At 43.8% G+C, this 288358-nt stretch overlaps 3 protein-coding genes, 1 non-coding gene and 1 pseudogene across 9 annotated transcripts; 2 read left to right on the top strand and 3 right to left on the bottom strand.

Annotated features, from left to right (window-relative positions):
* Positions 1-25890: 25890 nt before the first annotated feature.
* Positions 25891-39211, top strand: C14H11orf58 (chromosome 14 C11orf58 homolog). The gene is made up of 5 exons (XM_053562408.1): positions 25891-26125; positions 30601-30684; positions 34475-34535; positions 37428-37537; positions 38164-39211. Exons 1-5 carry the CDS (start codon positions 26063-26065, stop codon positions 38395-38397), a joined length of 552 nt encoding a protein of 183 aa, XP_053418383.1. The 5' UTR covers positions 25891-26062; the 3' UTR covers positions 38398-39211.
* Positions 39212-54615: 15404 nt separating this feature from the next.
* PLEKHA7 (pleckstrin homology domain containing A7) lies at positions 54616-281319 on the bottom strand. 6 transcript variants are annotated; one of them, XM_053562386.1, is made up of 28 exons: positions 280829-281319; positions 280636-280712; positions 280499-280556; positions 151692-151775; positions 138106-138217; positions 137272-137376; positions 134900-134972; positions 133049-133149; positions 128897-129072; positions 110171-110641; positions 96834-97356; positions 96211-96297; positions 93468-93521; positions 83208-83276; positions 82957-83037; positions 81964-82113; positions 81259-81360; positions 76171-76279; positions 75774-76000; positions 72189-72377; positions 71993-72110; positions 70082-70185; positions 69155-69355; positions 65995-66153; positions 61175-61308; positions 60230-60372; positions 58514-58624; positions 54616-55983 (listed from the first exon to the last, which is right to left on the bottom strand). In XM_053562386.1, exons 1-27 carry the CDS (start codon positions 281278-281280, stop codon positions 58524-58526), a joined length of 4260 nt encoding a protein of 1419 aa, XP_053418361.1. In that variant the 5' UTR covers positions 281281-281319; the 3' UTR covers positions 54616-55983; positions 58514-58523. The 6 variants fall into 6 exon arrangements, with proteins under 6 accessions (XP_053418361.1, XP_053418362.1, XP_053418363.1 ...); XM_053562387.1 differs by lacking the exon at positions 58514-58624 and having other exon boundaries at positions 280829-281318; XM_053562388.1 differs by lacking the exons at positions 280499-280556; positions 280636-280712; positions 280829-281319 and adding an exon at positions 198258-198656.
* On the bottom strand, positions 78691-80834 carry LOC128565719 (dual specificity mitogen-activated protein kinase kinase 1-like). The gene has a single exon (XM_053562407.1). It carries the CDS (start codon positions 80773-80775, stop codon positions 79594-79596), a length of 1182 nt encoding a protein of 393 aa, XP_053418382.1. The 5' UTR covers positions 80776-80834; the 3' UTR covers positions 78691-79593.
* Positions 118328-118468, bottom strand: LOC128566285 (U4 spliceosomal RNA). Its single transcript, XR_008374546.1, has one exon. It is a non-coding gene; the product is annotated as a U4 spliceosomal RNA (small nuclear RNA).
* On the top strand, positions 121098-128144 carry LOC128565244 (KRR1 small subunit processome component homolog; annotated as a pseudogene).
* Positions 281320-288358: the final 7039 nt, after the last annotated feature.

Here is a 288358-nt window from a genome sequence, read left to right as displayed (position 1 = left end):
AATCTATTTGTTATGAAGTAAACTTAAAGAAACTAGAGATTTGTTAGTCTTTCATCCCTTCTGTTCGTGCACAAAGAAGTAGGCATTTGTCTACATGGTATGATGAAAATATTCCCTTCAATTTCACAGGAAAAAAAGTCAGTTAATATCATTGTGTTAAATACTGTCTTGTCCTTATAGTTGTCCTTAAAAATCAAAGAGCTTAAAGGGAGGAACAGACTTTACTTCCTAAAGTAAATGAGTTTATCAGATCTGAGAATGACTAGTAACAAAGGAAAGCAGTGGGTATCTGGTGAGGTGGGGTTGCTGAAGGAAGAAAAGGGATCAGAAAAGGAAAAGGAACCATGAGCACCTAAACAAATAAAGGCAAAAGAATAGGTAATTAACACAGCTTTCTCCCATATACCCTTCAGGTCCTATTCCTCTCATCTAGTTAACTCTCTTACACTTTCTTTCCCTTTTTCCCCTAACCATCTGTACTTTGACATATCCAAATGTTTTTTTCAACTTACTCCAGTTTTCAACCCTCATTCCCACTTTCTTTCACTCACCTAAACAGAAGACTATCTCTAAAGTGCAATTTATCTATAGATTTTTCACTCTTTTCTTAACGTGGTGTCCTCTTGTTACTAGTCCCAACAACCTATCCCCTCATTCTCATAAATTTCCTATTTTTAAAAGAAAAATCCTTCTTAAACACTCCCAAATTGTTCCACTGTCTGCCACTAACAACCCAGTTTCTTCATTCCATCTTCCCTATCCTCAAAATTTCCCCTAATTCCCCTTCCTCACACCTTCTACCCACATTTTTTCCAAAACTCTCACAGAGTATTTTTATGTAACAGTTTAATTGAGATATAAGTTACTTATGGTACAATTTGCCCATTTTAAGTGTTAAATTCAATGGAGTTGAGTATATTTACAGACCTGTGCAGCCTCATCACAGTTTTAGAACAGTTTTAGCATCTCAAAACAAACCACATGCCCACTAGCAGTCATGCCTCATTTCTCACTATGCCCTTGGCAACCATTAATCTACATTTTGTCTCTATAGATTTGCCCATTGTGGACATTTCATATAAATGAATTATATAAAATATAGTGTTTTTATATGACTAGTTGAACTATCATATTTTACTTGTACTTTTCTTATGATTCTCATTTTTTCTTCCTTGCTACTAACGTATACATCTTATGTTTCTGATAGACTTATGCTCCTTAAAAGCAGAAGCATATTGGGAACATCCTCAATGCTTCAGATAATTACTTATACACAGTTGATGATTGATAAAAACATACTGAAAATGAATGAACAGATGAATTTTTTTTTACTCTAGTTCTTCTTTTTTATTTTCTTTTCCCTTTTTAGTTCACTGGTCTTCCTTTTCCTGTATTACTTTTTATTGTGAATCATCACCTTTTTACATGAAAAATTGACAAATTTTTGGGCAGCGCCTGTGGCTCAAGGAGTAGGGCGCCGGTCCCATATGCCGGAGGTGGCGGGTTCAAACCCAGCCCCGGCCAAAAACCACAAAAAAAAAAAAGAAAAATTGACAAATTTTTAACATTTCTTCTATTCTTCAATAACTAGGTTTTACTAGGCATGGTGGCTCATGCATGTAACCCTAGCACTCTGGGAGGCCGAGGTGGGTAGGTTGCTGAGCTCACAGGTTCTAGACCAGCCTGAGCCAGAGCAAGACCTTTTCTCTAAAAATAGCTGGACATTGTGGTGGGCGCCTATAGTCCTAGCTACTTGGGAGGCTGAGGCAAGAGAATTCCTTGAGCCCAAGAGTTTGAGGTTGCTGTGAGCTATCGCACCACAGCACTCTACTAAGGGCAACAAATTGAGACTCTGTCTCCGAAAAAAAAAAATAGGTTTTCTTTTCTTTTCTCTATCTGTATTTTCTCTTTTCTTATGTTGATTCTTTCCTGGGCTTACTCATTCCCCTTAAGATCTTTTTGCTTTTGAAATTCTTTTAGAAATAGGGTCTCAACTCTGTTGCCCAGGCTGGAGTATGGTAGCTCAATCATATCTCATTGTACCCTGGAACTCCTGGTCTCAAGCAATCCTCCATTCTCGGCCTCTTAAATAGCTAGCACTGCAGGTGTACACCACCACACCTAGCTAATTTTTAAATTTTTTATAGAGAAGAAGTCTTCCTATGTTGCCCACACTGCTCCTGGTCTCAAGCAATCCTCATGCCTCAGCCTCCCAACATACTGGATTACAGCCATGAGCCACTGTGCCTGGCAGCCTTAAGATCTAACTCCACTTACCTTAACCCCTCTATCCTCATAGTGAATAAATACTGAGACAAAAGGGGACTGGCTCCCTTCATTCCTTCATTCTATAAATATTTATGAAGCACATTCTGGGTATCGAGCACAACTACCTATGCAGTTGGAATACATGATAATATTAAACAAGATAAACCAGATTTTTACCTCTTAGAGCTCTTATTGGTAAGACATACAATAAATAAAGTATACAATAAATAAAAGGATTATAGATTATGATTAGTGATTAGAAGGAAATAAATAGGTTGTAATATTACAGAAGTAGGGAAAAGGAAGATCCCAGGATCCTGGAGAACCTATAACCTATATGTCTCCTTATATTCCTTCCATTAGAAAAGGTGAAATAAGAGAAATCTTATAAGTAGTACTAATACTTAGGTAATAAAGGCTTCATTAGAAGTCTGACTCTAATCCGGATAACATGCACAATTTCACATAGATTGATAAAGGGGGTAAGTAAAATTTACAAAATATTATATTGTTTACAAGTACGATTCTTTGATCGAAACCGATCATGTAACTTCAGTCTACTTAAATTCTGCTCCTGATTATTATAGAGAAGGCTTAAGGATGATGTTTTTCTAAAGATTTAACAAATTATATTGTTTTAAATTAAATCAATGAAGGAAAACATTCTTATTGATAAATTATTTAGCTGTTTTAAAATATTTTATATGTTCTTTCAATAGTATATCATTATAAAATCTTTTTTTTTCCTACAATGCCTGGCCAGCCATAATATATTATTCGAGGCAAAATTTCTCCTATCTGCAATACTCTTGTCAAGTTCTTTGCAATTCCTTTCTCTATGTTACTGATTTATTTTGGGTTTTGGTTTCGGTTTCAGTTTTACTTTCAGAAGGGAAATATAAACACATTGGTGAACAAATGCACCTTTCCATAATATTATTATCACTTTAAGTAAGTTCAAAAAAGGGTGGTTCTTACAGGTAGTGATCTAATTCCTATTTATAACCCAGCTCTTTAGTCTTTCTCAGTAGTACTCTAAAATAAATGCCAAATAAAATCCTTAATATGGAATTTCAGTTCAAATCCTCACAAATTAAGCAAAGAAGTCAGTGTTTTATTTAAAGTAGTCACTTTTTCCATTTTTTGTTTCAGCCGTAAGAAATGAGATATAGTTAACTTTAAATGTAAAACTTAGTACACTATGCAAATCATGTCTGTGTGTCAAAGAAAAATAACAAACTTAATGAGGAATGTTAAAAAAAAACATTAGTTTAAAGATACATAGGAGCAGCCAAAGATGACAAACACGCATAAAATTCAAAACATGGTGGGGAAGGGAATAGGCACTGAAACACATAAATCAGTGTTTTGAATTCTTTTTCTCCGTGGGTATAATTGTACCTTAGTTTCTTGTAATGATTTATTGAGGTAAATATTCTGTATGGTTTAACAGCTACAGCTTCAAAGTGCCAGACACAAGCTCTCCCTTATTCATGAGGCAGCTGAGTGTTGGGATGTGAATTCACTCCTGTATTCTGGGACTTGGCAAAGTTTGTTTTTAAGGTCCTTATAAAGAATTCATGTTGATGCAGTCTATTCAAATGTGAAAAATACTGTGCTATAATGAGCAAAATAGAAAACCTTTATAGTAATTCTGGAGAAAAAAGTAAATAAATTGAAGAAAGCCACACAGAATTACTTCCAGTAAAAAATGCCCCCAAGTTCATCTCAAACTGCTTTTTCAGGTTTAGGGATAAGGGACACACCCCCTATCATATGGGCTACTAAACTAGGAAATGAATCGAATAATAATACAAAAAAAAAAATCAGAGATAAATGGAATTAAGTCTCTTGTAATATTCACATAAGAAATCTTTCAGTTTGATTTTCAATTTTCACATGCTATTGCTTTGGGACTAAAGTACATCCAACAGCAACCAGTAATAACAGTTGCACAGTAGTTTATTAAAACTACCATAGAGTAACTTTATAGTTTGAAAAGGGGAAAAAAGTTAATTTACCAAATGTATTTCCTTTGAAAGCATCATGCCAATAGAAGTTATACATGAATGCTTAAGGCACAGAGACCTGAGAAAACCTTGGAATTCATTGATCTTATATCTGTTTATGCCAAGTCTTTCAGTAGAAAATTCAGATTTTTGCCAAGAAATACATGTGCCTTAGATGTATAAGCTCAGCATGAAACAGAAATTCAACCTGCCTACACAGTGGTTCTCCAGTATGTCCATATTCCTACTCATCTGGCCAAAGTGGCTTTATGATTCTCCCAAGATAGTTTGTCCATTTGGGGGTAGAGGTGCCAAGTAAAAGTAAACTTTTAAAAAAATTAAAACACACAGTTTAAAAATATACTTTCATTTTTTAATAGGATTCTATCATTTCTAGTTAATATATATTATGCTTTAAACTTCTGTTCAATTGAGGGAATAGGTATTTCACATTATAAAGATGCCACTAACAAATGGCTTTTGCTTTTCTGCTGTTGCCCTTTAAGATTAAAGATAATCTTAAAATTGACTACTAAAAAGTGGCATTAAAATACAAACTGTTTAGTTATCTTCATAGAGCCTAACATAGTCATGCATGGGGTAAATGATCACTAAATGAGGACTTACATCTAGTAGCAACTTATTAGTTTTAAATGGTTCTGAAATGAGCAGGTACGTGCCACGCTTCTTGGGTAAAGGACACAACTACAACTTGAACTTTACCTTATAAATGCAAACAATGTAACCTAACTGTATGTACCCTCATATCAATCTGAAATTTTTAAACTTTTAAATTTCAGATTAGTATGAGGGTATAAACAATTAGGTTATGTTGTTTGCACTGGTTAGGTGAAGTCCCTCCCTGTTGTAGTAGTGTCCCACACTCAGGAGGTGTGCCATACACCCTTACACTATTCCCATTAGATGGGAGCACACCATAATCTGAAATTTTTTTTAATGGCTCTAGAAAAGTTTTATTATCACTTTTCAGATATCCTTTTTCCCCCAAATAACAACTTTTCACAAAAACACACACTAAGTAAATATAAGATGTGATGCTGTTGACATTACTTTGAGACAAAACTCTCACTAATTTACTCACACAATTTCTAATTAGAGAATATCATCTGGAAAAATGTGCATCGTGTATCATGTTTAAATGACCCAAACTGTTTTGCATTGCCAATACAGAATGAAGATATAGCCTGTACAACTCTAAAAGTAGTTTGTTGTGCTGTAACTTAATGTTAAGCCATGTAAAGCCAAGATAATCATGGGCCCCTAAAAGGCTAAAGAATTGGTTGTGAAAATGGTATACAAAGAACACAGCTTCCAAAGAAATGAATGGTTCACAGTCCTCCTCTACCACCCAGCCATTATCAATGCTTCCTTTCTTCCTTTGGCAAAGGCAATAAACTTTTATGTAATCTACATTTATTTACCTTCAGATGATATTTATTACCTATTTAAGCTTGTTTTCATTGTTCATCAAATAATATATTTGGGTATCTTGGTTTGGTATGAAATGCATCATAATTTTTCCCATTAAAATGAATGAAAATAGCATGATGCCCCATGATTTCATTAATGTACACAGCAATGATTTAATAAAAAAATTAATGAAAATATGTTTAATTCTATAGCTTTTCACTAAACAGAATTTTCAGAAAAAAATTAACATCGTTATGCAAGGGAAAGGTGTACTCTGTATTCAAAGTTTCAAAAGTATCACAAAACTAGAGAAGAAAGGAAGTAATAACAACTATGTCCTGTATTTGTCAGGCACTGTTCAGGTAAACACATGGATAAAGGACACTCATGCTGAATTAATAAAAGCCAGGTGTAGGCTCAGCACCTGTAGCTCAAGCAGCTAAGGCGCCAGCCACATACACCAGAGTGGGCAGGTTCAAATCCAGCCTGGGCCTGCCAAACAACAATGACAACTACAACCAAAAAATAGCTGGGTGTTGTGGCGGGTGCCTGTGGTCTCAGCTACTTGGGAGGCTGAGGCAAGAGAATCACTTAAGCCCAGGAGTTGAAGGTTCCTGTGAGCTGTGATGCCATAGCATTCTACCCAAAGCAACAGCTTGAGACTCTGTCTCAAAAAAAAAAAAAAAAAAAAAAAGCCAGGTGTAATGTTCTGTTGTATCATGCTGCCACTTTATTTTTTATATTTTTATTTATTTATTTTTGAGACAGAGTCTCACTTTGTTACCCTCAGTAGAGTGCTGTAGTGTCATAGCTAACAGCAACCTCAAACTCTTGGGCTCAAGTGATTCTCTTGCCTCAGCCTCCCAAGTAGCTGGGACTACAGGCTCCCACCACAAAGCCCAACTACTTTTAGAGAAGAGATCTTGCTCTGGCTCAGGCCAGCCTCCAACCTGTAAGCTCAGGGAATCCACCATCCACCACCACCTCAGCCTCCCAAGAGTGGTAGGATGACAGGCATGAGCCACCGCACCAGGCCACTATGCTGCCACTTAAAACAATCTTAGAAATTATAGTCCAAACCTCTTATTTTACAAATGGAAAACTGAGATCCAGAAAGACAAGTGATTTTTCCAAGGCCACACAGTAATAAGCGACAGAGCCACAATGCCTCAGGCTTTCTAACTTCTGATAAAGGTTTTTTCTCAGACAACACATCGCCTTATGCTGATAGTCCCACTCAAAAATATGCCTAAGAAGTTTTCTGCAAATACAAAGTAGCCAAAAATTTCAGTAAAAATTTTAGTAACCATTTATAAACTCAGAAAACACTAGTAAAGAAAAAGATATAATTTTAACAGTAATATACAACACATTTGGTTCCCAAAATCTTTCATGTAATTGTTTTAAAAGAGAAAGTTAAAAATATGGACAAATTTGTTCTCTATTGTACATTACATAAATCATTTACTTCACAATAGAAGCAACATTCTATTTCATAAGGATAATACATTCAAAATACACTTTCTTTTATTTTAGAGAAATCATACTTTGTTCCTAAAAATTTACTTTGTTCTTTTATTTTAGAGAAATCATACTTTGTTCCTAAAAACTTACTGTAAGTTTTCCTGATAGCCAGTAACTCTCCAAAATTCATACCAAATATAAAATTTGTATAATTTGAAACTAAACAAGAGATTAACCAAAGTATCCATAGTTAATAAAAACCACAAATAACAGATAAAAGAAGGAACAACCAAACCTTAGAATCCTACCTATTTCCAGAATCTAATCACTAATCTACAAAGCACTTACCTATATCTCAATTTACTTCATTGATAAAACAACTGCAGTCTACATTGTCACAACTGCATACTGCCTCCAGCTCCTTCCATTTCTCCTGACTTCAAAGCAGGTAGCTACTAAACAAACCATTTCAAGCTGCTACTGTCACCTGGTGACCAATGAAGGAAACTTTGATCCAACAACTTTTTGCCAAGAACTTTTTACTTCCCTATTAAGCACATGATTTCCACCTCACTATTATGCTTAGGTGTGAATATATCTTTTAATTTCCATAATAAAAAGTTAGAAAAAACAATCTCTATTGGTTAATCATTTAGTTCTTAAAAAGAGCTATGCTTCCATCTATTTCCTCATCTTCTAAGGAATTCTACATAATTTTTCAAAAGTATTAGAATAAAATATAAATTCTCTTTTAGTATTGTAACAGTATTTATTACTACAAATGATAAATAATTCAGCTATATTATAGTTCAAATAGGTTTATGTAGACTAACCCAGTGAAGAAAAACTCATGTACAATAATCGTTCTATGAAAAAACTTTTGCGGCTTGGCACCTGTGGCTCAAGTGGCTAAGACGCCAGCCATGTACACCTGAGCTGGCGGGTTCAAATCCAGCCCAGGCCCGCCAAACAACAATGATGGCTGCCACCAAAAAATAGCCGGGCGTTGTGGCAGGCGCCTGTAGTCCCCAGCTACTTGGGAAGCGGAAGCAGGAGAATCGCTTGAGCCCAAGAGTTGGAGGTTGCTGTGAGCTGTGAAGCCATCACACTCTACCCAGGGCAACATCTTGAGGCTCTGTCTCAAAAGAAAAAACTTCTGCTTCTGGTAGGCACTCTGGGAAGCCAAGGTGAGTGGATGGCTTGAGCTCAGGAGTTGGAGACCAACTGAGCAAGAGTAAGACACATCTCTACTAAAAATAGAAAAATCAGCAAGGTGTGTGGTGAGACTGTTATCCCAGCTACTTGGGCTGAGGCAGGAGGACGGCTTGAGCCCAGGAGTTTGAGGTTGCTGTGAGCTAGGCTGAGGCCATGGCATTCTTGTCCAGGTGACAGAGTGAGACTCTATCTCAGAACAAAAAAAAAAACAGAAAAGAAAAGAAAATTCTACTTCTGCAGAACATTTCTCTGACTGATTTCCAACTTCCCTAAAATTACTATGTTAAACCTTCAAAGTTCTTTTAATATTAATACAATCTATCAACTTTATTATTTTTCTTTCATCAATATTTCACAGTTATTATAAATACCTTTGTGATTTACCTACCAGTAGTTCCAAATGTTGTATCTTTTCATTGTTATTTGGTCTTTTATGTCTACCAGCTGTGTCCCTTGCCACTTGCTGCTCATTAGAATATGCAAATTACCTCAGAATATACTAGACTTCTATGGATTTCAAGGCTCTGATTCAAAAGTTGTCATTTACAATCTGGCAAAATAGTCCTGTTGGAAAAGTTTCAAAAAATGAATTTCAGTAGTTCAGAGCCCTATCCTATATGCTTTTAAAAACTAAAAATCCTATGTCAAACATAGACTAACAACACATTACTATAGTGCATTACAGTAGAATACTGCTAAAAACATGAATAAATCATGTCTACCCCGTATAGCACAGAGCACTCTCTCATTCCATCATGGAAAGACTAAATCTGTGCTACCCAAGACTAAATCTGTGCTACAAATAGCCAATAGCCACTTGTAACTATCAAGCATTGGAATGTGACTAGCCCTAACTGAGATATGCTGTAGTATAAAATACACACTATATTCTTAAAGACTTACAACAAATAAAAGGATGTAAAATATCTCAGTAATTTTTGTAATGATTATACATTGAAATTGCACTATTTTAGATATATTAGGATACATAAAATATATATATATGTGTATATATATATATATATTTTTTTTTTTTTTTGAGAAAGAGTCTCACTATGTCTACCTTCAGTAGAGTACCGTTGCATCACAGCTCACAGCAACCTGAAACTCTTGGGCTTAAGTGATTCTCTTGCCTCAGCCTCCCAAGTAGCTGGGAGTATAGGCGCCCACCACCATACCCACTATTTTTTGTTGCAGTTGTCATTGTTGTTTACCTGGCCCAGCCCGGGTTTGAACCTCCAGCCTCAGTGTACGTGGCTGGTGCCATAACCACTGTACCATGGGGACCGAACCCATAAAGTATATTATTAATGTTACTTTGACTGGTTTCTTTTTACTTTTTTTGGTGTGGCTACCAGAAAATTTTAAATTACATAAGTGACTCACATCAGCTTTCTACAGGCCAACACTATCCCACTGCAATCAATAGAAATTTTATAGTAGTTTTTGCTATTTTATTTTTCTCAAAGAAATAGTTTATGATTAATGTGTTGCTGTGGATAGCCCATAGGAAATAGGTACTTAATGAAAATTTAACTTTCAATGAAAATTAGGGGGAAAGGAGGGTGATTAAAAGAGAAGAGCAACACTGTAGAAATAAATAATAATTTTTCTCTCTGCTCAAAGCAAAAAAATATTCTATATTCAAGTACATCGTAGCAGCTAAAGGAGTTTTTTGTTGTTGTTTTTTTTTTTTTTTTTTGAGACAGAGCCTCACTATGTCACCCTTAGTAGAGTGCCATGGCGTCACAGCTCACAGCAACCTCAAACTCTTGGGCTTAAGCGAGTCTCTTGCCTCAGCCTCCCAAGCAGCTGGGACTACAGGAGCCCACCACCATACCCAGCTATTTTTTGTTGCTGTTGTCATCATTTTTGTTTAGCTGGCTTGGGCTGGGTTTGAACCCACCTGCCTCGGTATATGTGGCCAGCACTATAACCACGTAATATGGGTGTCGAGCCAGCTAAAGGAGTTTTAATAGACTATGGCTCATGCCCATAAACCTAGCACTTTCAGAAGCTAAGGTATGAGGACTGCTTGAGGCCAGAAATTTGAGGTTGCAGTGAGACCTTGTTTAAACAAAACAAACAAACAAAAACACTGCTTAGCTAAAGAAGTAAAAAGGAAACTGAAAATGAAACAATTAATGATTTTGAAGTTTTACTTTTTCTAACCACTCTCAGTTCTCTGACAGAATAAAAATTAGCAAAAAAAATCAATCACTTTCCCCTGTACGGAATGGTAGGCAATGAGAATTTCAAAGTTCTAGTCACCAAAGAATAGCACTATAACATTTTAAAAAATAAGTATTAGTAGTCTGATGCTGTCATGTGCACCTAAAATCCCAGCTACTCAGGAGGCTGAAGCAAGAGGATCACTGGAGCTCAAGAGCTCATGGCCAGCCTGGGCAACACAGCAAGATCCCACCCATTACAAAAAAAGCATTAGTAAGCTTGATCCATAGCCATATACCATTTTCTTCTGAAAAAGTTCAATGCTTCATATTTGATATCATTTTATTCTAACAGTCATAAAGGAATTGTACAAATTCTATGGTCTGAATATATAGGAGTATAAACTAGTACAAGGAGTTTGGAAAACATTTTGGCATTATTTTATACTTCTAAGCATATACCCAAGAGTAATGTATGCACATTGATAGAAAAGTATTCATAGTAACATTATTCATAATAACAAAAAAACTAGAAACAATTCCTACTCCTATCAACAAGTGAATTCATACAATGGAATGTTATATAAAAATAAAATGAACCCTTACTACATAATAACAGTAATGATTCTCACAAATATTACATTGTGAGAAGGCAGATATAAAGCAATATATACTGTATGAGCTTATTTAAATAGAGTTCGCAAACCAAAAATATTAATGTGTAGTCTTAGAAGTCAAGAAAGTTACTTTGGGAAGAAGCAGTAGTAATTGGGAAGGAAAGAAAAGCTTCAGGGGCACTGAAAATATCTTATTTTTTCACTCAGGCAATAGTTATAAATATGTTCACCTTTGGGAGTTCTTTTAGTGTGTGTGTGTGTGTGTGTGACAAAAATCTCACTACATTGCCCTCGGGAGAGTGCTGTGGCATCACAGCTAACAGCAACCTCAAACTCTTGGGCTTAAGTGATTGGGCCTAAGTCTTGGGCTCTTGCCTCAGCCTCCCAAGTAGCTGGGACTACAGGCACCTGCCACAACACCTAGCTTTTTTTTGTTGTTGTTGCAATTGTCATTGTTCTTTAGCTAGCCTGGGCCGGGTTTTGAACCCGCCAGCCTGGGTATATGTGGCCAGTGCCCTACCCACTGAGCTATGGGCACTGCCTAATATGTTCATCTTATGATGAATAAGCTGTACATTTGCAATTTGTTCACTAAAATATTTATTCAAAAATAAAAATCTATGGTCATACTAAAATTTTGTTTTATATTACTAATTAAGGTATCATTTGTAATTAGCAATATTTCTGCTAAATTGAGTTTGTTTTTTAGAAACAGTATCTTGCTCTACTGCCTAAGCTGGAGTGCAGTGGTACAAGCATAGCTCACTGCAACCTTGAACTCCTGGGCTCAACCTCCCACGTTAGCCTCCTGAGTCGGTGGAACCATAGGTGCATCACCATACCTAATTAAAAAAATTTTTTTTTAGAGATGGAGTTCTCCCCATGTTGTCAAGGCTGGTCTTAAACTCCTGGCCTCAAGTGATCCTCACTATGGCTTCTTTAAGTGCTGGGATGAGGCCTGAACCATCATGCCCAGTCTTTTTTTTTTTAAAGGCAATTTTATCCTTAACATTATTTTCACATTTATTAAACTGAATTGCAGAGCTATAAGATGGGAGAGACTTAGAATAAAGTAGTGTGCCTCTGTGAGAAGTTAGGTGACTTCGTTAAGATCAAACTCGTATCAGTAATAAGACAAATATTTAGAACTTTCATATTACATTGCAAGACTTTTAAAGTTTTTAATTTAAATAGAGTTAGATTCCATTAGAGAGACTAGGATTTCTTCTGAAATCTCAATGATTTATAATGCTAAAAGAAAAAAAAAAAACAACTACAAGTCACCAAATGTCAGTTATCCATTCTTCTATTTCAGTCATAATAAAATAATGAATAAATCATAAAACAAGGGGGAAAAGTCATGTCTTTTGAACACTTTTTCTTTTTTCTTTTTTTTTTTTTTTGAGACAGTCTCACTATGTTGCCCTCAGTAGAGTGCCCTGGCGTCACAGCTCACAGTGACCTCAAACTCTTGGACTTAAGCAATTCTCTTGCCTCAGCCTCCCAAGTAGCTGGGAGGGACTACAGGCACCGGCCACAACGACTGGCTATTTTTTGTTGCAGTTGTCAATGTTGTTTAGCTGGCCCAGGCCGAGTTTGAACCCACCAGCCTCAGTGCATATGGCTAGTGCTGTAACTACTGTGCTAATCCATGTCCTTTGAATCCTTTTTCAAAACTCACTCTTCATGAAGACTTATAGAATATTTGTGTTCAATCAAATACTGCATTTAAAAACAGAATAGTTATCAATACACTTACCTCCTGTCTTACTTTTTGCAGCCTGTTTATAAACAGATTTAAGAGCAGCAGAATTAAGAGGTATTAATTCCTGCTGAAAATGCACCTACATTTGAGTTACTAATAATTCACAATATTCAAGCATATAACTACGTATTCTCTGTTTACTTCAAACTTTAAAACATGGCGTCTCTTCCTCTTTGTTCATTTTTTTTTTTTTTAAAGCTTTTCTTCTGGCTCAGAAAATTAAAATAAGCTATGGCAACATCCTTTACATCTGCTCTTTTCATGTTTAATTTTCTTTCCACCACCACCCCCCAAATATTTTGTTTTGGGGCCGGGGGAAGAAGGAGAGTTCCAAGAAAAGCTTTTATAACAGGTTCAAAAGTATAAAAGCCATTTCAAGCTCCAGACATTTGTAGCCTTTATTTCTTCAGTCCTTTAAAGGGCTTTTTAAATGTTAACAGCTAGGACAGAACTGCTTTCCTATACTGATGTTCCAGGCTTCATTGCCTTTGTAGTCTCTAGTTCTTTCCCACCCTCAACCCCCTAATAACCTCCATGCCTACTCCTTTTTCAAAGAAAACAAACAACAACAATAAAAAAATTTTTTTCATTCATCATGCTGCATGTACAGGCAGACTTCTAGGAGCCCATACAGAATGGCCACCTCTTATAATTCAGAGAATTAAGATGTTTTGCTTTAATGAGGTGATTTAATTTGCCCATTTAAAGTGTTTTCATTTCTAAACTAATGACATGTCATCTACGAAGTTATTACAGCCAAAATAGCTAACAAGAAAGTTTGTGGGCCCCCTCTCCTCAGAAATGCTAAAGTACAATCTTTAAAATATAACCATCCCCCTGGGCCAGGCACAGTGGCTCATGCCTATAATCCCAGCATTCTGGGAGACCAAGGCAGGTGGATTGCTTGAGCTCAGGAGTTTGACCAGCCCGAGCCAAGAGCAAGACCCCATGTCTAAAAAATAGCTGAGCACTGTCATGGGTGCCTGTAGTCCAGCTACTTGGGAAGCTGAGGCAAGAGGACTGCTTGAGTGCAAGAGTTCGAGGTTGCTATGAGCTATGACACCACAGCCCTCTAGCGAGGGTGATAAAGTGAGACTTTGTCTCTAAATAAATAAATAGTAAATAATAAATAAAATATAACCATTAAAAACATGCTCATTTATGTACTCAAATGTTTTTAAAAATAGGACTAAATCAATATGTACAGTATGTGCATTATCTTAGTTTTTAAAAAATTACATATATGCCAAAAAATAAGTATTGAAACACTGTATTTCAAGGTCTTTTTTTTTTCTTTGAGACAGTCTCACTTTGTCATCCTGAGTAGAGTGCTGTGGCATCAACATAGCTCACAGCAACCTCAAATTCTTGGACTCAAGCAATCTTCTTGCTTCAGCCTCTCAAGTAGCTGGGACTATAGGCACCCCCACTATACCTGCTAGGGGTTTTTTTTTTGTTTTGCTTTCTATTTTTATTAGAGACAGGGTCTCACTCTTGCTCTGGCTCATCTCCCAGGGTGCTAGGATTACAGGTATGAGTCACCACACCTAGCCCCATATAGATACTTTTTAAAAATCTATATATACACCCATTTATATTACACTTGTTATTATATAATTTATAATTTCCAAAATTGCAAAGTCATGATTCTCATATAAACATGAGCAAGATGTTAAGTGCCAAATATATTATTTAACTCAGTAACTTTTTGTAACTTAGTAATTAATGAAGAAACCCATAAGAAGTTAAAGCCAGTTCATTACAGAATTTGACCTACAGAGATTTATATTCTCTACTGGACAAACTCTATTTGCATTGCCAAGAATAGAAATCATTTGCATTGTTATGAGCATAAATTATTTGGATCCTTTTCAGTTTTCTAAAATTTAACTTTTTTCCCTACAGAGTTGTAAAATAGCCTAGTCAATCAAAACATGATCAAAAGTGCATACTCATTTAACATCAAATAATCCCTGGAAAGTCCATATAGACATTCAGCATTCTCCTGAAAGAATATCCAGTAATCACTTTAGCCCATTTCCAAGTCCTTGACAAATTTTCTGATATAATTTACTAATTACTGAATTTAAACTGTTAACAATTAAATTGTAAGTTCCTTGAAGGCAAAAAACATGGTATATCTTTCTTATGTAGTTCCTAGAAATGTGTAGTAAAGTTTCTGCTCCTTGATATAATCAAGGTGTATTAGAGAATATTTGAGGTAGCAAAAACTTTAGAAACTTCAGACCAGTTTAAATCATAGAGTATTAGTAAATTATAAAAACATATAGATATGGCTTGGCACCTGTAGCTTAGCGGCTAGGGTGCTAGCCACATGCACTGGGGCTGGAGGGTTGGAACCTGACCTGGACCTGCCAAACAACAATGACAACTGCAACAACAACAACAAAAATAGCCAGGCGATGTGGCAGGCACCTGTAGTCCCAGCTACTTGGGAGGCTAAGGCAAGAGAATCGCTTAAGTCCAAGAGTTTGAGGTTGCTGTGAACTGTGACGCCATAGCACTCTAACAAGCACGACACAGTGGGACTCTGTCTCAAAAAAATACAGATATATGAAATAGGAAAAACTATTAAAAGAATGAGTAATTTATATGTATGCAATATAAAAACAGATGTACATGAGAAGACAAGCTTTCAAACAAAATATGATCAACTCTTGAGTTTTTCCTAACTTTTCTAAGGTTGAAAAATTTTTAATACAGAAAAATTTTTAAACTGAGAAAACTGGGGTGGGAGGCGGTGGCTCAAGCCTGTAATCCTAGCACTATGGGAGGCCGAGGTCAGTGGATTGGCTGAGCTCACAGGTTTGAGACCTGCCGGAGCCACAGTGAGACCTTATCTCTAAAAATAGCCAGGTGTTGTATGTAGTAGGCACCTGTAGTCCCAGCAACTTGGGAGGCTGAGGCAAGAGAATCACTTGAGCCCAAGAGTTTGAGGTTGCTGTGAGCTATGATGCTACAGCACTCTACCAAGGGCGACAAAGTGAGACTCTGTCTCCCAAAAAAAAAAAAAGAAGAAAGAAAAGAAACTGCATCTACTCAAATTTTCTCCTTTCAACTATGATTATCATCCTTTGAATTTTACAATGAAACAATGACATCCAAATCATAGAAGAATAGCTTGATGAAGAAACTTGACACCCAAAGAATGTTAGTGACTCTTTCAGTTCTGAAGACTACTTAGATACTGAACAATACTAGTTAATGTGAAAACTATAATTCATATGGGACTAAGAAGTTTACAAACTTGCTACAGTGTTCTTCTCTTGGCAGCTCTGTACAAACAGCTGGGTCAAATTTCATAACCTTGGTGTATCAGTATCTCACAGCTCTGTTTGTGTCCAAGTGTGGCAGTGTCTTGCTGAGTGGAGTTCATTATTGTTGTTTCATGTTTTTGTGCACCGTCATGGGAATGTAGGCGCTTGAGTTACAGCAACAACAAACACTAAATTTCTTACTAACCTTGGCAAGAGTAGAAGTGAAATCAGGGACATGTTAGTCCAAGTTTATGGGGATAATGAGCTCACAGGTTTGAGACCAGCCAGAGCCAGAGTGAGACCTCATCTCTAAAAATAGCCAGGTGTTTTCTATGAAGAAAACAGCAGTGTACAAACAGATTACATGTTTTTCTGAGGGGAGAAAAAGCGTCACTGAGGAAGAGAGGCCAGGTCTGCTAGTAATGAACAGAACTGATGAAAACACTGCAAAAATTCGTCGAATTGTGCATCAAAATCATTGGCTGACTGTGAGGAGCACAGCAGACCAAGTAAACGTCGATAGAGAAACAGAAAAATCTTAACTCAAAAACCTTGGCATGTGAAAGATATGTGCAAAAATGGCCCGGAAGGAGCTCACTGATGAACAAAAGCAAAGAGCTCACATAGCACTCTCGGTGAGGGAGTTTTTCACTAGTAAACAAAGAACTGTATTGGCCCCTCCTTGCTACTAACCTGATCTGGCCCCCAACAACTTTTTTATTTACCCAAAGATAAAGGAAATATTGAAAAGAAGACATTTTGATAATATTCAGGTCATTAAAGGTAATAAGATGACAGTTCTGATAGCCATTCCAGAAAAAGAATTCCAAAATTGCTTTGAAAGGTGGACTAGGCACTTGTGTCGGTGCACAGCTTCCTTTTTTTTTTTTTTTTTTTTTTTGGTTTTTGGCCAGGGCTAGGTTTGAACCTGCCACCTCCGGCATATGGGACCAGCACCCTACTCCTTGAGCCACAGGTGCCACCCGGTGCACAGCTTCCTAAGGGGAATACTTTGAAGATGACCATAGTGATATTCAGCAATGAGAGGTAAGTAGCATTTTTTTCTATGAGGAGTTCACAAACTTAATTGTCACACCTCACATTTTTATATAAAACTGCATCCTAAACATCAAAGTTTTAAAGAATTAATTATTGGACGCAGTAATTAACAGACACAAGCATATTGTGGAAATCCATCTGCATTGCCACTAGTTTCTTAGATAATAGTCTTAAAAGAGAATAATTCTCCTTTCATGGAGGTAATGGATCCCAAATTTTCAGGAAATGGATTGTTTGTGATAATAATCACTCAGTAAACATGTATACCATGTGTGAGTTAAGTCTATCTAGCAGCATAACATAGTGATTAATAGCATTCATACTCATAGCCAGACCAGGCCATCAGCTCCACTACTTTTAGGAATGTGATCTTAAGCAAGTTACTTAGCCTCTATATGCTTCCATTCCTCAGATATGAAATGAGATAATAATGGGACCTAACATATGGAAGAAACTGGACACTTAAGAAAGAAACTGGGCACAAAGTAAGTATTACCAATGTGTTTGTCAATTCAGTGGTTCTAAAAATATGGTCCTCAGACCAGCACAGCAGCATCTGAGAACTTGTTAGGAATGTAAAAATTTTTTTTAAATCACAGACCTACTAAATCAGAAACTCTGGGGTTGGGCCCAGCAATCTACAATCTAACAGAAAGTCTTCCAGGTGATTCCAACACACAATAAAGTTTGAGAACTACTGGTGCAAATTAAGATTTTTATCTCTTTCTCCCTGGAGTTCAGAGCGTGTGTGTGTGTGTGTGTGTGTGTGTATTAAATATATTCATTGGTACACTTGATGTTCTGCATACCTCAGATACTGTCACAAAACTACTCAGATAATGACAGGAGTTTACAAGGATATGGAGAAACTGGACTCTTCACATACTTCTAGTGGGTATGTTAAAATGGTACAGCCACTTTGCAAAATAGTTTGACGGTTTCTCAAAAAGTTGAATATACTCAGATAGAGTTACCATATGACCCAGAAATTTCACTCCTACACATCTACCCACATCAACCATCATCAATCACAAACATTTACTTATTTATAACTTGTCTTCAGTTTTCTGTGGTAGACTCCACAGGTACATTTATATGATGTTTTTAAAATCATCCTCTAGATCAGTGGTTCTCAATCTTCCTAATGCTGCAACCCTTTAACACAGTTCCTGTGGTTGAGAACCACTGCTCTAGATGGATTTCTTCTCGCAATCCACCATAGTTGAACAACGCATTCTTTAAATCTTTTCCCTTGGCTTCAAAGACACTAAACTCTCCTTGTTCTAGTTCTATATCTACCTTCTACTCAGGTTCTTCTTCATTGGACCCTTAAAAGTTGCTTTTTTTTTTCTTTTCCAAGTACAGTACTTCCCTGAACTCACTAGGAGAGCTCAATTACTCTCCTCATTTGACCCATCATCTCTAGTGGGTGACTTCCAAATTTATGGTTCTCTCCTAACTTTGAAGCCCCCATAATTCTAACTGTTCCATTTGGTGCCCTACTAATACTTTAAATTTACTATATCTAAAATCAAAACTCAGTATCTTACCACAAAACCTCCTCTCCCCTAACCTCATTCATTAATATATTAATATAAAAAAATGTACTGAGTGATGGCTTATACATAAGTCATAAGGCTAAGCTTAGATCCTACCCATAAAAAGCTGAGAATCTAGAATAGTCAAGATTTGTATCTTTATTCAATAATCCTATTATAGCACATATATTTTTGTTGTAACTAGTGATGGCAGACTAACCAAAAATAAAAGGTAATAGTAGAAAAAAGATTGTAGACCAGGAAAGATGGTTAACACCTATAATCCTAGCACTCTGGAGGCTGAGGCAGGAGGATCCTTTGAGTTCAGGAGTTCAAAATCAGCCTGAGCAAGAGCAAGATCTCATCGCTACGAAAAACAGATAAATTAGCTGGGCATGGAGGTGGGTGCCTGTAGTCTCAGCTACTCAGGAGGCTGAAGCAGGAGGATCACTTGAGCCCAAGAGTTTGAGATTGCTGTGAGCGAGGCTGATGCACTCTACCCAGGGCAATAGAGTGAGACTCTGTCTCAGAAAAAATAAAAAAGATTGGAATGGATGGTGGAGGTCAGAATATAAATCTTTAATTACAGACTCACCAAATCTGGCTATAACTGGTAAAATGGATGTAACTTGGGAGATATTAAAAGATGAGAGGTCATATAAATCTATGAAAGAGATGATTTTAATCTGAACACCTGTAGTGAGATTCAAAGTCAATGTTTTGATCAACTTGGTTTTGATCAACCTACAAGAGTTTTGTCTCAGAATTCAGTATTTTTATGCTTATCAAGTTTCAGTACAGTGAACACTAATTGTTACTGAATAAATGTCCCACCCTGCCCCCACTGTTTTTCAAGGCCAACCTCAAAAGCTTTGGGAATATTTTTACCATTTCCCTCAGACAGAACAATCTGTTTCTATAGGATTTTATTTGTAATTTACTGATGCCACTTAATCATTCCTCTCCTGCCAAACTGTAAACTCCTTGAGGTAAAAAGGGATTATACATTATTTATTCTGGTTTTCCTCAAATTTGGCATACTTCCTAACACATACCAAGTAAGCACCTTATGTAAATGTTGGGTTATATTGGCACAGTGGAAAGTGCATGGGCTTTTGGAGTTAGACTTGAGGACTGAAACCCAGCTTAGTCACTCACTCACTAGCTATATGACTTTAGGCAGGTATTTAACTTTTCTTAAGCTTCATTACTTATAAAATTACCTACACCTCATCCCAGGGATGCAAGGCTGGTTTAACATACGCAAGTCCATAAATGTTATCCACCATATTAACAGAGGCAAAAATAAAAATCACATGATCCTCTCAATAGATGCAGAAAAAGCATTTGATAAAATCCAGCATCCTTTTCTAATCAGAACACTGAAGAGTATAGGCATAGGTGGCACATTTCTAAAACTGATTGAAGCTGTCTATGACAAACCCACAGCTAATATTTTACTGAATGGAGTAAAACTGAAAGCTTTTCCTCTTAGAACTGGAATCAGACAAGGTTGTCCTCTGTCACCTTTACTATTCAACATAGTGCTGGAAGTTCTAGCCAATACAATTAGGCAAGACAAGGAAATAAAGGGAATCCAAATGGGAGCAGAGGAGGTCAAACTCTCCCTCTTTGCTGACGACATGATCTTATACTTAGAGAACCCCAAAGACTCAACCACAAGACTCCTAGAAGTCATCAAAAAATACAGTAATGTTTCAGGATATAAAATCAATGTCCACAAGTCAGTAGCCTTTGTATACACCAATAACAGTCAAATGAGAAGCTAATTAAGGACACAACTCCCTTCACCATAGTTTCAAAGAAAATGAAATACCTAGGAATATACCTAATGAAGGAGGTGAAGGACCTCTATAAAGAAAATTATGAAACCCTCAGAAAGGAAATAGCAGAGGATATTAACAAATGGAAGAACATACCATGATCATGGATGGGAAGAATCAACATTGTTAAAATGTCTATACTTCCCAAAGCAATCTACCTATTCAATGCCATTCCTATTAAAATACCAACATCGTACTTTAAAGATTTGGAGAAAATGATTCTGCATTTTGTATGGAACCGGAAAAAAACCCATATAGCTAAGGCAGTTCTTAGTAATAAAAATAAAGCTGGGGGCATCAGCATACCAGATTTTAGTCTGTACTACAAAGCCACAGTGGTCAAGATAGCATGGTACTGGCACAAAAACAGAGACATAGACACTTGGAATCGAATTGAAAACCAAGAAATGAAACTAACATCTTACAACCACCTAATCTTTGATAAACTAAACAAGAACATACCTTGGTGGAAAGACTCCTTATTCAATAAATGGTGTTGGGAGAACTGAATGTCTACATGTGAAAGACTGAAACTTGACCCACACCTTTCCCCACTCACAAAAATTGATTCAAGATGGATAAAGAACTTAAATTTAAGGCATGGAACAATAAAATCCTCAAAGAAAGCATAGGAAAAACACTGGAAGATATTGGCCTGGGGAAAGACTTCATGAAGAAGACTGCCATGGCAATCGCAACAACAACAAAAATAAACAAATGGGACTTCATTAAACTGAAAAGCTTCTGTACAGCTAAGGAGACAATAACCAAAGCAAAGAGACAACCTACACAATGGGAAAGGATATTTGCATATTTTCAATCAGACAAAAGCTTGATAACTAGGATCTATAGAGAACTCAAATTAATCCACATGAAAAAAGCCAACAATCCCATATATCAATGGGCAAGGACACGAATAGAACCTTCTCTAAAGATGACAGACGAATGGCTAACAAACACATGAAAAAATGTTCATCATCTCTATATATTAGAGAAATGCAAATCAAAACAACCCTGAGATATCATCTAACCCCAGTGAGAATGGCCCACATCACAAAATCTCAAAACTGCAGATGCTGGCGTGGATGTGGAGAGAAGGGAACACTTTTACACTGCTGATGGGACTGCAAACTAGTACAACCTTTCTGGAAGGAAGTATGGAGAAACCTCAAAGCACTCAAGCTAGACCTCCCATTTGATCCTGCAATCCCATTACTGGGCATCTACCCAGAAGGAAAAAAATCCTTTTATCATAAGGACACTTGTACTAGACTGTTTATTGCAGCTCAATTTACAATCACCTAAATGTGGAAACAGCCTAAATGCCCACCAACCCAGGAATGGATTAACAAGCTGTGGTATATGTATACCATGGAATACTATTCAGCTATTAAAAAAAATGGAGACTTTACATCCTTCGTATTAACCTGGATGGAAGTGGAAGACATTATTCTTAGTAAAGCATCACAAAAATGGAGAAGCATGAATCCTATGTACTCAATTTTGATATGAGGACAATTAATGACAATTAAGGTTATGCGGGGGGGAGGAAAAGCAGAAAGAGGGATGGAGGGAGGGGGTTGGGGCCTTGGTGTGTGTCACACTTTATGGGGGCAAGACATGATTGCAAGAGGGACTTTACCTAACAATTGCAATCAGTGTAACCTGGCTTATTGTACCCTCAATGAATCCCCAACAATAAAAAAACAAAAAAATTACCTACACCTTGAAAATTACTGGGAAACTTTAACATTATACTTTATGTCATGTATACTTCAACTGTATATAATGTAAACTTCAAATGTACATTATACTACGTAAAAAGCACCTAGCAAAGTATACAGTACATGATGAGTAGTCAATAAATGACAGCTATAATTATGGCCACTACCCCCAGCTAATTTGTCTCATTATGTTGCCCAACCTAGTCTCAAATTCCTGGCCTCAAGTAATTCTCCCACCATGGCCTTCTAAAGTGCAGGGATCACAGGCATGAGCCACTGCGCTTGGTTAACAGCATATTCTTTAAAGCTTTACTTCCTCTTTAGCTTTGTTAACTATGCTCAGTTATGATTACCTTTGGTTGAGAGAATGTACTCAACATTTATGACTGCCCACTACATGCTAAGTGTTGGATAAAAAATGAGGAAGGTTGGTGTTTGCCTTAGTAAAGTATTTCAAAGTTCCATTAGTCTTCTCTCCTTGTCTTTACTATTCAAGAAAGGACATTGCTGAGTTTCTGCACCTCATATGAGATACCACTCTGATATTAATTTCATACTTCCTATATTGAGAACTACTTATTAACTATTTTCTACCATTGTGCTAGAAACAAAAAATGGGAGATAGAATAGTCCCAGTCCTGAAGAAGGCATTTCCTAGTTCCACTAATAAAGGTTATCTTGTTTTTACCACACAAGAAAGAGCATTACCATATATGCATTTCTATTACTCTATATAATTTCATCCTTACCTACAGCCTTCTGTATATGAAACTGAGTAAAATATGATAAAACGATCCAGTCTTTACAACATTTCCTATGTTAACTTTCGGCCTGTGATGTTGTTTTATGGTAACTTGAAGACTGTCATCCACGTAACAATTCTGGTGAAGAAATAAAAGACATGTTGCTAGTTTATTAAAGTTTTCTGGATTGTCACCAATTAGTAAAATTAGAATTGTTCACTAACTACTAATCTTATTGCTAGTGCTGTTTTATTTAAAAATTGTTTTAGCATTATAGAGTACCTATTCAGCCATTCCACTTGTTTATTGGTAATATAGCTAGGAGTTGGGCGGTGCCTGTGGCTCAGTCGGTAAGGCGCCGGCCCCATATACCGAGGGTGGCAGGTTCAAACCGGCCCCGGCCAACCTGCAACCAAAAAATAGCCGGGCGTTGTGGCGGGCGCCTGTAGTCCCAGTTGCTCGGGAGGCTGAGGCAAGAGAATCGCTTAAGCCCAGGAGTTGGAGGTTGCTGTGAGCTGTGTGAGGCGACGGCACTCTACCGAGGGCCATAAAGTGAGACTCTGTCTCTACAAATATATATATATATATATATAGCTAGGAGTTCTAAATTGTATATATTTCAGTTTGTCAAACCCATTAAGGTGAACTATAGTCCACCTAAACAACTCTGTAATGTAACTGTAATTATATTTATAGAAGCTTAGTAGAATCAAATAGTAGACCAAATATTTTAATTCTGTGGTGGCAGACTAACCAAGATAAATTAAAGATAATAGAAAAAAAGATTGCAAACCAGTAGCAATGGCTCACACCTGTAATCCTAGCACTCTGGGAGGCCAAGGCAGGAGGATCCTTTGAGCTCAGGAGTTCAAGACCAGCTCTACTAAAAATAGAAAAATTAGTTGGGCATGGTGGTGGGCGTTTATAGTCCCAGTTACTTGGGAAGCTGAGGCAGGAGGATCACTTGAAGAAGCAACCACTCCAAAAAGGCTTTTTCTCCTCATTGTTTTACTCTTCTCCATTATTTACAACTTATTCTTACCACAGAGTAAGTTAAGATGCCTTTTACTTGGTTATAAAATATGACCCTATCTGAAATCGTTTTTTTAATTTACCAATTATTATGCTATTTCTCTGCTTCCAAAATAAAGGAGAATTTGGATCTATAGCTGCATACATTAAAAAACTGTCTTTCACTGGTCACAGTTACATAAATGGTTCGGTGATCTGAAATCTGGGAAAGTAACCCAGGTCAAACCAGAGGAATTGCTGAGTTACAAAGGTAATAGTTAAGCATTGTTTCATAGATTGCTCTCAATACTACAACACTCATCTGTACTATTACAACACATACCACTTATTTTTGCTTAAAAAAATTTTTTTTTGTTTGTTTTCGAGACTTGCTGTCTATTGGCAGGACCAGAGCACAGTGGCATCAACATAGCTCAATGCAACCTCAAACTCCTGGGCTCAAATAATCCTCCTACCTCAGGCTCCAGTAGCTGGACAAGAGGCGTGCCCCACCACACCGGCTAAGTTTTCTATTTGGTGTCCCTCTCGCTCTGGCTAGTTTCAAACTCCTGGCCTCCAGTAATCCTCCCTCCTCTACCTCACAAAGTGCTAGGATTACAGGCATGAGCCAAGGCGCTTAGTCAAAGATTATACAATTTTTGACCAAGGTCAGAAAGCTTCAGAATATGTCAAGGACAAGAATGTTAGGTTCAGGGCGGCACCTGTGGCTCAAAGGAGTAGGGCGCCGGCCCCATATGCCAGAGGTGGTGGGTTCAAACCCGGCCCCAGCCAAAAACTGCAAAAAAAAAAAAAAAAAAAAAAAAAGTTAGGTTCAGGTCTGGTTAAAAATTCAGTCTCCAGAATACCTTCTCGTACTGGGCTTTCTCTGTGAACTTGTGACTGCTAGGGGCTGGGAATGGGAGGGACAGAGACTGCACACTTGGGTTCCTTTTGGAGTGATGAATTGTCTTTGAACTAGATAAAGGTGATAGTTACACAAGATTGTGAATGTACTAAATGCCACTGAATTGGACGCTTTAAAAGGACTAATTTTATGTGTTTCACCTCAAAAAAAATTATTTTTTAAAAAGGGTAAGAAAAAAGGATTTTCCTGTGGGGGTGGCCTTCCTTTGGCGAAGGCTCCAACGTCTCTACACGAGCAGCGAGGTCAGAGACCATCACTTCTCCCTCCTCCAAGCCCGTGCGGAGACTTCACTTCCTCCGGTGCACCGTTTCAATAACAGCCACTTAATCGGCGCTCAAACGACATACCTCATTTTGGTATGACAAAACAAACTATTCGTCAGAACCTTCCAGAAAGCAGCACCGCGAGTCCCCTAGAAATCCCTTACGAGCAAGAAGAGAACACTAGGGTGGAAATGGTAGAAGCCATTTTTTAAAAAGGTTTTTGTCCTGGGTTGCGGGTGTTCAGTGACGATTCAGTAAGTCTCAAACATTGCATTTAAACCTAGGTGTTTAACTACGACGGATGGGCAGCATCTCACGGGGAAATACGAAAACCCACTCCGAGCCTCCTTCTGTGGCCACGAAGCTCTCAACCAACGCTCACCACCATCCCCCTCCGCAAGAAAGCGCCCTCCACCGCCCACGGGGGCGGAGCAGCAGCGGGCACTCCCGCCACACAGCGCGAGTTGAGCCGCTCAACTCCCTGGGAATTGTAGTTTTCCTCGCCCACACAGCTCTTATTCGGCTTAGTACGGAGCGACCCACAAAACTACAACTCCCAGAGTGCCCCGGGCGTGGCGTGCGGCCGCCGCGGTGACGACCGTGGCGGAGAAGGCCCGGAGAAGCTCTGTGTTCTGAAGTAGCGCTGCTTGTGCGGGTGGCCGATTGCAGGCTGCTGGTGAGGAGGCTGAGGAGAACGACGAGTGGGTTCGGCATTTCCCGTTGGGATCCCCGCAACGATGAGCGCTGCCAGAGAGTCTCACCCGCATGGGGTGAAGCGTTCAGCCTCCCCAGACGACGATGTAAATAACAATGGCGGAGGATGAGGGTTGAGGCCTACTAAAGGCTGGGGTAGGCCGGGAAGGGTGGATGGAGGAGGAAACGCCTAAGGTCCCGAAAGGGGAGGGCCTAGCGGGAGGAACCAGAAGAATGGGAACTGTCTCCCTTTTTTTTTTTTATTAGGCTTGGGAGGTTTAAGGAGGTCAACACGCTAAGAGCCAGGGGCCTGCGTAGGAAGGGGAATTGGGGAATGAAATCCTGAGAGTGTCGAAAAGCCAAAGAGCCTAGTCAAGGGATCCTCATGTTTGCGTTTTGGGCGGCTAATGAAGCTACATTCTCGGGCCTTTCTACTCTGGATAGAGACAGCAAGAGTGTCAAAATGTTCGTGCACCGTTAGACAGGTTTTCAGTCCTGGATGTCTTTGCAATATACTATTAATAGTTAAGCTTAACTGTACTAGTGAGAGTAAACCAAGAACGGTATTGAATCGAAAAATTATGCCAGGGTTGTGACTTGGTCCTGACGTAAGGTGTTGCAGTCTAAGACGGTGAAATCTAACAGCCCATTTTGATGTCAAGTACCTCGTTCCCTCCCCCCCTCCTCTCCCCCTCCTCTCCCCCCCCCCAATTACCCTCTCCCAGCTTGTCAATTTAAGTAGTAAACCATTCGTCCCTTAAAGTAATGGATTAAATATTTACTGCTGTGCCAGGTGTTGGGGATTCAAAGATGAATAAATATGGTGATTAAGTTAGGCTTTTTTGTATGTTTGTCCTTAGCACCTAGTGTAGTGTCATGGAAACTGCAGGTAACCAGTAAACGTAAAACTAGGTCCTTCATACGTGCGATGGATAAATGCCTTGGGAAAGCCGATGGGGGAAATTATTGGAGGGCGCGTGCAGGCGTCCTGTTTAAGGATGAGGGAGATCTCGTTTTCGGTTATTGTTTAGAACACTGAATTTCTGAATGTGTAGAGTTTATTTCCTATAGGACAGTTCAGAGCCTTTCATAATATTTTGTGAACCATGAAAGGCTCACTTAGAACTATGTAGCGAACGAGGTGTTAACATCCACCCCTTCTTTGGGTGGAGGAAGTGAAAACTGGAAAACTAAGGGTCTTTAAAAGCAATAGATTTTAAGCTCTACAAAAAGATTAGCAATCAATAAGATTTGGGGATGAATGGGTTATCTAATGGTTTATGCCCTCTCTTCTCTCTACTACTGGTTTTTAGATCTTTTCTTGTTGGTATGGTAATTCGGTTTTTTTGTAAGGAATTTATGCAGGCTTAGAATAACCAGGCTGCTATTTAAAAACCTATTACATTGTTCTTCTCTTGGTATTTAACTGTGACTTGATTGCTAGATGTTAGACATCTGTTTCGCTAGATGCAGAAATAAACATCTTTACCTTGACAGAAAACTGCTGATATTATTATGCAGTTTAACAGAAAGTAAGGGATTGAGTAATTAGGTTTCTGCAGCTACTAATCAGATCAATTTAAACTAGAAGACCTTTTCAGATACTATATAAGCATTATCTTTTCAGAAGGCAGCATCTGAGCACAGGGTACTTGCTGGTGTATTTAAGGTGTTTGAAAGGAATAACTGAAAGTACTTAATTGTTTTTTTTAAAACCTTGGGATTGGAAGTTTTAAATGATATGGTTATTTATGTAAACATTGAAAATAACTTGCTTTTTTAATAGAAACAGAATCCAAAAAGTTGGTTTTTATACAATTGTTTTTAACTGAATTCTGTACATTTTTTAAATGTAGTTCATAAACTACTTTCCATATTCTATCTCATTTGGTCATAAACAATATGGTGTGGAAGGAACAAAGGATCACAGCAAGTTGCTTAGCCCCTCTATGCCTGAGTGTTTTACTTGTTAAATGGATTGTTGTGAGAAGCTCTTGAGAGAAAGTGAAAAGCAATTTGTAAGTTATACAACATTATGTAATTCTTAGGTCTTATTATTCTTTAAATAATATTTTAAAGAAGCCTCTGTTTGTAGTTAAGGAATTAAAACTAAATGTCAGGTCCTAGTTGACAGGGCAAGTGATGTTTTAGTGAGAATCAGAACTAAAGCTTTACTAGCACTTTGTTTTAAAAACTATGTTGAGCCAGAAACTGTTAAGAACTAAATGGCCTATAAAAAGATATGATGGGATCACATGGAAAGAAATAGAGATTTGGAACTTAGGTAGCCAAATTAGAACAGCATATAAGCCCTCCACCAAAAAGAATTTAGAAGAATCACAAATGGGTCCAGTATGATACATATGAAGTCTTTTACAAATAATTTTTAGAAGAATAAATAGGATGGGGGCAAGACATGATTGCAAGAGGGACTCTACCTAACAATTGCAATCAGTGTAACCTGGCTTATTGTACCCTCAATGAATCCCCAACAATAAAAAAAAAAAGAAGAATAAATAGGTAGTGAAAAACAACTTTATTTAGAATTTTAATATAAATTTAATGATAGCAAGTCCAAATTTCTGTTCCATGGTTTCCTAATTTTGATGGTTGATAACAGTCCTCATTTGATATACATGGGGCATTGGTTCTAGGACCCACCGATCCCCATATTCATATCTGAGTGTACTCAAGTCCTGTAGAACCCATGTGTAGGGAAAGTTGGTCCTCCACTTAAATGGGTTTTGCCACATTCCATTCATGTTTGGTTAGAAAAAACTCATATAAGTGGATCCTGAAAAGTAGAAATCCATGTTGTTCAGGGGCCAACTGTATATCCAACATGGTTAGCATCCTCTGAACACTGCTGATTGCTAATCAGTTATCCTGTGTGAACCTGGAACATATAATCAGATCTCATATCTATTTCTAATAGGTTTTAGCTTTATTATTACTTCTAGTTCTCGGCATTGGCATCATTAGAGTATAATACTTTTTTGAAATCTTTAATTGATTGCAATTTTGTGTGGAAGAGGGCTTTATCATCTTTGTTCCATAATTGCAAAGCATTTTCATTTTTAGATTATAAACTCAATTAGAATGATTAATCCAAAGCATATTTTATTTCTGTATCATCTTTTGCTTTCCAGTCATCTTTGTATACACATCTGTCCTTACCCTTTGTCCATTTACAAACTGAATCAAGTTATTTTGATGCATACAACATAAAAATTAAATAAAACAGTCATGCATCTTAAAAAAGTGATAAGGTTCTACCCCTTACTGCAAAATGTTGCAAGACGAAGAACTTACAAATGTTGAATGATTTTCCCAATGAGAATACCATATTTCTTGTTTGTCCCTTTTTCCTTTATCTTTCATAAGGTCTTAGGTTGGAAAAAAGTAATCTGGTATTCCATCATCCAAGGACTCATAGCCTGAGATTTGCACAGTTAATTTCATCATTGTTATAGTCTAGTCATTTTTGAGTTTTGCCTTCTTATTCATTCTAGTAATTGTGAAATGCCTTCTATCAGTGTTTTCTCTTTGCCATTATGCATAGAAAATAAAAAATTCTGAATTCTCATCTGTGTTTAATGAAAGGTAAAAGCAGGCAAAGGTACGATGTCTTCTTGAAAGTTGTTGGTATAATACTTTGGACAATATATTTTCTTATTTTAGTCATTTTTAGGATTGTTAGAAATAATTGATGAATTGTAATAATTCTACATTTGTCTCAAGATAAAGAGAAAAATATGATTGCTGGGATTACATAATAATTCTTAGATGTACAGAAGGGTTCGGTGAACCCTTGATAATTGTAAGAGGTTTAATCTATTCTTTTTAAAAAGAGTAAATTTTCTCTTTATTCTTTGGAAGACACTTAAGAAAGAATAAGAGACATGACATGTCAATCCTAGCAGATAACTGGAACTGCTCAAAAAAGACACTGAAAAATTAAAATTGCGTCTAGTGGAATGTGATGATATACTGTCTCTTAGAATATCACTAAAGATAGGATTTTTAGGCTGGTCCAATGGTAATGGGTTATCAGAACTATTAACATTAGTGTCACTAAAGTTGGTGTATAATCCCCCACTGCTAAATTTGATTGGCTTTTAAAATGAGAGAAAGAATTTTTAACTTCAACTAACAACTGTGGCAGCCTTCAAGGTTCAAAGTGCTAGGTGCTCCAGGGTCCTGCAAGGCTCTAGGGCAATGAATCTCAAAGTGTGATTCCCAGTTCAACAGTATCAGCATCACTTGGAAATTTGTTAGAAATTCAAATCCTTGAGTTCTAGCCCCATTGGATAAGAATCTCTGGAGCTATTTTAATAAGCTAAGTGATTCTGAGACTGGCAAACTTTTGAGACCCAGAGCTCTGGCTATAGAAAAACTAACAGATTCTGCTCTGAGCTAATAGAAAAGGAGTAAATTTGAATACAGTGTATATATGCTTAACCTTCTAAGCCAGAAAAATGAGCTCTGTTTAAACTGACAGGAAAAAAATATTGGCATCACAGACTTTTCATTTTTAAGTACTTTTTTATGTAAAAATTAATTTGACTAATGCCTTTTTTAGCTTGGATCTAGCAATTGGGAGGCAGCAGATTTGGGCAATGAAGAGAGAAAACAAAAATTCTTGAGGCTGATGGGTGCAGGAAAGGTAAGCATTGGTATGGTATTCATTTTAATCTTTTCTGTAAAAAAAAAATGTCATTTTTGTTTTAAGTGAGAAGGACTAAATATAATTGGATCCCGTTTTCTTATTTTGCATGATTAGTTTTGGGTTTGGGAAATACACCCAGCCTAACCAAGCACTTAAAATTTATATTATTTCTATCTGGCTTATTGTACCCTCAATGAATCCTCAACAATAAAAAAAAAAAAATTTATATTATTTCTGAGCCACTTCTGGGATTCTCAGTGCCTCTGTCAATAAACTTTGGAGATGATATAAAGGACAAATTTGGTTCAAGGAGTCTCTGTAGAAGAAAAAAGATCAAATCACATGACTTGCCATCTGTTAGCCCAGTGATTTAATAGAAGATATTTCTTCTGGGAAGGTTATCTTGTGGGAACTTCTAATCAAAGCCAAAAATCATTTGTATTTATACCTCCCTCTAGCCCTTGCAGTAATAACCAAGGGAATATCCTTTATCAAAAACATAATTTTAAAACTATACTTCCAGGTGTCATTTCTATAGTTCATTACTAGAGAAGTTTCTCTGCATGTCTAGACCACTAGAGGAAAAAACCCAATTTTAAAAATGGTTCGGTACATTTCTAAATGACTCTCTGATTAATGTAATAGAAAGTACAGTTGACCCTTAACAATGCAGGGATTAGAGGTGCCAACTCCTGTGCATTCAGATATCTGCATAAACTTTAGACTCCCCCAAAATGTAACTACTGATAGGCTACTGTTGACTCGAGCCTTACTGATAAAACTTAAACAGTTAACATATATTTTATGTGTCACGTGTATTATATACTGCATATTCCTACAATAAAATAAGCTAGAAAAAGGAAACGTTAAGAAAATCATGGGCAATGCATGTGGCTCAGTGAGTAGGGCGCTGGCCCCACATACTGAGGGTGGCAGGTTTGTACCCAGCCCCTGCCAAACTGCAACAAAAAAATAGCTGGGCGTTGTGGCAGGCACCTGTAGTCCCAGCTACTCCGGAGGCTGAGGCAAGAGAATCGCCTAAGGCTAAGAACTGGAGGTTGCTGTGAGCTGTGATGCTACAGCACTCTACTAAGGGCGAAAAGTGAGACTCTGTCTCTACAAAAAAAAAAAAAAAAATCATAAAAGAGGCTCCATGCTAAGAAAATCATAAAAGATGCTTGGCGCCCATAGCACAGTGGTTACAGTGCCAGCCACGTACACTGAGGCTGGCAGATTAGAACCTGGCCTGGGCCAGCTAAACAACAATGGCAACTGCAACAAAAAATGGCCAGGTCTTGTGGCGGGCACCGGTAGTCCCAGCTATTTGGGAGGCTGAGGCAAGAGAATCGCTTGGGCCCAGGAGTTTGAGGTTGCTATGAGCTGTGATGCCACAACACTCTACCAAGGGCAACAAAGTAAGACTCTGTCTCAAAAAAAACAAAAAAAAAAAAAAAACAGAAAAAAATCATAAAAGAAAATATGTTTACTATTCATTAAGTAGAAATAGATCATAATAAAGGTTTTCATCCTCCTAATCTTCATGTTGAGTGGGCTGAAAAGGAAGGATTGGTATTGATCTTACTGTCTAAGGGGTAACAGGGACAGAAATAAAAAAAGATATATATGTATAAATATAATGGCATCAAATTATTCAGGGGTGATGACCGTATTACACTGATATATTCATACTTTCTTAGCTGGTTCTCCTTGTGACCAATAAAATATTCATGGCAGCTGGCTAGGATGAGGACTATACTCAGTGGCCGTAAAACAGAATAAATCTAAACAGCCCACGTGAAAGATCAAAGATGCAATCTTGGCCTGGATTGCAAAAGAATTTTATGTATGCTAAACCACCTATTTACTGATAGCCAATTTTCACACATTTTATATTAAGATGTTCTTCCTAAGTACTTGAAGAGTTTTCCTTCTAATGAGTTGAATATACATACCTCCTAAACTGTTAGTTACTTTATATATCCTCACCAAGTCCTCACTTAACTTCATCAATAGGTTCTTCAAAACTTTATGTGAAACGACACATAACAAAAACAATTTTTTCTCCTCATTGTTATAATGAAATAACTTGGAGATACACAGTATGTCAGTTTGCTTAACGTCAGTTTCTAAGAACTTATAGAGAATATTAAGTGAGGACTTAATATATTTACATGAACCAAGAAAAACTGCAGATTACTTTCTAACATGAGAAGTTATAAATTACTGGAAAATCTGGTTTAATGAAGTATTATACAAAAGCTTCCCTTAAATAGGTCTTAATGTTTTATGTGACCTCTTCCTATCCCCAATCCCACTATTTTAGTCTGGCTAGTGCCTTCTCATCCTTTCAGATTCAGATCAATTCTATTTCTGGGATGCTTTCTTGTACCAGAGTTAGCTACCCTTGTCTGTGATTTCACAGGACTACATGTATGTCTTTCTCATAGCAATTATAATTCTGTATTGTTATTATCTGTTTTCCTCTATTATATGAGGGCTCTGAACTTTATTTTTGTTCTATATGATCCCAAGACCCAGCACAGTAGATAGTCGATAATTTTTAGCAAAATATATGAATATATCCCCATGTGCATAACAAACCAAAGGGCAGAATTTTATGTCTTGTAAGGAGGCTATCAGGACAATGTTAACTTGCTTACAAAAAAAAAAAAGTCTAGGGCAGTGCCTGTGGCTCAAAGGAGTAGGGCACTGGCCCCATATACCGGAGGTGGCAGGTTCAAACCCAGCCCCAGCCAAAAACTGCAAAGAAAAATAAATAAATACATAAATGTCTAGAAATTACTGTATTTGTGTGTAAAAATAAATTGCTAGGATAAAGAAAGGTTTTTATAATAGGTGCCTTCCTGGCATCTATATTTTATAATAAACCCTTGAACGGTATGGATCTGCTTATAGGGCCACAGGCCCTGCCCTATGTTTATATTGTTAATATGCTATCTTTTGCATTCTAAAGAAGCGGTGCATTGATTGATTTACTTGTATTAATTGCATGTAAGGCAATAAGCATTAATGCTTGAAGAGTGAGCGGCGCCTGTGGCTTAATGGGTAGGGCGCCAGCCCCATATGCAGAAGGTAGCGGGTTCGAACCAGGCCCCGGCCAAACTGCAACAACAACAAAAATAGCCGGGCATTGTGGCAGGTGCCTGAGTCCCAGCTACTTGGGAGGCTAAGGCAAGAAAATAGCCTAAGCCCAGGAGTTGGAGGTTGCTGTGAGCTGTGACACTACGGCACTCTACTGAGGGCGATAGAGTGAGACTCTTATCTCTTAAAAAAAAAACAAAATGCTTAAAGCTTGTCAGCATAGTATCATTTAAAGATCTATCACTTTGTACGTTACAAGTCTGTTTTCTTTTTTGCCTGGCTAAATAATCTTATTTGCTTTCTCTCTGATGACACTTGAGTCATCAGAAAGAGAAGGTGGGAAAGTTAAAAGTAACTCATTTTACTGGCCTTTGGGGGGGGGAGTTAAATTGACTCAGTTTTCTTCTTATATATCCATCTCATTTAAAATTAAAACCTGACCTTCACACCTTACTCTTGTTTAATTGCACTCACTACCTTCTAACGTACTCTAATTAGTGATGATGTTTGTCTTTTCTCCCCTTCCCTTGCTGGAACATAAGCTTCTTAAAGGCAGGGATTTTAATTGAGTCTTTTGTCCTCAGTGTATCCCAGAAGCCTGGAATTTTAATAGTTTCTGACACATTTAACACCAAATTGTGTTAAATTAGTCTCAAATTCTAATACATTTTCAATCTTTTTATAGAAAGAACATACCGGTCGTCTTGTTATAGGAGATCACAAATCAACATCTCACTTCCGAACAGGTAAGAAACTAAAATATAATTAAAGCAGAGATGCTAAATTTGGAATATTTATACATTTGGGGGGATATTCTAACTTCCATACATAATTTTGTAAAATAAAATGGTTAAAATATTAAGATTAGAAATGTATAATACAGGGCAGCGCCTGTGGCTCAGTCAGTAAGGCGCCGGCCCCATATATCGAGGGTGGCGGGTTCAAACCTGGCCCTGGCCAAACTGCAACAAAAAAAAAGCCGGGCGTTGTGGCGGGCGCCTGTAGTCCCAGCTACTCGGGAGGCTGAGGCAAGAGAATCACTTAGGCCCAGGAGTTGGAGGTTGCTGTGAGCTGTGTGAGGCCATGGCACTCTACCGAGGGCCATAAAGTGAGACTCTGTCCCTACAAAAAAAAAAGAAAATGTATAATACATCACGTGAAGTATCAAATATCATGAACTTTGATGAACGAAGGTAGGAGAAGATAGATCAATGTGATATTCTAACCAAGAAACTTTTTTCAGTCCTTACTTTTACTGATTTAATTCAGAACATATATTTTTAATTGTAATGAGGCTTTATGCCTCATCTTGCCAACTACATACAGTATAGAAGTTTTTTCTTTGTATTGGTATCGTAGAGAGTCTCAGTGTGTTGCCCCAGGCTAGAGTGCCATGGCATCAGCCTAGCTCACAGCAACCTCAAAACCCTGAGCTCAAGTGATCCTCCTGCTTCAGCCTCCAGAGTAGCTGGGACTACAGGCACCTGCCACCACCTGGCTATTTTTCCTATTTTCAAGAGATAGTGTCTTGTTCTTGATCAAGCTGCTCTCAAGCTCCTGACCTTAACCTACCCTTCTGCCTCAATCACAGAAAGCTGATTACAGGCACGAGCTACTACACTGGGCCAGTAAGAAAATTTTCAAAAACTGAAAATGAATTTGAATTTTAATCATGTCAGCTGAAAGGTGAAATTAATCACCTCTTTAAAATTGACTATAGACCAAGCACATTGGCTCACACCTGTAGTCCCAGCTATTTGAGAACCAAGGCAGGAAGATAACTTGAGCCCAAGAGTTTCAGACCACCCTGGGCAACACAGCAAGACCTCATCTCTACAAAATATAGAAAAATTAGCCAGTTGTGGTAGTGCACACCTGTAGTCCCAGCTACTCGGGAGGCTGAGGTAGAAAGAAAGAACAGATCGTTTGAGCTTAAGAGTTTGAGGTTGTAGTGAGCTATGATGATACCCCTGCCCTCTAGCTTGGGCAACAGAGCGAAAAAATAAAACAGACCCTAATCTTCGACATTACTAATAGCGGGCATAATGACCTTGATTAAATTTAACAAAACAGAATAACTTCATACTGACCTAGCATATATAGCACGTTTTAGAAGTTAATAGATCTTTTCTTTTTCTGGTGTTAAATATCTCAATTTGCATTGCTGCATAAGGCAAAAAGCTCATTCCATGAGCTTGGCAGCATGGAAAAATATTTCAACTATTTTCAACTGCCTTTACTCTTTTAAAATTGGGAGCTTTAAAAATAAATCAAAATGCTCCCCTTTGGAATTAATTCTGAAATTCCTTTTGTATTTATGTTTACTAATTAAAATGTTGTCGGAGAGTGGTAGCTTATGCCTATAAACCCAGCACCTTTAGAGGTGAGGCAAGAGAGTTCCTTGAGGCCAGGAGTTTGAGACCAGCCTGGGCAATATAGCCAGACTCCATCTCTATAAAAGATTTTTAATGGGCTGGGCGTGGTGGCTCACGCCTATAGTCCTAGCACTCTGGGAGGCCGAGGCAGGTGGATTGCCTGAGCTCACGGGTTCGAGACCAGCCTGAGTAAGAGCGAGACCTTGTTTCTTTTTTTTTAATTAGCCAGGTATGGTGGCATGTAAGCCTAACTTCTTAAAAGTCTGAGGCATGGCTTGGCCCTGTAGCTCAGTGGTTAGGGCGCCAGCCACATGTACTAAGGCCGGCGGGTTCTAGTCTGGCCTAGGCCTGCTAAACAGTGACAACTACAACAAAAAAAATAGGCAGTGCCTGTAGTCCCAGCTACTTGGGAAGCTGAGGCAAGAGAATCACATAAGCCCAAGAATTCGAGGTTGCCGTGAACTGTGACGCTACGACACTCTGCCCAAGGGCAACATAGGGAGACCGTGTCTTAAAAAAAAGAAAAGTCTGAGGCATGAGGATCACTTTGAACCTTGGGAATTCTAGGCTATAGTGAGGTCTGTTGGTACCACTGCACTCCAAGCTGTGCAACAGAGCTGAGACCCTGTCTCTAAAAATAAATAAGACTTGCACAAAATATGTCTTAAATGCCAAATAATAAAATGACATGAAAACTTTTTTAAAATTCATGTTGTTTCAGTAAATTTGGTATGCAAAGAAAGGCATAAAGGAAACCATTACACGATCCGTTTTAGCCATTTTCTGAACAGAATTCCCTGCCATTTTTCACTATGTCTGTTCAAAGTCAGATGCTTTTGTTTGTCGTAGGGTGTTTTTTAGGTGACTAGGAAAAAATTTTATTACAGTATAAATAAGCTAAAACATTTCATACTCAAAGTGCTTAATACTTAATATTTATCTCCATGCAGTTCTTTCTAAGACTTTTGTTCAAATCATCATATAGAAGTTATTGTCGGGCGGCGCCTGTGGCTCAAGGAGTAGGGCGCCGGTCCCATATGCCGGAGGTGGCGGGTTCAAACCCAGCCCCGGCCAAAAAAAAAAAAAAAAAAAAGAAGTTATTGTCTGTTACATAACCACCTGTAGTATTCAAACTTATTCAAAATTAGTCACAGTAAGAGACGTCAACCCTGAATATAATAGCATCTGTATTATGGGTTTTTTGTGTAATCAAATGTTTTTATTAATTCGACTAAACATAACCAAAGTACACTGGACATGCAGGGGAAGAAGACAAGAAAATTAATGAAGAACTGGAGTCTCAGTATCAGCAAAGTATGGACAGTAAATTATCGGGAAGATACCGGAGACATTGTGGACTTGGCTTCAGTGAGGTAGTAACTAACTTATTTTCATTGCCTGGGAAGATAATTTTCAACTTAATACCATTTGTATTTTTTTAGAATACCCAACAATCAAGAATCCTTTGTATACAGCTATCTTTATGCAGTTAAAATATTTTATGTGCCCTACTGAGTTTCTAGATAATCAGAAGAAAGCAGTTTAATGTAAATTCGTCTTAACCATTAGGACACATTTTTAATAGGCCTAAACAGCATGCTTGAAAGTTAGATAATAAACACTTTATGTACATTTAATGTATTGGTATAGGATATTTGTCTCTCTCTCTTTTTTTTTTTTTTTTGAAACAGAGTGCCATGGTGTCATAGCTCACAGCAATCTCAAACTCTTGGGCTTAAGCAATTCTTTTGCCTCAGCCTCCCAAGTAGCTGGGACTGCAGGCACCCGCCTCAACGCCTGGCAATTTTTTGTTACAGTAGTCATTGTTCAGCTGCTCTGGGCCTGGTTCAAACCCCCCAGCCTTGGTGTTTGTGGCTGGCACCATAACCACTGAACCAACTGGACTGTTTTTAAGATTGACCAAAATTGGGGTGTTTCTCAATTTTTATAGGGGCTAATTATATTTATTTTTTAAAGAGGCTGTTGATTGATATTTTAGGTAGAAGATCATGATGGAGAAGGTGATGTGGCTGGAGATGATGACGACGATGATGATGATTCACCTGATCCTGAAAGTCCAGATGACTCTGAAAGTGATTCAGAGTCAGAGAAGGAAGAATCTGCTGAAGAACTCCAAGCTGCTGAGCATCCTGATGAGGTGGAGGATCCCAAAAACAAAAAAGATGCAAAAAGCAATTATAAAATGATGTTCGTTAAATCCAGTGGTTCATAACTCCCAAACACTTAGTCTTTGTATTAAAAGTAAGCCTTATTATTGTTATAATGCACAGTGGAGGACTGCTTATAGAGCACAGACCTTTGTATTATAATTTTTAAAAAGGCCCTTTTAAATAATTACAAAGAGTGTTTGCTTTCAAATGGGGTTACACTTTTATGGGCATGACTATAACCTTTTTGTAAAGAGTAAGAGTTGTATAAAATAAGAAATAAATACAATACTCAACTTCCTTTCATATTAGAATCATCAACCCTCTAATCTTACCTTTTTACCCCTTCAGATGCAGTTTTGGGGGAGACCCTTTTGTGGTAGCTATTTTATCCTTTTTTTCCTTCATACTTTTCTCTTATAAAAATTTATTTGATACTGTGATATGTTCATGAGAAATATTCTTTAATTGTCCTTTATTATAGTAGAACTATTCATCCTGGGTATTTCTGCTATCAATCACAGTCTAAATTAATGTTGCAGAAGATTAGATACTTAGTTTACTCTTACTCTTCTCTTGGACCAAAGCAACATGAGAGCAATTACCCACACCTGTGAGGGTGGAGTTACAACCGTCAAACATTTGGAATGTTAGGGTCCCAAGCAGTCTTTATATAATTTGAGTTACATTGTATGTTAGATTTTTGATAAAATTTGGCCACTTTTTACAGAAGAAATTAATTCTCTGGTCATTTAGTCCTAACTATTTGGAAATATGTAAAACTAGTTGTTGGGGGTTTTTTGTTTTTTGTTTTTTAGGTAATATGTGACCAAAGTTAATTTTGTCCCGAAGGTCTAAATAAAGAGAAAGCAGTTTCCCGTATTTGGCTGTGATACCTTTATCCTCATCTATAAATGAGGAACAGGCTTATTGAACAAGAAGCTGAAATAAGAAATTCTCTTCATTTTATCCTAGTGCTGTTATATTGATAAATTAGTAAAAAGAAGTATTACTCTCTAATTTTATTGCTACTTCTATTGGAGTAAAGTTAGAATCATCTAACTGCTGTTATGTGATTGATCTGTACAGCTGATTAACACTACATTATGGGTCAGTCCATCTTTGAATAATTGGATTTAAAATCTGAACGTTTCTAAGTAATAAGTTCAAAGTCTTGGGTAAAACCTGTGTGGGAGCTTAACTAGATACTTAAATATTTTATGTGTTGGACTTTTAAAAAATTCTATGTCATTTTGAAATTTGGAGTGTATTAGAGGAGTGTAGCAACTAGAACAGGTGCTCTCTGGTTGATAGACTCTCATCTTGCAGTATTTTTCACATATCAGATCCCTAAGTTATGGTGTTTTTTTAGTTTCTCATATTTTAAAATAGGTGTTACTCTTACAGTAAAGTAATGAGTCAGTGGGAGACAGTACATGTGACATTTAAGAAATACTTGGTTTGAAGAAGCTTGGCTTTATGGTTCAGTGCCTGTAGCACAGTGGTTACAGCACCAGCCACATACACCAAGGATGGTGGGTTTGAACCTGACCCGGGCCAGCTAACCAACTGCAACAAGAAAATAGCCAGGCATTATGGCAGGCGCTTATAGTCTCAGCTAATGAGGAGGCTGAGGCAAGAGAATCACTTAAGCCCACGAGTTGGAGGTTGTTGGGAGCTGCGATGTGACAGCACTCTATCAAGGGTGACTTAATGAGACTCTGTCTCAAAACAAAAACAAAAACTAAAGCTTGGCTTTATTCAACAATTTTAGTTTGCCCACTGATTTTCAAATACCTAGTTTAATGGGGTTGCTCATAACAATTAAGTAGAAAATGAAGACTGATTTATATTTAAGAACAGGAGAGAGAAATGAATATTATGTTATAAAAAGTTGTTTCATCAGTTTGTTATTTAAATATGCTGGGTTGCTATGTATTGGTTCTGATGTGTTAATAGAAGCACCTTCTAAAATAACTATACTAGGAGACTTCTTCATCTTTCAATAGAAATTGAAATTCTAATTTCAATTGATTTATGTATTTTTAGACATGAACAAAATTCAGGGTTGGAATAAATTTAGATCTGCTGATTCATGTGGCCTACTATCCCAGCACCACTTTAAACATGTTGTCTTAGAAGCATAAATGTTTGGGGTTCTTATCAAACTGGAAAAAAAATTTTTAAAGACTTAACACGATGTCATCTTGATATCACTATTAACTATCAGTGAGAAGACAAATTATTTTTGTGCAGTGAAACTATTCAGTGGAAAGTTTAATGGCAACTATTCCTATCATCGATAATTTTTTTTTTTTTTTGAGGCAGAGACTCACTTTGTTGCCCTTGGTAGAGTGCTGTGGCATCATAGCTCACAGCAACTTCAAACTCTTGGGCTTAAACGATCACCTTGCCTCAGTTTTTCATTTTTAGTAGAGACAGGGGGTCTCACTCTTGCTGAAGCCAGTCTCAAACTTGTGAGTACAAGTAATCCACCTGCCTTAGGCTCCCAGAGTGGTAGGATTACAGGCGTGAGCTACCCCACGCAACTATCATTGATAATTTCATACCTGAAATGCATGTTTTTCAAGTATTTGCCTATGTCCAAGTTTTTACCTACGCTAATGATCTCACAATCTTTACTGAAAATGTGTTCAGCAGCTCAGCACCTGTAACTGAGTGAGTAGGGCACCGACCACATAAACCGAGGCCGGCCGTTTAAGCCCAAGAATTTGAGGTTGCTGTGAGCTGTGACGCAACGGCACTCTACCAAAGGTGACATAGTGAGACTCTGTCTCAAATAAATAAATAAAAGCTCAGGCTGGGCATGATGATTAATGCCTGTAATCCTAGCATTCTGGGAGGCTGATTTGAGAGGGATCTCTTGAGCTTATGAGTTTGAGACCAGCCTGAGCAAGAGCAAGACCCTACTTCTACTAAAAAAAAAAAAGAAAAACTTAGCTGGGTATTGTGGTTCCCAGCTACTCAGGAGGCTGAGGATGAAGGATCACTTGCACCCAGTAATTTGATTTTGTTCGGTGGCAGAGGGAGACTGTCCATTTAAAAAAGAAAAAAATTGGTCCCCAAAACTGAGGCATAGTTAACATAGTAAACATGAAACTCAGCTTTGAGCTTCCAAATAAACAAAACCAAAGAACACAGTTCATAATCCATGTCTCTGGTTAAGCTGGTGGTGTGCTTGCTTCATCAAGCACATGCGTTCTTCTTATTAAGTTCCAAATGGAACTTTTTCATCTGGGTCTTTCTTGCAAAAAAGTGATTTTGAAACAGCATCTCCCACCCTCTATCAGGGAACATTTGGCAATGTTTGGAGATAAAGTAACATGACTGTCAACTCAGAATCCTATACCCAGTGTAAATACTCTTCAGGAATAAAGGCAAAGAAATTTGTGTTGGCAGACCCACACAGTGCTTATAGAAACCAGCCTAAACAGGAGTAGCAATCTCAGTGGGTAGAAGAAACAGCATTAGAGGCTGTCAAGGTGAATAGGATTTGGAAGAAAGATTTGGATTTCCAGAGATGGGAGAAAACTAGAGCTCCCAAAATCTGAACAGAGAGTGAGACTATAGGAGTCTTTCAAAAAATAGCTTCTCAGGCTCCCAACCAGGGCTTTTGGAGTAGACTATCCACCTGGTGGGTAGTGAATGCTGAGCACCCTATCTTTTCCCCTTTCTTCTGTATCATAGCTCCATAAATTTCATTGTGTTAGCTCTTCAATGCTTCAAGCATGTTTTTTATGTTTTAGCCTGCTTTTCTACTTACTGAAAAAAGTTGGCTCAAAGCAAACTTGTCCGCCACTGCTAGAGGCAGGATGCTTTTTTCCTATAAGATAGTTTGGAAAGAAAATTTTAAAATCCTAAATAAATGAATAAATTGATCGTGTTTATGGATTAGGAGATTATAACGTAGACAGGCTGTTCTCCCTGAAGTAATCTACGTGCAATGCAGGTCAATTAAAAAAATACATATATGGGCCTGGTGGCTCACATCTGTAATCCTAACACTCTGGGAGGCTGAGGGAGGGTGGATTGCTTGATGTCAGGAGTTACAGACCAGCCTGAGCAACAGTGAGACCCCCATCTCTACAAAAAAATAGAAAAACTAGCTGAGTGTGGTGCGGCAGGCCTATAGTTCCAGCTACTTGAGAGGCTGAGGAAGGATCACTTGAGCCCAGGAGTTTGAGGTTGCTGTGAGCTATTAAGATGCCACTGCTCTCTAGCCAGGTGATAGACCAAGACTCCAAAAAAATTTTTTTTTCGGGCAGTGCCTGTGGCTCAAAGGGGTAGGGCGCCAGCCCTGTATGCCGGAGGCGGTGGGTTCAAACCCAGCCCCTGCCAAAAACTGCAAAAAAAAAAAATTTTTTTTTCAATTGAGGGCGATAGGTGAAAGTTAAAAGTTTGTTCTAAGATTCATGCAAAACTACAAAAAGATCAAAAATAGCTAAGACACAAGTAAAGAATAAGATGGAAGCCTTGCTTTTCTGGGTGGCAAAATTTATTGTAAAGCTCCAATAATTAAAATACTCTGATACTGGCAAGCTACACAAATAGAAATTGGAAGAAAGAGCCCAGAAATAGATTCACACACTTGATTAATGATAAGGGTGGCATTGACAGCAGTTGGGAACAACCAATTCTTCAGTAAGTTGGTTATAACTATATGGAAAAAATGGAACTTGGTGCCCACTTCACAGCTTACCTAAAAATCAATACCCAGGTGAATTGTAGATCTGTGAAAGACAAAACAAAGCTCCTAGACATAAGGAGACCATTTTTATGACTTAAGTATAGGAAGACTTTTTAAACAGGATACAAAAAACCAGTAACTACAAAGGAAACGTTTACAAACTTCACTACATTAAAGTTAGTAATGTCTATCCATCAAGACACCATGAAGAGAGTGAAAAAGCAAGCCACAGAGTCAGAGAAGACATTTGCATGCATATAATCTATAAAGGCTCCTCAGTACATCCTTCTTCTGCTATAGCTCACATCTCAGGCCATGTTTTACTCTCTTAACACTGCAGCTCTCACTCTGCCTCATGTGGAGTTCATGTGGGAATCGCTCATGTATGTGAACTGGAAAATAAAGGGCTTAACACCCCATGGAGTCCCTTGGCCAGTGGGGGCCACTGAGCTAGAGGATAAATGCTGTCCTCTTTCATATCTCAGGTGGATAATTTTGAGGTGCATTTTATGTGACCCCTAAGAATGTCTCAATGAGATCGAGCCCACAGTTCCCACAACAGTGACCAACTTGAAAAGGAACCCTTCCATTTCACCTTCTTTCCTTTCTGCTTCTATTTCCCAAATACACTACAACAGGGCAAGCTTCTCCTTAGGCTGATTTCTGGAGGTACCCCAGGCCACCCTACAAATCCAGAATCCCTACAAATCACTAAAAAAACATACATAACCTAATGGAACAATTGGCAAGAGACCTGACAGGCACTTTATAAAAGGAAATCCAAATGGTCAATGAACATTTTAAAAGGTGCTAAACAAAAAATTTGCCTCAGCCTCCCTCAACAAAAATTTTTACTAAATTGGCCAGGCGTGATGGCTCATGCCTGTAATCCTAGCACTCCAGGGAGGCTGAGGCGGGAGGATCACTTGAACTCTGGAGTCTGAGACCAATCTGAACAAGAGCAAGACCCCAACTCTACCAAAAACAGAAAAACTACACAGGTGTCATGGCAGGCACCTATAGACGCAGCTCCTCAGGAGGCTGAAGCAAGTGGATCACTTGGGCCCAAGAGTTTGGAGGTTACTGTGAGATATGACCCCATGGTACTCAACCCAGGGTAACACAGTGAAACTCAGTCTCAAAAAAAAAGTGCTTAACATCACTAATGATCAGGAAGATGCTAATCGAATTTACTTCATACTCATGACAATGACTAAAATTTTAAAGCACCAACTAAAGGTTTTGTTAAATATATTAATTGTGCATCACTGTGTAACAAACTATTCTAAGACTTAATGACTTAAATAACATTTATCATCTCACAGTTTCTGTTGGTCAGGAATTTGGGCTTAGCTGGTTGTCTCTGGCTCAGGGCTCACAAGGCTATAGTCACCTCATCTTAGTGGGCAAATCCCATTGCCTTCTGTCACACCCTCTGCAGTGGAAGCAAGTTACTAGCTCCAGCCCACACTTAAGGAGAGAGATCACCAAGGGGTTAGACTCAATGAGGACCCACCCCTACCAGGGAGATGGACAGCAACTCTCACATAGGGGATGGAAACATAAAACAGCACTACAATTTTGGAAAACAGTTTGGTGCTTGTCCTGTGACTTATACCACAAGAAAGTGGTAGTGCACATGCACCAAGAGATAATGTAGAAAAATGTTTATAGCAGCATTATTTCTAATAGCTCTGAATGAAAGGCCAAAATGTCCTTCAACAGTAGAAAAGACAAAAAAAAAAAAAAAACAGTAGAAAAGACAAATAATCATTGAGCATTCACACACTGGAATACAATAAATACAATAGTGAAAATAAGTGAAGCATACTTATCTGCAACATGGATGATTATCATGAACATGACGTTTAATGTAAAACAGACACAAAAGATTGCATTCCTTATTATTCTGTTTCATTTCATTAAACAAATCAAACTAAGATATAGTATTTGGTGATGACTGCTTAGATAGTAAAATTCAATAAAAGTCAATAGCAGTTACCATGAAAGTTAGGAGAGTTGTTACCCTTTGCAGGAGTGGAAGGCCCACTGAGCAGGAAGAGGCAGGAACTGGCTGCCTGCATTCTAGCAAACTTCTGTTTCGCGATTGGAGTGTGGTTACACAGGTATTTGCTTTCTGATCACTCACTGTACTATATACACTGTCATTTTGTGTAGCTTCTATATGTATGTTACCTTTTGCCATAAAGGTTTCAGAAAACTACACACAAACCTACATCCTATTATCCAGCGGTGCACAAAAAGGGAGCCCAGCCTGGCAGAATAAGTGTTGCAGTGAATGTCAACCAAGATCTGTTTTCTGGGCTCCTTCAGGTGAGAAAGCCAAGGTATATTCATGTCTGCCTCACCCCTTGGCCATGCCAGACACTGGAGCACAGTGGCAGCACAGAGCCCTGCCATTTCCAACAGGGTTTGGCCTGGGGCAGGCAGCGTGCTCTGCTCCTGTGAGAGGGCCCAATCTTCTTCCTGGATCATGGTGGTAGGCAGGGACAATGAGGGGGAGTGGGGTTGGCTGAGGGGACCTAGGAGTCAGGGATAGGGAGTCCTTTTGGAGCAGTCACTGGAGCTCAGCTCTCAGAGACAACTCACCTGCCTCGCCTGCCTCATGAGGTTTCAGAAAGACACAAAACCCCTCTCCAACCACCCCGCCCCTCCCCCTCAACTTCAATGAAAAGGTCAAGGGAATTTTCCTCTCCTTTAAATGGAACGAATTTTTCTTGGGCCTAGAAAGAATTATTTATCAGGTGTTCACGGCACTCCACGTGCCTTTACAGGGCCCAGCCATGCTCTGAAGCACAACAGACAACTTTTTTCCTGAAAGCTCAGTTTATAGGCCAACTTCAAAGCCCAGGCTCTCAGAGCAGGGCATGAGGCTCCAGTTTGGGGACTGACATCAAAGGGATGTGCAGGGGTTGATGTGATGTCGGGTCGACAGCCGCGGGGCTCCAGGAGACAGCCTCCAAGGACATGCCTGTCCTCAGCACCTGGAGTGCTCAGGGAGGCAGCCTGGCATGGCCTGGCCTCGTGAACCCCAACTTCAAAGGCCCTGGGCCATTGCTGTACCCACTATTGGTGACTGAAACAGCAGACAGAGGGTGGAAGGCAGAAGACCGGCATGGGGGGATAGCAGATGACTCGAGACCTGTTTATCCTGTCCAGTCAGGGAAAGAAGAGAGGCTTTAAATTCGGAAGAAGCATCTCAAGCCCTGCTATTCATAACAAGGATCATATGAAAGGGCGAAACCACCATGGAGAACATTTATTGAACAGTCCCAAGCCAGGCACTGTGTGAAAGGTTTATTTCATTTAGTTCTCACAATGAGCCATGTATGGTAGGTACTGTTATTCTCATTATTTAGCTTGGGGAGGTCGTCTTGCCCAGGGTCAAAAAGTTAATAAGGGTGGATTTGAATTCCATAATCCTGCTCCTACCTACTACTCAAGGAACTTAAAAACAAGGGAACAGGGTGGCGCCTGTGGCTCAAAGGAGTAGGGCGCCAGCCCCATGTGCCAGAGGTGGCGGGTTCAAGCCCAGCCCCGACCAAAAACTGCAAAAAAACAAAACAAAACAACAACAACAACAAGAGAACAAGGGATATTCTCTTGGGGCTACAGTATAAAACACGTAACGGAAGCAGAACAGAGAGAGCCAAAGTCATCTGAAAAAGAGAGAAGGCTCCCAGGCCAATGGACCTGTGCTTCATTCATTCACATGTTTATTCATTCATTGAACAAGTCATTTCTTAGCACCTTTCTTCTGGCAGAGCTCTGGGCACTGAGAACAATATAGTAAACAAGAGAATGTCCTTGCCCTAGGAAAGCTTGTGTTCTAGTGAGGGAAACCAGCAATAAATAAGTATACAGATAGGGCGGCACCCGTGGCTCAGTGGGTAGGGCGCCGGCCCCATATGCCGAGGGTGGCATGTTCAAACCCGGCCACGGCCAAATTGCAACAACAAAAAACAGCCAAATGTTGTGGTGGGGGCCTGTAGTCCCAGCTACTCAGGAGGCTGAGGCAAGAGAATCGTCTAAGCCCAGGAGTTGCAGGTTGTTGTGAGCTGTGTGTCGCCACAACACTCTACCAAGGGCGATAAAGTGAGACTCTGTCTCTACAAAAAAAAAGTATACAGATAATAAATTAAAGAATAAGAGTGTGATACATGTTAAATGACTAACTTAAAAGCAAGTAAACTATAACTAATGTGTATTATTCTTTATATGGGACTGGGAACCATTCCTAGCAGTTTCTACATACAAACTCATTTAACCCTCACAACAACCTACTGAGGTAGGTACAAATATCTCCTTTATTTTACAGATGGGGAAAATAAGGTATGTAGAGGTGAAGTAACTTGCCCAAGGTCACAGGGCTGGCAAACCAGGACTGGATTCCAGGCAGCCTAGCTCCAGAGCCTGTGCTTATAACTTCTGCACCAAAGTGCCTCCTTTCCATGGCGTCAACGTACCAGTGAAGGGATAGCCAGTCACAGTCACACAGAAAGTGTTCACCTAAGGGGCAGTGCCATCTTATTCTGGCCTAAGAGAGGAAGCCCTGGTCTAGAAAGGTGGACACCCTGCTTGTGGGGTGTAGGAATCCTGCAGTGGAAATGGTAGCTCAATGACACTAGAACTCTAGTCCTGAGACTGTTAGGGAACTCTCCAAGGAAGATGTGGCCCCCAGGTGGGGTGTGGTGGTGTCAGTGAACACCAGTAGCCAGTCGGCTCAGCAATTGAGTTCTCTTTTTTTTTTTTTTTTTTGCAGTTTTTGGCCAGGGCTGGGTTTGAACCCGCCACCTCTGGCATATGGGGCCAGCGCCCTACTCCGTTGAGCCACAGGAGCTGCCAGCAATTGAGTTCTCATACGATTTTCTCTATCTCCTGACCTGGTTAATGTGACTATAGCCCTGAGCAACAGCCCCACCCCTACTGCTGACAAATCTGGTTTCTGAGCCTTAAAACTCAGGGACTCATAGTTGGGTCAAGAGTGCCAAAGCAGGGCAGCACCTGTGGCTCAAAGGAGTAGGGCTCTGCCCCCATATACCGGAGGTGGTAGGTTCAAACCCGGCCCTAGTCAAAAACTCAAAAAAAAAAAAAAAAAAAAAAAGAGTGCCAAAGCAACACCTCTCCATGGAATCCCCAGGCAATGCTCAATCAATGAGTCACAGCCATGGAGGCGGCTCCCATTCACTGAGCACCTGCTACATGCTAGGCACTGCATCAGGCACACTGCCATAGATTTCTCTTCAGACTGTCCTCATCAATTTCATCAGAGGTGAGTCTAATTCAAGGGAATCTATTTCCCCATAAAAATCTTGCTGTAAGTCTCCAGGGAGCTCTTTTCTTTTCTTCTTCCAGAACTAACAGCAACCAAAATCGTGGGTAAAACCTCTCTGGAGTCAGACAGATATAAGCTCAAATTTCGATTCAGTCACTTACTTATAAGTCAGAACTGTCATGCCTCAGGTTTTTCATCTATAAGATGGAAATGATAATACTTACAGTCTGGGTAGTCTAGATTATACCACAGTGGAAAATAAACCCCGAAATCTCAAGACTGAGTATATCAAAGTTTGTTTCTCACTCATGTAAAGTTAGCTATGGGCCTTGGGGCCTTTCCCAGGTAGTTCCCTTCCAAAGTGCAGAATTAGAACCAGTCAGTTTGCATCTTGTGGTTCTGAAATCTGGAATATGTGGCCTGTAGGTAGCCACTGCAGGGAAAGAGAAAGCTGGAGAGAGTGCACTGGTTCTTAAATGCTCAGCCTGCAAGCGACACATATCACTTCCACTTGTGACCCACTGGCAAGAGCTGGACACACAGCCTTGTCTGAGGATAAAGGGACCAGAAGATGTGAAGGAGCACACTGTGACCTCACGAGTAGTAACTGTATCGCCCACTAAGTGTGATACAAAGTGTCTGATACAGAATAAGTGCTTCGTAAATGTAATCAACCTTATTATTAACCATAATAATAAACTGGGAAACTATTCTGAGCTGATGTTAGTGGAGCTTCAAGTATGAACTAGATTCATCAGCAATGGGCAAGTCTCAGGAAGGTGGAAAGACGCTGGAGTGTAACCACGACTGTGCACCTCCAGACCCACGCACCAAGCTCAGTGAGTCCACTCTGGGCTGCCGTTTGTTCACTGCACAGCTTGCCATGGGCTCACTCTGCCAGAGGTCCTCAAACTTTTTAAACAGGGGACCAGTTCACTATCCCTCAGACTGTTGGAGGGCCGGACTATAGTTTAAAAAAAAAAAAACTAAGCAACCCACAGGGCCCCATTTCCACAGAGGGACACTTTCTCAGTGACTGTTCCTGTGAAGCTGCCCCTTTAAAATGATAACAACATAGAATCAAATGAAAATTCTCATTTATCTTTGGCTATTTTCAATTATTATAGAGCATTGATTGATGAAAGAAAGTCATAAAATTTCATCTCATTTTAAAGAGTAAATAGTAATTGATTTGTATAGGCTGGCTATGGTAAGATAATGTGTCCCCTAATTCTTTGTAGTTGCCAACTTTTTTTCCTGCTGAAAAATAGAAATGAGTGGCAAGGGCTGACTTGCTTAACTGGTGATTTTTTTAAAAGATGAAGGATAAATTAAATTCAAGGAAAGAGGATGGGGGAAGACGGTGGGTAAGTTCTCACCCAATGGGTACATTGCCCAGACATATGGCCCACTTCCTGGGTGAAGAGCATAACTTCCTAGGTTGAAGGGCTTTAACTTGCAAAAGCAGTTTATGTAACCTAATTGTGTGTACCCTCATATTATCCCGAAATTAAAAAAAAAAAATGAATGAGTCCCTGCTGCCCAAATGTACTTACCAAGTGGCACTAGACTAGAAATAAAATTTCTATATAGAAAACATAAAAAAAAACCAAAAAACTATGAACAAATTCCTATGCACATTGCATATATTTTATTTTGAAGTTAAAAAAACAAAACAGGAACAAATACAATCACACTGCTTCATGTGGCCCGTGGGCCGTAGTTTGAGGACCCCTGCAGCCTTCTCTAGCCTTCCGCATTTGACAGTGAGAAATGGGGAAGCGGGAGGCAGACGCCACAGCATCTCACTGCCCACTCCAATCCCACATCCCCCAAGTAGTCAGCAGGTATGTGAGATGAGCTGGGCACTGAGCAAAAGGCAGCTGTCAAAGAGCTTGCTAAGCTGGCTAGCAAGACAGGTACGTGGGGACAGATGCAGCATTGTGGTTGTCTTGTGGGTAAAGTTCATGGAAACCATCCCATTTTGTGAGGCTTGTGCTCTAAGCAGTTGCCAGTTTGCAAGGAGTCTCTCTTAGGTTAACAAGTTTTTCTCTAAATTAGTTAATGCCATGGGTGCCTACTGATAGTGGCCATGGGTACCTAATGATGCTCAGACCACTCTGGCCTAAGTTGTAAGCCAGCCCAGCTGATGTTAACATATCTGCAGTGCCACAGCCAACCTGTTCTAGTCCAGGAATGACCAGAGGAGATCCCTGAGCTGAGCAGGAGACAGAGGCCATAAAATCTGCATTACATGTATTATTGTCATTGGGACCTCATTTGCGCTGACCAGCTAGTGTGGCCCCAAGAAACACAAGTTATAGCAGGAAGGCCTGAAAGCAATGACCAAGAAAACAAATCTCAGGTTAGAGACAGAACACCTCAGGAGGCTCCCAGAACGAGGAAGGGGGCTAGGGTCTCCACGGTTGTGGGCAGAGATGGACTCGGAGAACGACTGCTTTTTACTGTGATTCTGAATCTACTGTAACTCCCCCATGCCACTGTCTTCTAGGCTGGAGATTTGGCAAAGACATTGAAAGGACTTTGCTGACATGTCCAAGCCTTGGGAGCTCTCCATGCAGAATCTAATTCTCCAGCTCCTCCCAGGGATGATTCTGCCTCTGAACCCAAATTCTAGGTCTAGGAAGGAGTGCTTTCTAGATCCAGGAGGCCACTGGAGACAAAAGTGATTCAGACCAGCAATGAGCCAGCTCAGTCAAAAGGAGCCGTGCACCCTCTCTGGTCGGAGAGTTCCTCCCTCTGTGTGGGGAGAATGAGACTTGGCAGATAGTTCCAGGGCCTTGGGCCACGATGGCAAAAGGGACCACGGCCATGGCACACACGTCCAAAGACACCAAACCAGTTAAGGATTGAGATGCAGTTCAGTGCTCAAGGAGAAGCATCTGTGACTGACTAGGGAGGTCAAGCCAGGGACTGGAGGATGGGGCCAAGGCTGCTGTGACTACAGACAGCTGAAGCAGCTTCCTGTCCGACTCTGTGAGCTCAGCCAAGGGACTGTGCCTCCCTTGTTCTGTCTCAGCTCTAAGGAGTCTGAGAGTGAGCAGCTGAATAGCACAGAAGCCCTTATTCTCCAGGACAACCCTCTTCCATCAGAAGGAGCCCTAAGCACAGGTCTCCTGGCCTTCCACATACAAACCTTCAAGGAGCTCAACTGTGAAGCCTCTTCCCTGTCACTAATTATTTGTCTAATCACATTTCTGAGACATGGCAGACAAATGCTGGGAGCCCTCTGTCAATAAGCTGTCCCCAGTGTGCTCAGAGAGGTCTCTTTTAGGGTCTGCATGTGCTTTTCCAAAGCACCAGGCTCAACCTCTCTTCCCCAAGCCTGGCTCTTCCCAGGCTGGTTGGTGCCCTCCAGCCAAGGCTGCACCCTCCCCTGCTGGGCTGCTCCCCTCCCCGCTGCTTGCGCCTCATCTGCATTTAACATCCCTTGTTGGGTTGTGGCAGAGAATACTCAACAGACTCATATTAAAAATGCCCTTTAAAATTCAAAAGCTTTGAACTAAAGAAATACCTCGAGAAGTTTTCATGGAAAGTTCAGATCCTCTGGTTCAATTCACTACACTTAGATGCACCTTTTCAAATAATAGGGAAAAAATGTAACAGGGTCAGACCCAAATCAATACGCTTGTTCAAACAGAATTGCGGGGACTGTGATGTGCACACATTTTGTACTCTGCCTTTGTACCCTGCCACTCGCTCTGAAGAAAGGTTTCTTTGCTAGGAGAGCAATGAAAGTGGTAGCCTTTTGAGTAGAGGCGGCAAAGCAATGGCATGTTTACTGGGCTGGGAGGGGCTGCCATTTTTCATGCCTTCCCCAGCCGAGTCTCTTTGTTCTTTTCATAATGGTGCGCTACTCAAAAATGGGCAAAGTCCTTTGCACACCCAGCATCTGATGCTGAGTTGGAAGCAGAGGGCTCCCAGCATTTGTCTGCCATGTCTCAGAAATGTGATTAGACAAATAATTAGACAATTAATTTGCTGCTTCTTTCCACCCTTGGTGAGAACACAAAAGGACTCCTCATGGAGTGCCATGCTCCAATTGTGGGAAACTTCCAAAGCCCAAAATGGGCCCTCGTCTGGCTGAGCCAAGGTCTGCATCCATCCACACCCACCCTTCAGGCCTCTGGAGCCACCTGGGCAGAGAGATGATTCCCTGACCTTGGGCTGCAAACAAAAATAGCCAGGAAAATTCTGGAGACCCTGAAGGCAGCCATGGGATTAGACACAGTGGTTCTCAACCTTCCTAATGCCTCAGCCCTTTAATACAGTTCCTGTGGGTCACAACCCACAGGTTGAGAACCGCTGGATTAGGAGTGGAAGGGGTCAGGCTGCGGTTTATACTCCCACTGACAGACACCAAGGCAGGTTGAAAAGTGAATGGCTGGGAGAAAACAAAATGCTCGTTTACAGCATCTACACTAGCCCAGGCGTATCTACTTCATATATACTCACAAGCCATAGGAATGATTGTAATCATTTAAACAATGTCCTGGACACATTGAGAATCCTGGCAGCTCAGGAGGTTCAAGTGGGCATTAGGAAAAGATGTTATTCCCAAACTATTTTACACTAGATCCTAAAATGTTTTTGCTAAAAAATCAGATATCCAGGGCTCACCCTGGGCCTGGGCTAAAGTTAAGAACTGAGGAGTGAGTGATGTCAGCAATGGAAGAGGAGACACTTTTTTTTTTTTTTTTTTTGAGACGGAGTCTCATTATGTCATCCTCGATAGAATGCTATGCCATCGCAGCTCACAGCAACCTCAAACTCTTTGGGCTTAAGCGATTCTCTTGCCTCAGCCTCCCAAGTAGCTGGGACCACAGGTGCCCGCCACAACACCTGGCTATTTTGTTGTTGCACTTGTCATTACTGTTTAGCTGGCCTGGAACCAAGTTCGAACCCTCCACCCTTGGGCATGTGGTCAGTGCCGTAAACACTGTGCTACGGGAGCCGCCAGAGGAGACATATTTATGCCTCCTCCCCACGTCAGGTACAATTCTATTGTTCAAAACTCTACTGAGGCCCTGGGTCTCCTATAAAGAAGAGAAGTTGGAACTGCTGGGCCACACTCTGGACTGTCCTTGGTCAGCCAGTACTTTCACTGATGGCCCCATCTTACCTCAGGTAACGAGGGAGTCTTCTCCAGGGGTTGAGACAAGCAGCGACACGTTGCCTGCCCACACAGGCTGTAGCTTGAGTGTTCCTTTTCTGACCCTGTATGCTCTCTGCCATCGGAGTTGAAGGCCTGTCACACTCTCTGTAGGTTGACATTTCTCTGTAGGTTGAAATTTGGGCAACAATTCCTATTAAAGAGGTTACCCCTCCTATTGGATGGAACACTCTGGAAAGAGCAGTTAAGAGGTTGCCATGACTATGTGAGAGAGACAGAAACTGAGACCAACAGTAAGGACACACTTTTAGTGAGAGAATGTCTACAACCTGCCACCCTGTGGGCTGGGCACAGCCGCCTGGGTTTGGTGGGAGGCTTGGCATTCAGCTATGGAATCATTCCCCACTCTTTCATCTGTTATGGAGACATCTCCAAAAATGCCTAAAACCAGAGAGTATTTTTTTACTTTAAAATTCAAACTGAGACCAGTAGCTATTATATATAAAAAAAAAAAAAAAAAAATCAGCCATATCCCCTGTTCAGAATGCCTTAAAATCTATTTTTCCCCAATTTAAATAGTTGGAAAGTCATTCCAAACCTCGGATGCTCATTTTGGCAGTAAAGAAAAAATGCCATAACAACAAACTTGGAAATATACACATCTTTAAATTGAACTGGCCTCTTGCCTTCTGTTTTAAGCACACATCACAAGTCAAAATAAATTAAATACAAATCCAGTTTGTAATGGTCCATCACTAACCCACTTCATTGGAACAAGCTGGTGGTGTGTGGATTGGAAGGCGGCCCATAGCGTCCTCTGTGCTGTCCTGGATTGGATTACAGTCTGTCTGCCAAACCAGTCCCATACGGGAGTCTAGAGCCCAGCGGCTCCTTGGCTAAAGTAAGGAGGGGAGGGGGGCCAGCCCAAGCAACTGCCAAAGCCTGGCAAGGGCCCAGAAGCACCGGCCTCCTTGCCCCAGGCCTCCAAAGTCAATCAAGTGTCAAGGAACTGTCATCAGAGAAACTTTTCATAGGAGAACACAAGCAGGGTTGAGTGCTAACAAGGGGGGATTTTCCAAAGAAATGGAAAAAAACTAACAAAGGCCACTCAAAGAGCATATAACCAGTAAGAAACAGGAAACATATCAGGTTAATATTTTAATCTGTACATCACATTTGTTTTTGCAAACCATTACGCTTTTATTTAAATTAACATTTCCTTGCAAAATATTCATTTCATTTTTCCAACAAAATCTTATAAAGGCAAAAATAAAATTTTATTTTGGCAAATGTCATGAAGTTGATACTGGCAGCATATGGAGTTAGTTAAAAATAGACGGCAACTTCTAAATATATTCAAGATTCTTTTTTTTTTTTTTCTGAGAATAGTCAAGACAAATTTTTCATTTAAAGTATGGCTCCACCCAATGGAGGTTTTTGTTGTTTCCTTTCAAACATTTTCTATATGAAGAAGATCATAAGAACGTGTCTTAAATAAAGGTCCACAAACTCTGCCCCTGGCTTGGTAGCCCTCTCCTCATTTTGGGCTGGAGTCAAGTCCAAGTCCTGCCATCGTGGCCCTGCTGGTGGCAGACTGTCAGGAATGGGGAGGCTCTCTGGTAGGCAGCAAAGGCTCCCATCACAGCCTATCTGGAGGGAAGGCATTCATCACGGATTTTTAGGTAGATGTTACCCAGTATGGGGTTTATTGCTATGATACAATACAATAAAAGTTGCTTTCACCTTTTCTGTACTTCAAAGTGAATTTTTTTTTTAATTAAAGCAAACCACTTTTTTCTTTCTGAGAAGAGCCCTTTGCTGAGGGAACTTGGTGGGCAGGCCATGGAGCCCAGTGATCCTGAACACAGTTTCCTCTAAACCAAACCCAAGGGCCAAGGCACAGACTTGGGCTCTCCACACTACACTGCTGGAGTTCACACAGAACTGGTCACCAGGTCAGGGACAGCTGCTCACTGCAGCCAACGGCCCCTCTTCTTCCAGACAGTGCTCTTCTCCAACAGGCCTAACGCTAGAATCTACTGGTAGCACATCCTCAAATCCAACCTTCACCTGAGTCTGTCGGAAGTTGGATCGGCCTCTGCTCCCACTGCCCTTCTCCCCAACCAAACTGGTCACTCAAACAGTACCTGAATCTGTATGTGCAACTATAAAATCCTGCATCCTCACCTTTCCAGCCACGCAGCCCTTGAGGTGAACATATAAAATATATTCTGATTCTAAAATACAGTGTCAGTACTTTACAGTGTGTATCAAAAGTGCCTTTGTCACATGTAAAAAGGAGTCTGAACTAAAATTAGTGTTAGGACCTAGCCCTGTGGTGAACACCCCTCAGCTGGTGAGCTGTTCCTTCCTCCAGCTGAGCCCTGCTTAGCTGGAAGGTGCTTCTTTGGGGGCTGAAAGGTCGATCTCCTCAAAGGAAGCTGGTTCCACTGGGTCCCGGGGCTCCAGGCTTCTTTTCTGCACAATGGGTCATGGGTCGGGCACTGCCTGGGCTGGCAAAAAGCACAGGAGACAATGAGAGGCTGGCAGAAGCCCTGCTCGCGCCTGGGGAACGGGCAGCAGGCACATTTGTGCACACACGTGAAGGGAACAGCACACAGGCTAACGGCAGTACAGCAGGGGCCTCAGGCAATGTGGCCGCTGCTGGGGGACCCTCAGCTTCTAGGCTCATGAGCTTTCAACCCTACCTTGCATCTCCCTTGCAGACACCTGCTGGTTCCTAAATTGGGTCCCTGCTCTGACAGGGCAGAGTCAGAGCAAAGATGCTGAGGTCCAGTCTGGCTCTGCCCTACATTCATCAAAAGACTGTGGACAACTCCCTCAACCTCCAAGGGCTTTGTTTCTCTAATCTAATAACAAGGTGATCACAGCTGCCTCCTAATGAGAATGCTATGAGGGTCGGAGGGAACACAGATGTGCTACCTCACAGCCACAGGGGCACGAAAGCCCAGAGGAGCAGAGCCTCTCTCCTCCCTCTCTGAGCCCAGATCTCTAGGAGAAAACCACACACCCTACTGTGGCCTTCTCAAAGACCTGACTGGATCACTTCCCTGTGGTTCCTTAGTTATGGGGCCTCCAGTCCACGCCTCCCAAGAGCTGGGCCCAAGGAGGCAGACCTCCTCTTCCCACCGTCAGGCTGCCTGGGGCCTGCTGACTCTGCTCCAAAGCTAGGAGACACCTCCTGAAGATCATGCCCTGTCCTCTATCACATCCTCTCTGTCCCTCATTTCAGCCTCTTCTCCAAAACTTAGGGCTGCTGGGGTGATGCAGACATGAGTGGTGATGCAGAACAAGGGCTCTAGACGCGCATTGAAAGGGTTCAAACCCTAATGCTTATAAGCTGCGGCTCCATGGGCGAGCCCCTCAGCTCTGTGAGCTTCATTTTCTCATCTGTAAACTGGGGGTAAATGTCTTTTTTCCTTTTTTTTTTTTGTCTTTGTGAATGTGTTTTTATTTTGTTTTTTTCAGTTTTTGGCCGGGGCTGGGTTTGAACCCTCCACCTCTGGCATATGGGGCCGGCACCCTACTCCTTTGAGTCAAGGTGCTGCCCATGAATATGTTTTTTTTTAATTTAATTTAATTAATTTATTTTTTGAGACAAGATCTTGCTCTGTTGCCCAGGCTGGAGTGCAATGGCATCATCATAGCACACCACAGCCTAGAACTCCAGAGTTTTAAGTGATCCTCCTGCCTCAGCCTCCCAAATAGCTGGGACTATAGGAGTGTGCCACCACACCCAGCTAATTAAAAATAATTTTTTTTTTTTTAGCAATAAGGTCAAGTGATCCTCCCACCTTGGCCTGACAAAGCGCTAGGATTATAGGCATGAGTCACCACACCTGGCCTGGGGGTGAATATCTTCTTAGAGTTGTGTTTTTGTTTTTTGTAGAGACAGAGTCTCACTCTATCGCCCTTGGTAGAGTGCTGTGGCGTCACACAGCTCACAGCAACCTCCAACTCCTGGGCTTAGGCGATTCTCTTGCCTAGGCCTCCCAAGTAGCTGGGACAACAGACGCCCACCACAATGCCCGACTATTTTTTTTTGTTGTTGTTGTTGTTGCAGTTTGGCCAGGGCTGGGTTTGAACCCTCGGTATATGGGACTGGCGCCCTACCCACTGAGCCACAGGCACCGCCCCTTAGAGTTGTGTTGATCAAAAGAGATGCCTGTCACATAGCAGGTACTCAAAAATATCAACCATAAGTATATGTAAAGGAAGAAGAGGGGAATGCCCTACAAAATGATGGAGAGATGAAATACATGTATCAAGGAAAAGCCTGCCAAGGCCTACAGTCTGACCCTCCCCTGTCCAGGTGAGAGGATGGGCTCAGAAACCACAGACCCAAGCCAAGAACTCACTGGATCAGAGGCCCAGCCTCCCAACTCCTGCTCTAGGGTCCTTCCTTGATCCCACCTGCATCTCACCACTAGATGCTCACCTGGGGATGACTTAATAGGGGTGGGGCCAGAACATTCCCATTGGCTGAGGACCAATTTCCCATTACCCTGGCTTTTCTCCCTAACCCCACCCCTTAGGTGTCCAGTGACTAAAAAGGCAGTCCCAGTCTTTGCTCTGACACTACTTTGTCACCCCTTCATTGGGCCTTTTTCCAGTTGTGATAGTTTTTCAATGTCTTCAGCCAAAGCCCTGAGAGGCCAAGATCTCATGCTTCTTTTCTAATCCCCTGTGGCTGGTCCTTAGGGCACCGGATGCCCTAGGGAAGGAAAGCAGGGTGGGAGAGGCACCGTCTGGTTCTGGAGATTTCAGGGAGGCCAGAATCATACCGTCTCTATTGCATGGGAGCCACTGAGGCTTGAGTTCCTAGAAAGCATCAGTTCCTCATCCCCCTATCTCCCCTAACTCCAGGGCAGGGCGGCCCCCCCAGCAGCTGCCTTGTGGATGGAAGGAAGCAGCAGCAGGTGGCACTGCAATCATCTCAGCAGCAGCAGCAGCAGCAGCAGCAGGGAGGGCGAGATGAGGGCAGGGAGCATTGCAGGGGGCACGCCAGGCGGGGACTCTTACTTGGAAGGTGTTAGACAAAGGTGTAGTGGAGTCCGTTGGCTAAGGGGGGGTAAGGTGGCACCGTTCTGGAGGACAGGGGGGCGTTAGGCGGGAGGAGGGCCAGTTGCTGAGCTAGACGGGGCACACAGGAAGTAAGTCATGCGTTAGACTCCTCAGAAGCTCCCATAGCACCAGGCGCCCCATGTGGCAGGGCTGGGGTGGTGTGGGCCCCACTGCCCACCACCAGCAGCCTGGCCTTGGGGGGCAGATCCACAGGACCTGGTGGGGAACCAGCTGGTACCAGCTTGTAGTTTCTGGGTATGTCTCTGAGATGAGAAGAGGGAGCAGGAGTGAGGAAAGGCTGCAGCAAAGATCATCACCGGGTGGGAGGTGAAAAAGATCCCGCCAACTGGCCTGGGCGTGTGAGGGCGGGGAGTGCTTGTCTGCTGGCGGGAAGGAAGCCGAGGATGGCAGATCCACAGTTAGGCCAAACACAGGCGAGAGGAGGGCACTCTGCGGTGGGGAGTAGCCCCCACTGGACCCCTCCATGTGAGAAGCTCAAGAGTTGCTAATATGAAGGGTACATGTAAAACTTACTAAATGTAGACTATAAATGTCATAACACAATAACTAAGAAAATGCCAAGAATGCTATGTTGACCAGTTTGATGAAAATATTTCAAATTGTATATATAACCAGTGCCTGGTACCCCATGATTGCATTAATGTACACAGCTATGATTTAATAAAAAAAAAAAAAAGAGTTGCTAAGATGAGTCCCTGGTTGTTAGGGTCTTAATGAGCTATTCCTGTGTCTCTAGCCACAGAATGCCACATGGCTACCTCTCAGCCCACTCAGCATGTCCTCAATGAGGAATGGACAATTGGGGACAGAAAATTGGCTTCCACTGAGACTCTGGACCCTCCCCTGTCATCAGTCACTCTCACTGCCAAAGCTCTGCTCCCCAGACCAGGCTTCCCAGGCAGGGTCCACCCCAGGCCACTTCTAGACCCCATGGCCAGGGCTGGTGAACCCATACGGGCTGTGACACCACTTGAGGCTCTGCGGCCACCCCTCCCCAGAAGGAGCACCAGCCCGACATGCCATGTTATCTGCATCTGGGAGGACAGTGAAGGTGAACTGCAAGGGCAGGAGACACACAAGGAGGAGGAGGAGCCTGGAGTTTCTGTCCTGGCTGAGAGCAGCTTTTTACACACACACATACGCACGTACACGCATGCTCCTATATCACAGTGTAATTTTTTCCAGCTGACCAGCAAAGTCCTGATTTCTGACACAGGATACTCTGACAAGGTGAACAGTGGCTTTGGCTTGGGAACCAAGGCAGAGGTTCCAGGGAGGGCTAAATCCAAACACCAATGGCATTCCTGTCTCCTTCACAAGGTCAAAAACTCTGGCCTGGGCTCCTTGGCCTCAAGGCCTGAAAAACCTGGTCCTAGTCATAAGTCTCTGAGGAAGCTGACAGCAGCACCACTTTGGGACTTATTTCCCCTGTACTCCTAAGCTCTGCCCCTACCCCACAATCTCTCTCACTGCCTGGTTTGCCCCACCTCCCCTCCCAAGCCCTGCTATGCTCATGCGGCAGGACCCCTCTGGACAGAACACACCACTGACCCTCAACTACTGATGCTGACACCTTGTCTTTGCTGACTCTGTGGTTCTGGGACAGGCTGTACTGGGCCAAGCCCCCAAGAGCAGTGGCAACCATGGCCTTACCTGCCACCTGCTTGCTGCGCTGAGAGGCCTCAGAGGCCAGGGCATAGGAGATGTTGATGATGCGCTCCTGCTCCTGAAGCTGTAAGTCCAGGTCAGCTGTACTGCTCCTGTCCTGGCCTGATGCCGGCTGTAGGTTGCACATGCTGCAGGACGGGCAGGAAACAGACTCTGGGTCCTCGCGCCCCTGGGCATCAGCCTCAGGAGGGGAGGGACTCCCTGGCTGGAGGTTCTCAAATACTTTTTTGTAGGGCATCAGACAAACACTATGGACATTTTCCCTAGAAAAAGGTGTGTGTGCCTCTCCCCAAACACCCAAATGATCATAGTAGCTTTGTTCCTCTTTTAGGAGGGCCAAAGACCTCAAAATAACAGCTCTAGCTGGAGGTTCCTATTACATTCAGACATTAAATGGCTAACCTAGCTCTGAAAAGAAGGCTTACAAATAACACATTTCTGAAGCTATAGAGGCTGAGGGGATAGGAAAGCTACTTCCTAGGGCCCCCACATAGTGCCTAAGGAAGTAGGTAAAGCTTCCAGCACCCTCTGGACAAGGCTGAGGGCCCTAGCTCTGATCTACCACACTGAATGAGGGAGCACCGACCCAGATATTGTGAGGACTCTTGTTAGAGTTCATCTCCAATTAGCTCTGCTTCACTGTCATGCTTGCTTCTGTTACCCACACTCACTAGTGTCACTCAGAACCCAGTTGAGGTGTGACAGCCCATGACAAGAAACCTCTGAGTGTTTTAGGCCTTTCTGGGTGACCCAGGAAGTTTCCTCACTGATCTATTGCTGAGTACCAGTTTGCCTTCTCCAAAGAGAAGGGCTTACCTGAGATGGAGGCCTGGCTAAACACATACTCTAGCCAGCCTGGCCTGAGGCCCGCATGATTAAGACACCACCTGGGGCTGGGCCTAGTAAGCTGTCAAGCCTGAGCAAGCTGACCTTGACCGGGTGAGAATATTGCGGATCTTCTCAGCTTTGCGATACCGAGCCTGCAGCTCCTCAAGGCTGGGTGGCTCTTCGGGATCCAGCTCCACGTAACGCTCAGGGATGGAGACCTTGTCTGGTTTGGACAGCTGGGGAGAAGGCCAGGAGGTGGTCGGGGGAGAGGCTCAGATGTCTGGGTTTGGGAATTGATTTCCCCAGTCCCATCCCTTCCCACCACGAGAAAGCAAATAGAGTCTGTAAGGCTTAAGTAACTTACTAAGATAACAAAATTAGTCAGGGATGCAAGGCTGGTTTAACATACGCAAGTCTATAAACGTTATCCACCATATTAACAGAGGCAAAAATAAAGATCACATGATCCTCTCAATAGATGCAGAAAAAGCATTTGATAAAATCCAGCATCCTTTTCTAATTAGAACTCTGAAGAGTATAGGCATAGGTGGCACATTTCTAAAACTGATTGAAGCTATCTATGACAAACCCACAGCCAATATTTTACTGAATGGAGTAAAACTGAAAGCTTTTCCTCTTAGAACTGGAACCAGACAAGGTTGTCCTCTGTCACCTTTACTATTCAACATAGTGCTGGAAGTTCTAGCCAATACAATTAGGCAAGACAAGGAAATAAAGGGAATCCAAATGGGAGCAGAGGAGGTCAAACTCTCCCTCTTTGCTGACGACATGATCTTATACTTAGAGAACCCCAAAGACTCAACCACAAGACTCCTAGAAGTCATCAAAAAATACAGTAATGTTTCAGGATATAAAATCAATGTCCACAAGTCAGTAGCCTTTGTGTACACCAATAACAGTCAAGATGAGAAGCTAATTAAGGACACAACTCCCTTCACCATAGTCTCAAAGAAAATGAAATACCTAGGAATATACCTAACGAAGGAGGTGAAGAACCTGTATAAAGAAAACTATGAAATCCTCAGAAAGGAAATAGCAGAGGATATTAACAAATGGAAGAACATACCATGCTCATGGATGGGAAGAATCAACATTGTTAAAATGTCCATACTTCCCAAAGCAATCTACCTATTCAATGCCATTCCTATCAAAATACCAACATCATACTTTCAAGATTTGGAAAAAATGATTCTGCGTTTTGTATGGAACTGGAAAAAACCCCGTATAGCTAAGGCAGTTCTCTGTAATAAAAATAAAGCTGGGGGCATCAGCATACCAGATTTTAGTCTATACTACAAAGCCATAGTGCTCAAGACAGCATGGTACTGGCACAAAAACAGAGACATAGACACTTGGAATCGAATGGAAAACCAAGAAATGAAACTAACATCTTACAACCACCTAATCTTTGATAAACCTAACAAGAACATACCTTGGGGGAAAGACTCCCTATTCAATAAATGGTGTTGGGAGAACTGGATGTCTACATGTAAAAGACTGAAACTGGACCCACACCTTTCCCCACTCACAAAAATTGATTCAAGATGGATAAAGGACTTAAACTTAAGGCATGAAACAATAAAAATCCTCCAAGAAAGCATAGGAAAAACACTGGAAGATATTGGCCTGGGGAAAGACTTCATGAAGAAGACTGCCATGGCAATTGCAACAACAACAAAAATAAACAAATGGGACTTCATTAAACTGAAAAGCTTCTGTACAGCTAAGGAGACAATAACCAAAGCAAAGAGACAACCTACACAATGGGAAAGGATATTTGCATATTTTCAATCAGACAAAAGCTTGATAACTAGGATCTATAGAGAACTCAAATTAATCCACATGAAAAAAGCCAACAATCCCTTATATCAATGGGCAAGAGACATGAATAGAACTTTCTCTAAAGACGACAGACGAATGGCTAACAAACACATGAAAAAATGTTCATCATCTCTATATATTAGAGAAATGCAAATCAAAACAACCCTGAGATATCATCTAACCCCAGTGAGAATGGCCCACATCACAAAATCTCAAAACTGCAGATGCTGGCGTGGATGTGGAGAGAAGGGAACACTTTTACACTGCTGGTGGGACTGCAAACTAGTACAACCTTTCTGGAAGGAAGTATGGAGAATCCTCAAAGCACTCAAGCTAGACCTCCCATTTGATCCTGCAATCCCATTACTGGGCATCTACCCAGAAGGAAAAAAATCCTTTTATCATAAGGACACTTGTACTAGACTGTTTATTGCAGCTCAATTTACAGTCGCCAAAATGTGGAAACAGCCTAAATGCCCACCAACCCAGGAATGGATTAACAAGCTGTGGTATATGTATACCATGGAATACTATTCAGCCATTAAAAAAAATGGAGACTTTACATCCTTCGTATTAACCTGGATGGACGTGGAAGATATTATTCTTAGTAAAGCATCACAAGAATGGAGAAGCATGAATCCTATGTACTCAATTTTGATATGAGGACAATTAATGACAATTATGGTTATGGGGGGGGAAACAGAAAGAGGGAAGGAGGGAGGTGGGTGGGGCCTTGGTGTGTGTCACACTTTATGGGGGCAAGACATGATTGCAAGAGGGACTTTACCTAACAATTGCAATCAGTGTAACCTGGCTTATTGTACCCTCAATGAATCCCCAACAATAAAAAAAATAAATAAATAAAAAAAAATAAAAAAAAAATAAAAAACAAAATTAGTCAACTGTGGAATTTGGATTTGGACCTGAGTCTGACTTCAAAGCCCAAGATCTTTCCACTACACCAGACAACCTCCTTCAGGCTGAGGGAGGGAAGGGTAGGCAAAACTAGGAGGGTCCGCAGAAACATGACCATCCCTGATGCCTAAGTGATCTGACCCCTGAATACCTCTCCTGCCACACTGACCCACCAGATCCTCCAGTTCCCTTCTCATGGTGGACCCTCTGTCCCGTTTACTCTGTCTGAGAAGTTCTTCCTTTTGCTTCACTGACTCCCATCTTCTTCCTCTGGCCTCCCAATTTCTTGCTTTGTCTTCATCACCATCTCCCACTGTCTCCCACTTCATGCCCTTGAAGGGATGATGAATGGACACATGATGGATAAATGGATGACTGACAGATGGATGTATGAACATAAGGAAGCAGCAGTGCCCTCTGTCCCTATAAAAAAAGTTCTCCTCACCGAGAGAGGAGGCAGCTATGCTGAATCCACTGTTTTCCACAGGAAAATGGACCCAAAATCTCCACCAGCATCTCATGCTGACCCAGGGGCAAACTCAGCTTGATAAAATCTTTCTTGGACTAAGAACACTAAAGGAAACTTTTGCCTGCCCTAGGAACTTTTTCCTACTTGAGTTACAAAAGCACATTTAAATGGGGATGGTTGAAGTTCCTACAAACAAGCTAAATCCAATCCCAGGCCTAATCTGGGCATGGATTTAAACCCACTCTGCTGAAGGTGGCAAGAAATAAGCTCTTCTCTGTTACTACCAGTGACAGATCTAGAGGAAGTAGATTACATTGTAGCACGGATTTAGGTTAGAGATAAGGAAGAACTTTTTCCCTGGGCTGGCAAGCTAATTAGGACACTAGAGAACATATCCTCACTGCCCAGGCAGCATGTGTTAGCTTCCTTTGTGAATCTGAGAAACCACAGATTTCTTTGGCTGTTTAGGTGTCAAAGGGAAAGGGTCTAGAGGCAGGGGACTGGCCTTGTTGAACTCCTGGAGTCCCAGCTGACCCCAGAACTTAGCAACTCCGCAGGCCTGACCCCAGAACTCAGCAACTCCGCAGGCATCTGTTTACCCACACACTGCTCTTTTGTTTCCAAAGACCACATGTCTCCCTAACATATTGAGTCAGAAAGATAAACTGGTAAAATCAGCTGTGAACGAGCCTCTTATAAACAGTCAGCCCTGTGGGGAAGCCTTTCTGAGAGCCTAAATCCATTCTTCATGCAGTGGGACCATTTCCTCTCATGCAGTTTCAGGGCAGGCCAAGGCCTTACACAAATGTCTGTGATTCATTGCCTTTGTTCAGCAAATATTTACAGAGCACATACTGTGGGCCAGGCCTTGTGCTAGGTGCTAGGGATACAAATGTGAACAAAGCAGCTACAAACACTGCCTTGCAGAGCTTACATGTGGTACAGTGGGAGTCCAAGGGAACACCTATATCTTGAGGACCCTAAGTCTGTCATCCCTGGAGTTCCCTAGTTGGTTTGCTGTGCCTGAACTGTCATGATGCATGTAAGCCACCAGAGGGCACCAGAAGAATTCAAACAAGAACTATGCACTGTCTCCTGGCTTCCATCACAGCTGGAAATTTCACCTGTGATTTTCAAACCTGTCCCCCATTTTCCCCGAGTCAGATCGCCCAAGTTGGCATGACCTGCCAGTTTCAAGGCCAACTCCTGGTGTTGTAAGAATAACAACTACTGCACCACATGCCTACTAGGTGCCAGGCTTTAACCATTGTTAACCTTCCCAGGAGCATCTTGATTCACATAATCCTCACCACTACCCACTTACTTTGCTGTTGAGGAAACCAAGGCACTGAGAAGTTAACATTACAATTTGCCCCAGTTAGAGAGCCATAAAGAAAAACTAACAAAATAACAAAAAAAGGAAAAAAACAAACTAATCAAAAGAAAGAAAACAAAAGAAACAAAAAGAAAAAAAAAAAAGAGAAAACCAAATTAGAGACAGATTTGCACCTTTATCAAAATGCCTGGGCTGCTTTTACTGTCCCAAGCTGCCATCCATCCACACATTCTCCTGGGCCATGCTGAAGCTAAGCCTTGTCCCCAGTCTGGACAACATCCCCCAGTGGAAAGGCTGATAAGGCTGAAAGTACAAAGGCCGTGTCTCCTGGGGGGATATGAAGGAAGACCCTGCCCTCACCTCTCTGCTGATGTCCAGGTCATAGTCCTGAGGTTCCAGGTCCAACTCAGTGACAGGCACAGCCTGCACTTTCAACCAGCCATTCTCCTCCTTGTCCTTCCTTTCCCCTTGCATGGCCCGTTCCAGCAACTGCAGGTCAAAATCCTGCTCACGCTTCCACTGGCAACAGAATGAGAGGGTTAAATGAAGTCACTTCCTGACTGCTGAAAGAGCCACACTGGTCCCCCTTTTGGAGGGGCTTTCAGGGATGGGGTCCCTGTGAAGACAGACCTGTGACCCATTAAGGAAGAGCTATGTGCTGTGACTCCACGTGCAACAAGGAACGAGGCCGCCATCCCCCTTTATATAGCCTCAGCCAGACTGCTGATGGCCCTCTCTGATCTGCATGCACCCTCAGAGCACAGATCTAAGCCTTGGAGCTCACAATAGTCCCCAGGAATAGAAGGCTCCCAGATCTGGGAAGGTGAGCCCAAAACATCCTGGGACAAAGTTCCAGAGAAGGCATGTGCCCCTCCAGCTGCCCTACATAGAAGGCTTTCTGGTTCAGGAGCCATACATGCCAGGTGCAGAAATAATTGAAAAACAGCAGCATGGGCAAGGCAGCATGGGCAAGTGGAATAACCAAGAGCCTCTCTATCGGGAATTTCCAACAGGATTCAGTAAGGGATATTGCACCACCCTGCCATCTAAGCAGCAGCAGTATGGGGCCAGTGAGGCAAAGGTCTGTGTGAGATGGTTATCCATTTGGGATAGATATCTTTAGATTAGAAAAAATCCCCTAAATGAAGTAAAATTGAAATGCTAAATCAAACACAATGTTTCCAATGCTCTTCTACAGTATCAATTTTGTAACAAGCTGCAGAGAAGGAAAATCTAACCCAACCATTTTAAGATCCAGCCTTAACCATTTTAAGATCCAGCCACCACTGTCCAGCTCCATGTCGTCTTTCTGTTCACCCACTGCCTGCATGTCCACAGGCTTCTGACCACTAAGCAGGTTGGTGAGACTAGAACAGAGTGACCAGAGGCAAAGCAGATGCTTACCCATCCCAGGCACCCTTTTTCTTCCCCCATCCATCTCACAGAGCCCCAAATGGGCACAAATGTCTTTGACACTCCCTCTAGTCCCTCCAAACCCCCAAACTCAAGAGCCGTATCAGCACATTTCACCCATTCATGCACAAGCTCTCAGTACTGACTCCAAACCAATCTCACCACTCCTAGGTGACGGTTTTCTCATTATACTTTGAAAGGATTAGGGAATGGAAGTTCCAAGAATGAAAAATTAATGACTCACAAAGAAACACACATTTTCTTACGTGCTCACAAGTGCTCCAAATAGAGACAAGTCCTCATTTAAACCCAGCCTGATTGTTTTCACAAACAGGAAAAGTTCAGTACCCTGGGGAAGAACCATGCCAATCCATTGTTATTAAGCAACACGTTTATTGGCGTTGATGCAGAGACTTACACAAGTCTTTTTTTAAGAGAAAAATTACAAGGTATTCAAATTTCCATTTTTAGATCTCTACATTTGAGACATCAAATTGTAAAAGGTCAGTATTATCCCATATGATATTTGCTTATAAAGTTAAAAGTTACCAGCTTTGCAGCTTTAAAAGATGTGAGTGTTCTGGGTTTTACTCCTTTGGTGTCTGATCTAACAGCTACAGAGGGGCTCTCTAAATACATAATCTATTTTACTGCTTGTTCAAGTTATTAAATACCAGAGACACAAAGATAAGAAACTGTAATTGGACCAGAGAAATCATTTAAATTTGGGGGGGGGGGGTCAGGGTCTTACTCTGTTGCCCAGGCTAGAGTGCAGTGGCATCATCACTGCAACCTTCTAACTCCTAGACACAAGTGATCCTCTTGCCTTAGCCTCCAGAATAGCTGAGACTACAGGTGCCACAATGTCTGGCTAATTTTTTTTTTGTATTTTTTTGTAGAGACGGGCTCTCCTTAGGTTGCTCAAGCAGGTACGACCTCCTGACCTCAAACCAATCCTCCTGCATCGGCCTCCCAAAGTGTTAGGATTACTGGTGTGAACCACCATGCCTGGCCTGGACTAGAGGTATTAAAACTGAACCACCTCAACCTTGGTAGATCAAACATGCCATCTCTGAAGTCTGTGCCTACTGTCCAGTTGTAGGCATATATTTTGATAAATTCAGAGTGCCCATACCTCTGCCAATGACTGTGGGTCTCAGACAGCAGGTTGTACAGGCTTGTGAGGAGGCTTTTGGGACGAGTGGATTACAAGTCAGTAGGCCTACGTGAAGGAGAGCAGGGGAAGGTGAGTCACTCTGGGGATGCTGACTAGGCTATGGAGACAGAGCTGCTGTTACAAGCCTGGTAACAAATAGCACAGGCCAGTTAGAGAATGTTCAGTACAAACCAGAAGCTTCTGTAAACACAATCAGGCAGGATTAGAGAGGCAATGAGCAGTAACACTAAAAGCAAAAGAGCTTGTGCAATGAATTAGGGAAAGAACAGTCAGGCCAGAGGTTTAGGGATATATATAATTTCAAACAACAGGAAAAAGCCAAATGGAACATTTTCGAAAGGGACCCAAGGCAACTGTGGACAGCACGCAGCACCAGGAAGTACGACCACGGGTGGCTTGCCAGCTCTCCTGGGCACCCTGGGGCCTCAGCACCATGAGCTATGGGAGACCACCAGCTCTCGGGGTGTGGGCACACACGTGTGCTCCGCTGCCCCACAGAGCATGTGCTTGCAGGATTGGGAGGCTGGTCAGTTTACTTGTGCTTCTCCTCGTCAAACCCTATCACCATCGTCCTCCTCTCGTCCCTGAACCCTGAATTGCCAAATCCTTAAGTCAACTGAGAGACTCAGAATGCCTGCAAAGGCCCCTCTTAAGCTTGCCTCGGAAGACTGACTAGATATTTTCCTGGCTCCCAGGGCTGTGCCATGCGATCCTCACTCTTGCTCTGATTCCGAGTCACCTTCTGACCAGGTCACACATGTGGCCTGGATGGTGGACAAATAGTTCCACGGGGTGTTCTCTGAACCATCGAGGTGCACGAACACCCGGCTTGCTCAGGGTATGGCACGCTTGTGTTTGGGGCCCTTGGGGAGCTCTGATCAGCTCTGAAGGGAAGCTTTGTACCCGCCTGCCTGGCCCCTCCTAACATACTGAGCCGATATCTCCAGGGAGTGGCTGGCTGAAGTAGCGGGACGAGGGCAGGCCTGTCCTCTCTCCTTGGCTCAGTGTCCTCTTGCGCTCCCGGACCAGGGCCTTCTGGTGTCGCTTCATGCGCTCAAGCTGCTCTTCCGCGCTCATTTTGCCCCGCTGGTGGTCCCCTGAGTACAGGCGCTCCAAGGCACTCTGGGGCCTCTGAAGACAAAGGCGAGAGACACACAGAGCAGTGAGGCTGGAACCAGGGAGGGCACCACCCGGCGGCTTCCTCCCTGTTCTTCTTCTCTGGCTCCTTCACACTAACGTGCACACGCTCTGCAGGGAGGCGCCTCTTGGCCACAGAGAACCACTTCCTCTAAGCACCACAATGCCCCTGGCCCTCGTGAGCTTTCTGGGCAGCACCCCATTCCACAGATGTGGACATTGAGGCCCAGACCTGTGTGCTGAGCTCACAGGCAGCATGTGATACGGTCAGAACCCAGGGTGAAAATTTAAGCTCCGTCCTCAAACTGCGGCCCATGGGCCACATGAGGCGGTGTGATTGTATGTGTTCCCATTTTGTTTTGTTTTTTTACTTCAAAATAAGATATGTGCAGTGTGCATAGGAATTTGTTCATAGTTGTTTTTTTTTAACTATAGTCTGGCCCTCCAACGGTCTGAGGGACAGTGAATTGGCCCCCTGTTTAAAAAGTTTGAGGATGCCTGGGCTAGAGGAAGGAGGGAGGTCTTCAGGAAATGGAGGGAGCAGAAGATATCCTCCTTCATGGGCAGTAAGGGTCAGAGACCCCCAGCCTGAGAGGGGTTGACGTCACCTCAGAGGCCATCCCCAGGGCTCATGGGATCACCAGGCACTGTGCACTCAGAGCCCCACCCCCTGAGCATGTGATGAAGCAGCAAGCTCCCCGACAGCTCAAGGCTACTCACAGGAAAGGTCACCTTGCTGCTTTCAGCATTTAGACCCCTCCGGAGTGTGACGTAGGGAGCAATGGTGGATGACTGCTGGAGCCTTGATGTGGACCCCGAAAGACCTTAGGAAAGAGAATTGCAAGCATATCTGTGGTGGGGTGCATAGGCACCCTGCTGCTCCTTAATAACCTCCCATTCTTTTTTTTTTGAAACAGAGCCTCAAGCTATTGCCCTGGGTAGAGTTCTGTAGCATCACAGCTCACAGCAGCCTCCAACTCCTGGGCTTAAGCGATTCTCTTGCCTTAGCCTCCCGAGTAGCTGGGACTACAGGCGCCCGCCACAACGCCCAGCCATTTTTTGGTTGTAGTTGTCATTGTTTGGCAGGCTGGGCCAGATTTGAACCAGCTCTGGTGTATGTGGCTGGTGCCTTAGCCGCTTGAGCTACAGACATCGAGCCATAACCTCCCATTCTTGTGAGAGGTCCCAGCCAACAACCCAATCTTTTTTCTTTCTCTTCTTCTCCAGAGCCTGGAAGAGCAAGAACCTAGGTAGAGGATGGGGGGCCAGCCCAGGGTGCCTTCTGTCTCTGTGAAGGACAGGATGCCTGCAGGTCTCTGCAGTGCCATACGTTTCCCTTCCATCCAGAAGACCCAGGATGTTTAGCAGGTGGAAAGTCTAGAGGGGTGACAGTGTCCTTCATCCCTCTTCCTCCTGACGCACTCTTATACATCCCGCAGTACCCGACTTGGGATAAGAGAGGACAGTGAGAAGGAAGCCCAACCTAGGAGAAAGTGTGTAAAGACAGTATTCACTGAGTCTCAGGGCGACACAAGAGGGAAAAGCCCCCTGAAAGGCCTGAGATGGCCAAGCCGGTGGTAGTCACCAACCACCCCAGCCTACAGGGTGGTGACTATAGGCTGACTCCTAGAGCCAGGGCATGGAGATTATCTTCTGGCTTCATTGTTGATCAACTAATAGCAAGTTATTTAATTTCTCTGAGCTTTAGTTTCCTTATCTCTAATATGGGGGTAAGGCTAGGTGTGGTGGCTCATGCCTGTAATCCTAGCACTCTGGGAGGCTGAGGCAGGTGGACCACATGGGCTCAGGAGTTGAGACCAGACTGAGCAAGACCCCATATCTACTAAAAATAGAAAAACTAGACAGGCATTGTGACAGGTGCCTATAGTCCCAGCTACTTAGAAGGCTGAGGCAAAAGGATTGCCTGAGCCCAAGAGTGTGAGGTTACTGTGAACTAGGATGCCAGGGTACTCTACCCAGGGCATAGACTGAAACTATGTTATGTTTCAAAAAAAAAAAAAAAATGGGAGTAATATAGGACTTTCTTCACAGGACCACTGTGAATATTAGGTGTATATAAAGTGCTTAAACAGTGCAGGGCTTTATAGTACTTGCTGTTATCTTTGTATCTGGAGACAGATATAACAAATGAGGAAGAGATGAGCTGGGTGAGGTGGCTGACACCTGTAATCCTAACACTCTGGGAGGCCAACATGGGAGGATTGCTTGAGCTCACAGGTTTAAGACCAGCCTAAGCCAGAACAAGATCTCGTCTCTAAAAATAGCCAGGCAAGGTGGTGGGTGACTATAGTCCCATCTACTTAGGAGGCTGAGGCAAGAGAATTGTTTGAGCCCAAGAGTTTGAGGTTGCTATGATGCATTTGAGCTATGATGCCACGGCACTCTACCGAGGGTGACAAAAACAAAACAAACAAACAGAAAAAAAAAAAAAACCTCCAGAGGAAGAGAATCAGGATGTGGGCCAGGTCCTCCCTTCCAGCAGTCCAGAGCCCCCTAGCAACCACTCCCACACCTAGGCCCAAGCTGTAGGCAGAAGGGTCCAAGGGACCAGGCTGAGGGTTGGAAGCAGTGTGGGTAGTGGTGGGTTCCCCGTGGAGGGCCCTGCCTTACCTCTGCCTGGCAGCGTCTGGTACCTGTTCTCAGGGCCCACAAGTCCCAGAGAGGAGTGGGCCATGTCTCCACTGAGGGTTGCCAGCTCAGGCTCACTCACATAGGAACGGAGCTCCACCTGTGGTCAGAGTTGCCAGTGATCGTGCAGCCCTGGTGTCACATAACCCTCCCTCTCCCCACGGCCCTCCCTGCTCACCCTCGAGTCCCCGTTCACACACTGCCCCAGCTCCCGGTCTCGCTTCCTCTCATCCGACTGCCGCTTGAGGCCTCGCACAGAAGTGTGCCGGATGATGGTGGCCTCCCTTGGCAGAGGTGGTACGGCCGGGGGCTGGTCCTCTGGGCTGTAGAGTTCGGGGAGTGGGGGCCTGGGAGGTGCCTCATCTTCCTGCTCAGAAAGAGAACCAGAACCAGTGCCTAGTGCGAACTGGAAGACTGCCACAGTGGTGCCCCGAGGGCAGGAGGAAGCCACTTTGGAACCACAGAACATGACCTCATCCAAGGAGCACTAACGCTTTCCCTGGAGATGCTATGACAAGGGGCAACACTCCGCTCCATCTCTATTCTTCCCCATTGATTCAGACTTCGTGTCACCTCTATGTACTATGTCCCCAAATCTAGAACTCAGGTTTCCTGGTGCCATAATCCTGGCACTGTGCACAACTGCTTACTCTCCTGAATCATACAGCACATGGGGGAGGCAGGCTGCTAACTCTGCATTTACTCCTAAGTTTATGACAGCAACCCCACCTGGAGAACAAATATCTGGTCAGTGTTCACTGAGTCTCAGAGTGACACAAGAGGGAAAAGCCCCCTGTGCTTAGCCCAAGCCAGCTCACTGCTTGGCAAGTCTGTGCAAAAAAGTCCTGCAAAAAAGTCTGAATCTTCATTAGGCTGAGGAGCAAGGACAGAGTCTATACTCTCCTGCCCCTTCCTTCAGAAATGTGCATAGTTATAAAATATTTCCTCCTTCCTGACTCAGACAGAATGGGTGGTCAAGATGAATGACTCATTGCCTACCATAGGGCCCACTCCCTGGACTGTGATGAATGTAACTATTTTCCTTGGAACTCCCTGTCCACAATGTCCACAATGTCCACAATGCTCTCTGAGGGCTATGGTTCCTCTACACATCAATAGACTGGCCCCTGATCACCATGAACACCCACTCCTGGGACTAATGACCATCACGTCTTCCTCCTCCTAAACTCCCTCTTAGTCTAATTTGGCTTTGTTTTTCAGAATTTTGCAGAGTTCAGGAGAGGGCACCAAAAGTTTGCTTGGCAAAGGTTTATCAGCATTCTTTTACACTCATTGATGTGTAAAAGTCAGGCCGTCTGCCTATGGCACCCACTGTTCTCTGAGGATCACCAGTTTCCAACCCTAACAAGACATCAGAACCACCAATATCTAAAAAGCTCCCCGATAGACAAACACAAAACACTGATTGCCTTTGAAGAGAATAGAATGTCTGGAGACAGACAGTGGGAGGGAGACATTTTATTTTACACTTTTTAGTATCTTTCATTTTTGTACCCTTTGAGAGTACTATCTAATAAAAAAAAAAAGTAAATTCAACAAAACAAGTCAAATGAAAAGGAAAGAACTACAGGTACATGCAAGGGTGTGGATAAATCTCACAAACATAATGAAGAAAAGATGCAGGATACAAGAAAGTATAGAATTATACACTGGCATAAGTACAGTATTCAGGAAGGCAACCTAAGTAGTACAACTAATAAAAAAAAAAGGGAGGGAAATATTATCTAAAAAGTCAAGATAATGGTCTTTACTGGCAGAATGGAAGCAGCCTAGACTGGGGAGGAAACCCCAGGCTTCTCCTGGTCGCTAGCAAAACTTTATTTCTTGGTCTGTGGTCTCTTTATTATTATTTGTTAAATTGTATACTCCTGTTTAATGCCATCTTCAGGATGGATATTATTGTTTCACAAACATGAATGTTAAGAACAAGTACACAACAACAATAAATGGTAAAACTGTATGTATTTAATATTTTGAGAAGAAGAGAGAGAGAGACCCCCTGGTGTCTGGATGCCCATCCAAGCTGAAAAAGCCTGAGAGCCACAGAGGACTAAGCTAAGCACCCTGGGCCTCTGTGACCACCACAGAGGACTAAGCTATGCACCCTGGGCCTCTGTGACCACCACAGAGGACTAAGCTATGCACCCTGGGCCTCTGTGACCACCACAGAGGACTAAGCTATGCACCCTGGGCCTCTGTGACCACCACAGAGGACTAAGCTATGCACCCTGGGCCTCTGTGACCACCACAGAGGACTAAGCTATGCACCCTGGGCCTCTGTGACCACCACAGAGGACTAAGCTATGCACCCTGGGCCTCTGTGACCACCACAGAGGACTAAGCTAAGCACCCTGGGCCTCTGTGACCACCACAGAGGACTAAGCTATGCACCCAGGGCCTCTGTGATCATCTGCACAAGGCAAAGTGAGGGGTCTCAGACAGGGAGTGGAATTTACCCAAGGACTTGAACCTGGGTGTTCCAGCTCCTAGGCCAGCACCTTCTCCCTCTGCTCCTTGTCCCAGCTGGCAGCACCTGCTCTAAGTCAGCAGCTGTCTGCCCCAGAAATGCCTGCTCTGTTGGTACATTTTACTTCCTCTCTAGTCTGCCTCTTAGATCTGGGATTAGGAAGGAGATCTCAAGCTGGAGAAATTCACAGTAACTCTGTCTGGGACATGGGCCACACCCTAGGTTTATCTCTGGGACCTGAGCCACAGCAGAAGGTGGATGGTGAGGACCAAGGTATGAGAACATGTTTTACTCAACACTGTAAACCAATCTCACCTGAGGTCTAGGACACAAATAGCATCTCAGCAAGGCTCCTTCCAAGCCTTTGCTGGCAAAAATCTGGAGGCCCCCATTCCATGGTCCTCTCTGTATGGCTTCCCTACACTTGAACCAGACTCTTCATGTCCTCTAGCCAAGGCTGGCCTGGCTCTATAGAAGTGAGCTATCATGGCACCTGGCTACCTCTTCTGTTTCTTCAAAGTCCCATGTGTCCCCAGACTCTGCCAAGAGCTTGGCCCTGCTCTATGCCAGACAAACCAAGGCGTTAGCCCAGGTAACTAACTACATGAGCCACAGACCCGACCTGGGATTGAAGCTCCAAATAGATAATAGATGACATAGAATAAAAGAGAATGGCCAGAGATATGATTGGATCCAGTAATTAACACAGACACCTTGAGCAAATTTCCACAACTTGGGGTCTTAATTTTCTTATCTCTGGGATAAGGATACTGCCCTTCTTATTCCATGAGGTCACTGTAAAGATCACAAGTATTCTGACAACCCAGGGCAGGGATCCTTAGCAGGTGAGGGAAGCATACTTTTCTACTGGAATGAGCTCATTGCCCACAGCCTTGTGCCACTGCACACGAGCCCTCAGTACATTTCCAGAGAGGCCTGCACAGGGAAGCTTCCTCATCAGCCACACATTTCTGTGCACAGTACAGGTCATAAATTTCACCCTACTCAGCACAGTCCCTTCTTCTTACTGGAACTCAGTTTTCCCAACTGTAAAATGCAGGGGGTCAGGGCCCTTCCAGTTCTGACAGTCTAAGGCACAAAGGCAGGTTGTAAATACATGGTACTACTTTGTAACTGGCTCATGACTCAGGACTCCTTAGGACTTTGCTTGGTTTCATCTCCAAGTTTTCCCAGGAGTTTCTCTCCCTGGAGCAGCTGATCTGAGGGCACAGAAGGCAATCACCTGGCTCTCAGCTCCCGGTCGTTACTACTTACAACTTTGGGCTTCATCTTAGTTGGTGACTGAAGGGGGGATGTCACTTTCTTCAGCTGGGGTGGGTGAGGTCGGTAGGGCACGTAGGGTTGCAGCTGAGGGAAGAGTCGAACCTCCAGAGGGGTCCGCACAGGGCTGGTGGGAGGGCTGGGCTGCGGGGGTGGCTTGCTCTCAGCAGTCAAGAGTGAAGGCACAGGCGGATGAGGAAACAAAGGCACCGTCTTTCTTTCTAAGGGGTGTGGAGGGAAGGAAAGCATGGGATGGAACAAAGATCCTCTGCCTTGGCGGTTAAGTGGTGTGATTTAGCACCATGAAGATCCATCCCCCAACCCCTCCAGGGCCCTGGCCCCAGGCAGGCCCCTTTCTATGTTCCCCCTACCCAGGAAGATGGCCACTTACCCGGATTTTTGACTGATTCTACTAGGATTCTGAAGTTCTCCTTATTTGTACTCAGGCCTGCAATGACATCTTCAATCCTCCACAGATCCTTCTGTATCTGCGATTTCTCCTGAGGAAGATATGGTGGTGGTTCATTCATTGGCTTTTTAGCTTCTTATAAGAAGTTTCTTATCCTGTCATTTCAGACATAGCCCCTCATCCTGGGAGGCAGAACCCCCTTGGTAAACCCCACCAGGGTTAGAGCCAAGCCTGCTTCACAGCTTCCTAGGGAAATGTAGACATGGAAAATGCCCAAGATATAGGGAGAAATTTCAGAGTACCCTTCACTAGTCCAATTATTTCCACCTAAATTAAAAACAGACTGCCTTAAATACTGTAGGATTCCACTAGAATATTATAGGAAATATCTAGAGAAGTTAATTTCATAGTGACAGGAAGGAGAATAGTGGCTGCGAGAGGTGGGGGGGATGGAGAGTAGTTTAATGAATACAGAGTTTTAGTTTTGTGAGATGAACAGTTTTAGAGACTAGATGCACTACAATGTGAATGTACTTATCATTACTGACTGCACACTCAAAAATGGTCGATAAGATAAACTGATGTGATGCATATTTTACCACAATTTTTAAAAATGCACTGTTTTATGAGACCATGGTGGAAGGAACAGGAAGCCAAAAACTAAGTTTACAGCATCCTTAGGATATAAAAAGCATTTTTTAAAAGTGAGAGCTGGGCCAAGCATGGTGGCTTATGTCTGTTAATCCTAGCATTCTGGGAAGCTAAGGTGGGTGGCTCTCTTGAGCTCAGGAATTTGAGACCAGACTGAGCATAAGTAAAGACACCCTCCCACCCCCGCCACTAAGAATAGAGGAAAAAAATTGCCAGACATGCTGATGCATGCTGCAGTCCCAGCTACTAGGAAGGCTGAGGGAGGAGGATCACTTGAGCCCAGTCGTTTGAGGTTGCTGTGAGCTAGGCTGTCACCACAGCACTCTAGCCTGGGAAACAGAGTAAGACTCTGTCTCAAAAGAAAAGAAATATATATATATACACACACACACACATACATAGAGAGACAGAGAGAGAGAAACATAAAGAATGAAAACCTAAGAAAAATTACTGCTAAAATTAATATGGACCCATTAATGTCCAAGAAGATAGGTATAAATAACTTAATAGGATAGTGTCAGGAACTTGTAACCAGAAATAATTATTTTAAAGACTTGGCTAACAGTGTTCACCTAGTATTTTCAAGCCATTATGCTAAGAGCTGGTAATACAAAAAAGAATAGTAAAATGTTAGCCAGCTTGGATAAAGGGTAAATGTGTGTGTGTGGGGGGAGGGGGGGCTACAAACTCCAACAATAGCAGGACAGGCAAGGTTGGAGGAGCCTGTTAGGCCAGCTCTGAGGCATGGGCAAGAGTCTCCTCCAAATGGTCCTAGACTGGGCTCCCCAGGAACCATCTCTAAGTGAGTGCAGGGACAGCAGGGTTCTGGAAAAATCCACAGGGCCCACAAACCTAACCTATCAAGAATCTTCTTCACTTTTCTGGGGTTAGGCTAACATCTGAATAGTCAACATATTCATGAAATCACTTGAACGGAGAACCTTGGCTAGAACTGGTTCATCAGTTCCAAGCCCAGCACCCAAAGTGGCCCATCATGATGGTTCATATAAAAGCAGCTTCAACTGGTTTGGTGCCTATAGCTTAGCGGCTAGGGTGCCAGCCACATACATTGTAGCTGGCAGGTTTGAATCCAGCCCGGGACTGTCAAACAACAATGACAACTACAACCAAAAAATAGCTGGGTGTTGTGGTGGGCACCTGTAGTCCCAGCTACTTGGGAGGCTGAGGCAAGAGACTTGCTTAAGCCCAAGAGTTTGATATTGATGAGCTGTGATGCCACAACACTCTACTGAGGGCAACATAGTGAGACTCTGTCTCAAAAATAATAAATAAATAAAATCAGCCTCAATTAATGCTTGCTGAATTCAAATACTTTATACAATTTTGAGGGTGGGGTGGAAACCTGGTTGGGCACCACAGTGGGGGAACACTGGGCAGCTGGGGCCCCACCTGGAAGCAGAGAAAGCACACAGTGCCTTTCATTGTCTGACTTTTTGGGGACAGAGGTAGCTATCAATGGGGTGGCCTGATTTTTAGGGGCAAGGAGGCAGAGCCCTAAAGCTGCCTTCCCAAATGGAGCAGGGGCCATGGAGATTGGTATCACTGGGCTTGGCTTCCAGAAATGCAAATGACCACCTGAAGACTAAAGGCGCCTCAATGCACTGAATTTATACTACTTCCTCAGGCAAAAAAGTCAGATAACTTCTATCTTCAGGAATCAGAGGCAGAAGGAGGTGGGGATTTCCTGCTGCTAAGCGAAGAGCTGGGAACCAAGATGGGGCCAAGAACCACAGGAAAACAAATCACTGTCAAGTCTCTGTAAGGTTCTCAAGGCTGATCAGAAGTAAAATATTTCTTTTTTTTTTTTTTTTTCATTTTTTAACTTCAAAATATATTTATTAGAGTAAGAGGTTAGATTTGTTAAACATCTGGATTAAAATCATTAAAAGGATTTTCATACAATTTAGGCACTATACACGTTTACAATAGCATTGGTGTTTGGATATGGGTAAAGATAAATCTGACACATTTTAATGCCTCGATTGATTGGTGACATTCAAAACAACTCCACCAATTTAGAAACACTAACCAAAACTTAAAGAGACATATACCACTAATATCCCACGAAGTGTATTTAAAAATAAATATAGAAATATAACCAGACGTCTACAAATCATCACAGTAGACAGAATGGTAAAGCCCCAGCTATCATGGCAGTGAAGGGCTCTAGTTAGACTTTGATGGAAACTGCTGAATTCTATATCAAAAGCAAAAATAATAATAAAATAACATGATGTACACTTTCTGATGCTCATTTTCATAGCAGCAAAGCATGCTTCACATGCACTGCCTGTGAAGGGACCTCACAAGGCTCCCTCCTACTCACACAGAGAGAAAGTACGCCTGGCAAGAGTGAAGTGCCACCAAGTGTCCAAGAATCCCAAAAATACAGGTGGCCAGCCAGTCACAGAATGAGAACAGCAGTGCAATTGTAAGAATGACTACCCACGGTCACCAAAATTTCACTAATTCAGCCTGGCACATGTTTTGATCATCATTAAACACAAAAATAGCCCCAAGCACAAAGCCAATCCACTTAGGGGGATAACAATAGTAATAAGAATAAAGAGTAATATTAAAAATGACACAAGTTGAATTTTGGCACATGCTGTGTTTTCATCCTTTGTCATAGGTGAAATGCACGTCTTAACAGAGACAGGCATGGGAAAGAGGCCTAAAAGCACGTGGCACGCCATTGGGCAGGGGACTCCCTCTTTGCTGCTTCCCAATCGCTTAGACACCTGCTGCATGGGTTGGTGTGCTGGGCTGGTTAAGGCCGATGGTGGAACAGAGCCAACCTGCAAAATCTACTTCCTCAGCATCAGATCTCTTGATAAAAGCATGAACCATGAGTTGCTTCAAATCTGCTCTCTCTGCTGGGTTTTTTATTAAGCATTTATTCACAAAATCTTGAAATTCCAGACTGAATACTCCACTGGGCAGTTTTGGAGGAGGCTCATTGACTATGTAATCCAACAACTCAAAAATTGCCATGGGAGGTCGGCTATCCATTCCATATGAGCTGAGGGGTCTCCCAGGGGTTCTTGGCCTGGGTGGGGTCTCAGCCGCATCTCCTTCCACTTGACACCCAAACATCAGCTCCAGCTCCTTGGCAACTGGAGGAGGGATGGGATACCTCCCAACTGCCACCTCCACCAGAGAGAGCCCCATGCTCCAGATGTCCGATTGCACAGAGTAATGAGTCCCCTGGAGTCTTTCTGGCGACATGTAAGACCTTGTGCCCATGAAGGAGTTGGCCATGGAGTCGATGAGCTGCCCACTGACCCCAAAGTCACAGAGCTTGATCTCCCCATGGGAGTTGACTAGGATGTTGGAGGGCTTGACATCTCTCTGCATAATCTTGTGCTTCTCCCTCAGATATGTTAGACCTTTTATTACAGCAATGCTAACTTTTCCTAAAATTTGTTCAGGTATTCTTCCAGCTTTCTTCAGGACTTGATCCAAGGAACCTCCATCCATATGCTCCATGCAGATACTGATCTCGCCATCACTGTAGAATGCACCATAGAAGCCCACGATGTATGGAGAGTTGCACTCATGCAAAACCTGCAGCTCCCTTATGATCTGGTTCCGGATTGCGGGTTTGATCTCCAGATGTATTAGCTTTCTGGCCATGACCAGACCAGAAGGCTTGTGGGAGACTTTGAACACCACACCACCATTGCCAGCCCCCAGCTCACTGATCTTCTCGAAGTCATCATCCTTCAGTTCTCCCACCTTCTGCTTCTGGGTAAGAAAGGCCTCAAGGCGCTTCCGCTGCTGTTCATCAAGCTCCAGCTCCTCCAGCTTCTTCTGCAAGGCCTCCAGGTTGGTCTCCGCAGAGCTAGTCCCGTTAACCGCGGAGCCATCGGGGGCCGGGTTCAGCTGGATGAGCATCGGCTTCTTCTTGGGCATTCTGGACCCAGGAAAGGCGCTTCCAACTCCGGGGGAGGGCGGCCCCTCTCGCTTCCTCTGCGCTTAGCAGCCCGGGAATCCCTCCTCTCTCGCTCAGTCAGCCAGTCCCTCGGGCTCGAGCGGCCCCGCCACGCGCACGCTAGAGCCCTGCTCCAGCTCTCGCCCGAGAAAGTGCAGCCGCCGCGGTAGCTGTGCTCCCAGCAGCTCCGCGAAGCGGTCCCCAGGAGGCACCGTAAAATATTTCTTAAAACACCCAAGAGCTTGTCTTTGAGAACGGAGAAGCAGGGGAGCTGGAATGAGCTTCTCATCACAGCCTGGTTGGGGAACAGGCTCCACAAGGGAGAGCTTAGGGTGGCCTCTTTACAGGGATGGCTAGTCCAGGGCCAAGGAGGAGAAGGCCCCTGGGTAGTGCTCACAACCCCCACAGGTGATGGCTCTCAGAAAAAAACAGAGTTCACAAAGGATGAATAGTCCTTAGCTCACCTGGAAAAAAAAGGCTCTCCTGTGTTGCTCCTGTAGAGTCTGCTTCAGCTGCTCCACATCACTCTCCAACTTCAGGTATTCGTTCCAAGCATTTTCCATCTCCTGTTGACCAAGGAAATGCTTCTGGTTCTTAATTTTCCCTGCCCACCCCCACCGGCTTCATGAGCCCCTGTGCTCCCAGCCATGTAGACCCATACAGGGAAAGAGGGTGAAGGACTGACTGGTGCAGGCCAGTGGTGGGGGACAGACAGGAGTGGGAGGAAGTGTGGCATCTTCTCATTCGTGCTCTGACCCTGGCCACCTGCCCTGGACCCTATTCTACCCTTGGAGTGCTTTGATTCTCAGCCCTGGAAGAAAGGCCTGTACCACATCAGATTGGCAAATAAAAAAGTGCAAAGTCTGCTATCTTAGAATTAACTGCACATAGATCAAGGGACTAGCCCTAAGGCTGCTCTGAGAAATCTGGTCTCTTGGGCATCCACAGCCATCAGGAGCTGCTGATGGTAAGCCACCTAAGGCATTGGTGGAGACAAACATGTCACCACTAGATAAGGGTAAACTACTGTCAGGAGGCATTCTGGAGAAGTCCTGCCACTCCAAGACTCTCACCCCTGGCCACCGACTCAATGACAGCTTAGACATGAGAAAAGCAGTCCCCTTGCCCAGCCCATACGGAAGGGGAGGTATCTGCCATCCTGTACATACAGTGGACTCTCTGGAGAGCTCAGCTCGGATGTGGACAAGGTCCTCCTGCAGCAACCTCTGCTGGTAGGCAATCTTCTCCAGGTGCTGAGGTTGGTCTCGGTACTGTTCCATCTGTCTGTGCAACACTTCCAGAACAGATTCTAGCTGATCCTGCACAAGGAAGAGCCAAAGAGGAACAGGTTAAGAGGATAGTCCCCAGACCCCATCAGGAACCAAATGAAGCATTGGATCTATCCAAAATTGCAAGGGCCAGAGCCAAGTTGGGGCTGACAGGGCCTCTGGTGCCAGGTCTGACTCCATCTGTTGGGCAGGCTGGGGCAAGCACCCAACAGATCTACACTTCAGTTTCCTCATCTATAAAGTGGGTATAAAGACACCTAAGTTCTTATGGGATAAACTATGAGGATAAACCAAAATAGATGGAAAACTCTCTAAGCTCTTATGGAAAAGAGTTTGTTAAAAACCTTCAGCATCACATATACAATACCTTATTAAAATGCAAAAAGAAAAAATTGCTTTAAAAGTGGACAGAACAAATAATAGTAATCTTTGGCCCATTCCTGCCTTCCCATCCAGATTTAATTCCTCCGTGGTCCAGATTCTACGAGGAAAGGCGTTTTAGGAAGAGAGGACCTCTGCCCTGTAAAGACTTATCCACTTCCTTCCAGCCAGCCCCCCTTCTCTGGGGTCATCACATAAAAGCTGATAGGGCTCCTCTCCCAGGCTCACCTCACGGGGCCTCCAGGGAGGGGTAGGCCAAGTAGAATGGGGCAGGGGAGCTGTAGTACTTGGAACAAGTAGGCTGAGGTCTCCCTATAAGTTCTCCCCCTAAGAGAGAAACCCCCAAGAAGCACCATTTAAACACAAAGACATTGCTCTGGATAAACTAACACCTGTTGTTCAATACTAACATGAGAGCCCAGCTCACATCTCAGGGAAGATAGGACAAATGCCGCTCCACCCATCCCAAGATTATACAAAACTGATGTGTACTTTGTTCTCCTTGAGGGCTCGTATCTTGTCTTCCAAGTCCTGCAGGATTCTGTCTTGTTCGCAGAAGATGCTCAGTTTGACCTATAAGCAAGAACAGGTTGGAGAGGGCTGAGAAGGTGAGAAACCTATGGCCTTGGGATTGTTATCAGAAAGACTTTACTAGAGAACCATCCAAACCCTGTGTGAAGCCGCCCACCCTGCGCCTGGGTTAGGAGGTGGCCAAGGGGTCAGCACATCATTCTCTCACTTACGTCAATGTCACTCTCAGCTATCTTCACAGGCTTCAGACTTCGATCCTTGAGAATGTCTCGGCCTGTCATCTGGGAGGCAAACAATTTAAAAGAGATTTGACAATGGCGTTGGGATCAGGGGAAAGTCAGTCTTACAATGATATGGAAGTCCTTGGCAGTAGGAGGTAGGGACGTGGCATGGGCAGAAACGCAGGCAATACCTGTTTTATCTCTATGTCTTTATCATTTTAGGAATAAACCAAAACCATTTCATGATCCAAGGAACACTTGTAAATTCCACAAATTAAATAAAACATAGATATTCAAGTTACAGGACCATCAATTTTAGAGGCATATACAGGGTACTGGGCTGGGTATGCTATACGGAACAAGCTTCAGTTTAAGAGAGTCTTCAGCAGCCCACATCCCCATAAGTAAAGCCAGCCTTCCTTACCCTATACCAGGGAAGAAAACCTGGTTAAGGGAAGAAGGAACCTAGAGAGCTCCCAGCTGGGGCTTTTAATTGATCCCTGAATAACGGAGGTGAGGCTGTACTTGCTACATATTACCTCCTTGTTTCAAGAAAGGAAGCCATGGCTCAGTGCCTGTAGCACAGTGGTTATGGCGCCAGCCACATGTACAGAGGCTGGTTGATTCAAACCCGGCCCAGGCCAGGTAAACAACAATGACAACTGCAACAACAAAAAAAATAGCCGGACGTTGTGGTGGGCACCTGTAGTCCCAGCTACTTGGGAGGCTGAGGCAAGAGAATCACTTGAGCCCAAAAGTTTGAGGTGAGTCCAAAAGTTTGAGGTTGCTCTGAGGTATGACATCATGGCATGCTACCCAGGGCAACAGAGTGATGTTCTACCTCAAAAAAGAAAAAAAAAAAAAGAAAAAAAAAAAAGGAAGGCAGGCACCAAGCCACAGGTAAGTCACCCAAACTTACAGGGCACTGGATTCACATTGCCCATCCTTGCTTGACTCAAAGTGGGCAACATGTTGCCCATTTCTCATTGACTCTGAAACAGCTAAATCAAACTCATTTCATGTTTTCATGTCCCTTCATCTACTTCCTGCCAAAAGCTGTGCAGGGGAGGAGGGATGACTCTTTCACAGATGCATCCCCCATGGCCACAAGGTCAGGGACAGCAGCTCTAACATGCTGCATGGGAGGAGGCCATCTCACTGAGCTCTATTTTACAAATCTAACCAGGAAAATGGAGGGTGGAGCTAGACACAGCAGAGGGTCCCAGTATGGACAAATGGCTGCTGGAGAGATGGCCTTCAGTCTCTCCTCACTTTATTGAGGAGGACCAGTAAGTTAATCAGTAGGAATCAGGGGCAGAAATATGCTGACAAACCTTCCCCTCAGTCCTCAAGCCCTTCACGTGCCCCTCTCCCAGGGGATCATTTACAGCAAACCCAAGGGTCAAGAGAGAGTGACCCCTCTGTGCCTTGAGGTGAGGACTGATTCTGGGCTGCAGACCCACCCCTATGGTCACTTTGATTGCACAAAAGAAGGTGGGGACCATTGTCTTATTGGTCAGCTGGCACAAACTCAACAAATGCTTATTGAATCGCACAAAGGTCAGAGGGAACATGTGTGGGTTGGTGTTGTAGAGTTCCTGGAAAAAGTAGAACTCCAGCCAAATTCTGCTCTTCAAACTGGCAGATGACATGTACATACATGTATACACACAGTCGCAGAACCCGGGACTAAGCAACGATCCACAAACAAACAGACTGTGCTATCTCCTGCAATGAGGGATTCGGGGGACAGGACAGGGGAAAGGGGGATGTGGAATTAATCCTGATGACCCTTAGCAGCTGAACATCTCAAGCAGGACTCAGGGAAATCCAGGAGGAAAGGAGGTGAAAGTTGTGAAGTCTTCACATTGTCACATTAAAGTGGAGGACAATGAGCTTGTCTATTTTCCAGTGGGTCTGACCCTTGGCTCATTTCTTGGGTAGAAATCATTTTCAAATTAGGAATTTGAGGATTCTCCCCTCACCCCACTAGCAGCACTCTTCACCTTATTTCATGGAGGCCTTTTACAGAGGATATGTTAGGCAGATAACAAGGCAGAAAATTTAATTGAGCAATGCCTCATTTATCCAGTACCGTCAGGAAAGGAAGGAGATCCTCCACACAAGAAGGGCATTTTGAGCAAGCTAAATCTTCTAAATGATACTTTTTGATGGAGAGCTTCTAAAAGTATACCTTTCGCTACCTTCATAGAATAGAGAATATACATTCAATCTCCCCCACATCCCTGGATATCAGTATTCCCTCTTTTCTAAGTAGACTTTTTTAGTCTCCTTTCATAAAGTGCTACTTATAAGGTGTTGTAAGGAATTCAAAGAACAAAAAGCTCAACAGAGAGGAGGTACTTACGTCCCTTCCATCCCTTTAACTGGGTCTGGTGTCTGCAGGGTGTTCCTCCTGCAAGTGGCGTCTCTGCTGCTGTGCTACTCAGCACCTCAGATTACCACGTTCTGTGTGCCCAGCTGTCTCTCCTCACTAGACAGTAACCTAACTAGGGGCGACTGTGGAGGCTGATGTGTTTTCTCTATATCCTCAAAGCCCAGCCAGGGCCTAACATACTGAGGCTATTTGGGTGACATTTGCTTAGTGTGTTCATAAATGTATCAAAATAAAGTGAGATGGTTCTGCTTCCTATGGCTTTAGAGCACAGGCTTAGTGATAGCTGTTTACACAGTTCAAAGGCCAGCTAAGCTTCTGAATTTAGCCCTATTCCAGAAAGCTGAGACTACTAAGAAACAGTATATCCGCAATCAGTATATTATATCTAATTCTCCTTTTAAAAGTGTGCTTTATGATAGCAACGTTTAAATTCATTTAAAACATCAATTATAGCTGGGCATGGTGACATGTTCCTGTATTCCTAGCTACTTAGGAGGCTGAGCTGGAAGAATTGTTTGTACCAACCTGGGCAACACAGTGAGACCTATCTCAAAAAAATAAAGTAAAGTATCAACTATGGGTCTTCTGTCACAGGAAAAAGTAAAAGTCCGTGGGCATTCATCCATTTAAAAGAATCTCTAGGCTCAGCGCCTGTAGTTCAAGCGGCTAAGACGCCAGCCACATACACGGGAGCTGGCGGGTTCGAATCCAGCCTGGGCCCGCCAAACAACGACAACTACAACCAAAAAAAATGGATGGGCGCCTGTGGTCCCAGCTACTTGGGAGGCTGAGGCAAGAGAATCACTTTAGCCCAAGAGTATGAGGTTGCTGTGAGCTGTGACGCCACAGCACTCTTTCTAGGGCAACAGCTTGAGACCCTGTCTCAAAAAAAAAAAAAAAAAAAAAAAAAAAAGAATCTCTACATCAGAAGGGAATCAAAGGCCACAGAGGCATCTTATCTCCCCATCACCTCCTCCCAGCACACTTCGTCAGGGTTCAGGGTGGTTGGACACAACACCTGCTTCCCAACCTGCAGTCTTCCTCGGAATCTCTGAGGGTGGGCCCTGCTGCAGTCACTACTCCAAAGGGGTTCTGGGGTGACACCAGGTCTACTCTAGCTCTAGACTATTGTCCAAAAATCAATGCTCTGCCCCCTACAATGAGCCACCTTAATCCCAGGTCCATAGAATCTGAGGATACTTTGGCTCCTGCATGGTGCCAGTAACTGTTGCTTCCTCCCAAGAAACTCATGCACAACTCTGTCTCGGTGAGCACTCTCTGGGGAGGCAGACAGGTGAGAATGGAAACACGACACAAGCTGGTGGCAAGCCAGGCAAGCTCCCCCACCCCTTGGCAGCACAAAAGATGAAGTCACAAAACACCACAGATGAGAGGCTCAGCCTGGTGCATCAGCCAAAATGCTGAAGAGAGCATCAGTTTAAAGAAAATAAACCAAAATGACTTGCGGGTAGCCTGGGGCGGTCAGGAGAGCAACTGGTTAAGCAAGTGATGGAGTAGGCCCTGAGCCAGAAGCAATGGAATGGCCCCACTCGGAGACACGGATCAGATCATCTTACGCTTCTCCTGGGCCGACAGCCCCGTGCTGACTTCTTCAGCACTTTGTAAAGCACGTTGATCAAAGGTTCATTATTTTTAATCTGTTCCAAACAAAAAGGCAAATATAACAAAACACAACAGGTGAGACATCAAATGACACTTGAAGCAGCCAGAATCTGGAGAACTGGCAAAGAAAAAACTTTAAGGAAAGTATGTGCTGTGCAATTAAAACAACCAGGTCCGAATCTTGGTGATGCTGCGGCCCAGCTGTGTGGGGCCTTCCTAGACTTCAGTTCTCTGTTCTATAACATGAGGGATAATAAGTTCTGTCATATGGGCTCTTCGTGCAGACTGGTTTAAGTGAGAGTGCCCATTTCCTTCCTGAATCTGCTGTAGAAGGGTGGGGAATCATGACAAAATAGAACTTTGCTTCTTCCTTTGTCCCCCCTTATCACACACCAGTTTGAGGTAGTGCTATGCAATAGTCTCAGCCCCACCCAACATTTTCCACTTAAGTTTCTCGGACCTCTGCTGCAATACCTGTGATGCATCTAAATGATTATGTCTTACCAATGGTCCCAAATGTTTCAGCCCCTGTTAAGGAAAATTTTCTCCACTCTCTAGTACAGTGGTTCTCAACCTTCCTATTGCCACGGCCCCTTAATACAGTTCCAAAGGGGTCGCAACCCACAGGTTGAGAATCGTTGCTCTAGGACAATAGATCTCAATCCTGGCTGAACAGTGGAAACATCTGGGAGCTTAAAGAATGCTGATGTCTAAAAAAGAAAAACAAAAGATGCTGATGCCTGAGTTCTACCCCCAAGAGATTCTGATGTAATTGGTCTGGGATGGGGCCTAGGCCTTGGGATTCTTAAACATGCTTGTGAATGATTCTAATGTACGGCCAGATTTGAGAGCCACTGCTCTAAAGCAGGTCTGAGATAGGACCCACATTTTGCTTTTCTAACAGATTCCCAGATATTGCTCATGCTTCTGGTCTGGGATCACACTTTGAGAACCACTACCTTGAAACAACATTTCTCAATCTTAGCTGCTAATATCCAAGGAGCTTTTGAATTTTTTTTTTTAATTAAGAGTACCTGAGTACATATTAACAATTAAATCACAGTCTCTAAGGGATAAGACCCAATCACCTATATTCATTTTAAAAGATCCCAGCAGTTCTAGTTCATGGACAAGGTTAATAATCTCTGCTCCAGGCTCAGTGCCTGTAGCACAGTGGTTATAGCGCTGGCCACATGCACTGAGGTTGGCGGTTCGAAGCTTGGGCGGGCTAAACAGCAATGACAACTGCAACAAAAAAAATAGCTGGGTGTTGTGGCAGGCACCTGTAATCCCAGCTACTTGGGAGACTGAGGCAAGAGAATCGCTTAAGCCCAAGAGTTTGAGGTTGCTGTGAGTTGTGATGCCACGGCACTCTACCAAGGGTGACATAGACTCTATTTCAATAATAATAATAATTATTATTATTATTATCACAATAATTATTATTATTATTATCTCTGCTCCAAAACAACAGACTTCAAACTTTACGGTGCGTAAGAATTATACCAGGGCTTGATTTAAAAATGCAGAATTCTGAGCACTAGAGATTCTAATTCAATAGAACTCTCCAGATCTGTTTTTTGTTTGTTTGTTTGTTTGTTTGTTTGTTTGTTTGTTTTGAGACAGGGTCTTGCTCTGTCACCCCGGCAAGAGTGCAATAGCAGCAGCATCATAACTTACAGCAAACTCAAACTCCTCGGCTCAAGCGATCCCTCTGTCAGCCTCCCAAGTAGCTGGGACTCTAGGTACACAACCCACCACACCTGGCTAGTTTTTCTATTTTTTTGTAGAGAGGGAGGTCTCATTCTTACTGAGGCTATCAGATTTGCATTTTTTATCAAACTCCCAGTTGATCCTGAAGTAAGTGACATCCCCAATCACAATTTAATAAACTCTGCCCCAGAAACTGACTTTGGAAAATGGAGCCTGAGCAGAGAAACATGGATGTCAAGTTCAAACAGTCAGGATGAGTCCAGAGACCAACAGCCCTGGAGCTACTAATGACATATCACTCACCAGAGACAAAAGCCTCTGTGGGGTTGACTACAACCTTCCTGGGTACCTACCTGAGTGGCAGCAGCTACCCAGCCCCACCTCACCTTCCTGGCTGTTCAAGTTACCAATAGTGAACCCTCACATCCCACACTTCTCACCCAGCCTAGATACAGGGTTCTGAAGAGCAGAATTTCAATGCCAGAAATACAACTCAACAAGTACAACTTTAGGGTAGACAAAGCTTATGATGTATGGAAGAAAGAGAACAGATGTGAAGTCTATCAGTGGGTTCAAATCCCAGCTGTGTAACTTTGCAGAAGTTACTTCACTTCTCTATACTTGGATTCTTGGTTATAAAATAGGGATGATAATTCCGATTGCTCAAGGTTGCTCCTAGGACTCAATGAGATAAATGAACATCAAGTGCCTAAACACCTCCAGGCAGGAACAGATGCTTAATCAGCGTGGAGTTCTTTTCACCCTGGCACCACTGAGTAAGACACCAGGAAAGTAAAGATTTTCCCCAAAACATATTAACATAAGTATCTTTTAAGAGAGTGGAGTATGCCTTTGTTTGATCACTTGGCGCCACTACGAGAATGCTCACTTCAGGAAGAAAAAGCTCCACAACATGTGAGGAAACAAACACCAACTACTTCTGGAAGTTGGAGGAGGAGGTGGGCTCTGGATTCTTAAACCTGTGGCCTCTGAGACAGGGACATGAGGGTCCCTGAGTCAGCATGGTGGGGTCAGGGAGTGGTCAGCAGGTCAGATGCCAGGTAGGGAGACTCCTGCAAAAGCCTTATCTCCTTAACTCACCCTGTTCCCAGGCCCAGAAGGGTTGTGCTTGCCTCTATTTCCATGCACAGGGTGGCCCACAGGGCCCTGTTCAATTGTGTCCACAGAGGCTTTCATCTCAGGGAAATTTTGAGACAAGGGCCGTGGGGTTTTCCTAACCCAACCCCCTATATCAGCTAGCCTCCATTGTACCCCAATGACAAAATATTCACCATCCTCCATGGTGACCCTTTTAGAAGTCTTTCTTCTATTGAACTGAAGTCTGTCTACTTGTATCTGCCATTCCTTGTTTTAAGTTTCCCTCAGCCTATGGAAAACACAGGGTGATACACCAGACTGTCTCTACACTTCCCGTAAATGGTCCTCAACTCCTCCTGTGCCCGCTGTTGTTGTGCTTCTTTTCTCTGCCCACCATGCTTTCCCATCAGGAAATGCCTCCCTCACTCCACAGGATACTGGGCAGGTGAATCTGGGTTTGCAGGTGGCCATCTTCCCTGCCCGTACGCCCCTATTCCCCAAGGAAGGATGGAGGCTGGCACTCAAAGGAAAGTAGAACAGTGACAATGTGGCCTGAACCCCTGGAATGCAGACCCTGGCTATGTGAATTTACAATGATTTAGGTTTCAGACACTTGCAAACAAACACTCAGCCACAGTTCTGTAGGTCCTCAGCATCTCTCCCTGATTCCAAAGAGGACACCCACCTTGGGACCCTACATCCCAGGCAGGGTCTGAGCAGGACAGGGATGAGCCCTTGCCTTCCGATCTGGGGCCCCTGCCCCTCTGAAGGAGGCTGTGCGGGTGCCAGCCTATCTGGTGGTCATTCTGGTGCTCAGACTAATGACACACACTGAGCACAAAACCCAGCATGTTTCTTACACGTGTAGCTGATAAGCCAGCCCTCTCCTGGGCTGCTGGTGCATGCAGTTCATTTGGGGCACTAATGCTCTGAGAAGAACTTAGTAACCGGAGTAGCAGCTACAAGAACAGGAAGATTTTGGTATTAACATAGCTATTTTCCATGACAAATATGACAACTTCCAGAAAGTCCAAATCACTAGATAATATTCTCACCATGTACAGCTCCCAGCTAGTAAAACACCCCAAGGATGCAACTTGCCTCTTTCTATCCCATCAAACATGTATCTTGGCATAAAGACCCAAGCCTGGCTCCATAAAAAGCTTAATGCCTTTGGGTCCACAGTAGCAGAAGTGTTATAAGAGAGGCAGTGTGACAAGGTGCTGAAGAGCACAGGCTTTAGAGTTAGAACCTAACACCAACCCCAGTAACTGCCTGTATGGCCTCAGGAAGGTCATTTAACTCTGAGGCTCAATTAAAAGATGACACCACTACCTCCCTTACCACACTATTGTAGGAGTTAAATAATTCAATTAGGAGTAAAATGCAATGACCAGCACACATTATACACCCTACTGTTACTAAGCTTCTGTTGGAGTCAGGAGACACGGGGACTCCTAGTGCTGCTCTGCTATCCTAAGGCTTGGTTTCTCTCCCTCTAATCCCTCGTAGCTCAAATTCTACAATCCTGAAACAAAACAAACCTGAGCTGGAGCTTTGTCTCCAACACTGAGTTTCCACTATCGCACACAAACAGGAAGAGTAGACAGATGTTTCCTACTGCTCCTGCTGAGGTGCACTATTAAGTTTTCTCAGGCACTGTGCACCACACACTCTGACACACCTGTGTTTCCGGTACACCTGTGCAGCCGGTGAGACAAGTCCTTCCCTCAGGCCCAGGCGCCAATGTGGATGCTCTACGGGCACATCTGGGCTGACTGTATGTATGGTCCTGGGATAGGGGTGAGAAGAACTGCCCAGGCAGCTGGTGACCTGTCAGGGAGGCCAAGGAATGGGGACATGGGGCTGTCCGGAGCAGGTGGAGGCCAGGAGCTGGTGGACTTCACCCCAGAAGCATGGTGGGAAGGACTATATTTGTCCCAACAGGCTGCAGGAGGACTGGCTAAGCTGCCACATTTAGCCCACACAGCTATGCTTGACCACTTGGAATCCTACGGAATTTTGAGTACCTATATTTCCTTGAGTTCGGTGTAACCTGTCATGTAAGTCAGGAAACCTGCTCTTGAGAGAATGCCCCTTGTTCTCTTCATGTCCTAAAGCCAGGTCTAACTTTTTGCTCACTGTACTTTCCCTCCTAAAGCCTAGGACAGAATCACCCTCTGCCACTACCCCATCTTCTGCTGTTCTCGCCACACCACCGTGTCCTGGCTCCCCTTGGCTCCCACTGTTCCCTCCCCTTTAATCTCAACCAACTCAGCCCTCCAGCTCTTCAAGGCCCCGCATGCATGCCACCTCCTCCCAGAAGCCTTCCCAGCATTGTAATCCATAGCAATTCTCATAATCTCAACTCTGAGAACTGGGTCGAACAAATATTTTTATAGTCATTGTACATAAGTCTGTTATTTGGGGCTATTTCTTTTACCAGCCCCAACTATATGGAAACATCTCAAGATCAAAGAGCCTCAATTTTGCTCTTGCATTTCCCCAGGTCTTCTGCAGACTTGGGTACAAAGAAGTGCCCAAAAGATACAGAAGTGTACCGGTTGGTCTCTAGTCAATAGCCCCCGTCTCAAGTCAGTGTGGGGAGACCCTTCCCCATGTGCTGCCTCGTGTCCCTGCTTCTACGAGCTTGCACGGAGATCCCTGTGTTTAAAAGTGCTCAGGCCACACACACTGGGGACTGTGGGAAGCATGTGCCCGTGGCAGTTGCTGGGGGCTCATGGGCCCCTCACCCACCCTCTCAGACCCACAGCTGAATAAAGGTCACATTCCTGTAGTCTATTTCGTGGCTCAGACATAAGAAGTGCTTTTCACAGTGGGAGCTTTCAGAGACCTGTGGGAAGGGAACAATAGCATTCTCTTTCAGGCAGAATGCCTCCTGCTTCTGAGGGAGCTTTGCAGCTCTCTATTTGCTGTGAAGGCTGACTCAGAGCATGAAGCTTTCTCACCTACAGAGAGGGGCCCAGCATTCATCTCCTAGATGGAGATAGGAGACTACTGGTGAGCCTCAAAGCCATGTGACTCCATGTGGAACTTGCTCCCCAAGCAACACAACCTAGAACACACATCCATAGCACCCTATGAACCAAACACACACACACACACACCAGCTCTGCTTCCACTGGAGGCTCTGAAGAGGGGACCATTTATTTTTGAGGGACCCTTTGGCTCTGCCAAGAGAAGGATGAGATCATGGTTGCGTGTCCTCATCTGGAAGCCAGAGACCTCATGGCAGAATTCACAAGAAACTGAGGAGTCAGAGTTGAAAGTTGTCAGACTTTCAGATGTCTTCATTTGGGATCCAGATTTGACAAGACCTGTGTGGCCTTGGCTCCAGTGAGGTGACACTCTCAGAAAGGCGAGTGTTCGAGGAAGGCGGGACTCCTGTAATCACTTACCTTTAGATCCAGGTACTCCAGGTCTTTCTTCAGCTGGAGGTAGGTGTCGTCAGCCTTCAAATGAACAGAGAGAGGAAAAAAAAAATTTATGAATTCCAAAAGTTTCTAAAACTCAGGATTTCACGTGTGAATCGTTTGCATTGTACAGCTCTGGAGACAAAAGACCAAGCAGATCAGCACATCTGGGGGAACAGATGAAGCACAGACGTCTCATTGCAGCTTAGAGCCCCCTTTCAGCATAACAGGTCTTGCAGGTCACTATGGGGAAAGCCAGCTTGTCCCCCATTGGCTGAGGGGAGAAGTTGGTGGGGACGATCCCACTAAGGGCTGGGTAGCAGTGAGGCTGGGTGGTGCTGTGCTGAGATAGAACCAGGAGGTCTATCTGGAAGAACACAGGCAACCCCTAAGTGAGGGCCCATTAGTCACCAATGCTCCAATTCTTGTCATCAAACCTTTGGGCTGGCTCACTTCATATGCACGAATTACAATGACCCTGAATGGTGTGCATGGATGCCTAGAATAGGCAGGGAGAGAACCAGGAGGTTGCAAAGTGACCCTGGCAGTTCAGGCTCTTTTTGCTCAGTGTGGAGGCAACACAGCCATGTTGGGAGCTAGTCAAAGTGCTTCCAGGGTCAGACCTCTCAGCTTGTGGCGTCTCTGACAGTGCGTCGAGTTTTCAGTACAACTACCAGAAAGAGTGAAAATAAGGAAAAAAGACTCTTTGGCTTCCTAGAACTCATGCTTTCCCGTACAGCAGATCACAGACGCTAACTGCCAGGCAGTGGGGCTATAAAAGCTTAAGAAAAATGGCCCCAATGCCAATTTCTCAGCAGACCGTGAGGGTCTCCCACACAAGCAAGCCAGAACTGGGGAAGATGGTCCTTGCTTCAGCCACACAAATAAACCACATGAGACATTCGGGCAGTGCTCCTATGCATGGGAAGGCCTAAAGGACCAATGTCAGGAACACAAGTGGCTTGCAAGGTCTTATTTCTGTCCCTAAACTGTCCTCTCAGCCACCCATACTTTCCACAGGAGTATGGATAGAGCAGAGAAATGTTGTTAAAAATCACCCAAATTCACAACTTACAGTTTTTGCACTTCCATTCATTTTTCTGAATATATTTCCTAAGTCCCTCACAACTCACTAAAATAGGATGGAGAAGGAGAGTGACAGTCCTGTCACCTTCTTCATCTGTCCCCGACTATCTCTGTGTAGCCTAGAAGGACTAGCCTCACATGGCTGAGCCTATTCCTGCCAGAGGACAGCCCTAAGGAGGAATCAGTTTCTTTAAGCTCCTCAAGATGCCCAGGAGAGCAATTCTCTCTGGCCATTCCACAAGGAGCTTGTCTACAAAGCCCCAAGTCCTGGAAACAGTTTAGAACACTGAGCCAGACAGGATCTGGATGTGGCTCTAGTATGTGTCTGCATACTTCTAGCTGAAGGATCCCAAGCCAGTCACTTCCCCTTCTGGACCCACTTGCCTTGGTGCAGTCATAACTCCTACTCTTACTAACCTCTCCCAGTTTCCTGCGAGGTTCAGAAGCATGTGAGATGTGAGGAGGCTTTGCGAGCCATCAGGGCCCTGTCCATATAAGAGCGGGCACACTGCATCCTCCCTCCAGGCTGACCTACACATGCCTTTCAGTATCGTAAGGGGTGCCCATGGTGGCAACAAGGCTAATGGCCCTTTGGACATGACCACACAGCAGCCTGGCAGTAACTACTTACAGCCACAGAAGCACCATTTCAGGTTCCTCCCACCACATGCAGCCCTCCTCCCCAGGGCCACCACTGCCACACTGTCTGGCAGTAGCATCCAGAAGCAACAGGCAAGGAATGAGGGAGACAGCCAGACAGCAAAGACAGACCAGAGCACAGGCATGAGAAAACACAGTCAGCATATCACTCCCCGGCCCCTGGCCCTAAGAGGGCCCACCAGCGCTGACCTGGCAGGTGGGAAAGGCCAGCTGGTGCTGCAGTAACTGGCCAGTGGTGAAATTTCGCACACTGGCCAACTTGGCCTGGTGCTGCCGTAACCGGGTGAGAAGCAAGGAGAGCTCCTCCAGCTGCAGGTGTGTAGACACATCACGAGGAAGTTAGCCACCACAGGAGCACGCCGCTATAATTACACTCTTCACCCCGGTGTTGGGACACCACTGATGTGATACCATTAAGCAATGATTGCATTAATTCTGTCATTAGGACAAATAAAGGTACTGGCAGCAAAGGAGCTGCAGGAAGTTGTTGTTTTAGGAAAGCAACAGCCAACAGTGCAACCTCACCCAGACTCGAGCTTTACAGATACATTTATCAAAGGAAAGACCAGAGAAGAAAACAGCAGAGCTAATGGGAGAAAGGGTAGGCAGACGGAAAATGCTTCCAGCAAAATTCTACTCCTAAGAAGTCCAATATTCTCCCACGCTTCCCCTCAAGTTCTTCACCAGAGAGGACCTTGAGCAAGTCTTTCGACTTCCAGGAACCTCAATTTCTTCATTTCTAAAAAGGGGTTGGGGCACATTTTCTCAGGACCACTTGAGGCCATGTTCATGGGTGGCCATACACATTCAGCTCAAAATAAAACTCTTTAAATATATCTGTACATACATAAAACAGGGGCGGTAGCTATGCTACATGTAGACTGCATTTCACTGGTTCAGAGGAAGGAAAACACCAGATGAGATAGGGCTTTGTAGGCTATATCATGTCATTCACCTGGAGGGGGCATGAGGTGCTGCTTACCGATTTTCCATGTAAACTGGGAGCGCTGACTGTGTGGGTCATGTAACCAATGGAGGGCATGGAGCGGCGGTCTATGTGAGAGGCGTTCTGCAAGTGGGGAGACAAGCAGTCACGCTGAGGGCCGGGCTCAGAGGCCAGGTTGGAACCAGAAGCCCTGCCACCCAGCCCCAGGACAGTCTATCATATGCTACTTCCCCCTCTTGAGCCTCAGATGTCTCATCTGTGAAAAGGGGATACACACCTTCCTCACTGGGTTATAACAATGCTAAACTATGAAAGCTCCCTACAAAGTTAAAACCTGAATTATTATAAATAATTGAACTGAACACAGACATCTTTTCCTGCCTTCTAAGCTGTAAGGAAGCAGACTTCTAGTGGTGTGATCCTGTGCAAGTTACTTTGTCTCTCAATGCCTCAGAGTTCTCATACATGCAATGCGGATAAGCATAGCACCTACCCCACAGGGTTGTTGTAAAAATTAAAGCAAGGCCTTTAGGACTATGCCTGGCATCTGAAAGTATTGCATGTTTGTTAGCTATCACTATTACCTTAAATTGCTGAAATGTGTTTCTAGTACCCCAATGCTAGACCCCAGCGGTCAGGTAGAGTGCCCTGAGACCCACCTTGATAGCATGGCCCCGAGCCTTCTTGGGAGAACCCCCCAGTGAGATGTCCACACTCCTCCTCTGGTCTGGCGGCTTCACAGTGACCCGCTCTGCTGGTACGTGTGGCTGCCGGGGTGGGAAGACCCTAGGGGGTCCCGGGGGAGGGATGTCTGAGGGAGATGGAGGCACAGAGATGGAGCGGGGCACCTCTAGCATGCTCCTGCTCCGGCCCTGGTCAGTGAACTCCGGGGAGCCCATGCAGATGGGTGCCGTGGGGCTGCCGTGCCGGAACTGCTGGCGCTGCTGCCACTCATACAGCTGCCACACGGTGCCATCCCGGTGTGCTCGGCGTTCCTCACTGGACATCTTCAGGTGGCTAGCCCGGTCCTGTGCATACTTGTAGTCACTCGGCAGGTTGCGGGGAGGGGGCGAGGAGCCCCCTGAAGGGTGTCGTGTGCTCCTGGGAAGAGTCTGGTAGTTTTCTGGGAAGGATAGGGACTGGCCAGGACCCTGGCGAGGAAGCGTCTGGTCTGACGGGAGGCTGAGGAGAAAGGGAAGACCAGGTCAGGCAACAAAGCAAGAAGCCTGCCAGAGTTTGGGGACACAGCTAAGTAACTCCATAAAGCTAGGCATGTGGGGGAGCCCTGTAAGAACCCCAAAGAATTGTCAAAGCCAGCATCCAGGACTTTAGTCGCTCTCCTCTTTGCAGGAGACTCCAAAACTGCCACTCCTCTGCCAGGACAACTTGGCTGCCCCATACCTATCACTTCAAGTGCAATATGATTAAACGTGCCAGCTCTTTCTCTCCCACTTGCCAGCAGTAAGCTCTTCCAATGGATGTGTATATTTCTAGGAAAGGCCTCATAATTCTCCCTCTGCCTGGTATCCTGGCACCAACTTCTGGAGTTTCTTAAAGGAAGTAGCTGGCATCAGGTCCTTCCTTTTTTTGGATTCCTCCAGTCCAGATACTAATTACCTCTCCTGAGACAACTTTGAGTTGCTCCTAACTAGTTTCTACCCTGTTCACAGTCAACTCCACTGATCTAATCACTCTCTGGCTCTAAAAACTTCTGTGGCTCCCTGCTCATTGTGAAATAAAATCTAAGCTCCTTAGTCCATTACTCACAGCTTTCTAGCACCTGACCTCAACCCTCACTCTGAAGTCCTATTTTCTCACTGCTTCTCCTACTAGGGCCAGGCCAGACGCCTGGGGCCCCAAATTGAAGGAGATACTCTAGCTAAGGTGTACCCCTTCCCTTGCCAGCGCCTGAAGGGGGGCCCCAACCTATTCCTGGCCCAGACTCCTCCACACCTGAGCAACTTCTCGTAGTAGAAGAGCAAAGGCAGATAGTCTGACCTGGGTTTGAATCCAAGCTTTACTATTTGCTGGCTCTGTGACCCTAGGCAGCTTACCTGACTGCTCTAACTTCCACTTCCCTGCCTGTGAAGACAGTATTACCTGCCTCATAAGGCTGTTCTGATGAGACAAGTTAGGAAATGCAACTTCCAAGTCTGATACACAGAAGGTCCTTCACTTCTTCCTTATTCTCACGACCTTGTTCTCACCTCCCCCTGCCTGTATAGGCTCCACCTGCCCCATTTACCAAATCTTACTCATTCTTTCAGGACTCTGCCCATACCTTTCCCACATGGGCCTTCTGTAATGCTGTAGCCCTGAGGGTTCCTGCTCTGTTTGACCTGGTTATTGGACTGTCTGTAACTTTTCCAGGGTCCTGTATTGACATGACCTTTCATACTTACAAAGCATCTCTCTCCTGATCATGCTGAAAGTTCTGAGGACAGACACTGCATCTCACTCTGTGGTAGTGTCCACAGTCTAATAAAGTCCTGGTGAACAACCAGCCCTTCAATGAACACGCCAGCCCTCCAACATACACAAAAGCAGGGTATGCTTTCACAATTTACCACCAACTAACCATCTTACTGTATGAGAAGGAAGAAAAATTCAGCAAGGACAAAGTATGGAGTTTTACTGAGCCTTAAAACTCTAACTTGAGAGGTAGCATGATGTTGTAAAAAAAGAAGAGGTTTTAGAGGCAGATAGGCCTGACTTGAAATTCTGATTCTGCCTCTATCAATTTTATCTAACAAACTTTTATTTGGTGCTTATGTCATGCCAGACATTGTTCTAAACCAAAGCTACTTGAGGTGTTGCCCATGGGCCAGCAGCATTGGCACCATCTGGGAACTTGTTAGTGTAATAAGCCAGGCCCAGAAAAACTAATACTATGTGATCTCACTTATATGTGGGATCTAAGAAGGCTGAACTCACAGAAGGAGGCTGGTGGACAAAGATAGGGAAAAGGGAGATGTTGGCCAAAGTGTTCAAAGTCTCAGTTAGGAGGAATAAGTTCCGTGATCTATTGCACAGCATGGTGACTATAGTTAATGACAATGCAGTGTATATTTCAAAATCGCTTAAAGAGATTTTAAATGTTCTTGCCACAAAAAATGATAAGCAGGTAAAGTGATATGTTAATTAGCTTGACACAATTATTCTATAATGCATACATATATCAAAACACAGCATTTACCCCATAAATACATATAATTATTGTCAATTACAAATAAAATATATTTTTCATATGCTGATTTGTCAGCCCCAATGCAGACCTACCTGATACGAAACTCTGGGGTGAATGACATAGGTTTATAGGTGGCAGTGGGCTTCCAGCCCCGTTTTAACAAGCCCTCCAGGTGATTCTTATGCTCCCTAAATTTTGAGAAGTGTTGTTTTGTTTTAAAACTCAACTCATTTAATCACTCCTTAGCTAAATGACCTCAGCCAACTGTCTTCTGAGTCTCACTTTCCTTACTATAAAATGGGGGTAAGAATCATTTAATAATTCATTGTGAGGAATATAAATAGTTGTCATTCAAATATGGCAGCTTCTCCCTTTTAATGGTTATCTTTGCAATTGCAGGAAGTATTTTTAAGGTCTCTTCAACCTAGACTTGTGTCTGACAGGAGTGTCTGCTTGCCACTAGGTGTCAGGGTTTGCTATCATTTCCCTTAGTTAGGCCTGAATGTGTCTCTTGAGACAGAGGCAGCGCCTGAATTCTCCAACACAGGTGGTGGCAGTGGCAGAAACAAGGTTGAGGGGCTTCCTCTGGGAGTTCGGGACTTTACCCAACCATTGTTCATTCTGCCTGAAGCAAAATGCAAGCCACACAGAGCTTGTCCAAGCTGTCTCCCAGCCCCATGCCCCTATCTGGGCTGCCTCCCACTCCTGGTTCCTGCCCACAGGGTTTGGAAGACCAGAGTCCTCCCAGTAAACAGTAGCCCAAAGTCCTGGGCTCACCCTGTAAACTGTGCTACTGCAGACTCCTCACTGTCTGCCATTTGCGGTGACACCACGATACCAGTACCATGGTGAGCCCTGGCTCCAGACGCTAAACCACGGTAACTAACTGACAGCAGAGGGAGAGCCATAGGAGGTAATGCCATAGGTGAGGTAGATATACCCTATGGGAACAGGAGGGAGCTGCAGATCCACTTCCTAGCCCCTAACCCCAGCCTTGACCCCAGTGGAGCTCAAAGGTGTTCTCACACCTTGCTCTGTGGCCATAGGCCCTCTTCATCATTAGATGAGCACTAAACAGGATTTTCTGAAACAGCCACTACAAAATGCCATGTTGAAATGTAGTATTTCATTTTTAATAACCAATTACCTATGTATCAGATATTCCTCACCCAGGACTTTCACTTTCTATTCCATTCCTTATTGCAGTATTTGAATCCTTTGACTCTACCCCCAACTCCCACTTTTTATTTTACAGGTATGCATTACTTCACACATGAGGGAGGGGAATGGAAGGCTGGAATTTCAACACAAGCTCTTAAAGTGAGCTTAGATTTGAAGGCTATGTTGGTCTGTCTCCTGCAAACCATATTCTAATGGAGTTTATTGATGCAAAACATAGTATATATCTCCAAGTACTGAAAGAACAATTAGAGATAATTCCCTGTGCAGTCTGAAGCTGAGAAAACAGGATCCTATTGCAGTCCAAATAACCCTCCTTCCAGTGCTCAGTCTAATGAGATTAGCACAGTCTTAACTATAGGCAAAGCAGAGAAATCCATCTTCTACATTTTCAAGTGGAAAACAGAGGAAAACCTTTTCTTAAGCAGCCAGGTCTCTTTGTTACTTATTGTAAGACATTACAAATACATCTTTAAGAAAAAAATTCCCTGGGACTGCAAGATGCAAACCTTACAAGATACAAGGAATGATCAGACACTTTGTTCACTCAGGGACTGGTAGCACTTTCTTTTCTACATTCTGCCTTCAATTCTTCACTTTCATTCATTTTTTTGAGATAAAGAGTCTCACTGTGTTGTGCCCTGGCCTCAGCCTACCTCAAAGCAACCTCAAACTCCTGGGCTCAAGAGATCCTCCTGCCTCAGCCTCCAGAGTAGTTGGAACTACAGTCACCGGCATGACACTAAACTCATTTTTCTATTTTTTAGTAGAGACAGGGTCTCACTCTTGCTCAATCTTGTCTTAAACTCTTAAGTTTAAGAGATTCTTCCACCTCAGCTTCCTAGGATTACAGGTGTGAGCCACTGCACCCAGATATTTATTTGCTTTTTAGCCCACTGAGACCTGCTTCCACCAGTGGGCTGAATTTCTTTTACGGTGTATGCAGTGACCTCTGAAGCCAATGAACTGTTCTTTACAGACCTAATGTCTCCCTGTCGCTTAGATGGGAATAGTTCATAGCCTTGGGAAATCCAGCTCTTCTCCAGCCACCTCTCATCTCAATGCTGACTTATCATCTTTCGGATCCATGATGCATCCCTTCCCCACTCCCCAAATTCAAGTCATTATGTGGATCAGAACAATATAGGATACAGGTTGCCAGAAACAGTTATAAAGAGACATTTCAGGCTCGGCACCTGTAGCTCAGCGGCTAGGGTGCCAGCCACATACACGGGAGCTGGCAAGGTCGAACCCAGCCCAGGCCTGCCAAACAATGACAATTACAACAAAAAAATAGCTGGGCATTGTGGCAGGTGCCTGTAGTCCCAGCTACTTGGGAGGCTAAGGCAAGACAATTGCTTAAGCCCAAGAGTTGGAGGTTGCTGAGAGCTGTGACACCATGGTACTCTACCCAGGGTGACATAGTGAGATTCTGTTTTCAAAAAAAAAAAAAGAGAGAGAGAGAGACATTTCATAACCAACAACTTAAAACTGCAGATTAGCCACCCAGATTTGAAACTCTTCTGTGTGGCTCTGTCACAAAGGTCTCTCACTGGCCACACCATCTTTCTGGTTTCTTCCCCTCCTAACTTTGAAATTCTAGCTCTAGTAAGGAGGGAAATTCAGGTTTGCTCGTCTAAGCCCATCAAGCAGTTCCGTGCAACAAAGCCTTCTACTACTGAGCAAAACACCAGCAGAAACCCTGGGCTCTAGACCAGTGTTTCTCAACCTTCCTAATGCTGTGGCCCTTTAATACAATTCCTGTGGATCACGACCCCCAGGTTTAGAACTGCTGGTCTAGGCTTTCCATCAGCAATTCCCAGCCTCTCTGACAGTAACACACCCAGGCAGAAGTCCGTATGCCCCATAAATGCTCATTTTCCTCCTCCATCTCCCACCTCATTATTCTTTTATGAAGAACTGACTTTGGCCTAATCCTTGGGTTGAGGATCCTTAGTGTTATGACTTTGGCCCTCTGCTACTGTTTACTCTGAGCTAGGGATTCTCAAACCTGGCTGCACATTAGAATCATCAGGGGAGCAGGGGAAGGGGAGATGTGCTGCTTTTTAATGTCCAGGCTCCCAACAAGACCAACATAATTGGATTCCTGGGCATGGGACTAAGGCCTCAGTAAATGCTAAACCACTCCAGGTGATTCCAATGTGTAGCCAAACAACAGTTTCTTGACTACGACCAGAATCACCCAGGGAGATTTGAAAACATACTGATGCTTTGACATTACCCCAGACCAATTCAATCCAAATTTCTGAGGTTGGCCTTCAAATGATCAAATTGTGCGGCTAGAATGAAAAACCATGGCTCTAGGCTCTAAGCTTCCACCAAGCAGTGATCTCAACTACTGCCAGGACATAAGCTACCACCTCTAGGGCAATGACTCCCAAATCTCTGTATAGCCTGTACCCACACTCCCCATAATCTCCTGGCCATCTCCACATGGACACTCCACAAATGCCATATTTCCTGTCAAGCTCACTTCTCTCTCTTGTGACACTTCTACCTACTAACTGAGACAAAGCTCAATGCTAACTCCCACTCCACTGTAGCCCTTTCCACTTAAATGTCAAAAATGAAAATCTTGGTCACTCCTGCCAAATTTTCCTTCCTCAGCCTTCCCCATTCAGCAACCATCTAGTGCAGCGGTTCCCGACCTGCGGGTCATGACATTAGGAAGGCTGAGAACCACTGGTCTAGTTGCTCAGCTCAACATTCTGGAGATCATCCTTGTTCCTCTCTTCTCTGCATCCTGCATATTCAATTTATTAACAGGCTCTGTGGTGTCAGCCTCCAAAATGTACCTCAAATCTGCTTATTTCTTTTTATTTCCATTTTCATTCCTGAACTATTGCCATAGCCTCCTACCTAGATTTTCATCTTCTTTGTGCAATATTAGTTAGATCACACCACCTATCTGTTTAAAACCTTCCAATTTATTTTATTTTTTATTTTTTCAAATTCCATTTCCTCATCTTGGAGTATGAGGACCTATAAGAGGCTACCCCTGCCAACTTTCTCTTTTTTTTTATTTTTATTTTTTTTATTGTTGGGGATTCATTGAGGGTACAACAAACCAGGTTACACTGATTGCAATTGTTAGGTAAAGGCCCTCTTGCAATCATGTCTTGCCCCCATAAAGTGTGACACACACCAAGGCCCCACCCCCCTCCCACCATCCCTCTTTCTGCTTCCCCCCGCCATAACCTTGTCATTAATTGTCCTCATATCAAAATTGAGTACATAGGATTCATGCTTCTCCATTCTTGTGATGCTTTACTAAGAATAATGTCTTCCACTTCCATCCAGGTTAATACGAAGGATGTAAAGTCTCCATTTTTTTAATGGCTGAGTAGTATTCCATGGTATACATATACCACAGCTTGTTTATCCATTCCTGGGTTGGTGGGCATTTAGGCTGTTTCCACATTTTGGCGATTGTAAATTGAGCTGCAATAAACAGTCTAGTACAAGTGTCCTTATGATAAAAAGAATTTTTTTCCTTCTGGGTAGATGCCCAGTAATGGGATTGCAGGATCGAATGGGAGGTCTAGGTTGAGTGCCTTGAGGTTTCTCCATACTTCCCTCCAGACAGGTTGTACTAGTTTGCAGTCCCACCAGCAGTGTAAAAGTGTTCCCTTCTCTCCACGTCCACGCCAGCATCTGCAGTTTTCAGATTTTGAGATGTGGGCCATTCTCACTGGGGTTAGATGATATCTCAGGGTTGTTTTGATTTGCATTTCTCTAATATATAGAGATGATGAACATTTTCTCATGTGTTTGTTAGCCATTCCCCTGTCATCTTTAGAGAAAGTTCTATTCATGTCTCTTGCCCATTGATATATGGGATTGTTGGCTTTTTTCATGTGGATTAATTTGAGTTCTGTATAGATCCTAGTTATCAAGCTTTTGTCTGATTGAAAATATGCAAATATCCTTTCCCATTGTGTAGGTTGTCTCTTTGCTTTGGTTATTGTCTCCTTAGCTGTACAGAAGCTTTTCAGTTTAATGAAGTCCCATTTGTTTATTTTTGTTATTGTTGCAATTGCCATGGCAGTCTTCTTCATGAAGTCTTTCCCCAGGCCAATATCTTCCAGTGTTTTTCCTATGCTTTCTTGGAGGATTTTTATTGTTTTATGCCTTAAATTTAAGTTCTTTATCCATCTTGAATCAATTTTTGTGAGTGGGGAAAGGTGTGGGTCCAGTTTCAGTCTTTTACATGTAGACATCCAGTTCTCCCAACACCATTTATTGAATAGGGAGTCTTTCCCCCAAGGTATGTTCTTGTTTGGTTTATCGAAGATTAGGTGGTTGTAAGATGTTAGTTTCATTTCTTGGTTTTCAGTTCGATTCCAAGTGTCTATGTCTCTGTTTTTGTGCCAGTACCATGCTGTCTTGACCACTATGGCTTTGTAGTACAGACTAAAATCTGGTATGCTGATGCCCCCAGCTTTATTTTTATTACTAAGAACTGTCTTAGCGATACGGGGTTTTTTCCGGTTCCATACAAAACACAGAATCATTTTTTCCAAATCTTGAAAGTACGATGTTGGTATTTTGATAGGAATGGCATTGAATAGGTAGATTGCTTTGGGAAGTATAGACATTTTAACAATGTTGATTCTTCCCATCCATGAGCATGGTATGTTCTTCCATTTCTTAATATCTTTTGCTATTTCCTTTCTGAGGATTTCATAGTTTTCTTTATAGAGGTCCTTCACCTCCTTCGTTAGGTATATTCCTAGGTATTTCATTTTCTTTGAAACTATGGTGAAGGGAGTTGTGTCCTTAATTAGCTTCTCATCTTGACTGTTATTGGTGTATACAAAGGCTACTGACTTGTGGACATTGATTTTATATCCTGAAACATTACTGTATTTTTTGATGACTTCTAGGAGTCTTGTGGTTGAGTCTTTGGGGTTCTCTAAGTATAAGATCATGTCGTCAGCAAAGAGGTAGAGTTTGACCTCCTCTGCTCCCATTTGGATTCCCTTTATTTCCTTGTCTTGCCTAATTGTATTGGCTAGAACTTCCAGCACTACGTTGAATAGTAAAGGTGACAGAGGACAACTTTGTCTGGTTCCAGTTCTAAGAGGAAAAGCTTTCAGTTTTACTCCATTCAGTAAAATACTAGCTGTGGGTTTGTCATAGATAGCTTCAATCAGTTTTAGAAATGTGCCACCTATGCCTATACTCTTCAGTGTTCTAATTAGAAAAGGATGCTGGATTTTATCAAATGCTTTTTCTGCATCTATTGAGAGGATCATGTGATCTTTATTTTTGCCTCTGTTAATATGGTGGATAACGTTTATGGACTTGTGTATGTTAAACCAACCTGGCATCCCTGGAATGAAGCCTACTTGATCATGATGAATGACTTTTTTGATGATAAGCTGTAATCTATTGGCTAGGATTTTGTTGAGAATTTTTGCATCTATATTCATGAGTGAGATTGGTCTGAAATCCTCCTTTTTGTTTGGGTCTTTTCCTGGTTTTGGTATCAGGTTGATGTTTGCTTCATAGAATGTGTTGGGGAAGATTCCTTCTTCCTCAATTTTTTGGAATAATTTCTGCAGTACAGGAATAAGCTCTTCCTTGAAGGTTTGATAGAATTCTGGAGTGAAGCCATCTGGACCAGGGCATTTTTTGGTTGGAAGATTTTTTATTGTTTCTTTGATCTCGGTGCTTGAAATTGGTCTGTTCAGGAGCTCTATTTCTTCCTGGCTGAGTCTAGGGAGAGGGTGTGATTCCAAATATTGATCCATTTCCTTCACATTGTCAAATTTCTGGGCATAGAGTTTCTGGTAGTATTCAGAGATGATCTCTTGTATCTCTGTGGGATCAGCTGTTATTTCTCCTTTATCATTTCTGATTGAGGTTACTAGAGATTTTACTTATCTATTCCTCGCTAGGCTGGCCAATGGTTTATCTATTTTATTTATTTTTTCAAAAAACCAACTCCTTGTTTCATTAATTTTCTGAATGATTCTTTTGTTTTCAATTTCATTGACCTCTGATTTGATTTTGGATATTTCTTTTCTTCTACTGAGTTTAGGCTTAGATTGTTCTTCCTTTTCCAATTCCATAAGATCTCTTGTGAGATTGTTGATGTGCTCTCTGTTTTTCTAATGTAGGCATCTATACCAATGAATTTTCCTCTCAAAACTGCTTTTGCAGTATCCCACAGGTTTTGGTAGCTTGTGTCTTCATTATTGTTATGCTCAAGGAAGTTAATGATTTCCTGTTTTATTTCTTCCTGCACCCATCTGTTATTCAACAGAAGATTGTTTAATTTCCATGCCTTTGGGTGGGGTCGAGTGTTTTTGTTAGAGTTGAGTTCCACCTTTAGTGCCTTATGGTCTGAGAAGACACAAGGTAAAATTTCAATTCTTTTGGTTCTGTTGATATTTGTTTTGTGTCCCAGTATATGATCAATTTTGGAGAATGTTCCATGGGGTGATGAGAAGAATGTATATTCTTTATCTTTGGGATGGAGTGTTCTATATGCGTCTATCAAGCACAGTTGTTCTAGGGTCTCATTTAAATCTCTTATATCTTTGTTTAATTTCTGTTTAGAGGATCTGTCCAGCTCTGTAAGAGGAGTGTTAAAGTCCCCTGTTATTATGGTATTATCAGATATCATATTGCTCAGACTGAGTAAGGTCTGTTTCAAGAATCTGGGAGCATTTAAATTGGGTGCATAAATATTTAGAATTGAAATGTCTTCTTGTTGTATTTTTCCCTTGACCAATATAAAGTGACCATCTTTGTCTTTTTTGACTTTAGTTGCTTTAAATCCACATGTATCTGAAAATAAGATCACAACTCCTCTTTTCTTCTGAATTTCATTTGCCTGAAAAATTGTCTTCCAACCCTTGACTCAGAGCTTTAATTTGTCTTTTGAAGCCAGGTGTGTTTCTTGCAGACAGCAAATGGATGGTTTGTGTTTTTTAATCCAGTCAGCCAATTTATGTCTCTTCAGGGGGGAATTCAAGCCATTAACATTTATTGAGATAATTGATAAGTGTGGTAGTGTTCTATTCGTCTTATTTTGTGAGAGTCCATTGCTTAGTTTTATCTTTTGCATCAGTGTGGAGGTTAGGTTCTGTCCTTTAATTTCTGAGTTCTTACTTTGCTGCTGATCCATTGTGGTGGTCAGTGTGCAGAATAGGTTGAAGTATTTCCTGTAGAGCTGGTCTTGTTGTGGCAAATTTCCTCAATGTTTGTATATCCGTAAATGATTTGATTTCTCCGTCAATCTTTTGTCTTGACTTTGGACAGGTTCATCACAATGTGTCTTGGAGAAGCTCGGTTAGAGTTGAGGTGACCTGGGGTCCGATATCCCTCTGAAAGCAGTGTGTCAGAATCTTTGGTGATATTTGGGAAATTTTCTTTTATAATATTCTCTAGTATGGCTTCCATTCCTCTGGGGCATTCTTCTTCCCCTTCTGGGATTCCTATAACTCGTATGTTGGAAAGCTTCATAAAGTCCCATAATTCTGACAGTGAACGTTCTGCTTTCTCTCTCTTCTTTTCTGCCTCTTTTACTATCTGAGTTATCTCAAGAACTTTGTCTTCTACCTCTGAAATTCTTTCTTCTGCATGGTCTAACCTGTTGCTGATACTTTCCATTGCATCTTTAAGTTCCCTCATTGATTGTTTCAGTTCCTTCAGCTCTGCTATATCCTTTTTATATTCTTCATATCGTTCATCTCTTATTTGATTCTGTTTTTGGATTTCCTTTTGGTTATTTTCCACTTTATTAGCAGTTTCCTTCATTGTTTCCATCATTTCTTTCATTGTTTTCAACATGTGTATTCTAAATTCCCTTTCTGTCATTCCTAACATTTCTTTATAGGTGGAATCATCTGCAGTAGCTACCTCATGGTCCCTTGGCGGGGTTGTTCTGGACTGGTTCTTCATGTTGCCTGGAGTTTTCTGCTGATTCTTCCTCATGAGTGATTTCTTTTATCTGTTTCCTTGCCCTAATTTTCCTTTCACTTCCTCTTGCTCTTTAAGTTCTCGTGCCTGTGGAAGTTGCAGGCGGGTTTAGATGGATTGAACACACGCGACCACTTGCCGTTTTTCCACTGTTTTAGTCCTCCTCTTGGGGTCCAGAAGTCTCTCACTAACTCCCTGTATCCTCACAGGGGTGATGATAGGCAGATCCCACCAGCCAGAGATGCATGGAGTCCTATCTCCCCAGACTCACGGTGCCCAGATACAAGGAAGCTGTTACTCGGCCACCATCTTGCTCTGACCTTCACCCCCGTCTCCCATTTGACACAGCTGGTCTGGCTGGCGTGGGTCCTGCCTGACCTTCATTGTCCCCCATTCTTCACCCCTGCCAACTTTCTAATCTCACTCAGCAGTGAGGTCATCTTATAACCACCTACCAGAGGGCTGACCTAACCCAGCACCAAGGAGAGCAGCCTCCCTTCCCTGGGTCCTTGAGCAGTAGATTTCTGTTTTCCATAAGACACAAGATTGGAACAAATAGGATTGATACTGTTGGGAATGGAAAGGTATCTTAGCCACAATATAAGAGACCTTTCATTCTCCTGATCTGTTCCATAACAACATCCATCACTTAGGGGGTTTCCATGGTGATGTATCCACTGTCCACCCTCATAAGTGCCCAGGTGGACCGGGGTTACCCATAAATGCGCAACATATCCACACATCTGAAAGCAGGCCTGGGCTAGGCTATTGCCCTAGGAGCACAACGACCTCCAGAGCTCACAGCTAGAAAGTCTAGGCCTTGCCAACAGGGAGAATGAAGTGTAGCATTTTAGAGCATGTTATCAGGCTACGTCAGCCTTGGTCTGAGAGCTGGCACATCCACTGCAGCCACTCCAGCCTTTGGGGAACTTTCTGAATGCACATTGGCTTTACTAACTCCTCTCTTGTCAATGGCCTTTAGAAGCCCAAGGACAGTGAGGGGACGTTGCCAGGTCTTCATAATGAAGACAAAACACAGTGCATTCTGGGGACAACAGAGAAGCTGGTGATCCTGAATTCTTTATGTTCATAATTGTGTCCTAATTAATCTAAAATTATAATAAAATATAGACAGTGGTTTGTAAATAGCAAGAGATGCATGCCTTCTAAATAATTAAAAACTGATTCTTGAAGGAATGGGTATGATAAAGCATAATGTCAACAGTGCCTAACTGCTTCTCTGTGTGCCTGGAATTAAAAATGAGTATGTTTTTATTCTAGTCTCTACAAATATTTCTTAGAGGCAGAAAAGCAGCAGCACAAGAGGAGAAGACCAGTTACCAGTTACATGCTGAATGCCTTAGGTACCTTTCCTGGGAAAGAGAAAAGTGTGCTATTGTGTGTGGGCTTTGGAGGCTCACAGATATGGCTTTGAACTTTGGCTTTGCCACTTATCTATGCACCCTGGGAAAGGTCCTTCACCTTCCCAGCCCTAGTTTCTCTGTCTATAAATTAGGAATAACACCCCCTCCTCGCTGGGGTAGTTATGGGGATATGTGTAGATAATGAAGGTACAGAGATTAAGGCCAGCATTTACGCAAGTCCTAGGTATATGATAGCTGTTGTCACTGTATTATCATGCTCATTATTAGCAGCAATCCTGAGTCTGTTACTGACCTCCTGCCATTCGCCTTCTGGGCCTTTGCCCAGTGCTCCACCTGGGCCAGGTTGTTCTTCCTCTGGCTATGCTTTTCAGGGTTGGTCCTGGAAGGAAACGCCTGCTGGTATCCAACAGTCCCATTCTGTTCTCCTGGGCCATATGAGGCAGGGAGCATGCCGTTCTTCTCTGCCCGCTGGGGCTGTGCCTGCTGGCCTCTTGGGCCTCCTGGTAAATCCACGAACAAGGTGTCCTCCTCCGTTGGTGAGTATGGGGACCTGGCCTTGCTCCTGTCCCGCTTGCCCTCCAGTGGGTCCCTCTGGAAACGGTACCGTTCTGTTTCCTGCTCCTGCCTTTCAAAGCCAAAGAAGTCATCATGGCCATGATGAGGACAATCTCTTGAGTGTCCAGGTCCCACATGGCCACATTCATGACAGGACTCTGTGTGGTTGGTCTGGGGGACAGCCTGCCGCTCCACCTTCTCCACGTCCCTGCAACGACAGCAGCACAATTTGCCCCACAGTAAAGACTCCACACTAAACACACTGTACATGTAATCACCTCCAGGCCTTTGCATGGGCTGTCCCGTCTGCCCAGAACCTTTTGCGCTCATGCCCTCATTCTGCCCACTTAACTTCTACTCTTTTAAGGATGTAGTGGGCGGTGCCTGCGGCTCAGTGAGTAGGGCGCCAGCCCCATATGCCGAGGGTGGCGGGTTCAAACCCAGCCCCGGCCAAACTGCAACAACAAAAAAAATAGCCAGGCGTTGTGGCAGGCGCCTGTAGTCCCAGCTGCTTGGGAGGCTGAGGCAAGAGAATCACATAAGCCCAAGAGTTGGAGGCTGCTGTGAGCTATGTGACACCACGGCACTCTACCCGAGGGCGGTACAGTGAGACTCTGTCTCTACAAAAAAAAAAGAAAAAAGGATGTAGCATAAACGTCACCTTTCCCAGGAAGTCATCCCCAACACATACTTCCAGTCTAGAATGGGATCTTATGCTGACCCACTGGCACACTAATCACGCTGAATCATAACTGGGTGTGATTCCCAATTAGACCATGAATGCCTCTGGCTAGCGGCCCATCTGGGCAGTCATCCTATTCCCAGGACTTCAGCACAATGACTGGTATGGAATATGTGCACTATAAATACTACTGCATGAAGGAATGAATAAATTACACATGTGACACTCTACAGCCAGACCATTCCTGTGTTCCCATCCTACCCTACACTACTGATTCTGCCTTTCCTTTTTCCTATTTGTCCATCTGTCTATCTGGGGCTTGGATAGAAATCCTCCAAGCCGAGGATCTAGCTGACTGGCATCTAGCACAGCCCAGAGCACAAACGACAGTGTAATTATCACTCTTCAGGGATGGTGAAGAGAGAATAGCCACGGCAACCCTCTTTATATGATAGCTTACAAGGGAACCACTCAAATGGAAGCCACAGTGACAGTGACCCAACAATGACTCTGTGAAGTGGTATTAGATCTTAGAGGTAAGGAAGGTGAGCTACAGAGGGGTTTGATGATTGCCCAAGCTTGGACAAACAGAACAGTACAAGCTAGGGGTTAATCCAAAACAAGTTAGTCCACCTGGATTAACCCTAGGTGGACTCCAGAGCCCATGTGCTTTGCGCTCTGCTGCCTACGTCCTCTCCGTGTGTGTCCCTGGCCTATATACACATGAACCTGGAAACTGCAAAGGAGAACAGGGGTGGCGGTGGTGGTGGTGGTAGGTCAGGATGTGCACTGAGGCTACAGGAAGAGCTCTGGACACAGGGTTTGCTTCTCACCATGTGTAGGCCTGTTGACCTTAACTGTGGCATGGATACTGAGATAACCCATCATACTGCTCATTGTCCAAGTCCTTCCTATGGGAACCCCACTCTACGGCCACCTCCTATTACCACTGCCTTTCTCCCTGCCTCCCTGGAGCAGGGTCCTGGTTGTCTGCATCCCTATCACCAACTACCAGGCACATAACAGTAGCTCTGCAAGCTCTGTAGAATTTATATTGGGAGGTCAGGGAACCTACTCACCCCAGCTCAGATGGCTCAGAAAAATTACGAGGGACCCATACATGGGGCAGCTGGTCTAACTATCCTTGTTAGTGAATAGGTCCTAGCCTTAAGAGCCATCATTCTCAAAATGGTTACCCCAGAGGGGCCTTTATGTCAGCAAGGGAGTATATAACAGAATAGCTACTGTATTTACATCTCGGTGGCCAGAACCCAAGTGCCTTTGCAACAACTTCATAACCTCAAATACCATTAATCAGCACAGATTCAGGGCAGAATTAACCCATTTGGGCGCTAGTTAAAATTTAATATAAAGTGAAAATACAACCCCTCAGCCCAGGGTTTGCTTCTCACCATGTGTAGGCTTGTTGACCTTAACTGTGGCATGGATACTGAGATAACCCATCATACTGCTCATTGTCCATGTCCTTCCTATGGGAACCCCAAGCTTTGTGGGGGGAAAATTAATGTTTCTTTGGACCTCCTTTTATCCATCACTACAATGCACCTTTCCTTCCTACCCTTCACTCTATATCCATTGCCCTTCTGATAACAAGATCATTTCAATTTTCATTTGGGGACCACCTTTCCCCACTCTTAACGCACGTGGTTTGGGTGCTCTGAATCTACCACTGTCTGTCCAACCGGGGCTCCCACATCTCAGTGCTTGGTTCAGGGGCTGACCAATCTGGGCCACAGTTAGCTTTGGGCCTCCGGTTGGAGGTGGACTTGAGCTGCTACAACTGTGTTGGAAGATGCTGTTTGAGAATGAAGCCAGCACCAAGGAAAGCAGATAGAAATGTAATTTGGTTACTCCAAAGAGTTCCCTCCTAGATTTAGCTATACCTAAACCAGATATAGCCTGGGATGTTTTGGTTGTGAACCAATAAACTCCCCTTTTCATTTAAGTTAGTTTGAGTTTGGTTCCTGTTACCTATGGAAGAGTCCTATCTATTACATTATTTTATAATGACATATCAAAATAGTGTTCTCTGAGGGGCCTTCCATCACGAACATTCAGTGTGTCCAGAAGCTCCAGTGACAGGAAAATAAGGGAGATATTCAGGTGTCAATATTTAAAGAAAAAGGAATTTTTACCATAAGTTTATAAAAGAGACAACTCTGTTCTACAATGTACACACAATAGAGTTTAACTTTGTCTTTCCTTTCGTCCTTTAATCCTCCATAATCAGGTCAGTGTAACCCAAACCGGCAGTCTTCGGGTTGCCTAAGTTGGCCTTTATCTTCTTTACTATTTCTCAAATTCAGGAAACCACCCACGGAGGATGTGCTAAGGCTGCTGCAGAGATAATTAAAGCTCTGGCTGCCCTCTGGGTCACACCCTCGCCAAGTCGCTGAAGCTTTATATCCTAGCTTACTGCTTTGGTTTCACTTGCTCTGCTATTTCCAGTGGTTACTCCAATTGTGAAACCCAAGTAACTGTATCTCCTTGTTATTCACACCCCAAAGATAAACAGCACCTTGTCATAAAAGCCAGATAGTGAAACAAATATGCCACTTATGTGCATGGCACAGTAGAATTAAAGGGAAATGAAGGATTCTTCAACTAAAGACCCAAGCATTATAGGTATAGTGTCTCAGCTTAACCAACCGTAATATCAGTTTTACTTTACTAATCAAACACCATGTATTTGCAGAATACCTATGTAACTCCCAGTGGGACAGGCACTTGGTAAGTATAAGACAGCAGTAGAGAAAAGAGCCTTTGCCTTCAAAGACAGATAACCCTAAAGCCCCATTTAATTATGGTAACCACATTTACTACTGTTCTCATAAATAACTAACCCCCAAATCATAAAGTCTACTAGTGTTCTCCAACCTTGGAGCTAATTTTATAACTGTACATCTTAATTCTTAGTGTGTGCATGTACATGAGCATACACATTCCCATATATGCTAGTACTTCCTGGAGATAAATTTATTAGAGGGAGATAAATCCTTTTATTCAGATTAACACCAGCATTTACTGCAAAATAAACACTTTAGGGGTAACTAAAAGAATGGCAGTCTGCTTGCCACCAGGCAATTTTCCAGCCCCCAAGACAGTGATTGCCAACCAGTATGCCATAGCACACTGGTGTGCCGGGAGAGGATCTTAGGTGTGCCTCGAAAATTTTTAAAGATCATTAATTAAATTATTTTCAAAAGACGTTCAAAGAACAGTAAGTATATTATTTGTCTTTACTCTTTTTTTTTTGAGACAGAGTTTCACTATGTCGGCGTTGGTAGAGTACTGGTACAGCTCACAGTACCTCGAACTCTTGGGCTTAAGTGATTCTCTTGCCTCAGCCTCCCAAGTAGCTGGGACTACGGTGCTGGCCACAATGCCCGGCTATTTTGTTGTTGTTGTTGTTGTAGTTGTCATTGTTGTTTGGCAGGCCTGGTGTATGTGGCCGGCGCCCTAGCCACCGAGCTACAGGCACTGAGCCAAGTCTTTACTCTTTTTTTTGATCAACATAATTTAAGTGTGCTACGGAAGTTTAACTACAGGTTCAAGAGTGCTGTGAGATAAAACAGGTTGAAAAATACTTCCCTAAGATTTTGGGTTATGACCATCTCCTTATCCCATGGTTCTCGGGACTTACCTAGGACACACATTTGTGTCCAAGATGTTCGGGCTATGGCTATGGGTGGGAATGATGAAGGAAATGTACCCTACTTCCAGCCCTATCTGACTTAAACGTTTAACTTACTAAGTTACAGTATTTAAGGTCAACAGTTTTTTTTGGTATCCTCTCTGTCTCCTTGCATTCCCAACAATTTAACACATGACTCCTCAAATCAGGACAGTTGTCACAAAAGAGATCAGCAATACTCAATTTAGCCAAGTGATGAAGAAGAATAAAGCACCCCGTAAATGACTGTCATTCAGGAGACCTGGCCATGCAGAACACAGATGTTTAGCTAACACAATGGAAGTCTTTCCCAGGTGGGCTATGCCGGTCACTGATTCATCATGAACACCTGAAATTAGTGATTGTTCAAAAACACAGAGAATTCCTGACACTCAGAGACCATTTTGGCCATATGTGTTACTTTCTGAAAATGACAAACCCAGAGGGCATAGGGTTTAGAGTTGGTTGGACCTGGATTTAAGAACTGGCTCCACCAGTCCACCACCTGGGTGACCTTAAGCAACTGACTTCTCTGGTTTCAGGTTCCTCATCTACAAGACGGGATAACAGCTCCTGCCTTCTTGCGTTGTGAGGATTAAAGATGACAATGCAGAGAAAGAGCACAGCACAGTGTCTGGCACACATTATGCCCTCAAATACAAAAGTCTTAACTACCCAGTATCTATTCTCTTCTTTGCCCCAATTTTTTCAAAGAAGCAATGACTCCAGCAAAAAAGCTTACATTTCCCAATCTCCCTTATAGTTGAGGGTGGTCCTGTAATATAACTCTAGCCAATAAAATATAAGCAGAAATTGCTAGGTAGAGTCTTCTGAGAAAGTCTGTAAAAGAAGCTAGGCTTAGCTAACCCTTTTCTTCCTGCCTAGAATTTAGACTCTGCTGGATTGCAAGGTGACAAAAATATGGATGAAAGTCATACACTAAAAGCTTGGGTAGAAATGACAAACAGCCTGGGTCACTGATTGTATTAATGGAGCTATTGTACCAACCTGAAATACCTACCTCTGGATTCTTGTTATCCAAGAAAACTAAGATACAGTTTGATTATGCCATGCTAAGTTGGGTTGTTCATTACTAGTGGCCAAATAATCCCTTACTGATACAAAAGGCTAAGCTTTATCACTGACAGGGGTTGGGCCCCTCTATTTCTGGCACATCACAGAATGCTATGTGCCTGCTTAGAGCAAATTCTTATTTTCCCCTGCAAGTGGGAAGAGCACATATCTAAGACTGGCAATAATTCTCTTACTCCTTTTCTTCACAAGAACTTGGATGCTAACAGATCTGTCATTCAGGAGACCTGGCCATGCAGAACACAGATGTTTAGCTAACACAATGGAAGTCTTGCGTTGTGAGACGCAAACAACTGAACACTGATTATTTTATTCTGCTTCTAAATCCTTTATTTTACCAGGCAATAAGGAATACTTCCCTCTACCTTAACACTAACCACACATACATTGCTGCACCACCACCACCACCACCCCCACATTAAATCTCATTCAAAGACTGAGGTGGAAAGAGAAATGGCGGTTTGCAAGAGCTTGGTTGAACCTTGGTCCTGCTGACAGACACAGTCCTTCTGTTGGAGTCCCCTTGAAGGGACTCCTCTCCATTCACCTCACCTAAATGATCAAGCTGGCAGCACAAGACCAAGGGCCAAGCCACTGATATTCTTGGAGAGTTTGATTTGAGCCAGGCCAGAAGGCACAAGTCCTACCACAGAAAGTAAGCTCACCTGTGTTAATAGAGCCTGAGTCCTGAGAACTGATCCCCAATCTTAGGAATAGGGTGGGCTCAAAAGTCACAATCTACCCTGGGCAAAATCAATAGACTTGCACAAAAAGACTGAAGAGAAAGGGGACCAAAGTTATCCAGAGAGCCCTAAAGCAGGCTTCCTCACTTGAATTAGTTCCTAGCGTTTGAGGATGGAGACAGCAGGAGAGAAATGGAGACAAGAGTCAGTTTTTTCTTTTCCCCAGAGTTAACTAGGGCAGGTCCCTTGGGATGTAGGAGGACAGCCTACTACCTTTCATGTTCTGCTCTGCTCTACCTTAATTAACAATGGAGGGCCTCACAGCTCTGACCACACTCCACAATTCTCTAACCTTCCCTCTTGAGAGAAGAGTGAGGCTGCAATATCAATGAAACAGATTACAAAGCTGAGGTGGCCTTTTGCCTCAGTAGAGCAGCTACTGGCAAAGCCCCTTGTGAAGTAAAAGGCTTGATAAACTAGACCAAGAAGAGAGTCTGCTACCTGGTACAGCTCCAACCTAAGTCAGTCTGAGACTCTCTAGGACATGCCACGCTCGCTCACTTTCCATCTCTCTATGGCAGTCACGGGGTCATCCACGTTTTTATGGCCAATGCTTAATTATTATTACCATATGTTGGATCCTAATGTGTGGATAAACTTGACATACCATCTCTAATTTCTACAAGAATCTTGCAAGGTCAGGGGACTTTAAGCCCCTTGAGGCTAAGGTTACTTACAAGAAATTGTCTTTAATGAAGGCTAGGGGTGCTGGCAGCAGCAGCTATCACTGACTGAGCACTTACTAAAATACAAACCCCTGAACTAAGCACTTGACTGTCTCTTCTCATTGCACAACCCTCAGGACTAGAGATACTATTTTTTCATTACAGATATTGAAAAGTTAAGCTCAGTCAGGTTAACAAGCTTGTCCAGGATGATGCAACTAGTGACATTAGCAGGACTCAAACCCCGTGTGAAGCAACTCCAAAGCCTAGTGCCAGGCTGAAATTTTGTCTATAAATTACTTCTGCTGAGGGACCAAGAAGCTTGTCTAGCTTCAGGGGCTGTCTGAGTAACACTTTACTAAGGGTGATCAGAGTAGAGAAGTCCAAAGATTTAGTTCTCCAAAGAGAGTACAGATGCCCCATTTCTCCCCATGTGAGTTTGGGAACAGTGTCTAGATCACTTCTAGCTGTCCCAAGTCCTCATCTGAACATCTTACAGGTAGAGGTTTTACAGCTGTTTTGTTCATCTGTTCACTTATTCATTCACCCACTGGCCTAGCCAGTCAAATATCCATGCACCTGGTGCTGATTGTAATCTCAAAAGACATAACCTTGAATACCATAATCTCAAATATTATGGAAATGAAATCCTGAAAGATAAAAATTTCTAACATCTAAAATCTCAAAAATCACAATCCTGAAAGATAAAAATCCAAAATGTTGAAATCCCAAAAGCTAGGTTTGGCATGGAGAAGCTAAATATCATTCCTTCTTACTATATTCTCTACAACACAACAGAAGCAATCTGTGAAACTGTTACCTCACGAAAAGGCTGCGGTAAGTTAAGCATATGATGCTATTTAAAGGAGAAAGACAAAAGTTTAAAAGCGAATTATTATTGGTCCTGCAAAAAGAGAAAAATCATTTAATTGCAATGGCTGAGCAATAACCAGACTTTCAAATGGACAGCATATTCCCTTCTTTTCCTCTCTCTCTCTCTCTTTTCTTTAAAAAACAATCTCTGCAGAGACTGTGAAAAATTGCCAATGCTCACTCTATTTCAAGTCATCATGGTAGGGTATTGGGAAAAGTTTTCAATCAGCAATAATCGTGCCTCGGATAAATCTCATTGGCTATGACACTGCCACTATGCAAAGCTGGACAGAATACTATTAAAAAATTTGTAAACCACTTTCCAAATACAAGCTGCAAAAATCACAGAAGTGAAAAGACAAGGGAAAAATAAAAATCTCCTCTGTCAGTATAAATAGTGTAAAGACTTAGAGAGTTCTAATCCCTTTCATGCATTTTTGGCAAAAACTTTCCACAAAAGTACATCATTTTAACACTGACTTTGTAAGCACTGTGCATACACATAAAAATGCTGAAACTTACTTAATAAATGAAGAGATGGCGTTTTTGTTAGGTGTACACCTGCATTTGTGAAAGACAAAATTTCTCATGATCTCAGCTCTTTGGGTGACTGCATATGTGGATTGTATCTTTCTTGGTTCTCTGCCCATAGCCCTAACATTTTCCTTGGGAACTCACTTTCAGTCCCCATGGCCTGAGTAGGGTTCTACCTCTGCTCCCCAGAAGCATGTATCCCAGAAGTATGCCAATGAGTGTAGTGCATTCTTTGGCTATGGGGGCAGTTTAGGGTATAAATGTGATTTAAGCCTGTCTAACCAGAATGAATCAAGACAAGACTAGCTCTTTGCTACTGGAGTTTAACCTTGATGAACATGAGTCTAGAACCACTGTAGCTATTTTGCCATCAGACCCTAGCTATCCCAGGGATCTCCACTGCAACTCAAGACTAAATCCAACCCACAGGTGAGAAGAGTCTAGAGCCTAAGTGAATGATTTGTAATGACATCTCCAGACTTGAACCAAGTAGTTTCTAAGATCTATCTTAAAATTTTCAGTGACATGAACCAATAAATACCCCCCCTTTTAAGATAAATGTCTGTATTTTCTGTCATCTCAGTCAAGAATCCCAATATAGGCTTGGTACAGTAGCTCACATCTGTAATCCCAACATTTTGGGAGGCCAAGATTGAAGGATTGTTTGAGCTGATGAGTTCCAGACCACCCTGGGCAACATAGTGAAACTCTACCTCTACAACAAATAGAAAATTAGCCAAGCATGGTGGTGCACGGCCATAGTCCTGGCTACTAGGAAGGCTGAGACAGGAAGATTGCTTGAGCCCAGGAGTTTGAGGTTTCAATGAGCTATTCTGATGCAATCCTAGCCGAGGCAACACAGTAAGAGTGTCTCAAAAAAAAAAAAAAAAAAAAACAGTTTTAATATACCAGCTACCATTCATAAAGAAAGTACCTGGCTCAGCACCCGTAGCTCAGTTGAGTAGGGCACCAGCCCTATACACCGAAGCTGGCAGGTTTAAGCCTGGCCTGGGCCTGCTAAACAACAATGACAATTGCAACCAAAAAATAGGCGAGTGTTGTGGCAAGTGCCTGTAGTCCCAGCTACTTGGGAGGCTGAGGCAAGAGAATCGCTTAAGCCCAAGAGTTAGAGGTTGCTGTGAACTGTGACACCACAGCACTCTACCGAGGGTGACCTAGTAGGAAGGAAGGAAGGAGGGAAGGAAGGAAGGAAGGACGGACCAGCCTGTATGAATAAGGATAGAAGAATTTGAATGAGAATTACACAGGGTAAGAACAAAATGCTTGGGGCTACCCACTTACAGAGATGGAGTTTTTCTAATTTAGCTTACCAACCTGGAGAAGAGGCAAGATTTAGTTCTGCCTGATGAATAATTTTAACTAAGCTGAACATCTTATTCTGGAAAAACAGAACATTTAATAAGTCTATATTTTCTTGGCTGACAATTTCAGCCCTCAGAAAGTTAAGAGGAAATGTTATTATGTCTTTATTGTGACTCAGATGGCAGAACACATTGGTTTCATTTTTAAAAAAGGGAAGAAATCTTGGTCAAATATGATCATGCAGTCTAAAGAGTTTATTAAGAGCATAATAAGAATAAATATCAAAAATTTCAGAGAAAAGCTAGGGCCTGAGACCAGGAAAAGGGAAGCAGCCCTTCCAAAACCAAAATCTGATAACTAAAAAATACCCAAATCTTGGCTAGCTAACATTTGTCAATCACAGCATTTTTTCCTGTAAAGTCCAATTTTATTCTCAAATTCTCTTTTATCAAGTACCTTAGTCAGCCACAATGAATTGAGCAAAGTTGGGGGAGAAGAAACCATTTGTTATCTCTGGTCTAACAACAGGGAACTCATACAGCTCAGATTATAGAAGGACATGTACAAGAAATTGAAGGTGCAACGCAAGGTTAAGCACAAGTCCATAGTGGAATGGGCCCACATGAATGATGGCAAAAAGGGTAAAGTCTAGAGGAGCTAAGATTTGTTTATTTAAAGCAAAACAAAAAAAAAATTTTGTTTTTTTTATTTTAATTTTTATTCATTAATTTATTCAGCTAATACAGGAAAGGTAAAATTTCTGTTTTCTTAAGAATTAAAATGGGGGAGGGGCCGACTGAACGCAGCTTCCGAAAGAGGCTCCTATCCAAAAAGAATGATAATGTCCAGAAACAGCCCAATTAAGCTGAAGACTGGGAGCCCAGCCGAGAGAGAAATGATAACTGCAGGTCACCTCTGCTAAGGCAAGCTTCAACTCCAAGAAACCAAGCTTCAGTTTTTGGCCGGGGCTGGGTTTGAACCCACCACTTCTGGCATATGGGGCCGGTGCCTTTGAGCCACAAGGCCACCCAACCAGTACCACCAGAAGCAACTTGAACATGGCGACTTCTGCCCTGGACGAGCCTGGCAAAGCAGCTGGAAAAAGGCAATTTCCCAACCAGAAGCCAAAGCTGGAGAATCAAGATGAATCAGAACTCCTCACTCTTCCTGATAGTTGGAAGAAACCAGCTTTTTCCAAAGAGGACAATCCCAGAGGACTCTTGGAGGAGAGCAGTTTTGCAACTTTGTTTCCAAAATATAGAGAGGCCTACATGAAAGACTATTGGCCATTGGTGCAGAAAGCCTTGAATGAACATCATATTAATGCAACCCTGGACTTGATTGAGAGCAGCATGACTGTTTGTACTACAAAGAAGATCTTTGATGCATATATCATCATTAGGGCCCAGAGCTAATAAAACTATTAGTAAGGAGTGTTTCATTTGAAAAGGCAGTACGAATTCTTCAGGATGATATTGCATGTGACATTATTAAAATAGGTTCTTCAGTAAGAAATAAAGATTTGTCAAAAGAAGATAACGGCTTATTGGTCCCAAAGGATCTAGCTTGAAGGCATTGGAACTCTTAACAAACTGTTATGTTATGGTTCAGGGAAATACAGTTTCAGCCATTGGACCTTTTGTGGTTTAAAAGGGGTGCAGAAAGTAGTCCTAGATACTATGAAGAATATTCATCCAACTTATACTATCAAAACCTTAATGATTAAAAGAGAACTGGCAAAAGATTCTGAATTACGATCACAAAGTTGGGAAAGATTTTTGCCACAGTTCAAAGACGAAAATGTGAATAAATGCAAGGAACCAGAGAAAAAAACTGTTCAGAAAAAATATACACCATTCCCACCATGCCAGACAGAAAGTCAGATTGATAAAGAATTGACTAGTGGTGAATACTTTTTGAAGGCGCATCAGAAGCAGCGACAGAAAATGGAAGCAATAAAGGCTAAATAAGCAGAAGCTCTCAAGAGCAAAGAAACAAAGCTTTTATTCCACCTAAAGAAAAACCAGTTGTGAAACTGAAGGAAGCTTCTACTGAAACTAAATTGATGTGACCACTAAAGAAAAGGTTAAGAAAGCAAAGAACAAGAAACTGGGAGCTCTTACAGCTGAGGAAGTTAAGCTTAAGATGGAAGCAGATGAGAAAAAAAAAAGAAGAAAAAGTAACACACAAAACCCTTCACTACAACTTAAGATGCTACCTCCTTTTGTAAAAGATTTTGAGATACTAGGGCATTAGTTGCCTTATCTGGGAGAAAGAATACTCTGACGACTTCTTTTCCCTGAGTTTTAACAGTGTTCTTTATAAATATAAATTATTGCATTCTCCATGTATTTTTGAAAAATTTTGTACTAGAAAGTGGTATATATTGTACCAGGCAAGTTTTGCCTAAGTATGATTTTAGGAGTGATTTTTTTAGGTTTTTTATATATAGATTTTTGGAACATAACCACTGTAATAATGTCTTAGCATTTGATTTTCGGGAAAATAAATACCAATTTTTAAATGCCTGCTGCCTAACAATAACAAGTAAATATTTAACTTTATTCCAAAAAAAAAAAAAGGAATTAAAATAAAGGAAGGGAGGGCTTTAAAAAAAATGAGACGTGAGTACCTCTGCTTGGGAAAGATGACCCATAAATAGAGAAAGCTGAATACTTCAACTTCTGGACTAACTTCTGTATCCTCATTGAAAAAAATGAGCTTCACCAGGAAAAGGAGAACAACCTTGGTTAAGAGAAACTTCAAAGTCCAAGATGGGGAGGAAGAACAGGAAGCTCCAGACTCCCGTAGCTGTGCCACAGGGACCGAACTTGGAGATAGGTTCAAGGAACCTCCTGGGTGACCTCTGAGGAATCAAAGGGAACAGGAAAAGGCTAGAATGGTGAGGGCCAGGAAACAGCATCCTGATTTTCTTTTCTTTTCCTTTTTTTTTTTTTTTTTTTTTTTTTTTGAGGCAGATCCTCAAGCTGTCGCCCTGGGTAGAGTGCTATGGCGTCACAGCTCACAGCAACCTCCAACTCCTAGGCGTAAGTGATTCTCTTGCCTCAGCCTCCCAAGTAGCTGGGACTACAGGTGCCTGCCACAATGCTGGCTATTTTTTGGTTGTAGTTGTCATTGTTTGGCAGGCCCAGGCTGGATTTGAACCTGCCAGCTCTGGTGTATGTGGCTGGCACCTTAGCCACTTGAGGTACAGGTGCTGAGCCAACATCCTGATTTTCAAAGAAGGGGAGAAAAAAGATTCCATTAACCCTAAGACTGGAGAGCCTACCATCAATCTCTGTAAGAGACTAAGCTGCATTGTTCACCTGGCGGGTTTTAGAGCACACGAGAAAGGAAGCACCCAGAAAAGGCAAAAGACTCAACAGAAGAGTGGGCAGAGGAGACAGGTACAGGCAATTTGCCAAAGAGCAAATTTAAGTGGCCAAAACTATAAAAGGTCTCTACCATTACAGAAATATACATTAAATTAAGATAATCGGATACCATTTGTGCAGGTCAGTAAAATTAAGACTGCTGATATCAGCTATTGGAGAAGATATGGGGAAATGATACTTTCATTAGTGGAATACATAGCTTTCTTTAAAGGGCAATTTGCTGGTATTAACTAAAATTAAAAATGCATTGTATTTTGACCAAGCAATGTGAAAGATTCATACATTCAGAGGCTTATAGAAGGTTTTTCAACTTAGGACTGTTTAAAACAGTAAAAATTAGAAAAACATTTTATTTTTAATTTAAATTTTATTTTGTTTCAGATTAATATGAGGATATACAAATGATTAGGTTACAGTTGTTTGTGTTTAAGTTTGTTAAGTTCAAGTTGTGGTTGAGCCCTTCACCTGGGGTGTGTGCTGTGTACCCTTACATTGCTCCCATTAGGTGAAAGCTTACTAATCCCTCTCTCTCCTTCCCTTTTCCCTTTTACTCCTTCCCCCTCCCCCTCACTTCAATTTAATTTTGTTTTTCCCTCATGTGGGGGTGTAGTTGTTTATCTACTAGCTTTATATTAGTATTGAGTACATTGGATTTTTGCTTCTCCATTCTTCTGATACTTTACTTAGAAGAATGTTCTTCAACTCCATCCAGGTAAAATACAAAAGATGTAAAGTCTTCATCTTTTATGGCTGAGTAGTATTCCATGTTGTACCTACATCACAGTTTATTTATTCATTCATTAGTTGATAGGCACTTGGGTTGATTCCACATCTTGGAGATTGTGATGAACATTCTAGTGCAAATGTCTTTATGGTAAAATAACTTTTTTTCTTCTGGGTAGATATGGGATTGTGGGATCAAATGGAAGGTTTACTTTTAGCTCTTTGAGGATTCTCCATACTTCTTTCTATAGAGGCTGTATTCGTTTGGAATCCCACCAGCAATGTAAAAGTGTTCCCTTCTCTCCACATCCACACCAGCATCTGCAGCTTTTGGACTTGGTGATGTGGACTGTTTTCACTGGAGTTAGGTGATATCTCAGGATGGTTTTGATTTTCATTTCTCTGATGGTTAGGGATGATGAGCATTTTTTCACATGTTTTTGGCCATTCATCTGTCTTCTTCAGAGGAGGTTCTGTTCAAATTTCTTGCCCACTTATAAATGGGATTGTTTGCCCTTTTCTTGATTAGTTTGAGTTTTCTGTAGATTCTAGTTATCAGCCCTTTGTCAGATTTGCAGCATGCAAATACCTTCTCTCATTCTGAAGTTTGTCTGTATGTTGTAGTTGTTGTATCCTTAGCTGTGAAGAAGCTTTTTAGTTTGAGCACGTCCCATTCATTATCTTTGGTGTTGCTGCAATTGCCACAGGGAGGTCTTCTTTATAAAATCCTTTCCCAAGCCAATGTTAAGAGTTTTTCCCACACTTTCTCTTAGAATTTTTATCATTTTGTGTCTTAAATTTAAATCTTTTATCCAGTGAGAGTCAATTTTTTTAAGTGGTGAGAGGTGTGGGTCCAGTTTCAGTCTTCTACATGTGGCTAACCAGGTCTCCCAGCACCATTTATTGAATGGGGATTCTTTTCCTCAGTATATGCTTTTATTTGTCTTCTTGAAGATCAGATGGCAATATATGTAGCTGGGTTCATTTCTAGGTTCTCTATTCTATTCCATAGATCTACATCTCTATTTTTGTGCCAGTACCATGCTGTTTTGATCACTGTAGACTTACAGCATAATTTGGCAAAAAAATTTTTTAAAAACTGTTCAAGGGTTAGCATGTGCTTAAATGCAAGGTCTGACAATTAAGTTTGCATACTCATCCTAGATAAAGTGCTACATATCTCATTGCTGAATATCACTGTAATCACCTTTGAAGTCCTCCCCTTAGGAAGCTATTCATCAACACCAGTGCCTACTCCACCCTTCGAAGCAATTTTGGAACATATTTTTCTGGAATGGCCATTAAAGTTGTCATCATATTACCCCTGTTGTTCTACATATATCATCAAAATGTCTTCCTTTCAGTATTTCCTTTATGTTCAGGTAAAGAAAAAAGTCACTGGGAAACCAGATCAAGTAAGTAAAGTAGGGAGAGTGTTCCAATACAGTTATTTGTTTACTGACCAAATACTCCTTCACAGAGAGTGCCATGTGAGCTGGTGCAAGAGCCATGAGTTGTCAGCCAAGATTTTCAGTTAAGACTTTTCTGTTTCTCTATTGATGTTTGATTAGTCTGCTATGCTTCTCACAATCAGCCAATGATTTTGACACATAATTTGATGAATTTTTGCAATGTTTTCATCAGTTTTGGTTGTTATTGGCATCCTGATCTCTCTTTGTCAGTGATACTTTCTCTCCCCTCAGAAAATCATTTAATCCATTTGTACACTGCCATCTCTTTCTCTCACTCTCTTTTCTTTCTCTTTCTCTCACACTCTGTTGCCCATGCTAGAGTGCTGTGGCATCAGCCTAGCTCACAGCAACCTCAAACTCCTAGGTTTAAGTGATCCTCCTGCCTCAGCCTCCCTGGTACTGGGATTACAGATGCTCACTACAAACCCAACTAATTTTTCTATGACTAACACTTTCTTCATGGCATTATCCCCTACACTTGAACAAACCTGTCCCTAATTTCACTTCTTTTTTTTTTTTTTTTTTTTGTGGTTTTTGGCCGGGGCTGGGTTTGAACCCACCACCTCCGGCATATGGGACCCGCGTCCTACTCCTTGAGCCACAGGCGCCGCCCAACCTAATTTCACTTCTACTCTTGTAAAATTTAACAACAAATTTACAAATGTTTATTCATTGCTGTAAATCACAATGGCACATAAAAGCATGCAACAACAATAATGAACACCACTTAGCAAGATACTGCCACATGTGAACACAAACACAGGTGTTAAGATTGATATACCAAGGTTATGAAACCTTACCAAATTGTTTGTACAGTGCTGCCAATGTAAGTGCAAGTTGGCAAGTTAGAAAACTTAACTGCCAGACCTCATACATTATGCTACATCTATGCTATGGAACACCATTCTATAGCCAGTCAAAATTAAAGGTGATTCATATATACTGACATTGAATGATCTTCAAGATGCTTTAAGAAAATGAGAGAAACCCATATATTCTGTAAGTGCAGTACGTGTATATTAATAAATATGTAGAAAATTGTTTAAAAGAATACCAATTAAAAAAAGAAAAGAAAAGAATATCAATTTACAGAGATGTACTCCGGGAAGGCGATTTGGGATATCTTTGTGTTTACTTTTTACATTTTTTATACATTGAGAATGTCTTCATTTATTGCATACACACACACACAGACTTGGCCCTCCATATCTGCAGGTTCCACATCCATGGATCCAATCAAGCACTGAAAAAATTTGGGGAAAAAATAGATGGCTTTGTCTATATTAAATAAGTACAGACGTTTCCCCTTGTTTTTCCCTAAAAAATATAACAGCTACTTACATAGCATTTACATTGTATTAGGTATAAGTAACCTAGAAATGATTTGAAGTATACAGGAGGATGTGGGTAGTATATAAATATGTACCATTTTCTTAGGGACTTGTGCATCATGGATTTTGATACCTGCAGGGTTCAGGGGAGGGTTCTAGAACCAATCCCCCATGGATACTGAGGGACAACTGTATACGTATGTATACACACACACACACACACACACACACATATATATGTATTTTTAAAGAAAGAAAAACTAAAACTAGGAAATGGTGAGTGTTAGGGACTAGCACGTGCTCTAAGAGTAAGACACCCAGTTTCCTTTTTCTGGGATGAGGAGAGAAATGCCCATGAACTGACACCTAGGTTTTGGCAGAGTCTTTCATATCATTATCATTGAAACGAGAAAAATTCAGCCTGATGATCTCCTAGCATTGTCATTGAATACCTATAGGTAATAGTGGCTGATTCAGGCACTATTACCTATAGTAATAGGGCAGTCTTTGGTCCTGTCCTGTTTAACAGGTTCATTCATTCATACTTTCAATTTCTCATTCACTCACCCATTCAGACATCTGAGAGTTTACTATATGTCAGATGCTATGCAGAAGATATGAAGATGCCAAGGGCCTCAGATACTGAAAAGTAAAGAGAAAGGGTGGAAAACAGCATGAAGAGTGCTTGGACTGAAGGGTTATGGAAGCTCCAGAGGGTAGGGCCTGACCCATCCTGGCCTCTAGGTCACTAACCATACACCCACACACCAATCAATAGTCTGCTTCCCTCCAGAAAGAGAGCATGAAGTAAGGAAGTACCACAATTCCAAAAACCACATATATATGAGTTGGAAGAAGTTAACAAGCTACACATACCACGTGAAATCCATTTCTAGTCCCTGAAAAGTCCCACCTGTAGGTTGTGGGAGAGTACATTTTTATTTTAAGACCTTGCGGCAAGAATATCAACGAGGCCTCTATCCAGAGTAAGGTGTCAGGATAGGGAAGAATGAGGCCCATGTCAGAAGAAGACCAGCCAAAGCTATGTCCTGGCTTTTTCAGAGCTACTCTGATCTCTTTCTGGGCTCCAAATTCTACACACATTCCTCCTCTGTTTTCTCTCAGGGAATCACCTACAGCCAACAGACAGGAATTTCGAGATCTCTGATTATATCCTTGGGTAGACCACTCAAGAGAGGCTGAAAGATGGCTCCCAGGTCAGCCCTCAGCAGGCAGTCTGCAGCAGATTTTCAGTGTGCAAGACCTTCCCTGACTGCCCCAATACCCCAAAATATGACACTCCAAGGCTGTCCCTTCCACCACACAGAAGAAGAAATGAGAAGTACACATATGCCAGCTTCCATGCCTACAGATCCCATAGAGTCATTTAACCCTTCCACGCCTTAGTGTTTCTGTTTATTTTTTAAGAGACAGGGTCTTACTCTGTTCCCCAGGCTGGAATGCTGTGGTGTCATAATAGCTCACAGCAGCCTCAAATTCCTGAGCTCGAGCACTCCTCCCACTTCAGCCTCCCAAGTAGCTGGGACTATAGGCACATGCCACCATGCCTGGCTAACTTTTTAAAAATTGTTTTAGAGTGAGGGTCTCACTAAGTTGCCTAGACTAAGCTCAAACTCCTGGCCTCAAGCAATACCCCCATCTCAGTCTCCTGAGTAACTGAGATTGCAAACATTACTACTGTGCCTGGTAGTGATTAGATAGCTACTAGGGGACCTTCCAGCTCTGATAGGCAACATGTATTAGCTGTTCATGCATTCTCTTCCTAGAAGCAGTAATTGTTAAAAAGGATTCCAAAGAGAGGGCAGTACTTAATATGAGTGAATGAACAGTGGAATTCCAGACACTCAAGGTCATTTATTTGGATCCCCATGCTAGTGTAGGAAGTGGTCTGGCAGGGACCCTCCATCAGACTAACCTCTTTAGTGATGATCGAGACAGCACCTGTGCAGCCTGGTTCATGGCCCTGACCCAAGCATTCATGTCTTCCTGGGTGTCAGCACTGAAGTAGTAGGTCCTCATGCCTGAATGCTCAGCCTGAGAGCCCACCACAGAGCTGTTATAGATGATAGCTCGCATCCCTCTGTGCACAGCCTGTAAGTTTGGAGATGGAAGTACAGAGAGAGGTTAGCACACATTTCCCTTTAAGGAGCAAAAACAAGGAGGCACTCTGGCCATGTTCTCCCCACCTCTACACTAAAAGCCCATGCACCACTGGGCTTCTTTCCACACCTAGACAATGTCACAGGATAGATTCTTCTTCCTTAGTGCAGTCAGACACAGTGACAGCCGTGTCTGTTCCCCACAATAAAAGCCCTGCAAGTTGTACCTGTTTCTGATTTATCTTACTCCTGCCTGGAGTATGGGGTGTGGGGCAGGCAGAGAGTCAAGGCTTATGTGAGAAATAAGCTTTTTAAAAAACACTTTTATTTCTTAGAAGTAGACTCTTGGGAATCCCTGTTTTGGTTCTTCTGAAGCCTGTGATTCCTGCTTTGGCTACAATCAAACACAAATTGAGTCAAAATCAGCTGCTTGGTGTGGATGTGCACTGTGCTTCACTGCTTGGGCATGAAATGTGGTGGGTGTTCATTAAAGCAGCATCTGTTCTGTCTCTCCAAAACAAGCACCACAGAGTTGGACAGAGCTAATAGTGGACTAAATATTCTCGCATACCTACTATGTACTTCTGCTTCAGGATGCTTTCATACGTATCTTTGCAAAGAACCTGGAAAAAGGTACTGGGAATGACCACTAAAAAGCAACTGAGGATTTGCAAACTAGAGCACCAATCTTCCCCTCTGTGCTCTAATAAAGCAGGGATCTGTCCTTTGAATTTGCAAAGAAAAATCTCACCAAATCCACAAAGGAACAGGGTATGGAAAGAGGAAGATTTACTGAGTACTGTGTCTCCTGGGTACTTCCACAACTTTAATCTCATTTTAATCCCAACAATCATTGTTTCTCAGCCTTTTGGCTAAGATCAAATATAATCCCAAAAGACTTGAGAGATAGAAAAAGAATCTGGGTTTTACAGATGTTTTACAAATCTCTGAGATGCCAAGTAACTTTCCCAAATTTCCATTCCTGGTAATAGATTCTCAGATTCTTCACAGCACTTACCATTACCTGATGTTATTTATTTTACACACTTGTTTGTCACCTGTTTATCATCTGTCCCCCCTTCCAAAAAAAAATTACATGCAACATCGTTACCCCAACTGTTTGCCCAGTAGCAATGCTCAACCCTCGAAAGGAGGGTTTTCTGAGCAAGACTTTCAGCCTCCAAAAGACAAGTCTGCAAACCATTAGACAAATGTTTTCAGAGCTGGCAATAAGCAGGAGGCTCTAAACTTTGAAACAGAAGTGTTTCTAAAATGACACAATAAACATCAGTCAATTCAAACGACCGGCTGCTCCTTGCAATGTGTGTCCAGTAGGTGATCAGGACACAGAAGAAAATGCAGGGAGGAAGAGAAAATAATTGTCCCCTCTTCTTGTAATACAACTGAAAGAGGACAGCATTCAGAACCCAGTTCTGCCCCCATCATCTTCCAACTTTGTTACTTTGGGCAAGTTTCTTAAACTCTCAAATCCTCACATCCCTAAGCTATAAAATGAAGCTAATAATACTGACCTCGCCATGAACATTAAATGAAGTTACGTGTACAAAAGTCCTTCCCAAATCATAAAAGGTTTTACCGATATAAGGCAATACTATTTCATGCAACATGAAGAGGGGGAGGATCCCAGAATCACCAATCCATAGCAATCGTTGAGTGGTATTCAATAGGGTCACTCAAGGGAAAGAGGACAGCTCAAACCTGACAACAAACCAAGCTGAAGCATCAGCTCATTACTGTACTCCCTGAGGAAGGAAAAGTAAAAGGAAGATTGGACTGACCTTCCATCCACCACACCACCATGGCCTCCTGGTTAAGACACTGATGCAGACTATCGCTTTGTAAAAGCCTTTCACAGACGGAGGACCAACCGCTGACACATGGACTCTACTTACCATTCTTTCCCCTACCCCTAGTAGGTACTCAGTAAATCTTCTTTCCATACCATCTTCCTATGTATATTTAGTGAGATTTTTATTTGCAAATTTAAACATATAGGTCCCTGCTTTCCTTAAACCCTTCCAGGGAACAGTGGGTTTTTTATCTTTGCTTTCCCATGGTCCTTTTACTATCTGTGGCTAGAAAATGTGACTTCTAGTCAATCTCTGCTTTGGCACCTACTGTCTAGTACTTGTCTTATTCCCCTAACATCGGGATAGCCAATGAATAAGTACAGAAGGGGCAGGAGCTCCCTCTCCAGCATTACCGCATGTCCTGAGCAGCCATGAGAGGGCTGTGCCCTGTGGCCACTGGCACCAAGGCTGCTTGCTTCAGTGCTCTCTGGGACTTCCACTCCAACTGCCAGTAAAGTGGGTCTTCAACCCACCCCACCCCCACCACCATCCCTGGGGGACCCAAAAATGCAGGAAAGAATTCCTACAATGAAGGAATCTGTGGAAGTCACCAATTGAGAAGGCCTTGGGACTCCCTAAGTTTGAGCCTGACCACCACCTTCCTAGAGCCTCCACCCCTGGCCTCATAGGGGGTAGAAGACATCAGAGGACTGCCAGCAATTATCCCCGCCCCACTCACTCCAAATGGCATGGCCACAGAGGAAGCAGGAAAGGGGTTTTACTGGTGAAAGAATCTGCCTAAGACTCTTCAATGATTTAGAAAATAAAGCAAAGTTCATTCTAATTGTTTTTCAACAAGATAAAGTGGACAAACCTGGCAATCTCTTCAACATGCAGATCCCTAAACAACTGATAAAAATCCGTTATGAGGGTCATCAATTGCATGAAATGGCTGGATAATAGACTGTGGCTGATTACGGAGCCCTCACATGTAAAAAAAAAAGCACAAGAAGGGCTATGCTCAATATGTAATCACAAGCCTGGGAGTGAGGCCAGGCATGGTGGCTCCCGCCTGTAATCCCAGCACGTTGGGAAGCCAAGGAAGGAAAATTGCTTGAGGTCAGGAGTTTAAGGCTGCAGTAAGCTATGATTGTACCACTGCTTTCCAGCCTGGGTGACAGAGAGAGAGCTGGTCTCTCTTTCAAAAAAAAGGAAAATAACACTTTAATGATACAAAAATAACACAGCTGGGCATCTCCAAAGCTCAGATTCAAATGAAAGTACTAGGGATGTGATATTATCCTTATTTAAATAATTCATAACTTTGTTAATCATGTCTGAAACTCTTTAGCATCTTAACTCTTCCCCCTCACTAAAAAAAGGAGCTGGTGGTGCTATAGCACAGTGGTTACGGTGCCAGCCATATACGCTGAGGGTGGCAGATTCAAATCCAGCCTAGGCCAGCTAAACAACTGCAACCAAAAAACAGTCGGGTGTTGTGGCAGGCACCTGTAGTCCCAGCTCCTTGGGAGACTGAGGCAATTGAATCATTCACGTCCAAAAGTTTGAGGTTGCTGTGAGCTGTGACCCCACAGAACTCTACCGAAGGCAACATAATGAGACTCTGTCTCAAAAAACAAAAACCCCAAGAAAATCTAAAGAAAATTTTTTGGGGGAGGGGCTTTGAATCATAAAAGTATGATACATGTATGCATACAAAGGATAATTGGGAAATTTTTTTCTCTGGATTAAAGAGTAAAACTTTCTGGCTCAGCGCCTGTAGCTCAGCCACTAGGGCTCCATCCACATACACTGGGGCTGGCGGGTTCCAACCCAGCCTGGGCCTGCCAAACAACACTGACAACTACAACAACAAAAGAAGCCAGGCATTGTGGCAGGCGCCTATAGTCCCAGCTACTTGGGAGACTGAGGCAAGAGATTGCTTAAGCCCTGGAGTTTGAGGTTGCTGTGAGCTGTGACACCATGGCACTCTACTAAGGGCAACATAGTGAGAGTCTGTCTCAAAAAAGAAAAAAATAAATAAAAATTATATAAACAGTAAAACTTTCTAAAAAAAAAGCAGCTGCTTTTATGAAGGTTTGAGAACACCAAGTCTCTTAAGGTGGAACTGCTAGGATAGAGGGAAAGGGGCGGTACCTTAAAGGAGTACTTGCGACTTATGCGATCCTCAGGGCCCACTGGTGAGATCACATAGCTGGGTAGAGGGATGCTTCCCAGGACTGCTTCTTCTCGGCTGTCTTTGAATGGAAAAACACATCAGAACCACCTTCTGGGCATCTTCCCTGGGCTGGTCTATCCACTGCCCTGCTTTAGGGCCCCTTCTACCCCCAAGGACTACAGCAATCTCCTCTTAACTGATCATATACAGTGCTCCCTGGGCACTTCTGTGCTATTGCTGGAACCACAAAGGGAATTCTAACAGGGCCCTCTCCCAAAGAGGGGAGAAAGGCATGTAAACACACTCAATTCAACCTAACATCCGAAATTGAGCCAGTGCTCTGGGGACACAGAGGCAAGAGTGACACACAGTCTGAGGAAGGTGAGAAGGCTTCAGAGGAAATGCTTAAAGTGTTTTCAAGGATGAGGAAGGGCATTCTGGATGGAGCAAATCTCACAGGCCATGTTACAGCATGGGTGAAAAATCCTATTTTCTACTTCTATTCTCTCCTTCCATCAAACCATCTCCATTACCAGAGGTAACTTACTGTCTAGTGACTGAGTGGGTCCTGTTGCTCTCATCCTCAAAGCTACTTGCTGATTCCCCACTAGATAGAAAACAAAGCCCAAATTCCCCTGCCTATTTGTGATAGCCCTTTCATTTGGTTCTTTCTCACCTCCTGAGCTTTATCTCCTAGTACATCCTCCATACAAGACGCACCTGGCCAACATTCTTCTGCTTCTAGAACTTTACTCAAGTTGTTTCCTCTTGTATTAACACCCATCTCCTCAAAGCTCTACCCAGTCAGAAAAGCCCAACTCAAATCCTGTCTCTCTCTTTTTATTGGAGATGCCTTGTTATATTTATTGTTATGAGTCATTGTCATATACATAATTTTATAGCACTGTTATGACAATAATAAAGTAAACCTTGAGAGTAATATGAGTAATACTGATTAGTATTATGCTAAACAATCTCGAATTACATAGAAATTCTTGTGTCACAGTTACAAAGAATTTTTAATTTCTTCTTTTGCTTTAATAAGTCACTTCATATATTTAATTTCTCTGACATTACAGTAAGCTATCACTCTTTAATTTGGTAGAATCTGGGAAACTACATACAAAGTTTACTTGAATTATATGTAAAGGCTAGTCAGTGGGTGGGGGGGGGGGAACCTTGTATCAAATCCTACCTCTTCTAAGAACCCTCTCCTGGCACGGTGGAATTGTCCAGATTCTCCAACATGGAATTCACTTCTCACTCCCTCTCACCTGCCTGAGAACTATGGATGTCTTTTAAAGCACCAAATCACAGTGTAGTCTCATCTTAAAAGTAAGCTGTCAATCTCTTCCTCCACATTTTGAGACCTCTTTCCCAACAATGCATAGTTCTTAATTGTATAGACTAGGGCTCCATAAAAGCTCAGATGGCCAATTTAATTCACTAGTTGCCTATCCAATACTATATAGGATAAATTCAGGTGATAGGTTACACCATACTTCTCATCAGTCCAGACTGCCTTAAAGGTGTGCCTATGTCCCAAGTAGGGCAGAAGCTGAGATGACTCTGGATCTAGAGATCATAAGCAGTAGGCAAACTGGATTCTGTTTATTTTAACTCAATAGATTAAACTTCCTGTGTCAGGACTGGTAAAACTAGAGTCACCAACCACCCACAAATGTAAAAGTGAACACTTTGGCAAGGTAATAAGCTCTTATGTAGCTCAGGCCACAGGTCCAATCATTGAATTTGAGAAGACCACCATTTGTACCCCTTGCCACTTGGTCCAGTACAAAGAGCCCTTGGTGGCCAGAGCCTCAGCTCACCTTTATAGTAAAACAAGCAATAGTCAGCAAGTACAAACCACCTTCTCTTCCACAGCCTCATCCCAGAACTGTCCTGCAAAGCAAAGCACATCAGTCAGGGCAATATCTGAGCATACCGTTCTCTACAGTCATGTTCACCCGGATTCTAGAAGCAAGACTTGCCCATATTCACTCTTTCTTTTACTAAATTAGCTACTGAATAGTTATTCTTTGAACAGGACATTAAAATTCAGATTCAATGACAATTTATCCCCAGGAGTTTGTATTGTGTCTCCTAGAAACCAACATAAGCCATCTATTTTAGACAGCAAAATGTGAATTCAAAAAAATAGGTTTCCCATGAAGAAAGGAATCAGCTCTCAACAAAAAGGAAATTTGGATTTTTTTTTCTTATTTAGGTGCTAAGCTATAAAATATCTTCATTTATGCTAACTGGAAAATTGAAATTACTTAGGATTTAAAAGAGTTTACGTTATCTAACTAACTAGGCAAAGTTCTAGTTGACTAAGCTCAGTTCTGTACCAGACGGGCCTGATTTTGCTGTTGTGTCTTCCTTCCAGTCAATAAAAAAAGATTTGGATTCTCTTTGCTATCAAATTATCTCATAAAAAAATCCATCTTTACGCAACTGAAATGTACATCTCTCCATTTGTTAAGAGTGTTTTAAATAATTGTGAATATTCAAAAATACTTGGCCAAGGTAAGAAAGTAGCAATGTTTTAGGGTCAGTTTTCTCCCAAATCTAGGAAAACTCCAGAGCTTCCTTTAGCTTTAGAGATAACCGTTAAAATATGTCTTCCTTCTGCAAGTTTTTGACAGCCTTGAATTTAAAAAAAAAAAAGTCGACAATTTCTAAACTTAAACACAATGTGAATTGTTCATCCTCTTCTTACTAAAATGCTAAAATCAAATTTAACTTGATGATTTCAACAATTTATCAGTTTTATCTTTTGCAAATCAACCAGATGTTGAAGGTCTTGGCAACATGGTATTTGCTTTGTTTTGAGAACTCTCTTCTATCCTCCTATGCCTGGTTCAAACGTCACTTGCTCTGGGTCCACAGCAGTCCACACAGATCTCTGTTACAGCTGCGGCACAGCCAATAAGCCTGGGCTAGGGGGTAGGAGTTGGGGAGAAGAATTATTTACAAGCCCCTTCCTCTCCCTCTCCATTTCTAAGGAATATCCTTGGTTTAATGGGGACAGGGATACAAATAGGAGAAATGACTCTGGTCAAGAAAACAAGACACGCAGGTGTAAGAAAAGAGAGGGAAAAAGACCTGTGAGGGGAGAATGGGAGCATTGAAGGGTAATGCTGGAGAGTCTGACGAGAGACTGTTAGAGCTGCTGTGGGAACAGAACTAGGGAAGAAGATTCCAAGGGGACCTCCGGGATTTCTTCTGCGTGGTGTACAATGTAATTCCCTCCTCTGCCTTTCCACAAAAGCTTCACTAAATTTGATATTGTTGCTCTGTGGGTTTTTTGGGTGTGATGCTATGTGAGAGATTGGGGCTGGAGGATGACTTAACAGATGAGAGATGTGCTATCTGCTTCCCCTGGTAGATGAGCTTCTTGAGGGCAGGAGCCACGTCTTACCTCTTGATACCTGCTCTGAGAGCACTTACAGGGCAAGCTCTGGGAATGAATGAACAGCAAGAAGAGAAGAGGGGTGAAAGACACATGGCTTCTGGTGCTGGGAACTCACAGCTCAGCCATGGCAAGAGGGCAAGAAGACAAGAGACAGATCAACTGGCCATCAGGTTAGTAATGACAAATGGCCTCAGTGAAGACAGAGCCAACAGGCCTTCCTGACTGTGTACTTGGGAAGTGGGGGGGATCTGGAGATGATGCTTAAGTTTCTACCCTGAATGCCTGGGAGAACAGTGGTACCATCACTCAAATCCAGAAAAAGCAGTCTGGGGGGAAGAGAGAGAGAGGGGGCTGAGGAATTAATGAGCTGAGCCTGGCTGATGTGGAATGTGAGATACTAGTTACCTAGATATGTGTGCTAGATAAAGGAAAGAGGAAAAGATGGAATTTTTCAGCCAAATGATGATAAAGACTTTTTGACATCAGGAAAGCTGGCAGAAGATTGGCAGTAAGGCTGGATTCATGCTGACCCACCCACACTATGGCCCAGGTTTCATGGTAGCCAACAGCTCCCGGGGCCAAAGTGGTCAAGTTAGTTTTGGGAAAGAAGCTATAACCACTGAGCAGACAGCCCACTCATGAGAACAAACAGCAAATCTCTCAGCATGATGGGCAGAATCAACCTGCGCCCCAAACTCAGAAACAGAAAGCTTATGTGCCTATTCCTGGCTTCCCAGGGGAAGAACTGTTCCCTCCCCCACGCTCAGTCCTCGGCCTGCTTACCTGCTTGTGCAGCCAGCCCCTCACCATCACCGGAACATTGGGGTTCCTCCGAATTGCCTGGTCCCTCTTCCCAAAACTGTGGACTTTATTGCTGGACTTTATAATCTACGAAAAAGTAGACCTGAACTCTAGCAGCAGGGGATTTAGAGAGGCACAAAAAAGCACCTGCCTGTTAGGAAGGCTGCCGGCTCTCTCCGCCTTACTCTAAACGGCAGCACCCTTTGATCAAAAGAACAGCAACCGCATGCACATGGCTACAGCATTATAATTAAAAGGAGAGCCTAAGACCTAGCAAAATTCCCAGATGGGTCACAGAGAAAAAAATTTAAGGAGATTTTTCAATCAACTTTCAGTAGCAGCTGTTAGCTCTAGTATGTCCTATGGCTTCTTGAAGCAAAGCTACTTTTTGGTCACAGATTTTGCCAATTTCCAGATATTTCCCCCTCCTATCTGGGTTCACTCCCTCTCTCCACAATGCTGGTTCTTTTTCCCGTTCCTTAGTCAGTGTTCCCACACCTTGAGTACAAAAACTTCTGGGCCCTTTCAGAGGCACTCTTCCTCAGGGCCATTTGCCCCCAAATCTCCCAACCGTAAAGTGAAGAACATGCTTAAGGTCTTAGGCATCACTCCTGGGACTGTCAGTAATTATCTATCTTCTTGAATAAGTGTTACAACTCCTCTTGGCCTCAATATTCTGATCTGTCATTTGGGGAGACCACTTCTTACTGGTCTCCCTCACAAACCTAGAGAAAAGATCAAATGGACTTCCTGTTACAGAGGGGCTTAGCAAAATATAAAAGAAGAGAAGGAAGGAACAAGTGGCCTGGAGCTTACCTTGGGTCCAGGCTTGGCCTCCAGGGTGGAAGTGGTCCCAGCTGTGGACGTTTCACTGACCATGCTGGACGGTCTTTGGTTTCTCTCTTGCTTTGACATATGTGGATTTGGCCTGTGGGGAGGCACGGGGAATCCCGTGAGTAAGTGCCAAGGTGCAGAGTGGGAAGTGGAGTCAGATTTGTTCCAGAACTGGTCGCTGAGTTCCTTCTCTTTTGGAGACCACCAGATTCCAGACTGCAGCCAGAGGGCCAGGATGCCAGCCTACCCATATGCTTCAGGGAAATAAGAATGACAGATGGCACATCTCTACAGTCGACATCCCAACACCCTGCAAAGGGATCCAGACTGTCATCCCTGCCTATTGTCCTAAGGCCCCCGTACTCACTCCCTTTATCAGGTATCTGTGACGACTGTCCCATCTGAAGCAAAGCATACCACTTTTCTCAAGAAGCAAAGCAGTCCAAACCCTTTACACACACACACACCTCCATTTCCCTGGCTCCCAAAAGAAGCTGTTTATAATTAGCAACAAGAAATCACTAGCGCACACATCCACACCCCCAGATACAGAGAATCGCTTACATAAATGCCAATGGGGCTTGCCTCCCAAAATAGACTATTCAACAAAGAGACCTATTCTGGGAGCACACTATTTGCCCCAAAATAGAGCCATTGGACATATTAACCCTTTGTGCCATGCCTGGAGAGCAAGAAGAAATGAAACAAGCCTTGGGTCCCAAGGAGGATCCCCGGGACTTCCCTGTCAGCATCCAGCAACACGGAGCTTCCCACTGAGAAGCTTCCCTGGGAGGGCGAGCACTCTGGCAACATTTCAGTATGACACCCAGGAGACACCAGAGAGAGTCCTTCTCACCTACTTCCACAGAACCTCAACATTTGCCAGAGTTTTCCAAAGCAGCAGCAACAAATGCCTCCAAACACATTCAATATCTGTCCTTGAATAGCTTGATGCCTGATTCCAAGAATCAGCAAGCTGGTTCCCAAAACAGAAGTCTCAAGGTTCTGCCAATAGGCAACAGGATTCAGGCAACTGGAGACTAGGAAGACTATAGTAAACTGAGGCTCTATGCCTGAAAATGGGAGAAAATCTGCTCTGGAGGCCTGGGCCAGGACCCTGAGATGAATGAAGCTGGGGAATCTGGGCAGGATGCAGCTGAGGAAGAAGTACTCTGGATGTCCTTCACTCGGCTCACTTTTAGAGAGATGCAACAGGAGGAAAATCTTAGTTTGCACCCTGGAGATACGTAGTTTCCTTCAAAGATCACTGCTGCTCATAAGATAAATAACCCATCCTGCACCCTGAGACACAGCTCTGATATCCTGCTCCATAATGGAAGTTCTCTGCAGAAGTAGCCAGGATCTCTGTGTGCTCTCTAAACAGTGCCAGCAGCAGGACTACCGTTGAAGGCACCCTGGAGATGAGGCCAGCAGGATGCTTGGCAGCTAGAGGTGCAAGTCCTTCCAGACAGAAAGATCTCTGGCTCCTTATCAGCTCAGGCACTCACTCCAGATTCCCCACCCCCAGCCTCCGTCCCAGCCAGACTTTTGTTACTGCTCCCCACTCAGAGGCAAAATGTCACCACGCTCACTGTTGGCAGTAAGAGATAATCACTGGTGAGGGGTGGGAAGGGACTCTGAGTGCCTGCCTTGCCTTATCCACCCCCTGCCTCTGGCAGAACTATGTCCAAAACATCCTCCTAGAACCTGGTCTTGCCTGACTCTTCTGATTTCCAGAGGTTGAGACAAGGAAAGAGTTCTCAGGTTGCCTTAGTTATGGCAACTGTGTACCTCTAAGCAAAAATTCAGAACACAAGGGCCAACGATAAAAAAGAGTTGTTTGAGATTTTATCAAGTGTAATTTGCTCCCACTTAAGACACAAACAGAGGCTTATTATAGAATATTTGAGAAATATAAGGAAAAGCTGAAAGGAGAGAAAAACATCACCCACAGTCCTGATACTGAAAGAGAAAGCATTTATAACACTTGGTATAATTACTTCCGTTCTTTTTTATGCCTTTTTTGGGGGAGGAAATAGGAGGAGTGCAAATAAAGGTGCTTTTTATTTATATATAATTGTGTTTATGCTGTGTTTATGATTTTGTATCTTCATTTAAATATTAAATATTTTCTCCATTATTTTAAACTAATTCACATCATCTTAAATTACTACCTTATATTCCATCAATTAGGACAAAGAAAAGAGCATCTGCATTTGTGTCCCAGGAAATCCAGGGCAAATGGCCACTTTTGCCATTGCTGTACCTTACAATTTTGAACTCTAACTGTAATTGCCCTCCCATGCATCCCAACCCCAGATCCCCCTCGCCCACCCTAACTTCTGGGATGCTAGCTGGGGACCTCCCAGCCAGTAGTATCAGAAAAAAGATGGCTGCCCCATAACCTTAGGTAAATGAGGAAAGAGGGTACCACTCCCATCTAGGGAATAAGCAGGGAATAGATTTTGGCTAGAGAGGGACTGGTTGTGTCCCTAACATCCATGAGGGGCAGTGGTAGGCAGGCAGAAAAAAGAATGGGAAAAAACACACAAAGACAACCCCTTTTCTCAAAGACTATACCATTTAGCCACACCCAGAGAAAGCTTATCAGGATATGTGACTGAAATTCAAACTAAATCTGCCCCAAGGAGGGGATTTTGTTGTCTCTGCAAACAGGGAGTATATTTTCACCAGGGGTCTCTGTGGGCAGAGACAGCTCCCAATTCAAGCCATAGTCATAGACTCAATTATTGCTGAAAGTCCCTGACTTGGCTCCCTGAAATAATAAGACACATGCAACTACCATTTGTCTATGTAACAAGATCTACCCTCAGAGGCCGTTCCTATGAAGCTCCTCAACATGGGTCATGATCTCTCAAGTCTTCTAAGGATGAGCATGACTTTCAGAAATAACCACAAGTTATCTGGAATTACAACTAGTTAAAAAATAAAGTGGAGGTCATGTTTGAGAATACCATTTGGTATCCAAAAAGGAGTTTATGGAAAAGCTAAAAAACTGGCTTGACGGAAACTTTTAGAGATGGTTTACATCAATGGTTTGAGCAATGGAAACATCAATGGTGCATGTGTATAGCCTCTTGAAGAGACAACAGTGAAAGGGACATCACTCACCTGGATTCTAGTACATTTGCCTTTAGCTAGTTACATCTTACAGGTGTATTTCCCACTTAAGAGCCTGGCGGGACAGACACTCATTTGTCAACACTCCTAAGACAGTGCACTCCTGGTATTCTACTGGCAAGTCTCTCCCAAGAACTGTCTCCTCTCTCCAGAAAATAGCTTGTGCCCCTGAGCTGAGCAACTGTGAAAGGCGCTTAGTTCTCACCAGCATGACTTCAGGCACATTGAGTCACTCACTTCAGATCTGGGGAGAAGAAACCAAAAAACCTGCACACACAGACTCTTGGTGTCATCAAACAAAACATATTAACTTAAAAGGCTGTTTGTCACGTTTCTGTCTATCTGGATTCCCAAAATACAGTGGGATACTCTGAACAAAGATCTCCCTTTCTTTGGCTTGGGCTACATGAATGCTGATTATTTTGTTGGAGGGGTGTGGGCTGAAGTTGGAAACAGTGAGCTAGAGTGTTAACTCAACTGCTTTGCATCTGAAATGAACAAAAGAAGTCAGGACTAAACGAAATCAGTCTGGAGAAGCCCAGTTGGAAAGTGGCTTGATTCTACTCTGAACTTTGTTATGGATGCATCAGGTGAGCCTGGGCAGGAAGTCACTTTCACTGTCCCTTCATTCCCCAGGTATAAAAGGAGAGCCTCTGCTTCCTGCATATCTGGTACTAAATGTGTATAATACTGACAGATGCAAGAAAAGAAGGTTATAAATACAGAGCCACTTTTTGTGTTGTTGTATCTGAATTTTGATGAGTTTGGTTAAAGGGATTGTCAAGCTGCCTCTCAATCAACAGTGTGAACTGAAGCAAACTGAAGTGGGCTCATGACCAGACTATTGCCTATCCTTTTTGTCACAATAGGGAGGTCATGAAGCCCAACATTACCAACCCTTAAAGACAGGTATGCAAGGCCAAGCAAACAGAAGGACTGGGGTATACTTGTCAAGAACATACTGTGTGACAGGCACTTTATCCGCATTATTCTACTTAACCCTGCAAAGTCAGTTTTAGCATCTTCATTTGTATATGAGGAGAGAGACTCAGAGAGATCAATGATTGCAGAAGACAGAAGCTGGTCTTCGAAACCTGGCTTTGCCCTGAGAAATCATCCCATGGCAAGTTCCAAGGTCTGAGAGAAGCGGGCATTTGCTCTTCTCAGCTCCAAGACCAACGGGGTGATGGAAAGAAAGAGCCCAGCATACCTGGATCTCAGCCAAGGCCTGCAGCTTACTGACTCCTCCACAAGTCACATGAATTCTCTGGGCCTTGGTTTCCAGTTTTCCAAAATGGGTGAAAACCACGTCTCATCTCACAAAGTAGTTGTGTAGATTGAAACGGCACTTTGAAAACCATGAAACGTTGCTTGAAATAAAAGGCATTACTTACAATTGTTACTAGTGGAGACCCCAGAACTTAAATCCCAGCCACATTTTATTTTTATTTCTAAGGCACTTCTCTCTAGAAAGCTCAAGGGACCAAACAATTAACTCTAAACAATAATCATTTTCTGTAAACATCCCTGTACACATCTTATCTGAGACTTTTTTAAAGTATAGAAGGACTTGGCTCCCACTCTTTCCCCCAAGAGATCATTAAGGCCAGAATCATCAAGGATATGACAGGATGTTAGAAAGCTATAGGGAAACAGTAATCCTTTACTGAGAAGATCTCGATAAATGACATCTGTCTTCATTAATTCCTTTTCTTTCCTTCTTTCTTTCTTTTTTTTTTTTTCTTTTTGAGACAGTCTCACTCTGTTGCCCTAGATAGAGCTCCGTGGCATCATCATAGCTCACAGCAAACTAGAACTCTTGGGCTCAAACAATCCTCTTGCCTCCTGAGTTGCTGGGACTACAGGCATGTACCACCACACCCAGCTAGTTTTTTCTATTTTTAGTAGAAACAGGGTCTCACTCTTGCTCAGGCTGGACTGAAACTCCTGAGCTAAGCGATCCACCTGCCTTGGCCTACCAGAATACTGGGATTACAGGAGTGAGCTACTGTGCCCAGCCTTGTCTTCCATTAATTCCTTGGAAAAAAGGCCCCCAAATTCATGCTCCAAGGATTCTACACACAGAGAGCTCAGCTAAAATTACTGATATGTGAGGAGGGGTGAATGAGAAAAGGGCACATTCTCAAACATCAGCAAAATTTTTAAGGAGCTTACACCCATAAAACAAGGGTTTGGGAAAAGCAATGAACAATAGAAATTAGAAGACAAAAAGAAAGTTCTTATCCCAAACAGGCAGATATCTCCACACCCACTTTTCCCAGAGAAATAGAGACACACACAGACAGACCGCCAACGCTCACTATAAACTCCCAACACCCCAGGGGGAGGCTGTCTGACACTGGTTTTCATTCAGCAACTAAGGCCTCATTACTCAACTATGACTTATTGTGTTCCTTCCCATCACCCCTCAATGCCTCTCTTAAACACAGGTTCCAGTTTCTTCCCTCACCCCACTCCGGGAACTGGAAACCAAAAGCACCCCTCTCCAGGCATGAAAATACTGCAATATGCCTTGTGCTGAACCCATTCTCCTATCAATATCAGAAAATTGCCCCGAACATGGCACAAATCCCTACCCTATTGTATGACCCTTGGGCAGTCTCTTCCACTGTCCAAGCTCTGTGTCTTAATCTTTGCAGGTGGAGAACCTGACCTTGACCCCTACTGTTCTTTCCACCTCTGCTTTGCTGTTGCAGAGATGCTACAATTCTAATCCACAATCCTCAGAAAGGCCCCCTTCTAGCCTATCTGCTCCTCCTGGTTTACAGCAAACATTTCTCTCACTAGACAGTGATTTTCTAATGGAGAGCTGAGCAGTTCAGGGGGAGGTAAAAGAAAAGGCCAAGAAGACAAGTCATAGGAAGAAAAAAAAATTCTGTTTGCAAGAAGCAGCTTCCCTTCCTCATAAAACAAAGCCACCACTACCATGTTTTTACTCAGCACAGACAGAGCTAAAGACATGGTTGCTGTGTGGCAAAGACTGCATCCCCAGTGGCTGCCTTTGAAGCAGCAACACCAAAAGCCAAGCCAACACCCAGGTGTTTGAACTGAGATCCTCATCATCTTTTCCCCCACCTGTGACTATCACAAACACTACCTCCTAGACCAGAGAGGAAAACTGAACAGTTAAGTTTCTGCATCTGCTTGCCAGGTGTTTCCATGCTTCCTCATTTTTTTCTGCTGCCATGGCAACCAAATGCAACAGGCAAAGCTAGTCCAAGACTGTCAATGTCTAGAGACAAGGTGCTGGCTATATCAGCTGCAGACAGCAATGCATCAGCCTCACAGCACAGGGCTTAGTAGATGAGCATTGAAGCAGACTCCTCTGGGAGTTCAGGAATATCCCCACGCAGTGCTCTAAATCTCTCAGTGCCAGCTTTACCAACTTATAGCTGCAGGAGGAACAGGAGACAGCCATCTCCTAGCAGCAGGAGATACCCCACCCCCCAGCCCATAACCAGCATATGCTTTAGCAAAGTCTGCAAAATGAACCCCCTTTAGCAACAAGATCAAAGATCAGGAAGATAATTCTTACCTTCAGCAAGGTAGTATCTTGCTAAGTGGTATCCTCTAAACACCACTTACAACATTCCAGATAATTCCAACTTGTGTTTCTTTTCCAAATAATCCAATGAGAAAACTGAGGGATGCTCAGACCTCAGTGGAAGGAACAAGCTAAACTCACTGGGATGCTGTGAAAGGCAGACCAAGCAAGGGTACCCTCCCACTCAGGAACCACCAAGGTGATCTTGTGTGCCTTGCAACTGGCTTCTCGGCACAAAAGCCAGCTTCTGAACTTCCAAAGCACACACTCTCTCAACCCTAGGCCCCACCTCAACATCAAATGCTTGGCAGAGCCTGGGGATCAGTGTACACAGCCTGCTGTCAGTCAGCCGCCAGCGTCACTGCTCGGGAATGTTTCCCTCCTCTTCCCCAAGAGCTGCAGAGGCGTTTGTCAGCGCTTCCTGGGCAGCCCAACACTGTAGAGAAAACACTCCCGTGTGTGAGCACCAAACTGCAGTCCAGGAAGTACCCTGTGCCAAGGACTACCCCTTTAGGAGGCCTCTGTGTATGGCCCTTTTGGCTACAAGGAGCCTGGCTTTAAGAGGAAAGAGACTTAAGAAGAGGAGCAAAATTTTCTGGAGAAAAAGATGACGGAGGAAGCCTAGCATCTTTCTAGCAAGTGTGACGCTATCACAGACTAAATTTTATCACTAAAAATATAAATACAATTAAAATCTCTATGCAACAATAGCCTACTCTGTGTCAACACATCGAGTAGGGCCAGGGAAGAGGATTTTCTCCTGAAGTCCACTGAAATGAGAGGTGGTATGGCATAGTGTTTAGAAGAATAGCATATAGGGCCAGACTACCTCAATTCAAATCACTTACTAGCTGTGTGACCTTCAGCAAGACTCTTAACTGCTCTGTGCCTCATACACATAATAAAAATGGTATCTTCCTGATCATATTGCTGTGAAAATTAAATTAACATAGGTAAGGCAGTTACAAGTGTATCCAGTAATTAATTCCTCTAAGTGTTAGGTATAAAAATAATAATAGTAATACTATGTAGTATTACAATTTTAACAACCAACTCTAATTTTAGGAGCTAGATTACCTCATTTGATGCTGAAAATGAAATTCTGGATCCTGAAACAAGGGAAAATATCTTTCCTAGAAAATTATGGGCTGGGTTGTAATTTGCCTGACTACAACTTTCAGTCACTGATCTGACACCTTTCCTAAGCAGCCACATGATAAATGTACCCCACTTTCACCTGCCAGCCCTTGTTGGGGTTTTTACCATACCAAGACTTTTACCATATCCTCCTTCATCTTCTCTCCTACAGATCAATAATGATAGATCAAAGGACAGGGAATTCTAGAAACCCTCACCATAATGGACCCCTCCTCGGGGGAATCTCAATTGCTCAACACCCCTCTTAAAATTTAGTAGCCAGAACACAGCGTTTGGAGCTTGGTATGTCCTTAGTGCTCCACAAATTTGTATTGCATGAATGAATGAATGAATGAATGAAGTAATTCACAAACACATGATATACTAGAAATATTCTCCCCTGTTACCTATGCATTGCACTTTTATTAATACAGCCTGAGCTTGTATTAGCTCCCCCCCAAAGGCATTTCCTATTGCCTTGGGGGTGAGAGGTGCCCCCTGGGGAGACAAGGCTATAGAACCCATTGACCTACACCCACTATCCTCTGTGGCTCTAACTTGGAATTAGGTAGCATACCAGAGAAGGTGAAATGAGAAAACAAGTTCTCTAATCATGCAGAAAAAAAAGGTTTTAGTGACAGGCTCAAAGGGTCCTATTTCCCTTCATAAATCTGGAGTGTGGGTTACTAAGAGTAATTGTTAGTGCTATCCAACAAATATTTCTAATTCTCTCCCAGGTACATGGTAGATACACACTTCCCTGCCGCCCTTGATGTCAGAAGTGGTCCCATGGGAATAGAAGAGCCAGTACACAAATTCAGTAAGTTCCCTTTTTCTTGCCTTTGGCAATTGTGAAGTATCCCTCAGTAAAGATGCCCTCACATGACCTATGATAGACATAAAGCAAAAGTGAGAAATAAACCTTTATTATTTTAAATTACTGAGATCAGTTTTTTGTTGTTGTCGCAGCAGACCCTAGCTTATCCCAACTGATTCTGTATTGCTCAGGGGAACAAAACACTTAGCACCCATGTCCTCTGGCTCCATTAGATCACAGCTTTCACATTATTTTTCTTCTCCACACCTCTAATCTGTAAAATGAGAAAGCATCTTTTGGTGGGTTTGCACCAGTTATTCCAAGCAGCTCAGGCGAGTCCTACTTGGCAACAGTGCGGGAGTTGGACCTGTTCGCACCAACAGTGCCCTAAGATAAGTCACCATGGAGATGGGCTTTAAAAACAATTTTTTTTCTTCTCACAGAATGAACTCAAGATTATTTGACTACAACCTAACTGAGATGGTGACTGCAGCCCAGAAAATGACAGGTATCCAGAGGACATTTACGGGTGAAGAGAAGAACTTTGGAATAACTTGGGAGGAATGGGAACTTTCAGTTTTCTCAAACTTTTATCTGCATCAGAATCACCTGGAAGGCTTGTTAAAACACAAATTACTGGGCCCCACCCCTACAGTCTCTGATTGTCATACATGTGCTTTGAGAACTACTACGCCAGAAGTTCTATCAGCTCTAGGAAACTGGGGGTGAAGGCAAGGAATCATCAACGTGGTTACGACTCTCCAGTCTTTGGCCTTCAACGTTCCTTTTTGGAGAAGGAAGACAAAAGAGCCAGTTTTCCTTTTTCCACCAAAGACATTAGTCTGAGAGTTGACGTCACCACCTAGCCTTTTTTCCTCACCACATACACACGATACAACAAAATTAAGTTCCCCAAAGGAAACAAAATAGGAATCTCATTCATTTGCATACTCTAAATAAAAAGGTTTTTGTGAGAGAAATCATGCCTCACTCACCCTCCAGAGCTTCCCTAGGAGGTAAATCTGGGTTTATTTCAAGAGGAAGCAATCCAGGTAATTGGCTGCAGCTTCCCTCTCCAAACTTATCTCCACACCTGCCTTGACAAACCTCTACTACAACTCAGACTTCTTACCCTCTGACACCACCAGGGTCTGTCCTGCTCCCCTCAGCTGTAAATGACCCCCCTACATGTGTATGTGCACACATTTATCTTCCTTTATCTAAATCCTCCCTCTTCCTCCAGTTTAGGGCTGCACTTCAAGAAAGCCTTCCTTCTCCCTCACCCCTACTACAGTTAATCAATCACCAAGACCTGTCAATTTTACCTCCCAAGTATCTCCAGAACCCATTCAGTTCTCTTCATTTTCAACTCTAACTCAACCAGTACAGATCCTCCAAGCCTACCCTCAGGGGTCCTGAAACTGCAGCCCGCGGGCCACATGAGGCGGTGTGATTGTATTTGTTCCCGTTTTGTTTTTTTACTTCAAAATAAGATACGTGCAATGTGCATAGGAATTTGTTCGTAGTTGTTTTTTTTTTTTTATTTTATTTTTTTTTTTTTATTGTTGGGGATTCATTGAGGGTACAATAAGCCAGGTTACACTGATTGCAATTGTTAGGTAAAGTCCCTCTTGCAATCATGTCTTGCCCCCATAAAGTGTGACACACACCAAGGCCCCACCCACCTCCCTCCTTCCCTCTTTCTGTAGTTGTTTTTTTTTTAAACTACCGTCCGGCCCTCCCACAGTCTGAGGGACAGTGAACTGGCCCCTGTTTAAAAAGTTTGAGGACCTCTGGTCTAGGTCTTTGCCCAGGTATTCATCTCGACTGGGCAGATCTCTGTTTAAACCACAGCCCTTCCCCAGATGAGGTAGCCTTCCATGGTCCCTAAGCCAAGCTGGAGTCCTCTTCATCAATTCCCATAGAACCCTGTTTCTTCTATCATGAACATTTCTCATTTGCAATCTCTTATTTCATTAACTATCTTCCCTACTCAACTGTAAGCTCTTCGCCAACAGGATCACATGGGGCAGGAATCATCACATCAGTTCATAGGACTCTTTCCTTCCTCTCAATGCCACATTCTGCCTGTGCCAGACACCACCTGAGACAAGCAGGTACTCACTCCCATGACATCTAGGAAAAGGGAATGAGAGGGAAAAAGTGACCCTTGAAAAGAAGTGGAAAGTGGATGGAACTGAGGTTAATTACAGAGATATTTTGGTAGGAGAAAAGAGGCTACTTTCTCAGAAATGGTCAGGGGACAAAGTCTTTTGTTGAGAATGAGAAGAAAAGGAATTGTGTATAAGAGAAGGGTTTACTGATTAAGTAAACCCTATTAAGTGTTCTGATGGATTCTCCATCCAGACCTTAATAATGACGATGCCTATGTCTTCAGGGTGTCTATGGAAAGGGACTGAACTCAGCGACCTCCCAAGAGCTTCTTTCTGACCTTTAGGATTCTATAAATGAATTCAATCTGAGCTGGAATTTGGTGAATCCACATTCCTGCTCTGTCTTGACACAGTTCTTTTTCAATCTGGGAGGCAAGACAATCTTTACCTTCCATTCGTTCTTTCCCTGCTAGTATTAATGATTCCAAAATCAGACCCCAACCCCAGACTCTGGCCATCATGTCCCATGGAATACCAGCATCAAAATAACTTAGCAGCTTCTGACTATGGCAGGGGCTAGACTTGACTAAATAAAACACCACACAGGGGCGGCACAGACCTTGAAGCCTGGCTCACCTGAGATGGCACCCTGGCTCTCTGCTTTTAGCCATGCGACTTTGGGTAAGAGACTGTACTTCTTTAAGTCTTAGTTTCTTCATCTCCAAAATGGTGATGATGGTCTACCTCTTGGGAATACTGTATTAAATGAGATGATATACATGTAAAGCCACTGGCACAGAGCAAACATGCAAGGAATGTCAATTTTTACATTATAGATTTCTAGTTTTAATGATTCTAAACTGAATATATTACAGAGATGCAATGCTATATTTGGAATTTGCCTCAAAATAATCTAGAGCAGTGGTTCTCAACCTTCCTAATGCCTCCTAATGCTGCGACCATGTAATACATTCCTCATGTTGTGATGACCCCCAACCATAAATTACTTTCATTGCTACTTCATAACTGTAATTTTGCTACTGTTATGAATCATAATGTAAATATCTGATAAGCAGGATGTATTTTCATTCTTACAAAGGATCACGACCCCCAGGTTGAGAACTGCTGATCTAGGGGATGAGAGGCAGGGTATAGATGGAATAAAATTACCCATGTTTTAGAAATTGCTGAAGATAGGCAATGAGTACCTTGAATTTATTACTATATCTCTCTACTTTTGTGTGTGTTTAAACTTTCCATAATGAAAAGTCTAAAGGTGTAAGTACTGAGGAAAGGAAACGCTATAAAAAATATTATAAATATCAGTATTTTAAGATCCTTTTTGGTTTAATAACTAAACAGAGAAAAAAATGATATGAAGAAGGAAAAAAATACTTAAAGCTAACATCCTTTATCAGCTTCCCCTCAAAATATCTTCTTCAAACAAAACTGTCACAGATGAGCAGGAGGGGACAGAGCCACTTACACACAATTCTTGCCCTCATCTCTGGAAAAAAAACAAATTATGGTTGGGCTGTATGTGTATTTTTAAGTAGACAACCCCTCTATAGAACTTGCCTCTGGGTACCCAAGAGGTCCTACTGAAACAGAGCTGAGAAGCAGGAAAGTCTTAAGTCAGGAGAGGAGGATAGAAAGAAATTACAATGTTCAAGGACAATGGGTATCACCAGCTCTCCTCTCTTCCAAGTCCTGGCTTTGGATTCTTATTTGAGGCTTCCCTGGGAGGTGGGTTCAGCTCAGTCTGGAGCTATATATGTATTTGTGTGTGTTATACACACACTCGATCTGACAATTAAGTCTGCGAACTCATCCTAGAAAGCGCTACAGACCTCATTGCTGAATATCACTAAGGTCACCTTTGAAGTACTCCCTTTGAGAAGCTGTGCACTGATGCCAACACTTAGTCTGCCCTTCAAAGCAGTTTTGGAACTCTTCTTCTGGAATGACCATCAGAGCTATTGTCTTATGGAGATCTGACAATTAAGTTTACAAACTTGCCACTGCGCACTTATACTGGCAGCCCTACACAAACAACTCAGTAAGGTTTCAAAACTTGGCATATCAGTGTCTCACAGCTGTGTTTGTGTCAATGTGTGGTGGTGTCTTGATGAGGGGCGTTCATTATTGTTGTTTCATGTTTTTTGTGTGCTGTACGATGACAGAAAGAGTTCCAAAATTCCTTTGAAGGGTGGACTAGGTGCTGGCATCAGTGCCTAGTTTCCCAAGGTGACTACTTCAAAAGTGGCCATGGTGATATTCAGCAACGAGATATGTAGTACTTTTTCTAAAACGAGTTTGCAAACTTAATTGTCAGACCTTGCTGGGTTCTGTTGTTGTTGTTTTAAGTGATGGGTGCCTGTTAGCCTCGAGCTCGTGGGCTCAATCCACCCTTCCACTTTAATTTCCCAAGTAGCTGGCACTACAGGCACACACCACCATGCTCAGCTTTTCTGAGGCTGCATCTCACCACGGTGAGTGGGTCCTCTCAGAGCACAGCCAGTGTGTTTAGAGGTTACATCAGGGGAAAGGATTCATTTAGGGAAAAGGGAACGGTTAAGAGGCTCTGACAATACCCATCACAGTACATCTCCACATCATCTCTTTTCTTCCGTATGTTCCCTCTGAGAGGAATCTGGAGACTGGAGAATAAAATCGACCAACCCATTCCAAGCCCCTCTGCAGAGGAGAAAATACCCAGGCAGTTTTGTTTTGAGCAAATGCCTTTAAGCTCCCAAACTCTGCCTAGATAAGGAGAATATATAAACATACTTACTCTTCTTGAAGAATGAATTCACTATTCTCTGGAGAAAACTGCCCCGTCACAGGATGCCTGAATGCTGTGGTCTGCTGGTTATGGCTAAAGAAAAAGAGAAATGATACGTGAGAAGTCACGTGAATGCAGAGTACCAACAACAACTGTCCAGCAACGGTGGGGACTCTGGTCACCAGCAATTCCTCACAAGGTGAGAAAAGTGGGCCTTTCCTCTGAGACACACTTAATCTGTCAGAACCCTGCTACACGCAAAAGCCAAGAAGTTTCCGCTCAGGTGCCAAAGCCCATCTAAAGCAACAGGGATTTTAATCCTAAGGAAATATTGGCTCCAAGATAACACTGCATCTTGGAGAGACATCCCATTGAGCACTTACTCCAACAAACTGAGATGTTAGACAAAGTTACTTTTAAGACAGCACGAGCTAAAACAAGAATGAAAGAAAGCAGACAACGCTTTCAACAGCTTCTAAAAACCATGAATTAGTGAAAGAATTCTAAGAATTAACCACCCACCCAGAAAATCTTCTTCTTAAAATTCTTCGCCCTACTACAAAATGTCTTCACTTCAGTGGTGGGATATAAATGCATGGGCATGTCTCTGTAACATGACCTGCACAATTTCAACACTGTGAAGTGTCTATGGCCCTTTTGAAGTGAGGAGGATCTGCTTCCACGCCAAGCTGACAGACATAACCAAAGCATGCAGGTGTTTTGTGCATCAACAAAAGTTGCGTGGTTCTTTGAAAAGGAGGAGTTGGCTCTAAGACTGCTGGTTTTCTCCATGAATAAACTAAATTGAACTTTTTAAAACAATATGATTTATTTAAAATTCCTTCAAAATCATAGTCATTTTAGACATTTTAGAAAACATAGAAAAAAGTCACCCATGATCTCACCATGTGGAGATATACTTGGGCATTTTCTCCTTCCAAGTTTTTCTCCTATTTAAAAAAAAAAAATTAAAAAAAAAAAAAAATTGTGATTTTTTTTTTTTTCCTAAAGATAAAAATCTACATCTTCCTATAGTCCTAGCTACTCAGGAGACTGAGGCAGGAGGGGTGCTTGAACCTAGGAGTTTGAGGCTGTGAGCAAAGCTGATGCCACAGCACTCTAACCAGGCGGCAGAGTAAGACTCTTAGGCTCAGCACCCATAGCACAATGGTTACGGCGCCAGCCACATGCACTGAGGCTGGCTGGTCTGAACCTGGCCCGGGCCAGCTAAATAACAATGACAACTGCAACAAAAAAATAGCCAGGTGTTGTGGGCTATAAAAAAATAGCCTATAGTCCCAGCTACTTGGGAGGCTGAGGCAAGAGAATCGCTTAAGCCCAAGAGTTAGAGGTTGCTGTGAGCTGTGATGCCATCACACTCTACGGAGGGCGACATAATGAGACTCTGCCTCAAAAAAAAAAAAAGACTCTTGTCTTAAAAAAAAAAAAAACCTATATCTTGCTTTTTTAACATTCTATTAACATAGTAAAAATCCCATGTCATTAAGAATTCTTCATATGGGCTCAGCGACTGTGGCTCAAGTGGCTAAGGTGTCAGCCACATACACCTAAGCTGGCAGGTTCAAATCCAGCCCAGACCCACCAAAACAACAATGATGGCTGCAATAAAAAAAATAGCCAGGTATTGTGGCAGGTGCCTATAGTCCCAGCTACTTGGGAGAAGGAGGCAGGAGAATCGCTTAAGCCCAGGAGTTGGAGGTTGCTGTGAGCTGTGATGTCATAGCAGTCTACCCAGGGCAATAGCTTGAGGCTGTCTCAAAAAAAAAAAAAACAAGAATTCTTCATTTGAAATAGGTGAATCACATGGATGTAAGTTTTTTTTTTTTTTTTTAATACAATCATTCAAAAAATGTCTTCTGGGCACCTGTGTGGTAGGTACTGCTTTAGGTAGTAGAGATACAAAGTGAATTAAAAAGCCCTTACCCGATGTTACTTACAGATTTACATTTCTCTAATTCAGGTACCCCTCCCACTACCATAATCAATGTATCTTTCAAGTATAGGCTTTTTCTGAAATTCAAATTATTTCTTTGGGTTAAAGTGTCAGAGGCAAAATTACTGAATCAAAGTAGACAGTCATATTTTTTAAGGTTGCTAGTACAAACAGGTAAAATGCTTTCACTTTCAGAGACAATAGTTCATCTCGGTTTGGTAATGTTAAGATACCAGCCCCATCTCCAAACTAAGCCTCTCAGGAGGGTAGTATGTCTAAATCAGCATAGCACAAAGGTTAAAAAACAAAAACTCCTGAAGCCAACAAAGTTTATCTTACTCTGCTCTAAGCCCTGCCTAGGGCCTCTGTGTCCTGGTGTCTGGAGTAGGCTGGGCACTGAGGGTTAGAAAAGCCTCAATCCTAACAAGTCAAAGGTAAAACAGGCAGAACCATCCATCTGGGCTGCTCCCTGACCCTGCAATTGTGCACCACCCCACCACACCCTTACCCTTCCTAACCACAGCCAGCCTCTGAATTCTCAGATCCTGGTCCCAGGCAAGTGTGTGGAATCCTATGACTTCATCAGGCAGGCAGCATCAGCCTGGTCTTCCCAAAAAAGCAAAGTTAAAGCATGAGCATCTCAGATAAGAATGAAAAGCAGAAGCAGTCCTTCTAAACACCTGTTTTAGAAATCCTTGTACCATATTCAAGGGTTAGCCTTTATTTACAAGCCAGCTCCTTCCAGAGAATCATCTCCACTCACCAGGGCATTTGAAAATGCAAACCCTAATGTTAGCTTTCCTCATTTCCACCTGGAGAAAAAAGAATGCCCAGCACATAATGGAAATAAGAAAAAAGCAACAGGCTCGGCACCCATAGCTCAGTGACTACGGCGCCAGCCACATACACCACAAAGGTGGCGGGTTCGAGCCCGGCCTGGCCCTGCTAAACAACAATGACAACCAACTGCAACAAAAAAAATAGCCAGGCATTGTGGCGGGTGTCTGTAGTCCCAGCTACTTGGGAGGCTGAGGCAAGAGAATTACTTAAGCCCAAGAGTTTGAGGTTGCTGTGAGTTGTGATGCCATAGCACTTTAACGAGGGTGACATAGTGAGACTCTGTCTCAAAAAAAAAAGGCAATAACACCACTCTCCACTATTGCCTCTGAAGGGTTTTCCAGTCCTCAAAGCATTTTCTTACACACCTGGGCTACTTATATCATCAACCCCCATTTTATGAATAAGGAAACTTGGCTTGGAGAGGTTAAATGACTTACACTTCATCACACTTAACTTCATCAATAAGCCAACAGCCTGGGACATGACTTTATTTTCGTTTCTAAATTCTATGTTCTTTGTAATGATAACCTGCTATCTGCTTCCTTTGGGAGTCTGTGGGCTGGCAGCCTCCTGTTCATGATGAGAAACCCCTAAAGACAAGGGTTAGGGGAAAACAGCACTATCTATCATTATTCTCCCTATCTGTCCTTCACCTTGTCCCCATAGCCAAAGTTCTGAATGACAACACTTGTGTGACACTCAGTATCTCCAAATATCCTTTGGTCCTATCACAAGATCAGTCAGTGGATCTCTGGCAGATAAAGGCAAAGAGCGAATCTCCTATGTGCTCATACACTGCACAACCTTGACAGTGACTCCAAGGCTCCCCACTCACGACCTATACCAGCTTAAATAAACCCAGAGTCTTGAGTAAATGAATCTTGAGCTGGAAAGTGTAGGCACTAAGATGAATTTTGCTTTCTAACATTAGAAGGAAGTAATTTTTTTAATTCAACAAAAAATAGCTGCCATTTGCTGAGCTCCCCAAACATTCTTCTCTAATACATATGCTGCTTTCTGTGCCAAAAAAGTTTTTAGTCACATCATAGTCCCCATCATCCCCTGAATCTACATGAAGCTTTAGGAAAGCTCATATTCACATCTGATTCCTCTCAACTACCCACTGAGATAGGCAGGGCAGACACTTTTATCCCCATGTTACCCATGAGGTTCCAGGCTATGAGATGTTATTAGAACACTAAATTAAAGGAAAAATACATTAAAAAAAGAGATGAACCGGAGTAATGCCGCTTGAATATTGACGTCTTAAAATTTAATCATCTTTGATCAAACGCACACCAATTGCTAATGGCAGGACTTCTGGCAGGGCAAAGGGACATGAGCTAGGTCCCTGGGCAATTCCATTCAATCTTCTCAAATGCCCAGTAGAGCGTTTGTGTCATCATAAACGACCCTAAGTGAGGAAGTGTGAGGCCCTAAAAGAGAAGACTATTTCCCTGCAACCACCATCAGCTCCTGTTTTCCCTGCACACCACTACCCTTTTGATCTCCTCCCACTAGCCAGGCTCACCCTCACCAAGCAAAGACTGGCTATTACACACTGGCTCCCCAAACATATGTGGAATTGCAAAGTCCTCTGGCTTTACCTGCTGTCCCCAACCCCTCAGCCCAAGGCCCCCAGTCTGCTCTATTTCCTAATTCTAAAACCCACGAAGAGGCTCATGTCCTACCACTGTGTCTCAAGAAGCATTTAGCAGGCACAGACACATCCCCTGAAATACCTGTTCTTAAACCTGAATTGCCACCTTGTTCCCTGGTAGTACAGAGATGGCCCAGCTGAGAGCCAAGTGATTGGTTTCAAGGGAGCACAAAAACTCTCTTTCACGGGAGGGCTTCTGTTTCTCTTCAGGCTACAAACAAAGTAATTTGGCAAATTAGATAAACACCCTGTAGCCTGTATTTTCAAATCCCACTCTTCTTTACAGCAGTAGCCCCTGAAAGTAGCCAATCTTGCCTGGGAGAGGACCAGTGGGCACAGATGGAAGATGGCAGGGAATGAGGAGCCCTATGGAGGCGGGCCACAGGTAACTATCCACATAAATAAGCACGTCCTCACAAGCCCCGAGCCCGCAAGGACTTAGGTTAGGCCCTAAGGAAGTCTGACAGCAAACACAAGAAACTTGATAGAAGAATAAAGTGAGGACCAGGAAGAAATATAAGAAAGAGCCTACCTATGACCACAGATAAAGCTAGAGTCTTCCAGTTTCTTGCAACATTTTTTGCAAAATTTTCTGTTCATGTGGATTTTGACTATAATGTGAGCAGTGACTGTGGTGGGTTCTGGGCGGTGCCTGTGGCTCAGTGAGTAGGGCGCCGGCCCCATATGCCGAGGGTGGCGGGTTCGGACCCAGCCCCGGCCAAACTGCAACAGAAAAATAGCCGGGCATTGTGGCGGGCGCCTGTAGTCCCAGCTGCTCGGGAGGCTGAGGCAGGAGAATCGCATAAGCCCAAGAGTTAGAGGTTGCTGTGAGCCGTGTGACACCACGGCACTCTACCCGAGGGCGGTACAGTGAGACTCTGTCTCTACAAAAAAAAAAAAAAAAAAACATAAAGGTTCTAATTACTGAGGACAGCAACTGTTTTAGAATGGCAAAAAGTTGTGGGGTTACGTGAATGATGCTCACCAGTGGAGATTGATACCCTGATAAATCTGGTTTTCTGACAGTGGTGGTATTGGTATGCTGAGAGCGTGACAGATCTGCTCCATCAGCACTATGTATCTAGCCTTCTAAGGAGAAGAAACAGCTTAAAATGTAAGAAATGTGTGTGGCCTAAAAGCCTGAGGAGGGGCTCTATCAAGGGTCTTCTCATTGTTATTTTCAGCAGTATTTGCCCCCCTGAACCTGCTGGCTCCCCAGTGTGGCTCCCAGAACACTCAAAAAGAGTCACCCTGCAGGCCTGAAGCCACATTCAGCACTGCCTCCAGGCTTGTTAAGGCACTTACTATCTCTGTTTCTCAAGAAAATCAAGCATTCGGGATAACCTACTAATATTCCTAGTTAAGTCACCAAAATAGAAATTAAAACTCCAAGCACATAAGAAATCGTCTCTTCCTATTCTTCAGCTCTCAATTGTGTCCAACAATACCAATCAGGAGTTGAACCAACATCTCCATGTTGCCTCAACATTTCTTAAGCTCCTTCTCGTTTATTTTACTTAACACTTGTCTAAAACTGCTCTTTTAGTGCAAAGTGTCACCACTGTTAATGTGGCGTTTCTGAGGGGATGAGCTTTTGAGCTTGGACTATCTTGACAATGTCAAGATTTATAACAGCTCACTGCATACGGGCATTCCTCTGTCTTTTCCTCTAGAAGCATGAGAATCAGGCCTTAATGAGCCAACGAATGGTCCCTAACGTCTCTGTAAGTGGAAGCTATCAGTAACGCAACACTAATTTGCCCCCTTCAACATGTGTTCTGGGCAACAAGTTGGCAAAGAGCCCTGGAGTCAGAAGATCTAGGTGCAATCCAGAGCAAGCCGAGCCACCTCACCTCCCTGAGCCTCGGTTCTTCCATTTGCAAATAGGGGATAAAAATGTCCCTCCGAAAGATTGTTGTGAATATAAAATGAGAGAACATATATGACAGAGCCTTGTAAAATGCCTAAGAACAGAAGGTGTTCAGTTAATGTTTATTGAACCTGACTATGCCTTGACTATAGCAATGACTAACAGGCATCTTAATAGGGCAAGAACAGAATCCAGTACTCCTCCAGGCTTCCTTATTTCCACTAACAGCATCACTATGCAAAACCCTGGAGTCACCCTCTACTCCCTTATCTTAAGCTCCATGTAGAACATGGGAGGCACAAAGAGGCAAGTCCTACTGCCTATATCTACAAAACACACTCCCAATTCATCTACTTCTCTCCATCTCTACAGCAGGCACCCTAATCATCTCTTGACTAGATACTACAACAGCCTCCTAACTGTTCTTTCTGTTCCAACCTTGGCCTCTGTACCAGCCATTCTATTCACTGGAAGCCTTTTAAAATATAAGTTAGATCATGTCACACTCTTCCATTCAACCCTACAACATCTCTGTATCACACATAGAACAAAAATGCCTTCCCTACAAAACCCTAGATGCCTGACCCCTGACTGTTCCCATTCGGCCCAGCCACACTGGCCTCCTTCATGTTCCTTGAACACCAAGCTCTCTCCTACTAGACAACCTTTGTACTAGCTGTCTTCTCAGCCTGGATGTTCTCCTCGCCTGTATTTTCACAGCTGGTTCCTTGTCATTCAGATCTCAGCAGAATTATCACCATCTCAGAGCCCTTCCCAACCACCCACTACAGCAGCGCCCAGTCACTCCATATCACATCATCACCCTATTTTAATTATCACTACCTGTTATTTTTCTTACTTATATATTTGATTACTGTCATTCTGACTAGCAAGTATGTTCCATGATAGCAGGGCCTTTGCTGAATGAATGAATGAGAAGGAGATTCCTACCTTAAACTGAGGCCATGCCTCTAAATGAACTAGCTCAGCAGTTCTCAACCTTGTTGGCATCAGGGATCCGTTTCGTGGAAGATACAGACCAGGGTGTGCAGGTGGTTTTGACAGAAGTCTGCAAGCAATTGATTTATCATAGTCTCTGTGCAGTCAAACCTCTTTGCTAATCTGCTAACAACAATTCGTACTTGCGGCTGCTCCCCAGAGCTGCCATCACTGCCTCAACTCCGCCTCAGATCATCAGGCATTCTATTCTCAGAAGGAGCACACAACTTCCCATGCACAGATTACATTGGGGTTCAAGCTCCTATGAGAATCTAAGGCTGCTTCAGATCTGACAGGAGGCAGAGATCATCTGCTGCTCAGTTCCTGGTGTGCAGCCCAGTTCCTAACTGGTAGGACTGGTAGCAGTCTACAGCCTAGGGGCTGGGGACCACAGAACCAGCTAATCCTATGGAAATCTTAGGTAACAGAGACAAGAACCTAACAGTCATCAGCTATCAGAAGGCAGTTGGCTTCTATTCTTACTACCAGAGGAAGGAAGAGTTAGACCCTAACATGCCGAGAACACTTCACCCTTGGCTCCCCCTGAACTGTGTTACAACATAATTCGGAGAAATTAGCCCTCCCCTGCACCTTCCCCCACACCCTGCAAAGGAGGGTTAATATACTCATCAGAGAATCAAAGACTAGAATGCAAACACCCTAGAGGAAATTACTGTGTGATTAAAACCACACAGGAGGATAATACAAACATCACCTGTGTCTCCCTTGTGTGAACTGAGAGTGTGGTGTGAAACCTACAATTTAGTGACTGATTATACACACTCTAGTACTGCTCTCTACTTCCTTCACGTGTGTTTGTTTTCCTCCCTCTCTCCTCTCCCTTCAAGTCAGCACCTAAGTTCCTGGAGGACTGGGAGTAGTCATTCACTTATTATTTCTCATGTACCTCCTATAGCAGTGGTTCTCAACCTTTCTAATGCCGCGGCCCTTTAATACTGTTCCTGTGGGTCGTGACCCACGGGTTGAGAACCGCTGACCTATAGTAAAGAAACAGGAATAACCACGGGATAGGCACTTAAATTCCTTTACTTCAACAGCCTGAGCACAAACCCATGTCACCTTTGGTGAGAGGCTGTGTAGAATCCATCTTATTTTCTGATTTCAGCAGCTCAGGGCATGACAGAGCCCCAGAGAGTCGGGGAGCCAGAGGAAGGGGGTCGGCTGGGGCTGGGAGCAGAGTGTGGACTGGAGCAGAGCAGTGCCAGCCCTTCTACACCCCTAACTGCACACATCTGGCATACAGTCTGTACCCAGGTGAGCAGCAGCATGGAAAGCCAGTCAATCCGCAGACCCACCATGGGCAGGGCATTGGTAACTGCGCTCCTTGCCTCAAACAGCCAGGCACAAACAGCACGGAGCATAAGGGGGTCACACAATTAACCGAGCAAACTTAAAGTTTTCACACCTTGCAAAGAGGGAAATCTGTCCTATCAAACTCTGGCTTGAATAGACTGAATAATTCTTCTAGCAGTGGCAAGCTTTATATTTCTTTCTTTCTTTTTTTTTTTTTTTTTTTTTAGACAGAGTCTCACTATGTCACCGTCGGTAGAGTGCTGTAGCATCACAGCTCACAGCAACCTTCAACTCTTGGGCTTAAACGATTCTCTTGCCTCAGCCTCCCTAGTAGCTGGGATTGCCAGCGCCCACCAAATGCCCAGCTATTTTTTTGTTACACTGCTGTTTAGCTGGACTGGGCCGGGTTCGAACCCATCCGCCTTGGTGAATGTGGCTGGCGCCATAACCACTGTGCTATGGGCTCCAAGCCCACAAGCTTTACATTTCATTAGACTTTCCAGAGGTTTTCAGACACAGAGGCCAAATCATTTGTACAGCACCCAGCAGTGTGGACTGCAAACCTGTCTGCTCCTTCAGTACCCACATGGAGCCTTAGGACATAGGGTTGCTATTTGGTGATCAGAAAGTTTTAATTTTGGCTTCTCAAGATCCCAATAACCATGGAAAGATTAAAGCCAAGCTCCTGATAGAATAAGGAAATCAAACCTAGAGAGTCCTCCCTTAATTTGTTTTAAAGGAAGTTGGCAGAGAATCAGTAATAGGAGTCAAGTATCAGTTTTGTTGCTACACCAGCTCCATTGTCCCAGCAATTACTCAATCTCCCTGGGCCTCAGTTTCCTCATCTGTAAGATGAGGGGGTTAGACTCTCCCTCCCACCTGAGGCCTGCATGAACTCCAGGCAGATCAGGGTTGCACAGACTGGAATTCAAATCCCAAATCAGCCGCACCCTGGAAGTGCATGACCTTGAACGAGTTAGTGGCTTTCTGAGTGTATCTGTAAAAAAGGAAGATGAAGTCTACCCTGCAATGTTGTTACGAAGAGTACTGATAAAATGCCCAGCCCACAGTAGACACTTCAATATTCAGTGCCTTCTTTATTTTTCTTTTGCAAGCTGGAAAACTGCACTCCAATAGAGTTGTTTTGTCTTTTTCCATGTTGCAAACCATAAGCACAATTAGCCAGAGGATCAAGAACATATTTTCTTCTCTTTGAGTTAAGGCACAACGCCCAGCCTTCTATTTAAATGTCTATTTAAAGAACTTGCCTGCCAGGCTAAGTGGTTTAAGATCACCAGGCGCCTTCCTTCAGCGACACTTCTATCCTCCACAGGGTCAAGACCCATGGTTCAGAAAGGGCAGCCTAACAACCGCCTATCCCAGCAGGCCGGACTAAGCCAGGGACACCACATTCTATAGTTTTAAAATGTCATGGGAGAGTATGGCACACCTTTTGGGGGAAGGACACATGTATAAGAGGGACTTCATCTAACAAATGCAATCAGTGTAACCTAATTCTTTGTACCCTCAATGAATCCCAACAATATAAATAAATGAACAAATAACAAATAAATAAAATGTCATGAGAAACATTATCAACCTCTGAACATCCAGTTTTATGTTTCTGTTTAATGCACTTAAATAAGTCAGGTTCCTCAAGCACAAAATGAGAAGGTTGGACCAGGAAGATGTTCTAAAGATCTTCCTTCTGGCTGTAGCATTTTAAGACACTGAGGTTCATCTCAAACTAGTGCCATCCACAGAGCTACAGACTGAAATTTAACAACACTACACATACTTGAAAACACAAAGGAACAGAGGCAAACCAGTTGTCCTCCCAAATCTCACTTGCCAACGAAATATTCTTTGTAATAACATCAGGGAGGTGTAGTTAACGATACTTTTGTCCTACTTACACCCACTTAAATTGGACTGTCATTGTTTTTTATTTAACTGTAGGCTCTCCCAACCCTTGAAAATTTCCTTTCTCTCAGTCATTATTTGCTTTCATGAGTCTGAATACATGGCAGCAAACTGAATCCCTAAGAAACGAGTACAGGACTAACCTGCTCTCTTCTTCTTGCTGGAAAAGGCAGCCAACACACTTACTCTGTCTTTGAGCTCCATGTTCAGAATTGTGTCTTCCCTGGCCACAGCCTTATGAGATCTCTGGTTCAGGTCAGACAGGGAGGGAGGCTCTCAGCCTGTTTGCTCTCTCAGTTTCGGTTCTTGAACAGCTGCCTCCTAAGGTGTTACAAATCCAGCAGCCATTTGCTCCTGCTCATTCATTCTCCTTCCTCTCCACCCCTACGCAAAATCTGGCAACCAGGCAGGAACTTAGTTCCAGCTCTGAGTCACCGCCCCACTGTGGCCAAGGGAAGCAGCAGCTGGGATAAACAGCCCAGGCAAATTCTTCATATCTCTAGGACTCGCTTCTTCTGTTCTTTAAGACGGTAGGATCAGCTGCCTCTCTAGAACCAGCACGTAAGAACTCCTTTACCCACTAGCTCTGGACTCAGAATAAATTACTCACTCCGTTTTGTCCTGCCATAGTGAGCTGAAATCATCCCCAAAGCAGAGCCTATCCTTGGTGGAAAAACAATGGCTCTTTATCATTATTTCATACCAATCAGGGCAAGAAAGGGGTTGAAGCAGTTATGAGTCCCCAAGTCCACCTCCCCCTGCCCCAGTAATCTATGATTTCTTCATCACTGCCTGGGATGGCTAAGCCTCTTTCAGCACCAATCTAACCAGGAGGTTCTCACTCCCAGAACAGGCCTAAAAAGAAGGGCAGAAGGGTTAGAAAGGAAAACCGAGGCACCAAAGTTGTAGCTCAACACTGTGGCTCTTTTGCTTGCAACCTATGTAGGCCTACAAGTCAGGATACAAGTGACCACTTGAATATAAGCTCCATGGAGTAGACATTACTCTTTTTACAGCTATGTTCCAGCGCTTAACACAGTGCCTGGCACATAACAGACACTGTCACTCCACCTAGAGCGCAGGGGCATCATAAGCACTTGCTGCAACCTCAAATTCCTGGGCTCAAGCAATCCTCCTGCCTCAGCTTCCTGAGTTGCTAGGACTATAGGCAGGCACCACTGGGCCTGGCTAATTTTTCTATTTTTAGTAGAGATAGGGTCTTGCTCTTGCTCAAGCTGGTCTTAAACTCCTGGGATCAAGCAATTCTCCCTCCTTGGCCTCTCAGAGTGCTAGGATTACAGATGTAAGCCATCTCATCTGGCTGCAATTTTATATTTTTGAAGAAGTCTTCCCAAATTGCATAAACATCAAGCCCTAAGAAATAATGATCTGCCATAGCAGAGTGAAAAAAATCAATGATTCATAAGCCATTCTGACACATTACCCTAACAAGGGCATCTGCTTTGACAAAATTTATTTTAACTGGAGAGGAGACATACCCTAGCTTATAGACACATTCTAATCAATCACAAGTCAATGGCTACAAGAGTAGAGTAGGTTAAAGGGCACAAATCCCATTCATTTGACATTTATTTAGCCCTACTATGTGTTTAGCCCTCTGAGTGCTTTGGAGAAAACCAATGATTACGTCATTATCACTTCCAGAAAATAGGAGCACACAATCTAATAGAAGAAACTGTTTATGGTCATGAACAGATTAATATAAATATGTATTACACACACACACAATTGGCCACAAATGAAGGGAAAAGCAAAGTAAACCTACTTGCTGGGTAAAACACCATAGAAGATAAATTATATTATATCTACACTTTGCACATGAGGAAATTGAGTCAAGAGGACATTCTAAGACTGTATAACCAGTAAGTAACCAGGTTAAAATTCTAGCCCAGATCTCTCCCTAACTCCAAAGTGTGAGCTTATTCTTAGCGGCTACCCTTCAGCCAATGGCAAATTGCTCTACAGAATCTCCAAAATGTCTGGGAAGACAGGCTGGCTTCAGAGGTAGGGGAGTCACATGGGCCCCAGCATAAGTCGGCAAGCTTCCAAGGCCCACCCTGCCAGGAGTGGAGGAAGAAGAAATGCTATGAGTTTATTCACCCACAGGTATAATTCTTATCCACCAAGAAACACTCTACCAGAGATGATTGACAGTTACCTAGGAGCCAGAAGGGGCCACATGCAGGCCATCACCCGACAGCTTTGCCTCCAAATTCCATCATCCTTGTTGCCAGATCAATCAAGCTGGAGCATAGCTCTTGTCCCACTGTCTCCTGCCCACACACCCTCCATGGCTCCTCAGTGCTAAAGACTCTTCATCTGTCACCACTGCCTTATACCCTTGGCTCCTGACAAATTTAACTATCAGTCCCCAAGTCACCCTGTCTTTCCTACCCCAAGGCTTTGGCCCCAGCTGTTCTCTTCTCTAATGAATTCTGCCCAACCTTCAAGGCCCTTTCTCTTCCATGGAACCTTTCCTGATCATTTCAGGCCTTCTGATTTCTTCCTTCCTCAATATTCTCAGCACTGAAGGCTTATACTCCTAACATAGCAATTATACTTCCCAATATCTATGTTCATTTTACTTTTCAAAAATTATTTCAGTACATGTTTCAGAGGGTACTAAAAAGCAGTTCCCTTTCCTGCCTCTAATTCAGTTTCAGTCCCAGAGGCAACTACCTTTACTGGTTATTTGTGTATCTTTTTGGGGTTTTGCATTTATTAAATTTTTATGCATTTAAGATTTTGTACACTCATCTTTTTAGAAACAAATTTACATAAATAGAATAAAATTGCACACATTATTCTATAACTTGCCTTTTACTTTATGTATCTGGGCTCTTTCCCCACATTCATATGCAAGGATCAGCATATGAGCCCCCGCATAACACAGTTCCCCAGGACCACCAAACCAGCCCTGAGATGACCCTGTATGCCAACCTGTCCCAATATATATCAGAGATTCCTAGCTGATAACCTGCAAATCAATCTGTCCCAAAAATTAGTTTTATTTGAGCTACTCAGATTGTAAAAATTCAGCCAAAGTTTAAAAATAGGAAAAATTCACATAAAAATCCAGCTCATCTTATAAAAAACAAAAACTGCGGCAACTCTGGGCACTCGTGCGAAATAGAATGACTCTTACATTTTACCACTCTCCCTGCTATTCCCTACTTATTGCCTATATTGAGGGCAAATGCCTAGTGCTATCTATCACCACATCTACATTTCTAATATTTGGACGGTAGAGAAATTTCTATAAACACATATCTTGGCCAGAATGGGAAAGCAAAGTATAAACAGAGTGGTATGGCCGGGCACAGTGGCCCACACCTGTCATCCCAACACTTTAGAAGGCCAAGGCAGGAGGATTATTGAGGTTGGGAATTTAAGATCAATCTGGACAACATAATGAGATCCCATGTCTACGAAAAATTAAAAAATTAGCTGGTGTGGTAGCATGTGCCTGTAGTCCCAGATGCTTGAGAGGCAGAGGTGGGAGGATCACTTCAGCGCAAGAATTCAGGGCTACAATGAGCTATGATCGTGTCACTGTACTCCAGCCAGGATGAAAGAGTGAGATTCTCTCTCTTAAAAAACAAAAACCAACAAACACACCCAAAACCCCAGAATGGTAAGATAATTTCAAAAACAAATTCAAGAGCATAAACATGGCTGCCTTTTTGTTATCTGCTAAGTCTCTATTTATACTTGAATTTGCAACTCTTTTTTTTTTTTTGGCTTGGCCCCTATATAAATTAGAAAGAGTTTGTAACTCTTATCTTGTACCAACAGCACTGATTATAGACAAGACCTTCCTTAGACCTTCTTTTCAGGAATATCTGTTTCTGGCTTAAGAGTAAGAACTAAAGAAAGGCAGTAAAAATTGGCTCAAAAATTTTCCCCTCACAAAAAATCTTAGAATAATATTTCCAACAACTAACAGTGGAGTAGACTTGCCCTTAGCCTTGCCTGACTAGGCTGACCCCAAGTCAGCCACTACACTTCTTCCTTCTGAGTAAAAAATTTAGGAGGGTTACAGCAACAGTGCTGTCCCTAGAGAATACAAAGGACAAGAGATACCAATGGATGTAGCCCCAGCAGATGCTGAAAGGGGCCACTGACAGCTGGCAAGGGCTTCTGGAATGGAAGGACAGCTAACCAGCAGTCACCTGGGACAAGATCAAAGATCGCCCCCAGTGCAAATAATGTGAAGTCTACTGTGGTGTTTGGAGCACAGGCCCTGGAATCCAGCCCTCTACAGCTGCCCATATCACAGATAAGGAAACTGCTCCAGAAAGCAATTGCAAAAGTTGCCACCATCTTTTAAAAATAATTGCTTCAGGTGGCGCCTGTGGTTCAAGCAGTAGGGCGCTGGTCCCATATGCCGGAGGTGGTGGGTTCAAACCCAGCCCTGGCCAAAAATAATAATAATAATAATAATAATTGCTTCAAAGGTCTGGCACAGAGGCTCACACCTGTAATCCTAGCACTCTGAGAGGCCAAGGCCAGTGGATTGCCTGAGCTCAGAAGTTCAAGACCAGCCTGAGTAAGAGCAAGACCTGTCTCTAAAATAGCTGGATGTTGTGGCAGGTGCCTGTAGTCCCAGCTACTTAAAAGGCTGAGGCAAGACAATCATTTGAGCCCAAGAGTTAGAGGTTGCTGTGAGCTAAGATGCCACGGCACTCTATCAAGGATGACCTGACCAGGTGAGACTCTGTCTCAAATAAATAAATAAATAAAAATAATTGCTTCAGAAGGATCTTAAAAGGCCCACAATTACTAGGTGATCAGATCTGAATGATATTGCATTACTGGCCCCCAACAGTGACATATGACGTTAATATATTCCTTCGTTCATTTAACAAATATTTGAGAGCCAACTAGATGCCAGTCCCAAAGTGTCTTACACCTAGAAGATGAGTAATCAAGAAGAGGGAAGGGGTGCACAACATCTTAGTTTCTATCACCTGCCAGAGATGAACAAAAGGACAGGGTTTTTCAGATGTTCAGATTCATGAATAATAATCTGTCTTCTTAGTCAAGAGCTGTAAATTCTCAGTGTATTAAGCCAAGTGGATACCTATCTTATCACAGAGAATAACCCTGGGTTTCCAGAGTATTAAAAGTTTTAGAGCTGAAAATGACTCAGCACCCTTCATACAATCTCTTTATTTTGTAGATGAGGAAACTGAGGCCTGGGAAGGTTATGGGAATTACATGACATCACAGTTATTATTGAACCATAAATTAACACTAGGTTCCAGAAAACAAGCATTAAGAAAAAAATCATACATTGTTTTAAAACTAATTTCCTTCCTTAATCAAAATCCATCTTCCAGTGACTAATTTCTACTAGCAAACACAAAAAATACATTTTAGTGCTGGGAATCCCCGTGTCCAAAGACCTCATGAGTAACATCAGTGTAGATTCAAGTGCCATACAAAACACACACACACACACACACCAGGAGAAGGACAAAGGAAGACAGAGGCAGAGACTGTAGGCCATGCAGTGTCAAGAATTGCTGGCAGCCGGGCGGCACCTGTGGCTCAAGGAGTAGGGTGCCGGTCCCATATGCCAGAGGTGGCGGGTTCAAACCTAGCCCTGGCCAAAAACCAAAAAAAAAAAAAAAAAAAAAAGAATTGCTGGCAGCCATCAGATGCAAAGAGGGAGGCATGTAATGAAATCAACCCTATTGACACCTTGATTTTGGACTTCGGGCCTCCAGAATTATAAGAGAATAAATTTCTGCTATTTTAAGCTACCAAGTTTGTGGTAATTTGTTATGGCAGCCCCAGGACACTAATACAGAATCTGTATTAGCTCAGTGACTTTGCTTTACTACAAACCCTATTAGTCAATTAGTTAAGGGTCCCACTGGGACCTTGGGACTCACTCAATAGCAGTATAGAATCCAAAATAAGGGAGATAAAATGTGGCTCAGTGACTATAGCTCAAGTGGCTAAGGCGCCAGCCACAGCTGGCAGGTTCGAATCTAGCGCGGGCCTGCCAAACAACAATGACAACTACAACCAAAAAACAGCTGGGCATTGTGGTGGGCGCTTATAGTCCCAGCTACTTGGGAAGCTGAGGCAAGGGAATTGCTTAAGCCCAGGAGTTGGAGGTTGCTATGAGCTATGTGATGCTACGGCACTCTACCCAGGGCGACAGCTTGAGGCTCTGTCTAAAAAAAAAAGGGGGGGGGGGGAGGTAAAATGTTCTTCAATTTTGAACTAATCAGATCCCACCCAAATATTTGTCCATTTTCTAGGCACTGTACCTACAGGCCAGAATGGAAAGATAGAGGAAAGTCCAGGAGAAACAGGCCAGGACTGTGAAGGGCTCTCATGGGTCAAAGCCACATCCCTGAAGGAACTGGAGTTTTGTGGCCTGGGAATACTCGGGACACACAACTGTTGTCTTCTCTCTGAAGAACCGTCAGAGAAGTAGAGTAATTTATTTTGTTCCCTGAGGTCTAAGATGGTCACTGGGAGACATAGTTTTCAAGAAACAGTGTTAACAATGTCACAGAAGGCTGACCACCACTAGCTGACTGCCTCCTATTGGTGGAAGTTGTCAAGCCCTGGCTAAAAAGCTATCTGGTGAGGATATGGGTAATGAGAGAAAGCAAACCCCAGGTTTGCAATGGGCCAAGATGACCTTATGCTCCTCCTCTCCAGCTCTGTAAATCTATGAATCCATAAAACATACCATTTGGCAATTACATGAGTCAAGAGATGTTGAAATATGTAAGGAAGATACAAAGACCCTAAACATCTGTGGTGGAAAAGAAAGCCAAGGCCCCATCCATAGCAGTGGCTGAGAACTTATGGAAAGCTCCCAGGTCACAGCGCTATAGGTGAGGCTGGTTCAGGTCCTTTAAGCCCTTTCTCATGGGAAGCTTGCACTGAAACTGACAGTATCTATGTTGAGCTTTCTCTTTTATACATCAGTCAAAAATATAAATGACAAAAATTCATTTCTCACAGTTCTGGAGGCTGAGAAGTCCAAGATCAAGATGCCAGCAGATTCAGCTTCTAGTGAGGGCCCATTCCTCATAGTTGGTGCCTTCTTCCTGCGTCCTCACATTGTGCAGGAGCAAACAAGCTCTTTTAAGCCTCTTTTACAGGGACACTAGGTCCCATTCATGAGGGGCAAGTTTTCTCTTCTAGATACATAACTCTTAATAGTCTAATGTGGCCAGTACCCACTACTAAACTACTGGGACTATAGAAAAATAATAATACCCCATTTCCAGAATACCTACTCTTACAACTGCTTGAGAGGTCTATATTTATTATATCTCTAATGGTTATATCAATATTACAAAGTAGTATCATCTTAGGGAACTGAAGCATAAGAGAGGTTAAATCATTTGCCCAAGGCCATACATTTCTAAAGGAATAGGATTCTCCTGTTGGAATCCAAGTCCAGAAACCGAACTTATCTCCTATAACATGTCATCTCCTCTGCACCTTACTGTAGGCATTTAATTTGTTCAAGGTAAAATAACAATACCAGGCAAATGGGAAAGAAATAGGTGGCTTCCTCTCTCTGGCCTCAATCATCTCCTCTATAAAATGGAGAAAGGTTGGAGAATGATGAACTCAGGAAGCCTTTCCCACTCTGATGCCCCCATGCTGCCCTACAACTAAATGTTACTAGATTCCTTTTCTTTCAGTGTTACTTCCACACTGTTGAGGCTGATAAAGTGGTGACAGGGGAAGTGTAGGGGATACCAGGAAGTCACCTAGTATCCCCCACAAGAAAGACATAACTGGTTACTTTTCCCACACTGCCTGGAGATAAGAGAAGTAATGGAAGGAAAAAAAGAAAAAGAACAGGCACAAAGTCTGCTGTATGAGCTCATTTGCAGGTGTACAGCTCGGAATGACCCACATAAGTCTTGACTTTAAGTGTTTTACTCCATAAATCAGGGCTGTGCTGTAAAGTATCAACACCTGAATCTGAGGACTAGTGGTGCCCAGAGCCCAGGAGATGTTCATGATGAATTACAGCACAGAATCTTTGTTTGGAAAAGATAAAGTGATCCAGGGTATGAGAGGGAACTTTGGAAAAGATAAAGTGATCCAGGGTATGAGAGGGAAAGTAGCCCAGCCACATTCCAGTGAAGGAGCTGCTTTCCTGGTGTTAATGCTTTCCTGAATCAGGTTGCAGAGCTCAACCTACCCTGCTGGAGACCTCTGGCTTGGCAAAGCCTCCTATCTCCCAGCTGCCCCCTCTAAGGATCTTCTGGGAGTGGTGTTAACAGAGCCTACAGACTCCAGAGGCCCAAGAGTGTGGGGTGGGTGTAAGGGGAGCTGTCAAGGGCCTAATGTACTTCTCTCTGGCCCACATCCCTCCATCCCATGTTCAATGCTGGAGGAAAGACACTGGACATCCATTCAGGGAAGGTCTCTCTCTGCCTATCTTATTTCAGAAAGGGCAAAATGGGATGATTTCGGAAACTCCCCACCCAAAGCAATTTCCTCTTTAATTTCCTAGTGATGCCCATTCAGGAAGGGAGTCCCAGCTCAAGGAACTCAACAGGAAGACGGCACCTGACCCACAGGACCCCAAGTACTTAGTGTTTCCAGTGAGCACATCATTGAGGTCAGATGGAATATCCAGATAGATTTTTTTAGTTTTATTCTAATTATCTCTTTCTTTTTGGTTTTGCAGGAGGCAAAGAAAGATAGGAGATAGGAAGGGACAGGAGAGAGGCAACAAAATCAGTGAGAAGAATGTGGGCTTGGAGCCATAACTAGATTCTAGTCACAGCTCCAAAACGGCAGTGTAAGCTTTCTAAAATACCTTATAGTACTTGGCATCAAGGAGGTGAACAATAAGGGCAGATGTTCTTTTTGGGGTCCCTTCTCCCTAAAGAGAAGCTACCATCTGGCAGATCCCTAACAGAGAGCCCACCATGCCAGTATGCCAGACTTCTGCACATATCTACAACTGGGGTTGAGAGATGGGAGGGGATAAAGAATCACAAAAATGGACATCTTCACATCTGTAATCCCAGCATTTGGGGAGACTGAGGTAGAAGAATCATTTGAGGATTTCTTTTTTTTGAGACAGAGTCTCAGGCTGTCGCCCTGGATAGAGTGCCACGGCATCATAGCTCACGGCAACCTCCAACTCAGATTCAAGCAATCCTCTTGCCTCAGTTTTTCTATTTTTAGTAGAGAAGGGGTCTCGCTTTTGCTCGGGCTGGTCTAGAACTCGTGAGCTCAAGCAATCCACCTGCCTTGACCTCCCAGAGTGCTAGGATTACAGGCGTGAGCCATTGTGCCATGCCCTGTGAGGATTTCTTATGGCCAGCAGTTCAAGAACAGCCTGAACAATGGAGTGAAACCCTGTCTGCACAAAAAAAAAAATTTTTTAATAGCCAGGTATGGTGGTGCATACATGCAGAATCACTTGAGCCCAGGAGTTGGATGCTGCAGTGAAGTATGATTATACCACTGCATTCTAGCCTGGGTGATAGAAGGAACCTTTGTCTCTTAAAAAAAAAAAAACTCAAAAGCAAAACCCAATAAGATAATAGAGGGCTATCTACAGCAATAACTTCAGTGAACATATATCATATTATTACATTCCAGGCACTCTGCAGGTATTATCTCATATCTTATATCTACTCTATCCTAAGATGTAGTTAATATTATCTCCATTTTATATGTGAAGAAACTGAGGATCAGAAAAATTAAGGGATTTGTGTAAGAGTACATAGCTAGTAGAGGCAAAGTCAGAATTCAAGCCCAGCCTTCTTGATTTCACAAGTGGCGTCAAAGATTACACTCTTACCCCTGAAAACAACATGGTCAAATCAATTCCGTACATTTCCAAGGCAAGAAGAAAACTCTGGTACAACGTAAAGGCTTAATAGAAGAAGCTATTCTTATTAGGTTGGGTCTCCATCTTTTGAAAATAAATACCAGCTTACCTCCTCCCTATCTGGAAGTCCCAGCACTCTGGTGTGGGCACTGGTTGGAAACGTGCAGGTTGAACCCCAGAACTTAATGATGATCTTTAGCCTGGAATGACTCCTGCCTTCAAAAAAGGTAATGTACAGAAATGAAAGTGCAAAGCATGCTTAACTGCACCATCCACCTCTCCTGAGCATCTCCTACTGTGGAGACAGCTGCATATCACTGACTCTGAATCACACATTTATACTGTGTCTTTCCAGATCCAGACTCAATTCCCCAGCGTCAAATTGTGTCAGCAGGGAGGGCTGCAGAAAGCAGAGAGAGCGAGCTCAGTGAATCGCTTTCTCTGCTAGTGATGGTATCTGATGCATGTTAAACACCTCTCTGCAATTCCTCAAGTGTCTTATTAATCAGTGAACCAAGAACACAGAGGGCGCCAACAAAAAAATCTGCCACTGCAGGGAAAAAAGCAAATCATAAGAGGCCTCCTTACAAAGACTTCTAAATTCAAGGGGAGGTAGTAATTAGTAGCAGCCTGGTCACCAAGACACTTGGTCCCACTGGCCACAGAGCAAGACAGTAAAAGTGCCAATTAAAAGAAGTAAATCTACTTCCCCCTAGTCTCATCTGGACACTGGCTAGGCCAAGGAGAAAATCTGTCAACAATGATTAAAAAGAGAAACTTGTAAAAATCATTGCTATTGACAAGCTTTAGTTTCCCCTTTCCTATAAAATACCGCTAGAATATTATTAGCCCTCCCTAGCTCAGAAGATCAAACAAGATAATATAATGGTCCCCAAGGTTCTGCTGGTCACCTGCCTTTTCAGGCTAAATATCTTCCTTGGGAAAGCATGCACTCTGCCATGGTTATGACTCTGAAAGCTGTCTCTTGACTGCTGTTGACTCCCTTGAACCTCAGATCCCTATATCCAGCTGCCTATAGGATACTTCTTCAAGATATCCTTTAAGCACCATTATCAACATATTCCAAAATGGAATCTAGTCCCTCCTTCCCAAAGTATTTCCCTTCTTTCATCCCCCAACTTGGTAAAGATTAACATCATTTAGTGATTTTCAACCAGTCTTTTTTTTTTTTAAAGTAGTGACATGTTTTGTTATCAGAACAACTAGGGTTGGGGGGGAGGGGAAGATTTAGTGTGCAGACAGCCCCGGGCGCTAAACAGCACTGACCCACACAATGAAAATCTATCCCTCCCAAAACACCAACAGAGACACTATTTGGAAATGCTGGAAATCATCCTATCTTTTTCCTTCATTGCCCATCGGTCATTAAGACTAGTCAACTCTCCACCTCCTACATCCCCAATCCAAGCCATCATCTCCATCCTTACAGCCACTCTCAGTGGGATGACTTCATCAGTCCCTAAGACCTATCTCTGCACCCACTTACCCATCTACCTATTCCCAATTCACTTTCTACAATCCTCCAGACAGCTACCTGTAATAGCTTTAAACCTACCAACTGTGCCACTCCTTGCCTTAAAAATCATCCAATGGCTCCCATCACTTTCTGGATAAAGGCTAAACTTCTTAGCATAGCAAACAAGGCCCCTTATCTGTTCCCTGCCTCATGGTTCACCATTCTCGTGTTGAATACTCAGGTTCCAGAGATGCCTTGTTATCTTTGCACACATAGTTCCTTCTTTTCAAAGGCTGTATCCTTTTATCTCTGGCTTCTATTTGTCTTTTAAGACAGTGCAGGGCAGCGCCTGTGGCTCAGTGAGTAGGGCGCCGGCCCCATATACCAAGGGTGATGGGTTCGAATCCAGCCCTGGCCAAACTGCAACAAAAAAATACCCGGGCGTTGTGGCGGGCGTCTGTAGTCCCAGCTACTCAGGATGCTGAGGCAAGAGAATCGCTTAAGCCCAAGAGCTGGAGGTTGCTGTGAGCTGTGATGCCAGGGCACTCTACCCAGGGCAACAAAGTGAGACTCTGTCTCTAAAAAAAAAAAAAAAAAAAAAGAAAGAAAGAGGGACGGAGGGAGGGGGGTGGGGCTTTGGTGTGTGTCACACTTTATGGGGGCAAGAGGGACTTTGCCTAACAATTGCAATCAATGTAACCTGGCTTATTGTACCCTCGATGAATCCCCAACAATTAAAAAAAAAAAGACAAGGCAACCATCACGTCCTCCTAGAAGCCTTCCCGGATACCATGTTGAGCTAAGGGCCTACTTGTGTACACTGGGTTCACTTTTGCCACCTCTTTCTGATTACTGTTGTGTTTGCCCTACCTTTCTGTCAGTTCTGATTCTCCAGCACAGAACCTACCTAGTATTTAATGTCACCTTAATGAACAGCAATGAATTAGAATTTATAGCTTATAGTGCTGACAGCTGAAAAAACATCATCTCATGTGATACAATGACCTAGACAGGTAGTTACTGACATTATTACCATTTAAGGGAGGGGTTAAATCTCTTGCCCAGTTTAAAAATGATCAGCTAAGAGTGGACTCAAGATAGGAACCAGGTTCTCTCATGGCAAATTCTATGCTCTTTGCCACAATACATTAAAGGCCCCAGTACAGACATCCAGTTGGTAGTGACAGATGTCATCGTCCTATGTTCTTCAGACCTCATCTGCAGATAGAGCTCTGAAAAACTATCACAGTACCCAGATGCACAATGTCATTCTTCCCCCCATTCCCTTTCCTATATACCCCAATAAAACTGTGCAATACCCCCAAAGCGAGAGAAGAGCCTGGTTTGACTGTCAGAAACAGCCGCATTCTGCCACCATGCAGCATGATGGCTCCAGTGTGCTGGCTGGAAGCAGGGAGGGATGGTAGAGACTGGCGGTAAGTGGCAGCATTTGGAGTCGCCATGCAGTAAGTACACAAGCTTTAAATGGGGTACCTGCAGAGAAGGTGTTTTAGCAAGACTTCAGAGTGCTGGTGAATGGGAGGGTGCTGGGGATGGGGAGGAGATCCGCAAGCTGTCCCGCTGTGCCACGTGAAAGACTGCTGGTTCCTAATTACTTTCTGAGAGTTTTCATGAGCACCTCACATATGTCATTTTGCTTCAGGAATACAAAGCAATTAGAAATGGGGTTTCAGACTTTATTAAGGCTCTAACCAGGGCTGCAGTGGAGAGCATTCCCTCTGCACATACATATTTGGCTCAAATGTGAATTTAAGAGGCGATTAAGGAAATGTGCAGTTTGGCGCTGTAAGCCTCCCAGAGGGCAAGTAAAATGATAAACACTCATTTCGGGGCTCTGGGTGGCAATCACTACCCACTTCTACAGTGTCATTCAGACATCACCATGACAACCACGGAAAGGCTTCCTTCCTCTGTGGCAAAGACAATAGAAATTTTAATGAAGGCTATTCATTTTTTTTTTCTGACCAATGGAAGAAAAACATCTACTAAATGTTATCCAGAAATACATGACCAGGAACACTTTCAGAATTCAAAAATATAGTCACATGACATATAACTATGTCCCGAAAGCCCACTCTCCCACCCTCTCAACAACTCAAATTTTTATAGATCTAATAAATTCAGACTTGTCTGTATCTTTTATCAAACATTATAAAACTAGGTAAACAGTCCAATTTAATTTTCTGATTATGATTGAGAACAGGGTTTCAGTCATTTCTATTTCCATCATAAAATCCAAAAGTTCTGGTACATTTTCATAAAGTACTTTTGATAAACTCTGAGACAGCCTAAGGTTAGACTTGAGTGTTCAGTGGTCTTTGGACAGAGCAAACCTGGATTTGAATATCTACTTTGTACTCCTGTGTGACTTTGGATTAGTTACTTTACCTCTCTGAGATTTTGTTTCCTCATCTAAAGGACAGAATAATGCCCACTTTGCAGCTTTTTGAGGAGAAGCAAATGATGACCGTAACATGGCAGCACTTTGTCCAGTCCATAGCGAGCTGTTAATTAGCAAGTATTATTATTCTGCCTCACGTTGCCGTGAAAAAAGTAAAAAGGTCCTGCCTGCTCTTTCTAAGAAATGTTTCTGCCATGTGTTGGCTCCTCTCTTGTCTCACAGCCCTACATAAATCCAGGCTTTTATAGTCCTACCTGGATTGTTCCAATAGCCTGCTAACTGGCCTCTCTGCTTCTAGACTTTGTCCTCCCTACCTCACTATCCTCAGACCATGTACCCATATTGTAAAACCCAGACCTCTGCCGGTCATTCTATTCTGGGTCACTCTGCATGGGAAGCTCTGATAGGACTTTCGTGGGGAAAAAAATATGGCTTTACTGAAAAACATTTTAAAAGGTCTGAATGAAAGGAGAGCTATAAAACAATGTCGTAAAGACACTGATTCTTCCCTAATCTATCAATTCAAAGTGAAACCAATCAATGTCTCAGGTGTTTGTGTGTATGTGTGTGTGACTCTTTGCAAAGTAATCTTAAAATCTAAATGGAAGGGCAAAAGGACAAGTATAGCCAAGAACATGTCTACTATTGCAGAAATTTCTATCGGATGGTGTTATTATTTTTTTTTTTTGCAGTTTTTGGCCAGGGCTGGGTTTGAACCTGCCACCTCCGGCATATGGGGCTGGCGCCCTACTCCGTTGAGCCACAGGTGCCACCCCGGATGGTGTTATTAAAGTAACTAATTTTTTTAATCCATAGGTGTTACTTTGAGGAAATATGTTCAATATAGACCAAAACTTAGCATAAAGTTATAAGTAGAAGGGGAGAAAATATTTCAATAAAAATACTAACAGGTGGCTTCTGATCAGGAGTGGAGAAAACTGGGTAATTTTTTCCTGCCAATTCAGTGTTGAATGAGGCCCGGGAAAGGAAAAGCAAAAAGAAAAGCAGACTGGGAAAGAGATCTTTATCAAAGGACTAATACATCTCAGCACTGTGTTGTGTGCTTTCCATATAATTTTTATTTAATATTTCTCACGAGCATGTAAAGTAGGTAGCATTATTTCTCTTAAAGAGTAGGAAAACCTTAAGAAGGATAAGTGATTTGCCCAAAGGCTAAGAGCCCTTCTAAGTGGCAAGAGCACAAACTGAACCTTGCTCTGTGAGATTTCTCTTTCTACCACACTTGTGAGCTGTCCCAGACCTACTCCTACCGTAGTAGTCCCAAGTGTTGGCAGAGAGCCCAGGTGTCAGGGCTGGGCGGGGAAGTATTGGTGAGCTCACCTGGGGGGGCAGGGCAGGCTCCCTCCTTGCCTCTTAATTCCACCCTTTCCCTGGGAGGGCACCTGGACCTTACTTGCAGACAAACACACATGCACACTACAAAGGGGAAGCCCTTGAAATCTCAGAATGTGCCTCCTTCTAGCACAAGAAATCCAGGTCATGGTCCAAGTTGCCAACTTAATGTGTAATGGGAAAAGAACTCTACAGGGTTAAGCCTCTCACGGGTTGTAAATTCCCAGCTTTACTCTGATTGCATGACATGTGACAGCAAATTCTGCTCTCAAACATATATGGAACTCAATAAATTTCACTTTGCTGATCCATAAATCTTCTTAAAAAAGCATGTGCGTGGTCCAGTCTGCCTTTAGCCCAGGTGGAAAAGAGGAGGCTACAGTGAATTCCTATTCTGTGAAAATCTTGTAACTTTCATGAGGTGTTTTACTAGGTTACAAGTAGGCTATGAAATGCTGGCATAAGCAATTATACTTGGACAATAAAATGGAATACATTACCTAAGAGCATAGATGCCCCACCACATTTCTTCCTTTTGCTCCTATTCAACTTGACGTAACTACTAATCACCCTCCACTAAGATCATCTTTTCCTTGTAAATAAAGTTGTGCGTGAGATTGTATTCAACACTGTGATCATTTTAACAACTTGGTGGTCTTTGAATAGACTCAACGGGCAAATGGGAAATAAGGAGAGGAAAGGCAGGTGTCTTTGAGGAATGCCTTGACTCCAACACCAGCTCAGTTCATGAACATTCTTGAGACCTCTCATGTTTTTTCCCCAAAAACTTTTTTTCTAGGACAGAAATTTTCTAACTGGTTCAAGTGGACAAACTGTGGAAGTCTTATTCTTTTTTTATAACCCAATGGAATATATATTTTATAAAAGTTTATTTTTGGTTCCCTACTTATAAAAAAAAAAAAATACGTACCTCTCAGAGAAAAATTGAAAAACCTAGAAAAGTAGACAGATAAGGGGGAAAAGATGACCTTTCAGTCCACTATCCAGGCAATTGACTTAGAACTCAATATTTAATTTTGTACTAAATTAAATCCATTTTTTTTCAGTTGATTCTAACGAGAACAAACTGATAAAAAAAAAAAAAGTTTAAGAGAACTGTTATGGGCGGATATCCACTCTCCTTTAAATTCTACCATTAGCTGTCATTTATTTGGGTAAGCTTTGTCCTTCCCAGCATGTCTTTTCTCTTTTCTTTGGGAGGCAGGACATTACAACAACTTTATTGAGATATAATTCACATGTCAAACAACTCATCCATTTAAAGCACAATGCAATGTCTTTTAGCATAATCAAAACTGTACATCTGTCACCCCAATTTTAGAACATTTTCATTGCCCTAAAAAGAAAACCCTGTACCTTCTAGCCATTACCCCACCTCTAGCCTTGGGCAACCTTTAATCTATTTTCTAACTCTGTAGATTTCCCTATTCTATAGACATTTCATATAAATAGATCATACACCGTGTCATCTTTTGTGACTGGCTTCTTTAATTAAGCATAATGTTTTCAAGATTTATCCTTATTACAACATGTATCAGAACTTTGTTGCTTTGTATTGCCAGATAATATTTTATTATATGGGTATACCACAGTTTATTCATCATCATTTGCTAGACTTTGGATTATTTCCATTTTGGGTGTACTATGAATAATGCTGCTAGGAACATTTCTGTACAAGTTTTTGTTTAGCTGAGCATGTTTTCATTGCTCTTGGGTATACATAGTATACCTAGAAGTGGAATTCATGAGGCATGTGGTAACTTTTATGTTTGACCTTCTGAGAACTTCCAAAGTGGCTCCACCATTTTACATTTTCAGTAGCAGTGTATGAGTGTTCCAATTTCTCCATATCCTCACCAGCACTGGTTAATTATCTGTCTTTTTTAATACAGACATTCTAGAGTGTGAGAAGTAGTATCTGACTATGGTTTTGATCTGCATTTCTTTGATGGCCTATGATACTGAGCATCTTTTCATATGCTTCTTGGCCATTTAGGCATCTTCTTTGGCCCAGCTTTTCTTTTAAACTTTTCTCTTCTAAACAGAGAGATACTCCCTGAATTCATATCTAATTTATTACCTTAATTGTCCTGGGTAAGTCACTTAACTTAGCTTCAGCTTTCTTATCTGTAATGCTGAGATAATACTAACTACACAACAGAGGGTGTGAGGATGAAATAAGGCATGTAAAAGACTTAGCAGATATCTGGGCACATAATTAACAGCCAGCAAGGAACAGTTATTATTAACTTAGCAGACTTATCATTAACAGTTTACAAATCATACATTCTTTGAAACAGTTCTTCCCGTAAGGGAGAGTTTAAGATCTGGAACAGAGAAGTTGGGAGCAAAGGATATGGGGAGTTCAACAGAGGAAGAAAAAAAGAAAAAGAAAACAGTTAGTAGTGGACCATTTTCACAATCTTGTTTTAATTGTCATTGCCAAAGGCCAGCCTAGAGCCTGCTCCTCCACCCTTCTAATAAGGATGTAAGCACCTAACTCTCCATTATTAAATCCATTTCTGTTTAGAATAGCTAGGATAGTTTCTCATTACTGCCACTGAACCCTGACTGAAACAGGAAGGAAGCAGGCCTTAGTCACAGCTCTATTACTACAGCCTTGCACACTGCACCACATATAACATTAACAGAAATGAACCAAATGGAATAAGTAAATGAAGGAATGGAATGGATAAATAAACAGAATATGTTTGGGATATATGCTGGGCTAGGTGCATAAGGACCCCCTTGCTCAGTGGGTCCTGGAAAAGGCTCAGACACAGTGCCTAGCCCTGACCACCAAGGTTCTCACCGACCATCTGTAACCCATCACCAACACAGAAATCTACATTAGAATATTTTTCATCTCTCTGTTGCCACATCTCAGGGACTATGGATTCTAGAGCACTCTCCTTTTCTTTTTTCTTGAAATTGTGAGTGAGAAGGTGAAAAGCCCTCCACTTATGCTTCTTAGCATATAAATAGCTCACAGCAGAAAGAAAAGGGAGACAACAAAGACGGGATGTTCTGACAAGGTCCAAATCACAGAGCACTCAGGGCAAAAATAAAAAGATACTTTTCAGAGAAATTCTATTTTCTCACTTATTTCCAGAAGACAGCATCAAAACAAGAAAACCCTTCCAGGCCCAGCGCACTGGCTCACGCCTGTAATCCTAGCACTCTGGGAGAACAAGGCGGGTGGATTTTCTGAGCTCAGGAGTTCAAAACCAGCCTAAAGGACACCCCATCTCTACCAAAAATAGAAAAATTAGATGGACATTGTGGCAGGCACCTGGAGTCACAGCTACTTGGCAATCAGAGGCAAAATGATTGTTCAAGTCTAAGAGTTTGAGGTTGCTGTGAGTTATGATGCCAGGACATTCTACCCAAGGTGAGAAAGTAAAACTCTGTCTCGAAAAGAAAAGAAAAATAAAACTCTTCCAAGACTTCCACACACTGATTTAGTTTCAACAGCCATGGGGGCAGTATACAGTCAGACGTCAAAGAGACCTTTGGCTTTTGTTCTCACCATGTTCTCTTCCTTCAGAGATGAAAAGGATTGCTGCCACGTTATTGACCCTTCAACATGGTACAAAGATAAAGCAAGCTCTACATTCCTGCTGTACAATTTTGCAAATCACTATCTTTGTCTGATACATTTCACAGCTGAAACTGCAGAACCCTCTCAAAAACCTTGAAGCTATCACAGTGTGACAGGTTTCCATTCTGCAATCCATTTTGGGGTCCTCTTAACAGGCCTTCATCGGCTTAAAACATCTGTTATTCTTTCATGTTATCAATCATTAAAATAATTTACAGAACATTCGTCACTCATGTCCCCTCATTCACTCAGTATAAGCAACCCCTGAGTGCCTGCTCTATGCCCATCCAGTGGGAATTCAGTTTCTCTAAGCTCCAGACAGATTTCTTTTCAGGGTCAACACTTATAAAGGCTGTTTTTCTAAAATTATTCATCATAACATTATTCTCGCAGTCAAAAACTAGAAATTAATTGTCTAACCATCAAGGAATGGTAAAGCAAAATAAGGTGTTTATACTTGATAGACTATTATACAGCCATTAAGAACAAAAGTTATAAATAGTCTAAGCTTAATAGGTCTTTGTGTTAAATGAAAACCAGCCAGGACCCACATTGTTTATAAAATATAATCTCTAGGTTTACAAAATGCATACTGGATTAAAATAGGCAAAAATGATAATTCTAAGATTATGGATAATATCTCTTCTGCACACTTCCCTGAATATTCCTGCTTATTTGTAGAAAAATTAAAAAATAAAAATTACGTGTAATATACCACCATTACTAACTAGGTATTTTATCATCCATTATTTATGTAAGAATAAAAATCCATAAATACATTTTACACATACTGCTTACAAAATTTTAAAACTTTAAAATGGTCAATAGATATATAAATATAATGTAATGTTAACTAAAATGTCTAAATCATGTTTGACTAACAGCCTATTGTGTAAAAAGGCTTCTTCTCACAGCTTTGCACCCCATCAAATTCATGCCATTTTATGTATACCTATATAAAATAAAAATTTCCTCATCCCCCCCCCCAAAAAAAACAAGAAAATACGTTTAAGGTGAAATGAATATGGGTGCTTTTCCCATTCTTCTCCTTATTACCCAATTTTTGGTATAATGCACTTATACTACCTTCATAGTGAAAAAAAAAATTTTTTTTAATTATATGGTTTCCTCAAGGTCACAATTACCCAAAGTATCTATTTGGCAATTTCCCTTTAAGCAATCTGAGGCCCAAATTGCTCCCCAAGCTGCCTTCTTTGCTGAAGAGCCCCACAGAACAGCAGGTTGGGGCCCTCTAACGAGTTTCCTCTGGGGACAGAGAAGGCCAAACTCAAGAACACACAGTGCCACGGTACTGCAAGAAGGTGAAAAGCTGGGTGAGAAAGGCTTTGAACAATTAGCAAAGGAGACCAGTTTATTTTTCAATTGCCTCTGTATTTCATTCCCTTAAACATTCCTCCCAAGGCTCCCACCCCACCCTCTCCAGGAATGGTGATGGATAAGGCACTGAGTGACCTTTAATCTCACAACTTCACCTGAATTCAAAGTTACAAAAACTTTCAATATGAAGTGTTGACTGATTTGAGTCAGGAACCACCTCCACCTTACGGCTGAGGAAGATGAGGCTCTTGAAAGCTACAGAATCTCTCCAACCAAAATCCAGGCCTTAGTCTCTAAAGCAGGCGTCCTCAAAACTTTTTAAACAGGGGGCCAATTCACTGTCCCTCAGACCGTTGGAGGGCCGGACTATAGTTTAAAAAAAAACAAAAAACTATGAACAAATTCCTATGCACACTGCATATATCTTATTTTGTTAAAAAACAAAACGGGAACAAATACAATTCACACCACTTCGTGTGGCCCGTGGGCCACAGTTTGAGGACGCCTGCTCTAAAGGCTGTGCTTCCCTTTAAAGCAGGCTCCCAGGTTGCTGAAGTCAAGCACAGCTCTTCTCAATCAGGCTCTGGGTACTGCCAGGGGACAGGAGGCAGCCTCAGAGGTTCAAACTGCCCGTCTGACAAATAGTAGGACAGTTATGGGCTGAATTGTGTCACCTTCTCAAAATTCCTATTTGAAGTCCTAACCCCTAGAACTTCAGAATGTAACCATATTTGGAGATACGATCGTTAAAGCGGAGAGTAAGTTAAAATGAGGTCTTAAAAGTGGGCCGTATACGGCTGGTGTCCTTAGAAGAGGAAGAAATTTGGACACACAAAGATGACTGCATGGAGACACAACTAGGAGGTAGCGATCTGCAAGCCAAGGAGAGGGTCTCAGAGGAAACCAAACCTCCTGGATCTCAGGCTTCCAGCCTTATGATTGAGAAAATAAACTCCTAATAGTTAGGTCCCCCAGTCTGCAGTATTTTGTAATGGCAGCCCAAGCAGACAGGGACCATGAATGCTGGAGAGTAGGAGGAAGCAGGTGGGTAATCAACCCCACAGAGGTCAGGGCCAGCAAAGCAGAGCAGGGACGAGGGCTCCTAAACTGGAGAGGTTAGAATCTCAGGTCACTCCCCTACTCCCTGACCTTGAGTAAGTTGCTTAACCTGTTTCCTCCTTTACAGAATGGAAATAGCAGTAGCTTCTTTGTAGAGTTTTTGGGTGGATTAAATGAGATATGCATTGTGCTAAGCACTTCCCATGCATTGGTATATAGTAAGTACTCAACAGCAGCAAGGATTAATAAAAGTAGTAATTAATATTAGTGGTGATATTAGAGCATTTCATAGTGGGAGAAAATGTGTGACCAAGGGACAATGTTTGAGGTTACTGAAGTAACAAAATGAACTTCAGTTTCTCAGTCTGTTCTCTTTTGCAATACGTTCCCATAAAACTGGAGCCCCTTTATGTTCACTGCCTTTCCCCTCAAGAATCAGTGGCAATCATGCCATGTACTACGTGTGTTCTGGTGAAATTCCATCCATAAATTACTAAACAGAAAGAACTCTCTCACGGGACCCACAAGGCAACATATGAAGCGAAAGAGAAGGCAGCAACAGCACGCTGGATACGAGTGGGGGCTGCTCGCCCACTGCACCGTCGGAGGCAGCAGCCGAGGCAGGGATGAATGCTGTACCGACAGCCTCGGCACCTGGAAAACCACATTCTCACTCTGCCCCTGGGACACCTCAGCCACGCTCTCTCTCTGGGCTCATCTGCAAAATGAAGCACTGCGCTAGCTGAGCCTTGCTGTGCCAAGGAGTACAAAGACCTTTATTTCAATTTCATATGTGTGTGCTTCACTGCCCAAATTAAAGCCTCATGCACGATTACCATGCTCCTCTCTGGGTGCTAACAATGAGGGAAAAGAAGGTCATGGTTTCTCTTTTCTTGACTTCTTTTTTTTTTTTTGAGACAGAGTCTCAGTTGCTCTCGGTAGAGTGCTATGACATCATAGCTCACAGCAACCTCCAACTCTTGAGCCCAAGTGATTCTCTTGCCTCAGCCTCCTGAGTAGCTGGGACTACAGGTGCCCACCATATTGCCTGACAATTTTTAGAGACGGGTCTTAAGCTTGCTCAGGCTGGCCTCAAACTCCTGACCTCAAGCAATCCACCGGCCTCAGCCTCCCATAGTGCTAGGATTATAGGCGTGAGCAACTGCACCCAGCTTGATTTTGTGTTTCATAATAATCTGACAGCCCTTCAGAAACTTCACCATAAAAGAAACTGGCTCTTGCCAGAGGTAATAACCTGAAGACCAATCTTGCAGAGACAATGACCCAAAAGAGGTATGGCAAAGGCCAGCTGGAAAAGGGAGATTAAATTTAAAGTGAGAGAGGAGAAGATTAACTTTATGGGCAGAAAGATGGCAAGGGTAATATACTTGGCCAAATACAAGTCTAGAATTGCTGTGCTGAGTTCTGTACTTATAAATTTGAGAAATTCTCAAGTGCTGATAATTAGACCTGAATTTTAGCATCACCAATTAATATGAGTAATGTTTTATAAACACTTCCACATCCACAGTGTCATTTAATTCTCATTCACAACAAACATAACCAGATGAAGAAAGGAGCTCCAGGAGGTTAAGCAACTTGCCTAAGATCACACAGCCAGGAAGCATAGGGCTGGCAGGCAAATCGTGGACTCTAGTCCAGTCAGTGGTCTTCCCCAGCTTATTTATGCCTTCCCTCGGAAGGCTAAAATAGAGATGATGAGAGAACTTATATTCAGTGTAACTTCATTTTTGTTTGTAATCCAGCATATTAGCCAAGCTGGGGAGAAGCTAGCTCCGCAAATTTTAAAAGTAAAGTCCCCAAACATAAAAATAAATGTCCTAGGATATTATTAAGGGAATATCCCTGGCTTCTCTCTGAGAGCTGCCCAGCTGGTCTCAACTGGGCATTTGGCAATGCCCAGAGACATTTTTGATTGTTGCAACTGGCAGGTGCTACTGGCATCCAGAGAGTAGAAGCTAGAGATGCTATTAAACATCCTACAATGTAGCGGGCAGTCTGCAAACAATGGCTCTCTCCATCTGAACAAACTAGAGGAGCAGAAAGACAGAATTATGCTTTACAAAGAATAAAGTGCTATGTAAATATGTTGCACGAGGTAATGGTAACATTCTAGGCTTGGCTTCAGGTTATTCCAGGATTAGCTCTAGCTCGAATTCGCTGTGTGATACTGGGCAAGTCACTTAACCACTCTGTGTCACATTCCCTACTGTAAATGGTAGGTGTGGGAGTGGCATGGTGGGGAGCCAAAATTTTTTTTTTTTTTTTTTTGTGGCCAGGGCTGGGTTTGAACCCGCAACCTCCAGCATATGGGGCTGGCACCCTACCCTTTGAGCCACAGGCACTGCCCCAATTTTTTTTTTTTTTTTTTTTGTAGAGACAGAGTTTCACTTTATGGCCCTCGGTAGAATGCCATGGCATCACACAGCTCACAGCAACCTCCAACTCCTGGGCCCAATCGATTCTCCTGCCTCAGCCTCCCGAGTAGCTGGGACTACAGGCGCCCGCCACAACACCCGGCTATTTTTTTGTTGCAGTTCGCCAGGGCCGGGTTTGAACCCACCACCCTCGGTATATGGCGCCTTACTGACTGAGCCACAGGTGCCGCCCGAGCCAACATTTTTTAACAGAGTGATTCTCAAACATTCTTATACCTGATAATGACCTGAGGTTCTGGCTAAGAGATTCTGCATTTTTAACAAGCACCCCCCAGGGGAATCTGTTATAGGTGATTAACAAATTGCAGTTTAAAACAGCATGAGAAAACTCCAAAAAATGTGTGTAGTGTATTTTAAGCCAGATTTTCAGGTTTGGGAAACTATGTCCTCAGTACCCCAGGTGTTAACTTAGAGGCCTCCTCACCTGTGGGAAAACCACAGGGGGCTCTCTCAAGGGCTCTTCAAGTGCTCTATGGCTGAGAGGCCAGGGCAGAAGGCGAAGGAGCAGCTGCAAGCAACCCCTCTTCCCAATGAGCCACTCATGGAATAAAGCTCCAACCACAAACACGCAAGTAGGGTAGCAGTAGGAGGTAAGACTTAGGACATCAAGGAGGAGCACAACCACTCTCAAATCATGAAAAGGAACCCAATAGCAAAGGGGCTCATTCACTCACGGCAATAATCCCTTGTCCACTTTTCTGGGAAGAGGTATCTACAACTTTCAACAGGAAACTGGCAGTAGTGAAGCCTCAGGAATCTCAGCCCACAAGGGGTAACAGAGAGCCATGCAAACAAAGAGCCAGGCACGGTGGAACACTCGCCGCAGGCACCTGCTACTTTTTTGACCTGTCTGTCCTCTAGCCACACACTGAAAAGCCATCATCTACCATTCACTCACAGCCCTGCCCCTATCCCTCTGTGTTCTAAATTTTTGAGAAAAAAGTAAATCCAGGCTCTGGCTGATGAATCAAATATAAACACAGACTGGTCTCCTGCTTTTTCCCTTTTAAGTTTTAACCTTAACTGAACCATCTTCATCCTGTCCACATCACCTCCTTCGTTACCAGGCAAAGCTGCACAGCCAGAGCACACTCTGGTAACAAAAAGGGGTATAAGATACATCTGCAGGGACCTCCCATCAAGCCAGCCCCTTTCAGGAAAGGCCTGATACAATGCTCTTATTTGTCATTTTACCCTTTCTGCAGAAAAGATATGGAGCAGCCTACCGCTGCAGAGATCAAAGGTTTCTAATACATGTTATCCCATAAAGAGAAATCACTAATAGGATATAGCAGACACACCTCACTTATTCTGGGAGAATCACTGAACATTCGAATCACCTGTGGAATGTTTTTTAAAATGATCCCAGAGCCCCAATCCAGACCAAATAAATCAGAATCTCTGGCACTAGGTACCAGGCATTGATATTCTTTAAAGCTCTCTAAGAGATTCTAACATACAACCAAGGACAGCATGCACCAGGCTAATACAGTGGGAACCTTGGCCTTCACCTTGAGAAGCTGAATGAACTAGTGACATTCAGCACCAAAAAGAATTTGGAATGAAAATAAAGGGAGGCCAAGAATGCTTCTCCTCTTCAAAATGAGAACTAACAATCTGATATGAATATTTTAAATAGGAGCCAAACAGCAGAGAACTAGCATCTTTACTGAGTGCACAAAACCACTGGGTTTTGCCTATTAAGTGCTGGTTTCATTTCAATCAAGTACTATACTGTACCAGCCACTGAAGGGAAACAGCAAAGTATAAAACGGGACATCTCATCTGAAGGGTGCAGATCTTTGGAGGAGGTCAAGATAGGCGTGTCAAGCAGTTAACACCAAGGCAGGATCTCCTGGCTCAAATGGAGAGGAGGGCAGGGAGCTGGAGGAGGTCAGCCAGCCTGTGCTGGGCCCCTGGGAGGCTTCAAGCCCCACCTCTTCTGGCCTTCCATCCTTGCTCAGATACTCCCACAGGTGCTGCAAGGCCTCAATTCCCAGTCTCTTTCCTGTGTGACTACCTCCACCCTGCTGGCCTACTGCCAGCCAGCTCTAAAATGCTTAAGTGAGGGGACACAAGGGGCCTCTTGTTGCCCATGAATTTGCAGCTATATTCGTTTCCCTTCCAAATTAACATCCTATTGCCCCATAATAAAGCTGTCAGCTCCCAAGAAAGGACAGAAGCTAAGAAAGATGGTCAAGGCTATTCCTGTGGAGGGCACAGCTGCTTTATGCCAAGGGTGAGAAGCCCAGGTGGGACCCTACCCTCCCACACTGACAGCCAGCTTTCCCATTACCAGAATGTAATGGGAAAGCTTTTTGAGAAACGCCCCTCCCTGCCTGGCCATCCTCCTTCACTGCACATCTACCACTTCACCAATTCGCTTGGGACTGAAACGCAATTAATCCCTGCTCCAGTCACATTTTTTTCCCAGAGAATGAATCTGATAGATCTGAAGCGTCAATAAGAAAGCACCACTCTGAATGCTAATTGCTCCAGCAGTTCTGCAGAAGGCACGGAAGAGGCTGGGGTGCTGGCCTCCATGGCATGGACACTCCAGGATTCAGAAACCCTACCTGGTGTTATCAGTGGCAACTCGATGCAGGGACTGCCCTCTCAGTCGCGACAGCAGTAGCCAGAGACCCTCAAGTTTCCTCCAGGGTAACATAAGGCTGGTGGCCAGAGTTGCAGCCGTCAGGGGAGAGAGGTGAGCAGGGCTGCCAGCAGATGGTGTGCAGCTTCACTCCACTCTGCTCCACTCTACTCCACTGAGGGGAACTGGCAGCGGGTGAGGATTTAAAATACAGGAGATGAGATTTAGGTTAGATTCACAGACGAACTTCCTGACAGAGAGGGAAGCACTGGAAAGGCTGACCCATTACTTAAATTTCACTGGTGAACCACAAGAGGCCAATTGTACTGTTCGCCAAGAGAGTGAGTGGCCAAAAGGCGGCCTTCTATGCACAATGGTCAGAGCAGGGACCTCGCCCAGGCTGGCCCATAGCTGCCTAACACCATGACATTTTTGCTTGTTAATATAAAGTAAATAGAACAGTCTACCAATATACACTTTCAAACGTGCCAATTCTTTGACATAGGAATTCCAGTTCCAGGAATCGAAGAAAATAGAAAAAAATATTTTTATGTATTTTAGAAGGAAAGTGTACCAATCAAAATGCCTAACTACTGAACACAGAATGATAAACACTATGTTTCTCATTATGCAGGTGCATAAACAATTATGTAGCCATTAAAAAGATCTTTAAGGAATGTGCAATGATATGGGAAATGCACATGACATAATGATAAATGAATAAAGGATATTATACTATTTCACAAAAAACTGTATATGTACATTTGAAGAAAAGAATGAGGGGGAAATACACCAAAATGTTAGCAGTAATCATCTCTAGGTATAGAAGTAAACATTTCTATTTTCTTCTTCTTTGGTATTTCCCAAATATTCTAAAATAAGCACATTACTTGAATAATCAGAAAACACAGATGTTTAAATGGGGCAGGGAGGGCAGTCTCTTCCCTGACGTACCTCAGCGCCATAATTCTACTTCATCTGTACAGCCATTATTCCCAGAAAGCAAAACAGTGACACTTAATCTTGTACTTGGCAAGACAAACATATTCTCGCTTCCAAAATGGCCCGGCACACACCTACCGCTGCCACCTGAAAACCTCTATAGCATTTCCAGCTAGGAAACATGGGGTCTTCCCCCTCAAGAATTCATGGGGGTTTCATTCTGTGGCCAGACTCCCCTTCGCAACCAATTACAAGGTGGGGAAATGCAGATTCCTTCAAAGAACTGGGATTTATTGGATTAACCCTGGGAAGTATTAAACTGATTTAGAGTTGACCACTACTTACTGAATGTCCGAGAACTAGACAGGATGCTTTCCCATGCTTTGCAAAGTAGGAATCCTTCACCCTGTTATATGAAATAATACATGAAAAAAGGAGGCTCTGGAACTCAAGTCAACTTTTCTCAAATCATACATAGTTAAGAGGCAGGGATGGGGCCAGATTCTGGTCACCTGACTCCAAGTCAGAAAATGTTTTTCTCCTTAGCCACCCCCAGCATTAGCATCTTTGGAGAAAACACAAATGCAGACCACACCTCTTCAAGGAAATTTTTTTAAATTACCCAAATGTGATGGTGTACACCTTTACTTGCAGCCACTTGGGAGGTTGAGGAGGATCACTTGAGCCCAGGAGTTCAAGGCTATCATGAGCTATGACCATGACACATGACACTGCACCCTAGCACAGTGAGATCCTATCTAACACAAAAACAAACAAAAAATCTACCAAAAACGCTTTTAGTCTGAAAATAGGCTCCTGAGGAAGCCTGCGTGACTTAGATGGAACCTGCTCTCCCCCTTTCCAAGGCCAGGCCAGTAGCCTTTACCTAGTTTTCAGATCTTACTGAGATAACCTGGAACATGCTCCTTTCTCTGCCGTAAAGGCATCATCCTGGCCTCCTTCCTCCAACTCATCCTCAGGGGCACCTCTAGAGTGGATTAGGTCCCACAGGATGCTGTCCCCCTTGGGGACACTACCACTGTTATCAAAATTGGTTGTTTACTTGCCTGTCTTCCCCACTAGACTGAGACCTACTTGAAGGCAGGAACTGTGCTATAGTCACTGTTTTATCCTCAGTGCCTATCTTACTAGTCTCCTATCCCTTCTATAAAATTATCACAAATTAAGTGATAACAAACCAATCATCTTAAGGTTCTGGAGGTAAGAAGTACAAAAATCAGTTTCACTGGGCTAAAATCAAAATGTCAGGGGCACTGGATCCCTCCAGAGGCCTTAGGGCAGAGTCCATTCCTTGCCTCCTCCATCTTCTAGAGGCCATCCACATTCCTTGGCTTACGTCCACATCAGTCTGACTTCTGCTACCCTCCTCCCACATTTCATTCTCTTCCTTCTGATCCTCTTATAAGGACCCTTCTGATTACATCAAAGCTAAATCCCATCCCTAAATCCTCCCCTGGATCACATCTAAAAGCCCTTTTTCCCATATAAGGTAAGATATTTACAGGTACTAGGGATCAGAACACGGATATCTTGGAGGGGGGGCATCATTTGGCCCACCCCACTATCAAAACACCCAGCAGATGCATAGTGACTGCTTGCCTCAGGCAAGAAATCATGCTCTGGGGCAGCACCTGTCGCTCAAAGGAGTAGGGCACTGGCCCCATACACCGGAGGTGGTGGGTTCAAACCTGTCCCCGGCAAAAAACTGCAAAAAAAAAAAAAGAGAGAGAGAGAGAGAGATCATGCTCTGTGTGACTATAAAACACTGAGCAGTAGAATCTTCTTAACAAGTTCAGGATCCAAAGCCTATCCAGGGGTCCACAAACTTTTTAAACAGGGGGCCAGTTCACTGTCCCTCAGACCATTGGAGGGCCAGACTGTAGTTTAAAAAACAACAACTATGAACAAATTCCTATGCACACTGCGCATATCTTATTTTGAAGTAAAAAAACAAAACGGGAACAAATACCATCACATGGCCGCATGTGGCCCACGGGCCGTAGTTTGAGGACCCCTGGCTAGACCCTATATTCTAGCCAAAATCTCCCACAGAGAGCCTGAAAGTCATTCTTCTCTCCATAAACTGGAGCTCTAGGTTTCTTCAGCTAACTTGGAAGTAGTTACCTCCATACCTCCACTCTAGGTAAATTACCTACTTACTAATCATTCCCTGAACTCTGAAGAATAAATGACTCAATCTCAAAAATCATCCGGTAATTGCCCTTTAGAGAGACTGACAGGCACAATCTAAGTCTTCCTGGATCTCACGACCGACACGGCACCCTCACAATATGAACTGAAGCCAAATGATAGCAGGAAAAGAATTCTATCCTTGAGCAGCATGAGTCAGATTTGATAAATATGGCACATTCTTTGAAATTCTATCAAAATCAAGACTTAAATTAGCAGGGTATGGCAGCAACCCAACCACATTCATTTCCACTTGAGCCTAGTACCTGAATAAAGGGTCAGATCCCAGCGGGAGTCAGCCCACAAGGAAAGGGGTCCTAAACTTCCTCACCTTGTAGAATGAAGCAGGTGGCAATAAGGGGCAATTGAAGGAGCCCAGGCTGGGACTCCTCACTACTCTTCACTCTATCCTCTGCAACTATGAGTTTGTTAAGCAACCTCTCTCAGCCTTCTCAGTATATACACACTGAGGCCACTGACACTAACCCACTGGTAAAATACCTAGTGAGTAGTGTGTTGTCACTAAGGGCTCCTTTCTTCCTGCCCCTGAAATAATAAAGCTGGCCCAACAAGCAAATCCACTGGAGGAGGGACGTGCCAATGCACTGTTTCCCTAAGGTTAACCACACGCGGCCCACACATCACTTCCCCTTCTGTAATTTCTGTGTGTCTTGTCCAACCTGTACTTCGACTTTATTCCTTCAAATGGATCATAAGACCTCTCATCATATTCTAAGCAAAATAGCTGCCAAATGAGGAGTCTGAAGTTCCAGCTATAATTTTCCTCAAACACACATAAAAACATTATATAATCATGTATAAAACTATTAAAAAGTTATATTCACCGCTGTATTATCCTGGTGGAAAACACCTGAGTTCTGGTCCTGGCACAACTAAAAATACACATATTTTGTACGTCCATATCACATCTCTTCTTTGAGACTGTTTTTCCTCATAAGAAAATAAAGAGGATGGGGCTGGGCACAGTGGCTCACGCCTGACCCTTTACTCAGGTACTAGGCTCAAGTGGAAATGAATGTGATTGGGTTGCTAAGTTGCTGCCATAGCCTGCTAATTTAAGTCTTGATTTTGATAGAATCCCAGCACTCTGGGAGGCCCAGGCCAGTGTATTGCTTGAGCACAGGAGTTCGAGACCAGCCTGAGCAAGAGTGAGACCCTGTCTCTACTAAAAAAGTAGAAAGATTAGCTGGTGTTGTGCCAGGAACCTGTAGTCCCAGCTACTCAGGAGGCTGAGGCAAAAGGATTGCTTGAGCCCAGGAGTTTGAGGTTGCTGTGAGATATGACACCATAGCACTCTAGTCTGGGCAACAGAGTGAGACTCTCTCTCCAAATAAAAAATAGAAAAGAAGTAGGATGGTTCAGACGGCCTTTCCATTTTCTTTCAGTTCTGATAGTCTGAGATGGATTGGCTCAAGTAAGTAAAAGAACCCGAGCAGGGAACTTTTTAAAAAGACAAATACCACTCAATATAACTGGAATCATTTATCTTAACACCAGAGAGAGACAAGGACGAGAGAGAGAATGACAAAGCGATGTGGACCCCACCTTTCTCTGTGCTTCCCTTTTAGGGGGTTTGTCATACCAACGGTTTTTCATGAGAGGGCAGTTGGTTTTATAATGGGACAACCTGGGTTTGAATCTCAGTTTGGGTGGCAGTTAGTCTTACCACCTTAGGCAAGCTGTTTAACCTCTGAGTTTCTACAGTTTTAAATTAGGTAACACCTCCCTCACCGGTTTGACTGGGGATTAAGTGTGAGTAACTTGTGTAAAGCACATAGAGCTAACTGGATATGAGACATTTGCTATATTACTATTACGCCTGTACTCATTGGTTGTGGGCACATCTGCCTCTCCCACTTTTTCTTTCTTTTTTCATAAAATGGGCTCAGCCCTATCTCACTTAATTGTAAAATCTGAAGACAGGACTGTCTTGCTCATCTTTCTCTCTCAGTGCCTAGCACAGCACTTCATATAAAATAAAGAGCTTGACCTGAATGTATAGGGAATCAAAGTTCACAGCAAGAGGTCAGGTGTGGTATAATACTATAATCCCAGCATTTGGAGAGGCTGAGGTGGGAGGATTGCTTGAGCCCAGGAATTCAAGACCAACCTGGACAACACGGCAAGATCCTTGTCTCTACAAGAAAAATTTTAAAAATTGGCTAATGTTGTGGTGTGCACCTATAGTCCCAGATACTTAGGAGACTGAGGTGGGAGGATGGCTCGAGCCCAGGAATTCAAGACCAACCTGGGCAACACGGCAAGACCCTTGTCTCTATAAGAAAAATTTTAAAAATTGGCTAATGTGGTGGTGTGCATCTATAGTCCCAGATACTTAGGAAGCTGAGGCAGGAGGATGACTTAAGCCTAGGAGTAGGAGGTTGTGAGTTCAGCCAGAGCATGACCTCATCTCTAAAAAAAAAAAAAAAAAAAAAGCAAAAAGCCAAGTGTTGGGGTGGGCACCTATAGTCCCACCTATGGGGGAGGCTGAGGCAAGAGACTCACCTGAGCCCAAGAGTTTGAGGTTGATGTGAGCTGTGACGCCATGGTATTCTACTGAGAGCAACAAAGTGAGACTTCGTCTTGAAACAAAAAACAAAAAAACAAATAAACAGTAAAATTTTTTATAACACATTGAAAACTTCAGACCTCTGCTCAATGGCAGATCATTTGGCGCACAGGGAAGGAGGCAAAACAGCTAACCAGACACATCAGAAGGAAAAATGGGACCTTCAAAACTCTGACCCTAATGGTCACCTCTAGACCAAATATATCCCCTGCCTAAAGTCAGACTAAACTAACAACTTCTTTCTTATACACATCACTAGGCAGGTAAGTGCAAGATGTTATAGTCCTACACAAGTCGCTAAAGGGCCACGTCTATAAACCCCACAGAGTCTATGGATGAGGGGACAGAGAGTGGCACCAAAAGAACAACTGCCCAATAAGGATCTCTTTCACTCCTTTTACAAACTTATGTCCAGATTTAGCCTGGGATGTAAGAATAGATAGAAAATTTGATTTATTCCTACTCTGGGAGATAGGTCTTCAGATGCATGACTTCTAACTTCCGCTCTCCAACAATAACAATTTATAACAGCTCAACTTCCTCACCAATAATATGTGGATAATAATTAACTGCATTACAAATCGTAGTTAATAATACATGAAAGCACTTATAACAGTGTCTGGTACATAGTAAACTATCAGTAATACATAATACCACATGACAGTTGGTATACATTATCCCATTTGGTCCTAAGAACAACTGTATGAGGCAGGTTTTATCATTTTCATGGGACACTGGTTCAAAGAGATAAAAGAACTTGTCCAGAGACACACAGCTAAGAAGTGACAAGTATCTAGTTGGTTTAGGACTAACATTCCAGAATCCTGGCTGTACCAGAGAAGTTTGTATGTTTCCAATTCAGCTGTGTTGTGTGCCTGCAGTCAGGAATTCACAGTCTTAAGGCCTCTGTGAGGCTAGAAAGCAGATTTTAGGTAAAAGTCAGATGAAACCCTTCTAAGACAGTTAAATCTGACCCTGGGAGCCCAAAGGCTCCCTGCTACAGCTGCTGCTGAGAAATCCAATAACCACCATCAGCCCTGTGCCTCTTTTAAGACGGAGAAGAGAAGACAAGCTAGGAGCTGGGGCAGAGAGAGACTGCCCCTTCTCCCATGTAGCAGAGTGAATCAAGCAGCCTCAAGGAGCACCACAAAATAGGATTTCTGACATTCTTATTTTCTTCATAATAAAACTCCTCAGCACACAGGGCATAGGTCTGGAATACAGGCCTCTTTTACTTTCACCAGACAGTGCAAATCCCTAGAGAACTTTGTGCTTTTGCATACCAAGAAGGCAAAGGCTACCAGGGTCTTTCTCCTTCTGATCTTGCCTGATTCAGAACAGACCATCAGGGAAAGCACAGTAGCCTGTCTCAGAGAACCTCTCTTAACCAGGTTTAGCTTCTCCTGCTACCCATTCCAGGAAAAGGCTCCCTGCTACAGCTGCTGCTGAGAAACCCAGTAACCACTCTCAGCCCTGTGCCTCTTTTAAGAGGGAGGAGAGAAGACAAGCTGGGAGCTGGTGCAGAGACAGACTGCCCCTTCTCCCATGAGGCAGGGTGAGTCAAGCCCCAAGACAGAGGTCTCAGCTGCTGGCTAGACTTACCATAGCCTGCTCCAACCAGTGCAGACATTTGGAGCAAGACACAGATAATATCCAAACTAGCACCACTCAGTCCTCTGTCCCACCACCCACAGTGACGCTGACAGCCTCACTCCACAATCCCACAGCCTCTCTGACAACTACCTCACTTTCTCCACAATCCCTGATGCCCCTCTCACTCAACTCACAGCGCTCACCTACTCTTTCCAGAAACACTCAGACAGTGACTGGGCCATTAGTGAATATTCAGCCAGGGTCAGCAGGCCAAAAGGTGAGCAAACATTAGATGGCAGGATTGGACAGACTTTCCATAATGGAAAAAACTTATTCCAAATCAGGACCATCTCCAAACCCTCAACATGGAGAGCGCTAGCAGTTCAGGGCAAGGGTGGGGAAGGTGGCAGTCTAAAAGCAAGAGCTGAGTGTACTGGGGGAAGATACTGCTGAGCAGTCACACCACAAACCCAGGTGGCAGGACAGGTGGCATGGATTCCCCAATAACCCATGGTAACAGAGTCAGCAGTCTCTCTGAAGTCAAGCCCTCCCTTGCTCATTCCCTCCCAAGGGCAGCTCAGCCAATGGAGACCAATGCAGGGAGGCGGATGAACCCAGTAAGCTGAGTCACTAAGGAAAGGGGCAGAAAATTGGGGCAAGGGATGTGGGGGTAGCACAGCAGTCTGTCTCAGAGAACCTCACTGAACTGACAACACAAAGCCCATACCCAGAAGTAAAATCTCCTTCCCTGCACTCCTGGCCTGCCATGAGCCCACTCCCCTCCCCACTCTACTGCCCCCGCCCCTTACATCAGCCCAGGCCCCTCTTGTACTCCCCAAAATGTCAGCTTCCAAGAGACGCTTATTCTCCTCTTCCTCACACTCTATAGGACCTTCAACCCTCTGGTTTACAGAACTGAATACTCTAAGCCAGCAAAGAGATAATAGCTTTCCCGTCTCTAAGGCACAAAGCTACCAGGAAGACTGAGTTTGGCAATGCTCCTAAGGCCTCACCTGGAGCAAAATCTCCTCAGGCCTGCATTCAGCCAGGCCCCATCCATCCCACCTCCCCAAAGCCCAGCCACATCCACAGCCTTCTATTTAAGGCCTGGGTCTTTCCATTCCCATTTGTTATGGCCCCACCAGAAATAACCCAGCACTCACAGAGCACACCCTGTCTTAGATTCACCAGTGTCTGGCACGAGAGGGGAATTGAAAGTGCCCGAGGGAGGAGCTTCACCCCGACACACAATTCCCCATCTGGACCCCCATATTCCTCTCCTGTAGGGCCTTGGGAGAGACAGGCCAGGTAACTCACTGGCACTTTTGTCTATTCCCACAGTCCTACAAAAAGGAGCCAGAAAAGACACCCCAGGGCACTTGTGGAGCCTGTGAGGAGGTTTTCAGACATTGAGTCTAGGACAGGCTGCTTCTGACGCTGCCTGCTGAGAGGTCTGGGTGTCACACACCTGGTCAGAAAGAGCTTTACCAGGAAGTTTCCTGATGCAGGGGACCAGGGTGAGGTTCCTTTTGTAAGGCCAAGGAGGAAAGGTATAAGCTGGTTCCAGATAGATAAAAACTGAGGGGTGCTCCCTTTCTGCCCCACCCTCCGAAGACAGGCTGTCAGACTGGGAAAGGGATCCCTTCCCCAACTGCTGGTCCCTGGGGGGATGCCCTCAACCTCTCTGGAAATAGACTGCAAACCTTAAGCATAATCTCCATGCCAAAGCCAAAAAAGAAATGGGGGTGGGGGGGACCGCAACCCACCAATCCCACTTCCACATTCTCTTTCTCTAGCCTAGACACATTAATAATTAACTTGCCTACCCAGGAGCTTGCCGGTTGCCATAAAATATGAGTAATAGCACGGGAACCGCAGCCCCATGTCTGCAGGCTTCAGGGCTCAGGGCTGGGACGGGAGCCTGGAACAAAGCCTCCGCATTCCTCTGGGAAGGTGTGTCTGAAACCAGAGCTGTCACAGGCCAGAAGCTGACCCTTTACCTCTCTCTTCCTCAGCCGGCTCCCGGCAAGTATGGGTGGAGAGGCTCCCAGGGGAGGTGGGCAGGCGCCCCAGCGCGCAGGATGGAACGCTCGGCCAGGTGGCCTTCGCCTACCTCTCGGTCCCCACTCCCTTCCACCGCTGGCCAGCTGCTGTCCCCGCAGCCCAAATACCTCCCGGCCGTAGGGCCCCCAAACGCAGTTGATTTCGGGAGCCGCGAGGTCTGCTGAGAGAGAATCCTGTTACCATGAACGCTGGCTGTACTTGGAGACTGGATTCTTAAAACAAGGCAGCTCCCTCGCGCCCTTCCCGATGAGTAACCCAAAGCCAGTTGCCGGCTCAATGAATCCTCCCCACAGAAACTCCAGTGGCCGGCGACGGCTCCCTCCACGCCAGCTCCCAAGACACAAAGCGCCCCCAAAGGCAGCTTGCACCCTGTTCCCTGCAAGCCCGACATCCCGCAAACCCCAAAAGTTACAACGCGCGCACACACCTGCAGGCCCCCCTTGACAGCCCCCGCCACCTCCCCAGGGCGGCGGGGCACGCATCCGGAGGCGGGCAGCGCCGCGGCTCCATGCGCCAGCTCCGCGAGCCCGGGCTGGCCACCGGTCAGTGACGCTGGGCGGCAGAGCGCACCGGGGCCTCAGCGCGCCAGCGGTGCATCGCGCGCAGTCCTCGTCCCAGCCCCGGCCTTTCGGAAGAGCCCACACCCACTTGACATCAGCGCGGACCAGAGCACGTGGCGCAGCGCCAGACGGCGGACCCTGGCGGTCCAGAGCTCGCGCCAGGGGCTGCCGCTCGGCCGGGACGGCGCGTCTGAGTGCAGCACAGCCCTTTCTTCGCAGACGATGCTGCAAGCGGGAGGCGGTAGGGAGACGAGGGAGGAGGGAACCCCGCTGAGGGGCAGGACCTCAGAACTGCGCTGCTATGGCGCCCAGCCAGCCACCAGCAGACCTGACATCTGTAGCCGCAAGTGCCCATCGACTGTGAAGACCAGCTGTCCGTGACTCAGGTTGCTGTTCTCTCCCCTCCAAAAGCCCTGACCTTGAATTCTCTTCCCCAGAATGACTCAAGGAGGTTTCTCTCTAACAATCGCCCAGGCTGATTCTGGCAAGACAGGAATCAATGCTCGGTTGGATGTGTTGCTGACCCCATGGCCCAGGAGACCGCCACCAGGCACCCAGCCAAGCCAACCATACCCTCTGGATCAGCTGGTTTCTTTCTTCTATCAATGCCCTTGGCAATAAGGGACGGCTTCTCCTGGTTCTGCAGGCAATCAAAAACAACACTGCCAGCAGCCTGAACACACATCTAATTCATTCATTAGCTGCTTTCCAAATATTTAAACATTTATTAGAGGCGGTGCCTGTAACTCAGTGGGTAGGGCGCTGGCCACATATACCAAGGCTGGGGGTTCGAACCTGGCCTGTGCTAGCTAAAACAACAATGACAACTGCAACAACAACAAAATAGCTGGGTGTTGTGGCAGGCACCTGTAGTCCCAGCTACTTGGGAGGCTGAGGCAAGAGAATGGCTTAAGCCCATGAGTCTGAGGTTGCTGTGAGCTGTGATGTCACAGCACTCTACTCAGGGCGACAGTTTGACACTCTGTCTCAAAAAAAAAAAAACATTTATTAAGGATTAGAACATGCCAGGAGCAACAGACAGTAGATAAAGTTCCTACATTCATAGAGCTTATAGTCTAGTCAGGTAGAGACATATTAAATACAGAACAAATAAAATCACAGTTGTTGCAAGGGTGTTGAAGAGGAGTTTAACAATGCCCTAGGGAGTCCTAAATTGTCTTGGCAGTCAAGAAAGGCTTCCCTGAGGAAGTGACACTTGACTGGTGAGCTATGAAGATGAGATATCCAGAGGACAGGCTCCCATTCACAGGTGGAGATGATTAAGCAGAAGAAACCTACCATGCCAGGGACACCTGGGCTTTGTCCTGGAGGGGCACAGTGTGGCTCATGGGCCCTAGAAGAAAGCCTAGCTATCAGTCTCTCCTGACCCATGGCTGTCCTACCCTGATGAAAGAGCACTGCATAGGAAGTCAGGAACCTTCACTTCTGGCTCCCACTCAATCATCAGTTTGCTCTGAGGCCGTACAGAAATCCCTTCCACTGTCTGGTTTCAGGGTCTCTATCTAAAGTGAAGGTCTGGATTTAGACAGTATTTCTCACTTTTTTTTTTTTTTTTGCAGTTTTTGGCCAGGGCTGGGTTTGAACCCGCCACCTCCCGCATATGGGGCCAGCACCCTACTCCTCTGAGCCACAGGCACCGCCCCATTTTTTTTTTTTTTAACTCACATTCCCTTTTGGATAAATATAAAAATGTCAGGGTGGTGCCTGTGGCTTAGTGAGTAGGGCACCAGCCCCATATACTGAAGGTAGCAGGTTCAAACCCGGCCCCAGCCAAAAACTGCAAAAAAAAAAAAAAAAGGAAAAAAAATATATACACATACACATGCATACACAAATGTCATTCTATTCTGTACCCTCCATGATGACAAGACCAAATTATCTTCCAAATAAAAAATTATGATATACTTTTTAAGTATATGCTCTTTTAAGATCGTACATGCTCTTTAAGTATTAAGGAATAGTCTTGTCTTTAGAGGATTATGGCTGAGGATAGATTGGAGAGAGGAGTAAAGAAATGGCCTCCAAACTCACCCTTCTGCTATTGGTCCCAATCTTCCCCATAAACCCAGCCACCATCACTTATGATCTCTAGCCGTGTTTCTTTTATTCTTTCCAGGATAAATTGGCCAGGCAATGAACAGTAGCTCGGGGTCATTAAAAAAAAAAAAAAAAAAGCATGCTATGGAAGACTCTTCTGAATGATAATTTCCAAGAATTCTGGGAAATAGACACTTTGAAGTAAGCATACAATGTTCCTGGAGACAATTTAGCAATATAAATTCAAAGCCCTAAAAATGCTCATATTCTGGGTGGTGCCTGTGGCTCAGTGAGTAGGGCACCAGCCCCATATACTGAGGGTAGCAAGTTCAAACCCGGCCCCGGCCAAACTGCAATAAAAAATACGCGGGCACTGTGGCAGGCGCCTGTAGTCCCAGCTACTTGGGAGGCTGAGGCAAGAGAATTGCCTAAGCCCAAGAGATGGGGGTTGCTGTGAGCTGTGACGCCACTGTGACAACACTCTACCAAGGGCGACAAAGTCTCTAAAAAGAAAAAAAGACTCTGTCTCTAAAAAGAAAAAATATGCTCAGTCATTGAACTATTAATTCCACATCTAAGAATTTATCCATAGGACTTAATTGTGGGTAGACACAAACATTTATCCACAAGGATGTTCATTTCAACATTTTTATAACAGCAAATAAATGGAAATGACCTAAATGTACAACAGGAAATTGGTTAATAAACTGTGGTACATTCTTATAATGGAATACATGGAACTTTAGAAATGATACACTGTCTAAAATATTGTTGAATGAAAGAAAAGGCTACAAAATAAATGATCCTAATTGTCTGTGTGTATGCACAGGGACTCAAGAGTGTGTTGTGGGAGGCTGGGGAATGGTAAGCACATGTGTTCGTTTTTCTTACTGGTTGACTCAGAACCTACTACCTGAAGCAAAACATGATGCAACTATGGTATATAATCCTCACAATGAATAAATCTATTAAAGTTATAGAACCTAAACATTAAAACAGGCTGGAATAGACCTTTAGACCTTACAGGCAAGCGGGAACATAATTTCATTTTTCACTATCATCCACTCCCCATTAGGGACTTGATAGTAATCTTAAAGGTAGAATGGTTTTGCACCCAGACTTTTCATTTCATATAGATTTTTTGTTGCTCTTTCCTTGAGTTTAACTTTAGTGAGCATAAAAATAACTGTCCGCAGTGGTTTAGGGTATGTTTGACTTTATGAGATTTTTTTTTACCATATACTCTGAACTTTAGAACCTGACATTATATGAAAGTTCAGTTAAAAAAAAAAAAAAAAAGACTGCCAAAAGAATTTTTAGTAAAATTTCAACAATGTCAGAACTACAGCTGATTTTTTTTTTATTTCTTTCCTTGGTATTTTCTATGCTTTCCAAGTTGTCTGACAACATACCAGGGGTTCCCAAAAAATGCATACACATTTTAAGAGATGTTATGTAATTACCTTTTGAAGTTGAATTAAATTATGGTAGCAATGTGTAGTATGCTACTCACTCAAAAGATGGTGTTAAACTAATGAATGCTAGCATCATGAGGAGACAGGTCAGTCATAGAAAATGGGGGAAGCACGGTTGTCATTCACGGAGCGCAAGACCATTTTGAAGTGGTATTTGAAATTTGAGAATGTTGTGGAACTACAATGCCAATGGAGGCGTGAGTATGCAACAGAACCTCCAACATGCCTAACAAGTGCACACATTCATGATAAGTTTGACATGCATGGTACTGTGTGTGATATTCACAAAAGAGGTGTGGTTGAGTTTTCTGCATGTTCTCCTTGACTCCTTGACACTCTCCTTAACACTCCTTGACTTCTACCCCTGGGGAACCTTAAAGGATGTGGTATACATAGAAAACCAGCTACACTAGCAGCACTTTGGGAAGAATTTGAAATGGCATGCTTTCAAATACAGGTGGATGCTTTGGTCAATGCTGCTCAAGCAGTGATTTGCCATTATCAAAAGTGTCTGGATACTGATAGCAACCACTCTGAGTACCTCTTGCAATTGGAGAAGCCAGACATGACTTGTACTCTTCTTTTGCTACTGGTATATATTGAGTATTACAATTGTAATATAGTTTTTTCCTTTGTTAAAATGTGTACATCTTTCTTTGACACCCTCTGTATATTACTTTGCTAATCAGAATATAAAATGCCCCTTAAAAAAGAACAGGGTTGAAAACCCTCTAAATGATAAACTAAAAAGAAACTATGCCTGGACTTTAAAAGGGGTGACTCTTTTGAAGGGCATCTGACCATCCCTTTCATATTCTTCCCCTCTGCAAGCTCTCACAGAGCCCCAGGTGGTGCCCCAGCACCCAAGGACAGACAGTACATCGTCGCTAGGATACCATGCAGGAAAAACTGGCAAGAAAATTATTTTTACATTTACCTCCTGGGCTGTGCTCATAACTATGCCCAGAAGCTTATACTACAGGTTCCAAAATGAAGCAGCCTTGACCATCAGCTAATGGATCTTTCCCCTACTTTTAAAACTCTCTACCAAATACTCAGGATTCTTAATAAGCTGAGAGCATTTAAGGCATATACCCTTGGTCCTAAGGACTCAAAACTAGTCAGCCTGCTTTTCCCACACCTGATGTGCCACCAAGCACACAGGTAAGAACCAGCTGAATAAAAGCAACCTATAAATTAGACCGGACTCAGTGATAACTAGTTGGATAATCTGTGCCTCTGCTTCTCTTTGGCAAATAGCCTAATAAAGGTTCTACATTCCTCTTAGGAGCATCAATGTAAACGTGTTTTGCCCCACATCAGTGTAAAGAATTATTATTTAATGAAAATACACGCTGGGGGTTTAGGGAAGGGAAGAAGAGAGCTGGTTAGGTGAGGTACCTTTAGCACAAGGCTGTTAAACTACAATTTGCCTCACATGTTGCGCTTTCCAAGAACCTAGAGAACTCACAGATCAGAGGCAGGAGCAGACACAGGACGGATAACTGTGCTGATTCTGGGGCATAACTCAAGAACTCCTAAGGACAGAAGATAGGTAGGATTAAAACTCCACGCTGGGGACCCAGGTTTCTCAAGACACCATAGGCAGCTAGGCATCATGGCGTGCCCCTATATTCCCAGCTACTCAAGAAGCTATAAAGCAAGAGGATCACTTGAGCCCAAGCGTATGAGGTTGCAGTGAGCTATGATGATGCCACCTTACTCTACTCCGGGCAATGATGTGAGATTTTTGTCTCAAAAACATGGGGCCTTTGTTTGGAGAGTGAACAGAGAGGAGGAAAGCACAAACATTAAGGGCCGGTAATTCTGATTATTCCAGAATTGTTTCTGAGAAGAAAGGAACAAAATCAAATCTGAATTTCAAAAATAACTTTAATGAGACCAAATGTATCAGAAGGTCCAACCCCTCCCAGGCAACAGCTCAGAGACAAAAATGAAGTTTTTGTCCTAAGCTGGAAACATTGAACACACAAAGCCAATCTGAGCCTGGGACTTGGGTAATTGAGGTGGGAAAAAGGCCTGCTTGTTCTATGATCAGAGATCAAAAGCCAACCAAATAAGAGTTTTGTTCAAATGAATAAGTCATAATTAAATACAAGTTGGAGAGATTTTTTTAATCACAAAACACCTAATTAGCTAGAACACATATAGGACCAATGATCTTCATACTTTTTTTTTTTCCAGAGACAAGAGTCTCACTCTATCGCCCTCGGTTGGTGTCACAGCTCACAGCAACCTCCAACTCCTGGGCTTTGGCCATTCTCTTGCCTCAGCCTCCCAAGTAGCTGGGAGGACAGGCGCCCACAACGCCCAGCTATTTTTTGTTGCAGTTTGGCCGGGGCCGGGTTCAAACCTGCCACCCTCTGTATATGGGGCCGGCACCCTACCCACTGAGCCACAGGCGCCGCCCTATCTTCATATTTCTATCTTAACCAGAATAACCCCAGGTTAGAAATGCAGGTTCCAGGGGCCCAGAGAATCTAATGCCAAAAGTTTAGAGTGAGCCCAGGAATTTGCATTTGAGCAACACTTCAGGTGATTTGGCTATTTATGGCCCAGGGCCCAAACTTTGAGAAATTCTAAGCTATGGAGGCTAAGAAGGACTAACACACCTGTCTCCTTTTGTCTTCTAGCTGGAGTCACCTAAGTAGGCTTGAATTAATTCATAATTGAAGCTGAATGGAATCCAGTTGGTACCTCTTGTGAAACCTCACCAAAATTACAAAACTAAAGCATGATAAAGAATGTGAGAAAGAGGAAAACACAAGTAAAGAAAGTACCTGCCACATAGATATTTCTACAAAACTGATAACTTTTAAAAGAATGAGGATGGTGTATAATGTACTTTTTTTTTTTTTTTGAGAAAAAGTCTCACTCCTTTGCCCTGGGTAGAGTGCCACTGAGTCACCATAGCTTACAGCAACCTCAAATTCTTGGGCTCAAGACAATCTCTTGCCTCAGGCTTCCAAGCAGCTTGGACTACAGATGCCCACCACAAAGCCTGGATAGGTTTTCTATTTTTAGTAGATATAGGGTCTTGCTCTGGCTCAGGCTAGTCTTGAACTCCTGAGCTCAAACAATCCACCTGCCTCAGCCTCCCAGAGTGCTAGGATTACAAGTGTGACACACCATGCCCAGCAAAGATGGTGTACTTTTGAAAACTGTACAGTCTCATCTCATACTCATAAGCTAGGTATGAATACTCTAAACTCACCAGTGTTATTACCTAAAAACTTCACGGACTCACACAGAACTGCATTAAGATCTGGGTTCACCCACATACTAGCTACCCAGCTAGTGTTCTTGGATAACTTCTTTTCTTCCCTAAGCCATTATTTCCTCAACTCTAAAATGAGATTTAAAATACCAACCTTTGCAGGATTTTTATTAGGATCAAATAATAATTTTGTAAGTGCATGGGACACATCAGATACTAGGTAAATGGTAGCTATCATTATTTATTCAATCAACAAACATTAGGGCCTTCTACAAATGTTATTATAGGCACAAGATATATGGTAATGACAAAAGGGATAGGGAAAGAAATACATCTAATAAATAAGTAAACAAATTATTTCAGATACTTAAGTGTGCTATGAAGAAAAGAAAATAGGCCAGGGGTGGTGGCTCATACCTATAATCCTAGCAGTCTAGGAGGCTGAGGTGAGTGGATTGCTTGAGCTCAGGAGTTCAAGACCAGCCTGAGTAAGAGCGAGACCCCATCTCTACTAAAAATAGAAAAACTGGCCAGGTGTAGTAACACATGCCTGTAGTCCCAGCTACTTGGGAGGCTGAGACGAGAGGATGTCTTGAGCCCCAGAGGTTGAGGTTGCTGTGAGCTATGATGCCAAAGTCCTCTACCAAGGGCAATGAGCATTTCAGACAGAGAACAGATGTAAATAAATGATTCCTGGGAAGGGAGAAGGTGAGAAGTAAGAAGTGAGGCTGGAACTCAGTGACTAGTGGAGAAAGTAGGAAAAGATAAAGTGAGGAAGCAGGTTAGAGAAGTTATCTGGGACCTTGTAATACCTGATACGAATTTGGATGCTCTTCCAAGGACAATAGGATACCATGGAAGGGTTTAAAAGAAAGGAGAGGCATGATCTAATTTGTTCTTCAAAAAGATTTCTGTAGCTTCTACACGGAGAATGGCCTGGGGATTAGAGACAATAAATAAAAACCTAATATTTATTCAGAGCTTAACTGTGTGCTCTGACTGTCCTTAGAACTTTATATGTGTGATCTTCTTTAATTCTCACGAAAACTTTTTGACATGAGTACTATTATTACCCCAATTTTACAGATGACAAAACCTAGGCCTAAAGAGGTCAGGTAACCTGCTCATCACAGTGAGCGGAGGATCCGGCATGCAAGCCAGTCGAAGTGCAGTGCCTTTGCAATGACGATGAAAAGAAGTGGGAACAAGCAGGGACAAGAGACTGTGGCAGCAGTATGGTTAAGGGAAGGTGGTGGCTGTCCCAAATGGCAATGGGTAAAATTAGTAGAGCCAACAGGACTTAGAGAGGGGATTTATGACAGGTGAAGGAAAGAGAAAAACAAAGAAGACTTCCAAGTCTTTGGTTTGAGCCACTGAGTGGATGCCAGTGCTGCTTCCTGAGATGATTAGGCCTGGAGGAAGAACAAGTCAAGGGGAGGGGAGACATTAAAAGTAACCCTGTTTTGGACATGTTAGTTTGCTGTGTCCGTTAAATGTCTAAGTGGAAGGCAGTGAAGTGTGGTAGTCCTCACTCAGGGATGGGGTCAGGAGTGGGATGAGTGGTACCTCATGGTCCTGTGTCACCTTACTGGGTGTATGGGGACGGTGGGTCTCCCAGCTATACATCTCCAGTTGACTATAACAAGCAACAGCAGAGCCACAGATCAGCATAAGATAGAACTTGCTCTGAGGCTATAAGCACCCTGCCCAGGCCACCCTCTGTGATCCAACCAAGTCAGCGTCCCAGCCCCACCCTCTGAACCAGGTTCCTGGGAGCCTATCTAACCAGCATTCTTTCAGGATGACCTTCCAACATGAAGTCTCCAAAAGGCAACATGAAGCACCCTGGCCCTGAGGAGAGGCTGGAAATAGGAGCCATAAAAGAAAGGTTATCAGACATCCTGCCAGCTTGTGAGAAAGAGGAGTTCTGCACCCCTCCTTCCACTTCAACAGTCCTTTTTTGGCCCTCCTATCACTGCAGCCCATCCGGGTGTGAGGCCCTGGAACCAGTTGCGAGGGTCTGAGTGCCATGATAATGAAAGAGTTTCCAAAATAAGCCTCCCACTTTCAGGTTTCCCAAATGCCCAGGTTACAGTATTCCCAGAAAAATACCAACCTCTCTTGATAAAATACTTTCAGTATGGACACCTCCTTGGCTCAGAGGAAATGGGTGTGTGCTTAGAGGTCAGGTAAAGGTTGGAAGGGAAAAAGAAGCAATCTTTAAGGTTCCACTGAAAATGTCAGGAACATGAAGCAGCCCATGTTTACACAGAGATTTCCGAAACCCAGAGTAGCTTCCACGTAGCTTTAAAAAAAATGGCTACATCAACTTGTCCAATGAATGGCTTTTTATCCTAAAAGAAATAGTACCAGGCTGTTCTCATTCTCCTTGTCTCCTTAGGCTTAATCTCCTAATATATACTCTTGCCAGACCTGATCGTTTTATTTTTTTTATCCATATTTTATTCCTTTCCCATAAGCTACCTTGAATCCACTATGGAATAGGATAAAGCATAAATGAATGGACAAATAGTACACAGTCTTGACATTCCTGGATATTAAACTTTCAGATCCCTGTAATCAATGAAAGCTGTTTATTGTGAATGTTAACTGGAAGTTAAGGGGAGGAAATACTCTACTTAATATATAAAATATGTTACGGGCAAGAGACATGAATAGAACCTTCTCTAAAGAAGACAGATGAATGGCTAACAAATATATGAAAAAAGCTCATCATCCCTAATTATCAGAGAAATACAAATCAAAACCACCCTGAGATATCATCTAACCCCAGCGAGAATGGCCCACATCACAAAATCTCAAAACTGCAGGTGCTGGCGTGGATGTGGAGAGAAGGGAACACTTTTACACTGCTGGTGGGACTGCAAACTAATAAAACCTTTTTGGGGGCGGCGCCTGTGGCTCAGTCGGTAAGGCGCTGGCCCCATATACGGAGGGTGGCGGGTTCAAGCCCGGCCCCGGCTGAACTGCAACCAAAAAATAGCTGGGCGTTGTGGCGGGCGCCTGTAGTCCCAGCTACTCGGGAGGCTGAGGCAAGAGAATCGCTTAAGCCCAGGAGTTGGAGGTTGCTGTGAGTTGTGTGATGCCATGGCACTCTACCGAGGGCCACAGGGTGAGACTCTGTCTCTACAAAAAAAAAAAAAAAAAACCTTTTTGGAAGGAAGTATGGAGAACCCTCAAAGAACTCAAGCTAGACCTCCCATTTGATCCTGCAATCCCATAACTGGGCATCTACCCAGAAGGAAAAAAATCCTCTTATCATAAGGACACTTGTACTAGACTGTTTACTGCAGCTCAATTTACAATCGCCAAAATGTGGAAACAGCCTAAATGCCCACCAACCCAGGAATGGATTAACAAGCTGTGGTATATGTACACCATGGAATACTATTCAGTCATTAAAAAAATGGAGATTTTACATCCTTCGTATTAACCTGGATGGAAGTGGAAGACATTATTCTTAGTAAAGTATCACAAGAATGGAGAAGCATGAATCCTATGTACTCAATTTTAATATGAGGACAATTAATGACAATTAAGGATGCGGTGGGGATGGGGAAAGGGGAGAGCAGAGAGAGAAAGAAGGAGAGAGGGGTGGGGAAAGGAAGAGCAGAGAGAGGGAAGGAGGGAGAGGGTGGGGCCATGGTGTGTGCCACACCTTTTGGTTTGGGAGCAAGACAGGATTGTAAGAGGGACGTTGCCTAACAAATGCAATCAGTGTAACCTGGTTTCTTGTACCCTGAATGAATCTCCAACAATAAAAAAAAAAAAAAGATGATTTAAAAAAATATATATATAATATGTTACAATTTTAATCTCTTTAGGTTAAAAAAAATGTGCTCATAATTAATATTTGTATTTCTCATGTTTTCCTGTCCCTAATTACCTAAACAATAATTTATGGGGAACGTCAGTGAAATTTTATGTAATACACGTGTAAGGTAATTTTGTGGCTCTTACCATTCAAACCAGGAACAACAGGATGCCAGTTCAATAACTTCAAATAAGACTTGTCAAAGCTACCACAGGGAAATCAGAATCAGACTCAATCTAAATCCATCCACAAACAAAGCCGGAATCTGTCAGTCCTTTTCTGACGTGGGGAGGTAAAGGCATGTCAATGCCCACTGCTATTCTCTACTGTTCTTCTAAATGCCGAAATGCACTTTAAGAACATGAAATATCCAGCAGCCTCGGAGCCCAATTTTGGAAACATACAAATTATTAGGTTTTTTAAATCACTGCTATGAGCTAAAATCCTTCATGAGACTAGAGGGCCAAAGATAGAAACCAAAAGACTTATCACATTTACAGACATCACCCTAAGTGCCTTCTTCAGGGATACTCTCTAACATAAACCCAAATATAGCAATTATTCAGATCCCCATGTGCAAGCAGCACATGTTTTTGAGGAGGCTTGTTCTCAAGGGAGCAAAGGAAAAGTGGTATTTTTGTCTAGCATCTTTTATCACCAGAAGCCACTAGAACCAGTATCTTGGCACCCCCAAAGCACACAGTGATGACAGATGCTTAAAATGCTCACCCTGAGGACTTGCAACCTTGAGGAAGAACAGACAGATCAAATTATACCTTGTTGTACTTTGAAATGTGTTCTACTGCCTTCTAGTATTTTGACGATTGATAATCTACGCAGTTCACGGTAGATGGCAACACTGAGCCATGAGAATATACTGTTTGCCAACCTTGCTAAATAGAGAAAGTCTAATGTGATAATGAACCCATTCTAAAAATTAGGTCTTTATTAAAATAATGACAGTGGGGACAAAGTAATTAAAAACACATGCCTGATAAACTTGGAATCAAAAACACCATAAAATGTGCTTCCTGACGTGGGCAAATCCAATTATTCCTTGAGACACCTGAATTGTATCTTTTCTCTTTCTTTCTCCCTAGTGGCTTTTATGAAAATAATATTCAACTTCAATATGCCTGCACTTAGGAGACAGTGTGACAAGAGCATTAACACATTCACTGTGTGCAGAGACCAGGGAAAATGAGTTCTGAGACTGCCTTTGCCAGCCCCAGGTGTGGGCTTTCTTTTCCCTAAACTCAAGAGAGATTGGAATGTGGTAGCTGTCAGAAAGCAGCAACAGCCTGTGCCAGAAATACCCTTGCCCAGCTGCTCTAATTGCCAAGAGATAAGAACCCATAACTCACACAGACACTTGTGGCTCAGACTCAGAAACAGCAGGCCAGAAAGAAAAGAGCATGCGTTCTGGAGTCAGACAGACTACGTTGTGACTCTTGCCAGTGATGTGACCTTGGGCAGGCTGTCTCCGTCCCCGCCCCCTGCCCCTGCTGATCATTTGTGAGCACTACCAGTAATGTGTGTACAAAGTGCCTAGTACAGGATTAGACTTAGAGCAGGTGCACTGTAACACAATGGAGTTGTTATGGTTATTAACAATCCCTGAAGGGGACTATGGAATAAAATGAGCTTGGAAGGCTGGGCACGATGGCTCACACCTATAACCTTAGCACTCTGAGAGACTGAGATGAGAGAATCAGTAGAGGTCAGGAGTTCGAGACCGGCCTAAGCAAGAGCGTGACCTTGTCCCTATAAAAAATAGAAAGTTAGCCAGGCATGATGGTGTGCGCCTATAGTCCCAGCTACTCAGGAGGCTGAGGCAGGAAGATCTCTTAAGCCCAGGAGTTCAAGATTGCAGTGAGAGATGATGATACCACTGCAAAAGCTTGGAGATGGGGCAGCGCCTGTGGCTTAAGGAGTAGGGCATTGGCCCCGTATACTGGAGGTAGCAGGTTCAAACCCAGCCCCGGCCAAAAAACTGCAAAAAAAAAAAAAGCTTGGAGATGGCCATCAAGCTCTCTGGACAAGAGACAGTTGCCCCCATGAAAGGGCCTTGATTTCCTGTGAAGGAACTATAAAAATCAGCCACCCACATCCCTGGATGCTTTGGGCTTACTCATTTGTTCAAACAAATATTTACTGTGTGCCAGGATTGTACCAGACACTGAGTACAATACATGTATGGCCCTAGACTCGTGAGGTTTATAGTTTAGTGAAGAAGACGAACTTTCAAAATAACCATGGAAGTTGATCAGAATGTACATCCATGACAAGTACTACAAAGGACAAGCACATGGCCATGAGTAAGTAACATGGTCATCTAAACTGAGGGAACTGACCCAGTCTCAGGAGCCACAGGATAAAGAGGAAAGCTGAAGACCTTGCTTATAAGAAATTCATCAGTAACTTAAAGGAAAAAACTAGGAAGCACTTAGCTACCCCTTAACACCTTAAACTAGGACATTTTTCTACTCTAACAGTAAAATCCAGAAAACCTTCTTTCCCTTTTTGTTTTGGCTGCCAAGAAGCTCCAAGTCAACGTGAAGCTCAGTAGTCACACAGACCCTTAAATACACCCTTATATTCTTCCCAGCCCCTCTGGTTTGTTTTCTTCTTCTTACTTATATTATCCCCAATCTTAATGTCAAATTCCTATTTCTTTTTTATCACTGTATCTAATGTTCATGATACTTTGGTGGAAGGAAGCAGTATATAAATAAAGATTTATTAATACTCTTTCTAGAGGGTGAACTGGAAAGAATAAATAGGGAGTACTTGGCATCCCTGCCTGGCATATTACCCCAGAGGCAGGGAAAGACATCTGGCTTGGTCCACTTTTATCTAAGCAGCGTGTTCCTTGAGGTTTGTGTGTAGTACAATGGTGCTTTTTTCCAGAGCCACTTCATCACATATTTCTTCCCTAACAATTTTCCTTTTGCTTATTTTTCCCTCTGAAACATTTACTGATCTATATTTACAATGAATCTATATTCCAAATATTCCAAGATAGCTGTCCCCTCATTTTTTTTTGAGTTTTGCTCTTTTAATAAAGATAATTCATTCAATATATAACCGAGTCTTTCCTTTCGTACCTTTGAAAGGTATGATATGTACATACAAATCCTTCATCAGACCATGCATCATGATTTTGGGATCAGTCACCCACCTTCCATGGTTAGTTAAAGCTCACTTGTTAAGAGGGTGAAGACAGAAGATGAGAGATGAGGAAGAGCCTGTTACCATTTTTCAATTTGCAATTCATCTGCACCTCATTTTAAAAAATAGAATGTTTTAGTAATAAAATGTCTGTTTCTCATACAAATGTCTGTTCCTCTTCTTGGGCAGACGAAATTTCTTTTTTTCTTTTTTTTTTTTGAGACAGAGTCTCATTATGTCATCTTTGGTAGAGTGAGGTGGCATCACAGCTCACAGCAACCTCAAACTCTTGGGCTCAAGCCATTCTCCTCTCTCAGCCTCCCGAGTAGCTGGGACTACAGGCACCCACCACAACACCCGGGTATTTTTTGATTGTAGTTGTCATGTTTAGCAGGCCCAGGCCAGGTTCGAACCAGCCAGCCCTAGTGTATGTGGCCAGCACCCTAACCAATGAGCTACAGGGGGCTGAGCCAAGATTAAATTTTTGTAAATGATAATCAGACAAAATTCTGTCTTGGCACCTATGGCTCAAGCGGCTAAGGCACCAGCCACATACACCAGAGCTGGTGGGTTCAAGTCCAGCCCCGGCCCACCAAATGACACGGCTGCAACCAAAAAATAGCCAGGCATTGTGGCGGGTGCCGGTGGTCCCAGCTTCGTGGGAGGCAGAGGCGGGAGAATGGCTTGAGCCCAGGAGTTGGAGGTTGCTGTGAGCTGTGATGCTACAGCACTCTACCCAGGGCGACAGCTTGAGGCTCTGTCTCAAAAAAAAAAAAAAAAAAAAAACCAACCAGACAAAATTCTGATTTTTAGAGCTATAAATGGTAGCCCTTATGTTTTCCCTCTTTACTTTACGAAAAGCTTTGGATTGTCTCCCCCCAGGGGGGAAAAAAATACATGAACACAATTTTTACACATAAACACAATTTTGAACTTTAGAAGATTCAAAAACCTCCTAGAGAAACATTTACGAACTTTTTAGGCAGAACCTCCCCCAAGAATAGAACAAATACCTTAATGGTACCCAAAACAGCAGTGTCACAAAAATATTTGAAAAATAAATAACAGTTACATCTAATACAGATAAGATCTATTTCTAATACAGATAAGATCTATTAAGGTTAATTAAAATAACATGAAAAAATTTTAATTTGCTTATTTCGGTTTTGGGAGGTTTTTTTTGCAGTTTTTGGCCAGGGCTGGGTTTGAACCCGACACCTCTGGCATATGGGGCCAGAGCCCTATCCTTTGAGCCACAGGTGCCGCCCTTTTGGAGTTTTTTTTTTTTTTTTTTTTAAGGTAGTCAATGTAAAGAAAAATGCTATAAGGCTATTGCAAAAATGCAGAGGTGAGACAGGAATGCCAGAGTTTAGAATGCTCCTAGTTTAGGAAACACTGCATAAGGGATTCACAAACTCCAGGTTTAAAACCACGTAGATACAGTCTAATGTATCTGTGCTTTACTCAGAAAGCACATCATTCAACGCCACTAATTTTTCTTTCTTCTCTCTTCATGTTCCCTCAGGCTAACAGGCTTAGCTACACACCTCCCCACTGCTCCCTCACCCCACTAGGACTTCCTTCTATTAACCAGCCAGAGGATTCTTTGTTTGCTACAAAGATTTTTATGAAGGGTGAAAGGCTGCCTTGGCATGGAAGATTGTGTGGGGTCAAGGGGTTAGGGGCTCACTCTGAGCTACCCAGACAGAGGTGACTGACCATCGTGGTGACGTGACAAAGATCAGCTGCATTTCACTGACACTCAGATCTAATGAGATCCAGGCATCAGCACAAGAAGTGAGTCGGAAACCCAGGAGTTCAAAGAATGCCCTGTTTGCCAACCCAAAACCATGGCCACTGGGTCTGGAGCAAGAAAGATTAGAGAAGGCCCATCATTAAAACAATCAAAGCTTTAAAATTCCTACCTAGCCCAGTGGAACTGAGAGGTCTCACACACTGCGCTGTAACTTCCAGGAGGAGGAAGACTACTTATGTATCTCCAGCCCCTAGTTCACTGCCTGGCACATGGTTGGTACTTTGAGGAACAGGAAGAATTCAACTACTTTTGGATAAGGAAAAAAAAGTATCTCATCTCTTTTCTTCTTCCCTCTGGTGTCTAGCAGATGCTTCGTACCAGTAGATGCTCAAGAAATGATTCTTTTAAAAGCAAACTGCCTGAGAGTGAATGTTTAAAAATAAATAAAGATAATTATCATTTTTTAAAAAAAGAGCAAAGGAATCCAAGAAACATAATGCCTTTACATTCTCACTCCCCATAGACAAGTTCATGGTGGTAAACAAAATGTCAGGAGGGATTGAACCCAAAATTAAAAGCCAGCTGGTTATAACTGCCCCCACACCCTCCCAGACACAGGCAGGCTCCTCTATTAGCTAAGGGGTCCTGAAGTCATTTCTATCTACTCCATTTCCCCCACCAGGGAAGGAAGCTTAAGATGGAGTATCACACCAAGACCCATGTGCCCTCTACTCTCTGGATAAACAGCTGGATGAACAGCTGGAATTGCACACTTCTTTCCAACCCAACCCTAGAGCTTGCCTCCAAGAAATAACTACTCTCAGGAGAGAAGAAGTATTAAAGGCAGTGGTGTCAAAGTGAGCCAACCCAGCGGGGTCACCAGTTACCTTTAAGAAGTTGAGTATTCAGGATACTCTGAGGATGGGCTACACCACCCTAAGGTTTCCCTAACCAGTTGGATCAAATATTAATGACCAAATGAAGGCTCCATGATCTCAGAGCTGGAAGCTATCCACAAGCTCACCCCTTGACAACATCCTCCAGCTTGGATACCCTCAATGATGAGAGGCCCTATCAAGGTACGTAACCTATGCCAGCTCTGGCTCTATCGACAGTCTGGATCGCTATTGTTTTTTTCTGAAAAGAAAATGGTTTCCAAGGCACTCATGAACAACCTAGTCCATACGGAGTAGCAACCACAGGAGAGTTCGATTCAATTTCCCCTCTGCCAGCCTGGTGAACTTTTAATTTAGAGCCACTGACTCATTGAATCTATAGGACTAGAAGCAATGGCAATAATAGCTAACATTCACAGGACATTTGCTATGAGCCAAGCATATGCTAAGAGCTTTACAGGCATTATCTCATTTAATACTCATAATATTTAATTTTCCCATTCTCCTTTGTGTAAAATATTATTAGCTTTTTTATATCTGAGGAAATAAAGCCTCAGAGAGTTTATGTAATTTGCCTAAGGTTATATAGTGAAGAAGAGGTGAGCTAACAATGAAACCCAAGGTTTTACATTTGTTTAGTTTAGCAGTAGAAGCCTTAAAAAAAATAGACTATGTCAAACCAAATATATAAAAATAAAGCAGCACTATGTGCGAAGGCCCCGAAGGCAGTGCACAAACCCTGATAATTATAATAACACATCTTGAACTCCTCTACTGAACGTACCTCTGTTGAAGGGAGTTCTGCTGCTTTATTTGCTGCTGTGCCCCAGTGCAGCTCCTGGCACACAGAAGGTACTCAATAAATATTGCTGACTGAATGAATCCAATGTTTACAGAGAGTTTACTCTGTCCAGGCACAGTGCTAAGGACTTTACAGGTATCAGCTCAATTAACCCTCACAACAGGTTCTATTGCACCCATTTTATAGATGAGGAAACTGAGGCACAGAGTGCTCAAGTGGCTCTCCCAAGGTCACACAGCTAGTGGGAGCAGAACTGGAATTCAAACTCGGGGGGGTGGGGGGGGTCAGATTTTGTGACGAAGACCTGAGGCCTGTGAAGACTCACTGACAGCCAGACCTACAGCTGACAGCAGGAGACCTGATCCTCAGCTGGGCTTCTATGATCAGCCACTTCTGTAACCCAAACATCCTGCCTTTTAATTTCTCCTTCACTTTGCATAATCCCGCTGTGAGGTAGACATGAGGGCTTTTAGCATCATCACTTCAGAGACAGGAAATGGCCCTGAGTTCCCAGGAATGCCACCATTTGTAGAGACAGTCAGTGACCATCACCTATTTCAACTGCTGAGGAGCTTGGTCTGCTCTGCTCAACCTCCCTACGTGAGTGCCCAGCTGGGTTTCACACATTATGATCCCAAAACAACATCAGGGGAAGAGAGTGAGGAAACAGAATGCCAGAGAAAAGGACAAAAATGATAAGGAGAGGGTGAAGAGTGCTTTCATTGGTATTTCACAGCAGTTTGATCCCAAGCCCACAGTTTAAAAATGAATTGCAATGTCTGCTGTAAACTGCTGTCTTCTGGGCTTTGTCGCTATTCAATAAAAATTCAATCTCAGCAAAGCAATTTCTCCAGTTAAGCAATTTTCTTCCTGCCCCTCCCAGAGATGTTAGAAGACTATCTTTCAGAATAGTAGATAAACTACTAAATGCCCTTTAGATCATATTTCACAAAATTCCCACTTCAAAAAAACCACCAGTGATAATAAACAACACAGCTAACACTCAAAGTGGAGTTACAATGATTCAGAATAACTTATTCTAGATGTCCATTTCAAATGTAAAATCTACATTTTGAATTTGCAAACAAAACAAACTCTGCAAATGCTTTAAAACTGATCCCCAAAACTGACTTAAAACCTAAAGCAGCAGTGTCTGATGAAATATAATGCAAACATGTGTAATTTTAAACATTCTTGTAGCCACTATTATTTCGGGTTAATGTAAGGGTACAAACAACCAACTCAGTGTTTGAATTTGTTAGATAGAGTCCCTCTCGTAGTTATGTCCTGCACCCAAAAGGTGTGCCATACACCCCTACATTGTGCCCATTCAGTGGGAGCACCCCAAACGCTCCCTCTCTTCTCCCTCCTCCCTTGTTACCCTTTCCCCCAATTTGAATTGAATTGAGTTTTTCTCCTTTGTGGGCGGGAATTAGATCATCTACAAGCTTCATATTAGCATTGAGTGCGTTGGATATTTGCTTTTCCATTCTTATGATACCTTACTGAGAAGAATGTGTTTCAACTCCATCCAGGTTAATACAAAAGAGGTGAAGTCACCATCTTTTTGCGGCTGAATAGTATTCCATGGTATACATATACCACAGTTTGTTAATCCATTCCTGAGTTGACGGATTATCAAGTTGTTTCCACATCTTGGAAATTGTAAATTGAGCTGATAAACAATCTAGTGCATATGTCCTTATGATAAAATGATTTCTTTTTTCTTCTACGTAGATGCCTAGGAATGGGACTGTGGTTTCGAATGGGAGGTCTAATTTGAGTTCTTCAAGGATTTCTCCGTATTTCTTTCCAAAGAGGCTGTATTCGCTTGCAGTCCCATCAACAGCATAAAAGTGTTCTCCTCTTTCCACATCTGATCCAGCATCTGCAAATTTGGGCTTTTGTGATGTGGGCTCATCTTACTGTGGTTCGGCGGCGACATCTCAGGGTGGTTTGATGTGCATTTCTCTGATGATTAGGGACATCTGTAATTTTAAACATTCTAGTAGCCACGTTTTAAAAAGTAAAAAGAAATCAGTGAAATTAGTTTGAATAGCATACCTTATTTAATCCAACATACCAAAAAATATTATCACTTTTAAATTATAATCAGAATAAAATTATTATTAGATACTTTATGTTCTTTTTTTTAGAATTTTAGAACTGTCTTTAAAATCTGGTGGTGTAGTTCACATTCACAGCACATCTCAAGCCATACTAGCTGGATTTTGAGTGCTCAGTAACCACATGTGGCTAATAGCTACCTTTTTGCACAACACAGACCTAAAGCTTTCAAATCCCAAATATAAATGCCTGCATAGTCCCTCCCTGTATCTGATATGGGAGAGTGCACAGTTTGGAATCAGATCCTATACCAGCAAGAATCTTGTCCCTCACTTTACAACACTAAAGGAACACAGGATCTTATTCCTTTACAACATTAAATCCTGTCACGTCAACCACAGGCTTAAAAGATAAATTTTATATAGTAGCGACTCTAATTAAGTCACTGGGAGAGGGAGTGGGGCTGGGAAGAAGGGATTATGAAAACAAATAGCAATATTGATAATCCTTTGACATTTATGAAGACCACATAGGTGCTCACATTCATCATCTCATCAGATACCCACACCTGATAACCCTGAAACCTAAGAACCTTGATGACCAGGGGATCACCAGGGTAGACGAGGTGTCATCAGGAAAAACTTGGTTCAGGACTTGGCCTCTGAGCCTTGGGTTCCCACATGATCCACAAAAGTAAAATTGCCAATATAGACTTCCAGGCCAAGTAGAGTGGTTCATGCCTGTAATCCTAGCAGTTTGGGAGGATCTCTTGAGTCCAGGAGTTCAAAAACAGACTGGGCAACATACAAGATCCTGTCTCAACCAAAAAAAAAAAAAAAAAATCAAAGGCCAGGCATGGTGGTATGCGCCTGTAGTCCCAGCTACTTATGAGACTGAGGCAGGTAGATTGCTTGAGCCCAGGAGTTTGAGTTGTCACTGGGAGCTATGGAAACACTGCTGCACTTTCTCAAAAAAATTTTAAATGTATGTATGTTTACTCATTTATTTAAACCTCCAGGCCCTACCCAGATATACTAAAGCAGTTTAGCGATGGGGAAGGAAAGGCAGAACCCCCGGATCTGTATTTTTAAGACATTTCCCAGATGATTCTTAAGTTGTCTATCTTTGAGGATGACTGTACCAAATCATCTTGAAAGTATTAAAGTGCTCCTCCTTAAAAAAAAAAATCCAATGTGAAAAACCCCACACTTGACAAAACATAGTACTACTCTCCATCCAGTAAACTTTGTTCTCTGAATTGAACTGCTCATGTCATTCCTCCGGCTTATGCTAAATAAGAATTCGTGCTGAGTAAATTGTTGGAGATCTTTTTCTTTGCAATTTCAGTGACTTTGCTCCAAGGATCTTAGAGAAGAATTCTTCTCTGACTTTGAAAATAATTAAAATAGACCAAAAAAAAAAAAAAAGAATAAAAAAAAGAAAATAATTAAAATAGTCAATATTTATTGTGCATTAATTATATTTCACAAATATACATTATCTCATTTAATCCTTAACAACAATCCTATGAGGTTGGTGCTATTGTTATGATTCACTCGCAGAAAAGGACTCTGAGACCCAGAAGAGTTAATACTTTTAATCAAGCTTAATTTGAAGCACATTTGTGTAATGCAAAATCTTCATTATCATTAATCCTCCTAATACTAAAAATCACTAGGTTTCTTTGCAGCTTTTAATGTGCTCAGATCCTACAAACTGTCATGACCACTAACAGAGCCCACTTGCCCCTTACAGCTCCTCTGTCATCTCACAGCCCCTGTAATTGAATGTTGACTGCCTTCCCCAACAGACAGCTATTCCTTAAGGATAGCACCCCTTTCTATCATGTATGTCTGTACCTAGGAACTTCATGAAGCCCTATAGTACTTGGTAAAGGATGGACTGATGAATACAACCCCACAGGAAGACAGAGATGTCTAGAGGTCTGGACTTTCTGAGCTAGGTAAATGGAAGCTCTATCAAGTTTCTAAGCAGAGGACTCCTGATACAGGAGTATTTGACACTTTCTAAAGGTGAAGGGCCCCAAAGGGACATTAGAGAGGGTGAGTAGTTGGGAGGTTCTTACAGATCTGTGATCCCCACTCACCCCCAGCCTGCAGACTAGTACTGGTCTATGGCCTGCTAGGAACCAGACTGTAAAACAGGAGGTGAATGGCAGGGGAGCAAGGGATGTTTCATCTGTCACTATCTCCTATCACCCCCAGATGGGACTACCTAGTTGCAAGAAAACAACCTCTAAGCTTCCACTGATTTTGCATTATGGTGAGTTGTATAATTATTTTATTATATATCACAATGTAATAGTAATAGAAACAAAGTACATAATAAATGTAATATGCTTGAATCATCCCCAAACCTTCCTCCCCTAAATCCCTACCCATCCCACCCCCGGTCCATGGGAAAAAAAATTGGGGAAAACCCATGAAACCAGTCCCTCATGGGTTAGGGACCACTGCTACAGATAGCTCTGAAAGGCAGAAGGCACAAAGCCGCAATGCAGCAATGACTATATTAAAAGGCAGTTTCAGGCCAGGCATGGTGGCTCATGCCTGTAAGTCCTAGCACTCTGGGAAGACGAGGTGGGTAGATTGCTTGAGTTCAGGAATTCGAGACCAGCCCGAGCAAAAGTAAGACACCCCACCCCCATCTCCACTAAAAAAAGAAAAAAAAAAAATAGAAAAAATAGCCAAGCTTAGTGGTAATACCTATAGTCTTAGCTGAGCAAGAGGATCACTTGAGCCCAACAGTTTGAGGTTACTGTAAGCTATGATGCCACAGCACTCTACCCAGGGTGACAGAGTGAGACTCTGTCTCAAAAAAACATATATAATAAGCCGGGCATTGTGTTGGGTGCCTGTAATCTCAGCTACTTGGGAGGCTGAGGCAAGAGAATTGCTTAAGTCCAAGAGTTTGAGGTTGCTGTGAGCTGTGATGCCATAGCACTCTACCAAGGGGGCAACATAGTGAGACTCTGTCTCAAAAATATATATATATGTGTGTTTTTGTGTGTATGTATATACACACACACACACACACACACACACATATATATATATATAATAAAAGGCAATTTCAAAGGAATCGGGGATATGGGCCCAAGAAAGGGCTGGACCATTGGCCCAGTAGGAACCTGAAAAGGAAGAAAAGTCCTATAAAGTCTCCTACTTTCACTCTCTGGCCTCAAAGCGCATTGCTGCTTTGCCCTCTAATTTAGATAACCAGTGCTCTCCTTTTTGTTTTTCTGCTTTGTTTTTAAGGGAAAACACAATCCCAGCCTGCTCATGAGGAGGCAACAAGGCAATGCAAACCTGTGAGCTTCCCACAACTGTGGTGTCCTCACAGGGAAAGCAGAGCCTCTGTCATAGGAAAAGTCTCTCACTTTCCTAGTTTCTCCTTTGGGGGGCAGCAGGAACCACCTGTGCACCAGCCACACTCTTGGCCCATCTGCTTCTGGTTCCTAGTGCTTTCTGTTAGAGACGTAAAGGTGGACAGCATGGGCCAAAGGAGACAGCGCCCAGGCCAACCAACCCCCAGCTAGCTGGGGCTGAGGTTCCTGGGTTTTCTCCCAAACAATCACTGGATGACGAGGCCTGAAGAGGACTAGACTGCCCCACCTGCCAGAGCTCCCAACCCTGAGAACTCCCCTGAAAAGTGTGGAAGCCTCCTCTTCCTTCCTTCATCTCACCAGGTGGGATTATATCACTCCAAAGGGAGTGGGGGAAAGAACTTGGAAATTCGATACACAATATTTTTAGGGTTTGAGAATCCCTGGGATTTTTGTTTGTTTATGCTTTCTTTCTAAACTTTTCTTTTTTTTTTTTGGATGTAGTCAAAGAATTTCACTTTAACTGTCTCCCAAGAGGTTTACAGAATCAGTATGCACAGAGGATGCCACAAACCTGCCCACAAAGCCCTGCTTCAGTGCCTAATTAGAATGGCAAATCAGGATATTTGAAGGCTCCAAGTTTTGAAACAAAATTTCTGTAGAAAACAGCATAAGAGTATTCATTACTGACAGGCCCCGACTTGCTGTGGGTCTTAGTGAGCATTCTGTTAGCTCAGGCTCTGGCAACACATACCCGCCACACAAAGAAGATGTGGGGGAAACACTCCCTCAGCTACCACTCTGCCCTGTAAGGTATTTTCCTCTCTACTGATCAAAGTGGAAGAAGGGAAAAATTTTCAAGTTTAAAAACTCTCTTCCCAACTGTGAAATTTGCAAATCCCTAATCCTTGGGCGGCTGTTTCCAAAAGGCAGCCACTTCAGCATTCCCAGGGAGCTTGCAGAGAACACAGAGGCCTGGGCCCCACAGGACCTGTGAGCTGGAGCATTTTTAAGAACCTCTGGTGGCCATTGGCTAAGCTACTATTTTTTCAACTAGTGGGCTGTAAAATTACACCTGAAGGTATCACCTCATATCTGTTATGAGGCTATTATCAGAAAGAGGAAAGTGCTGGGGAGGATGGTGGGGTGGGGAGGGAAACCTTACACACCAGTTGGTAGAAATGAAAACTAGTGCAGTCATTATGCAAAATGGTACAGATATTCCTCAAAAAATTAAAAACAGAACTATCATATGATTCAGTAATCCCACTACTGGGTATACATCCAAAGGATATGAAATCTGTATGTTGAAGAGACACTTGTACTCCCGTGTTCTTTGCAGCATTATTCACAATAACTGAGATATGGAATCAACCTCAGTTGGATGGATGAATGACTGAAGAAAATGTGGTGCGTGTGTATATACACTATCTAATACTATTCAACCTTTACAAAAGACTTCCTTCTGTCATGTGCAACAACATGGACAAACCTAGAGAACGTTATGTAAAGTGAAATAAGGTGGGCACAGAGAGACAAACATCGTATGATCTCACTCACATGAGAGCTCTCACTCACATAAAAGAGTTGAACTCACAGAAATATAGAGTAAACTGGTAGTTACCAGAGGCTGGGCATGCTGAGTGGGCAGTGTTGAGAAACACTGGTCACAGAATACAAAATTCCCATTGAACAGGAAGACTAAGTTTAAGCGATCTATTGTACATTATGGTAACTACAATGGATGATAATATATTGTATATGTGAAAATTGCTAAGAGTAGATTGAAAGTGTTCTCACAGCGGCGCCTGTGGCTCAAGGAGTAGGGCGCTGGTCCCATGTGCCAGAGGTGGCGGGTTCAAACCTAGCCCCGGCCAAAAACCACAAAAAAAAAAAAGTGTTCTCACCACTAAAAAAAAAAGAAGGCACTTGCAAGATTACATATATTAAATAGCTTGATTTAGCCATTCCACAACGCATACATATATCAAAACCTTATGCTGTATGTAATAAAATACACAATTTTTAGTTGTCAGTGAAACACACACACACCCCTGAATGTATCATAACACCCTGCCCTGCCCCACACCAGGAAGGTGACAGCAGTACTGACTATGAGGAAGAAAGGAGGATAGAGGACATCTGCACAAACGCGGCGTCACACACACGCAGCTACTCCACGAGGAACACCTTCCTTCCAAACATCTTTCCCTGACTCAGATACCCTGGTCTAACTCCTTTTAAGCCCCTGATCAAATGTTTCCTCCCCAATTACTTTGTCCTCACCTCTGTGTTATAACAACACTCAGAGAACACTTCTATCTCAGCATTCATCCCATTGTGTAGAAATCGCTCATTACATGCCTACCTCCCCCTCTGCATTAGCTCCCTGAGGGCAGGGAACTAGTCTGATTTACCTCCTCACTCAGCATCCTTTTTTTTTTTTTGAGACAGTCTCACTTTGTTGCCCTCAGTAGAGTTCTGCGATGTTGCAGCTCACAGCAACCTCCAACTCTTCGGTTCAAGTGATCCTCTTGCCTCAGCTTCCCGAATAGCTGGGACTACAAGTGCCTGCCCCAATACCCAGCTATGTGTAGAGATGGGGTCTTACACTTGCTCAGGCTGGTCTCGAACGGGTGAGCTCAGGCAACGCACCCACCTCAGCCTCCCAGAGCACTAGGATTATAGGCATGAACCACCGTGCCTGGCCTAGCATCCTTTCATTATTTCAGATATCACTGGCTGGCACAGTGGCTCACACTTGTAATCCCAGAACTTTAGGAAGCTGAGGTGGGAGGATCACTAAATGCCAGGAGTTTGAGACCAGCCTGGCCAACAAAAGAAGACCCCATCTCTATAAAAAATTTAAAAATTAACTGGGCCTGGTGGCTTGTGTCTATAATTCCAGCTACTCAGAAGGCTGAGGCAGGAAGATCGCTTGAACCCAGAGGAGTTTGAAGTTGCAGTGAGCTATGATCATGCCACCGTACTACAACCTAGAGAAAACAGTGACACCCTGTCTCTATAAATAAACTTTTTAGGCTCAGCGCCTGTGGCTGAGCAGTTAGGGTCCCAGTCACATACACCAGAGCTGGCAGGTTCAAACCCAGCCCGGGCCTGCCAAAACAACAATGACAACTACAACAACACCAACAAGAAAAATAGCTGGGCATTGTGATGGGCACCTGTAGTCCCACCTACTTGGGAGGCCGAGGCAAGAGAATCACTTAAGCCAAACAGTTTGAAGTTGCTGTGAGCTGTGACGCCCCGGCACTCTATCCAGGGCGACATAGTAAGACTCTGTCTCAAAAAAAAAAACTTTTTAACTAAAAAAATAAATACAATTTAGTGAATGCTTGCTACATGTTAGGCATAATGCTTAGAATTTATTTGTATTATATTATTTAATCCTTCTATTCTTTTTTTTTGTGTGTGTGTGTGGTTTTTGGCCGGGGCTAGGTTTGAACCCACCACCTCTGGCATATGGGACCGGCGCCCTACTCCTTGAGCCACAGGCGCCGCCCAATCCTTCTATTCTTATGAAGTTTATCATCATCCATACTGCAAAGACAAATACAACTAAAGTATATAAGCAGTAAGTACTTTGCCCAAGGTCACTAAGCTAGAAAGTGGGGTATTGGTACAAGAACCCAGGAAGTTTCACTTTGCTGGTCAATCTCTCCCATTTGCATGGGGATAATGTTCACTTAACGTTTGCTGAATGAACAGGGATGGCTGAGAATTCCTTCTACCAGGCATGTTCAGTCTGAAGATGTAGACAATGAAGACAGTAGTAATAATGGTGCAATTTACTGAACACCTACCATGGACACTAGGTTAGGTGATTTACTTGGATTGTCTCACTTAATCCTTACCTTATGAGGTAAATACTTTTATTAGTACCAAGGTATAATCCAGAAATGAGACCCAGAGATGATAAGTAACAGAATGCAGATATGAATCCAGGCACTCTAGCTCTGAGACCTACTTGCTTATCCACAGTGTTGTGCCATCATCTAGGAAAGCTGTGTAAATTTAATTTTTTTAATTTAGCTGAGTTTAGTGGCTCATGCCTGTAATGCTAGCACTTTGAGAGGCCAAGGTAGGTAGATCACCTGAGCTCAGGAGTTCTACACCAGCCTAAGCAAGATGATGCCACAGCACTCTATCCAAAATGACAGAATAAGACTCTGTCTCAAATAATACAGTGGCTCACACTTGTAATCCCAGAACTTTAGGAGGTTGAGGTGGGAGGATCACTAGATGCCAGGAGTTTGAGACCAGACTGGCCAACAAAATAAGACCCTATCTCTACAAAAAAATTAAAAATTAACTGGGCCTGGTGGCTTACATCTATAGTTAGACAAAACCACATGGGAAAAAAGAAGGTTAGAGATATTTTCGGGTTAGTAACTGGCCAGTTTTAATCAGGGAATGCTTCTTAAAAGAGTTGGTCCATAGCTGCAGATTTTAAATAGAAGAAGAATAAAGTTGAGGGCTCAGAAGGGACAAAGATGTTTAAATGACTGTATGCTGGGTGGCGCCTATGGCTCAGTCAGTAAGGTGCTGGCCTCATATGCCGAGGGTGGCGGGTTCAAACCTGGCCCCAGCCAAACTGTAACCAAAAAATAGCCGGGCGTTGTGGCGGGCACCTGTAGTCCCAGCTACTCGAGAGGCTGAGGCAAGAGAATGGCTTAAGCCCAGGAGTTGGAGGTTGCTGTGAGCTGTGTGAGGCCACGGCACTCTACCGAGGGCCATAAAGTAAGACTCTGTCTCTACAAAAAAAAAAAAATGACTGTATGCTGATAAACATGTATCCATCATACTCAATGTATCTAATCATTGTATTTCTGTGCTTCATTTTATCCTCAATTCCTGTTCCTAAGGAATAAAGCAAGAATGATTTCAGGGGAACAAAAGTCCAGGTGAGGAATGGAACCTATGCGGCGTCACACAGCACCCTGACTATGATCCCACTATCCTTCTATGCTGCTCAGTGCCAATGTATGTATTTCTGGTGCCCAGCCTGACCCACAGTGGGCGCCTGCAGTTCACCCAAGATTGGTTCTCCTCTTCCTACTCAGCAACAGAACCAATAAATTTTAGCTGGACACACTGTAACCCAGAATAAAAACAATATTTCCACTCAACTATGAGTGGCTGTGTGTATAATATATTATTACAAACATCACCATAAATGTTATCTAGCATGATTGGATCAAAAATCAAGAACTAATAATATTGGATGCTGTAGTTATTTGAAAGGTCACAGAAATACTTCAAATGCATTTCTTTGGAAGAGAGCAAAAAAAAACTAACAAGAAATTTGAATATTAACTACACCAAAAAAAAAAACTAACAAGAAATTTGAATATTAACTACACACCTTACAGCTGTCTCATGTTTTATTTCCAAATATACTGTTTCGTTTGAAACAGTTTCTGCAAATGTCAGTGATTTTTAATTTCCTTGCTTAGCAGACAGATTTTTTATTTACTCAAATATTTTCTGAACAACTGCTGAAAACAAAGCACGATGCTAGGCTCCTTAGGGAGTACAAAGAAGAAAATCTAAACTCCTTATAAGCCATGGGATCCAGGCTGCAGCAGGCCAACAGGCGGATGGTTTTTCTTCAAGTACTCCTCAGATACCCAACCATGCAGCACCTTCCTACCCATCCTTCAAGATCCAGTTCAAGTACAGTTTCCTAATGAGCATTCTCTTTCCCTGCTATTGGAATGGACCCCACACACACAGACACACACACTCTATAAAATTCCCATGAGGACACTTGTCACCCTACAATTGTTTACATATCTGCTTGTCCCCACTCGACTGGGACAGCTTGAGGGACCATGGCTTACTCATTTGTGATTCCCCAGCATCTAGTATTATGCCTGGCACCCAGCAAAGGTCCAATGAATATTTGAATTAATTGAATAAGTCAGTTACTTTTAGAGTAATAGAAGAGATGATGTATGTACTTAAGCTCAGAATTAATGAAGCTTAAAGAAAGTTACTAACTTCGATGGAGTTCTGAGTTTTATGTTTGCCCAGACCACGCCAAACATGAGCCAGTAGTCCATAAAGGAAGTACAGTAAAGACTACCTCCAGAAAGCTCTAGAAGGGAGGATGGGGAAATGATGGGATTTTATAGACCCAGTTATCTAAATTAAAGCAGGTGTAGGAAAACCATAAAAGGGATCTACTATAAAATGACTGGAAGATGGTAAAAGACCCAGTCTTCTGGAAAAGGGGGGATTCTAGAGACTATGCACAGCCACTTTAAAGCTGGGGAGGGAGGAGTGTTAAGGGACTATACTCAGTGATCTAGTTCATAGAAATATGTTCTTTTTGGACACTTGGGACCAGGAAACAGACATATTCTACTGTCATACAGAGCAGCTCCGAAGACCATGTATGTGTGTGCACACGTGCATGTGTTGAACGCTCGCTCTGTTCCAGGCACTGTGCTAGGCTTGAGGGGAAGAGTCACCAATGACAACCTAGCAAGTGCAATTCTGAAGAGGGCAGAAATCCCCCAGGATAAGTTAATACCCACTTAGAATGTAGACCACCTTATTCCCAGAAGGAACAAGTGCCTTGTCCAAAGTGACACAGCACAGCAAAGATTAGATTTTTGCCCAAAGTGACACAGCATAGCAAAGATTAGACTTTTGGTTCAGACTCCCAGCAGCTGGTCCTGTGGCTCTCTCTACCACTTCAGAGAACCAGCTGACATTCCTTCAATAATCCTATGCTCACAATGCCACAATAAGATTCAAAGGGAACTGGTATTTTAATTATACCTAATCCAAGTCTATGGCAGGAATAAAGGAAAATCCTGACAATCTTGGATTTTGCAGGTCTGATGCCTACTCCTGTCTGGGCCCTAATCCATAATCTGTCTACACAGGGCATCTTAGCTAAGGTCTCTGGCAGCTGGAACATTCTGCAAGCACTGGCCAGCCTTGTCTACAAGCTAAAGCAGTTTAATGGCATGGCACCCATAGCACAGTGGTTACAGCACCAGCCACATACACGGAGGATGGCAGGTTCGAACCCTGCCCTGGCCAGCTAAACAACAATGACAACTGCAACAAAAAATAGCTAGGCATTGTGGCAGGTGCCTGTAGTCCCTGTGAGCTATGATACCGCAGCACTCTACCGAGGGCGACACAGTGAAACTCTATCTCAAAAGGAAAGAGAGAAAGAGAAAAAGAAAAGAAAGAAAGTTAGTTAACCAGTCTCTGCAAAAATTATGGTGCCTTCGAGAACAGAGCATCCAGTAAAGACAGCCCAGATAATCCAACAGAAGTGGCAGGTTTTTCCTAGCACTCTGGGAGGCCGAGGCGGGTGGATTGCCTGAGCTTACAGGTTCAAGACCACACTGAGCAAGTGCAAGACCCCGTCTCTAAAAAAAATAGCTGGGCATTGTGGCAGGCACCTATATTCCAGCTACTTGGGAGGCTGAGACAAAAGAATCACTTGAGCCCCAGAGTTTGAGGTTGCTGTGAGCTATGACACCACAACACTCTACTAAGGGTGACAGAGACTCTATCTCAAGAAAAATAAAAGTGGTAAGTTTAAGGACTACCCTGACACATTATCACCTTCTATTGTTTTAGGTGGCATCAGTCAAGCTTGCTAAGGAAATACTTTAATGGGTGAGGTAAGACTCTTTTAAGCAACAGGGATCCCAAAGAGTCAAGAGTCTTTCATTCAAGGGAACAACAACAACAAAAAGTTTATTTTACAATGATTTTCCAACTAAATTCCTTGGGGATCTTTAAGAATACATGGTCATGCAAATCTGAGATACCAAAAGAGATTTAGCCACAAAGATGTTTAAGACATTATAGCCATGGCATTAAAAAGCTGGAGACAATCTCAGTATCCAAAATCAAGGAATTGGTTAGATAAATTATTGATACCTCCATATGACAGAATCTGACTTCATGATGGCACGATCTTATGCTAAAGATCCAGGGCCTATTCAAATAGATCAATAAAAGCATATCATGCTGCCATATCTCATGTGTGATTCCATTTATATGAAATACCCACAACAGATAAATCTAAAGAGACAGAATGCAGATCAGTTGGTTGCCAGAGTCTGGAAGAAATGGGGAAAACTGCTTAACAGATAAAGGTGTTTCCCCTGGAGTGACCAAGACATCTCAGAGTAGATAGAGGTGGTCAGTGTACGACACTGTGAATGTATGAAAGGCCACTGAACTGTTCACTTCGATATGGTTCATTTTATATTACATGTACACCTCAATACATTATTTTTTTATCCCAGACTAAAGCAGAAGGATTCCTTGAGACCAGGAGTTTAAGATTAGCCTGGGCAACATATCAAGACCCTATGTCTAAAAAAAAACATTTTTTTTTAATTAGCCGGTCATGGTAGCGTATGCCTATAGTCCCAGCTCAGGAGGCCAGGGCAGGAAGATCACTTGAGCCCAGGAGTTGGACGCTGTAGGAAGCTATTAGGAAAGCCACTGGACTCAAGCCTGGGTGACAGAGCAAGATCCCATCTCTAAAAAATAAATAACTTTTATTTTTTAGTTTTTTTAATAAGAGAAAGGGTTTATTTACCATGAGCATGGGAAGAAATCACAGAGTGATAATTCCCAATAAATAATTTTTTAAAAGATCATATCTCAGAGAAAAACTTCATGTCATGGCACAAAATGTATGAAATATTTTTAAGTAGAAAAAGAATGTATATGATTCCAATTTGTGGTGAGAAATAATGTACATATGCGAACATTCGTATGCAATAAGAAAGATTGGCAGTATAAACATGCAGACAGCCACAGAGTGATTAACTCTGGATGGAGGATTGAGGTTGCTGTGAGCTATGACACCACAGCACTCTACTAAGGGTGATTTTTCCTCTTCCTCTCTGTGCTTCTCCTCTGTATTTTCCAAATTTACTGTAGTCTAATATGCATTATTTCTGTAATACATAGATCACTATGAAAGTTTTGCGACAGACTATGTTATGGTTATTTCAATTCCAAGAAACATAGTCAACAGCGTCCTTCCTGATCCACCCCTGTATGTTTCAACTTGCTTGGCTTATCAGTATTGCTGGGAGGGTTTCGTTTGGTTCTGTCTGTGCAGATTTTATGTTCTTGATTTTTTGTACCTCAAAACTTTCGCAATGACCCACATAATAGAAATAACTGTTCTGCAAGTGCAAGAAACCCAGACTTCTATATGGAGAATGTTAAGACCTCAAAAAATTTTAAATGACCCTAAAATCCAGAAGGAAACATGCTAAGATCGAAGCTATCATATCCTGGCATAGTAGGATTACGGTTGACTTATTTTCTTCTTTGATAATTGCTTAATTGTACAACAGATGTAACCAGAGAAAAAATATTAAAAAAGAAAAATGTGAATGCTCAAACACAAAAGCACAAGCAGCACCCATTGCAAAAATGGAAGTATCGGGGCTGGAAGAAGCCCCTTGCCTTTATGCTTAGTGACCGGCCAGCTGCCACCACACACTTTCATACTTTTAGCCCAGCTTCCCTGACACCACTGTCTGAATCAATTCCAATTTCTCTCCATACAGTGGGAATGGATGGAATTATTAACAAACATTTGGGAACAAAATTCAAAGCCCATCTTGTTTGTGCCAGATTACCTCAGGAAACTGCTGAAAACGTGTTTGTAAACGTTTAATAAAATTCACAGAGCCAAGAAATGTGCCTAACATGCTTGGGTTATCTTTTTCCAGGCTCAGCACCTGACACAGGTGATGTCTAAAAAAGGTGCCAGGTCATTTATAAATCAAGTTTGAAAAACTGGACCAAGTGGGACCCTAAGAAGTAACTACCCAGGGCAGAAACAGACAAAAGTAATGTACCTGAATTGGCTCAGGGTAACCACATAGTACTGAAACCATCTTGATTAGAAAGGCACAGGCAACAAAAGGCCCACTCAGTTGAAATCTAATCTGTGTTAATTAACGCCCCCGAGAATGAAAACATTCTTTATCAGTGTGCAGTTCCTGGCTGGAGCTCTCCCATAAAACCTGGCTCCTGTAGGGAACTGAGGGCTCCTTCTGTGGCCACAGAGGACTGCACCTGTCTACCCACCCCCACCCCCAGCACAGACGCCAAGTCCAGGGGAAGGAGCCCATGTGACGCTGGTGAACTTTCAGGGCTAAAACCTACTGCGAGATCCACTGACAGACCAAGAGATGAGTGATGGATGGCAGGTCCCGTCCCCCACCCAGGCAGTGTGAATTCACACACACACTCCCTCATCTTCAGCCTGGCTCTCACACTATCTTACACTCTCTGCTGTGAACTGGCTCCCCTCTCCATTTCAGGCCACCTTCCTTTCAGTCCTCCTGGCCCCTTCACTCCCAGACACTGACTCATGTTCCCTTTTGTTCAGAATATACAGCCCCTGCTTGTGAAGCCAGGTCACAACCTTGAGTCCCACCAGCCCTGGAGAAACATGCTACTGTCCCCAAGTGCCTAACACCCAAAGCAGGAGGCATGGGCACCTAGGAGCCCAAGCTGGGCCAAGAAACAAGAATGAGATGAGAAGCCTTGGAAGATCTGGATTCCAAATTGCCCCCGTATTTACTCTAATGTCTCCTGAGATCTGAGCAGAGGGCTGGGGTAAAGGACAGGAAGATGGTGAGGGAGATGGGACACACGCACCTCTCACCCCCTACCCCAGCTGGCAGAAACAAGCGCTGCAGGAGCCATGAGGAGGGAAAGTGTTTCCCTCAGGTTAGGAGTAACCCCTGTGAAACTTCTCAAGCAGTAAGTGCCAACTACAAACAGGTGACTGCAGGGTGAAGTGAGGACCCACAGCCCAAGGTGATACTCCACCCCCAGGACCCTGCTCAGCCACAGGAGAGGTGCTTAAATAATAAATAACAAACAACAGAGACTGTAACAGCTACACCCCAGGGCTGAAGTCTCCTAGTGCCTCAGGGCAGGAACACTTCCTAGATCTAAAGGGACCTTCACCTCCAACAAGCAGATAGGGACACTGAGGTACAGCCGGGCCTGGCCCAGGGAAGGAAAGCAGTTCTCGTCTCCAGTTACATGCAAATGCCTTAAACCCAAACGTGTTCTCTATCTTCCAGCTTCCTTTCACTACCTCCACTCCCACCCTACCTGTCAATCCTCCCCAAGAACAGACCCAGCAGACAATTGCCCCCTCTGCCCCTAGAGGTAGGCCACAGCCCCTTGTGTTGTAGGGAGGCGTCCAGCTGAAGAGCCAGATTCTCTGAAACATTCCTTATTATCAGCTTTTTCCAAATCCAAAACACAAAGCCCTCAAGTTTTAGAAAAATCAGGTCATTAAGTGAGATTTCCTTAGTAAGCTCCCCAAAGTGCACCCATCCCCAGCTGGTTTCTCTGTCACTCACAAAGATGACCCAGGCTCCGGAAGAAAGGACAAATCCTTGACAATTCAGCCACAAAAGGCCTCTCAGCACCTTGAGGGGGTCCTGATGCCAGGCTGTGCTTGACTCATGGGAGAACAAGTCTCACAGAGCGGGAGAGCACCTGCCTCTCACACCTGCCTTGGCCCCTCAAAGGCACTCTGCCTCCCTCGGCTTCCAACCAAATGGCTGAGAGCTCCGGAGAGTTTACAATTACCAGCTACAGGCAACCGGAGAAGTGGCCCAGAAAAGAGGCCCTCCAGCCTCGCACCCGCCCTAGCCATGCCCAAAGAGGGGCATCCTGAGCTGTCATTCTCCCTGGGATAGCATCCCTTGGTCTTCACACCTACCCTGGCATCATCAAAGTGAGAGACAGGATGCTGGCAGAGCCAGCACGTGTGAGTGTGAAGGTAATAGCAACCTCACTGTATTCTCCTGGGAGAGGGTGAGACAGCCGCAGGTTTTTGAGTCACCCTGTCCTGAGATTAAATTGAGGTTCTGCCATTAATTAGCTATTAACCATAGACAAGTCATTTACCTCTCTCTGCCTCAGTTTTCTCACCTGTAAATTAAAAACAGAACTACCTACTTCAATGGCTGCTGTTGAGATAACATGAGTGAAACACCTGGCAGACAACGCAGAAGATGCTTGACGAAAATGTTCTGCTGGGTCCGACCACAATGTATAAAGCAGGAGCCTGCATGACAAAATCAGGCTGACATTACCCCCAGTCCAGAAGGGGAGTAAATGGGAGAAAAGTAGGGCAAACTCTAATCTGTCATTTTTCCCAAAAAAGGAGGCAGTGGGAAGAGCAGCAGGGCCCTGAGTCTTCTACACTGCCTGCCCGGTATGTCCTAGACAGGACAGCCCGTGCCTTTGGCAGAAGCACCTGATATAAACAGTGGGTTAAGTGCACAGTCCCTGGAGGCAGACTGCCTGGGCTGAAAGCTCATCTTCGCCTCTTGCTAGGTGTATGATGCTCGGGGTAATACCATCCTATGTTTTCTCACTCTAAATGGGCATTATCAGTGTCCCTCTGAGGACATTGTTGTGAGATCATCTGATTCAAGACCCTTGGAGACAGGTTCAATGTGCAAAAAATGCCCAGTTTCTCCTAGCTGTGGTTATTTTCTTCACTATGCAACCCTCACTCCCCAAAACAACCATAAGTCCTCTCTCTTTGCAAATTCAACCTTGATGTGGCCCTTGGGGAGCCGTTCTTGAATTTTCGTTTCTGCGAATCTCTGACGTACCCTCATCTACTCAACACCCAAGAGCAACAAAAAAAATAACAGTGCCCAAGATATAGGGCTTGGTCACTGGTACCTTGGAAACTAGGTGGCACCAAGGGGAGTTGTGAGTTAAAGATACAAGAGAAGCAACTGCATGTTTGTTCCTCTTATCTCAGGACAATCAAAGTGAACCCACACCCAAGGAGAGAGGTAATGAGGAGCAAGGGACAGACCATGACCCTAGGGATGGTTGCCAAGGCCTCTCTTGGATTTAGCCTCCCCTGACCCAGGATGTACTATGAAAAGACAAGGCCTACAACACAGTACAGTGTCCCTGGAGGAGGCCATGTGGTCCCTGTGCAGCTCCAGGACTGGTATGAGGGTGATGAAAATAGAAAAGCAGAGAAGCAAGCACCTGACCATTTAACCATATTTGATACCTTCCAGATTTCAGCATCTTTTATTTTTAGAGGTATGTGCTCCAATTTGGTTGAGGTATCTGTGGATTCCTTGCTTAATTTAGGACTTTTTTTTACCCCTTTTTCTTTTCTGATAGCGGGTTAGGAGTTCAATACAGCTTTACTCAGCCACCTCTAGATTCTAAGCCCTAAATTTAACTCCAAAGAAACCTGTCTTGCCCTACTTCACAATTCCCACTCTCCGAGAAAAATCATTACCTGCTCCTGAAAATCAGAGAGCCCTGACAATGGAGCACCAGGGAGGCATGTCCTCTGCCACAGGGCACTGGGCTGTGGCACCAGAGCTATCGTCAGCTGATGGAGAACAAAAAACGGCCCTAATTTGTGGCCTAAATCTTGATGACCATTTCCCCTGGGGGGCCAGGAGAGCTATTTGTACAGCCAGTCAGAACGGCCAGGGTGTGGCCACAAGTGTCCCATTCTAGTAGGTGCGCACAGGGATAGGGATGGCTTGGCATCTTATCAGACAAAAGAATTAACTATCTGTCCCTCCAGCCCAGTCCCCAGTCTCCTCTGCTGCTTCCTTCTTTTTCTTTTAAGAGACAAGGTCTTGTTCTGTCCCTGAAGTGCAGTGATAATCACAGCTCATTATAAACTTGACTTCTTGTGCTCAAGCAATCTTCCCCCCTCAGCCTCCCAAGCAGCTGGGACTATAGGTGCATACCACTACACCAGCTAATTTTTTAATTTTTTGTAGACATGGGGTCTCAGTATGTTGCCCAGGCTAGTCTTAAACTCTTGACCTCAAGTAATCCTCCTATCTTAGTCTCTCAAAGGGCTGGGGTTTCAAGTGTGAGGCACCATATATGGCCTTTTTCTTTCTTTAAAGTTTTTTTTCCCTTACTTTACTATATTTGCAATGTTGTACAACATCACCACCACTGTCTGTTTCTAAAACTTTTTCATTACCACAAACAGAAATGCTGTAACTATTAGGGAATGATAACTCCCAATTTCTCCCTCTCTCCAGCCTCTGAAAACCTCTAATCTACTATCTGTTTCTATGTATTTGACTATTCTAGGTATCTCATGTTAACTGGAATCATACAATATTTGTCCTTTTGTAACTGGCTTCTTTCACTTAACATTCTCAAAGTTCATCCATGTTGTGGGATGTGTCAGAATTTCCTTCCTTTTCATGGATGAATAATATTCAATTGTATATATGTTACCATGCTTTGTTTATCCCTTCATCTGGTGATGGAGATTTAGGATCTTTTTGCTTTTTGGCTTTTGTGAATAATGTTGTAATGAACGTTGATGTACAAGTATCTGTCTGAAACCCTGCTTTCAATTCCTTTATGTGTATAGCTAGAATTGCTGGATCATCTGGTAACTGTTTGGAGTTTTAAGGAACCACCAAACTTTTTTCCATAGAAGCTGCACTATTTTACATTTCTACCAGCAACGCACATGAGTTTCAATTTGTCCACATCCCAACCAATCCTTAGCTGTACCTAAGCCCCATGAAATAACTCCTCCCTTACACACCAGGAAGTCTGCTGGGAGTGACTGAAGGACTCTTTTTTTTTTTTTTTTTTTTTTTTGTAGAGACAGAGTCTCACTTTATCGCCCTCAGTAGAGTGCTGTGGCGTCACACAGCTCACAGCAACCTCCAGCTCTTGGGCTTAGGTGATTCTTTTGCCTCAGCCTCCCGAGTAGCTGGGACTACAGGTGCCCGCCACACACCCAGCTATTTTTTTGTTGCACTTTGGCCGGGGCCGGGTTTGAACCTGCCACCTTTGGTATATGGGGCTGGCGCCCTACCCACCAAGCCACAGGCGCCTCCCGACTGAAGGACTCTTAGATAATAACAGCAAAGGACTGCAAGCCCAGGCATTCCACAACCATCCACTGGGCAACCACCAACAGAGTATCACCTAGGTTCCATTCAGTTTGGTAAAACTCCAGGCAAAAAAGCATGAGGCCTGGCAGGGTAGGGCATTTAAAATCTTCTTTTAAATCAGAGCATTTAAAATTGGAGGGCTCAGCAGGCTCATTCTCTCTGACAGAGCACTGGGCTTCAATAGTAGAGCATTCATCAGATAACTGGGGGGAGACCCCTGGTCTCCAAAGCACACAGCACTCAATACTGAGGTGCTCCAGATGACCCACTGTATTTCAGGAAGAAAACAGTAGAATATCTATTCATGTTTATTTTTATATCATCCTTTTAAATAGGCAAGTGTATGTTTTATAGGGCCCAGAAAAGGGAGGTTTGTAGCCTAGAAGCTAGGAGTTCAGCTTTCAAATTCAAGATCCCTGCACGACTCAGCATTGTGTGCTCAGTGGTTATGGCACCGGCCACATACACATACAGGGCTGGTGGGTTTGAACCTGGCCCAGTCCAGCTAAACAACAATGACAACTACAACAATAAGAAAATAGTGGGGTGTTGGGGCAGGCGCCAGTAGTCCCAGCTCCTTGGGAGGCTGAGGTAAGAGAATCACTTAAGCCCAAGAGTTGGAGGTTGCTGTGAGCTGCGATGGCACAGCACTCTATCGAGAGCAACATAGTGAGACTCTCTCTCAAAAAAACAAACAAAACAAACAACAACAACAAAAAAAAAACAAAGATCCCTGAAACAGCATCACCATGAACTTCTGTGGAAAATTAATCACTTTTGATCTCTGTTTTCTCATCTGAAAAACAACAACATACTAACACTAGCACCTACGTCAGAGGGTGGCTATGAGGAGCAAATGAGGCAGTCCACATAAAAGCCCTCAGTGCAATGCCTGCTGGCACATGCTAGCTCTTTTAACAAAACAGGTGGGATTGAAGATGCACAAAGGCAGAAGGAAAACTCTCGCTAAAGCTGGACAGATGCAGGGCAGGACCGGGTGTGTGTGTGTGTGTGTGTGTGTTTTCATGCTGTACACGGTTATTATATAAATACCACCCCAGGCATTCCACAAACATCCTCTGGGCAACCACTAGCATCAAGCACCTTGAAGGATGAGGATACAAGTCAGGTGGAGTCCACTCCTGTGGCGCTCATTCCTAGGGCCCAGGTGGTGAACCAGGGAGCCAGGGAGAATGAGCAAGGCTCAGGGACATCTGGAGTCACTAGCCAGGCTGCAAAAGTGACATTGGGGGCAGTGCATATGGCTCAAAGGAGTAGGGCGCTGGCCCCATATACTGGAGGCGGCGGGTTCAAACCCAGCCCTGGTCAAAAAAAAATAAAAATAAAATAAAATAAAAAATTAAGAAAAAAAAAAAGTGACATTGGGAGCTTCTGTTAGAGAGGGCCTGACTGAGATCCAGGGCTGCTAACAAAAGGTACCAACTTCCTGTGGTAATACACACCACTCAGAATCCAAGTGGAGCCTTTGTTTCGGGTTCCCTAAATTTTCCATTCAGAGATTTTATTTTAACCTTTTCTCTTTTCCAAAGCAAACTCTGCTAAAGGACTTTGTCATCTTGGATAATGAAGCAGAAACTCTACTCCCTGCTTCGCTCCTTTAGTTAGCTCCACCCTGTGCTGGCCAAGAGGGTTCTATTGCTGTCACATGCCTGGGGCATCTGCCTGAATCATGAATTCTGGTCCCCTTTTCCACTGCAGCCACCTTCACTGGGCCACCCTACCTGCAGAAGAGCCGGCCCAGCACTGTGGCTTCACAAAGTGGTGAGTGGCTTCCTGGTTCATCTACAAATGGGATACACATTAAATTACTTCTCAGTGGGCGGCACCTGTGGCTTAGTGGGCAGGGCGCCGGCCCCATATATCTAGGGTGGAGAGTTCAAACCCGCCCCGGCCAAACTGCAACAACAACAACAAAAAATAGCCAAGTGTTGTCTCAGCTACTCGGGAAGCTGAGACAAGAGAATAGCCTAAGCCCAAGAGCTAGAGGTTGCTGTGAGCTGTGACGCCTAAGCCCAAGAACTAGAGGTTGCTGTAAGCTGCGACACCACAGCACTCTACTGAGGGCAACAAAATGAGACTCTCTCTCAATAAATAAATAAATAGGGCGGCACCTGTGGCTCAAGGAGTAGGGTGCCTGTCCCATATGCCAGAGGTGGCGGGTTCAAACCCAGCCCTGGCCAAAAACCAAAAAAATAAAAAATAAATAACTTATCAGTGACAAGAAATCAGGCATTAGGGCCTCCAGGAAAGGCCACCAATGATACAGGGCCACCGAAACCCTCTCAGTCAGCACAAAATCACTGATTCCAAAAGAAATACAAAAATCATTCTAGGACACATATGCTCTCAATGTCCTATTTTTTAAATTCCCTACCTTGGTTTTTTTTTTTAAATGGCTGTTAAATTACAGCTCAGCAACTCACCAGGTACATTATTAACTGGCAAACGCTTTTGTGGCTTTGCTAGTTAAACTTTAGAAAAGAACATTCCCACTAAAATAGAATTTCACCAGTAACACCCAGAACAGTGCAGAAAGCATTCCACTAGGGCAGACCTCAAGTAATCCATTCCCCATGCCACCTGCCCCTCCCCGGACAATGCAGGATTTTTCCAAGCTGGCTTCTCTTCTCCTATAGCAAAGATAAGCAAAAATCTGGGTGATTAAAATCAGCCATCAGTAGCGAAGGTCTAAGCAATGCTGGTCAACGTGAGTCTCTATGCCAGGCAGCAGAAGGGGAGGGGAGAGATATTCTATCCCTGAGGCCCATATCGCATAAGCTACAGTGTGGCCACAAGTCACCTCCTGCCAGGGAGTCGAAAAGAAAACAGCCCACTACGTACCACCCCCACCTTGCCTCCCTCCACCAGCTTCCCATTCCCAACACTCAGGTGCTTTCTTTTTTTTTTTTTTGTAGAGACAGAGTCTCACTGTACCGCCCTCGGGTAGAGTGCCGTGGCGTCACACGGCTCACAGCAACCTCTACTCTTGGGCCTACATGATTCTCTTGCCTCAGCCTCCCCAGCAGCTGGGACTACAGGCGCCCGCCACAACGCCCGGCCATTTTTTTATTGCAGTTTGGCTGGGGCTGCGTTTGAACCCGCCACCCTCGGCACATGGGGCCGGCGCCCTACTCACTGAGCCACAGGTGCCGCCCACACTCAGGTGCTTTCAAACTTGGTCCCTCTGATAGACAGGCCAGGAGTTCCAAATGAGTCTCAGACAGGCCCTTGTCCTGCGTGCCCCCCACTCCACCCCGGGCCCCAGAGTGATTCAGGCATCCCTACGTGACACACAGACTTGCCAGTTTGCTGCTGCATCCTTCCTCTCACCAGCCAGCCTCGGCATTGGATCCTAGCCCTTTCTTTAGACCTGCAGCCCAGAAAGAGAGGCCCATCCAAAGATGAGGAAGTCATTCCCTGACTATTACTCCCAAGTCTCCCTGGGTGTGGAATGGGGGATCAGGGCATATAGGAAAGAGGAAAGAAGGCCTGCAGAGGAGGAGAGAGGAAAGAAGGGAGAGGGAGAAGGGGAGAAGGAAGAACAAACAGAGTCCCATTTAGCCCAAGCCAAAGTCAAAAGCCCACCTGGGATCTGGGGCAGGAAGAGGGAACAGAGGGCAGATGGGCTGTATCCACAGGACGTGCCCTAGGTGTCTAAGGGGTGGGTTGCCAAAATATCGAGGTGTTTGGCAAACCCACACTGAAGTGAGGCAGCCTCCCACACCCTTAACACTCATCAGCACAGATTTGCTCTCTTGCCTCCCAAACAACCTCAAGAGAAAATTGAGACTCAGTTCTGATGAGTGTCTCAGACTCAGCTCTGCTCTAGACAGACACATGAGGCACACGTGTCTCCATACTGGGCCACGTGGAAAAAGCTGCTCCCCAACCCCACTCATGGGCAAGCCAGTGCTAGATCAGGCCTCCTTCTGGCCACTGTCTGAGCGCTCGGGGACCTCCACAGCAAGACTACCCCACTGTCCTCCAGAGCGCCTCCGATGCTGTGTCCAACTGTTTCTGCCAGGCCATCCCGGGTGGTTCACCCTGTGCTACATCCGATTAGCACAATATACTGCCAGAATTGCTGCATGCCTGCCCACCCTCTCTGAAGGGCTGCTTTGTGTTTCTTGCTTACAAAAGAATAAAACTATTTTTTCAGCTGAACAACACAGTTGGAAGTCTTCAATAGAGCAGTGGAGGCCAAAAGCCACCCAGCATACCCATAAGCCCTGCTGCCACCATCAAGAGCACCCTGCATGCAAAGGCTGGCACAATTGACCTGCAAACTCAACAAGGCTCACAGGATTTCCAGTCCCCTGTCCGACACCATACTCCACTGCAGACTTCTCAGGAACATGCTAGTGCCTGGCAGCCTCCAGAAATGGATCTGCTACTGCTTTCTCTTACAATGCCTCCAATATCCATCTATGCCAAGAAGGTCTTAATGTCTAAACTGGATTCTTCCTACTCCAAGTTAAGTCCATTTGGGCTTCAGGAGAAAAACAGACTGATGTCCTTCCTGGTAACCTGTAATATAACATGAACCAAAAAAACTGACCTCATAGGCCACGCAAAGGAAACTGCAGGAGTTTCAGGGTGGGGTAAGGAGCTGGGAGAAGATTCTGCTTGCCTGGAGCTGTCTCGCTTTCCCATCCCCACCTCCCCAGCCCCAGATGTCAAATGAATCACCTGAGTGCACAGTGTTCTGAGCTAGAAGGGAAAAACATAAAGCCAGATGACAGAATTAGGGCTAAAAGACCACAACTAACTAATATTCTGGACCCAATACAGCCATATGAACTCTTTTTTTTTTTTTTTTGTAGAGACAGAGTCTCACTGTACCGCCCTCGGGTAGAGTGCCGTGGCATCACATGGCTCACAGCAACCTCTAACTCTTGGGCTTACACGATTCAATATGAACTCTTAAAAAGATAAGCTTAGGGTGGCGCCTGTGGCTCAAAGGGGTAGAGCGCCGGTCCCATATGCCGAAGGTGGCGGGTTCAAACCCAGCCCCGGCCAAAAAAAAAAAAAGATAAGCTTGAAGACCTAAATTTGAGTCCCAGGTCTCTCAGCAAAAGTAGCACAAGAGTGCAGAGACAAGCTGAGCACCAGCACTTGATGTATTATAATCATATCATACATCTTAGTAAGGAACCTATTTTGATCTTAGGTTGCATTAATAGAAGTATAATATTGAGAAAAAGAGATGATCTCCCGCTATTCTGAGCTGGCCGATCACCAGCCAGCATACTATGTTCAATTCTCCACATCACAACACGATGGACGTGCATTGCTGACATGTCTCTGGAACATCTCTCTTCCTTGACAAGGCGGGGGGTGGGCGGGGGAGGTTAGCAGAATTGGAAGCTGGAGAGAACATAGATCCCTCAAAGCACAAGGGTCCAATAGTGCCCTCGCAGTTCCCAGTTACTAGACCGAATTCATTTCCTTTTCTGTTGAAGCTAGTTTGAGTTGGGTTTCTGTCACTTCCAGCCTGAAGAGCAGACAAATAACACGCTCACTCTAAGAGGATTACTAATTAAGCAGAATATGACCAGAGTGGTGTCAAAGACAGGGAATAAACTAAAAACCATGTTTCATGAGAGAACAAGAATGACTTTAACTTGCACAAGGGAACACTTAGTGTCACATGGGAGCCTCTTCAAATACTTAAAAGGAGAAATCTTGTTCTGTGTGGGGCCAGAGGGCAAACTCAAGACATCAGTGGCGATTACAGAAAGAGGAATTCCTGGGAACTTTGAATAACACAGCTAAACAGATGAATCTGAACCCCTCTCCTACTCCATTCTCCCAGACTCCCTGGATTAAAGCAATCCCCTTGCTCACTAGTTTCTTATCTTGAAGAAATGGCAACGTCCATAAGCCTTAGCTTTCAATCTGTACAATGGGGATAATAATCCCTTCCTCTATCAGCTTCAGGTATTATTTTTAAGGATCAAAAGAAAAAAATGTAAATCAATAATGCATTATCAGATCCTGACATCCCAGGCTCCATCAATGACTTTTTTTTTTTTTTTTTAGAGACAGAGTCTCACCTTGCCACCCTCAATAGACTGCCCTGGCATCACTGCTCACAGCAACCTCTACCTCTTGCGCTTAGGCGATTCTCTTGCCTCAGCCTCCTGAGTAGCTGGGATGCCCACCACAACGCCCAGTTATTTTTTTGTTGCAGTTTGGCCGGGGCCAGGTTTGAACACACTATCCTCAGCCTATGGGGCCAGTGCCCCAGTCACTGAGCCACAGGCGTTGCCCCCATCAACGACTCTTTTAAGAATTTTTTTTTTCTGTCACCTGAGGTTGAGTGTCGTGGTGTCATCATAGCTCACAGCAACCTCAAACTGTTGGGCTCCAGCAATCCTAACGCCTCAGCTTCCTGAGTACCGGAACTACAGGCACCCACCACAAACCTAATTATTTTTATTCTATTTTTAGTAGAGACAGGGTCTCCTGCTCAGGCAACCAGAGATATTCATAAACACAACAGCACTCTTCATAATAGTGAAAACAAATTACAAACCACCTAACATCCAACAATTGAGAATCAATTATAAAAACTAGATAACTCTGTAGTCACTAAAAACCATGTTGTAGAAGAACAAAATGACAAGAGGAATGTCTGTAACAGATTAGTTGAAGAAGCAAGATCAAAACCATATGTATAACATGATCCCTGGTTCATAAAATGTATCTTTGCAATAAAAAAAAGGAAGAAAAAATGGTAATACTGATTACCTCTGTAGGATTATACTTGCTCCTTCTTGGGGCTGTTCTTTGTTTTCTTAATTAACATGTACTCTTTTTAAAATCAGGAAAAAGTTACAAATAAATATTTTATAGTGTCTTACAACTATAAAGAGCCATGCAAACAAAGTAATGTGGGTGTCAAACAGGTCTGCCCAACTCACCTGTCTTTTCTGGTCTGAGCCTAGCAATTAGCCCTTGGTTAATTGGTTATAGACTATATATAGAATATATCACTTGTTATTTCTTTTTTAAATAGAAACTGATGAATTACTATGGAGGAAAGCACTAGATTCTTAATTTAAAAGACCCTGATACATTAATTTTGCGTGACCTTTATGCAAGTCAATTTCCTTACCTATACACAAGGAGCGTGGTAGTATTGCTTTGTTTGCACGTGAAATTCATTGACAACCTCCAAATGTCAGCCTGTTTCACAATTTTCTTTGATCTATTAATACACCGGAAACCCTTTCCACGTCTTTAGTCAATATTTTACAGCACCCCCCTTTTTTTTTTTTTTTTTTGAGACAGTCTTACTTTGTCACCTTCTATACAGTGTTATGGCATCATAGCCCACAGCAACCTCAAACTCTTGGGCTCCAATGATCCTCGTATCTCAGCCTCCCGAGTAGCTGGGACTACAGGCACCTGCCACAACACCTGGCTAGTTTTTAAGACGGGGTCATGCTCTTGCTCAGGCTGATCTTGAACTCCTGAGCTTAAGCAATACAGCACTATTTTTAACAGATGCATAGTAATTCACTGTACAGATATAACATGACTAATTTAACCAACGAGCACTAGTGTTAGGGATAGGTAGGGAACAGGCTAAGAAGGGAAAGAAAAACAGACAATTGCTGACACAGAGAGGTAAGAGACAGTTCCTTAGTGTAGACATTTGATGTAGGGAAAATAGACTATTCTGGGCTACTCCAAAAGCAAAACTAGCCAAGATTAAGGTTGTAAAGTTTTGAAATTCAAGCACTGCTCATCTCCTAAGACCCCTAAAGAGGGCTTGATCAATAAGAACTTCTTTTTATTTATTTATTTATTTTGGCTTTTTTATTTTATTTCATTGCTTATTTTTTTATTTCTTTACTTTGTTGTTGTTGTTGTTGAGACAGGGTCCCACCCTATGCCCCTGAGCAGAGTGCACTGGGCGTGGTAGCTCACCACAACCTCAGACTCGGGCTGCGGGCACCCCACTGCCTCAGCCTCCGCTGCTGGGATTACAGGTGCTCGCCGCAGCGCACGGCTGGGTTTTTCCATTTTTTTCATGAGTCAGGGTCTCACTGTCACTCAGGCGAGTCAGTTAGTCAACATCCCATGACTAATCAATGCCCTATTGGCTGGATGCAGTGGCTCATGCCTGTAATCCCAGCACTCTGGGAGGCCAAGGTGGGTGGATTGCCTGAGCTCACAGGTTCAAGACCAGCCTGAGCAAGAGCGAGACCCTATCTCTAAAAATAGCCAGGCATTGTGGCGGGCACCTGTAGTCCCAGTTACTCAGGAGGCTGAGGCAAGGGGATCACTTGAGCCTAAAAGTTTGAGGTTGCTGTGAGCTGTGATACCACGGTACGCTACCAAGGGCAACAACATGAGACTCTGTCTCAAAAAAAAAAAGAGGTAAATCCTGATACAACTGTAAAATGAGAAATGGTATGAATCCATTAAAACCGATGAGGTTGGGCGGCGCCCGTGGCTCAGTGAGTAGGGCGCCGGCCCCATATGCCGAGGGTGGCAGGTTCAAACCCAGACCCGGACAAACTGCAACCAAAAAAATAGCCAGGCGTTGTGGCGGGCGCCTGTAGTCCCAGCTGCTCGGGAGGCTGAGGCAAGAGAATCGCGTAAGCCCAAGAGATAGAGGTTGCTGTGAGCCGTGTGACGCCACGGCACTCTACTCGAGGGCAGTACAGTGAGACTCTGTCTCTACAAAAAAACAAACAAAACAAAACAAAAAAATAATGAGGTTAATGTTAATTAAAGACAAAGAAAATTTTCCCAATGTATCGTCAGCCCTCTATATCTGTGGGTTCTATAGTGGAACTTGTGGATACAGAGGACCAACTGTAAAGAAACATGAGCATTTACTGATGTTGGTACACACAGAGAGTCCTGGAACCATCCCTCAGATTCCAAGAGGCAACTGTATAGTTAAGTGAAAAAATACAGAACAGTATACCCTATATTACCCCATTTTTGTTAGAACACACATACATATACAATATAAATAGAGATAGACACCAAAATGTTAATGGTGATTATCTCTAGGTAATAAGATTACAAGGGATTTTTTATTTTCCTCTTGTCTGCATTGTCTAAATTTACAACAATGAATGTAGGCCGGGTGCAGTGGCTCATGCCTATAATCCTAGCACTTTGGGAGGCCAAGGTGGGAGGATCACTTGAGGTCAGGGATTTGAGATCAGCCTAAGCAATATAGCAAGACTCCCACCTCTTAAAAAAAAATAGAAAAATCAGTCAATCATGGTGGCATGAACCTGTAGTGCCAGCTACTTGAGAGGGTGAGGCAGGGGGATTGCTTGAGCCCAGAAGTTTGAGGCTGCAGTGAGCTATGATGATGCCACTGCACTCTAGCCCAGGCAACAGAGGTATGTCCTGTCTCAAAAACAAACAACAAAAAGCAGAATATAAATAACTTTTTGTATTAAAAGTAATACAAAAAATAATTTTTAAAAATGCTTAGAGTAAAACTTCAATTTTGCCATCTGTAAAGTTTCCAGCTAAAATCATATTCTTTTCCCAGCTAGCAGAGTGTTGTGTGTGGGTCTCCATTCTAGGACTCATTTCATTCTTAGACTCAGCACTGCTGTTTGGGGCCAGCTGGCCCCTCCGACACCCACCTCGGGGCAGAATGTACTCACTGTGCACCTCCCTGCACCCGCTGGGGGCTGAGCCCTTGCTAGGTACCCATCAATGGAACTGAGGGATTTGGCAGAGTCCCAAGGCTCAAATGAAAGCCTCTAAATTTTCTCAGGATAGTTGACCTTCTAAAGTGGGTGAGACATCATGGTCCCTACCATCTGGGCCTTCAGAAATAAGCCCTGGGAGTGAATTACAAAACCTGGGAAATGGCAAAGATCTGAGTCCAGCCTCCGTGGTCCACAGAGGAAATGATGGTTCTCCTCTGTGGAGTACCCTGTTTGAAATATTTTCCTCACTCTGTTTCTAAGAGTCACTCTATCCCCCTTTTCTCCTCCAGCCCCTTCTCTCACCCAAGGGTGAAATCAGACTGGAAAAGCTGGCTCAGCCACAGAGCAGAAGCACACTGTGTGGGCTGGAATGCTGACAAGCACAGAGACTTACAGGAATGTGCCACACAACTAGAAGGAGCCCCCCAACTTCTGTGGGGTCCCGCTTAGCTCTCCTTAATCAAGGGGAATGGACTAACTGATAACTAAAACCCCTACCCTCTGGGCAAGCTCTGCCTGGGACTTTGCTTTACAGGATTTTGCTCTATAAGACCATATCTCTGCAGTGAGAAGCAATGCTTTTACTCTAGGAGAACAACCATCCTATAGAGCAAACTCTTTTCTTAGAGCAGTACAGATGTTTTCAAAGCCAGATCCCAGGTGGGGGGATCGTGTCTGTTTTGCTCACTGTGATGTGCCCAGCTCACATGCCAGTACCATGGTAGGCACTCAATAAATAATTGTTGAATGCACACAGGCATGCACGCTTGTACACCAACTGTTCTCTAAGCAGAACACCTGGCAGTGTGTAGTCACACCCACTGGACATGGTGCTACTCCCCTCGCCACAGATAACTGTTTCTTTCTACTGTCAGGACCATCACATCCCTACCTCTCCCATCACTAATCTTGTAGCTGGGTAAACATTCTAGGAAGGTGAGACAACCACCTCCTTTTCCCTTCCACCACTCCATACTTCACCCATGACCATGTGAACCTCCTAAAACTGTTTCCTAACATGTCAACTCTCTGTTGCAGCCATTAGAACAATAGAATCTCTATTCCCTATCACCCAGAGAATCAGGCAAAACCCCTCAATCTAGTCCCCAAGGCCAAAACCCAGCCTCCTCTCTCCAAACAGGCTCTCACTTCTCACCTCTAAGGATCCCCCCAAAATATTTCAGCCCAGACCCTCTGACTTTACACCACCGCTCCAACCCTCCCTCCTCCCTGAAGCCTTCTCAGACCACCTCAGACCTGCCGGCTGCGCCTTCTCAGACTTTTTTCCTCCACCTGTCGTTTTCTGTGCCCTCATTTATGCCTCCCCAACCCCTGCAGTATCTCTCCAGGGCAGTGTTACTCTCTTCTCTGTGCCCTTCAGTGCCCAGCATCATTCCCAGCAGATATGAAATAAACACCTGACTGTTTCTCCCAGCCTGACCTAACTCAAAGCCTCCAACTCCTCACCAACCACCCCATGCCAAACCCAGTAGTGCCGACCTGCCCAGACAGCTCATGGGTAGCTAAAGCAAAGCTCACTGGCTGGGAAGCAGATAAACCTGAGGTCAACTCTTGGTTTTTATTAACTCCTAGAGCAAGGCAACCCAAGCAAGTTATTCAACCTCTTGAAGCCTTGGTATCCTTGTCTGTAAAATGATGTAGAGTATTTCCTCCATCTTCAGTCTGCTGTAAGGATGAAACAAGATAACACAAGGTACCCAGCACCCAGCAGACATGAGGCAAAGCTTCCTCCTCCTCCTTAGCCACCCCATCAAAAGCCCACTGGCTCAGACCTGGTGCCTGAAAACCGGTTGGACAGCAGGCACACCCCTCACCTCCAGGAGGCTCCCTAAGGTAGAGGAAACAAAGCCTGAATTTACTCTGACTCCCCTCAAGCAGGGAGGTCTCTGGAAGAGGTCTTTGTTAACACAACTTTAGTTTAAAAGCCTCTTTATGGGCCGAACACAATTTCTATTTTGTAAGAGGGAGGGAGAATCAGCCTGCCGCTTAATATCACTTAATGCTGATAAGGAGGCCTTTTGTTCACATCCTCAATTAAATTCTACAGTAATTAGTGGCCACCTACTCCTGTTGCTTGAGAGAAACAAAGGAGACCAGAACGAGGCATGGTCCTTGTTCACAGAGACCAGATACAAAACAGTTATGAGTAACACAAGACAAAGTCACCCACGGGGAAAGAGGGGTGTAGCAAGCCTCAGCAAACCCAACCCTGATGGGCTCTAGAATCAGGGAGAATATGGTAAAGGCAAGCCAGGCTAGATGCTGCACGTGTGCTTTTCTATTCTCTCATTTAATATATGTGTTTATCTTGCTGTATTGGGAAAAACAGATCTGCAGCAGCATTTAATGGCTCCATAATTTAACTAGTTCCTAACTGATGGCCAGTTGGGCTGTTTGCAATTTATTGGCATTATAAACAAGGCTGCAATGAAAATCCCTGTACATGTACCTTTGTAATTTGTGTTCTTTATTTTGGAAGGAAGGAGTCATGGTGATAGAACTGCTGAAAAAAGCACAGTGACAAAACTGTACTTTTGATTATCTCACTAAACGATGAAACTATCCAAAGTGCACATGTAGAATTTTACCCCTTCTCAAAGCATATCCATGTAAACAAGCATATATGCACATACACACACAAATGTGCCTCTTCTCTTTCTCCTTACCCTCTCCTGGCCCCAAGCAGTTCACACCTGTACCATCTCTCATTTAGACTGGCATAGGAGTCCTCTAGCAGGTCTCCCTCCCCACCACCACCAGAACGAGATTTGTAATTTAACAACCCGATTACTCCAGGGTCCCAAGTTATTCCACCCCAACCCCACCATCTTCAGAGCAGAGCCCCAACCCCACCTTCAGGAAGAGATAGTTATTCCCACTTTACAGATACGGAATCTGAGGCCCCACTTGCTTACAGTTACATAGTCAGTGACAGGACCAAGGTGAAGCCACAGCTCTCCTGGCGATTAAGCCCAGTAATCAGAGGACTGAGGTGACATGAAACATACATCAGCATAGCTCCCGGAAAGTAGAACCTTCCACTCTTTTTTTTACTTACTCTTTCTAAGGCCGTTCACATTTTCACTGAGATCAAGTTTAAAGATACTCAAACTTTGGGAACTTGGCCCAGTAAAGAAAGCAAAACATATTGCCCACTTCTAAGCTGGGTGCAGTGGCCCATGCCTGTCTGTAATCCTAGTAGTTGAGGAGGCTGAGGCAGGAGGATCCCTTGAGCTTAGGAGTTCAAGACCAGCCTGACCAAGAGCAAGACCCCATCTCTACTAAAAATAGAAGAAATTTGGGTGGTGCCTGTGGCTCAAGGAGTAGGGCACCGGTCCCATATGCCGGAGGTGGTGGGTTCAAACCTAGCCCTGGCCAAAAACCAAAAAAAAAAAAAAAGAAATTAGCCAAGTGTAGTAGTGCACAGGTGCAGTCCCAGCTACTCGGGAGGCTGAAGCAAGATAATTGCTTGAGGCAGGAGTATTGCTTGAGCCCAGGAATTTAAAGTTGCTGTGAGCTACGTTGCCACAGCATTCTAGCTTGGGCAACAGAGTAAGACTCTGTCTCAAAAAAACAAAAAAACCTCCACATATTTTCCCTTTTTTATTTTTTATTTTATTTTATTATTTTTTTTTTTTTTGTAGAGACAGAGTCTCACTTTATCACCCTCGATAGAGTGCCGTGGCCTCACACAGCTCACAGCAACCTCCAACTCCTGGGCTTAAGCGATTCTCTTGCCTCAGCCTCCCGAGTAGCTGGGACTACAGGCGCCCATATTTTCCCTTTTTTAAGCAGAGATTGGTTTATCTGGTCTAATCTCACATCAGAGCAATTCTCTTTGGTCTATAAATATTACTTACCATTTGGCCACCTAGTGGCCCATGAACCAAAAGGCAAATAGAGTGTGTACACAGTCTGGGTCTCCAAATCATGCTTTCAGTCTGTCACTCAGCTGTCACAAGAAGTGGCCAACCTGGGGAAAGCAGCCACCACTGAACAAACTATGGCCAGCAGCCATAGGACAGACAAGCAGGACAAAGGGACCTCTGCTTTGATCTCTCTGATCCCCAGAACCTCTTTAGTACCCATTTCCCCCAAGAAACTCAGTCCAGTGTTGAGCTTAGAAAGAGAGAGACACTCCAAACAGAAAATGCTATATCAGACCTTTGAGAAGGACATCAGTAACAAGAAGAGCTAATATCTGTTGAGCACTCACAGTATGTGAGACACTGTCCTCAATAAGCCTGCCATACAAGTGTTACTATGAGACTGTGTCTGGAGCCAGGATTTGAACCAGAACCAGCCTCATAGAGACAGCCTGATAAGTGCCTTTCATGCAGGCTGGGTTCACAGGGGAAGATGATTAGGGAATCCCCAAACATTCCCCTGGTCCAGGCTATTTCCCTGGACAGCTACCTCTCACAGGTCAATCCTGGCGGAAGGCAGAACTCTCATAAAGATATGGAGGATGAAAGCTGATAGACATCAGAGAAGAACAAGCTATTCTCTACAGCAGTTATGTTTTTGCTTGTTTGGGTTGGAAGGGTGTGGGGGAAAAAACAACAAAATAGGGCCAACTGACGAAGGATCTCACATATCAGTCTCAACTTTGAACCAAATCTAATTGAGCAGAGGTACACCAAGTGCCCAGCACTTAGCACACAGTACTTAACACATGGTACTTAGCACACTCAGTACTCATGAATGTCTTTTTCTTTAGGCAGAGAGGTCAGTGGGGACTCACTGTGGCTAAGTCAAGGAGCAACAAAATCAAATCTGTGTTTTAGAAAGAATATTGCTCTTGTGGTCTCGGAGGAAGCCTTGATGATAATCAAGACATTATATCAAAATTACATAGTTATAAATCCATTTGGCAGGTATTCACTATATGCCTGGTATTTCCTTAGCATGTTATATATGTTAGTTTAATCCTCACAATAATCCTATGAGTCAGTCACCATTATTATCCTCAATTTACTGATGAGGAAACTGAGGCACTAAGAGGTTCTGCCTTGAAGTGTTTTACTGGGATTTGAAATCAGTCTGACTTCAGAGCCAGTGTCCTTGACTCCCAGGCAGCCCCAAAGGAGGACCACCTCCCAGAACATGGGTGTTCCTCACCCTGGGTTCCTCACCCTCCAATGACACTCCAGACCAGGCTATGGATGTCTCCCAGTCCACCAATCCTCTACCCTAGCCCTGTTTTCGCTATTTGCAATCAGCCAAATGCAAACTACCTCCAGACTGCCAACACCATTTTCCCTCAAGAGGCTGCTAACAGTAGACAGAAGGAGAAAAAAAGCTGCCATAACTTGGCTCTTAAGCTGCAAAGAGAAAATGAACCAACAAGGAGGAGTGGGCCACCAGATCCCACAGATTTCAGGGTGGAAAGTGTGCAATTAAAATGCATTCTGCTGGAGCCCAGTGGCAGCATTTCAACAGAGCCACCATTGTCTATGTCTAAACTGCTGCTGCCCACAGCCCAGCAAGCGGCAACGAAACAGGCTGTCGTCATGGAGCCGGAATGTGGGGTCCTGGCCCTCCCTGATGGCACCAGAAACACCGCTCTGTTTACCCACGTTGCCCTTATTTAAAAACAAAACAAAAAGTCCCACTCCACCCTCAGCCCTTCAGCAGGCAAGACACCGGGGAAGGAGAGACAGTGGTGGGAGGACACTCCATATGCCAACAGAGCAAGGCGGGTCCACCAGAAGATTCCAAAGATCCAGCTAAGCTGGGAGGGACAGGCCTCCCCCAGGATGCTAGCAAGGTACTTGGGGAATATATAAAAATCAGATTCAAACAGCTATCTGCATGGGGCATCAACAGAAACTGTTAAGCTCTGGAAGGGACCCAAGCGCCTTGAGAAAATCTTTATGCCCAAAGAATTTGGAATGTTTGGGCAAGAATCCCTGCATAAATCAGAAACACTGTGTGTCTAGCCAACTTCAGGGGAGAGGCAAGCTGAGGCTAGCTGGCCAGCTGGGCTGTAGTACCCTATCCAGGGAAGGGATGTTCCAGAGGCAGAGGCCTAGAGCCCAGCTCACCCTGTTCTGAGCCCAGAAACAGAATGTCCAGGGTGACTGGCACATTCATGGTGCTGACTTGTCCCTGTTGCAGTCTGCAGAGGTCTCAAGGATGGGTTTAATCAGTAACTTCAGTCCAGAGCAAGGAGAGTTAGTGGCTCTCAAAAATCCATTCATTAGTTCTAGATGAGTGTGAAACCCATGGTACCAGGGCCCCAAATAAAACAGTTTTAAAAATCCATTCTCCCGCACTGCTCTCTGACCTCAGGTTCAGGACCCTTGGCAGGACACGGGTGGCCCTTCATGCTCTGGCCTGTCCCTCTTACCTCTCAGGCTTCCTTTCTGTCATTGTCCCCCTACACACCCCCACACTGATTGCTCCAGAGTTACGGAACCACTTTGAATTCCTGACTTGCACACTATTTAAAGACACTGCCTTACCATCTGTCTCCTTTCTGAGCTGGCTTACTCCTCATCCATCAGGGTCCCACTCAAGCATCACACACCACAAAGCTCTCCTGGACTTCCCAAACATGGGATCATGCTAACAGAGCAAGAACAGAACCAAGTCTCCTGGAAAACCAGTAAACTTTTTCCTCATGGAGGTGGAGTGGGGTGTGGTGTGGAGAGGACTGTAACGAACTCCTACTTATTTCAGAACAATGGAACTTCCCACCAGTGAGGATGTAAATTACACCAAGGAGGCCTAGAGCCCAGCTAGGCCTAGGTAGTAAGCTCTTCCTGTTATCCAAAGTAATCGACAGAGGTGGTTTGGTCAGCACTGCTGCTGAAGATACTGCCATACTGGGTGAGTGGGTGAGCCATAGTAGAGACCACATGGAAGGCTTGAGACCTTTCTGTAAAGGCCTGAGATTCTAGGGATAGAGGCAGAAAGGAGCAGGGCAGCTCTGGGAGCTCAGCTGGGGATTCCTGGAAATCCCAGACAATCAGGAGAAGGAAGGGCAGAGATGGGCAGCTGAGTTGGCGATATCTGGAGTGGCCACGTGGCTTACTGGCAGCTTCTGATTGCTAGTCTAGGTTTGTGGAGGCTGACACTTTACCACACCTCACCAGGACTACTGAACGCAAGATCAAGACAGGAGCAGCTGAAGAATCCATCACATTCTCCTTCCTCATTCCCAAGCCAAGCCCCATTATTCTCCTAAGGGAGAAAACAGTTCTGGATACTGCAGCTCCTGAGGGTATAAAAAGTGACTGGGATAAAGGCCCAGGCCAAGACCAGCAGGCATCCAAGTTAAATGTTAATGATTTATCATGAAGAACAAAACTACCATTTCGAGACAGCATATTACATATCAGGCACTGTGCTAAACACACTACTTTCAAACAGTCTGTTCTGTGCACAAAACCAGATGATTCTTCTTCTAAAGCAAAAGATGTGCTATATTGCTCCTCTGTGCAAAGTCCTCCAGTGGGTTCCTCCTGATTCAGGGTGACAAAGACAAAGGCCTGCTCCTCTGAGATCTCAACTTCTACTCCCTTAGCTCCAGCCACTCCAGCCTCCTTGCTGTTTCTTCAACAAGCCAAGCACACACCGGCCTCAGAGTTTCTGCATTTGCTGCTACCTCTTCATGGAATATCCTGCCCCTAGAGGCATCTCAGAGGCTTGATCAAATCCCTACTCAGATGTCATCTCTGCAGAGAGGCCTCCTCTGATCATTCTACCCCAGTCCTCTGGTGTCCTTTCTCTCTGATGTGTCTCCATAGCACTTACCCTCTGATACAATATATTTTAACTCTTCTGTCCATAAAGGCAGAGACCTTCTGCTGTTTACTATCCCATCCCAGGAGGTAAAACCATGCCTGGCATCAAGTAAGAAGTCAGTAAATATTCATTCAATAAATGAATGACTGACCCTACAAAGCAGGTGTACTAACTAATTCCTGAATACAGATGTGGAAACTGAAGCTCAAAAAAATTTGACTAACTTGTCCAAAGTCACCCAGCTGGCAAGCAACAGAAATGGGATTAAAATCCAGGTCTGTGGCCAGGCACGGTGGCTCATACCTGTAATCCTAGCACTCTGGGACGCTGAGGCGGGTGAATTGCCTGAGCTCAGGAGTTCCAGACCAGCCTAAGCAAGAGCAAGACCCTATCTCTCCTAAAAACAGAAAAGTTCTGGCATGTGGTGGCACACGTCTGTTGTCCCAGCTACTCGAGAAGCGGAAGCAAGAGGATCACTTAAGCCCAGGAATTTGAGGCTGCTGTGAGCTATGATGCCATCGCACTCTAGCCTGGGCAATTAATTTTTCTCTCAAAAAATTAAAATCCAAGTCTGTTTGATATCCCCCCTCCACCTCAACACTGTGGTAGCATCTTCCTTGACCAAAAGGAAGGATCTGGGCATCTGACACTGTGTCTTAGGCTCCACTGGGCTAGGTACCTCCTCCCCTGGTCTGCATGTTCCTCCTCTGAGCTCCTCAAGGCAGAGCCTCTGCCTCATTCACCTAAGAATGCCCAGCACCTAGTCCAGTGCTGGTGTGCAGCAGGTGACCATCAGAAGTTTCTGAATTAACCAACCCATCCCAGGTACCCAGTCCATCCTTACATTTTGACTTCTTTACACACTGCTTCGTGTCATGTTCTTCATTGTACTGAATGTGAGGATGGTCAAAAATTCCAAGTATATATTGCTTCTCCACCTTCCAGCTAAGATCAAGTATAGAAATTCCAAGTATACAAAATTGAACTGAAAGTGGACCCAGCCTGGAAGAAATTTACAACCGGGTGAGAGAGAGACAAGAAGTAGACACAGAAAGGTGTGACACGCAGCAAGACGGACATATAAGCAGCAAATACAGTGCCAGGAGTGCCGGTGGGGAGAGAGCGCTTGGGTAGGGTTGGGGATGGCTGCACACCACAGGTAGACAGTCACGTCTCAGGAGCAGCTGAGGAGGGCGGAGGAGGGAGGAACCTGCTCATCCTCCCGTTTGTTCAACATTAACTTTTAAGGTTTTCTTTGCCAGACACTATGCTGAGTGCTGGCAATAGAAAGATGAATGAACGTGAGAAGAATTCATGGGCTAACATGGGAGAGACCGAGAGAGACTTCTGTATAAATCGAGGGGATACGTGGCTAGAGAGGATGGCAGCATGCAAGCCCCATACCCACAGGCACCTTCATTCTGTTCTGTAAGGAGCACTCACAACACCACCAGACTCAGAAAAGGTTCTCACCAGGTAATTGCTGTATAAATGAACAGAAGTACCTATAAAGGGATGTCACAGTGAAGGGATGGTGGTGACTGGTCAGAAAAGAGTTCCAGAGGTAATCTCTGAGTCTTCAGTGATGCACAGGGGTTATCTTGATGGAAAGGGGGCCTTCCAGGTGATGGAGACTGCAAAAGCAAAGACACAGAAGCAGGAGAGCATTACAAGCAATATGAAGTTGCTGGAAAGTGTTCGGGCTTAGGGTTATGATGTGATTGGACAGGACTGAGAGCACATGAAGAGAACCCCAAGTTAGGAATACCTGGGAAGGCCCTGGTCAGGAGGCACATTAGGTCAAGGCCTTTAAGCCTCTGGAGGGAGGAAAGGACCAAGGCAGGAATACCAGACAGAACCAGCTGCACCAGAGAAAGGCACCCTTCCCTAATCATATGAACTTGTGATCACAGATGCCAGACCCCACTGAGAAGCAAGGCGCCCAATGGGCCCAGACACTGGTGAGTGCATGGGAGAAGTGCAGCCCCACCACAGCCATCCTGGGCATACTACAAAACCACCAGGAAAGTCACTAGCAGAACCACGTCACAATCACCAAAGCAGGGACTTTGCTGACTGGCTGGGGGCAAGTCGAGAAAGAAAGACCCGAAAAATTGTCACTTATTTCACTTTCACTTTCAACACACCAGAAATGGAGACTTGACGCCCTGGCCTAGGAGTAGAGAAACCTGGCTGGGGTCCCTCTGGGGCTCAGCTTCCCATCTATAAATCAGAGCAAACACCATGAGTCCTACCCCATCCCAACCCTAACAGCAACCTTAACTAGAAAGCTCCCAATCAGATACAGACCAGCTTTGCACAGTTTATAAAGAACCTACTGTGTACCAGGTGGGGTCCAGGAAAGGGACAAGCCCAGACCCTCTGCAGGGAAGGTTTTAACAAGATGGTTCAAGCAGGTATTACAGGACATGAGGAGGGCATTCTCAGGCACATTCTCTAGCCAGTCTGACTGCTCAGCCCAACCCAGGGTAGGAGAGAGGAAGTAGTGAGCTGTTTTACAATCCATCAAATTAATTGCCCCAAATGGGAAATTTACAGGCCTCCTACAGCCTCTTGTGTATCCCATAATCTTCCATGGCCCTAATCTCCTGAGAAAGAATGTGTGGGCTGTAATCTTTTCAATCCACTGTTTTCAGGGGCAATGCTTTGGAAAAACCTCAGTCCTCACAAGTGGTCATTCCCAACCCAAAGCCCCCTAGCTGGTACAGCCAAGGCCGGCTTCACCCTACACTAGTCAGCCTGAACAACCTGGGCCTCCTTTCACTAGAAAGGAGACCTGCCCAACCAGCCCCTTTGGTAAATACAACTTTTGCTCCCTCTTCCTTTTCCTCCTTAAGATAGAACGGTCTCCAGGAGCCAGAACCAGAAAAAGTGGCTTCTGGGCAGAGATTCACTCACAAGGCACAGTCAAAACAGCCTCAGATGAGGTGTTGGGTGTTGGTACAAACCTCATCTCTCTCTATCCCGGTTGGGAAGCCCCCTGTCCTCCTATGGACCTCACCTTCACCTGAGAAATGAAAGGAATGTAAAACAGTCTCCCAGGAACTTCTCATCCTGCCTCTTTATGACCCACGTTTCACCAGCAAACTGCAAAACTGCACTAAACTGGGATCTCTTCCAAGTAGCAGCTCCACTGTCAGGAAGTCTTTCAGCTGGAAGGTGACACCCAACCCCGCCCCAGGCTTTTCTCTCCCTCCAAGTCTTTTTTTTTTTTTTGCAGTTTTATGGCCAGAGGTGGGTTTGAACCCGCCTCCTCCGGCATATGGGGCCAGTGCCCCACTCCTTTGAACCACAGGTGCCACCCCCTCCTTCAGGTCATTTTTACCCCACACAGGACCTTGCCTCCTCCAGACCTTAGCTGCTGCTGTAACCTTTGCCCCACTTCCCTGCATAATGAAGCCTCTGTTGAGGTCCAACTCAAATGTCACCTTCCCATGAAGGCTTTCTGGGTCCCTTCCTTCTCACCACCTGTCCCAGTCTCTCCTGCCTCTTACAGGCAATTAGCCTTGACCACTGGGGATTCTCTTACTCATTACTACTGTCAGGGAACTCAATTTATCACAAAATATTTCAAAGGGCTCTATGCAAACCTGAAGACATAACCCATCTCATTCCCTAAAACACCTGACACAGAACCTCACCACCGAAGGGAGTTCCTCTAGAATAGTATTTGGATCGCCAGCTCCTTGAAGGTGACTGCACCTGTTAATAACCCTCTCTCCTTGACAAAGTGCTTTCTTACTCATTACTTCACAAAAGCCCTGTAGGAAGGGATTGATATGATCATTTTTTACAGAGAAGACAAATGTCTTGCCCAGGGTCACAAGATATAGGAGGCCAAGTCAGGCCTCAAACCTAGGTCTTATCATTTTAATTCTAACCTTGTGTTTGCCCCACCATACCTGAGGGCACTTTGACCTTGGAGCCTGTTGGGGAGATCTGGGCTTGGAGACACAATCTTTAGGGGTACTCAATCTTTTTTTTTTCCCCTCTGTCACACATTAGAAGAATAAGAGTTGTCTTGGGCCACACAGCAAATACACAAAACACTAGCAAAAGCTGATTAGCAAAACAAGGTACATGCATACATTTCATGCTATCCAACACCACCAATAAACAAAAAAAGTCCTCACAACATCAGCATGCAGCCTGCAGGCTGCAGGTTGGACACCCCATTCTAAACCTCTCCTCTCCCACAAGCCACATCTCAGAACAGCAGAGGGACAGTCAGAGACTCTGGGCAGAGGGGATTTACTCCATACTGTCCTCTGCCTCCATCCCAGGCTTGATTACCTCCGGTGACAACAAACTCATCACATTCCAAATATTTCAGAAGGTTCTGTTGTAAGCAAGTCAAAACCATTCTCTCTATAGCTTTTACAGAAAGTAAGAAAGACTCTTCTGGCTCAGCGCCTGTGGCTCAAGCGGCTAAGGCACCAGCCACATACACCTGAGATGGCGAGTTCAAATCTAGCCCGGGCCCGCCAAACAACAATGACGGCTGCAACCAAAAAAATGGCCAGGCGTTGTGGCAAGCGCCTGTAATCCCAGCTACTTGGGAGGTGGAGGCAGGAGAACCACTTGAGCCCAGGAGTTGGAGGTTGCTGTGAGCTGTGATGCCACAGCACTCTACCCAGGGTGACAGCTTGAGGCTCTGTCTCAAAATAAAAAAAAAAGAAAGACTCTTCTATGAAAGCTCTTTAGATATTTTCAGCCAGCCCTCATATCCCCATGGGTCTCTTCTTCCCCATGTAAAAAATCCTCATTTTCTTCAGTGATTGCTAAGGAGACAAGGTGTCCAATGACCTTCACAGTCAATATTTTGGGAGGACTCCAAATAGCCATATCTATCTGTGATTTCCCCAGAGCAGAACAGTACCATCACCTCCTGTGTTCTGGGGACTATACTTCCATTAATGTAGCATAAAACAAAATATAGCATTTTGGGTGGTCACATCATCTTGTTGGCTCCTAGGGAGCCCATGTCAATGAACTCCTTTGTCCCTGAGGGCCCTGGCTATGCAGGAGCATGGATAAAACTTGTTCTTTTCAGCTTGTTAGAGCAGGAAGTACAAGAACTCCAGAGTCAGACCTGGACTGGAATCCCAGTCCTGCCACTTATTTACTGAGTGACCGTGGATGAATTACTACTCACACTGTCCAAGTTTCAATACCCTCACCTATAAAATGAGGAATATTTTAACCTCTGATTAGAGAATCTCTCAACCTTCCTAATACCACAGCCCTTTAATACAGTTCTTGTGGGTCATGACCCACAGGTTGAGAACTGCAGCTCTAGGTAGAGATCAAGTATGTAAGTACCTGGCCCAGACTAAGAACTACCCTGTTTCCTCGAAAATAAGACATCCTCCAAAAATAAGACCTACTTACAGGAAAGATAAGACGTCCCCTGAAAATAAGACCTAGCGCATCTTTGGGAGCACACCTTAAAATAAGACACTGTCTTATTTTTGGGGAAATGGGGTAGTTAAGTGGTTAAGGCTGGTAAGTGGTTGAGTTGGAATGAAATGCAAACCTAAGCATCCCAAAGCCTATCCCACTATCCTCACCATGCTAAACATCATCTCTGGTTTGTCTACCTCTCCATACTGGACAGTGAATTCCTTGAAAATGCCCTTGTTGGGGTGGCGCCTGTGGCTCAACAGAGTAGGGCACCGGCCCCATATGCTGGAGGTGGCGGGTTCAAACCCATCCCCGGCCAAAAACTGCAAAAAAAAAAAAAGAAAAAGAAAATGCCCTTGTTTTTGTAGCCCCAGAATCTGGCACAGAGTAGGGCTAACAAATGCCAATGAACCAAGGATTCTATGAACAAGTTAATTACACTGGCTTCAAGAAGACAGGTATCTCTTTTGCCGTCTCTTAGCAGCTCCAATCTTACCACCTGGGCAGGGTGGTAAGAAGCATTTATTTCATAGTGGGTTGTAGGACTGAAACATGCGAGCACTATCTACTCCTACCCAGGAAATAGCAGTGTTCTGCCTTCCCCAACAACAAAGTCTCCAGAACTGGTGAGGTTTGCTCTCTGCTGCTCCTGGAAGGCTGAGCTGTGTATACTCAGATGACAGTTAGCTGGGATAGTCCCTGGTGACACCAAAAGGACACAGATCCTAAATGGAAGAATTGATGCCAGGGTTTCTCCAGGGTTCCTAGCTCTCTGGGGCTTCATTAAAAATACCCTATCCTGGGGCGGCACCTGTGGGTAGGGTGCCGGCCCCATATACTGAGGGTGATGGGTTCAAACCCAGCCCCAGCCAAACTGCAACAAAAAAATAGCCAGGAGTTGTGGTGGGCGCCTGTAGTCCCAGCTAATCGAGAGGCTGAGGCAAGAGAATCGCCTAAGCCCAGGAGTTGGAGGTTGCTTTGAGCTGTGACGTCACAGCACTCTAGTGAGGGCAATAAAGTGAGACTCTGTCTCAAAAAAAAAAAAAAAAAAAAAGAAATACCCTATCCCTGTTCCCAGGCAATTAATAATAGGAAAAAGAAAGACATGCCTGCTCATACTCAACAGACCATCTCAAAACCATCCATGCTACACCTTATGGAACACTCTTATCTCACCATCTGGCCACACTGCCGGTGACCCAAACATCACCAGTCCTTCATAGCCTGCTTGTGAGCTCTTCCTTAGAGCCTTTCACAGTTACTCGTAAGGCTGTGAAGTCAGTGAAAGCCTTGCTTTCGTCAATTCTACTTTTTTCCATCCCATCAAATGGGCACACAATTATCAACCTCAAGGTTGTAACTTGGTTAAATGAGATAACTACAGAAACACTGTGGCCATGTACTGTACTCAACAAGTATTCCACTCAACATTATTTCTTTCCTTCTAGTCTATTAGATCCCACAGCCTTGAATCACACTGTCCAGGGCACAATTCATCTCCAACTCTACAGAGAGAACCTTGAATGCATGAAAGGCATCTCCTCTGGCCACCCTGAGCATCCGTATGGCTCTGAGAACTCACTGGACACCTGGACACTACCAAGGTTTATCTGATAAGCCATCCCATTTCAATTCACTTAGTCATTGTGGACAAGCAGATAGAAAACTTGGAAGCCAACATAGAGATAAACAAGGATGTCGTGTGATTCCCAGATAGAGAGAAGTCTTTGAGGACGCCCGAACCAGAGAACTCAAGGCCCTTCCCATGGCCTCCGAGACTCCCAGCTATGGCTCCCTCAGATGCCGGGAGGCTCCTCTCAGTGGCTAACTGGCTTCTCAGGCACAGTCCCAAGAATATCACAGGGTTCAACAAACCATTTAATAAATTCATTTAATAATAATCTTCATGGGTAGTGCCTGTGGCTCAAAGGGGTAGGGCGCCAGTCCCATATGCCAGAGGTGGCGGGTTCAAGACCAGCCCTGGCCGAAAACCACAAAAAAAAAAAAAAAAAAAAAAATCTTCTGAGTGCCTACTTGATCCAACCACTATGCTAAGCACTAGAAGTATAGCCTTGAACAAAACAGGTATGATTCCTTATTTTCATGGAGACTTAATTCTATTGGGGAGTGATAAATTGAATATAGTATGTCTGGGTCAGGTTGAAAACTCTAAAGAAAAAAGGGGTAGCATCAAGAGACTAGAGTACTGGGGGATAAGAGTCAAGAAGGATCCCCCTGAAAAGGGGATATCTGAGCCGAGACCTAAAGGAGAGCTTCCAGCAAGGAGAAACAGTAAGTGCAAAGCTGGAGGCTGGCTGTGCGTGGCAGGTCTGAGAAACAGGGGCAGGAACGGGAGGTGAGGGTGTAGAGGGGAGAGCGTGGTGAGGACACCAGATGACGGGCGGTCCAGGGCACTGGAAGGACTCTGGATTCCACTATGAGTGAGCTGAGGGGTGACATGATCCACCTTCCAGGAGGAAATAATCCCTCTAGCTGCTGCATTAGGAGAGGGGGAGAGAAGCACAGGATCAGTTAGGAGGGTAATAGCCCCAGCAACAGACGTGGAGGTCATGAGAACAGTCTGATTCTGGATACATTCCAAAGCAGAGCTGACAAGATTTTAAAAGTTCCTTGGAAATGTGCCTGATGCCGAGCAGTCCTGGGCATTACCAGATGCTTATACTGGATAGACCAAAAGACCAACTGAATTTGGTCCTAGTTGTGTGAGGCTGGGCTCTGTAGACTCATCTATACAGTATATAATAGGAAGAATAACACCTTTTAGGGCTACTATGAGGATTAAAGCAAATAACACATGAAAAGCACTTGGTCACAGAAAAAGTGCCTCAATGGCTTGAAATTCCCTCCAGGTCTGTGAGTGATATGTGATGTGATGCAACTAAATCCCCTCTGTGACAGCACCTTACCTTGCCAACTCTGTCCACTTGTCCCATCAGCCCAGCCCGGGATGGAACTGAGGCATCGGGAAGATCAGAGTGTGCCGACCTCATTCCTATCAGACTCGAGCCCATCCCTGCAGATTCAACACAGTCCCCAGCAGTTTTAAAGACATCCTCTGACTCTAGCCCATCAGAAACAACCAGCACTAGTGGGTTGTCCAGGGAGACTTCTGCTCTCTCAGTTCTCATGGCTCTCCCTGCTGGTGGTACCAACATCACAGGGCCATCGTCAAGAGCCAATGAGCACACGGTAGGCCCTAGATAAACCGTGGTTACACAGGCACAGAAACAAGCCTGGGACACTGCTTATTTTCTTGTCTCTGGACCCTGTCGTGACACAAGACTGCAGGTCAGACAAACGGCCCCAGAGGCAACAGTGCTAAATGGTTCCACTTCACATGCCTGCAAACGTTTTTCCCCATAGTTTCCATCATACCCGCAAGCTCAGTTAAACTTTAAAAGCCTACACACGGACCTTTGGCAGACCCTGCCTATAAACTATCAGCTATAGAAATAAATCCCGAAGGCCTCAAAGAAATCAGGACAGAAGAAAGGAAAATAAGAACGAGGCCTAAGAGAAAAGTGAAAGCCTCCTCTCCATTGTTCCTCTTTCCTACTATCTGTGGGTGGATGTAAGGAGGGGAGGTTGTACAAGGACCGACATATCGAATAATTGTAGCAGACAATTAAGTCTATGAGGAATTATGATAATAGCCTAAATATAATGGAAATTTTTCTTCAGCTTGAATCCATGGCCCAGACACCCTTCCCCTAGAAGCACTGAGCACACAGACCTGGAAGGCAGACTCCCTCTGCTACTCACAGCCCCAGTTCTGTGGCCATCAGTGTGAGCTAGAGTCTGACAGTGACCACTATTCTAGCTTATTCTGCCTCCCCCACACACAGCCCCAGTTACACCCTGCTTGCACTCTTTCCTGCATCCTCACCTCCATCAGGACAAAGCTCCAACTCTTATAAGTGGCCCATTCTGCAGCCTCCTCTCTCTGGTGTCCTGGAACACACCACTCTCTCACATGGCTCTGAGCATGCTGCTTCCTCTCCCACAAACATCCAAACCGCCTTCCGTCACCCAACAAATTCCTGCTTTTTATCAAGATCCAGTTGGAGCTTCCCCTACCCCAAGCCTTCCCTGGCCAGCCTTCCTCTGTGCCCCCTGGGCCCCATGCTTTCCTTATCAAATCATTAGCACAATATTGCTAGGTGTGGAAAAGTCCACGTCCCCTCCAGAGCATAGGCCTCCAGACCCCTTCAGAACACCAGTGGTGCTTTGAGTCATTAACTGAATGGCTACTATGTACCCGATATAGTCTGGGGGCAAGTAATGTAGCAATGAATAACAGAAAAAATATCACAGAGCTAGTGTTCTAGTGATAATAATAAATAGCAACACAGCAGCAGTAATTTCTTATTTTTTTTTTTTTAATTCAGAGCCTTACTCTCGATAGAGTACTGGGGCATCATAGCTCATAGCAACCTCAAACTCCTCTTGACCAAGTTATCCTCTTGCCTCAGCCTCCCAAGTAGCTGGGACTACAAGCACCTGCCACAATGCCTAGCTAGTTTTTCTATTTTTCTTTTCTTTCTTTTTTTTTTTTTTTTCTTAGTAGAGATGAGGTCCTGCTCTTGCTCAGGCTGGTCTCAAACTCCTAAACTCAAACTATCCACCTGCCTTGACCTCCCAGGGTGCTAGGATTACAGGCATGAGCTACCACACCTGGCATACAGTAGTACTTTTTTTTTTTTTTTAAACTATGGAGATCGTTCTTTTAATTCAAACAAATAGAGCATAAAACAAATTCATATAAAAGCTTAGATTGGAGATAGGAAAAATGTCAAAAAATGATATTAATGGTTAACACTCACTTAACATTACATAAATGTCTTGCTTACAGGAAGGGGCATTTTGAGGCCGGGAGGCTAACATTCACTGGAAGATACTGCTGGGGATGGTGCTGGAGAGGATGGAGTGGGTGCTGGAGAATCAGGATTTGATTCTGTTGCTGAAGGAGGGGAGAATACCCTTGACATTGGTTTCTTGGAAATGGTATTTAGGGGAGTTGGCACAGCTTTTTTCTTCTCGTCATTGTCAATGGCCCTGCAGCTGATGTCCTTCCTAACTGCACAGATATCCTGTGTAAACTGTTGGATGTTAGGATCTTGCTCCTCAAGCTTAGCAAATCCTGCTTCAATGAGATGAAAGACTTCAGCTAATTCTTTCTTTGTAAACTTTCTGGGCTCCTCTGATTCTTCATTGCTCTTGTTTCTATCAGCTGCTTCTCTATTTGTAAGACCAGCTGCTACGGTGGTAATGCAGCAACCAGACGCTTAGCCATGTGGGTTTGTTCACATGCACTGAAGAAACTAGTTCCCAAATTATTAGTATACTTATTTAATGGTAGGAGGCACCTGTGAGAAATACCTTGGCGATAAGGGACTGGGGAAGGGATTTAACATCATTTAACATCATTGGTTAATGATGAGCACGTAAGAGCAGGTGACAAGAACACCAACATTATTGCCCAGCAGTCTCCACACTTGTGGTATATTACTTCTAAATAAATAACCTCAGGAGAAGCTGCTGCTGGAACTAAGACTGACAGACTGCTGCTCAGATTGCTGCTGAGATGCTCGCTCCTACTAATATTGTCTGTGACTTTTATAGTTAAGATTATTCTGTTAGCTGGGCATAGAGGTGCACACCTGTAGTCCCAGCTATTTGGGAGGCTGAGGCAGGAGGATCGCTTGAGGTTAAGGGTTTGAGGTTTCAGTGAGCTATGACGATGTCACTATAACAGGGGACACAGTGAAGCCCTATGTCAAAAAAAAAAAAAAGTCTATTCTGAGACATTAACTCATTTAATCTCTGCCACAATTATTATCATCCCCATTTTATAGTCGAGGAAATTGAGGTTCCAGAGTACACAACTTGCTCAGCATCACAACACAAGCTAGTAAGTTGCAGGGATGGGATTCAGGGCTGGCTCTGTCCCATACTCCCAATGGCTGGGCCACTCTGCTTTTCAGGGCTGTTTTCTCTACCACATATTTGCTCATTTTTGTATCCATAGTGCTCAAGCCAGTGCTTGGCACACATCAAGTGCTCAGTGAAGGTCTGTAAATAGAGGGCCCCCTGAATGAGGAATGCTGGTCCCCTGCCTGAGAAACCCATTCCTCCTCTCTTCCCCACTGAAGTCCAGCTCACAAGAACCCCGCCCCACTCCCCTCTTCCCAGACTCATCAACTGATACATTGTTTCCTTATGGGTGGATCTCTCCACATGGCACCTGCTCCTTATCCTGACACTTTTCTTTTCCTTCTTTTTTTTTAATTTCAGGTTAATATGAAGGTACAAACAATTAGGTTACAATGTTTGCATTTGTTAGGTAAAGTCCTGTTGTACTTGTGTGCCATACACACAAGGAAGTGTGCCAATGTAAGTGTCCCTTACATTGCGCCCATTAGGTAGTAGCACACCAATCCCTCCCCCTCCTCTCCCTGTTCCCCCAGCTTGAATTGAATTGAGTTTTTCTCTTGTGTGGCCATCTATTAGTTCATCTACTGGCTTCATATTAGTATTGAGTACATTCCATTCTTGTGATAGTTCACTAAGAAGAATGTCTTTCAACTCTCTCCAGTCTCCATCTTTTTTGTGGCTGAATAGTATTATACGGTGTACATATACCACAATTCATTACTCCATTCATGGGTGGACAGGCACTTAAGTTGTTTCCACATCTTGGCAATGACTTATCCTGACACTTAATCATATACCACCTGAACATCTTTTTTTTTCTTTTTTTTTTTTTTTTAATTTGGCCGGGGCTGGGTTTGAACCCACCACCTCCGGCATATGGGACCGGCACCCTACCCGCTGAGCCACAGGCGCCGCCCACCACCTGAACATCTTATCACCTGTGTGGACACCCTCCTTTGCCAGCTCCCTGAAATTCCCAGAGTATAACAAATATGGTGTCAGATACACAGAAAAGATAAATAAAGGAGAGCCAAACTGAAATGACCTACACTCTCCATTTCTCTATCATCATTGGAGCTTTTTCTCTTCCTAGAGGAAGCAAGGCAAGGCTCAGGTCAGACAGAACCTCTGCGACAACTATAACCAGATTACCTAAACCTATAAGCTGTAACAGCCAAGATCATAATTAAGGTACATCTGTAGTTTAAAAACAGAAAGTAAAGTTGGACATTTTTTTTTTTTTTTTGTAGAGACAGAGTCTCACTGTACCGCCCTCGGGTAGAGTGCCGTGGCGTCACACGGCTCACAGCAACCTCTTAACTCTTGGGCTTACGCGATTCTCTTGCCTCAGCCTCCCGAACAGCTGGGACTACAGGCGCCCGCCACAACGCCTGGCTATTTTTTGGTTGCAGTTTGGCCGGGGCTGGGTTTGAACCCGCCACCCTCGGCATATGGGGCTGGCGCCCTACTCACTGAGCCACAGGCGCCGCCCTAAAGTTGGACATTTTTAAACCTTCAGTTAAACTCATCAGGATGTTCAATGTTCTCCATTAGAAAATACCCATAACCGAGAATCTGAGCTAGCTGGGCGCTGTATACAGGTACCCCTGCATATATCAGAAGACAAAGGAGGGAAGTCAAGGAATGACCCAGATATATTTGGACCAGCACAGCCATGAAAGAGAAAAAATAAATGTCTGTTGTCCGTGGAAATAATTGCTAAAATTTATTGAGTCACACTATGTTTCGGGAACTAAATACATTATAGTTATTATTTCTGTTAAATCTCTACAAAAGACCCATAGGGCAGATACCATCATTTGCCCCATTTTACAGAGGCTAAATAAATTGCCCAAGTTTCTGCAGTCACAAGTCTGGCACTCATCCACATCCCTATCTAAAGTCTGGGGTGGGAACAACTAAACCAGGAAGCAGCCAGTCAGAGGCCCTTCGCCTACCCAACCTGGTAACAACACAACAGGCAGGCAGGAATTTCCATTGTAATGCCTATAATGCAGCCCTTGACACCTTGGGAATACAGGCCTGAGGCCACGTCCAGCTCCTGAAAGGTTTCAAACGTGTAGGGATGGGAGATCTGGGGATCCCTTATCAACCTGCAAGAAGGAAGTCAAGAACAGCCAAGATAGGGTCTCCCAGGCCACAAAATATTTAACATAAAAGCAAGTCCCTGGCTTTCTGCTTCAAGTTCAGCCAGGTCCCAACCCAGAGCTACCAGGCCCAGGTAAGCCCTTTCCCCATATGACACAGAAGCATTGGTTTGTGAATCTGCCAGGGCTGAGTGGATTCTCCTGCCTAGATGCTCTACTTCTGGGCCAAGGACATTTCTGCTCTCTCACCAGGTAGACACTACTTACATCACCACCCTCCTCACAATACTTCTAAGGGGCTTATGAGGACAGAAAAGCCACCTATCTTCTCTCTGCTCCACCCCATAGCCTACCTCCACCTCCCACCATAAGTGTCCAAGGACAAGTTGCAGAGCAATGGCCCCAGGGGCTGCAGGAAACAGAGCTAGGTTTTTAATGCAGATTCTCAAAATGCCAAACACTTCCACTACAAAGAGTTTATTTTCAAAATATTTTTTCTGTGTTATCAGAGTGGGCCTGGGGAAGGAGGAGTTCTATGCCTAAAGGGAGTCAAGTCCAAAGCAAACACAGAGGGTCTGTCTCCTCTCCTGAATCCCAGATCCGGGAGGGAGAGCAGCTCAGGGAGAGGTGAACCTAACCGGCCAGTGGGCTTTCTACATTCACTCACAAAGGCAGGGGCAGGATGGCAGTACCTCAAGGCCCACCTCTCAGAGACAGGCATCGCTCATACCCTGCCTCAGTGGCCTACTGAAAAGGCCAAGAGCTTCTCTACAGTTGGGAGGCACATGGGTGCAGGTGGCTGCAGGTTCCACCAAACCAGCCAGATTCTGTCCATGAGCTAACTCAGCAGAAGGCCTCCTACAGTTTGCTTAAAGCAAGTCCCAGACCAAAAGCCTAGGCTGTACCCTCTCCTCCCCTCTTGCCATGGCCGAGGACTCTGACCAGTGTGAAGCTTCAGCATGTCCCTGAAACAAATCAGAGTAGCCTCCACAGTGCAGCCTGTCATGGAGCATGGTAGAGACAGGCCATGCAGGGGACAGGGAGACTGTGAGGACCCCAATTAGGGCGTGCTGGGTGGCCTTGGTTCTGCTCCCTTATACCTGAGTATCCAGTTATTGTATTTAACCTCTCCATGCCTCAGTTTCCCCATCTGTAAAATGAGGATGATGGCAATATATACTTTATAAGGCTTCCATGAGGACTAAAGGAGCCCATATCTGGTGAGTCCTTAGAACCAGTGTATATGGTGAGCACTGGATAAACATTTGAAAAAACAAAGAAAAAAAATAGGGGCTCAACAAAAGCAACTGACTTCTCAGGGCGGCAGCCCCCGACCCCAGTGTTCGTTTCACAGCACTCTAAAACCAAGCAAAATCCAAAACAGACCTTAAGGGAAAAAAAAAAAAAAAAAAGAAACTCTCAAACCTTCCCACTGACTCAAGGAAGCAGTCAGTACCATCCAAGACCTCCCTTCCAGGCCACAGCCTTGAAAGGCCCAGAAAGATCATTACAGCACAATCATTACACGTCATAGTATCACTGGGCTCCTCAGACACATGCAGCTTTTGGAATAAAGAGTGTACTTTGGGTTCTAATTTAAATATTTCTTCATAGAGCAGGAAGCCAATTACTTTCCTCTCCCCTAAAGAATTAATATCCTGAGTTTTAGAAACCATCTGGAGCCAAACACACAAACACATCCATGCATTTTCAGGTGAGAAGGATTGAAAAAAGTTGACATGGAGGCCGACTGAGCCTTCTCCAGCTCCTACCCACACACCAAAGCTAAAAAAAAAAAAAAATGTAATTATTCAAAGCCTTGGTAAATGGATGTACTTTCGGTTACCACCAATTCCATTTAGAAATGCATTATTAGGTATGGTGATTATAGATTTTTAACTTTATAGCATTCATCTGTCAATTTTTTTTTTGCAGTTTTTTTTTTTTTTTTTTTTGGCCAGGGCCGAGTTTGAACCCGCCACCTCCGGTATATGGGGCCAGTGCCCTACTCCTTGAACCACAGGCACCACCCTCATCTGTCAATTTTTTTTCTGACAATTTTTTTTAATCCCCAGGTCAAAATGTCAAATGTCCAATCAACCAACCAACCCACACCTATCTAGCTGAGTACTAACACTGTGCCTGACACTGTCCCAGGGGGCTGGAGAGCTGTTCATGGCAATGAGTCATAACCCCAGCGCTGCCTCACATCCCCCAGGACCAGCTCAGTGAAGACTGCAACACCAGACACCTCCATGACTTACTCATCACCACTGCCTGAAGGAACACATGTTCTCCCACAGAGGAACCATTCCCATTTCTCAACTTTATTGCCTTCTGCTTGTCTTCTCTGGCCATCAATGTCAATGACTCGGAACAATCTATCATCCTGGCTTCTCAAGAGGACCTTTAAGTGGTCATGGGATTCTGAGATATGGATCTGCTCTCCTCTCCCCGGGCAGGCACAGTGCCCATTCAGTGGTCACCCACAAGATCAGCCCCACTGCCTCCCTCTGGGACTGACAGCATCATCTGGGCAGAGGTGAGGGCAGCACAATCCCACCCTTTATTGAGAAAACCAGAGACTCACCAGGAGTTTGGCTCTCCAGTATTCAACCTAGGTGGTGGGGTGTACATTAACGGACAGTTGTACCCCACAGATATCCTCTCAAGGCCTTTGACAAAGCACAATCCAACCAATTTGGACAGATGTCTGCATGTAATGAAGGAGATTCACAATGTCTGAGCACCAACTATGTGCTGAAAAGCATGCTAGGAGCTTCACACAGGTTATGACATTTAATTCTCAGATAATGCAGGACATAAAATAGCATCATTGTTGAACAGACGGGGGAGCTGAAGCTCAGACATGCTTCTGCTTTCAGTGTCCATAAGAATCACCTGTGAAGGTCGTAATACAGGGTTCCCAGCCCCACCCAGTAGAGGTTCTGACTCAGCACTCTGGAACACTGCTCTAATTCACTGCTCCTCATCAACTGTGCTAATACAGACACCATGGTTATTGTCTCCTCTCAAATAACCAGGCAGTGCAAAACCTGGGAACTCTCTTCACTGGGAAGATGGTTTAGACAAAGAGTATAAACCAAACGTGTACGTCATCATAAGTACAAGACACCTGTTCATTTCTCTTTGGTCAGACAAAGCCACACAGGGCCTCCAGAATGAGGAATCATTTCTTTGATATTTAGCGCCAACCATTTAGTAGACAGCTTCTTTTTAAAAGCCAATTCTGAACAAGAAAGCACAATTATCCCTCTGGCTAGCCTGACCTTAGGAGACTTCCCCAAAAAGAACCAACCACAGCTCCTCTGGCAACTGGGTGGCATCTCACCTTAGGAAAGGGCTTCCTTTTTTTTTTTTTTCTTGTAGAGACAGAGTTTCACTTTATTGCCCTCGGTAGAGTGCCGTGGCGTCACAAGGCTCACAGCAACCTCCAACTCCTGGGCTTAGACGATTCTCCTGCCTCAGCTTCCCAAGTAGCTGGGACAACAGGCGCCCGCCACAACGCCCGGCTATTTTTTTGTTGCTGTTTGGCCGGGGCTGGGTTTGAACCCGCCACCCTCGGCATATGGGGCCGGTGCCTTACTCACTGAGCCACAGGCGCCGCCCCGGGAAAGGGCTTTCTTTATAGGAGTAGTGATAGTAATAGTTAATTCCTACATAACATGTACAATTTGCCAGCCACTATGTTAGGAGGCATAATCAGTGCGCCCATTTTACAGATGAAGAAACGTCTGAAGACACTGAAAGGTGTAAGTGACCTATCTAAGCTAGCAGCACAGTCAGAATTTCAACCTTGGCACTCAGGCACCAGAATCCATATTTTATAGCCTCCATGCAACACTACCACTCAGAAGCAGGAGTTGGGGGAACCCCTAGGGTGATATCTTCCATGCACTGCTCTCCTGAAGCAAGCTATTAGTGAAAGATTTTATCAAGCACCTGTCCCTCAACTCAGCACCAGCCTCTTGGAGACTCACAGGCACACAGGTACTACAACCCTTATCCCCAGCGCCTTTGCATTGCCTCTGCTGGCCTCTCCCGCCTTGGACTACCCACTGCTTTGCTCCACAGCTGCCTGGCCTTCCTCACTCGCCCTCAGCGCCTCCAGCCCCAGGCACCCATACTGAAATTGTTCAGTGTCCCTCTCCTCTCTTGGACTGGGCTCTGCTGGAGGGCAGAGTCAGTTAACTCTATTTCTCTCCATAGCACCATTGTCAATACCGGCTTGTTTAATCTGACTGAACAGAAGTATCCCTGATCAAAAGCCATCCAGCCTCCAACTAAACTGCTCCTCCAATAAGCTGCTCACCACTCCTTAAGAAGACCAACTGGCTCCTTCTGTGGACAGGTGCAGACAGCTCAATTTACAAGTGGGAAGAATATGGTTATTGCAGAGGTTATTGAATTAACCTAAACCACTGCTCTGGGTCCCCTCCTCCTGGAAAGAAAACGTCTCCTTTCCTGCTTCACCCAGGGGGAGAGAAGCAGTAGGCCGTGCAGCCATAGGCCCTCTCTTCCCTCTCTCCCCCAAGCACGCTGCCCACCTTCCCTGCCCCACAGAGTGTTTTGCAGGAAGGCACAGGAGGTGGCCAGCAGCCCCAGGAAGAGACTGCATGCTACCTCCAAGCTGTCAGATCTCGAGGGGGTGAGGGCTTGTTTTGGCAGTCAAAGCCTCTGAGAAACCCTGAGAACACTGACTGTGACGTTGGCAATGCTCTTCTGGCAGGACCTGAAAGAGACGGCCTGGCTCTAAGCAGGCTTAAGAGGCTCATCAGCCCCTAAGCTGGGGGTCAGCTGACATCTGGGAGGAGGGGTGGCACTCAGGCTGGAAGATGTTCACTCCCCCAGGGCACAAAGAACTGGCCCACGGTCGGTCCACCCCACCCACCACTTTTCTACCTGTGGGGACTTTCTTAGGGAGGCTCAAGGGGTCTTCTGCCTCAGAGTCACAGGGAAGGTGCAAAGAACAGGTTTTAAGGGATAAACTCTATAGGAGGATTCAGAATAGAATGGTGATAAAAGCCAAAGTACATGGTAGAAACTACATAGCATTTGGAGCTACAAAGATGCAATTTTGATGTTCTAACCTTAGGAAGATTATTTAACCTCCCTAACCCCTCACCCTCAACTGCCTGGTCTGTAAAAGGAAAATAATTAAAATATCCGCCACTAAAATGAATATATGTGTTTTCCTTTTTTGCTTTCTTTTTTTTTTTTTTTTGACTCTGTCTCACTTTGTTGTCCTTGGTGGAGTACCATGACATCACAGCTCACAGCAACCTCAAAGTCTTGGGTTCAAGCAATCCTCTTGCCGCAGTTTTTCATTTTTAGTAGAGATAGGGTCTCACTCTTGCTCAGGTTGGTCTCGAACTCATGAGCTCAAGCAATCTGCCCACCTCAGCATTCCAGAATGCTGGGATGACAAGCGGGAGCCATCGTGCCTGGCCAATGAATGTTTTTTTCAACTATAAAGCACCACAATTATTACTGTTGACACTTGTGACCTGAGAAGCACCAGACAATACATCTGTTCTTCAGAGGAGAGATCTGATAACCAGGTAGCTGCCTAGATTAAGAAACAGACATCTGTGCAGCTTTCTAAATGCCCAGAAAAGAGGCAAATCAGGAGTTATTTCCACACCTCATTATCCTGAGCTCCTGAGCTGCTGGGCTTTTGGTCCCCAGACACCTGCAGCCTGGACAAGACACCTGTGACTCTGGGACAGCCTAGCCCTTGAAGGGTAGGTTATATAGCATTATTTTTTAATCACTTTTTTTTGAAACAGAGTCTCCCTCTGTTGCCCAGGTTGGAGTTCAGTGGTGTCATATAAACTCCTGGGCTCAAGTAATCCTTCTGACTCAGCCTCCCAAGTAGGTAGAGCTATAGGTGTGCACCATCACACCTGGCTAACTTTTTAAATTTTTGTAGAGACAGGGTCTTATTATGTTGCTCAGGCTGGTCTTGAACTCTTGGCCTCAAGTGATCATCCCACCTGTGTCCCAGAGTGCTAGGGTTATAAGCCTGAGCCACTATGCCTATTTTTTAATTAACTTTTTATTTGGAAGTAATTGTAAACTTGAAAAAAAGTTGCAAGAGTAGGAACAATGCAAAGGACCCCCATATGGCCTTCACCTAGCCATATTCACGGTTAATATTTTGCCCCATTTTCTCTGCCATCCACTCCCTCCCCCACCCACATACCTTTCCCCCCCATAACCACTTAAGCACTTAAGAGCAAATACTTCAGTGTGTATGTCCCAAGAATAAGGCCATCCTTTTAATACCAGCATGGTTATGCAGTTTTCATTGGTCCAAACCAATGTGAGATGAGTTCTACGGTAAACATCTCCTGACCTTCCCATGCCCAGATGAAGGCCACCAGACTGCTTTTGCAGCAGCAGAATTCAACTTGAACTCAGAAACTACATCTCCATCCCACACATAGCTGTGTACAGAAAAGAAGTTCAGATTTCTTGGGTATTTCCTTTGTGGCAGTCACTTGCTAAACCCTTTCCATCAATTAATTCATGTAATCCTCACAGTTAACCCCTTTTGCTGGCGAGGAATGAGGCATAAAGAGAGTAGGTACATGGCTCGGCACCTGTGGCTCAAGTGGCTAAGGTGCCAGCCATATGCACCTGAGCTGCTGGGTTCGAATCCAGCCTGGCCCACCAAACAACAATGATGGCTGCAAACAAAAAAAAGCCAGGCGTTGTGGCAGGTGCCTGTTGTCCCAGCTACTTGGGAGGCAGAAGCAGGAGAATCGCTTGAACTCAGGAGTTGGAGGTTGCTGTGAGCTGTGATGCCATGGCACTCTACCTAGGGCGACAGCTTGAGGGTCTGTCTCAAAAAAAAAAAAAAAAGAGAGAGAGAGAGTAGGTACTTGTAATCTGCCAAAGTCAGGAAGCTGTATGTGGTACAGCTGAAGTGAAAATCTAGATCTAACTCCAGAGCCTATATATTTAGCTGCTGCCCATTCACACATGATATCACTCACATCCAAAACCCTATGCATTTTTCTGCATGATGAGGTTGCTTGGCTATGCTTTGAGCTTCAAGAAAAACCAACTCTGCTGCACAGCCCAGTATCCAAGTAGGCTGGACGAGAGACAGAGAGGTGATCTGGCACAAATTAGTTCAAGTAAAGATGATCTGAAGTCACAACAGCTGCTGATGTTGTTTTCCTTGAGGCCTGTTGAACATCCTGCTTTGGAGATGTAGGACCCAGAGAGGCTAGAAAGCCAGTGAGCAGTCTCCCACACCTAACACTTAACAGGGCCCATACAGAGTTCTGTTTAGGGAAACACAAAGCTATATAATAAACATGAAGCATCTTGCCAAAATGCCAATCTGAAAGGAAGATTTAGCCGAGGATTCCATAACAAATTAAATGGAGGGTAAGTCTCCATTAATTTTAGTCTGTCAGTGAATTTTCGGACGGAGCCAATGTTATGATGGCATTTCCTGCATCCAGTGTTCCAGCTGAGTCGCCCTTCACCTTCTTCTGCCATTAGACCTATAGTCAAAACGTCTCAGAAGCCCTGGTCCGAGGGAAACAACATGTCCAGGCCTCTCCCTTGAACACTGAAAAAGCTGAATGAATATAGTATGCAACTTCAGGGAAGTCATTTTACCCTTCTGAGCCCAATTTCTGCACTAAAAAGTGCAATAATTGCACTTGAGAATGTTCATGAGGCGCTCTGTAAACAATAAAACGTTAACTTGAAATACTTCTCATTTCAGAAAATTGAAAAGCAAATGTTTTGACAGCCATTTAAAAACAACAGGCAAATAAAACCATATTCCTCCATGTTTCTCCCTCTGCCAATATTTACTTAAGACACCATGCCAGTTTATGAAAATGCTGCTGTCTTACACTGAGTACCAAGATTCAAACCGGTGCTGTCCTACCAAAGACAATAAAACCAGAGAAGGCACTAAATATTCCACATCCTGAAGTGCTCTTGTAAGGACCCTTTTTCCAAAGTCTTCAATTTAGGAATCCCCAAATTTATTCCCCTAGACATCAAACGAGAATAGAAAGAGTGCCATCAAGGCACAAGAAACCTTCACCCACCTTTGTCACACGAAACCAGCCCCCCCCCCCACCAACCTGGCATCTGTCCTCTCTGAAATACATACCACCTTCAATGGGGAAAGAGCCTAAAGAAGCAACTTGCAGCTGTTTTTCCTAAAAAAAATTTTTTTAAGAGGTTTCTTTGGGGGGGCTGTTTTGTGACTGTGGTATAAATCATAGCTTCTAATCCTTCTTCCTTCAGCTTTCAACACAACACTCATGTTGTTCTTTTCCCACAGAACCTAACATTTAAATCCATGAACCAGTTTTCACTCTTGATAAAACAACCAGGAAATGAAACATAGAGTGTGGGATTTTGCCAAAACTTGCCAAGCTAGAAGAACTTAACCTTCAACAATGAGAGGTTTCAGAATTCCCATTAAAATATATGTAAGGTGCTGGTTTGCCAGAAACTTTGTGGAGCTGTTACCTCACAGTTTGAAATACAATTTCTGGGACTGCTGTTCCCAGCAACATGTCAATAAGAAAGGTAAAAAAAAACAAATGAACCAACAGGTTTGGCTCTCTACAAGACAAATTTCCCTAACGTGAAATTCAGCCTTTGTCTGGGAGAGACAATGTGGAAGATGGACAAACTCCTTCCTAGGGTGTCTTGGAAGATTGCCTGTTGGGTGATGGCAGAATTAAACTTCAAGGAGACAACTTCCTGGGCTGTCCAGTGTCACTGGCTTTCCTGAAGGGCCTTTCTTCTAGGCTTGGTGCCTACAGCTGACTGGAACCCCCACCTGGACATCTGTCGCACTTGGTTCATTTTCCACTCCAAATTCCTTCCGTCTCTCTTTAATTTCACACTGAAAAACAGGTTGCTGAATATAAAACATACACCCTAGAGCAGTGTTTTTCAATCTTTTTTATCTCATGGCACACTTAAATTATGTTGATCCAAAAAAAGGATATACTTATTGTACTTTGAACTTCTTTAAAATAAATTTTAATTAATGATCTTTAACAATTTTCATGGCACCCCCAAGATCCTCTCATGGCACACCAGTTGAAAGTCACTGCCCTAGCGACTCGGCATTATCTCCAAAAGGATAACTCTCTGAAGGAGGCATGAAGCCTTCACTCATGCCTGGTCCCCACACCTGCCTCCAGACACCAGTTCCTTAACTGCCTGCTCCCAGGCTCCTAGAGCCCCAGGCCTAGCCCTGGCTCCCCATTCCTCACCCCTAGGGGCCAGGGGGATCTGGACATAGGCACTTGGGCACCATGGTATCTTAGAGTGAAGCATGGTTGTGCAGGTTCCTAGCATACATGTATGAGGTAAATGCTCTCACATCTGCATTTAAAACTACATTACACAATATAGGGATGAACTATAAAATATATATTATTAATTGAAACTTAATTTTTCGTTACTTAGAATGACATTAAATAGCAAACTTTTTTTTTTTTTTTGTAGAGACAGAGTCTCACTGTACCGCCCTCAGGTAGAGTGCCATGATGTCACACGGCTCACAGCAACCTCTAACTCTTGGGCTTACCCGATTCTCAGCCTCCCGAGCAGCGGGACTACAGGTGCCCGCCACAATGCCTGGCTATTTTTTTGCTGCACTTTGGCGGGGGCTGAGTTTGAACTCACCACCCTCGGCATATGGGACCAGCACCCTACACACTGAGCCACAGGCGCCGCCCTAAATAGCAAACTTTTAAAAACAATTACAAGTCAAAGGAAAAACTACAGAAGAAAAGAAAAAGTTTCCTATTTTAGTATCCTTAAGGTTACCTTTATCTTTCTTTTTTGAACAAGGAGCCTTGCATTTTCATTTTGTACTGAGGCCCCATAAATTATGTAGCCAGTCCTGCATCTAAGACCTGCATCCAAGAAAGGAGCAGGAGAGAACGGACTTACTCCATGCCTCAGAAATGTCTTTCCCAAGAGTCTCACAATCTTCACTTAGAGACAGGCACCTACACAGGACAGCTCTGCAAGACCCCAAAGCTATAAATGAGGAAACAGAAGCTAAAAGGAACCTGAAATCAGCTGGTTCCTGCCAGGACCCTAGAGCCATATCACAGAGGATGCCAAGGGCCAGTAGCTAGGGAGACAAAGGGGCCTAGTCCAATGGCTAACAGACATCCCAATCCCCAAATGTAGGCCACTAAGGTCATGAGTTGAAGAAGCCAGAGAAGGCTGCTTGAGTCTCCTTAAAGCACTAACACTGGTTCTCACCCATGCATGACCTGGGGTAGGAACCACCTGTACTACTATGATTAACACAAGAAGACCTAAAGATCTATTCAGGGGTGTCCAAACCTTTCTTCTCTTCTATACCACATTGGAAAAAGAACTGTGTTGGACCACATATTAAATATATAAACACTAACCAAAGTTGATAAGAAAAAAAGAAAAAAAAAAGAAAGGTCTGTGCATAATTTTCATGGAATCTGGCACCACAGATAAGCAAAACAGTCCTCGAACAATCAGTATGCAGCTATGGATTACAGCTTAAGACACCCCTAAACCCACCTCTGGCCAAATCACTGAACTTTTATGGACCCGAGTTTCATCATCTGAAGAATGAAGATCATCCCTGTCCTGCTCCATCTATGGACTACTATAAGGATCAAATAAGAAAGGGTATATGAAAAAGCCATCTGCCCTTTGCTGCAGAAATGTCCAGGATCCCTATAAGTTTCTAATCTATAAAATGGGACTAGTAATAAGTTCCTACCTCATCAAGCTATGGTGAGAATTAAATCAATAATAGTTATAGAACGCTGGGTGCAGTGGCTCACGCCTATAATCCTAACACTCTGTGAGTTTGAGACTAGTCTGAGCAAGAATGAGACCCTGTCTCTACTTAAAATAGAAAAATTACGCCTGTAGTCCCAGCTACTTGGGAGGCTGAGGCAAGAGGATTGCTTAAGCCCCAGAAGTTGGAGGTTGCTGTGAGCTGTGTGAGGCCACGGCACTCTACCGAGGGCCATAAAGTGAGACTCTGTCTCTACAAAAAAAAAAAAAAAAAGAAAGAAAAATTAGCTGGGCACAAGGAAGGGGCCCAGTCCCAGCTACTCAGGAGGCTGAGGCAGGAGATCCCTTGAGACCAGGAATTTGAGGTTGCTGTGAGCCAGGCTGACATTACAGCACTCTAGCCTGGGCAACAGAGTGAGACTCTGTTTAAAAAAAAAAAAAAAGTTACAGTTACAGTTATAGAATAGTTCTTGGCATTTTTCAAGAACTTGAAAAGATTAGGCTGTTATACAATTGGTACTACTATTATTGCTACTGCTGTCAATGACTCTGGTATCACAATTACTATTGTACCTTGCTAACTGGCTGAGGGAATCATGGGAAAGTAGAGAAGTCCTAAAGTACAAAAAGTCTTTTTAAAGGGGGATGTTAGCATCATCTAGTCTAGAATTAGGAGCATCAGAAGTAGATTTCTTATATCTTTTGCCCCTCATTAATGCAAAATTAAACCAAAAAATAAAATTCACCCACCTTAGCTCTAGGTTGCCTACTTGAAGAAATGGACTCTGGCCGGGTATAGACTCTGTCGCACCTGTAATCTCAGCACTCTGGGAGGCTGAGGTGGGTGGATTGGTTAAGCTCAGGAGTTTGAGATCAGGCTGAGCAAGAGTAAGATCCCTTCATTACTAAAAATAGAAAAATTAGCCAGGCATTGTGGTAGTGCCTGTAGTCCCAGCTACTCAGGAAGCTGAGGCTTGAGGACTACTTGAGCCCAAGAGTTTGAGGTTGCTGTGAGCTATGATGGCTATAACGATGCCACAGCACTCAGCCCCAGGGTGACAAAATAAGACTTTGTCTTAAAAAAGAAAAAAGGTGGGCAGCACCTGTGGCTCAGTGAGTAGGGCACTGGCCTCACATACCAAAGGTGGAGGGGTCAAACCCAACCCCGAACAAACTGCAACAAAAAAATAGCCGGGCGTTGTGGCAGGCGCCTGTAGTCCCAGCTACTCAGGAGGCTGAGGCAGGAGAATCACCTGAGCCCAAGAGCTGGAGGTTGCTGTGAGCTGTGATTCACAGCACTCTACCGAGAGTAACAAGTGACAAAAAAAAAAAAAAAAGAAAGAAAGAAAAATTTGGTATTATTCCTTGTTTCTGCTCCCTCCCCACCCCCACTACAAGCTCCATTGAACACCCAAAACTTTGTTAACTCTGTAGTCCCAATGCCTGGAACAATGTGTGACACATAGGGAAATTTTAATAATATCAACTGATGCAGACAGGAGCCAGCGAGGCCCACTGACAGAGCCTGAGGATCCATCCCATACTGCTCGCCCAACTTCACACACACAGTAAGAGGCAGGGCAACAGAACCAAAGCTAAGGCCCTCGGCCTCACTTCTATAAATCTCACCCATCAGTATTTTCGACCATTGTGCAAGAGGCCAAACCAAGGAAAGATGTTTCTGGATTTTACTGAAATATGCTGCTCCACTGCTGTTTTCAAGTTCACGAAGTAAAGAATTCTGACTCACAGTTCCCCAAAGTACACCCAGTACACAGACGACCGTCCAGACCTTTGGCTAGTTCATTCATTCAGTGAGCAAACATTTACCAAGGGCCTACTCCATGCCCGGCACTGGGGCAAAGGATCAAAGGCAGTTTCTGACTTCATGGAGCTCAGCAGGCAGAGTGAGAAACGCTGCAACCCAGGCTCCAGCCCGCAGTTGGGAAGTGAAGTCTATACCAATGCTATCGTTTGAAAGGCGGTTTACTTAACTTACTGCCCCGCGATCTAATGTCTACAGATGGTACAGACCCAGGGTAACCTGGCTAGTGAGGCAACGCTCCGGGGCTTTTGGGGAAAAACAACAGCTTGACAGAGGCACGAATGACTGTCGCTGTTTAGCACTGCCAAAGAGACGCGGAGTTTTCGAGGAATATTACTGGTCGCGCGGTTCCCTCCCCACCCTCACCTCCCCGCAGGCCCGCACTGTGGATGGAGGCCGGAGGTGCGATTCCGACCGGCCCCGACAGTCCCAGACAACACGGCCCGGGAGGGCGGTCTCCCCGTGCCAGATTCCCTCCGTCTCCTCCTCCCCGCGCCCCGAGCTCCGCTGGCCCCGGCCCGGGACACAACTGCTAGTTCTACGACCCATCCCAGTCCAGCCCGGTCCCGGTCCCCGCCGCTGTCGGCTCCGCGCAGCCCGAGACCCCAGCAGGGAGGCGTGTCCGGCCCTCCTGCCGGCGCCCGCATCCCGCTGGCCTGGGCCGGGGGCTGGACCTCGCACCCGTCCCACCGCCCGTCGGAGCCCGCCACACAACTCGGGCACACAAAACCCCGAGTGCGGCCGCGCGGCCGTGCGCGCCAACTCGCCCGGGCCCCGGGAGGGGCGGGGCGCTCGGGAACCGCGGGGGACCGCGGGGGACCCGCCGCCCAGGTGCGCGCGCCGCGGCTCACTCACTCGATGAAGAAGCTGGCGCCCTCCTCCGTGAAGCCCTCCTCCCAGCCGCGGGGCAGGTCTGCGGAAACGCGAGAAAAGTCGAGTCAAACTCGGGCCGCCGCGGCGCGCGCCCCCCGCCCCGCCGGCCCAGCGCCCACCTGAGCGGATCATGTGGCCCGAGTTGACCGGCTCCCCGGTGCGCGGGTGCAGCCAGGTGGTGCGGCGGAGCTGGTCGCTGCGGGAGAGAGGTGCACCTGTTAGCGCCGCCGCCGCCCGAGGGGCGCCCGCCCGGCCCCGCGCCCCGCCGGACCCCGCACCCCCCGCCCGAGTCCCCGCATCCCGGCGCCGCACTTGATGAAGAAGACGCGGCCATCCCGGCACACGCCATAGGACCAGTGCTCAGGTAAAGTGTCCCGCCCGACCGCCGCCGCCGCCATGTTCGCCGAGCGCTGAGAAGCCGCGGGGAGGTGGGGAGGGGGAGGGGGCGGCGCGGGCGGAGGGCGGGCGGGCTCGGCCTGCGCGGGACCCGCCGGCGTCCCGGGGCGCTCCAGCGCGGCGCAGGCTCCCCGAGGTGCGACCGTCCCGCCAGGTCCCGCTGCCCCGAGTTTGCCGCCGCACCCGCGGGCCGGAGCGCGGAGTCTGCGGCCTTTGTCCCTGCGGCCTCCCCTCCCCCAGCCCGCTAGCCGGGGCTCGCCCCTTTGCCCCTGAGACGCGGGCGGGGCCGGGGGCCGCCGACGGGGGTGCCTGGGCAGTGGACCAACTCCGGCAAGCGCGCGCACCCCGACTGCCGCGGTAAACCCCATCGGATCCCCGCCGCACAACTTCCCTACCCAGGAACTGCACTTCCATAGGAATCAAGTAACACTGGACAGGTGACTGCCATAGTTCCAGCCTCGTTACTCCCTCTGTAGACTTAATAATAAAGTCTACTCGGGATTGTCACGTAGATTAAACGGCGTAACCACTTACGGTGGTTTAGTGCTTAACCGGACCCTGGCGTGTAGTAAGAGCTCTGTTAATGCCAGGCCAGGCGTCACTTACTCCATTTTCCCAAGTTTGCACCAGGGTTATGAAGCAGGAGAGTGCAGTGCTCCTCACACAGGCCACGCACACCCCTGAAGCTGCAAGGTTGGGAGGCTTCTGCCTTCAATTCCCGTCAAATAATAGAAGGAAGGGGTGTTGAGGGCTGAATGGCCTCTTGACATCTTTGGAAGAGCAGCAAAGAGCGGTTGGCCAGGCCTCTCCTGAGGGCTCTGGAAGGCTCTTCTGTTCAGGTCTTTGCTCCCTTCTCAGTTCCTGAAGGAGCCCTCCCTGGCTCCTTTGTGCTAGGAGGATCCTGCCCCTCCTCCCTTTGCTCTCTACCCCATTACTTGTTTGCATTTATTGACGTTGTGTTTTTAATGTCTTGTTTGTGATATATTAGTTCCAACTTCCAACACTAAACATCAGCCAGATGAGAGGAGGGGCCTTGGTCTGTGTGAGATACACTGCCTTATCCCCAACACCTGGAACAGCGTCTGACTCAGGTATGCATAAAATAAATGCAGGATGAGTGAATGGAGCATACTCCACACTCAGACCCTCCAACACACACACACAAAGCAGGAAGCTGGGCTCTGTCAAACCCAGCCCCCCAGGGACATAAGCTCCCCTGAAAGTGCAGCGTGGGCACGAGTTATTCAGAAGGCTGCCCAACAGCTGGAGTTGGGCTTGGACCCTAAAGGGAAAGGATGGGAGTGCAAGCACAGAATTGTGGAAGGGTGTGAGACACAGACCAGAAAGGAGCCCTTCCTTGGGAACAGACAGTGGTGCTAGGACAGAGGCAGTTATTTGTTAGAAGAGGGGGTGTTGTGATTGTGGAGGACCCTAGACACCTGTCTGAGGGAGACTCCTGCCTCTAAGGACATTCTTGAGCAGATGAAAATAGGAAAGTAGCATTTTTATTGTTAAACATTGATTTAAAACAATACATTAATTGGCAAAGGATATGAACTCTCAGTTAACAGAAAAGTAATACATGTGCTTTTAAGCAAATGAAAATATACTTAACCACTTCATTATAGGAGAAATGCAAATTTAAATGAATGTGAAATACTATTTTGTAGATAGCAGATTAGAAAAGATACATGTTGTGGAAAAATGTACTCATTGTTGGTAGGACTATAAAACAGTTTAGCTCAAGGTAATGTGGCAACAACTATTACAACTTAAATGTGTATGTTATACTTTTCTCTTTTTTGAGACAGTTTCACTTTGTTGTCCTCGGTAGAGTGCCCTAGCATCATAGCTCACAGCAATGTCAAACTCTTGGGCTCAAGTGATTCTCTTGCCTTAGCCTCCCAAGAAACTGGGACTACAGGGTCCCTCCACAACACCTGGCTATTTTTAAAGATGGGATCTCAGCTCACCACCTGTAGCTCAAGCGGCTAAGGCGCCAGCAGAGCTGGAGGGTTCAAATCCAGCCCAGGCCTGCCAAACAACAAACACAACTACAACCAAAAAATAGCTGGGCATTGTAGTGGGTGCCTATAGTCTCAGCTACTTGGGAGGCTGGGGAAGAGAATCACTTAAGCCCAGGAGTTTGAGGTTGCTGTGAGCTGTGATGCCACAGGACTCCACTGAGGGTGACCAAGTGAGACTCTGTCTCAAAAAAAAAAAGTATATGGGCGGCACCTGTGGCTCAAGGAGTAGGGCGCCGGTCCCATATGCCAGAGGTGGTGGGTTCAAACCCAGCCCCGGCCAAAAAAAAAACAAAAAAAAAAAGTATATTTAAATATGAAAGAATTCATCAATAGATCCAGTAAAAGATACCATGCAAGTTATCTCAATAAATGTCAAAAGCTGTAATCAGTAAAACCAAACAACTATCACTGACTTTTAAAATTGTGTTAGAAGCTAACATAAGGGCGGTGCCTATGGATCAGTGAGTAGGGCACCAGCTCCATATACTGAGGATGGTGAGTTCAAACGCAGCCCCGGCTGAACTGCAACAAAAAGATAGCCGGGCCTCGTGGTGGGTGCCTGTAGTCCCAGCTACTTGGGAGGTTGAGGCAAGAGAATCGCTTAAGCCCAGGAGTTGGAGGTTGCTGTAAGCTGTGACGCTACAGCACTCTACCTAGTGCTATAGCTTGAGGCTCTGTCTCAAAGAAAAAAAGCTAACATAAAAAATAGTGACAATGTCAAATCTGAGAAACATTATATCTCATACATTAGCTAGTGATAATGTAAAATGATACCGCCAATCTGAAAAACAATTTGGTAGTTTCTTTAGAAACTAAACATTTACTTACCATATGACCCAGCAATCCTACTCCTAGACATTTATCCCAGAGAAATGAAATGTTTGTCCATATAAAAACTGGTGCATGATTATTCATAGCAGCTTTATTTGTAATAGGCAGATACTGGAATAAAACAAAATGTCATATAATAGGTAAAACAACTGTGGCACATCTATGCTGTAAAATACGACTCAGTAGTAAAAAGTAACTAACTATTGATACATACAACTTGAATAGCTCTCAAGGCATTATACTGAGTTAAACAAAAATCTGAAAGGGAGCTCAGCGCCCACAGCATGGTAGTTATGGTGCCAGCCACATACACTGAGGGTTTGAACCTGGCCCGGGCCGACTAAACAACAATGACAACTGCCACAAAAAATAGCCGGGCCTTGTGGCAGGCACCTGTAGTCCCAGCTACTTGGGAGGCTGAGGCAAGAGAATCACTTAAGCCCAAGAGTTTGAGGTTGCTGTGAGCTGTGACACTACGCCACTCTACCGAGGGTGACATAGTGAGACTGTCTCAAAAAAAAAAAAAAAATCTGAAAGGGTCATAAATAATATGATTAATGCTCTTAAAATGGAAAAATTGTACAGATAGATAACTGATTAGTATTTGCCAGGGGCTAGGGCTCTAGGGCTGGTGGGGAGGAGAATGTAACTGCAAAGAAATAACATGAGGGAGATCTTTGTAGTGATGGAATAGTTCTGTTTTGTGATTACATTCAGGGTTATACAAATTTACAGTCATGATAAAGTAACAGAAGTATACAGACACATTATACCAATGTGGGTTTCCTGGTTTTGATATTGTACTATAATTATATAAGATGTAACCATTGTGAGTTACTGGGGGAAGGGTAAATAAGAACTTCTCTACTATCTTTGCAAATTCTCAAAGTAAAAAGTTTAAGGCCAGGTACAGTGGCTCACACCTGTAATCCTAGCACTCTGGGAGGCAAAGGCAGGTGGATTGCCTCAGCACAGGTTTGAGACCAGCCTGAGCAAGAGTGAGACCCACTTCTAAAAATATCTGGGCATTATGGCTGGCACCTGTGGTCCCAGCTACGTGGGAGGCTGAGGCAAGAGAATCGCTTGCTCTCTACTGAGGGCAGCCAAGTGAGACTCTGTCTCAAAAAAAAAAAAAAAAGAAGTAAAATGTTTAAAAATACAGGCGGTGCCTGTGGCTCAAGGAGTAGGGCGCAGGTCCCATATGCCGGAGGTGGCGGGTTGAAACCCAGCCCCAGCCAAAAACTACAAAAAAATAAAATAAATAAATAAATAAAAAATTAGCAAATTACAAATACCCAGTTGTTTCTTTTGAGAATATCTCTCTTAGATATACCTTTTTTTTTTTTTTTTTTGAGGCAGAGTCTCACTCTGTCAATCTGAATAGAATGCCATGGCGTCATCATAGCTCATAGCAACCTCAGTCTTTTAGGCTCATGCAATCTTCTTGCCTCAGCCTCCCTAGTAGCTGGGACTACAGGTGCCCACCATGACACCTGGCTAGTTTTTCTATTTTTAGTAGAGATGGTCTCCCTCTTGCTCAGGCTGGTCTTGAACTTGTGAGCTCAATGGATCCACCCATCTCGGCCTCCCAGAGTGCTGGGATTACAGGTATGAGCAACCCCACCCAGCCTGCAAACATTCTCCAACAATTAGATGTTAAAGACCTGAGACCATATAGTTAGTTATGTAATACAGCCTGAACTCAAACACCTGTCCAGGGCCCATTCCAACTTAATCATCTCAGGACAAATCACCACTAACTGTAATAAGAAGAGCTTTTGTTACAGAGGCTGCTTCCCTTAATTGGCCCTAGTGAAGAACTTTATTTTACACTAGATGCTCCTGCTGATGTACCTGGCAAAGATAATTCAAAATGTGATTCAGACCACCAAATGTGCCCAAGAATTTTCAGCTTCCAAGTAACCAATAATTTGGTAGTCTTCTGTAAAAGGGCTCCTTTACAGCATGGCATGATGAAAGAGCATGGAATTTAGAGTTGTACAGACCTAGGTTTGATCATGGGTGCTGCCCTCTCACTGGGACACACCACTCTTTCCCTTTATTTTTTTATTTTCTTTTTATTTATTTATTTATTTTTGAGACAATCTCACTATGTCATCCTCGGTAGAGTGCTATGGTGTCACAGCTCACAGCAACCTCAAACTCTTGGGCTTAAGCGATTCTCTTGCCTCAGCCTCCCAGAGAGCTGGGACTACAGGTGCCCGCCACAATGCCTGGCTATTTTTTGTTGTTGTCCTTGTCGTTTAGCAGGCCCAGGCCAGGTTCAAACCTGCCAGCCCTGGTGTATGTGGCTGGTGCCTTAAGCACTGCGGGCGCTGAGCCCACACCATTCTTATCTATTGAACATCTGTTGGCAGCAGATACTACAAAATCCTAGAGCTTCAATGGCCCAGAAACCATGGTCTCCACCCTTAGAAGTTCTCAGTATCTGGCTCTAAATGCCAAGCAGACAAGAGCAGCTCTGGAGCAAAAGCAGGGTGTGTGTAGGAGAGATACAGGAGCCTGTGGATGGGAGATCCAGCACAGTCCTCAGCCAGGTGCTAAATAAATGCAAGTCCTCTTCCTTTCCCACCTGCAGTGGTGGTAGGAAGCAGGCAGCCTCCAGAGAAGATGTCACTCAGGGCTCCCAGAGCAGTGAAAGGGCCCCACAAGGTCAGCTGTTCTTACCTTCCTCACTATGTTATTCTTTATTCCTCTACTATAATTATCCACTTACTACTTTGTGTCAGTCCCATAATAGGAGACAACATAAGGGAAGAGAGATGGGAAAATAAGTGTATTTGTCAGGGTTCTTCAGAGAAACAAAATTAATAAGATAGAAGGAGAGAATGAGAAAGATTTAGATTTATTATAAGGAATTGGCTCACTTGATGATGGAAGCTCATGAGATCCGAAGCTGGCAAGCTAGAGACCCAGGAGAGCCAGTGGTGCAGTTGGAGTCTGAAGGCTGGAGAAAACACCAACGTCCCAGCTTTTTGTTCTTACTCGGCCCCACCACCACCACCTACTCACACTCACACTAGGGAGGCCAATCTGCTTTCCTTAGTCTATTGATGTAAATGTTAAACTCATCCAAAACACCCTCACAGAAACCCATGACAACATCTGACAAAACATGTGCGTGCCCTGTGGCCCAGTCAAGTTGGCACATAAAATTGACCATCTCGGTAAAACACAGTCCTTGGAGATCTCTGGTATAGAGACAGTGGCCACGGCACTCTACTGAGGGTGATAAAGTAAGGCTCTGTCTCTGCAAAAAAAAAAAAAGTCACATCTAAATCTTTCAGTCTGTAACAATTTCTGATATTTTCCCTTGACTTTTATAACACTGACACTTTTTTTTTTTTTGTAGAGACAGAGTCTCGCTTTATAGCCCTCGGTAGAGTGCCGCCCTGGCATCACACAGCTCACAGCAACCTCCAACTCCTGGGCTTCAGCGATTCTCTTGCCTCAGCCTCCCAAGTAGCTGGGACTACAGGCGCCCGCCACAACGCCCGGCTATTTTTTGGCTGCAGTTCAGCCGGGGCCGGGTTTGAACCCGCCACCCTTGGTATATGGGGCCGGCACCCTGAGCCACAGGCACCGCCCCAACACTGACGCTTTTAAATATTATAGGCCAGTTGTTTTGAAAAATGTCCTGCATTTTGGGTTTGTGTCATGTTTTCTTATGGTTAGATTTAGCTTATGCATCTTTGGCATAAATATCGCATCAGTGCTGTTGTGTGCTTCTCACTGCATTGTGTCAGGTAATACATGATTTCAGTGTAGCACATTGCTGATAATATTCACTTTGATCATTTGATTATTATTTTTTTAGAGACAGAGTCTCACTTTATTGCCCATGGTAAAATGCTGTGGCATCACAGCTCACAGCAACCTCCAGCTCTTGGGCTTAAGCAATTCTCTTGCCTCAGCCTCCAGAGTACCTGGGACTACAGGCGCCTGCCACAACACTCGGCTGATCATTTGATTTTAAGATGATTCCTAATTCTACCAAACCTTTAAAGAGGAATTAGTACCTATATTACTAAACCTGTTCCAAAAGGTAGAAAAAGAAGGAAGACTACCCAACACGTTCTATGAAGCAAATATCACCCTGATCCCCAAACCAGGAAAAGACCCAACAAGAAAAGAAAATTATAGACCCATATCACTAATGAATATAGATGCAAAAATATTAAACAAGATCCTAACAAACAGAATCCAGCAACACATCGAACAAATTATACATCATGACCAAGTCGGTTTTATTCCAGGGTCTCAAGGCTGGTTCAATATACGTAAATCTATAAATGTAATTCAGCACATAAACAAATTAAAAAACAAAGACCATATGATTCTCTCAATCGATGCAGAAAAAGCTTTTGATAATATCCAGCATCCCTTCATGATCAGAACACTTAAGAAAATTGGTATAGAAGGGATATTTCTTGAACTGATAGAGGCCATCTACAGCAAACCCACAGCCAACATCATATCGAATGGAGTTAAATTAGAATCATTTCCACGCAGATCAGGAACCAGACAAGGCTGCCCATTGTCTCCATTGCTTTTTAACATTGTAATG

This window comes from Nycticebus coucang, chromosome 14 (assembly GCF_027406575.1).
Source record: "Nycticebus coucang isolate mNycCou1 chromosome 14, mNycCou1.pri, whole genome shotgun sequence".
Classification (NCBI taxonomy): Eukaryota; Metazoa; Chordata; class Mammalia; order Primates; family Lorisidae; genus Nycticebus; species Nycticebus coucang.
Note: the sequence above shows the minus strand (reverse complement) of the source record. Positions and strands in the feature narration are given on the sequence as shown.

Coding starts and splice junctions, on each gene's coding strand:
- LOC128565719 (XM_053562407.1), bottom strand. CDS start 80,775: ATGCCCAAGAAGAAGCCGATGCTCATCCAGCTGAACCCGGCCCCCGAT.
- PLEKHA7 (XM_053562386.1), bottom strand. CDS start 281,280: ATGGGGTTTACCGCGGCAGTCGGGGTGCGCGCGCTTGCCGGAGTTGGT. Junction 280,557..280,635: donor GGGCCACATGATCCGCTCAG/GTGGGCGCTGGG, acceptor GCGTTTCCGCAG/ACCTGCCCCGCGGCTGGGAG. Junction 151,776..280,498: donor GGCGCCAGCTTCTTCATCGA/GTGAGTGAGCCG, acceptor CTTTTTCTTTAG/CCATAACCAGCAGACCACAG.
- C14H11orf58 (XM_053562408.1), top strand. CDS start 26,063: ATGAGCGCTGCCAGAGAGTCTCACCCGCATGGGGTGAAGCGTTCAGCC. Junction 30,685..34,474: donor GGCTGATGGGTGCAGGAAAG/GTAAGCATTGGT, acceptor ATCTTTTTATAG/AAAGAACATACCGGTCGTCT. Junction 37,538..38,163: donor GTGGACTTGGCTTCAGTGAG/GTAGTAACTAAC, acceptor TTGATATTTTAG/GTAGAAGATCATGATGGAGA.